This window comes from Schistocerca nitens, chromosome 3 (genome assembly GCF_023898315.1).
Source record: "Schistocerca nitens isolate TAMUIC-IGC-003100 chromosome 3, iqSchNite1.1, whole genome shotgun sequence".
NCBI classification, from domain to species: Eukaryota; Metazoa; Arthropoda; class Insecta; order Orthoptera; family Acrididae; genus Schistocerca; species Schistocerca nitens.
Window position 1 is genome coordinate 57825345 of NC_064616.1, and position 288358 is coordinate 58113702.

A 288358-nucleotide genomic window follows, 5' to 3' on the forward strand; every position below is an offset into this window, starting at 1 on the left:
GACCTCTTAGCAACAAATAATCCTGAGCTAATAACAAGCATCAAAATGAATACAGGGATTAGTGAGAGCAGAGTTATTAAACACAGCCTTCCGAAATTCCTTCACCAAAGAATACGAACTAAATATTCCAAAATTCGAATCAGGAACATTTACCAACATGAGTAGCGTAGAAGTAGATATCCTCGCAGCAATGACGCAACTTAAATCACTTAACAAAAGCAAGTCCTCCGGTCCAGACTGTGTACCAGTTGGGTTCTTTTCAGAGTATGCTGATGCAATAGCTCCGTACTTAACAATCATATACAACCGTACGCTCGACGAAAGATCCATACCCAAAGACTGGAAAGTTCCACAGGACACACCAATATTCAAGAAAGGTAGTAGGAGTAATCCACTAAATTACCGGACCACATCACTATCGTCGATATACAGTGGGTTTTTGGAACATATATTGTGTTCGAATATTATGAATTACCTCGAAGAGAACGGTCTATTGACACACAGTCAACATGGATTTAGAAAACATAGTTCTTGTGAAACTCAACTAGCTCTTTAATCACACGAAGTGTTAAGTGCTATTGACAAGGAATTTCAAATTGATTCCGTATTTCTAAGTTTCCAGAAGACTTTTGACATTTACCTCACAAGCGGCTTGCAGTGAAGTTGCGTGCTCATGGAATATCGTCTCAGTTTTGTGACTGGATTCGTGATTTCCTGTCATAGGGGTCACAGTTCGTAGTAATTGACGGAAAGTCATCGAGTAAAACAGAGGTGGTTTCTGGCGTTCCTCAAGGCAGTATTATAGGCCCTTTGCTGTTCCTTATCTATATAAACGATTTATGGAACAATCTGAGCAGCCGTTTTAGGTTGTCTGCAGATGTGCCTGTCGTTTAGCGCCTAGTGACGTCATCAGAAGATCAAAACAAATTGTAAAACGATTTAAAAAAGATATCTGTATGTGTAAAAATTGGCAATTTACCCTAAATAACGAAAAATGTAAGGTCATCCACATGAGTGCTAAAAGTAATCCGCTGAACTTCGCTTACACCATGAATCAGTCGAATCTAAAGGCAGTAAATTCAACTAAATACCCGGGAATTAGCATTACGAACAACTTAAATTGGAGTACTTTTAGAATACTGGTGCGCCGTGTGGGACCCTTACCAGATGGAATTGACGGAGTACATCGAGAAAGTTCTAAGAAGGGCAGCACGTTCTGTATTATCGCGAAATAGGGGAGAGAGTGTCACTGAAATGAACTGGATTTGGAGTCGAAATAATTAGAATAAAGGCGGTTTTAATTGGGGCGGAATCTTCTCACGAAATTTCAATCAGGAAATTTCTCCTCCGAATGCGAGAATATTTTGTTGACGCTGACCTACATAGAAAGAAACGATCATCATAATAAAATAAGGGAAATGAAAGCTCGCACGAAAGATATAGGTGTTCGTTTTTTCCGCGCGCTGTACGAGATTGGAATAATAGAGAACTATTGTGAAGGTGGTTCGATGAACCATCTGCCAGGAATTTAAATGAAATTTACAGAGTATCCATGCAGATGTAGATGTAGAAAGCACTATTATAAATGTATGTTTACATGAAAATACTTGTTATTACCAAATGCACAAATACCTAATGGTTATCCAGTCGTTGCTATTATCGACGGTATCTTAGACCTGCCTCCGGTAAATGATCCACTTTTCCAACCTCGAAATATTGTTTGACTCACTTCGTAACGAATGTCTTTGACTTTCTAAGAATTTTAGCAGCAGCTTCATATGAAAGCTTTCATCCCTTTGGATGATTTACAAGGAACACTGCCTCGTGACGCTTTAGATATTTTGCAACCGACAAAACAAAACATTCAACTCTCACACTCTTTATTTATACACTGTGCAAAAGAGCAATGATTACAGATTCGAGACCACTAGCAGCAGTGTCGCTGCGGACGTTACATTAAAAATTACAGGATATACTTTCTTGTGGAACTGTCTGTACATTTAGAGGCACCGCGCCTGAAACTTTGGCGCAATGTAGCGTCGTTGAATGACGTTTCCGGGCAGGGGTTCCTGTGTAAAACTTGGTCCACAAAGTCCCCTCTACAACCTTTAAAAGTGTGTAATATGAATTGTGAAACACACTAATTATTGTTGCCGGCCGTTGTGGCCGAGCGGTTCTAGGCGCTTCAGTCTGGAACCGCGTGGCCGCTACGGTCGCAGGTTCGAATCCTGCCTCGGGCATGGATGTGTGTGATGTCCTTAGGTTAGTTAGGTTTAATTAGTTCTAAGTTCTAGGCGACTGATGACCTCAGAAGTTAAGTCGCATAGTGCTCAGAGCCATTTGAACCATTCGAACTGTATATTGTTCCATTCAGAGAAGAGATGTATACATTAATAATTCGGTTGCTGCAAGAGTTAAGAGAATTGGCCATAAAAAAATTAAGTGGCTTACAATTATTTGCCGAAGAGTGTGTATCGACGTCTTCGATTGTTATCGAAATAGATGTGGTTCACACTGTTTACGTAGACATCCTCACGTCTTTTCTGAATCGTGCTCACTTTCGGTGTCAGTCGGGCGGCAGTGAGTGAATGCGTGCAAGGAGGAGTGAGGGGAGAAAGTGGCTTGGCACGCGAATGAAGCGGCGGCGTGTCTGCGCAGCGTGGCTGTGTGTGTTTTTACGGCGGCGGCGAGTGGTGGGGAAGACGGAAGCGCCGCTTGCCGCTGCCGCCCACGTCTGTTACCAGTCGGCAGTAGTTGGCCGCCTCAGCTGTTTTCTCTCGCCGCTCGCGTCCTCCGCACCCCTGCCGCTTTTACGTCTAATCTAATCCCGCTGGTACCGACTTCTGGTAAGTTCAGCCAACGAATCTATACAAATCTGTATTAACTCACTGTGCTGCGTTCATTCTGCGGTCACTCTTTCTGATCACGTTAGTATCAACGAGCCAGTTATTAATGCGATACCGCATAGAGTGCTTCCTTCAGAACGGACTGCCGCTGTCGGTTTAGTTGCCGGCTACTGGTGGGTGATTACAACACCGGTAAGCGCCTCCTAATATTTGTGTGCCGCAAAGCTCTGGAACGCTGTCCATTAAGCACACTAGGGAGCTCCGTACAAAATAACGACAGCCTCCGGCGAAAATAGTCCAAGTGGCGGTAATACAAAAGGTTAACAGCCACATTCCGTCCTTATCGTATAAAAATAATTTCTCGTGATCTCTTTTGTCTTTTCTATAATTTCACTGACGCTGGAGTAGCTCATAAAGAGCTATGAGAACAGTTCGTCTCTGCGAGACATACTCAAAAGTAACACGGAATATAGTACTTATATTTTTAGTACTGTTGCTTGGTTCAAATGGCTCTGAGCACTATGGGACTTAACTTGTGAGGTCATCAGTCCCCTAGAACTTAGAAATACTTAAACCTAACTAACCTAAGGACATCACACACATTCATGCCCGAGGCAGGATTCGAACCTGCGACCGTTGCGGTCGCGCGGTTCCAGACTGTAGCGCCTAGAACCGCTCGGCCACCCCGGCCGGCAGTACTGTTACTTGTGCATCTTTAGTATGCCCTGTTTTCTAACGCGTTTTCTATTCGTAAAATACTTCCCCGAAATTAGGATTTGATTATCAGAGTCACCGAAGAACCAAACACAGTGAATTCGTTGCGTGGAACAAACCCATTGTTTTGCTACATGTGACTTCTATAGGTATTCCTGTGAATAGTGTGATATATATGTAGTATGGGATAAAGAAACATACAGTTATTAGACACCTGCATCTCTTCATGTGGTGTGAGTGACAGGGGGAAAGCAATACTGATCCGATTTTTCGTAGTGCGGACTTTACGTTTTTAATATGCCACAGATGAAGCTGAGGGCCGCCGTTTTGCTTTGGATGCGGATATGCGACACGCTGCACAAGGTTTTGGGTCTGCTATTGAACTCTACAACTGAGCAGAAAGTGAATACTGAGTTCAATGACAGTGCGTAGATTTTTGTATGGAAAATATAATTTCTCTTCCATACTGAAGACTAATAAAGATGATGATTACCTGACATTATCAACTGTATTGGAAGCGATCTCAGTCTCTAAACACCGGCGCCTCAAAGATTTGTTACGTAACATTATTTGTCGTACTTCCCGTACGACGGCGACTGCATCGCAGTACAATGTATTATAGTTTCAAATGCCAGTCTAGAGTGCAACGAAAAGAAAGGAAGCCCTATACGTTTCATCATGTCAAATCGCTTCCCCTCCAGGTAACATTTCTGTCAGCAGGGTGTTTCCGACTCAGCGTATTGTGGTAATAAGCGACGGCGTTACTACTAAAAGTCGTTTCCTGCGTATCACAAACACTACACGATTCCTCGAGCGCGCTTCCTATAACAGTCAACAACTAGTCTAATTTAAAGTGTAGCCTAGAATGAAATAACATTTCTACACACACACATAACTGACTCTCTTTAGAGGACAGAATTGAGTTTCGCGTCATGTCTGTGATGCTCTGAAAGAAACGCAACTGTCTGCTGGCAGTAGTTACGTAATGGCACTTTCACCAAGGCCGTATCGTCGTCGGCGGGCTGCGCTTTAACTGGCTGAGTAGCTCATGTCCTTAAGGTGATAAACTGAAGCACTGTGTACATTTCTTTCCCCACGTGCCGAAGAAAAGTGCACAAAGAGTAAGTCTCTCGCTTCTGTTTACCTCCACAAGTTTATTTCTAAATCAGAAGGCCGGCTGTGATATATCTGACCCAAACCGCGCCCTTGGTGAACTTGCGACCGTTTCCGTTGTGTACAGAACTTGGAATAGAGGAGTGTGTGTTTCCTGAAGTCCACTTGAAACTATGGGAAGCTGGCTTTCGAGTGATGTGAATGGCAGTATTTGGTCTGTACTATGTAATATCGTAAATTGTCTGGTAATTGTAGATATGGGTGTTTTGTCTCAGGCTTGAGGGTAGTGGAATTGTCGGACAAAATGGAGGCACAGTGGTAATGGCGCTCATGATCCTGCTTCAGAACTATCGTAGGCTCTCTTGGTATGTCTGCACCACCGTCGCAGTAATATCTACACACTACAGTGCCATCTATCATGGCGTGCAATATAATTGGTCCTTATGTTTTCAAACGGACATCTGCTGAATATCCTCCATTCTTGATGTCGAAAACTTTGCTCCTATGCTGCTTCCTGTCCTCGTCGTACACACTGTATAAGTGCTTGTGTGTCGTGATGTACCTCTGCACGTTTTAGACTGCTGTTCACACAGCCTCAGGGGCGGGAATAAGTTATTTTGTAGACAACAGCAAGCGCAGTTGTTATAAGTCTATCGCTCACAGGATTTAACCGAGACTAGGGACAGACAGATTCAGCTCCCACCAATGCCTTAACCAGGGCTCGTATCAGCAGCCTCTCTGAGAACAGTTCAGTGACTTCGGTTGCTGCCTGCTTCCGTAGTGCTTTTTGATTAGAGTCATATATATTCGAGAAGCGGAGATTCACGTAATATATGCGCCATGTAGATTTCGATTTGTGCTAAAAGCTGATTTGACGAACCTACTACTTAAGGCAGCGTCCTACGTTAACACATGCAATAAATTATTATATTAACAGAATTTATTGGAGCTCCTGAATGATGCATCCAGGGGCAATTCTTTGAAAATAGAGAAGCTGTAAACTTTCTGAGTACAGTTGATCTGAAAACTGCTAATTGGGCTAGGAGTATTATATCCTTGAGTAGTCAATCCATTTGAATAATGAAAAATATAACACAGTTCGAAAGCTCATCAATCCGCTTCTATTGTTTCGGTGACATGATTTGTATTGCAAGGTATAGTACTCAGTTTTAGTGAGAAGACTGTAATATTTTTGTTGCCTCAATCGACTGAAGAGTATTGCTTATACGAGGACTAGTAGTACTACTTTCATTTACTTCTATTGTTGCCTTCTTATTAGAAACACGAATGAGATACACAACCTGTCAGTTCGCTTCCGCACGTACCTTAATCTAGCTGATTTTGTCTGTCTGGTATTTGCACGTGAGTGAATTTCGGAATCATAAGTCATCTCGTGATGGACAATGCTGCATGAGTAATTTATTTCAGTGCGTTTTCAGAGACCACGGACTTTCGTATTTATGTAAAGCAGACGACTGTGCTACAACGAATGAATATTACACGACCTACTCACATTAATGTGACCACCGCCTATGTTTGACGTCAACATGCAATAGCAGACAGATGGCAGGGGGAAGCACTAGCAGTGGAGGGTATATAAAGCGTGTCGAGTGGACGCAGAATAGAATGCAGTCGGTCGTAATGCGAAAACGGAACAATTTATCTGACGTCCGAAAGAGCACGCTGACTGGCAAAGGAGGAAGCATTTCCAAAACGGTTAAGTTTGTAAACTGTTCTCGTGCTGCCGTGGTTAAAATATACCTTGCATGACAAAGTGGAGCTGGCCAAAACTGGCTCTGAGGCAACTGCGGTGCACCACGAGTCATAGATGTCAAGGATGGACGACGGCTGCGGAGATGCATACGGGCGAATAGACGTGCAACTGTTGAGCATCGACTGCCCAGAAGAAACCAGGGGCTACCGACAGTGTCTCCTCAACGACCGTTCAGCAAACGTTGCTGCGTATGGGCCGCCGTAGCAGGCGTCTGGTACAAGCACCAGTGCTGACTGCTATTCGACAGCGAAGCCTGAAATTAGCACGCGGCAACTGGACGTCTACCGAGCAGCGACAGGTGGCCTTTTCAGTTGACAGACGGCCGTTGGCGTGTACGGCGTGAAACGTGTGGAGGCACACCCTGCAATAATCGTCAGCAGGGTCAAAGTCGGAGGAGGGAACGTTACGGTCTGGGGGAATCTTTTCGTGGCATTCTCTTGATGATTTCGTCATTATGGAAGGCACAATGGACCAAAATAAGTACGCATCTCTCCTTGGAGACTACATCCACCTCTACACGCAGTTTTCTAGTCACGTTGGCATCTACCAGCAGAACAACGAAACGTGTCACACAGCTTACAGTCTGCGTGCACGGTGCGATGAGATTACCATATTCCCCTGGCCACCAATCTCCCCAGATTTAAACCCAATTGGGATTTTGTGGGACTGTCTCGACCGGGCTGTTTTTATTTATTTATTTATTGTTCCGTGGGACCACATTTAGGAGAAGTCTCCATGGTCATGGAACGAGTCAATACATGAAATTATAACACGATTATAGAAACAGATAAAATGAAATATAAGAAACATATTCAGGCGACAAGTCGTTAGTTTAAATAAAGAAAATCAAGAATGTAACACTGGAATTTGCTTAATTTTTTAGCTCTTCCAGGAGCTCCTCGACAGAATAGAAGGAGTGAGCCATGAGGAAACTCTTCAGTTTAGACTTAAAAGTGTTTGGGCTACTGCTAAGATTTTTGAGTTCTTGTGGTAGCTTATTGAAAATGGATGCAGCAGAATACTGCACTCCTTTCTGCACAAGAGTCAAGGAAGTGCATTCCACATGCAGATTTGATTTCTGCCTAGCATTAACTGAGTGAAAGCTGCTAACTCTTGGGAATAAGCTAATATTGCTAACAACAAACGACATTAAAGAAAATACATACTGTGAGGGCAATGTCAAAATTCCCAGACTATTGAATAGGGGTCGACAAGAGGTTTTCGAACTTACACCATACATAGCTCGAACAGCCCGTTTTTGAGCCAAAAATACCCTTTTTGAATCAGAAGAATTACCCCAAAAAATAATACCATATGACATAAGCGTATGAAAATATGCGAAATATACTACTTTTCGTGTTGAAATGTCACTTATTTCAGATACTGTTCTAATGGTAAATAAAGCGGCATTTAGTTTCTGAACAAGATCCTGAATATGGGCTTTCCACAACAGCTTACTATCTATCCGTACGCCTAGGAACTTGAACTGTTCCGTCTCGCTTATAACATGCCCATTCTGTCTGATTAAAATGTCAGTTCTTGTTGAATTGTGAGTTAGAAACTATAAAAACTGAGTCTTACTGTGATTAGCATCAAATTATTTTCCACAAGCCACGAACTTATATCATGAACTACATTATTTGATAATGTTTCAATATTACACACAAGATCCTTCACTACCAAGGTGGTGTCATCAGCAAACAGAAATATTTTTGAATCACCTGTAATACTAGAAGGCATATCATTTATATAAACAAGAAAGAGCAGTGGCCCCAGCACCGACCCCTGGGGAACGCCCCATTTAACAGTGCCCCATTGGGACTGAACATCATTACCACTCTCAATATTACCTTCTGCTTTCTGTTCTTAAAGTAGGAGGCGAACCAATTGTAAGCTACTCCCCTTACTCCATAATGTTCCAACTTCTGCAGTAATATTTTGTGGTCAACACAGTCAAAAGCCTTCGTTAAATCAAAGAAAACACCTAACGATCGCAACCTTTTATTTAATCCGTCCAAAACCTCACAGAGAAAAGAGACTATAGCATTTTCAGTTGTTAAGTCATTTCTAAAACCAAACTGTACATTTGACAGCAAATTATGTGAATTTAAATGCTGCAGTAACCTTGTATATACAACCCTCTCGATAACTTTAGCAAACACCGATGGCATAGAAATAGGTCTATAATTGTCAACATTATCCCTGTCTCCCTTTTTATAAAGTGGCTTCACTACCGAGTACTTTAATCGGTCAGGAAACCGACCACTCCTAAAGGAAAAGTTACAGATATGGCTAAGTACTGAGCTAACATACGTGGAACAATACTTCAGTATTCTGCTAGATATCCCGTCATATCCATGAGAGTTCTTGGTCTTTAGTGATTTAATTATTAACTCAATCTCCCTCTTGTCAGTATCATGGAGGAGCATTTCAGGTAACAGTCTCGGAACACTTTTTTCTAAGAGCGCTATATGATTCCCTGTTGGGACTAGGTTTCTATTTAGTTCACCTGCTATACTCAGAAAATGATTATTAAGTACTGTACATATATGCGACTTATCAGTAACACGGACATCCCCACTACGCACTGATTCTATATTCTCGACCTGTCTCTGCAGACCAGCCACTTCCTTTACGACTGACCATGTGGTTTTAATTTTATCCTGAGACTTAGCTATTCTATCTGCATACCACATACTTTTTGCCTTCCTAATAACTTTTTTAAGCACCTTACAATACTGTTTGTAATGGGCTGCTGCATTTAGATTTTGACTGTTTCTAACGTTTTGATATAATTGCCACTTTGTTCTACAAGATATTCTTATCCCATTAGTCAGCCACCCAGGCTGCCTGTTTGTGCTAGTACCCTGTTTTGAACGTTCTAACGGAAAGCAACTTTCAAAGAGCACGAGAAAAGTCTTGAGGAAAGCATTATATTTATCGTCTACTGTATCAGCACTATAAACATCTTGCCACTCTTGTTCCTTGATAAGGTTTACAAAAGTCTGTACAGCAACTGGATCAGCTTTTCTAAAAAGTTGGTAACTATATTTAACATGTGTTGCAGCACAAAAATCTTTTAGACTTAAAATTTGTGCATCATGATCTGAAAGGCCATTCACCTTTTTGCTAACAGAATGCCCTTCTAATAATGACGAATGAACAAAAATATTGTCTATGGTTGTTCTACTGTTCCCTTGCACTCTCGTTGGAAAGAATACGGTTTGCATAAGATTATATGAATTAAGGAGGTCTACCAGCATCCGTTTCCTTGCACAATCACTTATACAATTAATATTGAAGTCACCACATATAACTAACTTTTTGTATTTCCTATAAAGTGAACCAAGAACCTCCTCTAGCTTTAGCAAAAATGTTGTGAAATCGGAGTCTGGGGATCTATAAATAACAACAGTAAGAAGTTTAGCTCCACTAAATTTAACCACACCTGCACAACATTCAAACACCTTTTCAGTGCAGTACTTTGAAACATCAATTGACTCAAATGGGATACCGTTTTTCACATACATGGCTACTCCCCCACACCGCAAAGAGCTCCTAGAAAAGCTGCCAGCCAACCTGTATCCTGGTAAAGGAAGCCTCTGAATTATCTCCTTATTTAAGAAGTGTTCAGATATACCAATAATTTCAGAGTCAACATCTATAAGCAGTTCACTAACTTTATCTCTAATACCTTGTATATTTTGATGAAATATACCAATTCCCTCATTAATCGGATACCCAAGCTTTGTAGAAAGTGGTTTCTTTGTTAGAGAGACTTTCCTTAAGCAGGAATACCTATCAGCTGACTTCAATCTAAAAAAGGTACAGCTCTAACACCCACAACTACCGGAATTTTCCCATGAGTGATCCCACCACCCCCACCTATGCTGCCACCTATAAGTTTTGCCAACCTCCCCTTCCCATACCTGTTGAGATGCAGGCCATGTCTAGTGAAACCCGTCCTGCTGATAGACTCCACCGACACCACTGAAATGTGACTCATGCCTTCTGTCATCAGCGCACCCCCAAGTCTCATGTTATTACGCCTGACGGCTGTATTAAGATGAGGCCGATCGTGACGCCGAAACAGTTCCACAAAATGCACATTCGTGTTGCCAGTCTGAGTGGCTATCTTTTCCAGGTCACCATCTATGTCATACTCCCCGTCCCTATCAATACTATTACCAGCCCCACCCACAATCACTACCTGATCCTCTTTAGTAAAATCCCTACATAAACCCCCTATGTTAAAAGTCACCTGAGCCAATCCTGCATTAGGCTTCACAATGCTGGTGACCTGGTACTCACTCCCCAAAACTTCCTACAACTGCTGGCCTACACCTCTACCATGAGAACTACCTAACAGCAGAACCTTCTTTTGTGACGCTGAAACAGTTCCACGAAATGCACATTCGTGTTGCCAGTCTGAGTGGCTATCTTTTCCAGGTCACCATCTATGTCATACTCCCCGTCCCTATCAATACTATTACCAGCCCCACCCACAATCACTACCTGATCCTCTTTAGTAAAATCCCTACATAAACCCCCTATGTTAAAAGTCACCTGAGCCAATCCTGCATTAGGCTTCACAATGCTGGTGACCTGGTACTCACTCCCCAAAACTTCCTACAACTGCTGGCCTACACCTCTACCATGAGAACTACCTAACAGCAGAACCTTCTTCTTTCTCTTAGACTTTGCAACTGTCCTAGCCACCGTTACTGCTGAGGTCTGCTGCATACTTCCTACATCTACAGCTACTAGAGATTCCTCTCCACTAGACTCTGACAGTTGGTCATATCTATTACAAACACCAATAGTAAAACTATCTGAAAATCTCCTTCTTCTAGCAGATCTCTTGCCAACAGCCAGCTCCCATTCCCCAACCCCCTTCTCCCTCCTCATCCTATCTAGCTCCTCCTGTGCGTTTTTCAACTGCACCTGAAGGGCACAGATCTTACGCTCCTGCTCCTCTATCAACTTACTCTTGCTACATAACCTGCAGTTCCAGGAGAGGATCTCACCAGAATGCCCACTGGCTTCCCCACTGCATTCCCCCCAGTGAAAAAACTTCGAACAAGTCTCACACCGCAATCCACTACTCACGAACCTACGGCAAAGCCCACACTTCTCACTCATGGTAAAATTTTACAATTATTGAAACAAGAAAACAACTTTATCTAAGTTCCGCTACTACAATAAGGAGATGTTAAAAACTGACTACAATAATCACAAACTTGCTCTACAAGGGAAGTAACTACTATTATTGACAGTATTAATCAACAACAAATGAGAATATAAAAAAAAATACTAACACAGAAAGAAAATCAAACGTCTAATGACAGTAACGAAACTGAAAGCAGTTCGCAAAAATTTCTTCTGAAGTTATTTCACCGGAAAACACCAAGAACACCGGTTGAAGACTACTAAAGTTCCTAAATAAACTACTATACACAAACGATTAATTATTACTTAGCTTTCGATGCGCCGCTACAGCTGCAACTGGTCAGCGCGGAATGTAAACACGGGTAAGAGGTTAAGTTGCTCGATACGAAACACTCACAAATATCACGCTACGACACAAGAAATGCAGAGGTGAATGAAGAAACAACTAATAAGTCACTTATATAGTAAATATTATCACAAAAATAGTTAAAATATATATCTGAAACCTAAAAATAGATGAAAACTTAGAGAGCGATCTCACACGCAGTCACGCGCTTTGCACCACGGATCCTCAACTGAGAAACCTAGCGCAGCTGTCCACGGCATTGGAGTCGGCATGGCTCCACATCCTTGTCGGCCCCTTCCAGTACCTCACTGACTCTCTTCCTGCAAATCTCGCAGCTGAAGGGTGTGGTGGTGAGTGGTGGGCTGGGTGGGCCCAACACAATTGACAGTTAAGAATGACTTCTATTGACTTCAATACGCGAACGTAGCGAGGTAGCCGTGCCTCTCTCTGTTGCCCCGGCCGACGCTGACGTACCGGCGGTGGCTTCTGCCCTTCCTGCCGAGTTGACAACCTGCGTCGCTGATGCCATCCCGTCGTAGGTCGGCAACCTTTAGGGGCCATGGCCGTCCACGTCCACGTCCTCGGCGTCATGGCCCCTCTCTCTGTTCCGGCGTCGCGGGATGCAGTTAGTGTCCAGAGCTGGAAAGTGATAGCCTGTCTCGAAATTCAGACTTATTTTAAGCCTGTAGTGTGCATTTTTCACTAAAACGCGGCACTTAGTCACGTCGTCCATAACAAGAGACTTGTTCTGCTGTTGTGACATCACTACGCTGGCTACGAAGCTACTGCTGCGCAGTTCACTTTACTGCCGCATTCAGTTATGTTGGCTTTGCAATCGTCTTGCGTAACTGTTATTGTGACCCACATGACGCCACACGAGCGGCTACCGACTTACGACCGTTAACACAATGCTCCACGTTGGCTTCCACACTACTTCTCATTACTTTTCTTAAAAACGTAATTTTTGCTCAAAGGCTCTCTTGCGACGACTTAGTTCTCTTCTATAATTACCTTTACTCTCAATCTGTAAAACAAGGCCATAGTTCTTAATCGGCTATCTCAACTACTATACAAGTTGTTATACTAATCTCTGCCCGAGGACTGGGTTTGTGTTGTCCTCGTCATTTCACCATCATCATCATCATCATCGCCGGCCGGTGTGGCCGTGCGGTTCTAGGCGCTTCAGTCTGGAACCGCGTGACCGCTACGGTCGCAGATTCGAATCCTGCCTCGGGCATGGATGTGTGTGATGTCCTTAGGTTAGTTAGGTGTGCGTAGTTTTAAGTTCTAGGGGACTGATGACCACAGATGTTAAGTCCCATAGTGCTCAGAGCCATTTGAACCAGTTTTCATCATTATCATCATTCGTGACAGTGGCTAGATTTGATTGTAAAAAAAATGGACTGTGTAAAAATTGGGACTTTGTACAGGCGCTGATGACCGTGCAGTTGAGCGCCCTCAAACCAAACGTCATCATCATAATCGTCGTTTCTACGTGGGAAGAAAACAACACGTTTCCAATCGATAGTCTGTGTTACAATCGTGAACAGAACAGGTTATGTCCGCTAGTCAATGAGAAACAACTCTATGAACAAAATTATCATATGGTAGTTAGCTTGTCTTTGGAAAATAAAAGCATAAAAAGTAAGTGTTTAGTGACTGCATGACACTAGATACCTCGTGAGTCGCAGAAGATACAGACACCCGTTTTGTAACTATTGTGGACTATATATAATTAAACTGATATTGGTAAGAGCTCGAGTTTCTTTGAGAGGTCTGGTTTGCTCGAAATGTAGATGTCATTCATGGTTCACAGTCCTCAACTATCATTAGCATTTATTTATTAAGAGTTGGGTGCTATTTGTAACCCTTATCAAACTTGGAAGTATCGCAGGTGCTCAGGTCCAGCTGATAGCGTAGCTCGAGTTTTCAGATAGATCAGAAAAATAAGATTAGATTTGGCTATTCGTACCTAAAGACGACGAGTTTTGAAGAGGCAAACGCATATGTGAAGCCTACAATGTGTTGGGACAGTTGCAAACAGTTTTAATGTGATAGGAAGTTTTGAAACGGCGCACAATGTACTGAAGAGTGAAAACTTCATTCTGGAATCCACCCCAGAAGCTGTGACTAAGCCATTTCTCCACATCGTGTCTTCTAGGAGTATTAGATCAGCGATATACAGCGTGTTTCAGAAGTGCGGTGTTTCCTGACTTCTGCAAGGCGTTTGATACAGTTCCCCACAGTCGTTTAATGAACAAAGTAAGAGCACATGGACTCTCAGACCAATTGTGCGATTGGATTGAAGAGTTCCTGGATAACAGAACGCAGCATGTCATTCTCAATGGAGAGAAGTCTTCGGAAGTAACAGTGATCTCAGGTTTGCCACAGGGGAGTGTCGTAGGACCGTTGCTATTCACAATATATATAAATGGCCTTGTGGAGAACATCGGAAGTTCATTGAGGCTTTTTGCGGATGATGCTATAGTATATCGAGAGGTTGTAACAATGGAAAATTGTTCTGAAATCCAGGAGGATCTGCAACGAATTGACGCATGGTGCAGGGAATGTCAATTGAATCTCAATGCACACAAGTGTAATGTGCTGCGAATACATAGATCCTTTATCATTTAGCTACAATATAGCAGGTCAGCAACTGGAAGTAATTAATTCCATAAATTATCTGGGAGTAGACATTAGGAGTGATCTGAAATGGAATGACCATAAAAAATTAATCGTCGGTAAAGAAGATGCCAGACTGAGAGTCATTGGAAGAATCCAAAGGAAATGCAGTTCGAAAAAAAAGGAAGTAGGTTACAGTACACTTGTTCGCCCACTGCTAGAATACTGTTCATCGGTGTGGGATCCGTACCAGATAGGGTTGATAGAAGAGATAGAGAAGATCCAACGGAGAGCAGCGCGCTTCGTTACAGGATCATTTAGTAATCGCGAAAGCGTTACGGAGATGATAAACTCCAGTGGAAGACTCTGCAAGAGAGACGCAAAGTAGCTCGGTACGGGTTTTTGTTGAAGTTTCGAGAACTTACTTTCACCGAGGAGTCAAGCAGTATATTGCTCCATATTACGTATATCTCGCGAAGAGACCATGAGGATAAAATCAAAGAGATTAGAGCCCATACAGAGGCATACCGACAATCAGTCTTTCCACGAACAGTACGAGACCGGAATAGAAGGGAGAACCGTTAGAGGTACTCAAGGTACCCTCCGCCACACACCGTCAGGTGGCTTGCGTAGTATGGATGTAGATGTAGATGTAAAAGTGATGGTCAATATTCTGGGATATAACAGGAACTATCATTCGAAACGAAAACGTCAACTAAACATGGCTCCAAAAGGCATATCTTAAGAGCTATGAGCAGTTCTTGATCTTCGATACTGTGAAAGAAATCTTTTCGACTGGAAGCTCTTTGCTTTCCATATTTTGGGATATGGTAGTATGCACCAAAACAAGAAAAGAATGTGTAGTTAACATGCCCTGTAAAATGCATATCTTAAAAGTTATGATCACTTGTTCATTAGAAAAATTGTGTTTCAAAGTAGCAAAGATGAACAAATGCCCATAGCTCTTAAGGTATGTATTTTAGAGCAAATATTTACTGGACGTTTTTTGATGTTTTGGTCCATTCTAACACTTTCCAAATACGGAAAGCAAAGAACTTGCAGTCTAAGTGATTTGTTTCACAGTATCGAAGATCAAGGAGTGGTCATAGATCTTAAGGAATGCGTTCTAGAGCCTATGTGTACTTGAAATTTTTGTTTCGAATGAACATTCCTGTCATATCCCTGCATATTGACCATCACTTCTGAAACACCCTTATGCAAGGGAGATTCTATGAAGTTTGTAAAGCAGGAAACAGGGATGATATCTTGTGTGATTATAAGCTTTAGTAATGGCCTTTAAGATATCCCGAGGCAGAAAACTAGCATTTGTAGCTCTTTGTTTGAACGAATTAATGTGGGAACTTTTACGTGTCGGACAAATTAATTGATTTGTAACAACGTGTTTCAGCAACAGATTTCGACAATAAAATTTCTGAGCCCTCATCAGTCGACAAATGGACCCAGAGGGATATTCAAAATTTGACGAAATGTTTTACCGCGCATTGTATCAGTAAAGAAATGAAAAGTTTATGACCTGACTCACTCTATAATTAAAGAGAGAGTTCATATACCTTAGAAAATAAATACAGAGGACTGGACTAAGGAAGAACCATATGTCGGGCATGAATGGAGCCAATTTAAAAATATCGTCGTCAGTACTATGCATAAATCTGTGGAAAGGTCTGGTTCAATTACAGACGCTTACAAGACATGGAGCCCCAAAAGCATATGGTGATATTCTACATGACCTATAACGCCAAGAAAAGTGCAGAGCAGGTAAATGCGTAAATTTTTCGTGAACACCAAATAAAGCATCTCGTAAGGCTTACAGAAGATATAGAGGCGGCTCGAGAAATCAGATGACGGAGACTTTTTCAGAAACAACACAATGAAAATGTTAGAAATATAAACGCCAGCAACGGTAAATGAAAACAGTAACGTTTTCACGAGTGCTGGAGACATCCTCGGTAAGGAGTGAAGTTATCTCGAAAAACTTGTTGCCAACTAATGCACCCTATTTTTTTAAAAGGGGAATTCTATTGTATTTTCCAATATTTACACTGGCTGAGCTGGTCTAGAACTGAGAAAAAACATCAGCGTGATCTGTTCAAAGAAGCTATCCCAACAGTTGCTTGAAGTGATTTAAGAATACAATGAAAAACGTAATTATATGTGATCAGATATTGATTTGTTTCCTGGTCCTCCTGCATGCGAGCCCAATGCTTAATTGATGTATCGCCTCACTCCTTAATTTCGATATAGCTTAGTGTAGAAGTGGGAGACAGAGGACAAGTAGCATAACCGTGTATTGAGGAAGGAAGGCCATCACCACCTATCGACGACATCTCCAGTGACATACATCATGTGGCATTGGATTGCACGAGGATAAGTCGCCTTAAACTCTACATCTGGAGCCACGAAGAGGTGGAAGGTACCCAATACTACTTAATTAATGCTCTGCTGTCTATTGTTTCTGGACCTGCCGAAGTGCGACAGGTTATTGTGCTCCCACACGAATGGGAGCTAAATCGGTACCTGGCTAAGCTAAGCCAACATGACGAAACACAATACCTCGCGGAATCTATGGATCAATCACTGTCAACAGAAAACTGAAACCCTGCCTCAACACAGAGATCCCGGAACTGTCTACGAAGCCTGATGCATTTCACGAAGTCCTCGAAAGGCATCGGCAATGGTAGGTGTGCCATAGGTACTGAGGGCGACTGGGGCGTCAACGATGGAGAGATTAACTGAAAATAGGTCTGTTACAGTGAGTCTTGCCAGAGAGAGGAAATGGAACAGAGGAGGATAGGGGAGGGGGGGTGAGGAGGGTTGTCTCAGCACTCAGAAGTCGACCTGAGCGGCCCCAACTACTGTAATTGTTGTGACTTAGCAAGACAGCCAAGTCACAACGAGAGGAAGTTGAAAGGCACGCGTTAAGCTCACGCAGATTGGCGTGAGGTCTGGAACAGGACAATGTCTTTAGAATTGCAATAAAGTACGAAAATCTTGTAATACTTATCTTTAATCCACATTTGTAGAACATCGCTCTTGATGATACATGCTTCACAATATTAATTATCAAAGGCTATGGCGCCTTGCTAGGTCGTAGGCAAATGACGTAGCTGAAAGCTATGCTAACTATCGTCTCGGCAAATGAGAGCGTAATTCTCAGTGATCCCCTTCTGGCAAAGTCGTCTGTACAACTGGGGCGAGTGCCAGTACGTCTCTCTAGACCTGCCGTGTGGTGGCGCTCGGTCTGCTATCACTGACAGTGGCGACACGCGGGTCCGACGTATACTACCGGACCGCGGCCGATTTAAAAGGCTACCACCTAGCAAGTGTGGTGTCTGGCGGTGACACCACAGTAATAGCAAAAGAGGAATAATAAGAAGGAGCAATAGGAAGAGGAAAAGTACGTAAAAGACCTGCTACTGTAACAGTGAAGCATGTATGAACCTAGCTGATAGACAGAAAGGAATGAAGAATAGGGTTTAGCAGTGGGTAGACGAGGGCGTATACAGTGACGAAATGGTACAAAGTGCGTCCACAGGACGGGATGATCCCAATCTCTTCCTTCTTATTACAACGTTGGAGTAGTGCAGCGAGTGTGGACCCACATGCGTCACTATCTGGTGACACTATCTTGATGACTGCGATCTGGCAGCCTGCGCTCTTGCTTGAGCCAAGTGTCAGCTTCTGCGCGTCCTCGAATACGACTTACGAACTCCGTTTCAGTGTATGGAGGGCGATCTGAATGTCGACCGATACACGAGCGAAGTTCTAGGGACATAAAGACTGCTGTGAGATGAGGCGACTCCAGTCGGCTTTTAATAAGATGCGAGATGAGTGAAACTGAGGAAGCTGGTGTGCGAAGATAGCTCTCGTGGCGGCGCTAGATTCGTGGCTGTCAACGACGAGGATGGAGCCCAGCATGACAGCGGACTGCCAGGAGATGGCTTTTGTGCCTGACGAACTAAAAAGATCACCACTTAAGGTCTGGAAACCAAAACCGACTCCAAGACGATGTAAGAAAACACTACACGCTACGATTACAAGTAATGTGAGCTTAAATGAGTTCGGATGATCAAAGCCAGAATCGTCGTGTACAACAAGACAGACAACAAGAGTTCTACATCACAGTCCTAAAGCAAAAACAAAGGCAGTTGTTATATTTGGCTATCGGCGTACAGAGGATTCAAGAACAAGACATGAACTACGAAGCTAACTTTTTGTAATGATTTCATTCCATATCTCTAAAGGCAGAGCGGGATGGTAGGGTAATGACCTATTGTATACCCAGGAACTTTACAGTCAAGTTCCTGTCAAGCTGGTAGTGTGGCAAACTGAGTCCCAGTTGGGAATATGTGAGAGGTGATTATAGTTCCAGCATTTGCCTTACCACCAAGGGAAACATCCCGAGAACCTTGTCTGGGACAATGTGTTCTACGAAAAAGTTTAAGCATAGTACATGTGAAAATGTATTTGCTTATGAGTAGACACTGTACAGTCGTTCACTTACTAGATACGTGCAACCTATCTATGTCGCTAGCGATCGCAGGTATGCGAACGATTATAGAAATTGCCTTTGCCCATTGCGAGATTAAACGCCAGTTGGTCGCGTTATAGGCACATGACGCGGCAAAAAATAAAAAAAATAAAAATAAATACGCACCACGAAGGAATTATCCGAATAAGATGGAAATCGGTAGATGTAATATACATGTATAGACAAACAAATGATTTCAATCCAGAAAATTTGTATATTTTATTCAAGAGAAACACCTTCACAAATTGAGCAAGTCAATAACGCTTTGGTTCACGTCTGGCCCTTATGTAAGCAGTTTTTCGACTTGGCACTGATTGATAGAGTTGTCGGGTGTCCTCCTGAGGGATATCCTGTTCAACCGACGCTTTAGATTGTCAAAATCCTGAGCTAGTTGGAGGGCCAAGCAGTGCTCCAAATGTTCTCAATTGAGGAGGGATCCGGCGGCCTCGTTGGCCAAGATAGGGCTTGGAAAACACGAAGACAAGCAACAGAAACTTTGGCCTTGTACGGACGAGCTTATCTTTCTGAAATTTAAGCGCAGGATGGCTTTTCATGAAGGGAAACAAAACGGGGAGCAGAATATCATCGACGTACCGTTGTGCTGTCAGGGTGCCGCGGATGACAAGCAAAGCGGTCCTGCTAGGAAATGAAATGGCGCCTCAGATCATCAGTCGAAGTCGTCGGGCCGTATGGCGGGCAACAGAAGGTTGGTGTCCAGGGCCTCTCTATACACGTTTTCATGGGGGCTCATCACCGAAGACCACTCCACTCAGTGAGATTCCAGGCCGACTGTACCCGACACCACTGAAAACAGGCTTATTCTGTGAGCTGTCTATTAATGACTCTTTTGCTCACTGAAGCACCAGTTGCACGGCGGATCGACGATAATGATGTATCCGTGTCTCTGGGTGCCTCTTTGATGACTGCTCAGCCCTTAGGTTCTGTCGTCTCTCTAGGTCGATCGCTTCTTTATCGTCGCTGTGTTCGGTCATGGTCCATCCATTCTTGCCAACACCGTAGAGTAATGACGTAGCTCCTATTAAAATGTCGACCGATTCGTCATTTGCTCCAACCTGCTTCTTCGAGCCCAACTACACGTCCTCTATAAAATGCTTATATCTGTATACTATCCACGCGCCACTCTACGAGGCATGATTACCGTCCCTTGAGTACACGGAATGAAATTCGCAAAGACTTTATGCCCTGGCATTGACATGTCCCCGGATTACTATCGTTGCCAGCTGCTCGATGAAATAGAGCTGCAACGTCATACATTCATCCATCGGCCGCCAAAGTCTGCAATTTTGCATTTTACATCGATACCTGTATGGCTCTGAGCAGTATGGGACTTAACTGCTGAGGTCATCAGTCCCCTAGAACTTAGAACTACTTAAACATAACTAACCTAAGGACATCACACACATCCATGCCCGAGGCAGGATTCGAACTTGAGACCGTAGCGGTCGCGCGGTTGCAGACTGTAGCGTCTAGAACCGCTCGGCCTCCCCGGCCGGCTGATACCTGTATGAATATTAATTTGTGAACAATTTGTATAACTACTTTTTTTTTCGTAGAGTGTGTGTAAGTGGACCAGCGACAAATGAGGACACATTTTAGCGACGATAAGGGACGTAAATAGGGAACTCTACTAGTAGAAGGGACTTTGAGAAAGGGCAGGCTATTATAGCCTGGTGCGTGGAAACGAGCATGTATGAAACGGTGAAGCTGGTCTGCTGTTTGTATGTTATTGTTGTGAGTATCTACGGATAGCGGGTGAAGGACGACGAATCCAAGGGTAGACGACAAGTAGTTGAATGTCCTCTGCTCACCTCAGGATGTTCCGGTCGGTCTGTAAATCAGGATAGGTGGCGATCTGTGGCAGATCCGACGACAGAGTGCAATACTGGTGTTTCAGAGCACGTTGTTGAACATGGGGCTCCGCAGCGGAGGACCTCTAATCGAAGGCTGCATTTTAACTCTGGTACCAATCTCGATGTAGAGAAGCCTTTTACCGATTCAATGACAGAGCTGCCAGCAGACAGATCGAAAATCAGTACTGAAAAATTTTAAAAACTTCTCCATCACAGGTCTTCTCGGTGCTTTCAGGATCCCATAGAATGAGATCAAAAAACTTTGTATACTTGATAATTCCTATGTTTTCTGCTTTCGAAGAGAAAATTAATAATTTTTTATGAATACACATTTGTGGCACAATAATTTGTTAGCTGGGTTTCTTTATTGGTATACTCCAACTGACGTAGTTCCATACCACTTGAGTATGAGGCAGGACAGCAAGTAGAGACAGTCTGTTTCAAAGTCTGGTGCAAGTAATGACTTACTAATTTCTGTCGAGTTAGATACGCTCGTGGTACAGATACTGTACGTGTTTCTAAAATACACTTACATCCTAAAGTTATGATTCAAGATTGTAATTCATTTGTAGTATTGCAATGCATATTTTATAACATTTTTCTATTATTTTATTGAATACAGCAGTAAACACAGTAGAAATCAACAAAAAATATTCTGTCATATGTGATACACTCTGGCAATTCTCAGGTTGTTCAGAGGTTCCACTCTTCTATAAATCTACTGGTTTGGTGATAACGATGTCGTCAAGACAGATTCGAAGTGCTATTTCATGTGAAAAAGAAGAGTTTCTTTTGTGAACTCAGCCGAGTGCAGGCGTCCGTTGTCATGCGTAACAAAACACGGTGCTGTTTTTTTGGCCGTTTTTCTTAAACTGTTGTAACATCCCCCTTCCTAATCGGCCTACTGGATTGCGATACGATTGTCGGTGATCGCGTATGCCTAACGAAATTTTACGATGAGTAAGGCTATCGTTACCGAAGGAAAACATTACCGGTTAGTAGGAGAAAAGTATACAAAAGACCTTTCTGAAGGAAGAATCTGTTCCAAACCTAACCTAAATACCGATGATAATTTTGAAATGGGTGGAATATAGTGCAGTCGCTCACGATCCACTGAGGTTACAGTTACGTAATCTGAAACACTGAATTTTGAAAATAAAGTTAAATGAAGTTCCTGGTTAAATATGTGATTTGCGTTAACAAAAACTTCGTCATGTAAAAAATGACTTGCAGTAACCTCAGTGTTACGTAAAGCAAAATTTGGAAAAAGGCAAGCAATTTACTTCTGATTATTGAAACATTCTATTGAATTTACTTTAAGCAAATGAGTAACTGATTTTACTTTTAAAATAAAAACAATAAAATACATACCAAGCCAGCAGAAGTCACTCGCTAAGCTAAATACACAATAAATGAAATTTTGTGCTCTTAATTTGTGCTGTATCTGTAGTTATTAGTTTTTGGCAGTGAAATTTTACGTTACTTTAAGGGAAAGTAGTTATTACTGAAAACGGCAAATTAGTTAAGCCTCTGTTATGCAACATAAGAATGAACAGTTACTGAGGCAGAAAATTCAGACTGAAACTGGCCATTAGCAAACAAACAAAATGGCGGTAAACATTTAATTAATTTTCATATTATTACGACATTCGGTGGCTGCATGGAAAGGAAAGGTACCCTGCTTGGTAACAATATCTGAGGACAATGACGACACAGGTGCCCTACAAGTTTAAAAAAAAAGGTGTGTGAAATCTTATGGGACTTAACTGCTAAGGTCATCAGTCCCTAAGCTTACACACTACTTAACCTAAATTATCCTAAGGACAAACACGCACACCCATGCCCGAGGGAGGACTCGAACCTCCGCCGGGACCAGCCGCACAGACCATGACTGCAGCGCCCCTGACCGCTCGGCTAATCTCGCGCGGCAAAATAACTATTGCTGTTTATCATTCAAGTTAGTCATGCTTTGTGAAAGAAGTCCCACTGGGTAATGCATCTACAAGGTTATATTTTTTTGCTTAACATTCTCACGATGCTGTAGCTGTGCGGACGACGAAGAATGTAGCCGACGACAATGCTGAACTGCCGCTGTTGCTGCTGCTGCTGGCTGAGAACCCCGAGTCGTCTCCAGAGCCGTGGATAATTATGGGACAGGCAACAGTTAGAACTGCAGTTACTTCCGCCTGTCCACTCCTACCGAGCCCTAAACGTTCGCGGGTTAACGAATTCGGTGCGCCTACACTGGCGCGATCGTAGATGCACACCGCGTCTGCGGGAGCGGCCAACAAACACTTCCGCACTCTTTCATCACTCAAGCTGCTCTGCTTCCTGTCTGCTCGCAGCGCGACAGAGACTCTCTATACGCAAAGATAAACAACGGCACAGCTAATGCCATTTCGCCGTTGCTATCGATGCATTAAAATAAAGTTCCCTTGGCTATTACCCAGCAATTTACAATATTTACATTACAATTACAATCAGTTATATACAGTCAGAAATAAATAAACTACTACACCTATTATAGATTAAATATAGTTTCTGCAACAAAGCCTACAGATTCAGAATTAGGAGTTATCAGCGGATATTAAACGCCGAAAAATTTTGGATCGTGCAGAAGGTATTTTATCTGCAGTGTAACAACTAATACGGCTTCTGACATCAAATGTAACAATTGTGTTACTAAATGTGACACTTCTGCTACTAAATGTAACTGGGTTTTCTCTTTGGATGCTGTCAATTGTCAGGATGAGCATTCTAAAGCATTCTGTTAGGGTGAAAATATTAAATAAATTAACTTTTCTCTCTTAACAACATGTGGGCAGGGTGGGTTCTTCCTTGGTTCGGGTATGAGGTCGAATGAAACATCATTTTTACATAAGATAACTTTTATTGAAGATTGGTACAACTGTATCTTACGGAATATTCTGGTTCGGAGAGCGGCAGCTGTGTCGTTTGTGAAGTCTTCTGCTGCGGCAGCGGCAGTGGCGGCGGCGGCGGCGGCGTCTGATTACGCGTAGCGGTGTCTATCTCGTGTCGCTGTCTCGCCCAGTTGTCGGGAGACGCGCAGTGCGAGGTGGCCGGTTTAATTATTGCGAGCGAAGTCGTGCATCGGATGATACCTTGGGTGTGGCGTCCCAGTGTTTCTCTTCTCTATGCGGCCGCGTGTGTTGTGCGTCGACCAGCGGAGCGGCGCGGCGCGGGAAGGCCAGTGTCCCGGACTCGAACCACGGACTCCCGCTTGCCAGTCTTCGGCTGTCAGGTCTTCATCCCAGCTCACAGGTGACTACTGATGTGAGGCCGTCTCCTTCCCGTCCTCACGAGTCACCCGGGTATGTAAAAACCAGACTTCAAATACCTTTTAACTTCTGTCTTCTGGCGCTACGGCGGCTGCTTGCTATTCCATTACAGCGGCGGACTTGGTTCGTCTGTGCATGATGCAGACTCTTCTTGCATGACGGTCTTCAGCACCGAAACTGACTGAAAACTACTGCTACTCTTCTTTTCTTCCTTCGTCTCTCGTCTTCGTCTCCGTCTCCGTCCCCGTCTTCATCTGACTTCCTCCGACTTCATCTGTCTTCATCTGTCTGGCCCACTGCGTCTCGCGTATTTATTCACTTCAGTTTACTGGAGGTGAACGAATTCACGGTCATTGCCTCGTCTGTCACGTTGAAAAGCTTCTCGAAGAATCTTCTTAACGTCGGTCGTTGGCTCTTGGAATGTAGGTGAGGGCTTTTGATCCCATGTGACGACTGAGAAACACGTGAGCCGGTCATTGCCTCTTCTGTCACGTTGAATAGCTTCTCGAAGAATCTTCTTTACGTCGGTCATTGGCTCTTGGGATGTAGGCGAGGGCCTTTGCTCACATACGACAACTGAGAAACACGTGAGCCGGTCGGGCGATGCCCTGACGGCTGAATCGACAGCGCCCGCTTATGTGGAAGTTGCTGACTTCATGGTCATTGTCTCTTCTGTTCTGCTGTTTCGCCCGCTGAATGCCAGTATGTAACTCTCTAAACTAAACCAAGTTTTTCATTTATATCCTAATTTCTAGTTCACTTTGATTTCACTGATTTATTTACTTAAGTACCACTCAACATTCCTCCACCCTTCGGAGAAATTCGCCCTCGAATTTGCCACTCAACATTCCTCCACTCTTCACACGGCAAAAGCACTAACATAAGCAATGAAAACTCTCGACTTAGAAGATTACACACGCTTCACATTAAGTATGTTGAAAATACTTTATCACTTTACTAAAGCACTGTACGCTCATAAATCACATAGTTCTTACATAAATGGTTGTAATAAGTGTAACAAATCTTTATGACAATGAATGAACAAAAATAGATTATTCACTTAGAAAGTTACCTAGCAACACCTGTTTAATCTACCCTATATGAATGCAAGAATATCTTTTCTACAGGTTTATTTTAACAAGAGACGGTTTAATAAAGAATGAGGTACAATAAACAAAATTAACACACTAATGCTCAAAAGTAACTACTGAAGTACACCAGTTAAGAGTGTGATATCCAGTTAACAGGGATTTGATGAAGTGTCATATTATGATTTGGCTTCTTTTTTCGTCTTAAATAAAAGAAAACTGTACAAAGCAGAAACACCAACACGAAGGTTCCAGATATACCCATTCCTAGCATTATAATTTTAGTTTGGTGTTCACCTTTTAATTTTAAAACATGTTGCATCATAACATTGGCATCAATTTGCCTTGCTGTGAGTTTATGAACATATCTAATGACTTCAGAAGGGAACTGTCAAGGGGGTCATTGAGGTAGGACAGGTTTTGTGTGGAAATGCTTTGCATGGCGTTTTCTGAAAAAAGCAAACAACATGGTTATGAACCTACCAACCTAGTAAAAACGAAAACAAAGAAAAGAAGGAATACATTGTTAACTACAAGATCTACATGTTTCTACGATCAACTTTTCTTTCTTAAAAAATAAACCATTATCATTTATTAATTATTTACATATGTATACTACAGTCTACTAAGATTCAACTAGGACATTCGCACTCTTGGTCGAAGATTGTATGGTGCCATGTCTGTATGTTGTGCTGGCGTGGCTACTCTTTTTCCTTTACGGGAACTTCTTCCACCCTTCGGAAAAGCAGACACTATTGTTGAAGGAATTACTTCTGGAGCGCCCTTAAAAGGTTTTAAACGACTTGCGTGGACAATGGTAGTTCGGGTGGGCAGTTGCAATTTAACGTTGACTGGTGACGTGATCTCAAGAATTTGGTAAGGACCTCTGTAGTTTGTTACAAATTTCTTCGTTTTTCCTCTCGCAATATAAGGAGTTGAAACCATAACCCACTGACCTATTTTGTAATTTGGATATTTAGCTTGGGCATTACCTAATCTTTCCTGTCGTTCCAAAGCCTTTGTATTAGATTTTTGAACCTTTTTCCATACATCCTTCATCATTCGACTGAAATCTCTTACTGTTTCTCCGACTTTTCCGTTTTTCTGCCTGATGACATCAAAAGGGGACGGCATTTTTCTGCCATAGACCACTTCATAAGGTGACATGCCAGTTGCTTCATGCGTTTTGGCGTTGTATACCGACACGATTATTGGTAAATACGTATCCCAATTAGAATGTTGTTCGTTAATATAATAACTAAGCATCTTGCCAATTGTCCGATGAACTCTTTCTGTGCGCCCGTTGCACTGAGGGTGTAACGGAGTTGTGCGTAATTTGCGTATTTTTAGTAAGTGGCAAAGCTGTTTCATTAGTTCAGACATAAAATTAGATCCCTGATCTGTGATATTAGCTTCAGGTACGCCAAATTTAAGTATCCAGTTGTTAACTAAAGCTTGGGCAACTGTATTTGCTTGCTGATCTGGGAGACTCACCATAGCTAGATAGCGTGAAAAGTGATCTATAATTGTAAGAACATACTTATTACCAGCAGGTGTTTTATGAAATGGCCCGTAGAGATCGATTCCGCAGATTTGAAATGGACATGAAGCTTCGGGGAGCCTCTGTAAGGGTATTTTTGAACGAGAAAGTTCTGCTCGTTGTGCGCACGCAATGCAATTACGAACGTACTGCGCAACATCCTGCTTTCTGGTTTGCCACCAAAATCGCTCTGCTACACGTCTTTCGGTTGTCCGCTGTCCACCGTGTCCTGCAAGGATATGATCGTGGGCCTCTGCCATTATTTCTTGTCTAAGGTGTTGGGGAACAACAATTCGCGGTCCAAGTTTTGTTTTACGGCATAATACACCATCTTCAAAGCAAAATTGTTTTTGAGTTGCGTATTTTTTGCATTCTGTATCCTCATCTTGTGCCTTTCTCCAGTCCTCAGTATCTCGGCCTGTTGCTTCCAAAAGTGCTATTTTCCGACTTAGGCAATCTGCATTCGTGTGTTTTTTGCCTGGTTTATGGATAACTTCGAAATCCATTTCGGAAAGACATAGGGCCCAACGGGTGAGACGACTAGATGGATCCTTTAATCTAAGCAACCATTTTAAGGCTGCGTGGTCTGTAATAACCTTGAATTTCCTACCATACAAATAGCATTTAAAGTATTTGATACCATAAATAACACTTAACAATTCTTTCTCCGTTGTGGAATAATTTCTTTCTGCCGTTGTTAGTTGTCTCGAAGCGTAGGCTATGGGGTGTTCCGCGCCATTAATATTCTGACTCAAAACAACTCCTACTGAATGACCACTTGCGTCACAAGATAAAATAAATTCTTTATTATAATCTGGGTAGGCTAATACTGGACTGTGTGTTAACTTATCTTTAAGGGTTTGAAATGCTAATTCACAATCTTCAGACCAATGAAATTTTGCACCCCTTTTCAATAATTGGGTTAAGGGTCGGGCAATTTCAGCGAAATTTTGAACATATTTTCGGTAATACGATGCAAGACCAATGAAACTTTGTACCTCCTTAACGCGTTGTGGTGTTGGGAAGTCCTTAACTGCCGAAATTAATCGAGGATCTGTTTTAATTCCATTTTCACTAATGACATGCCCTAGGTATGTAACCTCTGTCAATGCAAAACTACATTTTTCCATATTTAATGTTAATTTAGCTTTTCTAAGTCTCTGAAAAACATTACGCAGACGCACAGCATGTTCATTAATGTCTTTGGAGAATACAATAATATCGTCTAGATATACACAACATTGCTGAGTTTTGAGTCCTCGCAATACTCCATCGAGTAGTCTTTGAAAAGTTGCTGGTGCATTTTTCAAACCGAAAGGCATTCTTTTAAATTGCCAGTGGCCTCCAGGGGTAGAAAATGCTGTTTTATGCCTATCTTCAGGTGCAACTTCCAATTGATGATATCCGCTACGTAGATCGATTGTTGAAAAGTATTTACTGTTACCCAAACTGTCAATGATATCTGTAATGTTTGGAAGAGGATAAACATCTGAGATAGTTTGTTTGTTAAGGTGTCTGTAGTCACAACAAAATCTATATCGTTTCGTACCGTCGGGAGACTTCTTTGGAATAATTACAATATTTGAATTATAAGGAGAATCAGAATATTCTATAATTCCATCTTTTAGATGCTGTTCTAAAAATTCATCCAGTACTGGCTGTAAGTGATGCGGAACTCTATAAGGCTTCCTATAAACTGGGGGGCTATTTCCTGTTGGGATCCTATGCTGTGTGATATCTGTTGCTGGCAGTGGACCTTCTGCATTAAATAAATCTTGAAACTCAACTAAAACTGCTTCTATCGTGTCTCTATCCTTTCCTTGCAAATGCTCAATCTTCTGGCGTAATGCGGTTTTATAGGCGTCTGGTTTCTGACCATCATTAATATCTGACCAAATGAAATCTTCTTCTTCAAAAGTACTGACTGTAGCTACTAATATTCCCTTATGCAACTCTTTGTCCTCCACTCCGAAATTGTCAATATGTACCGGTACTTTTCTTTCTCCTTCAACGTCTTGAACCCGTACAACACTCCTTCGTACAAAACAATGTGATACATCTAATTCCTCATTTTCCTCTAAAGGCTCTATTAGACATACTGTATCTGTAGGTACTTCGGGGTCAACGGTCATCCAGAAAAGTTTTCCTGAGCCAGATGGTATCTGATCCCGCGAATCAACCTTCAAGGACGTTGCACGCAGTATAGTTGATTTCGCCTTCCGGTTAGGGAAATCTTGCGGCAGCGGGCCCTTTGCAGCGGTGTCACCTAGCTGAAACACTATTCCGCTAAGTTCGACAGTTTGCTGTCTGAGGTCGATTTTAGCGTGATGTTTATTCAGGAAATCCAGTCCTAGGATCGCGTCGTACCCGTCAGTTACTTTTGTTACCACTTCTACATCTTCCTTAAATTGTACACCGTGAATATAGAAAATCAGTGATGTACATCCTAATGACTTCACTGTACCTCCTCCTACTCCACTCAATCTATACCTTGGAGGGTCATATTTATTTTCTCCAATACATTCATTACTTACTATTGATACGTTTGCGCCTGTATCCACTAGTATCTTTGCCTCCTTATCCTGTATGGTAGCAGATAACCAGCATTCCGCCTTCACATCCGCCTTAATGGCATGAAATTTTATTGGGAACGCCTGGCGGCGGCTCCGGCATTCCCGTTTGAGTTTAACTGATTCCTATTTCCAAAAACTTTCTTAGACCTGCATTCCTTGAATGTGTGACCTATTCTTTGACAATTAGTGCATTGAGGTTGTCTGCAGTTTTTTGCTATATGTCCCTGTCGATCGCACCTAAAACATCGTACGCCTGCTGAAAATACATTTCGCTTCTCCTTGTATCTGGTGGCAACGTCTATTTCTTCGAAAGCTGTCGCCACAGATACAGCTTCTGCTAAATTTTTAGGAAACTCTGCCCTGACACGACGGGACGTTTCAAGAGGTAACCCACGTAAAAATGTATCCAGAGCTCTATCTTCTGCCTCTTGTAAAATAACTTTATTTGCTTCATCACTAGTTGTCAACTGATAGGTGTTGATATTAACTTTTCTAATCCTATCTACAAAACTTTCTAACGACTCGTTTTGCCTCTGAGTGATAGTGTTTAATTTTTCCCTATAAAATCTACAGCTGTTCTGTTTTTGAAAACGTTTAAGTAATCCTTTCTTCAATTCCTCAAATGTTGGAGCATTCCGTAATTCTTCATGGTATAATACGTGTGCTTTAGCCTCTCCTAGCAATCTTAACTTTGTCATTTGTAAGAGCTGTTCATCTGACCATGATCCTAACTTTGCAGCTGTTACTAAATCATCAAAAAGGCTATTATGTCCTCGCCAGGTTTACCTGAAAAAGGAGTTACTAAGGCTGCTGCTGAGGAATCTAGGGTGGGAGGGATTGAACTGGCTTGCCTAACCTCACTCAACTGTTTAAATAATGCATTATTATCACTTTTAAGCTGTGCTATCTGATTAACTAAGCTCTGAATAGCTTCCTCAGTAGAAACCGCTTGTGGTGCTGACTCTGACTTTGTACGATTTCGTGTCATCATTTTACAAACTAGTAGTTACACAATATTACCACACTGGATTCAAAAGATGTTTAAATATTTTCGACAAAACTCTTAAAATCACGAGAGAAAATACACTTCTAAATAAAGAAAATATTACGACTGCTATGCAAACCTCTATCCTTTCACACATTAAACAATACTAACTGTGAACCTTTAGTGACTGTCACTCACACCTCATTCTGAGCCAAGGGTTTTTTCTCTGACACCAAATGTAACATCTATAACGGCTTCTGACATCAAATGTAACAATTGTGTTACTAAATGTGACACTTCTGCTACTAAATGTAACTGGGTTTTCTCTTTGGATGCTGTCAATTGTCAGGATGAGCATTCTAAAGCATTCTGTTAGGGTGAAAATATTAAATAAATTAACTTTTCTCTCTTAACAACATGTGGGCAGGGTGGGTTCTTCCTTGGCTCGGGTATGAGGTCGAATGAAACATCATTTTTACATAAGATAACTTTTATTGAAGATTGGTACAACTGTATCTTACGGAATATTCTGGTTCGGAGAGCGGCAGCTGTGTCGTTTGTGAAGTCTTCTGCTGCGGCAGCGGCAGTGGCGGCGGCGGCGGCGGCGTCTGATTACGCGTAGCGGTGTCTATCTCGTGTCGCTGTCTCGCCCAGTTGTCGGGAGACGCGCAGCGCGAGGTGGCCGGTTTAATTATTGCGAGCGAAGTCGTGCATCGGATGATACCTTGGGTGTGGCGTCCCAGTGTTTCTCTTCTCTATGCGGCCGCGTGTGTTGTGCGTCGACCAGCGGAGCGGCGCGGCGCGGGAAGGCCAGTGTCCCGGACTCGAACCACGGACTCCCGCTTGCCAGTCTTCGGCTGTCAGGTCTTCATCCCAGCTCACAGGTGACTACTGATGTGAGGCCGTCTCCTTCCCGTCCTCACGAGTCACCCGGGTATGTAAAAACCAGACTTCAAATACCTTTTAACTTCTGTCTTCTGGCGCTACGGCGGCTGCTTGCTATTCCATTACAGCGGCGGACTTGGTTCGTCTGTGCATGATGCAGACTCTTCTTGCATGACGGTCTTCAGCACCGAAACTGACTGAAAACTACTGCTACTCTTCTTTTCTTCCTTCGTCTCTCGTCTTCGTCTCCGTCTCCGTCCCCGTCTTCATCTGACTTCCTCCGACTTCATCTGTCTTCATCTGTCTGGCCCACTGCGTCTCGCGTATTTATTCACTTCAGTTTACTGGAGGTGAACGACTTCACGGTCATTGCCTCGTCTGTCACGTTGAAAAGCTTCTCGAAGAATCTTCTTAACGTCGGTCGTTGGCTCTTGGAATGTAGGTGAGGGCTTTTGATCCCATGTGACGACTGAGAAACACGTGAGCCGGTCATTGCCTCTTCTGTCACGTTGAATAGCTTCTCGAAGAATCTTCTTTACGTCGGTCATTGGCTCTTGGGATGTAGGCGAGGGCCTTTGCTCACATACGACAACTGAGAAACACGTGAGCCGGTCGGGCGATGCCCTGACGGCTGAATCGACAGCGCCCGCTTATGTGGAAGTTGCTGACTTCATGGTCATTGTCTCTTCTGTTCTGCTGTTTCGCCCGCTGAATGCCAGTATGTAACTCTCTAAACTAAACCAAGTTTTTCATTTATATCCTAATTTCTAGTTCACTTTGATTTCACTGATTTATTTACTTAAGTACCACTCAACAGCAGTTTCGGTGTTACGTTGCGACCGAAAGGCGACTCATTTATTGGCAAAAGTGACAGCTGCGAGGGACACATGCCTGAGGAGCTGTTCGAAGTACACAACCCCCTTTTTGTTCCTCCAGAAACAAATTACCATCTGTTCACACTGACCTTTGCATGAGACGTCTTTTGTTAGGATTCAGCTGTTAATTTCTTCTTGTGAAGTTAACATAAAGGCATTCTTTCTCGTCACTAGTAACAATATTGAACAGGAATACTGTATGAGCGAAATGAGGACGACCAATTAAAAATGCAGATACAATCACCCGTTTGGTTGCTTAGAATTAGAGGAATTAGAGCAAGCAGTACACCTACACTAAGGAGAAAAAAATGTAACATAAGAATAAATGGTATAAGTTCGTCACATTTACCAATTATTGGTATTTCCTGAATATGAAAATCATTCAGGCAAGAACAATCTTATTTGAATCGAGAGAATCATTTAGTCACGTGATTTCTCCGATAGCACTCGCCCCTCACACGGTATAAATGTTTGGAGCGACCTCCACTGCGCCATCCATCTGGCGAACCCAAAGCAAACAGTCCGTCTCAAATGTTAGACCTCCCGCCACCTGAAATTCTATTTTATAACACTTAAATAACGTTTGTAAGATTCAAGTGTGCGAAACCCAATACGCAACTGCAAGCTACGCTCCTGGAAATTGAAATAAGAACACCGTGAATTCATTGTCCCAGGAAGGGGAAACTTTATTGACACATTCCTGGGGTCAGATACATCACATGATCACACTGACAGAACCACAGGCACATAGACACAGGCAACAGAGCATGCACAATGTCGGCAGTAGTACAGTGTATATCCACCTTTCGCAGCAATGCAGGCTGCTATTCTCCCATGGAGACGATCGTAGAGATGCTGGATGTAGTCCTGTGGAACGGCTTGCCATGCCATTTCCACCTGGCGCCTCAGTTGGACCAGCGTTCGTGCTGGACGTGCAGACCGCGTGAGACGACGCTTCATCCAGTCCCAAACATGCTCAATGGGGGACAGATCCGGAGATCTTGCTGGCCAGGGTAGTTGACTTACACCTTCTAGAGCACGTTGGGTGGCACGGGATACATGCGGACGTGCATTGTCCTGTTGGAACAGCAAGTTCCCTTGCCGGTCTAGGAATGGTAGAACGATGGGTTCGATGACGGTTTGGATGTACCGTGCACTATTCAGTGTCCCCTCGACGATCACCAGTGGTGTACGGCCAGTGTAGGAGATCGCTCCCCACACCATGATGCCGGGTGTTGGCCCTGTGTGCCTCGGTCGTATGCAGTCCTGATTGTGGCGCTCACCTGCACGGCGCCAAACACGCATACGACCATCATTGGCACCAAGGCAGAAGCGACTCTCATCGCTGAAGACGACACGTCTCCATTCGTCCCTCCATTCACGCCTGTCGCGACACCACTGGAGGCGGGCTGCACGATGTTGGGGCGTGAGCGGAAGAAGGCCTAACGGTGTGCGGGACCGTAGCCCAGCTTCATGGAGACGGTTGCGAATGGTCCTCGCCGATACCCCAGGAGCAACAGTGTCCCTAATTTGCTGGGAAGTGGCGGTGCGGTCCCCTACGGCACTGCGTAGGATCCTACGGTCTTGGCGTGCATCCGTGCGTCGCTGCGGTCCGGTCCCAGGTCGACTGGCACGTGCACCTTCCGCCGACCACTGGCGACAACATCGATGTACTGTGGAGACCTCACGCCCCACGTGTTGAGCAATTCGGCGGTACGTCCACCCGGCCTCCCGCATGCCCACTATACGCCCTCGCTCAAAGTCCGTCAACTGCACATACGGTTCACGTCCACGCTGTCGCGGCATGCTACCAGTGTTAAAGACTGCGATGGAGCTCCGTATGCCACGGCAAACTGGCTGACACTGACGGCGGCGGTGCACAAATGCTGCGCAGCTAGCGCCATTCGACGGCCAACACCGCGGTTCCTGGTGTGTCCGCTGTGCCGTGCGTGTGATCATTGCTTGTACAGCCCTCTCGCAGTGTCCGGAGCAAGTATGGTGGGTCTGACACACCGGTGTCAATGTGTTCTTTTTTCCATTTCCAGGAGTGTAGATACTAGAACGTTCGTGGGTGAACTACCTCTCGAGTATGAGGATACGTCCATCATTGTTTAACGTGATCGTTTTGGTGGTTTCGGTGTTATGGTGCCGGGAGGCATAATGCTGCGTGGGCGTATTGACCTCCAAATCTTTAAATACGGTACACTCACCGGTGAATGTTATTGTAACACAGCACTCCTTCACCATGTATGTCTTCTCAGGGGAGCATTCGCCATGGCTTCATTTTTATGGATGACAATGTGCGACCGCATCGAACTGCACAGATGGAGCGACGGCATGCTCATTAGAGGCGGAATAAATGGTTCAAATGGCTCTGAGCACTATGGGACTCAACATCTTAGGTCATAAGTCCACTAGAACTTAGAACTACTTAAACCGAACTAACCTAAGGACATCACACACACCCATGCCCGAGGCAGGATTCGAACCTGCGACCGCAGCAGTCCCGCGATTCCGGACTGCAGCGCCAGAGGCGGAATACTTCCTCAAAATGGACAAGTAGTTGGCAGGAAACAAGCGTGTCCTTTTCAAACTAACCGTCCTAGCGTTCACCTAAAAGGAAAGAGAGTTAATCATGCCAGAAGAGACACAAATTCCGACTCTGCTGTGGGACTATGAGACGAGTTGTTAAAGTCGGGAGAAACCACAACGGCTGCGATATAATCTGAAATAGACCATATCCCCTGAAACTTAGCCTGTTGAAAAACTACCTGTGCATCTGAGAGTTCGAAGGTTTCTGATGAAAGAAGTAAGAAATTCGTTTCCATTAATGTTTAAGTATATGGATTTGCATACGTTTTGATAAATTTCTTGAAAAGAAGTTGAACAAGTGCAGGGCGTATTTCCAGGTGAGGCAACGGTATATGAAGTATGGAAATCCATTTCGCTTTGTTCATCGCAATAAGAAACAATCTAGTCTAGGATTCATAGAAGCAGGGTAGGCGAGGTGAAGACAAACTTGGGAGCGTACATCTGCAGATCATTTTTGGCGGAGAAATGCTGAAGACGGCTTTATCTAGAAGTGGATTAAAATGACAGATGATGATCTCTTACCAGCGACGTTTCATAGAATGTACTATCAGCAGTGGTCACGTTCGGTTACAGGAGATATGGGCAGGTAATAATCGTGGAATCGTGTAATTTCGTCAGTGACATTGGCCGTCAGATGCGCATCGAATATCTAGACGGTTACTTTCCTTGCTATTGTTCTACGTGCGTCCATCACTAGTTAACTGCGTAATCCCTGCTCAATTAATTTTCTTAATGATAAGAATAAATACTGCTGGAAGACCTCTGAGGAACTCTCAGCTGTTATGCTGTAGATAAAAGAAACTGTTTTCCATTGTCAATCTCAAGCTCGCACGATAACCAGTACTGACGTGGCGGTCATTAAACTTCGGTCTTATCGGTGTGCTGGTTCAAGGCTGCCGTCTGTTCGCGCTGTAGAGGGCATACTGATAGGACCTTCATATTTGCTACTGCTGAAAGATATTTGACATATATTTACTAACGTTTATTTTATTGTAAGGAGCTTCATGTTCTCCACATGACAGAGTGATGAAGATGCTTTCCTCTCCGGATGAGTGCGATGTATATTGATTGTAAAAACAGCGTCAATCGCGTTTATTTACTCTTGTGAGCGCTTTCAGTCAATAGGCTTTCACCAGGAAAAATTGTGGCAGCAGCGACGTGGGCACCAATCGGATAGTAAGTGGCATCGGTCAAGTTCTGAGAGGAGCCCTACTCTCAGCGTATATTGTCGCTGTGTTTTATGTTTTTACGTGGGTCTAGAACATCTCTTAACTGATGACACGAGTGTATTAAATATCTGAAATTCACTTGGAAGACGTACTGCAGGCCAGCTCCACCGACGGATGTTCTGAAAAGGGACACGATTCGTCCTGAGTAGTGGCCAAATTCCTCTCAAGATTTGTTTAAAGGCGTGTAATTAAGCGGCGACTGTGTGTCGAATCAGCAGTCAGTAATTAATTTCTTTCTCTGCTTAAGAATTTATCCACAGGAGCAATAATTATATTCTCGTGTCTTAATTCATACAGCCACACTGAGCGGTTAAGATACTAGCCTTGCATTTGAGAGTACTGGAGCTGATAGCATCACTTGCCCGTCCAGATTTAGATTTGGAGTTTCTTCAATCGATTAAGCCAAGCACCGGGATGGTTCCTTTAAAAAGAAAACAGCCAATATGCTTATGGAGCTTATAGAGTCTAAAGACGAAGTCAAATGGTTCAAATGGCTCTGAGCACTAAGGGACTTAACATCTTAGGTCATCAGTCCCCTAGAACTTAGAACTACTTAAACCTAACTAACCTAAAGACATCACACACATCCATGCCCGAGGCAGCATTCGAACCTGCGGCCATAGCAGTCCCGCGGTTCCGGACTGAATCGCCTAGAACCGCACGGCCACCGCGACCGGCAAAAGACGTAGTCGGCGTCGACAATAAAGGAGGGACTACACAAGTGTAAACGTACTCTATGGAGAAGACTAGGTCAGGAACATCTATTTGAAAAACCAAATAAATATTTGAAATTATTTGGTATCAACCACCAATCAGCCAATAGTCCAGTCAGTGTTCAAAACAGTCGTTTTAATAACAAAATTGTGGAAGTTTTTTTCTCAACGGTTCTATATGTATTTTGGCAGTTGAATTCGACTTACATGTTTGCTGCCTTGTAGGAAGTCGGCTTCATACGAGAAACGCAAAAAACCTAAAAATTTTCGCACAGTTTTCCGTTTTTCTCTTGTATCTCGAAAACTATACGTGTTTCGCAGATGACCTCTCTACATAATATTACAGCAGACAAAAGTTCCTACAAAATACACCAGTCTGGATGGACATAATGACGAGCGGTACCGGCGCTAAAGCACACTGAAGAGCACCGATTTCTTGTCCCTTCTGCGAAAACTTAAAAAACACTCACTTTCTCACCCTACAACTCGAAAAATATATTTTCTACAAGAAATGTCCGTAACATTCGATTTTCTCATAAGAGGGGCGAGAACAAAGCGAAAATTCCGAAAAGACTTTCTGCACCCTGCAGCAAAACGACCCCTTCCACCAGTCTATCTGTCATCGGCTCTATATTTTCGGTGTCTTACGCTTAGAAAAGGTTAATGAATGTAAATTCTATATGCAGTAATGTACATGAGTCATGAAATGAGTGAATTTCGAACCTAAGAATTGGTCATCACTTCTAGTAGGTTCTCTATCTCGAAAAGAAAGAAGTTATTTAGTGATAGAATATGGATACGAAAGACAGATAAGTTTTATAGTCAACTATCGATGAATGTAGATATACCTGTACTGACGTCTCCGTTTGGCTTGAGGTGGCCGAGCCAATGTTTGTTCGGCACTAGAAGGTCGAGGTGAAGGGTCTTGTGCAGTGCAGGATCCAGACAAATCGTCAGGGCTCTGCAAGATCGAGACTGAACAGTGAGTTGTTGCTGTTCTTCAACTGCAAAAAGTTCTAATTGAATGATTAATTTTATGATAGCGAAAAACTGGTTTGTAAAAATGTATAATGGTGTAAAATATTACATAAATAAATACCTCCAGTCGCCTGAGTTGCTTCACACAGTGGTACTCCAAGGGGATCCTCAATGCCACTTTCATCATCTTTTTTAAAGCTGTCGTCAATGTTGTAGCGCGACCCACATTGCTCTCACAGTTTCGTGCAGAACGCATCTACGGTACACCCACACAAACATTGGCAGTCTGTCTTGCATTTGCAAGATATATCCTAAAGAAGTCTCTCGGCAGCCGAGGGTTTCAGTATGGTTTTGGGAGGCAACCCATTTGATGTCAGCTTCCACTCCCACTGTTCTGGACCCAAATAGTTTTCGATCCACTGCTGCACGTGAAGGAAAACTCTGACGTTGTACTGCTGGGCTGCAGCTTCAGTGGCAACTGTGGTATCACCGCCAGACACCACACTTGCTAGGTGGTAGCCTTCGAATCGGCCGCGGTCCGTTAGTATACGTCGGACCCGCGTGTCGCCATTATCAGTGATTGCAGACCGAGCGCCGCCGCACGGCAGGTCTAGAGAGACTTCCTAGCGCTCGCCCCAGTTGTACAACCGACTTTGCTAGCGATGGTTCACTGACAAAATACGCTCTCATTTTCCGAGACGATTTTCAAATGGCTCTGAGCACTATGGGACTCAACTGCTGAGGTCATTAGTCCCCTAGAACTTAGAACTAGTTAAACCTAACTAACCTAAGGACATCACAAACATCCATGCCCGAGGCAGGATTCGAACCTGCGACCGTAGCGGTCTTGCGGTTCCAGACTGCAGCGCCTTTAACCGCACGGCCACTTCGGCCGGCCAGAATAGCCTTCAGCTACGTCATTTGCTACGACCTAGCAAGGCGCCATTATCAGTTACTATTGATATTGAATCATGTACCGTCAAGACCGACGTTCACCATTAACGGATTAAAGTTAAGTATTCCACCAGCTACGTCCGTTTTTCTAAATTCTAATTTCCTTGTCCTGTTCCAGACTTCACGCCAGCCTTCGTGAGCTAAAACGCGTGCCTTTCGGCCTCCTCTAGTAACACGGTGTTGGCTCTCCTGCCAACCAAAACAGCAACACTCTTCTCCACTGCACTCCTTGGATTGTAGAAGAGCTGAGGGGCTGTACATACCCCTAGGTGAAGGAAATATACACTGGTGGAAGCGGGGAAATTCGAACACCCATCATTATTATCAGGAAGTTCAACGTCGTCCTCCACAATTGCGACACTTGTGAGCAGAAGCCAGGGATTCTGCCATCCGCACCATCAGTGTGTCTGTATCATCAGCTGCCTGCTTGGAAGCGATTCCACTGTCGATAGAAAACTGTCCTGTGAAACTGTTGGTATCGTGGTGCTGGTAAATTGTGTCTCCGTGGACTGCTTTTTGGTCGACCTCCTCAAGCGCTCCACGGACTCGGTAATCTTCTGTCCCGCCGAGTACCCCTCACATACAATTGTCGGAATTTGATTGTACTTACTTCGTTCATAATGTAAATGTGAGTCACAAGTCGAAGGTATCCCCAAAATGTATGGAATAAATGGGAATTATTAGATTAGAGGTGAAAAGAGGCATTTTCCTTTCGTTTTCGGAAGCAGACAATCGTTATTGGATGAGAAATTAGCAATTGGCGAGGTCACCAGACGCAACACCAAGAGCTTCTTAAGCGTTCACATTTCTTTATCGGTGATTAGCACCAGAGCTTCTTAAGCGTTCACAGTTCTTTATCTGTGATTAGCACACTAGTCTCTGTTCTCGCAGAATCCAAATTTCTCGAATCAGAGACATGTCCAGAAAAAGCGTGAAGACTATAAAAATGAATCTATCATCTGTTCGCAGAAGATATCTCGGACAACACCAGAAAAACGGAACGTTATCCCAGATTATCATTTGCGGAAAGGTGACTACCTATTTCAGTGTAAGATACTGTTTCAGCACTAAGGGAACCAGAAATACGTACAAAAATGGATCGCCAGACATACTGTGACTCCACTTATTACCGTAATTAACTCTGTAATGTATCTCATGGGGAAAACTTCGTATTCTCCCGGTCTGCAAGTGTCTTCTGTAACGTCACTGCTAGGATATTTTATGGTGTAGGTGACTGATTATTATAATTTGAAATCAGACAGATGAAGTAGAAGATATGGTTAAAAGCTCAGACAAGGCAGGATTACAAACCCATAAAACATGGGCCGTTCAGTGGAAATACGTTTACTCATCATGTGGCAAAGTTGCTGGCACAGTCAGCAAACTGATCGAATATTTACAGTAGAACAGGACCGTAATAACTGTGCGTAGTTAGACATCTTCTTGCCCCCGAAAGTTTATTCGTCTGCCAGGTAGAGATCCTTCTCGAAAATTTGTCGGTGAGCTGGTATGTGTGTCTCACTGAGCGGCCGCTCTGTGTAAAATCCATGTCATCCTTACCTCAACGGCTGATTCTTCCAGACTGTTAGTACCTTCGCGAAGCACATAGTGATGCACAACTCATCTGTCACACGAGTACGCGACCCTGCGGCACAACGGGCATAAAAATGTCGGCCTGTAAACGAAATATTGTGCTTAGAGCCTGCAATTACACGTGTTTATTAGTGTATAGATTCCATTCCTAAAATGCCATTCTGGTACATCCGTTTTGATTCGCTCTTTCAATACATGGAGTAGAATGTACACAAATTGAATGATAATCTGGACTGTTAGAGTCTGTCACCGACAACTTTTCTCTTCCATTCTTTGTTTCCTCGAGGTTACGGAACCTAGAGCTTACGGCCTTGGCGCGGTGGTAACACCGGTTCCCGTCAGATCACCGAAGTTAAAGCGCTGTCGGGCTTGGTAGCACTTGGATGGGTCAGGGTCTGCCGAGTGCTGTTGGCCCTTGTGAGGCCAGCTGACTCAGAAGTAGCGGCACGAAAACTGGCAAAGGCGGGGGCAGCGGTGTGGCCTGTTCGGACGGTGTTTTTTTGTTTTTGTTTTCTGGTAGCGAGGCTATTAATATATTGTTTGTTTCACCAGAATGTACAGGATGAACATCGATAAAACCGATAATCTACAGGGACGGATTAATGACTGGAAATGAAGGAAAGAAGGACCTACGAATATGTATCCGGGAATACATCTTTGCTACGGTGGGTGGTGCTGACGAATGAAAGGTCCTCTAACCTCGTGCCGTGTGTTACTTGTGTGTCGCAGACTGTGTGACTGGCGCAGCCTACTGTAAGCAGCAGAATCGTCCTGTATTCATGTCGGGAACAAGCCGAGATGGTGTTTGTGTACGGCCAAGCAAATGAAAACGGTCGAGCCGGCGGACTGTGCGTACATGAGATGTGGAGGATATTCTACTGGATATTGGGACGAACCCTAGTACAAGCTCCAGGCAAGTGGTCCGCCAACATCGTGTAAGAGTTTTTGATAACACAAATGCCCCGAAAGGCCTTGAAATGTTGTGTGATGTGGTTGGTGTCTGTGAGGGAACTTGTTTTGGTATAGCCGTGTTGTCTCTCAGCCGTTTGCATCTGACTGTACCGAAACATCATCTCGGCTTGTTCCCGACATAAATACCGGCGCATTCTGCTGCTTACAGTATACACCGTCAGTCACACAGTCTGCAACACACAAGGAACTTCCATTCGTTAACGACATTTTATTTTATTTGTTTTTATTTTACACGTCCATTTTCGTAGGACCAAATTGAGGAGCAAATCTCCAAGGTCATGGAACGTGTCCGTACGTGAAATTACTACGTAAAAGTAATAACAAACAAAATAAAATCTTTATGAACCCAAAAAATGACAAAACATAAGTTTATGTAAACGCAGTGAAAATATAACATCGGAATCAGATTAATTTTTCAAGGAACTCCTCGACATAATAGAAGGAGTGACCCATGAGGAAACTCTTCAGTTTCGATTTGAAAGCGCGTGGATTACTGCTAAGGTTTTTGAATACTTGTGGTAGCTTACTGAAAATGGATGCAGCACTATACTGCACACCTCTCTCTGCCCAAAATATATCATCATACTACATAAACGAAGGAAAATAAGTAAGTGATAGTGCGTCGCACTATCACTTACTTCAGATACCGTTCGAATAGTAAAAATGGCTGCATTAAGTCTTTGAACCAGATCCTAAAATTGCGCTTTCCCCGATAGTTTACTATCTATCTGAACACCTAGAAATTTGAACTGCTCAGTTTCACTAATCATATGCCCATTCTATGAAATTGAAACGTCGGGTTTTGTAGAATTGTGTGTTAGAAACTGTAAAAACTGAGTCTTACTGTGATTTAGCGTTAGTTTATTTTCTACAAGCCATGAACTTAGGTCATGAACTGCACTATTTGAAACTGAGCCAGTGTTGCACACAACATGCATTACTCCCAAGCCAGTATCGTCAGCAAACAGAAATATTTTAGAATTATCTGTTGTACTAGAGGGCATAGAGTGGCATAGAGTGTGCACAACATTCATATACCTGTTCAGTGCAGAGCCGTGATGACTCTACGGACTCAAATTAAATACTGTTTTTTACGTACGTGGCGACTCCCCCACTCTGCAAAGAACTTCTTGATAAACAGCCAGCTAATCTGTAAACCTGGTAACGGAAGCCTCTGAATTGTCAAATTATTTGAGTAGTGCTCCGATAAACCACTAGTGTCAGAGTCAATATCTATAAGCAGTTCACTAACTTTATCTCTAGCACCTCTTATACTTTGATGAAATATGTTAATTCCTTCTCTACTTGAATACCTGAGCTCCTCTGAAGGTGACTGCTTTGTTAGAAGGACTTCCTTTAAGCAAGGAGACCCATCAGCTGACTTCGATCTAAAACAGGTGCAGCTCTAACACCAACTGCTACAGGAATTTTTCCATGAGTTCTCCCACCACCACCCACTACATTGTCACCTACAACCTTTGCCAGCCTCCCCTGCCCATACCTACTGAGGTGCAGGCCATGCCTAACGAAACCCGATCTATTGACAGACTCAACTGGCACCGCTGAAATGTGAGCCATGCCTTCCGCCATCAGTGCCTTCTCCAGCCCCATGTTAACACGTCTAACAGCAGGATTAAGATAGGCCGATCATGACGCTGAAACAATTGCACGAAGTACACATTGGTGCCACTAGTTTGAGTAGCTATCTTTACCACGTCACCACCTACATCATATCCCCAGTCGCTATCAAGATATTCCCTGCTCCACCTACAATCACTACCTGATCCTCTTTCGTAAAATTCCTTCATAACTCCCCTATGCCGTCTCTCATCTGAGCCAACCCTGCACTGCGCTTCACAATGCTGGTGGCCTGGTACTCACTCGCCAACACTTCCTGCAGCTGCTGGTCTACACCTCTGCCATGCGAACTATCTAGCAGCAGAACCTTCTTCTTTCGGTTACAATTTGCAACTGACTTAGGTTCCATAACTGCTGAGGACTGCTGCATGTTTCGTACACCTACAGTTATAAGAGGCTCCTCTTCTCTCAACTCTGACAGTTGGTCACATCTATTGGTTATACGCAAAGTACAACTATCTGAATATCTTCTCCTCGTAGCTGCCTTCTTACCAACTGCCAGTTCCCATTCCCCAGCCGCATCTACCGTGGCAACGCTACATTTCCGGACACATATTCATATGACCTTTTTTCCTCCATTTCCAATCACGAATCCATCCATACAGTTTGTTTGTTTTATTGAAGTTCACCCTGTATAATCACGCCACTGTCGTGGTGGCGACGTGTCTTCAAGTGTACATCAGAGGATGCGAAATCTTGTCGATTGGATGGAAGTTCCAAAAAATCGTCCTAATAATCCAAATATTACGTTTGCTGGCAGGTGTGTAGTCCTATAAAAATTATTTTTCCTTCTCTTGCAACCAGGTTGCTTATCAAACACTTACCCACGCAGTTGTTTTACAAAACTTACGTTGTATTTGATAGTTCATTTATGCACCTTTTATAAGATAATAAGTAAGAGTACTTTCTCTTGCATTTCAGAAATAACTGGTCATCTCCTCTCCGGTAGACGGTAGCACATCTTTTGGTGAAATATCATCGGATTTGACTGCGGTTTATTTCCGTCACTAAATTGTAAATCAATGTGTCACCCAGAGTAATAAATCGGCTAACAAAATTAGTTGGCCCCTTCGCAAACACATTCCAGGAACATTCATTTTGTCCTTTGATTTTTGTCAGCACTGAAAAAATACAACACTGGTCTTGCACAGAGCTTCCTCATTGTTGTTATGAAAAATGTACCGAAGTATCCTTATCGTATTGTTATGACGTCGACTATTTCTTACATAATGTTTTCATCCTTGGTTGTAGTTTCCGAAGTTCTCCTGAAACAGCTTCAAGAAACATAAGGCCACGCTTGTATTCAGTTCCTGATTGGTTTTGCACAAAAGTGATAGCTTTAAACTTAGGTAAATAACCACAAATCATCCAGTTTTTTACTGTCAAAAACATCTCAACTTCTATGGATCTAGTAAACCAACAACAAATAAGAAACAGGGTAGAAAGTTATAAGTTTTATGTGTGCATGTTAATGAAAACTTAAAATGGAGAAACCCTACAGCAGACGTAATAAATCGTTTGGGTTTGGTTACTTTTGCCATGCGTATAACTACAAAGTTTGGGGTTATTGACGTCAGTAAGTTAACATATTTTGCACATTCTCCTGTCGTGTTGCGGTCCTAGTCAGCGGGCTATTGGCTGACGTTGCCTCACCGCCTTCTCTGCTCTTGCATTCTTCGTCTTCGTGCCGGCGTATGTCGTTGCCCCGGAACATTTTCAGTTCGCGCAATTGCGCGAAGAGAGCGAGTGAATATTGACAAACTACTAGTCCTAGAGAAACAAATGAATAGGATCTTTTTTGTAGGAAATATAATATAAATTAATTTTGTACTAAGAAACGTATTCGCTACAGGCCACGGTTTTCGAATTGTGCAGAAAATACGTACAAACGCACACCAATCCACGCACTCACCGCCCCCCCCCCCCCCCACCCTATAAGGATTTTTGGTATGTTTTTCATGGCACTCCCTTCTACTACTGTACAAAATGTTGACACTAAATTAATTGTTTCACATATTCGACCATTCTAGGTCTTCACTGACTGTCCTGATGCCACCGGCTTACTCGGCTGTTTCGTCAGCATTATTAATTTAAACTTTTCTGTGAGTGTAATGAAAGAAATAGACCTTTGTAAATGTTATGCAGGAACTAATTACGTTTACGCTTCGACATAATCTTAACCGTTGCAATGGCAGTATTATAGTTGTAAGACGGTCAGACAAACAAAACAATTTAATTGCTAACTTTATGCTGTTGAAATTGTAAGTGCACGGCTAAGTCGATGGTGTAATAGTCCAGCCAATGAAAAAAAGTGTGGAAGGATGATTAGAGTGTAACGTCCCGAGATGGAGCACAAGCTCGGATTACGAAGGGAAACGGAAGGAGATCACCCGTGCCCTTTTCAAAGGAATTATCCCGGAATACGTCTGGAGCGATATACGGCAATTACGGAAAATCTAAATCTAGTGGCTGGACGGAGATTTGAATTGATATCCTCCCGAATACAGTCAATGAAGACCAAAATAGGTCGAATGTGGGAAATAATTTGTGTCGTCGGAAATATTTATACAGGAGACAGGAGTCGAAGGGAGTGCCAATAACAATATACCAAACATTCTGACCGGGTACAGGGGGGGGGGGGGGGGGAAAGTGTGGGAATGCGTTTGAAGGTACTTTTTTTACGTTTTTCTTGAATAATTCGGAAATCGCGGCATGTAGCGAAAATGTTTCCCAGTACAAATATAAACTGCATAAAATTTCGTACAAAAAAGTTCCTATTCATTTTTTCTCTAGGACTAAGTTCGTCAATAGTCTCTCGCTCTCTTCGTCCAGTGTCGCAAGCGCTGTAGCTTAGATGGTTTTTGTAGGCCAATTTGAAATTGCTGCCCGACTCCACAGACCACAAGTGTCCTTGCCCACCTTGACTTCCTCTACACAACTCTGGTGCATTGTAAACAGTTATCGGTTACACTCTGTGTAAATTAATTTTCCACCAGCAGATATAAATGTTACAACGGATCGCGGAAATATACTTGAAATTTTATGCATATAGTTTTCCCTCTCCTCATTACTGTTTAAAACTCTCTCGTTAGCCTACTGGCGCTCTCCGGCATCGAAGCTTAATGTTGCTACACCATTCTCATACGCATGGAGTAGCGGAAGACAAGTTTTATGATGACATAGAATGTGGTTAGGCTCTGAGAACCGTTGGAGATCAATCCTTCTTTTTTTTTTTTGGTGGAAAAATATTTTGGTTCTATGGTTCTATGAGTTCGTTTCTTTGCTCGTGTAAACTTCGTTATTTATTGAAATTTACTTTCGTATTTTGACTGTGGTTTGTTTTTCGATCGATACCAACTTTTCACATTTGTGAAACACATCAATTGATAATTCGATGAATTGTCAAAATTGGTTCAAATGGCTCTGAGCACTATGGGACTTAACATCTATGGTCATCAGTCCCCTAGAACTTAGAACTACTTAAACCGAACTAACCTAAGGACAGCACACAACACCCAGCCATCACGAGGCAGAGAAAATCCCTGACCCCGCCGGGAATCGAACCCGGGAACCCGGGATGAATTGTCGACTCAGTCTCATAAAATCGATACACAGAAGGCTGAGTGTCGCTTACAAAATGTTGTAGAGATAAAAATTGATTTCCAGATTATTGTGGTCAAAATTAAATCCTAGTTCGTAATGGGTATGAAATACACGATCTTGGTCGAGGGTAAGTTATTTAGCGATGACAGACATATTGAAATCAACTATCATTATAATTTTTGAAATTCAAGTGTGGTATTACTTTTCATATGCATACTGCTTACCGAATCCAAAGTAGTCGCTGAAAAGTGTGAAAATTTGTGTATATCAACTGTCGGACTCAGCGAGATATTTTATATTTGTTATCGTTTAGATATAGTGAAGACAGTCCAAGACAGTCCAAATAAAACTTCATAAGTATGTTATTCTCAGATATATTCAATTGGATTCACTCTCGCTCTCGGTTTTCTATGAGATTTCGTGATTGGAGCAAGTTGATAAAGCCTGGTGACCTGTTTTACACACGCCCGTAAGATTTCTGATATCTGTTGCAACCTTCTTTTCTCACTGTTAAAATACCTCTAAATTCCAGCACAGCAATCACAATACATATTCTCAATCGTATGATTAGGTGTTAATTACTCGGACTTATTCAAAGGGAACTTCAACTCTTATTCAGACAACACATCACATAAAAGATCTGCACTTCGATTACACTTATTTTTACTATTGAACACAAGTATTTGTAGTATCCAGCATGTTTAATGTTCAACGGAAATAAATAAAAGCAAGCGAGGAAACCTTACTAAGTTCTACTGTGGTCTGGTTTGTGTCATTTTCTCAACACCTTGAGACTAAATGAGGGAATAAGATTAGAACTGTAACGCACTTACGTTCATATTATTTAAATATTCTTTTACTTATCTTCTGTCCGTTGTCCATTACTACTCGTTGTGGCACAGTCTTGTCTGAAGGGATGATGTTCCTGGTTGCAAAATGAGTTCCACGGTCTTGTATATAATTATGCACAACTATTTTCTCTTCCAATCACATCCATATGACACGAGGTCCACAAAGCCACACAATACATGAACATAGGAGAAATAATTCTACAACTCCCGCCAGAACTTTACATAAAAGGTAGCATTGCTCAGTGTAGAATGGCTGACACCCAAAGTCTTGTTCCCTTAATTCTTTTGAGCGGTGTACACAACGAAATACACCAATACAGCGCATTATATTGCCAATAAAATTTATCGAGCAATGATGACTTTAGTTCTGTTTTTACAGTCTGGTTCGAACATTTTGTTTGGAGGCATTCAACATACTGGCGATTACACAGATTATTAATGTTTACTAGGCGAACCAAAAATGAGACAGAATGTCTGGATACATCGATATTTATACTACGATTCCAGTGGTTAACACCCTTACAATTACCCAGGTCGTATATCATATGTAACCATGAGCGCTTATTATAGTCATATACAGGGTGTTACAAAAAGGTACAGCCAAACTTTCAGGAAACATTCCTCACACACAAAGAAAGAAAATATGTTATGTGGACATGTGTCCGGAAACGCTTACTTTCCATGTTAGAGCTCATTTTATTGCTTCTCTTCAAATCACATTAATCGTGGAATGGAAACACACAGCAACAGAACTTACCAGCGTGACTTCAAACACTTCGTTACAGGAAATGTTCAAAATGTCCTCCGTTAGCGAGGATGCATGCATCCACCCTCCGTCGCATGGAATCCCTGATGCGCTGATGCAGCCCTGGAGAATGGCGTATTGTATCACAGCCGTCCACAATACGAGCGCGAAGAGTCTCTACATTTGGTAGCGGGGTTGCGTAGACAAGAGCTTTCAAATGCCCCATAAATGAAAGTCAAGAGGGTTGAGGTCAGGAGAGCGTGGAGGCCATGGAACTGGTCCGCCTCTACTAATCCATCGGTCACCGAATCTGTTGTTGAGAAGCGTACGATCCCGGGTTCGATTCCCGGCGGGGTCGGGGATTTTCTCTGCCTCGTGACGACTGGGTGTTGTGTGATGTCCTTAGGTTAGTTAGGTTTAAGTAGTTCTAAGTTCTAGGGGACTGATGACCATAGCTGTTAAGTCCCATAGTGCTCAGATCCATTTGAACCATTTGAGAAGCGTACGAACACTTCGACTGAAATGTGCGGGAGCTCCAGCGTGCATGAACCGCATGTTGTGTCGTACTTGTAAAGGCACATGTTCTAGCAGCACAGGTAGAGTATCCCGTATGAAATCATGATAACGTGCTCCATTGAGCGTAGGTGGAAGAACATGGGGCCCAATCAAGACATCACCAACAATGCCTGCCCAAACGTTCACAGAAAATCTGTGTTGATAACGTGATTGCACAATTGCGTGCGGATTCTCGTCAGCGCACACATGTTGATTGTGAAAATTTACAATTTGATCACGTTGGAATGAAGCCTCATCCGTTAAGAGAACATTTGCACTGAAATGGGGATTGACACATTGTTGGATGAACCATTCGCAGAAGTGTACCCGTGGAGGCCAATCAGCTGCTGTTAGTGCCTGCACACGCTGTACACGGTACGGAAACAACTGGTTCTCCCGTAGCACTCTCCATACAGTGACGTGGTCAACGTTACCTTGTACAGCAGCAACTTCTCTGACGCTGACATTAGGGTTATCGTCAACTGCACGAAGAATTGCCTCGTCCATTGCAGGTGTCCTCGTCGTTCTAGGTCTTCCCCAGTCGCGAGTCATAGGCTGGAATGTTCCGTGCTCGCTAAGACGCCGATCAATTGCTTCGAACATCTTCCTGTCGGGACACCTTCGTTGTGGAAATCTGTCTCGACACAAACGTACCGCGCCACGGCTATTGCCCCGTGCTAATCCATACATCAAATGGGCACCTGCCAACTCCACATTGTAAACATTGCACTGATTGCAAAACCACGTTCGTGATGAACACTAACCTGTTGATGCTACGTACTGCTGTGCTTGATGCCAGTACTGTAGAGCAATGAGTCGCATGTCAACACAAGCACCGAAATCAACATTACCTTCCTTCAATTGGGCCAACTGGCGGTGAATCGAGGAAGTACAGTACATACTGACGAAATTAAAATGAGCTCTATCATGGAAATTAAGCGTTTCCGGACACATGTCCAAATAACACCTTTTCTTTATTTGTGTGTGAGGAATGTTTCCTGAAAGTTTGGACGTACCTTTTTGTAACACCTGTATAAAGTGTTAATGATCTGTATGTTGTATGCAGTAGCAGATTGTTTCTTTTTCCAAATAGCAGATAAAACTTAACACCGACCATTTAAGGATAAACTGTTTTATGCATGATTTTGATGAGGAATGAAACGGATGTGTGTTGTGTTATGTTGCAGTACGTGGGGCGCTGTGTCCTGTGAGATGGGCAAGGCGTACGACATCGTCCGGTATCACGTGGCTCCACCGCTGCTAATCGTCGGCTTCACATGTGGCGTTCAATTGCTTGTTCTGGTTGGCGCCGGTCAGCCCGCCACACTGTCCGTCGCGCTCTCGCGCTGCTGGGGCAACAAGTTTTCGTGGACGGCCGTAATCCTCTTGCTGAAGTGGGCCGCTCTCTCCCTCCACGCGCCAGGCCCTTTGAGATACGGGCCGCCCTCGAGCGACAAATCCAGGCCACTCTACACGGTATGCCTCACTCTACTCCTAACTGCCTGTAAACACGCTATTGCTGTAACGTGAGGTAGCAGTTGCAGGATTCTTAATTTTATCAGATGTTTCTGCTGCATTCGACGGATCTAGCGATGAGTAGCCTTGCCATACTACAACAATGACTCAACGGCGGGGCGGGGGATATTGAAGGAAGCGGGCCTTAAGCATCCACCAATAAACCACAATCAGCTGCACTATGTTATCAAAACTATCCGTAAACGCTCAAAAACATACGTTTTTCATATTAGCTGCATTATGCTGTCACCTACTGCCATGTACTCCATATCAGCGACCTCAGAAGTCATCAGATATCGTGAGAGAACAGAATGGGGCGCTCCGAGGAACACACGGGCTTCGAACGTGGTCAGGTGATGGGGTGTCACTTGTGTCATACGTCTGTACGCGAGATTTCCACACTGATAGATCCCTAGATCTACTGTTTCCGATCAGATAGTGAAGCGGAAACGTGAAGGGACACGAACTGCACAAAAGCGTACAGGCCGACCTCGTCTGTTAACTGACAAGAGACGGCCAATAGTTGAAGAATGTCGTAATGTGTAATTTTCAAAAATGGTTCAAATGCTTCTGAGCACTATGGGACTTAACTGCTGAGGTCATCAGTCCCGGCCGGCCGGGGTGGCCGAGCGGTTCTAGGCGCTACAGTCTGGATCCGCGCGACCACTACGGTCGCAGTTTCGAATCCTGCCTCGGGCATGGATGTATGTGATGTCCTTAGGTTAGTTAGGTTTAAGTAGTTCTAAGTTCTAGGGGACTGATGATCTTAGAAGTTAAGTCCAATAGTGCTCAGAGCCATTTTTTCATCAGTACCCTAGAACTTAGAACTACTTAAACCTAAATAACCTAAGGACATCACACACATCCATGCCCAAGGCAGGATTCGAACCTGCGACCCTAGCGGTCTCGCGGATCCAGACTGTAGCGCCTAGAACCGCTCGGCCTCTCCGGCCGGCGTATAATTTTCATGTAGGGCGATTGCACCCCTTGTTGTTTTGCATGGCACCATCACAGCACAGGCCTACATGTTTTAAGCACCTTCTTGCTTCCCAGTGTTGATGAGCAGTTCGGGGATGGCGATTGCCTCTTTCAACACGATCGAGCACCTGTTCATAATGCACGACTTGTGGAGGAGCGGTTACACGACAATAACATCCCCGTAATGGACTGCCCTTCACAGAGTGCTGACCTGAATCCTACAGAACACTTTTGGGATGTTTTGGAACGCCGACTTCATGCCGGACCTGACCGACCGACATCGAACCTCTCCTCAGTGCAGCACTCCGTGAAGAATGGGCTGCCATTCCCCAAGAAACCTTCCTGCACCTGACTGAACGCATGCCTACGAGAGTGGAAGCTGTCATCAAGGCTATGGGTGGGTCAACACCATATTCAATTCCAGAATTAGCGATGGAGGGCGCCATTGACTTGTAAGTCATTTTCAACGAGGCGTCGGGATACTTTTGATCACATAGTGTAGTCATATTGGAGGGGCACCTGCTAACGCCAGATCAGCCCGCTGCCAGCTTCGCCGCTTAACACTAAGGAAGGCAGGAGCGACGGATCTCATCTCCAACGGTATGCTTCTACACTTGCCGTTGCCAGCTGTTCACAACCTGACGTCCCTTTTCAAAGCAACAATGAGGATCGGCAGCTAGGCTGCAGTATGGAAGCGTGCAGAGATCGTAGCTATCACCGAGCCTGTAACAGACGTACGATCTCTATGAAACTGTGTGCCGGTAAGCCTAGTCTCTCGAGTATCAAAGGCATTCTAGAGTCTCTTCCTCCGAAGTCTACTAGACCATGTGGAAGCTTAAAACTTTACAAGATGTCCAAATCGGAAAGGGCACTCTAAGTTCACAAAGTATTGCGCTTGATGGAGGATGCAATGGAGGCCTTCGACCACCACGAGTTCTTTGGAGCCTTGCTGTTTGATGTCACCAGAGCTTTTGACGTCGTGTGGCATGAGAGACTACTGTTTAACTTGGTAATACACGCAGTCCAAAAACAACACGTGAGACGCATGTCTGGAGGCCGTATGTACGTGGTGCCGACGTCACTTCAATGTCGCCAGCGTACCGCAAGGGTCGTTGCTTGGGCTAATATTGTAGACGTTATACACGGCAGACATTCCCATGAAACCACAGGTGAAGCCGGCCATATACGCTAATGACACGGCCTTGTGAACCGAGAACTTAAATTCTCAGTTACCGCAACGAAGACTTCAAGCAGTGATAGATCAACTCCGTGACAGCTGTTTTTCAACTTTAGCAATGTGCAGGCCATTATCATTAAGAAAAGGGTTCTCAGTACTACCCACCTACGGGCTTATGTACCGCGACTGAAAGGACGGTGTCGAGAAGCTGCAAGACATTCTACAAACAGATTGCTAAGTCTCCAAATATACACATCAGGATCCTCAGCAACGAAGGCGACTTCTGGCTCACTCTACTATGGCCATGTCACCTTCGGAACTAACGTGGTGAAATAATAAAAAATTAATAAATAAAACATTAAAAAATACTACTTCGGTAGCAGTAATAGGGTCCACCATATTTTACTGCCGTACATAAGGAACAGACAAAACCATGTACGAAGAATGAAGGGAAAATACAAAGACTAGAATTTTAATCTTACACTGAGGTGGCAAACCTCATTGGATAGCGATACGCGCATATACAAACGGCGCTAGTATCGCTTACACAATGCATAAAAGAGAAATTCATTGGCGGAACTGACATATTCAGGCGATTCATGTGGAAAGGTTTCCGACGTGCTTATGGCCGCACGACGGATATTAACAAACTTTGAACTCGGATTGGTAGTTGGACATTCCATTTGGGAAATCGACAGGGAATTCAATATTCCGATTTCCACAGTGAAAAGAGTGCGGCAAGAATACCAAATTCCAGGCATTACCTCTCATCACGGACAACACAGTGGCCGACCGAGAGCATCGCCGATTGCGTAGAGTTGTCAGTGCTAATAGACAACAAACGCTGCGTGAAATAGCCACAGAAAGCAATGTGGGACGTACGACGAATATATCCGTTAGATGGCAACGGACGACCGATGAGAGCGTCTTTGCTAACAGCACGACATCGCCTGCAGCACCTTTCCTGTGCGCGTAACCATACTGATTGGTCCACAGACGACTCGAAAACCGTGGCCTGGTCAGACGAATCCCGATTTCAGTTGATAAGAGCTGGTGCTAGGTTTCGAGTGTGGCGCAGACTCCACGAAGCTATGGACCCAAGCTGTCAACAAGGCACTGTGCAACCTGGTGGTGGGTCCACAATGTCGTGGGTAGTGTTTACGTGGGAGGACTGGGCCCTCTCGTCCAACTGAACCGACCAGTAACTGAAAGTGGTTATGTTCGACTGCTTGGACACCATTTGCAGCCAATTTTTATGGGTGACAATGCGCCATGTCACTGAGCCACAATTGTTCATAATTGGTTTGAAGAACACTCTGGACAGTTCGAGTTATTGATTTGGCCACCCTTTTCGTCCAACATGAATTCCAACAAACATATATGGGACATAGACGAGCGGTCAGTTCGTTCACAAAATCCAGCACCGGCAACATTTTCGCAATAATGGACAACTACAGGGACAGCATAGCTCAATATTTCTGCAGGGGCTTCTGGCGACTTATTGAGTCCGTGATACATCGAGTTGCTGCACTGCGGCGGGTAGAAGGTGGTTCGACACGTTGTTACAAGAACTCCCACGACTTTTGTCACGTCAATGTAAATTGCAAGTTAAGAGTTACCAGTACTGAGGCGGTGCACACGCCGCTTCAGTTCCACCCCATCCAGGAGTACGTAGGCAGCGTATGGGACAACGCTGCGGAGATACGCATGAGTTTTGAAGGACTCCGTCTCTTCCTCCATTTGCCGCGAGAATACCCATCCACCGAGCTGGAACGGATCAGCCACGCGCCTATGCGCGCATCTTCTACCAGAAGACAGTGTGATTACGAAACCGTCATATAAGCACTCTTGGGACCCGCGGGGAATCCCTGAATGTCACGAGATGACCCCCACTACTCCGGATGTAAAGTTTCGGTACCACTGATAATGAGTAAGAGAAAACAGAACAGCAGCACAAGAGAGGCCAACAGCCAGTTCGGACGCAACAGTAAACACGGGACTACGGGAAAACCCGTTATTTCTGCATCTTCCTTACGCCAGATCAGTTGTTATGGGGTGCTTACCTGGATGTCACTAATTGCACGCTAGCCACATAGCATTTACCTACACCTGCCTGCGGACTTGGATTTGGAAGTTGTTATACTGCTAGTCGACGTCGCGATCTTGTCTGGTATTTATCGTGTGGACTCTCATAGTGAATTGTCTTGATATGAAGGGAACGATTAATCCAAGCAAAAACGGCCAGCGAACATGGACTCTAAAGTGTATACCTTATGAGGTACGGGTACTTTTTCAACTTCGCTACTGTGAGACACGTCTCTTCTAGCGAACAACAGCTCATATCGCTTAAGGTATGCAATTTAGAACCCATGTTAACTAAACCATTTTTTCTTGTTTTGGATGTATACTACCTCATCCCAAAATATTTAAATCAAAGAGCGTGCAGTAGAGAAGATTTGTTTCACAGTTTCGAAGATAAAGAAATGATCATAACGCTTAAGGAACGCATTTTAGAGCCCATGTTTACATCCACATTATTACTCTGCAATTCACAATCAAGTGCCCATTAGAGGGTTCATCGCACCTCCTTCCAGCTATCTGTTACATTATTACTCTATTAAACACTAATATTCAGTACATGAAATCAAATAAGCAGAAGTATTATCAAAAACCAGTTACAAGTTAAATGCATTTTGAAGTACAAAGTATTGGAAACACAAATTACATTTTGGCGGCAGGTGGAATTGTTAAGACGATAAAGAAACTCAGTTCATTTGCAAGTATCACATGTTCCACGGCAGGGGCGGTGGCAAGGGGGCGGGGGGCTATGGGGGCTATAGCCCCGCCCCCCCAAATGGAGTATCATATTACACTGGATAAAATGACTTCAGAAATCAGCGAATATATTACATCAACAGATTCACTCATTTTTTTAATAATTATGTAGCAATATAGGTTGCAATTTATTTCAAATACACCTTAACAAAAGAATAAGAGCGGCAAATAGCTTACTATCTAAACCAATAAATATAATTTAACTTAAAATGGGCGGCTTGTTATTTATTAATATACATTGGATGTACATTAATGTACGAGTACCACTTACAATAATCAAGAAAGGTGAATATGCCGGGTATGCCTACCAACACTTAAATTGCTGACCCCAGGCAAAAACTTCGAAATCGCCGGACATCTGGGTCAAATCGTATTATGTTTCCGGGCACAAACATTCTGTAGACACGTTTTTACCCTGAACTCCAAAAGAGTTACCAAAAACAACACCAAATTTTACCACTTTTTCGGTGGAGGACCCCAACTCTCCTTTTGTTAAACGATATTCCATTCCCCCAACCCCCCTCCACCACCCTCTCCCCCCTCCATTAGCCCCCCCCCTTGACCGACTTCTAGAATCGCCCCTGTTCCACAGTAAGATACCATCTTCTGTTCAAGGTGCAAGTTGGTGCACGATCGAGGAAGCACAGCGTAACTATCCATATGTTATATATATAGTTCTAAAAATACATAGCGTTTTACTCACTATGAAATTATGTAACTGACATTAAAAATATATTTGAAATAGCTTTAATATATTACACAGAGCTTAAATGTGTATAAAGCGAACTATTTACAGATGTTGCACACACATCCTGAGTTCCTAGGCACACTATCCTCCTGTATGAGGTAGCTAAAAGGTTGGGCCTCTCTCACCCATAAAGGAACCATTGTGAGGTGACACCTCACATGTCAGCTCTTACTGACAGACATTTTTTTAATCACCAAATAAAATCTGAATTTGCCCCTGGGCTCAATGCTCCTTTGCTTTAATTCTTAGGCTTCAAAAGTACCATGAAAATAGGATTCACTGAGGAAAGTATTGTGATCGTCAGACAACAACATCAAAAACTCAAGTTTTGCTAGTGTGCACCGCTGCGTGGTGCTCACGTGATCAGATCGTGACAGGCAAGTGGAGACATGGCTCTCATGGGACACCAGTATGACAGTCCGAGCATGGCGACGGTCACAGAGAGACATTAGAGGGAGATGCGCCTTAGGGCTATAGTGAATGGCGTGTGGTCACAGTTAGGAGAGAAATCTAAAAATCACGTCGAGGATGCAAGGAAGGTGCAAGTATCAGGAATGAATAAGAGACTAGTACCGTGTTCATGTCAATGTTGCCCGAAAACAGAGCACGTTACTGGCATGCTTCGGGAACCATTGCTTTCGGTGGCTGTAGAGGACAGATCAAGACACATTTTTAGCATGATAGCAATAGGATTCAGTACTGAAGAACAAACATTGAATGACATAATTCTTTCAGTAATGTTATACAATCAGACTGTAACAAAAATAAAACTGTAGCGCAAAAAACGATTGGTAGTAGCTTATCTAAAGCTGATCTCTTGTTGTACACTGCTACCTTTTCGCTTGGGACCATGTCCACAAACACATCACCAACATTTTCTGATGCATTATTATACAGTCGAAGGATGTTGTACAATGTCTCCAGTTTCTATTTTCCCTCAAAAATTGCTGCTATGTTGATGGGATTTAGTGAGTCCCTCTTAAAATCAGTTTTTGCTTAAGTGTTTTATGGTTGCAGATCTACTCCAGGAATTTCAACTAATCTGTAAATAATGGTCCGTTTCATTGAACTGGGTATTATTTTCTCCTGAGCACTTCTTTGTGTATTTCTACACTTTAAGGGTTAGTCATAAAGTTTTAATCATCAAAACGAAAAAAGAAACCAAGCTGTAATCAACAAACGTGGTGCTGGTGCCAGTCCTCATATTCACCTTTCATTGTGATACTTTTTTCGCCAACGATAGATGATTTAGTGGAGACCGTACAACACCTCCATTCTGTAAGCCCTGCATCGGTGGCTGGGGCTCACAGTTTGGCTCTGTAGCTCACCTTGCGACTTCTAAAGCTTAATGTCCCTGTCTGTGCAGTTGATCACTCTCGATCGGGTTCCATTAATGAAGTGGTGATGCAACTGTTGTGTGGAAAATTACAGGTCTGCTATTCCGTGAAGAGTATGTATATTTGTTTTAAGGGATGCTTACCACTTATTTAGTGCACGATTTCTTGCCAGAGCAGTGTTAAAATTACATGAACAAAATATTACATAACGTTCCACATGCCTACCTCCTTCGTAAATCAGTACTGACACTTATGAATAATAATGATATTGGTCACACTTTCTGATCACGGAATCGATGCCAACGATCAGTATAACTATTCTCAGCATTTAACACACCTCAGCTCAAAATACTAACAATTGTGATCCATGATCCAATGTAGAGGGTCGGCCGCCACAACTCATCTCCCCTGTCAGTGACTGTGAAGCACTTTGACTAGTCAAGGTCAGAAAAAAGCAATGCTGCCATGTATGGAAATGCTCTGAATAGCCAATGAGATGTGTAGACTCTGTCTTCAGGTGAACTTACACGCCTTAGCACCCAACCAAGACGCCGCAACAACGTGATATTCTAGCCAAATAGTAGGGCTTGTGACATATTGCACAACATTATGATTTGCTCAGCGCCAATTTGCTATAAGTGTTATACACCCCCTACCCACCCCCCCCTTACCTTAATTTTTTTCAAAATGAGAAATTCGCAAACACAATGAAAAGTTTGAACTCAATGAGTCGCAAACCGTCTTGCCAGCTCCTTCACTAAGACTGTAGAATATTTCCTTGTTTGTTAATGAAATTAACATAGTTTGATAGTTTGATCGGGCTTAAATATTACCTTGATCTTGTCTAATTACCGAAATACCGTAAAGTAAGCTAACTCTTACAAGATAAAACACGACAAGTGCCATAACCTGATTTCCCAGAAACTTCGCTCAGAGGAGTAGGAGTGTAAATAAGCAAACACGTGTCTCAGCACATCCGTAGATACTCGACTGTTTCTGTGGAAACGACGATCAGAGCTTCAGACGTTATTTATTGTTGTTGTTTTTGGAGTGTACAGGCACTCAACCGCGAAGTTATCAGAGCCATTACAAATATTAAAAGAAACTAATATGAGTAAAAGGGCTAAAAACGTTGGCACACTGACTCTTGCACTCACTTACTCCCACACTCCCACACAGTCACTCCATATTACACTCCGTAAAACAAAGGAGTGAAAGGCGTAACACCTGGGATGAAAAAAGAAGTAAAACGATAGAGGAGCTAAAACAATGGCACAGGGATATGTGACTAGCTGACCATTTACAAAGAAAGCATGGGTGAACCAGTTGAAATGGAATGTCGTGTGGCTAGGGCCTCCCGTCGGGTAGACCGTTCGCCTGGTGCAGGTCTTTCGATTTGACGCCACTTCGGCGACCTGCGCGTCGATGGGGATGAAATTATGATGATTATGACAACACAACACCCAGTCCCTGAGCGGAGAAAATCTCCGACCCAGCCGGGAATCGAACCCGGACCCTTGGTGAACCAGTTACCCTGTTGCCACATTAAGAACATCTCCGTAACCCGAAACAATTTAGATGCCTTTTAGCATGCGAGAATCTCAGCCGAAATAGTGGACAGTGGCTAGCGTCGCATTCTCTCAGTTTTGCACCCTTTGTTCGAAATCCGATTATTGTTTATATTTTTATTTCATTTATCTAACCATGTCTGTAAAAGGTAGCTGTACTTATCAGGTTTGTGGCGTTATATTAATTGTAAAATTACATATGGGTTTCACAGTAAGAGTATACATTTATTCATATTATATAATATATGAATGTATTGTATTTTCAGGGGTTACAATCTTTTTAAATTCTCATATTCTTATATTTCATTCTTATATCTATTCTTATATTTTATTCTGATCTTTATATTTCAGGAAGTTATGGTGCATTCCCTTGGATGGTACCAATCCTAGAAACATTCCAAATATAGAAATTCCGAAGACCATGAGCGTCGCATGAGGGCAGGTTTACCACAGTGACATTCCTTTGTATGAATCTCCCTCGGGAAAGAAACGTCGTTAACACTGCTGAAGATTTCATGCGTTGGCAATAATTTCGCGGCAAACCACGCATAATGGATCCGTTTACCGAAAACTGGTTCCTCCAGTTGCTAATCAATCAAGGTACACTATTGGAATTTCACCGAAAACTTTAGACAAATTTCTGTCTCTCTCTCTCTCTCTCTCTCTCTCTCTCTCTGTCTCTCTCTCTCTCTTTTTGTGTTCACCAGACATAAATTAGTAGACGAAAAAGGACATTATTTCAACATGCAATGGAAAACATCAGTATAATAATCTTCTACGGATATGTGTAGACAAATGAAAAATAAAATAAAAATAATAAGTTTCGAACACAGGGCGCAAAAGTGTGAAGCCCCTACTGTACCATCACTTCAGCTGAATTATTTACTGGCTAAAAGGCACATAAATTTCCCGAACACTTCGACTATCGACTTCTCAGAAACAGTCAAGTATTTACAGGTGGGCCAAAGCATATGTTCCCTTATTTTCACCTCTCTTCCACTGAGCGAAGTTTCTGGAAAGTCGGGTTATTGCAGTTGCCGTGTTCTCTTCGTTAGTTCTAAGATTATTCATGTTATATTTCAAAGTTGCCTATAATGTTGACAGCTCTCTTAGCACAATGATGCCCATATTATTAATCACTACCACTACTCCTTCATTTCTCAGTCCTTTGCTATCCTCTTTAAACTAACGTTTAACTTGTCATATAATGAAACACAAAACGTAACTGTGCACACATATTTCTGTACCTTGTTGTCTTTTTGAAAAAAAGGCAGTCTTTTCACATTCAAAATAGAAACACTGCTCTGATGTGAGTTGAACTGGCGTGTTCTTCCAGCTGAGGATGAGTTGATATGACATTGTATGATTTCTTCCCTCATTAATACTTCAGTGCTCCTGTGATATAGCACTTCATCGGTGTATCTTGTTCCCATAATGTGAGCTTTTTACGATTATTCCACGTAAAAAAACACATTAATTAGTTAAAAGTCATTATAAAGCAAACCTGGAACATAATTACATGTTTTATTAATTTTTCACATATTGCATAGCTATCATAATATTTAAGCAGATTTGCTCCACCTCTGTTCTGTACTTTGGTATCATGGATGCTGTCATTAAAAAAGTTCTTATACATCGTTAAGCATCCATCACTATAATTTCTTGTTAGAATGCTTTTCAGCCTATTAAGACTGAGTTTTGTATTGCTACCTGGCGAGAAGCAACCTCAGCCACCTGCTATTCTGGCCTATATTCATTTTTGTAGGCGCAGCCTCCAAATAGTCCCGCTAAGGGCCAGACCTCCCGCTGGCAGCCAATTCTCCTTTCGCTTGGCCTGCCATGTCACTGGCCCGTAAACACACCAGTCTAATTAGCTTTCCATTTCGTCCACTGCTCCGAATCCACTAAAATGGATAAAATGTTTTGGCTGCACACATTACAAAATTATTGTATTAAGAAAGTGAGTATCAGTACGTGCTTCGCTAGAATGCAGGCATCCTACATTCCGCCTATGAAATTTTGCTGTCCCACAAGCAGTTTTCATTCGGTTCTCTGTGCACACAACTCTTATAAAAGTATTTTTGCAACTTTTCACATATATGTAACAGTTTGCATTGATCCTTCGTTGTATATATTCTTGAAATCACGTAGTTACTACTCGTAATGCATATTATCACATATGCAACTTCATTCCTTCATGTAATGAATGTGACGTTCATTGTTGATAAGCTTTTCTGCTTTATGCCTTACTATCTTCCTCTCTTATGTCATAATCTTTCTATATGTTATCTCATGCTTACTTACCAGCTTACTTTTCTTCTTTGAAAATTAGTGGCAGAAACATTCTTCGCTTAATACACTTCTCTTCACATCAGTACTGTTAGAGGCAGAATATTCATCACCAACTAAATAACCTCTGAATAAACTCTTTATTATCATGTGGTGCACTGCATGTGACCTATTTCCTTTAATATCGTTTACCATTTTCAATATTATTTAATAAACTGAGCTGTTTCCTCATCTGGTTACCTATAAGACTCAATAACTTGCCTTTTCTACATTATGAGACATTTTTCTTTTCTTAAGACAGGTCTTGATCTTTCATCACTTATAATGTGTTATTCATGAACCTTTTGTTTTTTCTTTCAGTTCATCTAAACACATTCATCATGCTCATCAAGTTCTATCTGATGGAATATGTGTTCAACTACATGTCTGTATACTGGCCACAGTTATGTAAAGCATACTGAGTTCGTGTTTTAGGACAGAACAGCTTTTTTATGCCCTGTTGTAAATATCATTCACCCTATGAATTTTATCCTGCACATATGCTATTCACCTTACACCGCCCTTGTTACTTTTTCTTTTGGACATATTTTCAAGCTATATCTTATCTTGAAGTTTAGGACTTGTTTGTTATTTACACATTTTCTAGTATATATTCTCAATCTAGGTTTTAAAAAATAACTGGAGAAAAATTAGCTTTACATTTCGTAAGACTGGTAGGATAGTTGGAGAATGTCTGCTCATACATAAATGTATATGAGTATAAATATGGCCAGTGAGTTGGGCCTTCTTGCATTTGAAGTATATAGTTTGCATAGTAGCATAGAAAACCGCCTGAGCTCTTATTGTCAACTATTACAATATCTCTTTAAGTCTACAATATTGTACGCCCCTTTGCTTTAATTCGATCCACTGGCTTCAATTTCTTTGCATTAAGGTGAGCAATACAAACTACTTTATAGGGTCCTTCATATATCTCATAGAACTTTTCGATCAATGCATTGATCTTGGAAGATATGTGTCTAGTCTTAACTAACACAAAATCACTTATGCTGAATGTTGCCTGTGATTCATTATTTTTCTTTTCTCTGCCTTGTTCTTTGGTTTTTGTAACGCCTGATTCCTTTTCTCATCAATTGTGAGACCCTGCGTTGGGGGGAAGAATAGGGATTCTCCAATTATATTGGTTGGTTTCTTACCCATTAACACTATAATGGTATACATTCCTCTAGTTGAATGCGATAGCTCATTCATCATCTCTTCAGTATCTTTGGTATACCCATACCAGCTGGAATGTTTGTTAGAGCAATAGGCTCTGCATAACCTACTGAATTCTCTAGTAACTCTTTCAGAGGAGTGGGAAGAAGGATGACACTTGTAAATATGTAATATATTTGACCTACTGTCAGAGTTGAGTGGAGAGAAGCCTCTTGTAGCTGTAGATATAGGGCACATGCAGCAGTCCTCAGTAGTTAGGAGGACTAGGTCAGTTGTAAAGTCTAACAGAAAGAAGAAGGTTCTGCTGGTATGTAGTTCGCATGGTAGAAGTGTGGGCCTGCTGTTGCAGGAAGTGCTGGGAAGTCAGTACCAGGTCACCAGCATTGTGGAGCCTAGTGCACGGTTGGCTCAGGTGACTGACAGCATAGGGCAGTTATGTAAGAGGATCGGGTAGTGATAGTGAGTAGAGCAGGGAACAGTCTTGATAGCGACGGGGGATATGACGTAGGTGGTGACCTGGTAAAGATAGCTACTCAAACTGGCGTCAGTGGTGTTCATTTCGTGCAACTGTTTCAGCGTCATTATCGACCTCATCTTAAGTGTCTGTTAGTTGCATTAACATGGGGCTGGAGAGGGCGCTGATGGCAGAGGGCATGGGTCACATTGCAGTGCTGCCAGTTTGGTCTATCAGTAGATCGGGTTTCATTAGGCATGGCCTGCACCTCAATAGGTATGGGAAGTGGAGGCTCGCAAAGCTTATAGGTGACAGTGTTGTGGGTAGTGGTGGGATCACTCATGGAAAAATTCCTGTAGTAGTTGGTCTTAGAGTTGCACCTTTTTTTAGACTGAAGTCAGCTGATAGTTATACGTGCTTAAAGGAAGTCCCTCTAATTAAGGGCTCACCTTCAGAGGACGTCATGTTTCCAAGTAGAAAAGGAATTAGAATATTTCATCAAAATATAAGAGGTATTAGAAATAAAGTTAGTGAACTGCTTATAGATGTTGACTCTGAAATTATTGGTATATTGGAGCACCATTTAACCAATTGGGCAATTCAGAGGCTTCCTTTACCAGGATACAGATTAGCTGGCTGTTTCTCAAGGAGTTCCTTGTGGGATGGAGGAGTGGCTATGTACGTAAAAAACAGTATTCCATTGGAGTCCATAGAAGTATCACAGCACTGCAGTGAACAGTTATTTGAATGTTGGCAACTGAATTTAGTGAAACTAAACTTCTAATTGTTGTTGTTTATAGGTCCCCTGACTCTTACTTCAGAGCATTTCTGCTCAAGCTGGAGAGGGTTCTTGATTCACTTTGTAGGAAGTACCCGAAATTAGTTATATGTGGTGTCTTCAATACAAATTTTGTATATGATGGTGCAAGGAAAAGGATGTTGGTAGATCTTCTAAATTCATATGATCTGTTGGAGACAGTTTTTTCTACCTAAGGTGCAGGGGAACAGTAGCACAGCCATAGACAATATTTTTGTTCATTCTTCATTACTAGATGGGCATTCTGTTAGTAAAAGGGTGAATGGCCTTTCAGACCATGATGCACAAATTTTAATACTAAAAGGCATTTGTACTCAAAGAAATGTCAGATGTAATTTCAAACTACGTAGGAAAGTTAATCCAACAGAAATAGAGAGTTTTTTAAACCTTGTCATGGAACAAGGGTGGAAGGATGTTTATGGTGTTGATAACATAGATAATAAATATAATGCTTTCCTTAACACATTTCTCATGTTCTTTGAGAAATCCTTTTCATTAGAATTTTCTAAATGGGGTACTAGCAGTAATAGGCAGACCGGGTGGCTAACTAGTGGGATAAGGATATCATGTAGAACAAAATGGGAATTATATCATAATGTTAGAAGTAGTCAGAATCAATTACATTAGCCCATTACAAATATTATTGTAAGGTGCTTCAAAATGTTATAAGGAAGGCAAAGAGTATGTGGTATGCAAATAGAATAGCTAATTCCCAGGATAAAATTGAAACCATATGGTCAGTTGTGAAGGTAGTGTCTGGTCAGCCGCACAAGGTTGACGATATACAGTCAGTTCGTACTAAAAGTATTTCTGTTACTGATAAATCAGATATATGTACAATATTTAACAATCATTTTATGAGCATTACTGGTGACGTAAATAAAAATTCATTTTCTACAATAAATCATATAACTTTCTTGGCAACTGTCATTCTGAGATTGATGTCTGAAATACTCCTCTGTGATACAGACAAGGGGGAGGCTGAGTCAATAACTAAATCACTGGAGACTAAGGTCTCTTATGGATATGATGGAGTGCGTAGCAGAGTATTAAAGTACTTTGCTGCACATGTTAGCCCTGTATTTAGCCATATTTGTATTTTTTTCTTTAGGAATTGTCAATTTCTTGAACAATGAAAGTATTCAGTAGGAAAGCCGCTTTATAGAAAGGGAGAAAGGGATAATGTAGATAATTTTAGACCTATTTCTATGCCATCAGTGTTGGCTAAAGTTATTGAAAAGGCTGTGTGTGTAACGATAATTGATCATTTTTATCACACAATATGCTGTCAAATGTACAGTTCGGCTTTACAAGTCGTTTAACAACTGGAAATGCTATATTCTCTCTTCTCTGTGAGGTACTGGATGGGTTAAACAAAAGGTTTCGAACGCTAGGTGTATTTTTTGATTTAACTAAGGCATTTGATTGTATTGATCACAAAATATTGCTCCAGAAGTTGGACCTTTACGGAATACTATTGGAAGCTCACAATTGGTTCACCTTTTACTTTACCAATAGATAGCAAAAATTCGTTATTCATAGTGTTGAGAATGGCTGTGATGTGGGGTCTGAGTGGAGTAAGGAGTAAGGTCAAGTGGGGCCGGGGGTGGGGGGTGCCCCAGGCATCAGTGTTGGGCCCACTCCTGTTACCTATTTATATAAATGATATGCTCTCTAGTATTACAGGTAACTCTAAAATATTTCTGTTTGCTGATGACACCAGCGTGGTAGTAAAGGTGTTGAACATTGGCTCAGTTTCAAATAGTGCATTTCATGACCTAAGTTCATGGCTTGTAGAAAGTAAACTAACGTTAAATCACAGTAAGACTCACTTTTTACCGTTTCTAGCACATAGTTCAACAAAACCTGCCGTTTTAATTTCACAGAATTCAGAATTGGCATACGATTAGTGAAACTGAACAGTTCAGATTTCTAGGTGTTCAGATAGACAGTAAAGTGTCGTGGAAAGCCCACATTAAGAAACTTGATCAAAGACTTAATGCTGCCATTTTTACTATTCAAACGGTATCAGAAGTGAGTGATTGTTCGACGTGAAAATTAGTCTACTTTGCTTATTTTCATTCGCTTATGACGTATGGTATTATTCTTGGTTCAACTCTTCCCATTCTAAAAGGATATTTTTAGCTCAGAAACGGGCGGTTCGGGCAATAACTGGTGTAAGTTCGACCCCTATTCACGAGTCTGGGTATTCTGACATTGTTGGCCTGAGAAGAAGCCTGTGACTCTAATAAATAAATATATATATATATATATATATATATATATATATATATATATATATATATATATATATCTTAGTCTCATTTCTTGTTAACAATATTAGCTTATTCCCAAGAATAAGCAGCTTGCACTCAGTTAATACTCGTCAGAATTCAAACCTGAATTTGGATCGGACTTCCTTAACCTTTGTGCAGAAAGGTGTGCAGTTTACTGCTGCATCCATTTTCGATAAGCTGCCACTCAAATTGAAAAATATTGGCAATAATCCACGCGCTTTCAAATCGAAACTGAAGAGTTACCTCTTGGCTCCCTCCTTCTATTCTGTCGGGGAGTTCCTTGAAAAATGAAACTGATTCTTGTTGTATTGTTGATTGTGTTTACTTGAACTTGTGGATTGACTTTTTTCGGGTTCATAAACGTTTTACTTTTATCTGTTCCTTTTATGTTGTATTACATGTACTGACACGGAACATGACCTTGGAGATTTGCTCCTCAGTTTGGTCCTACGGAACTTGACGTGTAAATAAATAAATATAGATGGGTATTATCCCAAATGATCCAATGTTTCTTTCCAAATTTTGGGGTGGAACTGAGGTGTACCAATTTACTTCCTCCTTTTATATAGTCATTTTTTTGTCTTAGTAGCTAACACTCTCCTGTGCTTTTTCTCTGTGTATATACTTCCACAAATTTTAAACAGACGTCTAAAACTACAAATAGATACATCAGTCCCTTTTGTGATTTTGGCAGTGGGTCATGTAAATCAACTACAGTCTTGTCCAAAATGTTATCAGGAATGGTCAGATAGAGTTCTCCTTTTGCATATAAATGTGAGAAGTTAGTTTTCTGATATTTGTCACATGTTTCCACCTTTATTAAACATGAAAGTTTCCCTGGGCTCTTCAGTTCATTCCTTTACCCCAAAATGTCAACTTATGTTAAATGAATTTGTTTACATTTTGTTCTTGCTGGCAGACATTCCAGTCATTTGAGTCATGATTGGTTCTTCAGTACAAAACGCTATTGTGTAGTAAATAATATTTTCTAACTCTCACTCCATTTTTGTCCTCTCATCTTCGCTTCACCATTTTTAAGATTTCAGTTTGCTCTCTGTGCATGTTTTGACATTAATTTTTGATGTCCTGTAAATTAAAGCCTTTCATACACAAAATCTTAATTTATTTTGGTTTTATGTCACTCATGGTAATGTGATTCATATGAAATGGCAACCTAGACAATGCAGCAAGCTGCGTGGGGTAGCTGGGTGGCCTGAGGTGGCTTTTCACGGTTGTGAGGCTCTGCCAGTCTAAGGTTTGAGTTCTCCCTCAGGAATGGGTGTGTGTGTTGTCCTCAGTGTAAGTTAGTTTAAGTTAGATTAAGTAGTGTGTAAGAGAAGGGACCGATGACCTCAGCAGTTTGGGCTCATAGGAACGTACCACCACTAGTGCAGAAGGCATATTGTTTTCTGAACATCATCTGTAGATAACCTTAAAACCATATTCCTGTAACTCTAACACCCATATTTTCAGTTCTCAATGTTTTAGCTTGCAGTCTGAGAAGAAGGCTGTGACTCTGATTTATGTATATATGCTATGACAAAAGTTTATTTTTCTGTAACCTAATAATTTCTTTCCTATTTTTTTAATTTTCTGCTGGCAAAGCAGATTTTTTCCTTTTTTGTGCTGTGATCTTAAAAAATGCTGAACTAATCTCTTATTCAGATGTGCCTTCTCCTTGATCAGTGTACGACATTGTGATAGTTGTGCATGCTTCTTTCTTAATGTCTTCAAATTGCTTACTGCACTGGTTGGTCCATACCCAAGATGCATCATTTTTCACAAATTCTAACAGTGCTTTGGCATTAAATACCTGATATGTTATGAATGGCGGTAAAATTCACAGGGGCCAAGAAATATATTTATTTGTTTTCATTATTGGGTTCACGAAAGATCCTGACAGCTTCAGTTTTCTCAGGATTCAGTCTTACTCTAGAAGTTGAAATAAAATGTCCTAGACGTTAAATTTCCCTTTTCTAAAACTCTGGTTTTTGAAAATGTGCTCTACTGCCTTTGGCTGCAAATGGAACTGTAACTTATACCAGTATTCGTCTGTCGTCATGTCAATTTTTTGTTGCTATGAGTATGTCATCTTGATAGATGGTTACCTTAGCCAGTAAATCTTCACCCAATGCTGTGTCTAGCATACAAATTAAGGGTGCAGTGGATGTCTTCACTCCCAATGGTAATACTCTGAATTTGTAAAAGTGGTAACTTTGCCCATTATAAATGAAGGCTGTGTATTTCCTACACCCATCAGCCCAGCACACTTCAGAAACTAGCTGTTAAATTTATGCTCCATATCACTTTTGTACCATTAAATTTCTGTCTAAGTTCTTCAAGAGCCACTGGTTGATCTGTTTGTAGCATTATATTTTTTTAAATTGTCCTTGCATCTATTGTAATTTGTACTGGTCCATCGTTTTTGGAGCCACCACAACTGGACTGGAATAACTGTATTCTGATCTTTGGATTACAGGCCAGTCTAACATTCTTTTAATGTTTTTATCAGCCACCTTCCTTTTTGAGATTGGGATATGCTATTGTCACATTCTAGAAGTATCATGAGTTATAACATTGTGTTTATACACATACTTTTTCATTAACCCTAGTTCAGGAGAAAATACTCTATTTTATTTACTTAAAATGCTCTTTAACTCTTTTGTTTCTGTAGCACCCAAACCTGATATTTCTGAAACACCTTGTATTTTGTTGTTGCGAGTAGTTTCAGCATATATACTGTCGCCTGTATGTCTATTTTCAGTTATCAGTTCACCCTGTTTCTCTGGTGTATTTCACAAAAAGCTTTCCCTTGCAGTCTATACTTTTACCCATGTATTCTTTTTTCTCTGTTTTTCTGTACCCATTTTTGCATTCAAATTTACATAGAGTTTAATATTAGTAAAGTCTATCTTAATTTCTTTGTTTATTAACCAGTTGATGCCTAGTACTACCCTTTCAAATAAATCTGGTATCATCACAACTGTCTGCTTTATTTAAGTTATCCTGATGTCTAATGGAATCTGTATTCTTATTAGCTTACTTTTAGCTTCTATTGCAGTGATTGTTGTTACCCCTTGAATTGGTAACTATGGGACTGCATTACCTACTTTAATCCTGTCATAAGAGTTTTGTATCGTTGTGCTGTTCTATGTTCCTGAATCTACCACTGGTATCACATTCACATTGTGTTTCTGAATCTCAGTAGTAGGCAGATACGCTTCAGAAACTTCTCATTTGTCCTCTGCCATCAGTGCATCTTACAGAATCAGTGGTATGAGGAAAACCGAGGTCATCACACTTTTAACACAGTATTCTGAGCAACTGTATATTATATTTAGAAACAAATTAAACATGGGAAATAAAACTTCGTTTTTTAACTGAAAAATTCGAAAATTTTTGTTAATGAAACTTGTTTACTACCATTTGAAATACCATGCATTTCTGCAGGTATGTGTACTGTCACCTAATTTGTGGAAATAACTTTTTCGCTTTCCATTAGCTGGAGAACACTTTCTTAAAATTTAACTCTTATAGAGTATGGCCTGTGCATGTGACTTACTTATATCAACTTACCCTTGGTCAGTGAGTTCTTCGAATTTACTGGCAATAGGTGAACATTCCCAAGAAACCTACAGACACGTTTGTCCACGTGAATGACAAAATGTCTTTATGACTAGTTCTTGGGTAATGCAGGTATTTGTAGCTTCCATAATTAATTGCAGCAGTATGCAAGAAGACAATGCTGCAGAGCTATATGTAGAATGTTGACGAAGGGTATAGTAATTAAGAATTAAAAGCTTGAGCACACTGACGTCACAAAGTAATACCTAAGTTGCAGAGTTGCCCAGTTTTACAGTATCAAGTTTTTTTGCTGTTATTTTCAGCTGAATGTACGAATGCAATTGCTTGAATTTGTAATTTATCTTTAATAGAACAAATAAGTTATTTAGTGGAATTTTTAGTTGCTTCTGGTTTTTCTAAGATTCTGCTTGCTATTCTCAAGAATCTTTTGCTTGCATATCAGTCTATCGCTTATTTTCTGTAAAAGAATTTTCAGTTGGTACCCATAATTCCCTGAGAAACCTCATCATCCTCTCTTCATTATCAGTAACTTTTACTAACATTCTCTCACTTGACAATTCACCCTCACTATCGACAGCGACAGTGTTTGCTGATGCACTTCCATGCAGTATACTCATTTCTGACCCATGATTGTGAGTAGACTGCACTGTGTTGCGTTCCGGTCCTCTACCAGCTGTGGGTGTGGGCTTTTAATAGAGATGAAAGTGGCATATGGTGAAATTTACAATGTCTGACCATCTACTACGTGGAAGGCCTCCCTCTTCGTCGCGTGAGGTAATGACTGTCCCTCTCATAAGAGCTTCTCTCTGCTGTCACATCAGATACAAAGGTTTTCGGCGTGATGCGAAGCTTCAGCTGTCGTCTGCTTGATGCCTCGTGCTTGATGTAATGTTGCCATCTTGATGCGAGGCGTTGCAAATAAAATCTCGAGGTCCTCTTTTTCATAGCACCAATTTTTAAGATAGCACTCAATTCACAATACATAGCGTTCCACATCCATTGTGTACATTTCCAAAACACTGACAGCCACTGATCAACACTGTTACATAATTCTGAGCTACAGAAAAAAAAAATTGGCAAGATTACTTCCAATAATTATTGTTTAGAGATTCACACTTATTCACTGTTCTACTGTTCACAGGTCTCTCTGATCTTGTGCTCTTTACTATTATTATTAATTAAATCACCGTAAAACCTCTGAAAGTCACTGTCCAATGGACTGAAGTCACAGAGTCACTGCTACTGCTAATTCACTGTGCGTTATCAGTTTCAGTACGAGCCTTCACAGTCACAGTCAAAATCGCCCCTGCAGGGGATGCCATTTACAACTCCTCTGCTCTAAGAGCCATGCCCTGATGGCTTGGAGGTAACAGCATGACCATACACGTGATCCCCGTAGCTGGATATGTTCAGAATGAGATACACATGGTGGGGGTCTGTAGCTCAGCTTGCGTATTTTAAAGTTAATATCCCTCTCGCGGTCGAAGATCACGCTCGGTTGTGGTTCAGTTTAGGAAGTGATGCTACAACTATTGTGGCTGTAGGAAAATATGACCTTACTATTCAGTAAAGAGCATGTACATTTATTTCAAGAGATGCCTATCATTTATTTAGTGCTGCAGTTTTTTTTAATATTTAATCGTGTCACAAGCATCATACATAAAATCCGACTGATTAACACATACATATCAAGTGTATAACAAATACAAAAAAAGTATAAAAGTATACAGATATATAAGCAGGGTCGAGTAGTTTTTTTTTTATTTTATGAAGTCTTGGACCAGAACTTGGCCACGTCCAGCGCTTCCGGGGTGGCATTAATCAAATCCTTCATGGTGCAGATGCTTGGGCACAGCACACACTGCGTGAGGTGGATGGTGGTTTGAGTGTGTCCACAGTCACACAGCGCCGGTTCATTTGAGAGGCCCCATTTCCGCATATTCTCTTTGGATCGTGTGACACTAGAGCGCAGCATATTAAGAGATTTCCATGTCGTCCATCCTTCCATATGGCCGGGAGGGAGTTCTTCGTTTGGGATTAATCATTCTCCAAGGTGCGCGTTTTCTTCTCGCCACATTGCCAGCCTCGCTTGCTGCGGTGTCCCGACGATGTTTTCTGCTGTGAGCAGGAAACTCTTTCTAGATTTTAGTCGACGGCGGCCTGGCTGGTGTTTGTACAGCGGGTGGGCAGGTGAGGTCAACGCCTTTGTCTTTTCCTTCCTGGCCGCTACTTTCCTTCTAATATCTGATGGAGCCACGCCTGCCAGGCAGTAAAACAGTGTTTAAATTGCACACACAAAATATTACATAAAATTTCACGTAACTGTCCACTTTGTAAAACAGTATTTGTCCCTTGTTAATACTAATGTTGATCACACTTCATGGTCACGGATTTAATACCCATGAATGCGAGTCCAGAATGCTACACAACACTGCACCACCTCGCTCGGTCAATGATTAACTTTTAGGTCCATGTGTTTCTTCAGATCTAGAACATTTCATCTGTCTGTATGATCATGGGTACTGTCTGTATTAACAGGCAGATTATTAAGAAACTTTCAACTATCAATGGTTTGTAGCTTTAAACATTCAATAATACTTAATTAGTTGACGTTCTTTTGTAATTACAGTATAGTCTGGTATCATTCTGTAAGAAATTTAATAATACTAGGGCTAAGTTCTGCTGAACTGGTGAGTAAATTAAAACCTTTTTATACATCTTTCATCTCACCAAACTATTTCCCTTATGATATTTGTTCTGTCAACATATTTTCTTCTCTTCCCCTCAAATGTCATCACGTATTTTCAATTTAAGAATGAAGACTGTTTAATTTGGACATGCTCCTCTTCTACAGTCATAAAAAAGGAGTTAAAATTTACTCAGCGTGCAGTGAAGTTGCATATTTGAGTGTTTGTGGTGTCACACAAAATATTTGCAAGCTAGGACGAATGAAAGGGAAACGCCTTTTGCAGATACAAATAAAATACATTAGAGATTAGGTGAGACCTTAATTGGGACGCATTTGTCCATCAAGATCCATACAAGGTCCATCCTGGAAGATCATGCTACTCCAGTGCGGATCCGCTCAATAGTCATCTAGAACGCCATGAGTCAAGACTGGGTCGGCAAAATTTGTTTCCTTCTCTTCTAACGGCGGCTTGTCTCAGAATCATATATCTATATTAAAAGAACTGAAATGTTCTCCAAGATATCAACACCTCCACATATATTGTCTCGATAAATGTGAAGTATTGTAATTCAGTACTTTTAAATTCTGCGCTGCTAAACTTGCGGCTCTGATACAGTATTCAGTTCTTTCAGTTTCGAAATTGGTTGTTAGCTTCTTCTTCTTCTTCTTCGTCTTCTAAATAGCGGAAGGCATTACTCGATATGGTACTTGAATTCTGTACTCATTAATCCATCTTTTATTTACTTTACAACGTATCTTCTTCCTCCTTGATGTTAATGGACCACTCTTTTAGATTAGCTCTCATTGGACGTCTTCTGCACACGTTTCCATCATACATTTCTATAAGCTACGATATTTTGATGGGTAGTACGGTCTAAGGTGTCCTGTCACCTAAAGTTTATTTTTATTTATTTGCAACATGTCCCGTTAGAATATTTGTAATACTACGTATTTAGGATAAATTTTTGTACAAGGTATTCAAAGGATGAGTCTAATTACAACGAACTGCGATAGTGTGAATGAAAAGTATACAATTAATTATACTGGTAATAATAAACGTCTTTATGATCCATACAAGATTTTCAGGTAAAACATGTTTTTTTTTAACTTCAAGTAACATAGTTATTCATATGATCTGGAAGATTATTACATCACAAAATTTGTGAATTTCCTTCGAGTATAGCGTTACTAAAACCAGTTTACCGACGACCATCGGCCTACCTTTTCTGTAATAGTCTTCCTAAGTATGTCTCTTTCATTATTAATATCACGCTACACCCATCCATGCCCGATTAACATTTTTGTAAGATTGTAACTTAATTGAAAGAGGATGTTGAATAGCAGGAAAAAATCTTTTGTGATCACCCCTTTTATAGTTTCACCCATTTGTCTTTACAACAGCAAACAGACACACTTATTGCTAGTTAGAGATCATCCTCACATAAACGTAGTAAAAGCATCAGAATTTACTAGTTCTTCAGAAAATCCTATACCCAGATGAACTAAGCGAAAGCCACTATGTCGATGAGGAGCAGAAAACAGTAGAGTCGTGTTTTTGCGCCATAGAAGACAGTCCCATCATTACATTACTGTTCTAATGAAAATAAAAAGAAAATGTGGGTACCAGGGTTCCAAGCGCAAGGAAACTGATGTAGTGAGTTAGGTATGCTGTGAAGAAATTCTATGAATCAGCGCAAATGATCTGACAGGTGACAACAAGTTGGAGAAAAAGAGCTTAAAATTTTGGGGGCCTAGTCAAGCATGTCCTGACCTGTGGCTAGAACATCTAGATTCAATTTTATGGCAACGATCCTGCCGAATTTGAATCCGTTAAATTCTTATTATAGGTTTGAATCTGTATGAAACAACTTGTTTATACCACACTCTCACCTTCCGTCACGACTTGCCGTCACTATTCAAGAAAGTTGTATCTACGGTGCGTATTTTAGATCATGGGTGAAGGGATAATTAGGTGGCAGAGAACATGCATTCAACCAAATACCACTGTAGAGTTAAAGATTCGTTCTACAAACACACCTACTTTCGAATCCCTCGTTTAATAAATTTACATATGTCTGAGAAATCTATGGTTCCTCTTGCCAAAGAAAACTAATTGTATTTTTCCGAAACCGATGATCTTTCTTCCTACCTGATTGCTATAAAGTTTTATTCAGGTAAAATGCTGCACTAGTCTGATTCATATTGATTTTATTTTACATACTTATTTTAATTCTCTTTTCCTCTTCACTGTTATTTAAACAGTATTGTTTCATGAAGTAGCTATATGTAAAGTATTAATTAGTTATTAATAGTAAGTAATTACCTCTAAACTTGGTCTGGTTAAGACAAATTCATTTTTGACGCCTCAGTGTCATGTTGTCATGTTGAAAGTGAGCCAGACATACTGTACCTATCATTTGTTAGAAATCTTTTTTTTTTTTTTTTTTTTTTTTTTCTTTGGAGAACAATGTGTTCTTGGCAAACCGTTAAAGTTGAATTGAATGATGGACGTCATATTTCCTTAAATCTGCAGGACACTGAAACAAAAAGGAATGGAAGATGACGCTAACATTCTGTCAACAACAAGGCTATTACAACAGGAGCACGTGTTCAGGTTGGACATGGATGATGAAGAAAACAGAAATCGTCCTGGAGATTGTCATAAGTCATTTACAGGAACCACGGAAAATCTAAGTCTTGATGACGAGACTGGAATTTGAGCTTTACTTCTTCCAGTATACGTTTTAGTGTGTTGGGACGGAGCCATTTCGTTGGAGTGAAAAATAATGAAACGAAATCAACTTGAAAATATCAAACGAGATGATGGTACAAAATTACTCTTTTCCTCCCAATTCACGGACTATGAAAATTTAATTTTAAAGACATATCACGAACTTCGTAAATGTGTTCCAAACAAATAAATCATCCATAATTCATTAGATGTAATATTTTTGCTACTGTCATGAAAATGTGTTTATTTAAAATAAGGAGAGCAAGAAAACTTCTTCCTTACTGCGTCGTTAAAAATGTTTTAAGCTCATCCCCTATTCTCTAAAATTTGTTTCGTTTTCCTTTACACGTTGTCCAGTAAGTGCAAGTGGGAATGTTCTGATTATATCACCGAGTCAGTAGAATATATCGTAATATTGGTCAGAAAGCTCTGGTCAACGATATTAGGTTTGTACGCTCATCTCCTCGGAGTATTGCAGCAATTTAAATCAGTTAACAAAAGCAAGTCTTCCGGTCCAGACTGTATACCAGTTAGGTTCCTTTAGAGTATGCTGATGCAATAGCTCCACACTTGACAATCACATACAACCGTTCGCTCGACGAAAGATCTGTATCCAGAGTAGAAAGTAGCGCAGGCCACACCAATATTCAAGAAAGGCAGTAGGAGTAATCCACGAAATTACAAGCCCATATCATTAATGTCAATATGCAGTATGATTTTGGAACATATATTGTGTTCGAACGTTATTAACTACCTCGAAGAAAACGGTCTATTGACACACAGTCAATACGGATTTTGAAAACATCGTTCTTCTGAAACTCAACTAGCTCTTTACTCACAAGAAGTGTTGAGTGCTGTTGACAAGGAATTTCAAATTTATTCCGTGTTTCTAGATTTCCAGAAGACTTTTGAGACTGACCATACAAGCGGCTTGTAGTGAAGTTGCGTGCTCATGGAATATCGTCTCAGTTTTATGACTGGATTGTGATTTCCTGTCATAGGGGTCACAGTTCGTAGTAATTGACGGAAAGTCATCGAGTAAAACAGAAACGGTTTCTGGCGTTCCTCAAGGCAGTATTATAGGCCCTTTGCTGTTCCTTATCTATATAAACGAATTATGGAACAATCTGAGCAGCCGTTTTAGGTTGTCTGCAGATGTGCCTGTCGTTTAGCGCCTAGTGACGTCATCAGAAGATCAAAACAAATTGTAAAACGATTTAAAAAAGATATCTGTATGTGTAAAAATTGGCATTTACCCTAAATAACGAAAAATGTAAGCTCATCCACATGAGTGCTAAAAGTAATCCGCTGAACTTCGCGTACACCATGAATCAGTCGAATCTAAAGGCAGTAAATTCAACTAAATACCCGGGAATTAGCATTACGAACAACTTAAATTGGAGTACTTTTAGAATACTGGTGCGCCCTGTGGGACCCTTACCAGATGGAATTGACGCGGAGTACATCGAGAAAGTTCAAAGAAGGGCAGCACGTTCTGTATTATCCCGAAATAGGGGAGAGAGTGTCACTGAAATGAACTGGATTTGGAGTGGAAATAATTAGAACAAAGGCGGTTTTCGTTGCGGCGGAATCTTCTCACGAAATTTCAATCAGGAAATTTCTCCTCCGAATGCGAAAATATTTTGTTGACGGTGACCTACACAGAGAGAAACGATCATTATAATAAAATAAGGTAAATCAGAGTTCGCACAGGAAGATATAGGTGTTGGTTTCTTCTTCATGCTGTACGATATTGGAATAATAGAAAATTATTGTGAAGGCGGTTCGATGAACCCTCTGCCAGGCACTTAAATGTGATTTGTAGTATCCATGTAGATGTATACCACGATCTCAGTTCAAATACTGGAGTTGACAGCATTCCATCCGTTTCTAAGCAGATTTCAGGGAATAAGATATCCATCATTCAGTTTGTCCATATTAATTTTTCTAAAGCATATTCGTTTCATAAAACTCAAACGTACCACTTTTGGAAAATAGAGCTGGTGTGACACGTCAGAAACACTCAAAATAAATCGCTTTTCCTATTGTTCTTCAGTGCTCCGAATGGTTTTAAACGTGGACGTGCTGCTTCGTTTGTACTTAAGATCTTTCTATTTTATGCAAATAGAGGGATGGTTCCTATTATAAAACAACGGCCGAATAACTGTCCCGTTGTCATCAAACTTGATCTGTAAGCACGTAACTGCCTGTACAGGATTGTTCGCAAGTACCTCTGGGGTTTCAGAAAATGATTGCGCGAAAATGCAAGATAAACAGAAAACAGACACATATGAGTGGACGAATCACCTCTCCAAGGTTTTGACTCACATTACAGACGCTCAGTATGTGACTCACATTACAGATGTATGGGCACCGTTTGTGATGCGGCTAGCATCAATACACACGCAGTTCATTGAAGGCGTTGGAGTTGCGCTGTAACAAAACTACGGTTCTGGAACTGTGGTACACTGCTGAAGTGACGTAGTAAATAGTAGGATTACCGACAGAATTGGTAGCAGTGGTTGGGAAAGGAACATGAATGAATGCGTAAGAGAGAAACTGGGTGCCGACCATTTTCCTTTGTTTGTTTGAGTTGCGCATAATTAGAATAGCGCATTATTGAATGTTAATCTGTTGTGTATTTTAATTCCTTACACACAAAAAAATTGCATTTCGTAAGTACTAGAAGTTAGTTGATCGTGTAACTTCTGTGCTTTTATATAATCAAAGCAATTATTTTTGGTACAAGTGATATATATAATTGTTGTTATTTTGTACTCAGAACGTTATTTATCATGATCAAAGGCAAGAGTTTCCTATTATTACTGATAAATGCGAAAGTTGTATATGAGTAACAGAACATGTTTTATGTAAGTTCGACGAAGTATTGAAGCCATGTTTGATAAATTTTTTGTTTTGCAGTTTTTTAATTTTACCTTCTTGTTGTGGAAAAATCTGTATTCTTTCTTTATCTTTCTTACAATATCCCTCTGTTTAAAGTTACAAATCAACATTTTTGGAATAAAACCTGAATTTAACATTGAGAAGTTTATTTTTAAGTGACAAGAGGATAACTATGTAGAACAAAAATGTATGTTACGTAGCCATTTATATTCGCTCACTCAGTTTCTAGATGGTTTACCGCTTCTGGTATTAGGGGAATCTAGTAAGACAGTGATCGCAGATGTAAAGAAAGCGATCGTTATTAGTTGATGCCCGATGAGTATGTAACACACCTAACGTAGAAGTAACACGGGTACGACCTTAACTGAGCAAAGCTACTAGGAAAGCTACCGTTGTTTACCTATATTTCTGATAGCCTAAGGTAGTCAGTGGCAGTGTTACAACTCTGTTAGTGATACAAGTTGCCCATGAAGGCGCGTCAGCAGCCTGCTTTGGAAATCTGTTAATTAGCTTACCCGTCTGAAGGCGGATGCCTTGTCTACGTGTACTGACGTGCCTCCCTCCTAGTGCAATTACACCACGGCCCGGAACTTGGAGAGATGCTCTATCCACTGATATCAATCATATTTTTCAAACTCTCCAAGTTTTCGCGCAGTCACCTTCTGGAGTCTCGGAGGTATTTACGAATATCCCTTGTATCTGCCACCTCCTTCCTGATTCCAGCTATTGTCCACAATAAGCAAACTCTTTTATGAAAAATTTGAGAGGAGCGAAGATTACAATAAAATTTTCGTGTAGAGTTGGCTACAGGTCTTCTTGTCCTGAAGCTGAAATTTTCTCATTTTAGGTCTTCATGGTTGAATTGATCTAAATAATTTTGAAGATCGTTGTTGCAAAATTTTTGTTGTCACGTTAATATATTTTGTCACATTTTAGTATATCATACAGTGTTTTGAATTTTCATATTAACAAAGCTGAAATTACATTGTTCGCCCAAAATACAAAATTACGTCCGATCGTACTAACTCACTCTGCTTTAATAACCACATTCCAAAGGGTTTACAATTTTTCTTGACCAATGAATTTCTATCAATTTCGATTATTATTTCATAAATGAATCCAGAAATAAATATAATAAACAATACTAGATTGCGTAATTAATGACAGAAATTTGAAGTGTGCCAAATAATTCGTAATTTCAAATTTTTCTAAAAAAATAATTTTAATTGTACATTCAGAACTAGTATTTATCGATAATAACATTCAAAATAAAGTAATTCCTTTTCACAACTGTTAGTTTGGAATATAACGTATTGCGTATAAAATCATACGAAAGTTTTGATAAACGCCACTGAGATAATACAGTCCTGTTCAAAATTCGAAAAATAATACTGGTATCGACAACTATTGTTGTGGAAAAGTAATGCTAGAGGAGGATGTCCCGTTACACCCTGCACACGAATTACTTTTTTTTGTTCTTAAATTGCAGTACCACGATATGTCCGATATGTTTGTAAAATCGATCTGCAGATGAATAAAACTACTAGTACGACATGTGACAGGTGGTGACGGGTATGTGTTGCAGCTCAACGGCGTAGCGTACCACGTGATAACCTTGCTGGCGTTCTCGTGCCTGCTGGCCTTACGGCCGGACCTCGCCGACGCAATTCATCAGGCACATCCGGAGCTGGTGGGGACGCTGAACCTGGTGGCTCTGGCTCTGTGCCTGTGGCTTCTGATCGACGGCAAACGTCGCGCCCAGTCCGACGACCCCCCGCGGCCAATAATATACGAGTTCTTTCGCGGCATGCAGCTTCATCCCAGGTAAGACGACGCCGTCCTGCACTTGCCGCCTCGAATGAGGCAGAGGTGCTGACAGTTATGGAAATGCATACAGTCTAAAATCAATTTATCACAATGTATTGGGTTGGTACGTAAGTTCGTAGCGTTATTCCAAAAGTTTAATAAACACAACAGATACACACAGTAGAGACTTTAGTCATCAGTAATATATTCTCCTTCTCTGTTAACGACAGTCTGACAACACTGGAGCTACTTTTCTATTCCGTGACTATATAAATGACGTGGTTTTGAGGCGAAGACATCGTCGAGCCATGTTCGGAGGGCATTTTAATCCGGAATGAAAGTTCGTTGGAAGTTGCTCGATAGCGGAAAAGGTGAAAATCTGAGGGCACAAGATCAGGTGAAGGAGGGGATGCGCAATTACGAGGGTTGTTCAATAAGTAATGCCCCACATTAGAAAAATGCCATTAATGTACATAGACAAACGTCCTTGTTGGTGCTTTACATTTGATGTTTGTTCTGTCCGTCGGTGAAGTTTAGGACCGTTCTGGCAGATGGCAGAGCCGTAGTACAGTTTAAAAATAACCTTTACATACGACTCACGTTACAAGCAGTGTGCTGTTATTGAATTCTTGTGTACAGAAAAACAGACCGTGGTGACCATCCACAAACGTTTGTGTGCAGTTATGGCGATGCTGCATTTGTTAGGAGTACATTTGGACGATATGTAAAGAAAGCTACATCCTCAGGAAATGCAGAAATAGAGCTCCATGGTCAGCCACCCGCGTGACGTTCTGTCACAGCCACTGCTCCAGATTTGGTGAATCGCGCGGATGCCATTATTCGTGCCGATCGGCTTATCACAACTCGACAATGGGCTCTACAGTTGTCGGTCAGCATTGGAAGAGCGTCTGCAGTGATCGAGGCCCTCGGATATTCAAAGAGGTGCTCACAGCGGACTACAAGATTTAAAGACAGGCCATTTCATCTAAATTGTTGGAGCGTTTTGAGACCGACGTAGAGGCCTTTCTCTCACGGATCGTTACGAATGACGAAAGCTGGGTGCACCACTTAGCGCCGGAAACAAAAGCCACTCCATATAGTAGCATCATCCTCATTCACCACAAAAGAAAAAATTCGAGACAACCTCCTCTGCCGGAAAAGTCATGGTGACAGTCTTCTGAGATTGTGATGGCGTCATTCTCGTGGATGTGATGCCAAGAGGGTCAACCATCAATTCAGAGGCATACGTGAAGACTGTGAACAAACTCAAGAACCGTTTCCGACGTGTTCGATCGGACAAGGACCCAGTAGAAATCTTGCTCCAACACGATAATGCACGCCCACACACAAGTCTGACAACTCGGGAATACATCACCAAATTGGGTTGGACATAATTGCCACATCCACCCTACAGTCCAGACTTGGCACCCTCCGACTTCCACCTCTTTAGGCCGCTTAAAGATTCTTTACGGAGAACACACTTTGAAGATGACGAGAGTGTCAGTCATGCAGTGAAAAACATGGCTACTCCTGCAGTACAATAGCTTTTACCAGTAGGGAATACATGCTCTTCCACAACGTTGGCGTTCGGGCGTAGAACGTGGTGGAGACTAGGTAGAAAAATAGGAGATGGAAAAGCCATGTTGATGTACACTCCTGGAAATTGAAATAAGAACACCGTGAATTCATTGTCCCAGGAAGGGGAAACTTTATTGACACATTCCTGGGGTCAGATACAGCACATGATCACACTGACAGAACCACAGGCACATAGACACAGGCAACAGAGCATGCACAATGTCGGCACTAGTACAGTGTATATCCACCTTTCGCAGCAATGCAGGCTGCTATTCTCCCATGGAGGCGATCGTAGAGATGCTGGATGTAGTCTTGTGGAACGGCTTGCCATGCCATTTCCACCTGGCGCCTCAGTTGGACCAGCGTTCGTGCTGGACGTGCAGACCGCGTGAGACGACGCTTCATCCAGTCCCAAACATGCTCAATGGGGGACAGATCCGGAGATCTTGCTGGCCAGGGTAGTTGACTTACACCTTCTAGAGCACGTTGGGTGGCACGGGATACATGCGGACGTGCATTGTCCTGTTGGAACAGCAAGTTCCCTTGCCGGTCTAGGGATGGTAGAACGATGGGTTCGATGACGGTTTGGATGTACCGTGCACTATTCAGTGTCCCCTCGACGATCACCAGTGGTGTACGGCCAGTGTAGGAGATCGCTCCCCACACCATGATGCCGGGTGTTGGCCCTGTGTGCCTCGGTCGTATGCAGTCCTGATTGTGGCGCTCACCTGCACGGCGCCAAACACGCATACGACCATCATTGGCACCAAGGCAGAAGCGACTCTCATCGCTGAAGACGACACGTCTCCATTCGTCCCTCCATTCACGCCTGTCGCGACACCACTGGAGGCGGGCTGCACGATGTTGGGGCGTGAGCGGAAGACGGCCTAACGGTGTGCGGGACCGTAGCCCAGCTTCATGGAGACGGTTGCGAATGGTCCTCGCCGATACCCCAGGAGCAACAGTGTCCCTAATTTGCTGGGAAGTGGCGGTGCGGTCCCCTACGGCACTGCGTAGGATCCTACGGTCTTGGCGTGCATCCGTGCGTCGCTGCGGTCCGGTCCCAGGTCGACGGGCCCGTGCACCTTCCGCCGACCACTGGCGACAACATCGATGTACTGTGGAGACCTCACGCCCCATGTGTTGAGCAATTCGGCGGTACGTCCACCCGGCCTCCCGCATGCCCACTATACGCCCTCGCTCAAAGTCCGTCAACTGCACATACGGTTCACGTCCACGCTGTCGCGGCATGCTACCAGTGTTAAAGACTGCGATGGAGCTCCGTATGCCACGGCAAACTGGCTGACACTGACGGCGGCGGTGCACAAATGCTGCGCAGCTAGCGCCATTCGACGGCCAACACCGGGGTTCCTGGTGTGTCCGCTGTGCCGTGCGTGTGATCATTGCTTGTACAGCCCTCTCGCAGTGTCCGGAGCAAGTATGGTGGGTCTGACACACCGGTGTCAATGTGTTCTTTTTTCCATTTGCAGGAGTGTATATCGTCAATAAATTCTGACTCTTAACAATAAATATATTCTGAGAAAAAAAATTACGTATTGAACGACCCTCGTACTTTCCAACCCAACTCCTGCATAGTGGCTTTTTTTTTTCTTTTTGGTGACTCTCGCAGAATGCAGGAGGGCATTATCGTGGAGTAGCATCACTTCACGCAGTCTTCCTGGCCGTTGTTCTCAGACTGCGTGTGCAAGACGTCTCAGTTGTTGGCAGTAAATGTCAACAGTGTTGGTTACACCTCGGGAAAGCAATTCACAGTACACCACCCCGTCTCTGTTCCACCAGATGCACAGCTCAACCATTCCTTTCCTTTGCTTATGTTAGCATAAAAGCACTATTTCTCGCCCCCAGTATCGATACAGGGTAGGAATGGTCGGTGTTCTTTACGAGCTAGTTGCTAGAGCAAACAGTGTTCCACATCTGGCCACCTGGTGATTTTGTCTTAGAGAACGCGGTACCAAAACACCCGATTTTTGATCCTTCCCCACTGCATGACGCTCGGTGGTGAAATGATCACAGTGAATCACTTCTGCCAGCTCTCGAGTACACTGACTTGTATAATTGTGGATTAATGCGTTTAAATGATCTTCACCAAATCCTGAAGGTCCTCCTGAACGCGGAGACCCACTACTGTCAAAACGATCCTCCTTAAAGCGAGAAAACCATTTACTTAGCGGGCTCTGTCCATTGGCATTATCCTCATACAAGACACAAATGTTTTTAGCTGCCTCAGCTGCTGTCACGCCTCTATTGAACTCAAACAAAAGAATACGTCGGAAATGCTCCGATTTCTCCATTTGGCACTCCATTTTCTAGCGTCCACGTCTCCCCCCCCCCCCCCGCCCGCTATATCCAAATGACAAAATGGACAATATGTGAACTACAAATAAAAATGACAATCGATAAACAAACCTACGGCAACCGGAATAACAACATGCAAAATAAAAACGCTACGAACTTATATACCAACTTAACAAACAGTTTTCAATGCCATACAAATATTAGGTTTATTTATTACAATCAGAGTATATTTTTTACAGCTGTATTTTAACAGTGTGTCTTCTTTGCTTTTCGGCATTCTCGTATGTATTATCTTATTTTGATGTTTATCTCACGTTTGCAAAATCTAATTCGTGACAATACTGTCTCATCATCATGTATCCACACACCACACAGCACACATGTGATCAGCTGCATTATATTCAATATGTATTTGCAGGTATTATTCAAGTATTGCCTCAATTAACGTTTGGTCACATAAAACGTAACGTAAAAGCTAAATAACACAACTACAGAAACCAATAGCTATGGCGCTTTCATAAAATATTATCAGTTTTATAAAATGATATTTATGGTATATCCAAGTCTCAACCGTAAGTAGAATTTCATACAATTGACAATATTTAATGCATACTCCATAAGTAGTGGTTCCTGTAATTATTTTATTTGAATAAGACGTCATGTTATATATATATGTATGTTAATTGACGAATACTTAACATCACAGTTGTGCCGTGTGGTGAGTATGTACATGAAGATAAAACAATGATGGCATGAAATACATTGTAATTAAACTTACTTTCATTGCAATAAATAAAAAACAGATGAAATTCGGCCAGGTGTTCCAAAAAAATTAGGTTTATGTTGGAAAGGTGAAACTCCCACGGCCAAGAAGTGCAAAATTGTGCTTTTCTAAGTAAAAAATTTAATTACACAAACTAGTTTTCGGCTGTTGCGCCATCATCAGGTACAAATATAAGTATGTGGTGCAGGAAACTTTGTTGGATCAAAGATTTTAAACTAATGCATGTACAGGGTATCTCCGTTTCCAGAGACGAGAATGTTAATGTTAGAACAGGAATAAAACAAGGGAGGTATTTCACTGTAAGTGCAATGTAAGATTATTTAACTAAGTTAAAATATGTAACACATTAAGTAATAAAGTACAGACAAATTATAACAGTTGTATATAGAAGAACATAATTGAACAATAAGCTTTGGTGACACTTTCCAAAGATGTGGCTGAAAAAATTGATCTTGTCTTTAATAAATCATAAATTACAATAATTCATTAGTTAATATCTCACATATTTTATCTTAATTAAATAATCTTACAACAGTACAAAATTTAAAATGGAGTTTGAGGATAACTGCATAGATTATTTAGATCTAACCATAGACATCAGTGACCGTACTCATACTTTCAAGATTTATGCGAAGCCTAACACCACGGATAAGGTAATACCAGTCAATTCTCAACACCCAGTGACCCATAAACATAATAGCTTTCATTCTATGATACATCACCCAAATCCATCGCCATGAGTGAAGCTAACTTCCAAATGGAATTAAATGGTATCAAACAAACATCATCAAACAATGGCTGTCCTTCTACCTTAGTGGACTTCATAATGCACAAAAAGCAGAAACAACAGGTGTACTCTCTTCTTTACTCTGCCCTTAACCCACTACCTCAACAGTGCAATGAATGGTGCACAATTCCATACTTGGGAAAAGTCTCACTCCATGTTGCCAGAAAGTTTAAATCGAGGAATGTAAAAACATCATTTGATGTGCACAACACTGTTGGACGCTTCTTACACAAATGGAAACACAGCAATCCAGCTTTGGAAAAGAGTGGAATTTAAAGAATTACTTGTAACTGTGGCAAATACTGTATAGGTGAGTCTGACAGGGCAATATGTACCCACCTGCTTAAAGAAGGCCACAGTTATAAGGTGAAACATGAAGTATTACATCACACCCACAAAGGAAGGAAGATGAACTGTCTTAAAATTATGGAAATCAGTAAACAAATGTCTATCAACACAGTTCTACTACTAAATAACCAGACACAGTTCTGATACTCACCACTTCTAACTAGAAATACTACTCATAATACCATCCAGGGCACGTTGTAGATTACCCTTCTTACTCACATACTCCATTTCTTTTATTTCAGTTAATATAATTTCTCTTCTTGCATTAAAAAAAGTACGTTGTAAATCACAGCTGCATCACTCACCTGCTTAATATCACTACTGTATCTTGTCTGTTTGTAATTTATGAGCTATTAAAGACAAGATTATTTTTTTCAGCCACATGTTTGGAATATGTCACCAAATCTTATTGTTCAGTGATGTTGTTCTATGTATAACTGTTGCAATTTGTCTATAGTTCATTAGTTAATGTCTCACATATTTCATCTTCGTTAAATAATCTTACATCACATTTACACTGAGATACCGTTGCTAGTTTGATTCGTATTCTAGCATTAACATTTCCATCTCAGGAAATGGAGATACTCTGTACTTGCGATAGTTTAAAATCTTTGATCGAACAAAATTTCACTGCACCGGATACTTATCTTTGTACCTGATCATCACATAAGAGCCAAAACCGGTTCGTGTAACAAATAATAAATATTGTAGAATACTAAGTCAAGTGTAGTGTGTGTTTCATTCATAATGTACGAAATATTCTACCAAGTACCGATGGGACAGTCAGTCAATCCAAGTAAAAAATTCACTTTTTTCGACGAAGTCCTCTTTTAAGTACAACATTTTCAGTAATGTGATTTCACTCCTGAATTTAGGTTCTCGAGCATGTGAAAAATACTCATATGAATGGACTTAAGAGTTTTCAATATCTTAGTTTCTTTAGGTATGAGAATAGGTGAAGGTCAAAGGATACCAAAACTGATGAACAAAGTGGATCCCAGAGCCTTAAGCTTCTTACTGGCAAACCATCGTTGTGGTAGTCGCCACTTACTGTCTCTAGCGTGAAATGATGACACATGTCTCTTCAAAAGTAATAAAATGGCTTACAAAATCTGCCTCTTTTTTTAAAAAGGTCCAGATTTTGCACAGAATTTGTTTTTCCCATTTACACTGGTCAGCGTTTAACAGATGGGACAACCATTTTACCAAAACTTTCTTGCAGTTTATTCTTCACGTAAAATGTACCGCACTCTTTCTTCTGATATAGCTATGGAGCCATTTACTTCACATAGCTCTAATGACCGATCGTTAGATACAAGCAGTGTACCCTGTCCATGTTTCCATGTGTCACTAAAGTTTCGTGACGTCAAATGTGTTAGGATGTGCTGTTTCCACTAGTATATAAATATTTGTTTCAATTTCTGAAACTAATATTTCATGACGCCTTTCACATGGATCATCTTTCGGACAAAAATCTCCACGTGTGAATTTAGCTGCCAACTTCTGAATCGATAAAAAATGAAAACTCAGATTCCTAACGAACCTTCGCCACGAACTTCCATCATGCTGAAACTTTCCATTTTCGGAAGTACAATTTTTGACTACGTCACGATGATTTGAAAATGTGTCCCGGCCTGAAAATAGCCATGGAGTGAGTAAAAAAAGTGAAATTTGCAACTTTGGCTGATTTTTCGTTGTACTGAAACCTTCGCCAGTTTACGATGAATTTCCAGTGGCGACAAACCGCCCAAAGTAAATATTTTGCCTGATAGTCCAATCTCGCCCTTATGGAGAAAATCCACACTAAGGAACTGCTTAAAAGAGCTACATAAACAAAACAGTTATAGACATCAAGTAGTTACTTGATCTGCTTTGTTGAACCGCGTGGTAGATATGTGATAGATACGGATATCCTTGGAAGCAGATAAATTTTCACCCTGCCCTACCAGAAACTAGAAGTCTCTTCGAACTGCTGCGATTAGAACAATATTTTATTCCAGGATAAAATATTGTGACTGGACAGGGTAATATCATAATTGAGTGCTTAAAAAGTTCAAAATAAAAAATGTAAATCTAATATTAGATTACTAACATTTCTAAATTAGTACAGAGACTGGACAAAAATATAGAAACACCACGAGAAATGAATTCTTGGACAGAAATGCGGATGTTAGGCCAGCCTGCAGGTTGACCACGAACGTCACCTGTGCAATTTCCTCAATACGTTGAAAGTGCCAGTGGTGGTCGGAACGGTGTTCTGAGTAGCTGTAGTTGCATTGTGCCGTCAGATCACCGAAGTTAAGCGCTGTCGGGCTGGGCTAGCACTTGGATGGGTGCCCATCCGGTCAGCCGAGCGCTGTGGGCGAGCGGAGTGCACTCAGCCCTTCTCAGGCAAACTGAGGTGCAACTTGATTGAGAAGTAGTGGCTCCGGTCCCGTAAACTGACATAGGGCCGGGAGAGCGGTGTGTTGACCACATGCCCCTCCACAACCGCATCCAGTGACGCCTGTGGGCTTTAGATGACACGGCGGCCTGTTGGTACCGTTGGGCCTTCCAAGGCCTGTTCGGACGGAGTAAGTGACTTCAAACGTGGGAAAATTGTTGGTGCTCGTATGGTGGATGTTACCGTAACCTAGATGGCCGAAGTGTTTGGTGTTTCGAGAGGCACCGAATCGAAGATTTATATCGCGCACAGGGAAAGCGAAAAAACATCATTTGTTAAGCCCCAGCGTGGACGAAAACTTGTGTTGCGTGATCGTGACAGACGGCCATTGAAGAGGACTGTGACGAAAATTAAGAGGACTACAGCTAAAAAAGGACTGCAGAACTCAATGTCGCACTCGCAGCCTTGTCAGCACCAAAACAACGCGAAGGAAGCTACATACGTTGGGAATTGTAGGGAAAGTTGTAGTTCCAAAACCAGATCAGTGTTGCAAATGCCCGTAACAGGAAATCGTGGTGCCGAAACCGTAGAACCAGGACTGTACAGCAATGTCATTCGTCGGATGAGCCTTACTGCGCAACGATTCGAGCTTCTGGCCGAGTTTGCGTTCCCAAGAGTGAAAGGTGGAGAGGGTTCGGCGATGATTTGGGCAGCCATATCACTGCCATTTCGGCTGATCAGGCCGATTCCTTGGTACAATGTTTGTTTATCATTGGTGATGCTGTGTTCCAAGATGGTAGCGCTCCTGTTCAGAGAAGTTACATCGTCCAGGACTGTTTTTGTGAGTTCGAGGATACACTGTCGCATATCCCCTGGCCACCATAGTCACCAGATCTCAATAATATTGAGCCTTCGTGGTGTAATTTGGAGAGGAAGGTGCTTGATCGCAACCTACCTCCATCATTGTTATCTGAACTTGTCACTGTTTTGCAGGAATAATGGTATAAGATTTCCTTGAAAACCATACAGAACCTATATTTACCCATTCCGAGACGACTCGAAGCTGTTTTGAATGCAACGGTTATTCTACACCGTATTAGGCATGGTAATGTGTTGTGTTTTTAGTGTTTCCATATTTTTGTCCACCTGTGTATTTTGCGAGGGTTGACTGAGAAGTAATGCCTCCACCTTCGTAAATCTTCAACAGTTGGTAGCATCGATATGCGGCAGGTACTCGCTTGTCCGGTAGCATCTTCTCTACATCTCAAGTTGACGGGAAGCCTTAGCATTGAATGGTTGTGTTGTTACAGTGTAAGTATGGAACCCTGCGCAGACGGTCGGTCAATGCGATTTAAGCAACGCGGAGTCATTGAATTCTTGACAGCAGAAGGAGATTCATCAGAGAATGAAAGCAATTTATGGTGATTGTGTTGATGTTAGTTCTGCGCGTCGTTGGGCGAGCAAGTTTAAAGATGTTGTGGCGGGAACATCTGACCTGCATGACGAACAGAGTTGGACGTCCTGTGACAGCAACCACCGAGTTTCACAAGCAAAATGTTGATAGATTGATTCAGGACGATCGTCGTATCACTCAGAGAGAAATTGCAAGCACAATCGGCATTTCGCAAGAACGTGTGGGTCACATTATTGCTTTGCTTGGCTATCGGAAGATCTGTGCACGATGGGTGCCCCGGATGCTGACTCCTGAAATGAAAACACACATACTTGAAATTTGAAAGGAACTCCTCTCACGTTACGAGAATGAAGGTGACGCCTTTCTCCATTCAACTGTAACAGGAGACGAAACGTGGGTACACCATTACGACCCGGAGATGAAACGTCAGTCAATGGAATATCGACACACAGACTGACCCCAAAAAATGAAATTCAAGACACAACCATCAGCTGGAAAAAGCATGGCCACAGTGTTCTGGGACGCAGATGGTGTTATCCGTGTTGATTTCCTTGATCGTGGAACAACAACAAATTCAGAGCGTTACATCACAACGCTGCGAACTCTGAAACGACGGCTAACAAGGGTCCGAAAGGAAAAGGGAAATGTTTTCCTGCAGCATGACAGTGCCAAACCACACACTTAACGTGCCACAACAACAGAACTTCGGAGACTGAATCTCACCACCGTACGGCATCCTCCACACAGTCCAGATTTAGCACCGTCTGACTTTCATCTGTTCCCGATAATGAAACACGATCTGCGGGGAGATCATTATGCTTCTGATGAAGACGTTGAGGGAACTGTGAGACTGTGGTTGCGGAAACAGAGTGTCGACCTCTGCCGTGACGGCTTCAGAAAACTTGTTCATCGCCGGCAGAAATGTATCCAGTTGGCTGGTGATAATGTGGAAAAGTGAATATGAATAATCAAAGATCACATTCTAAGGATTATTTCTGAATTTTATTTATTAAAATATTCCCATCCAAACCCAATTAATGCAGGTCGAGGCATTACTTTTCATTCAACCCTGGTATATAAGAGTTTCACGGCTTTCACGACTGTGTGTAACACTGAAACGGGGTACCTGTCTGTCATTCAAGTAAACTGGAGCCCATCGCTACCTCAGGTCCTAGCCAGCAAACATGTGGCACAATACGATACACTTGAACATAGGACGAGTAACGCCACAGGAAGCAATTTCCATAGACACGATAAATGCAATGACGCTTGTATTCACAAAAGATTAGCATTGCTCAGCATTAGGTATACCTTAAGGAAACCTTTCAAGTGGATGTGAACGTCACGATATGTGGAGCGCTTTTCTCATGCGGCTTTCTTCACATTTACTTTCAGAATTCGTAAATGCCTTAAATATGCTACATGTACAATGCTGTGTTTGAGATGTGTGGTCCATAGAACTACGTAAAACACGTGAAGATCTGTTACAGAGACGCTCATTACATGGGCAGTATCAAGTCTTACTCAGATCAGAAAATACATTCTGAACTGCTCGTATAACTTTCTGACTATTAGTTTTCCGAAGTGGGGAAGTGAGAGAACCGTGACTGATATCTGAGTGTCGGATTTGCGGCTAGTAGTTCGTCACCGCGGGATTTTTAGCTAGTTTTCAACAACAGATTAGGAAATGAAGGGTCACCCCTCCATTTCCACATTAGATACAAAATAAATGAAGAGCTCAAACACGATAACCCGCAATGCAGAGGTTAAATGATACCCAGACTGCTAGGCTGCAAATACACATTCCCCGTCAAAACGCACTGACCAGGCTAACACATCATGCAGTATCGCTCACAGGTATTTCGTGGTTGAACTAGCAGTCTAGTAGGCGTGTTTATGTATATGCAAAATCCAAACAAGCCGATTGTTCAGACAGAAAAAATGAAATGTCGTGTGACGAGGGCCTCCCGTCGGGTTGACCGCTCGCCTGGTGCAAGTCTTTCGATTTGACGCCACTTCGGCGACTTGCGCGTCGATGGGGATGAAATGATGATGATTAGGACAACACAACACCCAGTCCCTGATCGGAGAAAATCTCCGATCCAGCCGGGAATCGAACCCTGGCCCTTAGGATTGACAGTCCGTCGCGCTGACCACTCAGCTACTGGGGGCGGACGTTCAGACAGAAGAATGCCGACTTCGCCGCGGATACATGTATTTATTCCCGAGTGCAGGTAAACATGGACTTCAGCCATAAACAATGTTTGCAAGGGGTCCATAAGTATTTTGTAGAATGGGAAGACTGCAACAAACCTAACTAAATAAATCAAATCTAATGTTTTATTTACTTACTGCAATGCCTAAAGCTAAAGAGCATTCAGTAGATTTCAGACAAATTGTCTTAACAGCACTGAGTCGAGACCAAACTCAATCCTTCGTTGCGGAGTTGTTTGGTATCTCACAACAGCTTGAGAGTGTCTGAGTGCGGCTTCAGAAAAAAAAAAGGGTGGAGGATGGAGAATAGCGCACGAAGTTGACAAGCTTTTCATATTTTTGGGCCACAGTCATGTAATAATGTTTGAATGATATTTCCGCTGTTTCACTGTACAAATTCTTTATTTTATGTTACTCTCTTGATTTCGGGGTTAATCCATTATCAAGTACCACAATGTTGAATATAATTAGACCTTGTTATGTGACAATGACTGCGCTTAAGAAAGTGTCTAATTACACCCAACATTGTTGTACTCGATAATGGTATAAGGCAGAAATCATGAGAGTAATATAAAATAGAGAAGTTGCACAGGCAAATGGCGGAAATATCATTCAAACAATGCATGAAGTGGTCGACCCCGAAAGAACACCCAAAAAGAAGGCAGGATCATCTTGAGGCAATCGATGGTTGATCCGAAAAAAACATACCGGGCAATACACGATGAACTACAGATAAAACACGGGGCGAACGTCCCATGTTTCGACAATTAAACGTCGTTTGGCAGCTATAGATCTGAATGGCAGACAACCTTCTCGAAAACTTACGATAAGTGCGGGAAATAGGAAGACCAGAGTACAGTTTGCTAAGAAGTATGCGTCATGGATTGCTTAAGACTGGTCAAAAATGCTGTGGACTGATGAAACCAAGTTTAATCTCCTCTCGTCAGGCGGTATTCCGTTCGTTCGAGCACCGAGAAACAAGAGGAATGCCAGAAAGTACCATGTAGCTACCATGAAGCCTGGAGGAAAGGAAGCAACACGGTTTGGGGCTGTTTCTCACGAAGTGATGTAGGTATTCTTGTGGAAATTCATGGGATAATGGATAATCTGAAGCATGGTGAAATATTAACAGACCATATGATACCTCATAGAAGACAAAATAAACCTCGTAATTGACAGTTACAGCGTGACAACGGTAGAAAGCCTACTTCTGGCCATCTGAAGACATTTCCGAAGCAGCATAAAGTAAAGGCATTCGAATGGCCAAGCCGACGTCCAGAACATCTTTGGGGCGAGCGGGATAGACTTGTTCGGCATCAAAACGGCACCAACAAGGAGGCTTTCTACAAAATATTGTGTGAGCAGTGGAAGAAGATTCCTCGGGTGCCACTATGAGGTTTGCTTCAAATACAGGCCGTAACGGTCGTGTAGTTGGTTACCTATGAGATTGGATGTGGTGAGTTGTTGTTAGTTAAGAATGCTTTTAAGGCGACGTAGATGCCCTTATCAACACCTCACTGAGTGTGAACGAGGTCATGTAAAAGGGTTGTGAGAAACTGGATGTTCCTTCTGTGATACTGCAGAAAGACTTGGCAGGAAAGTAGCCACTGCGCATGATTGCTGGCAAGGGTGGCGAAGAGAATGTACAGTTGCACGAAGACCGGGCTCCGGACGTCCACTTGGCACTACCTAGAAGGAAGACCATCGTATTCGGTGTATGGCTCCGCTGCATCGTACAGGACGTGCAGCACCAATCTGAGCAACAGTTGGCACCAAAGTGGCACAACGAACTGTTACAGATCGGTTACTTCAAGGACAGTTCCGAACCAGACGCCCTGTAGCGTGCATTCCACTGACCGCAAACCACCTCCACTTGCAACGTCAGTGGTTTCAAGCAAGAGCTCTTTGAAAGGCTGGGTGGAGGTCTGTTGTGTTTTTTGATGAAAGCTGGTTCTGCCTCGGTGCCAGTGATGGCCGCGTGTTGGTCAGGAGGAGGCCAGCTGAGGTCCCGCAACCAACCTGTCTGCGTGCTAGACACATTGGATCTACACCTGGAGTGCGATTTCGTATGACAGCAGGAGCACTCTCGTGGTTATCCAACTTACCCTTACTGCATATTTCTATGTTAATTTGGTCATTCCACATGTCGTGTTGCCATTCGTGAACAGTTTCCAGGGGGTATTCTCCAGGAGGATAACGCTCGCCCACATACCGCTATTGTAGTCCAACATGCTCTACAGAGTGGCAACGTGTTGCCATGGCCTGCTCGAACACCAGATCTGTCTCCATTCGACCACATATGGGACATCATCGGACGACAACTCCAGCATCATACACAACCAACACTGACCGCCCATGTGCTGACTGACCAAGTGCAACAAACATGGAACTCCATCCCACAAAGTGACGTCCGGCACCTGCATGACGCAATGAATTTACTTTTACATGTTTGCATTCAACATTTTGGCAATTACACCAGTTATTAATGTACCATCACGTCACATTTGCAAAGGCTTATCTCGCGCTTACATTAAACTGTGATCTTGCAACGTCAGTCACAAATATATTACCTAGAGAAATGTATTCCGGAAATTTCATTACTCTACGTTAATTGTTTTTTGCTGTTGTGATTTTTTTCACCAGTGCATTTCGACCAAAGGGAAAGCCATGTTAGAAGAGTAGTAAAATTTATGTGGTACTTATGAAGCGTGTGTGTTCTCAGAATTCTGGGCGTGGACGTCAAGCAGTGGACCAACAGCCGCGTCGGCTTAATGGCGTGGCAGCTCCTCGTAATCGCATTCTTTATAGCGGGCGTGCGCCGCAATGGCTTCAGCGCAGCCGCCTTCGTCACGATGATTCTGCAAGTGAGTCCGTCCATGGCTATCCTTATGTGCATTTTTATATTTTCATTCTCTCTAAGAAATTAACACTGAGCACACACCACGGACAAACGCAGTGTTCCAAGTTGTCACCGGCCTAGGTGGCCGAGCGGTTCTAGGCGCTACAGTCTGGAACCGCGCGACCGCTACGGTCGCAGGTTCGAATCCTGCCTAGGACATGGATGTGTGCGATGTCCTTAGGTTAGTTAAGTAGTTCTAAGTTCTAGGGGACTGATGACCTCAGAAGTTAAGTCCCATAGTGCTCAGAGCCATTTGAACCAAGCCAATTTGTCACGCGCCCTCCCCCTTCCTTTCTGTACCTTTGTAATTTCTGAATAAGGTGCTGGTATCACAGCATCGTGGGAGCACCACTACTAAGTTTGGATGGAAAGGGTAAGAGCCCGTGACGAGTTGAATCCTTGAGCCAGTTGCATGTAATCAAAGCAGCACGGCGCACAAGATTTACTTCTCCTTTTCTGTTTTTGTTCCAGTATTACGACAGAGTACCTCACACACTATCTTCAGAATACCTCTTCAGCTCTGTGTTTGATTTTAGTTTAAAACAAATAGGTTTAAAACATTAGATGTAGTAATTATGGAACATTGTTAAATAGCCTTCATCTTGAAATTCGACACTGGTGACAGTGATTTTGTGATGACTGAGGTGATTATTACTGCGCAAGGTGGTGCAGTAGTACAACACTTTCATCTTACTCAGGAGTAGAGCAGCTTAAATTTTCATCCACCCGTAGCGACTTAGATTTTCCGTGGTTTCTTACGGAAAATAGTGGGATGAGTTTATTGAAAAGTACTCGGCTGATTTTGTTCCCTATATATCTCTGACCCGAGCTCCTTCTTTAATGGCCTTGTCCTCGACGGGGCGTAAAACCGTAATGTCCATCCTCTTTTGAAATTGTTACTTTAAATAATATTGTGGTACAAGCCGTTGTGTTTAATCACTTTAACCACTGTGTGCCAGGATCACTACTTATGGAGCCAAGTAGATTTAGATCTCCTCTCACGAGTGTGCTTTGGCTGATATCCTGGTCTTCCAACGCAGAAAAATCTGATTTTGTCATTGGGAGCCCGACCAAGGACCTCCGGGTTAGTGTCCAGCGAAGATAACTATATTTTATGCCTCTGACATGTCTTTACGACGTTTCCTTTCTCAAACTAGTGATTGCCTCCTCCAACTGACTTTTCCGCCAATGGCTTTTCTGTAAAAGAGGAAAATGAAATTTATTACTTTGTAAGGTTCAAGCCTGCTTCTTCGTTAATAGAGTGCCTTCTTCTGAAATAAAACTCTTTCTGCTGAAATAAAAATCCCTTTAAAAGAACTGTTGGTCATATTTCTTGGTAAAATGGAATGTCAAAATTCATCTAGTCATGATTATTAAACTTGCTCCTTCTTAAATTTGAATTAAATCAGTTTTCTCAAAAAATTTTTGATTATAAATAAATATTTACTCTTCTTCTTCTAAAATTTTGATTCTCATTCTTCGTAAAACAGAAAGCCACAATTTCATGTTTTTCATGATTAAATATATTTCTTTTTTTAACTGGTATTTAAATCGTCATTCTTCACTTTGTCATTATTCTTTCGGAGTCAGAAGAGAGAATCACTGACAGTAATTTAATGATGGGTCTTCAGCTATGTGTAATTGTTGGGCGGATACTTCTAATCTTCAGGGCTATAAAACCAGTTACACAAAGAAGACTAAGGATATGGTTAAAACTCACGAATACCTCACCTCCTGTGGCCATGCTTACAAACTGAGTAAATCTTTAAGCTTCATCAAATAACTATGCGCAAGAGTAGAAATATTACCCAATGTGGGTCAGAATAACGGGAGTAGTTGTAATAGTTTTAAATCAAGAGTTTAGTTGTGAAGGGTTGATGGTTGTTTTGGTAAATTGAGGGCATGCTATACAACGAAGCTCTCAGAACTCACCTGCATGTATTGGAATCACATAGCAGCAACCAGCAACAGACCGCGTACAATTCCAGAGCAAAGGAATTCCTCGCAGCTGAATGAACATATCTCCTCGCAGGTGAATGAAAAGACCAGCTACTGAATGACTGCCGCTGAGGTCAACAGCGCCCAACGAGTAGTTCCCTCGCAGCCCTCTCTGCCAGTCATATGTGACTGTATGTGCTCTTTCTGCAGCTTGATTATTCAGAGTGCAATATTCTTATAAGTGGGAAACAGTTGTTTTATTTAGATTAGGACATAGCTCATTAAGCAAACTTTAAAGATTTTGATATCTTTTGGGGCACTGAGAATCCGAATTTCGTGATTGAGAAGTGTCTTCACCCTCGACGGGTGACTGTGTGGTGTGCAATGTCCAGTCACGGAATTATCGATGCGATATTCCTTGATGACGCGGTGACTACCGAACGGTACGTGAAGATTTTGGAAGATGATTTTCCCCATTATCCAAAGTGACACTGATTTTGACAAGATGTGGTTCATGCAAGATGGAGCTCGTTCCCATCGAAGGAGGAGAGTGTTTGATGTCGTGGAGGAGAATTTTGGGGACCGCACTATGGCTCTGGGGTACCCAGAGGCCACTGGCATGGGCCTCGATTGGCCTCCATATTCTCCGGATCTGAACACATGCGCCTCTCTTTGTGGGGCTGTAGTAAAGACAAGGTGTTCAGCAATAACCCCAAAACCATTGCTGATCTGAAAACAGCCATTCAAGAGGTCATCGACAGCATCGATGTTCCGACACTTCAGCGGGTCATGCAGAATTTCACTATTCGTCTGCGCCACATCATCGCCAATGATGGCAGGTATATTGAGCACGTCATAACCTAAATCCGAATATCTGTAGTGATGTATACATGTTGAATAAAGTTTGTGCACACCATCGTTTGTAACTAATTTACGTTTTTTTCATATAGTTCTCAAATTGTCACTCTATATCTTTTACGAATTCCTTCTCCTCGGATTCACCCTAGGAGATCATGCTCGTCATCCTTCATGTTGTTGATAAGATGTCCATCAGGGCCCATGCCAGTACCCTCAAGGGTCGACTACACATTTCTTTTCTTTGTCTGATGAACAGATCTGTCTTGCACTGAATATTTAACGTCGTAGTAGCATGTGGAACATCTGAGGGAATAATATCTACGTGATCTCAAATGAAGATCTGATATTTAGGTAGCTTTCCTCCGCATGCGGAATCAACATAGTCTGGATTCTTCCACCTATCACGCAAGCATTTCGTAGTGTGCCATGATCAAAGTTGCAGCACTTCATTTACGCCTGTAGTCCTAGACAATGCCCTTTTTATGACAGATTCTGTAGCTATTGGCTCGTATCGCATTTTCTGGACACAGTGTTGTGAACTGATGTATTTATTTTCTACTTGACAGACTGTTCGAAACCCTTAAAGTAAAAACTATACAGGCCCCACTGTATCCTAAAGTGAGAATTATGAAATGAGGAACCAGAGTTCCGAAATGAATGTTCGAGGATTTGGGAGGTCTTCGATGAGAAATGCGTGTGACGCACGTGGCTGAAAACTGTTCATGTTTCTGCACCGATATTGGTGACGCATCTTCAGAAACAACACATAGTCGTCTATGGTGTATCCATAATGCATTTCTTTCTGTATAGTTTCTTGAAGTAATCAGCGTCCGAAACTCCAGCAGAAACTGAAGGTGAACTGGCTGTTTGGATTCTAGCTACCTGTTCCATTGTACCACATGGTGTAGCGAAGCACTTAATAAACGGTCCCTATAGCATACCAATAAGGTCCCTTTCAGAGTATACTGATACAAGAGCCCCATACCTAGCAATCATGTACAACCGCTTGCTTGACGAAAGATAGGTACCAAAAGATTGGAGAGTTGCGCAGATCACACTAATACTCAAGAAAGGCGATGGGAGCAATCCGATGAATTACAGACACGTATTACTAACGTAGGTTTGCATTAGGATTTTGGAATATATACTTAGTTCGAATATTATACTGAGATGACGATTCATGGGATAGCAAAATGCACATATACAGATGGCATAAGTATCACGTACACAAGGTATAAAAGGCGGTGCATTGGTGGAGCTGTCATTTATACTTAGAGAATTCATGTGAAAAGGTTTCCGATGTGATTATGGCCGTACGACGGAAATTAACAGATTCTGAACCCGGAATGGTAATTGGAGCTAGACGCGTGGGACAGTACATTTGGGAAATCGTCGTGGAATTCAACATTCCGAGATCCACAGTCTCAAGCGTGTGACAAGAGTACCAAATCTCAGCCTTCACTTAATGACTGAGAGCAGCGGCGTTTTGCATGGTGTTGTCAGTGCTAACAGACAAGCAACACTGTGTGAAATAACCGCAGAAAAACCATGTGAAACATACGTCGAACGTATCCGATAGGAAACTGCAGTGAAGTTTGGCGATGACAGGTTATGGCAACAGACCACCGACGCCTGCAGCGGTACTACTGGGCTCGTGACCACATTGGTTGGAACCTAGACGAATACCGTGTCCTGATCAGATGAATCCCAATTTCAGTTGGGAAGAGCTGATAGGAGGGTTCGAGTGCGGCGCAGACCCCACGAAGCCATGAGCCCAAGTTGTCAACCGGGCACTGTGCAAGCTGCTGATGGCTCCAACAAAATCCTGGCTCGACAACACTTTCGCAATTATGGACGGCTATACACGCAACATGGCTCAATATTTTTGCAGGGGACTTGGTGATTCCATGCCATGACGAGTTACTGCACTACGATGGGCCAAAGGGGGTTCGACCGATATTAGGAATATCCCCCGACTTTTATCATCCCAATGTATCATCAAAAACAGGCAAGATAATTCGTCCCAAAACCATCATGACAATAGCTAACAGAATCTGCCAAATAATAATAATTTCCAGTGAAGAAATAATGACCAGGAACGATGGTTTAAGGGTGTTTAAGGGTCCAGCGTGTCATCGACCTCATACCGGTCTAGGGAATCAGTGTGAGCTGTGTTTGCTTGGAATGGACTGGGTCTTTTGGTCCAAATGAACCAATCATTGACTGGAAACAGCTACGTTCGACTACTTGGAGACCATTTGCAGCCATTCATGGATTTCATGTTCCCAAACAACGATAAAATTTTTGTCGCGCCCCAGGTGTTCACGGCTGGTTTGGGAGACATTCTGGACAGTTCGAGCGAATGATTTGGTCATCCACATTGTCGGACATGAATCCCATCGAACATTTATGGTATATAATCGAGAGGCCAGTCGTCCTCATCGGCAACACTCTCGCAATTATGGACGGCTATAGAGGGGCAGCATGGCTCAATATTTCTGCAGGGGACTTCCAACGACTTGTTGAGTCCTTGCCATGTCGAAATGCTGCACTACGCATGGCATAAGAAGTCCGACATGATATTCGGTGGTGTCCCACGACTTTTGTCACCTCAGTGTGTGAGTTACCTAGAAGCTAACTGTCTATTGACACACAGTCAGCACGGATTCAGAAAATATTGTTCTCGTGAAACACAACTAGCTCTTTATTCGCAAGAAGTAATAAGTGTTACCCACGGAGGATCTCAAATTGATTCCACATTTCTAGATTTCCGGAAGGCTTTTGACACCGGTTCTCACAAGAGACTTCCAATCAAATTGCTTGCCTAAGGAGTATCGTTTCAGTTGTGCAACTGGATTGGGGATTTCCTCTCAGAAAGCTCACAGTACGTATAATCGACGGAAAATCATCCAGTAAAACAGAAGTGATATCCGACTTTCCCAAAGGAAATGTTATACGCCCTTTGCTGTTCCTAACCTACATAAACGTTTTGGAGGACGACCTGAACAACTCTCTTAGATTGTTTGCAGATGATGCTGTCATTTACTATTTAGTGCAGTCATCCTAAGATCAAAACGAAATGCAAAATTACTTAGACACGATATCTGAATGGTACGGAAAGTGGCAATTTCCTCTCTGTAAGGAAAAGTGTGAGGTCATCCACATGGGGGTACAAAAATAAACCCGTGAAATTTCGATTACACGATAAACCAGACAAATTTAATGGCTGTCAGTTTGACTAAATACCTAGGAATCACAATTACGAACAACTTAAGCTGGAAAGGTTCACAGATAATTTTGCGGGGAACATAAATCAAAGACCACGTTTATAGGCAGAACTCTTAGTACGTGAAACAGGTCTACTAAAGAGACTGCCTTCACTACGCTTGTTCGTCCTCTGCTAGAGTACCGCTATGCTCGATGGAATCCTTACCAGATAGGAGTGATGGAGGACGTAGAAGAACGTCAAGGAAGGGGTGCTCGTTTTGTATTACCACTAAATAGAAGAGAGAGTGTCTCGGATATGAGAGGTGAGTTGTGATGCCAATCACAAAACAAAGACGTTTTTCGTTGTGGAATCTGTTAACGAAATTTCAGTCACCAATTTATGCATATGATTGTGAAAATATTTTATTGTCGCCAACCCAAATGCGGAGAAATGGTCACTATAATAAAATAAGACAAATCCGAGCTCGCGTAGGAAGATTTAAGTGTCCACTTTTACCACACGTTGTTAGAGAGTGGAACGGTAGAGAAATAGTCTGAAGGTGGTTTGAAGAACCCTCTGCCAGTCACTTAAGTGAGAATTGCAGTGTATTCATATTGACGTAGATGTAGGTGTAGTGTGGACGAGAAGAATATCTGTGAGAGAGCAGTACATTTTTTTGGGCTTTTGTAGTGCATGCAGTGAGATTGGCAGTTGTCACTTCGGCCTGTTGCTATGAACGTAAGTCGTTGCTGTCAGGTGTAAGGTGTCTATTTCAATAAAAAGCAAAATTTTCAATTCCGCCTATTTGTTTTCAAAGTACTCAGTTTGGGATGCTTTAGCATCAAAATAATATTATCCCTAAGAGATTGTGGCAACCTGTATACAGGACGACCTGGACTTCATCTCTGTCGCTCTCAACTTAAAAATTTCCAATACTTATTAAAAATTGAAACGCACAGTATTAACACTCGGAAATAATATTTCATACTCATTTTGTTGTGAACCAGCTTTCGGCTTTCTAGTCATCGTCAGGCAACTTATGACTGAAGAGACAATCTACAAGACATGAATGAGAGTTCTAGCTGTACAAAGAATGTTATTTCCAAAGACAGGTGACCTATAAAGATTACGCATCTGTACAAAAAAAAAACAAAAAACAAAAACGACATTGGAATGCTTCAGTTTGACAGTGGAACGAAAGAAGAAATGCTGTGTAGTGAGATACTGAACTGTAAATAGTCCAGCATGTGAGTACTGGTACAGACTACAATGGCATAAGGACCGAAGTCCAGAGTTTGGTGAGTGTGATGAACTGGGGAAAGGGAGCCGAGAGGAGGAAGAAGACGTTGCAGAGTGGGGAGTGGACAACAGTAACACAATTTACAAGAAACATATCATCTTACCATGAGAACAGTGTCAACTGGCTGCTGCTACTTTAGCAAAGATTAATGGAACTATGTTTGATCACAATGTGCAAAAAAATTCCCACGAAAAACTGATGAATTACTTACATTTAGGGCTTCTGCGTTTGTTTAAAGATGATATGATGCAAAATAGTCACTAAATCCATTACAAGAAAAATTTAGCTCTAGCTTCACAAATACGTGTTCTGTTTTATACTATTAATACGTGTGTTTATTTAAAGAGTAATATGCCACAGAAATATTTAATATGTGAAATTTGTTAATAACTATGAATCCCTATGGTGAAGAATCTCTCGAATAATGTGAAACACACTGCTAAAATTCGATAAACAACGGCTCATAAAATGGCTAATTTAAACCAGAAGATACGGAAGACGTTTACGTGTTTTTTTTTCCTTCGGTTTCTTATAGAAATCATCAAACTACACAATTAGGCTATTAATTTATAATATATAAAGATCATAACAGGAGGCACTGCTGCCGTCCGAGGTGGCCAAGCGGTTCTAGGCGCTACAGTCTGGAACCGCGCAACCGCTACGGTCGCAGGTTCAAATCCTGCCTAGGGCATGGATGTGTGTGATGTTCTTAGGTTAGTTAGTTTTAAGTAGTTCTAATTTCTAGGGGACTGATGGCCTTAGAAGTTAAGCCCCATAGTGCTCAGAGCCATTTTTAGGCACTGCTAGATTACAAGATATTCTGTTCTATAAACACTTTCACTACCATCACCATCCTGACCTTTTATTCTGCAGAGTTTTTGTTCAAACTGACTGTACGTCGGACGCTCCCGCATGGCTTGTCGCTTATAAGTCACATCTTATAAGACACATCTTGAACTTCCCTACCAGTAAACCAGAAGAAGTCTGCCAAAATAACAGGAGACCACTTCCCTGCATGTTCCTTCTCCAAAATTGCAATAACCTGATGAAATCACTCGTCATGTCGGTCAGATATTGCTACGCAATTTTCAGGGAATTATTTGAGATAGGCATGAAGGAAGTGTTTTCCAGTGAAATTTTATAGCCAAGCATGTCATAACATGACGGCTGCTCACCCACAGGCGATTCACTATATTTGTGCTCTCATTTCCTAAGAATCTGACACAAACGTTTTAAAAATTTCAGCCATGCTGCCTGCTCATCGCCACGCAACATTTCGTCAAACTTCTTGTCTCTGAAACGCTCTCGAATATGTGAGCCAACGAAGATATCCTCCTAGACGTTCTTTTATTCAATCTTCGGAACTTTTCCTTCAAGTGCTACAGACTTCGCCTTCGAGATTCAATTTCTTTACGAAAGTTTTCATGAATTTTATAAAAATGTCTTTAGACCAAAGCATAAGAACGAATTATAATACCTATCGCTTACAATACTAACTGAAGTAAGATATGAACTGATATGAATTGAATGTTGAATAATAGTTTTATTATATTGGCTCATTCTCGTCATATATAATAATTGTATACTCGTATATGCTGGCAGTACATTTCTTTTTTACCTTTATGGTTGAAATCATTTGCAAAATAAATAAATAAATAAAATCGTAGCTAAGTTTCAGCACAGTGGAGTTGATAAGATTTAGAAGTTTCACACAATTTTCAGTTTCACTCTTGCAATGAGTGTTCAAGCATTACGGAGACTGATGTTTACAGATAGGTTAATTTCTAGGTTGATTTTCTGCCCGTATTAGATCTATGTAGAACATGTCATTTAATGTCATAGAAATGGTATTTATTCAGAGATGTTAAGGAAAGATGAATCACGTTTTTTTATTTAATTAAATCCCCACTGCAGATATAGTACTATAACGTTTTATTCTGATGGATCCATTTCAGCTAGATTGCCATATGCAGACCGTCTGCAAAAATTGCATTTTTTTTATTTTATTGTGACGTTGGTTAACTGTATTTTCCGAAATAAAAATTTGGTACTTTCGTTATTGTACGGGATGTTCAAAAAGTATTTCCGCAGTACCGTATAATTGTTAGCCGCGCGTGTCGTATAATTGTTAGCCGCGCGTGCCGTATAATTGTTCGCCTGCGTGGGTTACTTCCATTCAAGTGGACTCTCCCATCATTTCTCTGTTTCGTTTACCTCAGTAAAAATGAATATTCAATAAATATATAACTTATATTTCACTGAGTTTCATTTCGGTATATTCACTGCGACATACGGCACGCGCGGCTAACAATCATACGGCACTGCGGAGAGACTTTTTGAACACCCCATATAATCAGTGGTCGCCGTCACTCTTCGTTGTATTACAATGTAGTATAGATATAGGATTCTTATTCTATAAGCTGTTCCATGGTTTGCTGCTGTTATCAATCACCTTTTATCGTATTTTTTGGAAATTGATATTTTATCACCAGATTTGGCAGACTGATTATTGTGACAGGGGTCCAAAGACGATATATGGTTACAATTGCTATGGTGTACTGATGTTATCATTTTGGACTGTATGTATGATCTTTGGAATCGATGTGTCTGTGGGGAGTTGTGTATCTATATATTACTTTCGTTACGAATTCAATAAAATATTGTATGAAATGCTTATGTTTTAAACCTGTGTTCATTTAAAATGTTGTCATGGTGTTGTATTGTGAGTATGTAGAGTTCTATCTCTTTAACTAAATTCATTCTTAAGCCTTTAGGTAATATGTTTAAATTTACAATGCTACCTCTATTAGTTCTGCATTGTCATTATCATTCTTCAAGTGCTTGAAGAATTGAGGTGGATTATTTTCGCTAATTCTTGTGTACCGTCATGTCTTACCTTCAAGTTAAGCCCTTCTGTTCTATGTAAAATTTAGTACAATCCTGACATATGATTTTGTATGGTTTGTGTATATTGGTAATTTTGTTTTTCCTGAGTGAAGAATATGGTGAATATTGTTGCTGATTCTATACATGAATTGGATACTTGTGTTCATCATTGCATTTAATTTGTTTGATGTTGTACCTTCATATGTTATAGATAGGACACAAGAGTACACGAGAATTAGCGAAAATAATCTATCCTCATTCTTCAACCACTCAAAGAACAACAACCACAACACAGAGCGAATGGAGTTAACATTGAAAATTTGACAGATATTACCTAAAGGCTTAACAAAGAACTTAGCTGAAGACACAGTACTCTATATACTCTCAATATAACGCCATGACGACATTTTTTTTTTGAACACACAGATTTCAAACATAAAAATTTCATACAAAATTTTATTGAATTCCTAACCAAAGATAACAAGTAGACAGAAACAACTCCCAACAGACACATCGATTTCAAAGATCATACATATAGCCCAAAATTATAACATCAACACACCATAGCAACTGTAACCATATAGCATCTTTGGCCAATTGTCATAACAGCCAGTCCGACAAATCTGCTTATAAAATGTCAAATTACAAAAGTTACGAGAAAGGACGATTAATAACAGCAGAAAACCCCAGAACAGCTTATACCATAAGAATCCTAAATCGACGCCACACTGCAATACAGTACTAAGTGACAGCTACCACCGATGATATCATGACATAAGTGCCAAATTTCCATTTCTAGAAATACCCTTAACCAACGTTATAATAAAATTAAAAATATTATGTAACTTTTTCAGGTGGTCTGAAGATGGCAATGTAGCCGAAATGGATCCATTAGAATAATAACGTTCAACAGCTTTAGCAGCAATCAGAATTTTATTAAATAGTGACTCAAGGAGACAACGTCAATGCTGTGCATCCATTTTTAGTCCCCAGCTCCTTTTATGTTCATTAGTCTTCCACTCCATGTTGAATTGTCTTTTATCCATACCGTAAACAGAATCAAATTTTCAAAGTGATTCAAAACTGATTAAAGAAATCTCCATATAGGAATGGTTGCAGTCCAATTTTGATTTATAATATGCTTAGGAGCAAAAATGAACAGAGTATAATAGCACTGCTGTATCCTGCTCAGAAGGTAGTAAATCATAATCACAACAAATGGGTCAGTATGTTACGTGTAGATATGACTTCACAGACATTTGTCAGAAAACTAATATGTAGGAAATATAGACCAGTTTTCTACACCATAATTACATTTATCTGTAATCTATTGAACAGTAAAGACAACTTTCTGCCTTTAGAATGAAGAGGAATTTATAGGATTTTTTAAAATTTGTATGGCAGATTGTATGTAGGTCAGTGAGGTATCACTATAACTAGTAGAGCAACTGGACATCAGAGGATTTTGAGACTAAAAAATAAGGATTCCACATTTGCTGGTGCATGCTGTGAATGACACCATACTTACAAAATTAAATATGATGTTCCCTACAGATTAAATATATGCATAAAACAAACATTAGTGGAAACTCTGCCTATCAACAAACATCAATCACAGAATGCTAACTTAACCCTTAAGGATCAAAAACTGTTCCATTATCACTCTTGCCTAAGTGTCAGCAGTCAATTAACATTGTTCTCACCATAAGATGTTTGCGTATTGTAAAGTGTGTCACTGTTTGTTTACCGATCCTCACATTGCACTGTCTACTTTCTTCCCTCCAGCCCACCACCGCCTCTCTTAACCAATTCATCACATGCAACAAATATGTCATTGTGTAATATTTCTTGGTTTTTTCCTAGGCCAAATTGAAACATTTCAATTTTTGTTCTTTACACAGATTTATAATCATTAAATATCGCACATCTTTGGAGATAACAGTTTTTGTAGAGCTAGAAGCTTTCACCAATGTTACTTGGACTTACTGTTCAGTCTTAATATGTCTGACGATAGTCTAGAAAGCCGAAAGCCAGTTGACAACAAAATATAAAATGAATGTTACTGTGGAACAATAATTTCAGTTTTTAATTTGTCTGTGATTCTCCGAGTACCAGCTGAACGTTCCATAAATGTCTCCAATACCTATGTTGTTTACTTGAATTGAAAATCATTCATGGTGCAAATTTTTGTGTTAGTGAAGTCAAAATTGCTGTAACAAAAAGGAAATTTGTGGTAATACATATATGAAGTAGTATAGTAGTACAATAACCATGACCCCTCCTCTGTCGTAAGTTAGTATTAGGATCCATGTTATGTCTCTGCTGCTGTAAGTTTATCATTGTAGAATTCTATACAGGGTGATTTTGCTAAATGGGGACAAAGTGTAGGAAACAATCAGTGAGAGGGTAAGGAACACTAAAGGTAATATGGACATATGACTGTAAATGTGTTCCCAGGAAGGTACATCCAATTGAAGATGAAGATTAAAGATCTTTGCCAGTGTAGGTTTCAATGATTGAAAGCACACATGCAAACACATCAGGCATGTGGTAATATTCTGTCTGTGCTAGTGTTTTAACTCCACATTTAAGAGGCTGAACCGGTGCTGGTGGTTTGCTGCAATCGTACTGTGGGGATTCTCCATAGCCCAAAGAGAAGTGTTGTAACGGTTGCTGATGCTGCCCCTCTCAAAATTAGCGTCATCTGTGAACAGGATGCATGACAGAAATCCCAGCGCCTTGCTGGTGTGTGTGGCGAACCAGTGACTAAACTGTCACCACAGAGCCAAGCCAGTAGGTAACAAGGCCTGCATGTGTTGTCATACAGGTTGTGGGAGTTGTGGAAAATATTCCACACGGTTTTCTGATTTACTTCCTGCTGGCAGACCACATACCTTGTGATGATGCTGGGGCAATATTCTACAGTGTTCCAACACGTTTCATCTCCACTTCTAAGTCGGTGCACCTCCCCTGTAATGCATTTCCGACCGTCAGTATGAGCTTTTATGCTTCTTATCCTCTCAGGGATAGTTTCTTGCAGTTTGTCCACATTTAGAAAACTCACGTTCTTGAGGTGCATAGGTGTTGACGGTATACTCGTAGCACTGGTATGTAAATTTCTAATCTCGAAACTTTTATATTGTAGAATTGATTTATTTTTTATAAAATCGGTGGTTTATTGCGCAGAGACACTCTAGCTTTATATTCCGCATTTGGTGTGAAATCAACATGTCTTATCGCTAGGATCCAGACCAGCCCAGCGCTAATTCTATTTACTATCCATAGCTCAGTATACGCAGGAATCAACCAACATTAGTACTGCAATTTCATTTTGAAGAGTTTCACTCCCATGTAGACTTTTTTAATGCTATTCTCTCAGATAATGACATCAAGAGTATTAGAAAACTGTGGCTGTTGTGCGATACAGAGTTTTTATAGTACACAGCAAAAGTAAGCCACAATTTTATTTTGGTTTTTTATTAAAAACTAACTGTTAATAGTTTGGAGGTAATGCATTCATCTTGAAAAGTAACAGTTCCCGGTTTACAATTGATACATTGATCTTCAGACAACGTACATGGACTTTGGTTTAAAGATGAGCTGTCATGAAATGATTTCCGGTAACATCTGTTTTTATAGTATTTCATGAAAGAATAAAACTTACGTTGTTCTTCATGTTTACACACACCGTCACTCAGGTCTTCGTTGTTATTCAAAACATGGTGAGTCGAGATATTCTGTGTTGCTGCCTTGCGAACTTTTTAAGCTGGACCAACGCTACATCGCACTGATGTGTAGCTTATCGCTAAAGGACTTGTTCAATGTAATTTTAAAGTTATTTGTAAATTAGATTTCTATATTGAACCCAAAGGGTTCCGCATAAATAGGGGAAGCTTTACAGACCTGTTTCGGCTTTCTGCCGATCTAAAATTCCCAAACGATTTGTGGTCGATGTCTTTGATTACAACTAAAGTTAACGTGAATTTCTTACGTCACCGGCTGTGGGTTTGTCAATATTTCCAGTATTACACCACATCAAGAGACAAATGACAACTTAACATTTTTAAAACTCACTTTATTATCTCTTTATTGCTTGTATAAGAGAGGAAATATCTAAAATGTTTGTGAAAAATGAATGTGTAACCGCTGCTATAGAGTCCTATATGTCTGTCTGTGGAAAGAGTGTGGAGAGAGTGTTTAGCGAGTGTATTATTGCGGTGGAGGTAATTATGAAATGTCCTAGGAACGTTAATTAGGGCCTCTTGCTGATTTTCAGTACAGTAGGTGTAATTATACTGAACACCATAGCTCACGTGACATACACAGTGTTCTTCGACTTTTTATGTGGCTCCTAAACGCTCTGACGTTCGTTTGAGATTATTGTGCACATATATTCTGCTGAATATTAATCAGTACACAGTCATAAGCGCACTTGTTGCTCTGGAAAAAGAAAAGCTGTCTGGCGCACTATGGAGACTGCTAGGCAGTAAATTAGTAGTTTGATGTTCAGTTTAACTTTAAACATCTCGCCTGTTGTGATGCATTGACTTATGTTGCAAAGCATTTAGATTTTTAATTATAAATACACGAGTTAATCAATTCAAAAAACCAAATAAAAACAATCATTGTGTCGTAGAGGTTTTCATACGATTTGTATCGTATTACAATTAATATGATAACTTAGTAACTAGGTAAGCTTTAACTTAATTTAATAACAATTTTCAATTTGATACTTTTTTCAGAAAGTAGTCTGTATACACTTGTACAGTGAATTACAAGGTGTCAAGACAACTCTCCCTTGATATGTTGCTGATTGTCTTTAATGTTTTTCCTTGGCTTGCAAGAAAATGGTAGAATGAGACTGTCTTGCTTAGTACTCATTATTGCTAGCAGTTGGACTCTGTCACTCGACCAACACTCACAGTACCATTATCGAGTACAGTGCTGTCACGCCTGTTAGGGACAGAGCTGGTTTGCTCTTTTGGATTTGGTTGATGCTGACTGTCCGGAACTATTTCTGTTCTCAAACACTAACGTAGTATCCTAAAGTTAAAATGCTTGTCTCAGAACTACATTTACAGAGAAATTTTATCACATAAAATTGTCTGTAGCTCCATGAGATTCTGGTGTTGTAGCCTATCAAACCTATGCTATCACTATGGTTTTGAATCGTCTCACATAGGGTATTTTGTCGGAAAAAATCTTATATCTCTTTGGCGAGTGAGACAACAATTCTCAATCTCCTAGGCTAGTACTGTACTGGCAGCACATACTACTCCACATATGTGGATTTCATTTAAACAGTGGTAAATAAGTTTAATTGATAGATGGTGTGTTTAGTTACAGTAACTTAAATTAAGTTAGCGTATATTGCATGTATTGAGTTTGGCGGGAGTTGGTGAATCACATAGTAAATTAGAGTTACCCACATTTTATATCATATATATTTGAAGGAAGCAGTACTAATTCGTTTTGTCTTTTGTTATTGCTGCCATACCTATGTTTGGAGTGAATAAGTTTATGCTTTAGGTAAGTATGAAAGTCATTTTTAATAAGATTCCTCTCTACTATATTTGCCTTTTTGTTTTACTGATAAGTTTGCTGTCTTGTTGAAAATCTAATTTCTACACGGTTTATAAACACTTGTCAAAAGGAATTAGAAAGCTGCTGCTGTCCATAGGAAAGCATTTCTGTTGTTGAAAATATCAAACGTCTACAGGTAATTGGCTGTAAGTAGTTCTGAGTTGTCAGTATGTGACAAATTTTTATGGTGAACAGTTGTTTTGAATTGTTCCTTGCTCTATTCGACATGGTGTTTAGTAAATTACTGTGAAAACTGCTAAATAAGGTCCTTCTGGATTATGTATGTTCTTCATGTATGCTGCATGTTTTAACAGAATCCATGGTTTAAAATGCTTCCCAAAGACATGATCCAGCAGTTGTGAAACTTTTGATGCTGGCGTTGCCTTAGCCTTAACTAAAGATGTTCCAGAGAAGTTGCCTTATTTCTAGGCAATTTTATTATTACGTAATTCTTAGTTTTGTGGAATATTAATAGTAACTTATGTTTAACAAATCACTCTTTCACTTTATTTCAGAATATAAGAGTGGGCTCTGTATTATTTTCTTTATGCCACTTTACACAATAATTTTGGTGCTGTAGAGTAAACCACCTTAAAAAAAGAATTTTATCATTTATAGACGTCTCTACCTTGACTGAAATGACGATCTTTCTAAAAATTTTGGTTTATTACAAATGTAGATCTCATACTTTGTCGCAATGGATTGTGTATTTACTACCTTCAGTTTCACAGTCTTATTGTTCATTTTATGATTTCCTGATGAGATATACATAACTTCTTCGTGATTTTTGGTGATCTCCCTCTTTTGAAAATTACTTTTCCCATAAATGTTTCTCTTAATATTATCTGTAAACATTAATACATAGTTTGTTTGTAGTAAGTAGTCTCTCCATATTTTAGGTGCTATTTACAAGAACGTATTTTAATTTAGGTTGGGCTTCGTCTGGCATTAATCTGAACTCTTGTTTTGTTAATTATGCTTCTACAACGTTTTTAAGAGTATATATGAAGATACTAACTGTTCTCGAAAGAACAGATACCAGTGATGACCGTGCAGCTTCTCTAGAATAAATGATAATTAATTGAAACCCTCAGCTGCCGTCATGTGTTGTTGATATACCTCGATGGGGACAGCTAAAAATGTGTGCCCCGACCGGGACTCGAACCCGGGATTTCCTGCTCACATGGCAGACGCTCTACGGGAATCGCGAGTAATGAGTGGACTGGCAACTATCTATTAGGTACATTACGTATGTAGATTGTGGACAGTAGGGAATGTGGGTCGCACGGGAGGCGTGCAAGGGATAAGTCCCTGCAGTCGCGCTATTCATCTGTGTCCTCTGTGGCTCACATGGATAGAGCGTGTGCCATGTAAGCAAGAGATCCCGGGTTCGAGTCCCGGTCGGGGCACACAATTTCAGCTGTCCCCGTCGAGGTGTATCAACAACACCTGTCGGCAGCTGAGGGTTTCGGTTATCATTCCTTTTTAAGAGTGTTGTGAGGTTGTGGAGTCGCTGTTGAGGAGGCTATAATTTTCCTCAGTATCGCTAAGAAATTGTATGCTGAGTGTTGAAATGTATGGAATTAATATATTCGTCCATGTAATTTGAGCATGAGTGACGTTGAGCAAGTATGAGTGAGTACTTGTGGTGATACATTTGCTTATGTGAGCATTTCATTCCTACTGCAACATCAGTTGCGTATGTAAGCAAATTTTTCATACATCTTTATTGCTGAGCGAACAGGCAGTGTCTGTGTGCAACACGAACGTAATTCCTATTTGCACAGAGAAATAACCATGTACAATTTTTTAAGTCCGTCAAGGCAAATTGAACTTCATGTCATCATTATGAAATAGTTCATTATAAATAAATTAAATAAATACGCTATCAAAACTCAGTGCCAACGAATCAACTGTTCGCTCGTACAAAAAACATTTGAGTTCTGGTACACGATCTAAAAGTACAAAACATATCTCTACTTGCTACAGTTATCTTCCGACATCTTCCAGGTCGGTGACAAACACTAGATATTAGGAAGGTTAAAGGGAAAATAATTATGGAAAGTACTCGTTTGGAGACATCACGACGGTTTTTTTCTTTTGTAACACTAACCGTTTTGATGAAAACACAGCAGTTTAACAATCTAGTTCAGTACGGCTGTTCAACGACAGACATTGCTCTCTTTGGCATATATGGCCATTTTTTCTATGCTACGCAGAGGTAAACTCTTGGTCTTCCAATGTTCATAGAGACCTCCCAGCTGTTTCTGACTGTTTACATGTCTCTGTACTTGAATACGAATGCCTGTACCAGTTTCTTTGGCGCTTCAGAGTATAATGCTCTGGAGAAGTCTGGTATAGATTCCACCAACCCGGTGAGAAAACCTTATTCGAGGAAGCGCGTGTCACGAACTGCGGCAGTCATCGAAAAGGCTCAGGGGGTGATTTCGGAGGACTCGGGGTAATTTCCGAGGAATCTGGCGTCAGAATTGAATGTCAGCGGGCGAACAATCCGTCGGATGGCAGAGGAGGACCTCATTCGAGCCATTCAGTCAAAGAGTGGCTCTCGGATAGCGTTGACATGTTCCGGTCAAAGTAGTCCTGGCCCCCGAATAGCCCAGATTTGCACTTCCTCGACTGTTATGTTTGGATCGTAGTCGAAAGAGTTACTAATAAGACGAGGCACCCTAATGTCGCATCTCTACCCACCGCTGTCGAAGCAGCATTCGTGAATATGGACAGCGCTCTTTTGAAGAGTGCGTGCGGTCCCTTCAGGGCAAGATTAGAGGCGGTCATTGCGGTTGAAGGGGGTTACATCGAGTAATGTTACTCTTGAAAGATACCACTACATGCATGTAAAAGGATTTTCATTTTATATTGTATTTTGTTTTAATAAATTTGCTTCAATAAAGGTTTCATTTGTCTGGATTTAAGCGCCGCACCCTGTATTATAGAATTGGATATACAGGGTGTTACAAAAAGATACTGCCAAACTTTCAGGAAACATTCCTCACACACAAATAAAGAAAATATGTTATGTGGTCATGTGTCCGGAAACGCTTACTTTCCATGTTGGAGCTCATTTTACAACTTCTCTTCAAATCACATTAATCATGGAATGGAAACACACAGCAACAGAACGTACCAGCGTGACTTCAAACACTTCGTTACAGGAAATGTTCAAAATGTCCTCCGTTAGCGAGGATACATGCATCCACCCTCCGTCGCATGGAATCCCTGATGCGCTGATGCAGCCCTGCAGAATGGCGTATTGTATCACAGCCGCCCACAGTACAAGCACGAAGAGTCTCTACATTTGGTACCGGGGTCGAGTAGACAAGAGCTTTCAAATGCCCCCATAAATGAAAGTCAAGAGGGTTGAGGTCAGGAGAGCGTGGAGGCCATGGAATTGGTCCGCCTCTACCAATCCATCGGTCACCGAATCTGTTGTTTGGGAAGCGTACGAACACTTCGACTGAAATGTGCAGGAGCTGCATCGTGCATGAACCACATGTTGCGTCGTACTTGTAAAGGCACATGTTCTAGCAGCACAGGTAGAGTATCCCGTATGAAATCATGATAACTTGCTCCATTGAGCGTAGGTGGAAGAACATGGGGGCCAATCAAGACATCACCAACAATGCCTGCCCAAACGTTCACAGAAAATCTGTGTTGATGACGTGATTGCACAATTACGTGCGGATTCTCGTCAGCCCACATATGTAGATTGTGAAAATTTACGATTTGATCACGTTGGAATGAAGCCTCATCCGTAAAGAGAACATTTTCACTGAAATGAGGATTGACACATTGAAACTTCCTGGCAGATTAAAACTGTGTGCCCGACCGAGATTCGAACTCGGGACCTGCCTTTCGCGGGCAAGTGCTCTACCAACTGAGCTACCGAAGCACGACTCACGCTCAGTACTCACAGCTTTACTTCTGCCAGTACCTCGTCTCCTACCTTCCAAACTTTACAGAAGCTCTCCTGCGAACCTAGCAGAACTAGCACTCCTGACAGAAAGGATATTGCGGAGACATGGCTTAGCCACAGCCTGGGGGATGTTTCCAGAATGAGATTTTGCACTTGCCCGCGAAAGGCAAAAGTCCCGAGTTCGAGTCTCGGTCGGGCACACAGTTTTAATCTGCCAGGAAGTTTCATATCAGCGCACGCTCCGCTGCAGAGTGAAAATCTCATTCTGATTGACACATTGTTGGATGAACCATTCGCAGAAGTGTACCCGTGGAGGCCAATCAGCTGCTGATAGTGCCTGCACACGCTGTACATGGTACGGAAACAACTGGGACGAAGAATTGACTCGTCCATTGCAGGTGTCCTCGTAGTTCTAGGTCTTCCCCAGTCCCGAGTCATAGGCTGGAATGTTCCGTGCTCCCTAAGACGTCGATCAATTGCTTCGAACGTCTTCCTGTCGGGACACCTTCGTTCTGGAAATCTGTCTCGATACAAACGTACCGCGCCACGGCTATTGCCCCGTGCTAATCCATACATCAAATGGGCATCTGCCAACTCCGCCTTTGTAAACATTGCACTGACTGCAAAACCACGTTCGTGATGAACACTAACCTGTTGATGCTACGTACTGATGTGCTTGATGCTAGTGCTGTAGAGCAATGAGTCGCATGTCAACACAAGCACCGAAGTCAACATTACCTTCCTTCAATTGGGCCAACTGGCGGTGAATAGAGTACAGTACATACTGACGAAACTAAAATGAGCTCTAACATGGAAATTAAGCGTTTCCGGACACATGTCCACATAACATCCTTTCTTTATTTGTGTGTGAGGAATGTTTCCTGAAAGTTTGGCCGTACCTTTTTGTAACACCCTGCATGTAGGTATGTATCTTTATATGTACGTTCCACAACTCTTTATAAACCATTGGACCAATTTCAGTGAAACTTGGTACACACATCACTTACTATCGCTGTGTCGGTAAGAACCACCAATCTATCGAAGGGGTGAGAGTGAGGGTAAAAAAGAAGTGTAGCACAAGGCGCTCGAATACCTTCAATTTAGTCATCCAGTATTTGCGAATCAGGGCACTTAGAGACCTGCAACAAACTTTACACATAATTTAAAGCCTTCACCAAGCTTTTTCTCGCTGACGACCTCCAAAAAATGATGAAAGGAAAAAAGTTTAGCGCTTACTACATTTTCGTTGTTCATGCAGTAAAACTGCTGCATCAAGCATGAAGTTTTAATTTATTACTTCTTTACTACTGACTGTATTCGCGACACATTTTGCAGATAGTATCCACATGTACTACTGAATGCGCCAGAAGGAATAATATCATTGTCCAATACGTAGTTCAGGAGATGTGACGTTATAAAAAATGAGATGCTTGAAAAACTGGAGCCACTTTATGAGATTGTAATTTATTACCTCGTTATTACTAACTGTTCGCAAAACATTTCACAGACGGTATCCATACGTGCCACTGGAAGTGCGCACGCCCCATAGTTTAAGGCGGAATTCGCTAGAGATACAGGTTAAATATGTGTACAAATACGTGTGAAATACGTTAAATATTTGTGAAATGCGTTTGAAATTTGTAAAAAGAACATTCTGAATCCGTGAAATGATTTCAACCAAATTTGATACTAATATTAGTTATAACATGGAAATAAATACTGTGATGTTAAGAACCATAAGCCTCCCATTGCAGTGAGCGTGGTAACCTGGAGAGAGAAGGGGTAGGAGGAGATCGACAGACAGCGAGAGAGAAGGAAGAGATGGGGACAGATAAGGGGGAGGAGGAGGGGGAGCGGAAGAGAGAGGGGGGATGTGGAAATGGACAGAGAAAGGAAACAGGAGGATATGGACAGAGACAGGTGAAAGAAGCGATAGGCAGAGAGAGGGGAGGAGTAGATGAATAGAGACAGGGGGTGGAGGAGATGAACAGACAGCAGACAGAGGGAGAGGAAGAAATGGACAGAGACGGGGGAGAAGAGAAGACACAGAGAGAGGAAAGGAGGAGGTAGACAGAGAGTGGGGAGAAGGTGAGATGGACAGAGGGAGGGGAAAGGAGGAGATGGACAGAGAGAGGGGGTGGAGGAGATGAGGAGAGAGGGGGTGTAGCAGGTGGAGGACGAGATGGGCTAATAGAAACTGTAATAGATACATACCTGGACAAGGTCTGCGAACTCAGCTACTATACATATAAATATCCCCAGTGGTTACAGACGCCTATTCGAGTGATGTTTAAATCATATAAAATTATTAAATACTGAAATAACAAATAAGCGTATTAGAAGCTAATAAGTGCAAAGAACATATTATGTTGCCAACAGTGACTAATTTATATAACACTTTAAATTATTGTTGTATTAAACTTTGTGTGTGTGTGTGTGTGTGTGTGTGTGTGTGTGTGTGTGTGTGTGCGCTTATTTAATAATGTACGCAGCTGTTAAAAACAGAGTTAACACCATTATAAATGTTGTCATTTGTGTTGCTGCTATATGGTAATCTTTGCCCAGTTCTGTCGTTGGTGGTGAAAAATATGTTAATGACTCTGCGTTTGGCAACTTGCAATTAAAGACCTCTACACAATATAGAGCCCTTTACTAAAAGTATTTGTTTCTTTGTCTTCTGCTACCAGACAGGTTACCTGAAAGTCGTGCACTTAATACACTGCTACGATTATCTGACATAACTTTACTTGAGGGAAAAGATTTAACCCTTGGAAACTGGCGATAAAAAATAAATTGCGACTGATTACAGTAACTTTTATGCTGTTTCCGCAGTGTATTAAATATACAGCAAGTCGTTCTTTTTGTGTGCTTGCAGACGATATACTTGGCGAAATTCTACTACTGGGAGTGGGGATACTTCCAGACTCTCGACATAACGCTGGACCGAGCCGGGTACTACATATGCTGGGGGTGCCTGGTCCTAGTTCCATCGCTGTACACGTTCACCAGCAACTACCTGGTAATGCATCCGCCAGTGGCAACCGCTCCTCTGGCAGCGGCCGCCCTCGTATTGGGACTCGCATCCGTACTTCTCAACTACCGCGTCGACTACGAGAAATTATGCTTTCGTACCGCCAAGGACGGCAGGTAAGGCAATATTTGCAAGCTGCTAGCGGAAGCACTAACAGGCGCAAATGTGGCATACGAACAAAGAAAACACTTTGATAGCTCACAAGTTTCTTTGATTTCCTCGATTGTTATCAGCCTGAAGACTGTTAAGTTGCATATCTCCACGCTTGTCTATCTATTTCAAGCCTTTTCTTTGCACGACTACTGCACCCTACATCTGATTGAACCTGGGTCACCGTCCAATATTTTTGCACCCACTCCTGTCCCTACCATCAAATTAACTACTCTACGATGACTCAGAGTGTATCCTATCAACCTACTCTTTCTTTAAGTCAAGCTGTGGGCAAAGTTCATTTTTCTCCAGTTCCATTCAGCACCTCTTCATTACTATTTCGATCTCTTTCATTTTGTGCAAGCTTTTCAAGAGCGCGTTTCAAAAGCCTCTATTATTTTCTTCTGTGTACTGTTTACCAGTCACGTTTTACACATTTTCAGGAAAGACTTTCTAACATATAAATTTCTATTTGATGTTAACATATTCCTTTATTTTAGAACAACTTTTCTTGCTATTACTAGACTGCGTTTATCTCCTCTTTACTTCTACTGTTGTAAATTATTCTGTTTTACAAATGATAGAGCACAGCAATCAGTTGTCCTTTTTTGCAGGTTTTATTTGGCAAATCTAGATTTTGTCTGGTACCTAGCCGTTATCAGTGCACCATTTCATACAATCAATGTATATCAGTTCCCTGTTATTCGGACGTCTGTCAGTTCTTTCAAGACTCTTTCAGTCATGAAAGAAAAGAGCTGTGACAGCCGCCCGAACAACAGGGAACTGACATGCATTGATTATATGAAATAGCGCATTGATAATGGCTAGGCACCAGGCGAACCTAGATTTTCCAAATAAAACCTGGAAAAAACAACGACTGATTGCTGTGCTCTGTCATATCACAGTCGCTGAGTGCAGCCCCGTTCCTAATAGAAGCTAACTTAATTATTTTAAATAGCAAATAGCAAATATCGTCTACTATTTTCAGCACCTCGTTTCCTAAATATTTATCTCTGTATCACATGAGACAATCATGAGATTCTTGCTCACGGATGAATTTCGTTCCCATTAATCGAACAATGTTCAATTTCTATTGATGTCACTGTCGACAAGATACCATTATATTGAACAAATAAAACAAGGCTCTCTAAAGCCTGTTCAGTTTCCTGACACATGGGATCGTATTCGACTAAAAACATCAGTTAAAGCATTCGTATTACATCAATTACATCATGATGTTTCTTCTAGGATATATTGATTCAAAATATCGACTACAGTGCACCGACTAAATTCATATTACTCAGTTACATCTTGAGGTTTTTATAAAGGTCACTACTGGTACATTCAGATTAGCTACTAATTCATTGCTCTACAAATTCGTACATGGATGAAAGTTTACTTTAGTCACGTTTGGTTCCTAATGCCTCAATCAGTGTTTCTGCTGCATTGTACGAGAACTTTTTCTATGTGTTACAGCTTTTTTTGAAAGATAACCGTGAATTTCTAACTGCTTCTTTCTCCCTCATCTGGCTATAGTACATTAGTATTTTCTGTTCCATCGTCTCCAGACCCTTTCGTTTCCAGGCGTTTCTCTAAATGACTTATTTTGTTCTTTTACTATTTGTGAGCTAGGAACAGGAAAACATCATCACATACCTGTATGTCTGCATACCTTTCAGGTGGTGGATTCACTGCTGATATCGCCACTTGATAATAGTTAAAAACTGGTGCAAGATGAGTTTGTTAAAAGAAGTACTGTTCTTGTGAAAATGTTGCTAGGCCTTAGAAAGATAAAGTGGAATAACGCATTGGTGAATTTTGGGTTCTGATCCTAGTATGGCCGTTCTCGTGTATGTACTTATGGATGCATTCAAAACTATAGTGTAATACAAACAAAATAAAGGGAAGTTTTACTTAATCCTGTGACAATGAGTGTTGTAAAAAGTCATCACAAACACAATTTATGATGGTTGTGGAACCTGTTGCAACCACAACAACAAATCAAAAGAATCTGGAAGGATTATGCACGGTATTTCAGAAGGAAACGCAAATATTTTAGTATAATGGAAAAAGCATTATGAAGCAAAAACATACAAATATATGCTCTGTTCTCAACGGTTTCGAAAATTTAGGCGCTGATACTTGAAATGAATGGCGTTGTGACCTCTTGGATGAGCACGTTAGTCGCACGGAGATGCGACCACTGTCTGTGCAAAGCGATGGAGTCATGGTGGTCACTATTCTAGAACGTCTGATTCAAAATTTAGTACCGCAGTTGGTGTTGTGTGCAGTGTCACGAAGAGATACGTATCCTGCAGAGTATGTTGAAATCGTGTTTGTCTATTGACATTGCAAAGCAAATTCAAAGACTTGTTTACCGGAATGGCGACGACGTTTTCCTGAACAAAGAATATACTCTTCGAAAGCTGACACACGCAAGCATGGCGCGCTCACCGTCTAATTTGTTCCTGATGTCTCTTCCTTCGGTCATCTTGTACATATTTGTTTCCAAAATGACTGTATTTTTCCTTTACTACTGATACTATTACTGTATCTTCCCCAAGTTTTATCGTTATTCTATCTACTACTGTTCATCACCATTGCCTTTGTATCATCCTTTATGTCAACACAGTAACCATTCCATTCAACATCTTACCTAACTTGTCCTTTCTTTCAGCGAGAAGGAATATGTCAGTGTTCGAACCATTTGCTATGCTGTCTGATCCTGTAGCAAATTATTCCTCCCTCTAAAATGTTCTTTGGCATCTTACATTGCGTCTTCGACTTATAAATTCAACAACACTGGTGATATAGGCTGTCAGCTTCTTGTCTTATCTCTCTTCATTTTTTGGTGAAACTTTATTTTTATAAGTATCATAAATTAGTATTCTGCCTGTGATTTACGCACATTGTTCTCAGTATTTCAGACAAGTTGTGGCCTTTCTTTGTGAAAATCCACTGCATGTCACAATAAGGGTCATATCATTCTTTCCAAATACTCTCGTCTGCCGTTATAAAGCACCGGACTCTATTTCAGTAACTGTTATTAAATATCTCGCTACAGAAAGTAAGGACATTGAGTGAAATACTACTTTCCTCATTTTGTTTACTATCACTTTCCAAAACCTGGTGGGAGTGTTTTGAATATTTCGTAAAACTTTTGCTTCGTAAAATGTGTGCACTTTATACGGGCACTATGTATCACAGATAATGCTAAATTGAAAATATTAATAATTCAAAAAGTGGAGAATTGTGGCCTATTTAGAAATATACGTAAAGAAAAAAATACTTACTGCCATAACGGTTAAAATATTCATCAACATGTGGCAAAACCGTCGCAGAGCTTCCGATCGTTCTTATTTCGATAAATTTGCTTGTTGGTAGAAATAGAATACACCGTGGATATCACACAGACATAAATCAGGTATTTTTCGATAGCTGAAAGTATAAAATCACACTATTTGTGATTTTATCATGTAGTTATAAAATTACTAACGCAAATGAAACACTACATGTCAGAGAAAAGTATTAAAAAAAGCTCATGTCTTTTGCATATGGTATCTTTCTCTTGTACCAATTTGAAATAATAGTTTTAGGACACCGCTTAAATCATTATCATCAATTCAATATCCACTGACAGATAATGGGCTGTTCTCCACCTTTCCAAGAATTACGGTATTCAGCTATAGGTAAACATGTTACTGCAACATGTTTTGTATTGTCGTCTACATCTTCATTTACATTCACACCGGTACCCCGCAATCCACCATATGGCGCATGGTGGAAGGTACTCCGTACCACTACTAGTCATTTACTTTCCTGTTCCACTCACAAATAGAACGAGGGAAAGACGACTATCTGTATGCCTCTGTATCCTCTGTATGAGCCCAAATTTCTCGTATCTTCGTTGTCCTTACGGACAATGTATGTTGGAAGCTACAGAATCACTTAAAATGCCGGTTCTCTACATTTTCACAATAGTGTTCCAAGAAAAGAACGTCGCCTTCCCTCTAGGGATTCCCATTTGAGTTTCGAAGTATCTCCGTAACACTGGCGTGTTGTTCGAACCGACTAGTAACAAATCTAGCAGCCCGCCTCTGAATTGCTTCGATGTCTTTCTTTAATCCGACCTGGAACGGATCGCAAACACCCGAGCAGTACTCAAGAATAGGTCGCACTAGCGTCTTATATGCCTGCCCACCTTCATCGTCTCGATCTTTGCTCATCTCTTGAGATCCGGCAAAGAACTTCCTTCGTCCGTCTACCATGCATCCTCCACTATTTAATTTCCTCGATGGTCATAATTACGTCGTCAACTCCGATCAGTTCCATGATCCCTTTGTTTATTTTGATGTCATACCTGTGTAATAGTTTCTGGGGTGCGAACACAATATTATCAGCTAGGATGGTCACATCTACCCCAGAATGGCGTTTGCGGGAACTGTGGATTGCCTTCTACCAGTATCGTGGCGAGCGCGGAATTAGAAGAGGTCAGTCAGTAATAACATTCTTTATTGTGCAAGTCGTCAGTGCAAATGTTGATGACGGCGTGTCGGTGGCGCGTGTGATCACTCAGCCATCGTGTGGTGCCTCAGCATAGCCCCTAGCTGCGTGTCCGGCCCGCTACAGCGTGCTGATACGGAAGGCCGTGAACAGGAGGCGTGGTGTGGAGAACCCAGGACCCCAGGAGACGCCTGGAGTGCTGGATGAAGTCACCCTAGAGGTGGCCTTCCTTCTTTGACATCGGCTGGAGGCCCAAAACATACAGTTCTAGCTTAGGCTTGCACATCAGCCGTTAGCTGATGACCCTACTATGCGAATATGAAGCTGCTTGGCCCCACCTACCCCATCACGCCAAAACGTTTCGAGAATGGGTTACTGAAAAACAGTACTGAAAAAACCGCCCTTCTGCCAAAGGTTACACAATTTGTATTTGAAGATGGTTAAAATATATAAAATGTGACAATAAAAGTTGATTTTGTAAAAATACATAGGTGGACGATATTTACGATTCTTACATTAAAATAAATGACAATAAACGAGGATTTGGTAAAATACACGTAGATGTAAAATACTGATGGTTTTTAAAAGTCGTTTGGCAATTTTATATTACAGTTAAAAGATAGTCATTGATGAACAAGAATAATTCCAGGGTGTAATGGTGATGCCAAGTGACACATGATTAAGTTGGTATGATGAAGGTGTCTGGGTTGGATTAAATAGTGATTCCTGAGGAAGAGACGTGCTGCCCCCTAGTCACTCGTGACCGGATGGAGATGTGGTGTGTTTGGTGCGGCTAGTAACCTCGTGCTGATGCCTGTCGAGGTAGACAGTGGTCGGTAGCTTTCGGTGCCCCTCTTGTGATCTGGGTTTTTATTTATTGATGTTCCCGTGTGGCTACTATGGAGCACGCCCGTGTCACTTACTTTGAGTCGCACATCGTAACTGTCGTGAGGGCTGTGGCAGGTGTTCCTGGTCACAATAGCAGACCCTTCGTGTGAATTCTGCACTTCGTCACGTTGTGGTAGGTTCATATTGGTAACACCAAGTCTCATCAACTGTGACGATTTTTTTCAGAAAAGAACTGTGCACGTTTTGCATTCCAATTAAGTCACGGAAGGTGTCCATGTGTCGTCTTTTTGGTTCAGAAGTCAAGGTGTGTGGGACAAACTTCGCACACACTTTTCTCTTCTTCAAAACACGCTGTAGAAGGTCTTGAACACTTGATTTAAAGATGTTCCTCCATCGTGATCTGTGAGAGAACTATGCTGACACACTACAGTTGCAAATACTTTACTTAACACTGACTGCTCGTAACGGACTGATGGAATTCACATATGTTCTTTATAGCTGTTAGTTCAAGCTGACACGATGGATACTGCCCTGGCCTCGCTTATTGGAAATTTGTGGTAAGGTCTTAGGGGACCAAACTGCTGAGGCCATCGCCCTTAAACCCATACACTACTTAATCTACACTACTTAACCTAACCGTGGAAAACACACACACCCCGCGCGGCTCTCGCTTACACACAAAGAATAAAATCAATCATGGAATCTTTCCCATGGGTGGCATAAGAACATCGACTGGCGTGAATATGGCGTTGGCTGTAGTTAGAATTTCTAGAACCAACTGTAGTACAAATACAACTCATGCTAGTAACTTAGCGGCGAGTATTTATAGTCGCTCTGCCCAGCTATGTTGTAACAGGGCCCTGCTTGTGACTATGGAGGTGCAGTGGTGTGTAGAAATTCATGCCATGACTGCAACAGATCAATGTCTTGCAGTATACTGTGCCAGCAGTGTTCTAGCACCCAGCAGCAGGATTTCATAGACAGCTTCCCCGGCCATCTCTTAATGGGTTACAACATCTGGACTGTGGCAGTTGCCGCAACACTTATTTGCCCCCTTAGGAAGCTTCTGTCCTCTGAATGCCAGGCTGGTGCTAAACCTGTGAATTTCTTAAAATAACCTACTACTATAACGTTTAAATTCTCTTACACCCTTATTTACCATTTTTAGACTGATTATCTTTTTTCTTTGTTCACCTTGCCACATAGTCTATGGGGACTGATACAGCAAATACTGTTTCAAATCTTGGGTTGACCACACTGTTGGTATGTAATGGAATGACTCGGTGCTGGTAACTGCTGGGGCATTGCCCAATATTTTGGGGTATTATTCTGGTTCGTCAGGTTCCTAGCTGGCAGTGTTGTTAAAGGATTATCTGGCAAACACAGCTGAGGATACGTTAGGTTCGGAGTCATAGACGCTTTTATTGTTGCTGGAAGCTGAAAAGTCGGTCCTGAGATATCACACTTCTTTCCAGTCAGTATTATTCCGATGTTCCACAGTTCTAAGTGTTCTATTCCCTATGAATGTCCCTGCTTGTAGAAGATAGTGATAATTACCAGCCGCGCGGGATTAGCCGAGCGGTGTGAGGCGCTGCAGTCATGGACCGTGCGGCTGGTCCCGGCGGAGGTTCGAGTCCTCCCTCGGGCATGGGTGTGTGTGTTTGTCCTTAGGATAATTTAGGTTAAGTAGTGTGTAAGCTTAGGGACTGATGACCTTAGTAGTTGAGTCCCATAAGATTTCACTCATATTTGAACATTTTTTTGTAACTACCACTGGGTCATGTATGGTGTATATTCAGCGAGTATGTAGTGCGGACATCCTCCCTCACTTGTCTCCCCAAGAAACGGCTCCACCTGGCATTTCTCTATAGCAGTTTGGACTACAATGGAATGGTGTACTGTGATCTGCTCTGTTTGTTATCTAAATCTGGAACCTGAACATACCCATACCTATACTTCACTTTCGCTATGTCCATACCAAACATAAGAAGTATTATTCTTTGCCATCTGTCGTTCACTGAAAAGTAAAACACAGCCGCAAATTACTACAATAACAATTCGCCAGATTCTACACGCAATATCTGACAAATAATTGTTAACATACCACAAGAGTGAAAGTCATTCACACTTTATAATTTCCAGACCAACATTGTCCTTGGCATCCGTCAGCATCACTAGACTACCAGCCAGGAACCATACAGTGGTATAGTTACACGAGTGATCCATGACTTTGGCACACTCTAGAGCGAAATAAATAAAGACAAAAGAATTCATAATCTGTACATGATTCAGTTCACATACGCTCATTACTGTGGTACACGACATTAAAAATTCACCTAAAACAAATAACAAAAAATGGCTCTAAGCATTATGGGACTTAACATCTGAGGTCATCAGTCCCCTAGACTTAGAACTATTTAAACCTAACTAACCTAAGGACGTCACACACATCCATGCCCGAGGCAGGATTCAAACCTGTGCCCGTAGCAGCAGCGCGGTTCCGGAATGACGCGCCTAGTAGCGCTCGGTCACAGCGGACGGCCAAATAACAAAAAAAATTATTACAGTATACCTTCCTCTTTTTGTCATCTTAATGCATAGAGCTGTCTGCTTCACTTGAGTGTTACCTTCCCCTTGCTACCTCCTCACCAGTCTTCAGGTACTGACGCCTGTAATGGTGGTAAAGAGTCCAGCCCACCATGATAGGGCAAGATACACTCAATGTGGATAATTATTGTATGGGTAGGAATTTGTAGCTCCAGTTTCATCCGTGAGATCATCTCAACCACGTGGCATTGGTCTTGATAATGGGTAAAAGATTTTTTCGTCTTTCTCTTTCGGGTGTGTGGGTTTGTTAACATCACCTGCTGTCCAACATGGAATTCTGGTAACTTACAATTTCGTCATCTAATTCTGTTTGTGGCATTCCAGGGCTCTTTGCACCTGTTTCTATACCTTCCATAAAGTTCTGGCGAAATTCTGTAGTGAGTCTCCATTCCTCTCTACTTTAGGCTTTAATACTATTTTCTGGCTATCTACTACTCCGTATCGCGCATGTACTTTCTGCCACTCTGTAGTGGTGCTATCCACTTCGTATAATTCTGAACCATTTGACAGAGGTCGTCTGCATGCCCATGTGTTCTGCCTGCTGGATGAACTCAGTAAGCTTGGAATGTGGATCCTTCAGAACCAATAGCCATTTCAGTGACAGAAATGCACAGCCATGTGTATCATTGCTTGCATCACTTTACAGGACGAATTACTTCTCATACTTTGGAAAAATCAACACCATACCTATTGTCAACAATTGTTTTAATTTGATGTTCACATCCTTACACACTCATGGTTCTCATTAGGAGTGAGGCGTTATGCCATCTCTGCAAATTTCAGAACAAACTTTCTATAACAATTTGCTGAACCCAAAAAGTCTAACTCTTTCTCTACACGTGGTGTCCAAAATTCTGAATAGCTTTTACCAGTGTAGTGTCTGTTTGGGCTGCCTTATGACTGATCACGTGTCCCAAAGCTTTTAGTTCCTGTAGTATGAAGTAACACTTCTCTGTACTCAGTGTAGGTGTGTTGCACACAGCCAATTAAACACCTTCCTTAGCTGTAACACATGTTCTTCCATATTCTTCACAAAGATAATTATTTCATCCAGATATGCTGTATGTGTCCTTGGAGTGTTTTGCAGAGGCACGCTTCAATAAAAACGTTCTCTACAATTAACTAAACCAGTTACGAAAAATTTCCCCTCTGCATACACTTTAGTTATAATAACATTTACTGAGAGTGCTGCTAAGTAGCGTGGGGCCTCCATTGCCATGTAATGGTAGGTTACCATTCTTATTCCATGTCTTTCTATCATATGCCTTATTCTGACCGCAATCTCGTTCTTGATGCCTTACTATCCCTCATTTTCAACACTGCAACTCATGGCACTCTCGTCATATGTGGCCTGACCAACCACAATGGTAATGCTTGACCACGGCGGACTTGGGTCACTGTGTCTATTTCCTCCAATGCTGTTGCCATTCCTATGACTCCAGCTACTCTTTAAGAAATTTTGCCAATCTTTTCGTGATGCACTAAGTGACAACCCCCATAAAAATGCATCCAACGCTCTTTGTGCTGGCTCTTGCAGAAGAACCCTGTTATTGTCACCACATTCCATAAACTCATAAATATTGCTCTAAGTTTTCTAATCCTGTGCATCAAACTGTCAACTGACTTCATGATACACTGTTCTAGTGCTTCCGGTTATATCTACAACTATTCTTCCTCCTATATCACTGTAACAAGCCTGTCCTCAGAATTTCAAATATCTGTGCATTCCACAAATAAATGTGATACATCATGTATGTGCTCACACCTCCTACCAAAAGTAACTTGTCCATATGCAAAAATTGTCCCTGTGGTCAACTTCCCAGCTTTTCAGTTGTTAACAGGTTGTCTATAAATGCTAAGACATCCTCCCCCACTTAATCTAGAAAAGAAGAAACTAGCGTAGTGATTCAACATTTGAGCTGGGTACTGACATACTGGAGGAGGACCTGTTCTCTTGCAAGTCCGTGTTATCTGCCTGCATTTGTGCTTTTGGACTGCCTTCACAATGGTAAACCCGTGTACACCTGAAAAGCCTTTGTCTACAACAAAGGGAAAAATTCAGTAGGGAAGCACTTCCTACTAGTATTACCATTGCACTTTTTACTACAGACACTTCCAATCCTTAGGACTGAGTGCACCAAGTATGTGCATTCTCTACATTCTCTGGCGTAATGCCTAGGCATTATACATTTAAAACGAACCACTGCTGAAGAATGGACGCATGGAGTTTTGTGTCCGAACTGCTTACATCGTCTACACCTAATTAAGTGTGAACCACCGTCTGTTTTCTTAGTATGCCACCTGAAGTTACTTAAATCGCTGGCTGAGTCCAGGTTCACCAGTCGTACCTTCGACCCAACTCTCCGGTTGAGGCGATTATAGGTTGTCAGTGTAGTCGCATGGAAAAAGGTAAAAAAAAAAAAAAGGTTCAATTCCTTGTTGGTTACAATGTCTGTGTTTATGCAATAACTGTATAATCATAATACAAAGTCGTTCAGACATGCATGCCTATCTGAAGAGACAGACACTATCACTGAAGAATACAGCTGTGCTAAACATTACGAAATAGTTCCGAATTCTGAGACAATACACTGACATCAGCTGTTTGCGACATATGAAATTTGTGCCAGATCTGGAATCGAACTCGGATTTCACACTTATTGAAAGTGGTCGCCTTACTCACTCCAGCTGTACGAGCATGCCTCAATGACTAATCCAAACTTCCATATGTCACGTAGTCACAACCATTATACTCGCACATTCTGTGATTCCCGCAAAGGAAAACGAATAACATATCATCATTTTAGCACGATGAGCCATAGTTACAGTGTCTGTGTTTTATACAGTGTGTGTATCTTCACAGTACAAAATCCTTCGGCGGGCTAAAATGACAATACAATATTTGCGTCCCTGTGTGAGAATCACTAACTATGCAAGCATAAGGACCGTGGCACGTGACATACGGAAGTTCGGATCGGTCCTGCAGGCGTGCTCGGACAGCCCATGTGGTTAAGGCGACCGTTCGCGATAAGCGGGAAATCCAGACCCGAATCCTCGTCAGGCACAAATTTTCGTGTGTCACAAACGACTGACGTCAATGCATAGTCGCAGAATGAGTAACAATTTGGTGCAATTAGTTTCCACTCACCACGTTCAAATGTTGCAGATGATCACTGGCCTGCAACGTCACTCTTTCTTACTGGCTTTCATTTGACACCAAACGTAAAGATTTCGGGAGTGTAAGCACCATTAATAGTTCTGCCATAACTGCGTGTGTGGGATCTATGATTTGCAATCTGCGAGTACCCTGGCGAGTGTGGGATCCAGAGAGCTCAACAGAACGAGCTGCAGTGTGAGTACAGGTCCAGTTACTGGCTGAGAAGCAAGTATTCATCGTCCCTCTGGCCAGCTATGTAGCTACACGACCCCGCGTCCTGACAAGTTGGTCACAACGATTGCCACGGCTTGTGTAAATTCTGCCAACCACTATGGTGGATGGTGGTCTTGCAGTATGGTCTGCTAGCAACATACTAGCATCCGGCAGCAGGATTTTGTAGACAGCTCGCCTGCCCACCTCTCAAAAGGTTGTGAAATCCCTAATGTGACTGTTGCTGTAACAAGTAATCTTTAATATTTTATGGAAAACGGCAACGACCCACTTTTTATGTATTTTTATTTATGCCAGTAAGCGTTTCGGGCTGTCACCCATCTTCAGTTGGCGTTATACGTATTTCAGTCTGCACTTAGCACATCGTTAAAAGTATAATAATGTCCAACAACTGTCTTTCTGTTTCTTGTTGAATGGCCTTCAATTTTTCAACACTTTTCGAATGATTCAGTCCAAGTCTCCATGCTAAACATAAAAACTGGTAATACTCCCCATATAAGCTTTTCTTTGCGACACATAGAAAGCTTAGTTTTGAAACCCCTGTTTAGTTTCCCAGAATCACTCAACGACAATTTTACTCTTCCGTTGAATTTTTTGCTGTTCATTTGGGCGTTGTCTCCAGCTGTCATAAGTACGTTAACAGGACTCTGCAATGTCGATCTGACATCAATACGATCCTGTGTACGGGAGCTTGGTGGCTGTTACAATTGAGATTTCTAGAGTGCCAAACAAACAATAGATTTTTGGGGGTACTAATCCATTTCGATGTCATTCTGACTTTTCTGTTCTTGTTGGTTCAGTTCTTGCTGGAAGTACTTTGATGACTGTAGCTACTGTGTCAGGCAGTCATGCAGATTATGATGGTCTTTTCCACACAATGAGGCAAAAGATTAATGGTAATGAGTATATATTAGTATAAATTGGTATATGTTAACAATGAATTAAAGTGGGTCTTCCTTCTTGCAAGAAGGCTCGTTTAATCCCCAAACATGATTCACCACTGTTTTAGCATCTTCAGTAGTTTTTTCCTTTACTGTTTCTGAAATACATATGTACGAAATAATTCACATTAGGAAGGTATTGACATCATACTTTGTTGTTGTTTAGTCTACCTCTGTATTTCACTATTTTAGGGTTCCGCACCTCAATGGGCCAAACAGAAACCATTATAGGATCACTTTTCTGTTCGTCTGTCTGTTAAGCCCTCTTTTTCTCAGGAACGGGCAGAAGTTGAGATGTATGTGAAATACGTAGGTCTACAGCCCCTTGTTGATGTAAAACATTTAAGCTTCTAAGTCAAGCAATCAAAGGGTACGACAGTTCTTGTCACATATTTTGATCCTTGCAAACTCACTCATCAAAACCTATGAAGTAGAGTCATGAGATTTGGCAAGATCAAGTTTTCACAGCATGAGTAAAGACAAAAACCCGAAAACTGTTAATTTGTAATTATATCACATAAAAATATTTTTTGCTGTTAGCTGTTAGCCTGTCCGTCTATCGAGGCCCTTTTCCAGGAACGGGTGGAGGTATCGTTTTTAAATTTGTGTCAAATACTAAGGCAGACGATCCATTGCCGTTATAAAAAAATTAAGTTTCTATGAGAAAGCAATCAAAAGCTATGGCCATTTATGTCACAAACTTTGATCCTCTCAAACTCACTCATCAAAACCCATAGAGTACTTCCCACTGACCTAGTGTCATGAAATTTGACAAGAAGCAAGGTTGTACAGTGTAGGTAACGAAAAAATTCGTAAATTGTTAATTTTTAATTCCCATAAATAGCATAAATTTTTTTCCCCATTTGCTGTCCGTCTGTCTGTCTGTCAATCTGTTAAGACCCTTTCTTCTCAGCAAATTTCTAAAAAATTCTAAGATCTAAGGTCCCTTGGCGGTGTAAAAAATTTACGTTACTACGTCAGTGCAGTCAAAAGATACTGTTATTCGTGTCACATATTTTGATACTCGCAAACTCAATCATCAAAGCCTATAGATGAACTATCTAAATACAGAGGTAAGTTTGTAAAGAACCCTCGGAGCACGACGCCTACGTGCGCTTGTCCCGGTGTTTTTTTTTAAAAAAACCTTATGTGTGCCTTGTGGCTGCCAACAGAAATCAGCCACAAGTCTAAATTGAAAGATCTTTCATTTGCAAGACAGGTATGTCAGGACAACATCTGAATTGAAATTTTGTCCAGCACGTAGCCGTTAAACTACACAAGGTGCATTACAAGTCATGTTACACACTTATTGAGGTTGTAGGGGGGACTCAGTAGATCAAGTTTAACGTAGGAACCCATGTCCGAAAACGTCATCGAACGACGCTATAGAATGTCAAAGTAACAGGCGCCGGCGCCCGGTGATTCTCTTATCCTGTTACAAACTTTCTAGAATGATGGAGAAGAATAAATGTATAAATTTGAGGCATGGGTCCCTGTACCGGAAACGAACGAGGCGAAAATTATAGGCGAAAACCATTCTGATACTTCTGGCAATGGTATATATGTTGTGGTAATGTTGTTGCTCAGATTCTATGGTAGGCAACTTTCAGAGGTGGTAGGATGGACCAAAACAAGACGAAGTTTCAAGTAAGCATGGGCTCCAAAACGCATACCTTAAGAGCTATGGGCACTTGTTCAATAGAGATGTGTTTCACGGTAGTGAAGATGAACAACTGCTCATAGTTCCTCGGATATCACTTTTAGACTCCATGTTACTGGACATTTTTTCCTAGTTTTGGTCCATACTACCACCTCTGAAAGTTGCGTACCATACAGTCTTAACAAGAACAGTACCAGTATACGTATTCCACTGTCGGAGTTATAAGAACGGTTTTCGCTTATGACTTTCGACCTATTCGTTTCCGGACAGGGACCCTGTGGGACGGCGGGTGCAAAAGTTTGAATTATATATATATTTGTTGCCGTTCTCAACACAGGCTCTCATTTATACTTTTATCGTTCTCCATCATCCTAGAAAGTTTGTAGCACCGTCACGGAATCACCTATATATACATACAATAAAGGCGCCGGCGCTCTGTAACATCATTGGATGACGTTTCCGGACGTGTGCTCCTACGCAAAGCTTGATCTACTAAGTCCCGTCTACAACGTCTAGAAGTATGTGACATGAATTGTGAAACCCCCTCTATATTCCGGAAAAAGAGTGGTATATGCCACTTTTTTGACGCTTACCACTGCTGTAATTGACATGCCGTGAGCAGTACTTGGTTTTTATTTGCCTTCTGAATGTGTCGTTGGTATTGTTTTTATGTTTAAAATGATCTGTGGCGGTCTGTAAAATTGCGCGGTGTTTTGGTTTGGAAAATAATTTGATGTGATTTGCTATTCATAGATTGTGTTGCGGGTTTTTAACAGCATTTCGTTACCTTTTCACTTGCTCGCTGGTGAATTCTGACTGTTTGCATGTTGATATGACTCAGGCGTACTGTTTTACTGCACATTTATGTTTCAGATACGCTGTTAGCAATCGTTTGTTTTACTGTTATGTTTTAGACTAGCGGCCGTAAATTTTGAATTTGGTCCGAAGTGTTTTCATTTTGTGTGTTTGAAAAAGAGAGAGAGAGAGAGTGTGTGTGTGTGTGTGTGTGTGTGTGTGTGTGTGTGTGTGTTTGCCGCGTAAAACCAAGCAAAGGGGTCCAGCGCAGCGCGGCGTGTCCAGTTTGACGTTAAACCGCGCCACTCCGCGCACAACGAACAAGTTCCCCGAAGTGTCGGTACATCAAAGAAAATGGTTCGTTCATGTGCGGCTCTGCGTGGACGGTGTTCCTCAAATGTATAGTGGAACAATGTGTCTAAGCCACATCAATACAATAACACTCAGAATTCACTAATGAACGCGAGAAAAGGTAATGAAATGCTATTAGAAACACGCAACACAATCTATAAACAGCAAATAACACCAAATGGTTTTCCAGACCAAACTTCACGAAATTTTATCGATGTACATAGGTAATATTAAAAATGAAAACAATAACTGCAACAACATACATTTTGCAGGCCAATGAAAATCAAGTACAGTTCAGGGTGCGTCAGCTACAGCAGTGGTAAGTGGAAAATGTAAGAGCATATGTCACTGTTTTATCGGAGTATGTAGTTGAAAGCCTATATTGTAAACCAGAATTCAATTCAGATGTTTCTCTAACAACCCTGTGTCGCAAGGGACATGTTGTATTAATTTAGGCTTGAGGCTGATTTGTGTTGACAGCTACAGGGAAGTCAAAACGGTGAATTACATATATAATCTAAACAAGAAGGAAGTCTGATATCAACGTTTTCCTAACCTATCTAATTTGTTATATGAGTCTCACAGACAATAATTCATTGTTATCTTCTACAAGCACGGGAATAGAGCTTAAAATTCCACCATGATAGCATATACACTCCTGGAAATTGAAATAAGAACACCGTGAATTCATTGTCCCAGGAAGGGGAAACTTTATTGACACATTCCTGGGGTCAGATACATCACATGATCACACTGACAGAACCACAGGCACATAGACACAGGCAACAGAGCATGCACAATGTCGGCACTAGTACAGTGTATATCCACCTTTCGCAGCAATGCAGGCTGCTATTCTCCCATGGAGACGATCGTAGAGATGCTGGATGTAGTCGTGTGGAACGGCTTGCCATGCCATTTCCACCTGGCGCCTCAGTTGGATCAGCGTTCGTGCTGGACGTGCAGACCGCGTGAGACGACGCTTCATCCAGTGGCAAACATTCTCAATGGGGGACAGATCCGGAGATCTTTCAGGCCAGGGTAGTTGACTTACACCTTCTAGAGCACGTTGGGTGGCACGGGATACATGCGGACGTGCATTGTCCTGTTGGAACAGGAAGTTCCCTTGCCGGTCTAGGAATGGTAGAACGATGGGTTCGATGACGGTTTGGATGTACCGTGCACTATTCAGTGTCCCCTCGACGATCACCAGTGGTGTACGGCCAGTGTAGGAGATCGCTCCCCACACCATGATGCCGGGTGTTGGCCCTGTGTGCCTCGGTCGTATGCAGTCCTGATTGTGGCGCTCACCTGCACGGCGCCAAACACGCATACGACCATCATTGGCACCAAGGCAGAAGCGACTCTCATCGCTGAAGACGACACGTCTCCATTCGTCCCTCCATTCACGCCTGTCGCGACACCACTGGAGGCGGGCTGCACGATGTTGGGGCGTGAGCGGAAGACGGCCTAACGGTGTGCGGGACCGTAGCCCAGCTTCATGGAGACGGTTGCGAATGGTCCTCGCCGATACCCCAGGAGCAACAGTGTCCCTAATTTGCTGGGAAGTGGCGGTGCGGTCCCCTACGGCAATGCGTAAGATCCTACGGTCTTGGCGTGCATCCGTGCGTCGCTGGGGTCCGGTCCCAGGTCGACGGGCACGTGCACCTTCCGCCGACCACTGGCGACAACATCGATGTACTGTGGAGACCTCACGCCCCATGTGTTGAGCAATTCGGCGGTACGTCCACCCGGCCTCCCGCATGCCCACTATACGCCCTCGCTCAAAGTCCGTCAACTGCACATACGGTTCACGTCCACGCTGTCGCGGCATGCTACCAGTGTTAAAGACTGCGATGGAGCTCCGTATGCCACGGCAAACTTGCTGACACTGACGGTGGCGGTGCACAAATGCGGCGCAGCTAGCGCCATTCGACGGCCAACACCGCGGTTCCTGGTGTGTCCGCTGTGCCGTGCGTGTGATCATTGCTTGTACAGCCCTCTCGCAGTGTCGGGAGTAAGTATGGTGGGTCTGACACACCGGTGTCAATGTGTTCTTTTTTCCATTTCCAGGAGTGTATTATTATAAATTAGTACTACACCAACTTAATCTTCCTCTTATGTGCAAAGTCAACAAAAAAAGCGGGAGGTATTAGTGTCGGTGTGAGCCTCGTAATAGGTCTACGTCACTATGATATGTGTCTTCACAAACAGAATGCAAAAGGTTGTGCTGAATAACTCAGATAATGTCGGAAAGGTAGAAAATTTTCGTGACCAAGCTAAAAAAAAAATCACAAAAGGAGTACCGCAGGGTTCAATTTTGGGTCGACTCTTATTCATTATGTGTTGTAAGATGGCAAGAACTATGCCCCTTACATGAAGTAATTAAAGATCACCTAACTCACGTTGAGCGAACAGTAGTTCTGAACAAAAATGACTGACAAGGCACAATGCGTCATGTAGAGGGTATAGTATGGACGTATTGGAATAATTAATGTTGGGTGATGATTTTAAAGTAATTCACACAACATGAAAACTTTGTGGAAATGCGTCGATTTACTGGAGGCTAGTTTATCCCAGGGAAGTATTCAGAATTGACCGTGGCTGGCTGGGGAGCAGCAAAGGGAAGCGATAATAGGCACCGCAGGGCGGCTCAAGCTCTGAGAAAGTGCCTCCAGCTGCCTTAAGATGAGTGACAGTGAGTGGGTGGTTGACCCCATGCTGGTGTATGGGGAAGCAGACGGAGAACTTGTACACCTGTTGATAAATGTCCGTCGTCCCGTTTTCAGTGAAACATGCGAGAAAGCCACGCAATGCTACAGTGGAGCAGTCAACAGAGGCCAAAATATGTGTGTTCGTGACTATAGGAACTTCACGCTAAATTCACGGTCCGCAGAGTCTGAGGTAAATCAGGTGAAGAGCGACAGAATGAAACACGCTGGCCTCTGATGGGAACGTAGGACCAAGAAATTTGAAGTACTCTCCTGGGAGTCAGAATTCCGGAAAAATTGGTGTTTTGTGCAGACGCTAACCTTGATGGGTGGCCTGGGAGGAGCTAAATAGCAGAAGTTGAGAGGAAGGGAAATTTTGTGGGAGTTTGTTCACTTCCCAGAGCAGGCATTGGTCGGTGCTGGGAAGCAACACATAATTAACGCGCTGCAATTGGCGTAAGTGATTTTGCTGGAGTGGAAACCGAGGCGAAGAGCGGATTGGGAGAAGTCTCCATAGTGGTCTTCCGTTCCCAGCTTGCCTAGAGTGCGGACGTGGCATTCTTGACTCAGCTTGCCTGAGAAAGAGTGAGCATCTCTGCAGTTTAGGACTTAGCAAATGGAACGATTGATTTTGGAGATAGAAAGTTTCCGTTCAGCTATGTACTGAGCAAGATAGCTAGAAGTGAATAGACGAGCGCAGCCTTGCAGCACCACGAGGTCGGCCGACGTTCGCATAACGACGCCGCCCCGCCACGCTGAATTCGGTGATATTGCGCCCGCTCCCGCCACTGATTTATTTGTTGGATCAGGTCGGCAAAGTTTCCGCGAGGGTTTCATGGGCCGTGTATTGCAGAATTCTTCTCGTACTTCGCATTATGCCTGGGTCAGTCGATAGGAATTACTTTTGATTTATCGCGCTTTACTCCACGCAAACGCAATTTATTACCGCTGCCTGTTAGGAGAGTCATGTAACGTGATGATTGAAGGTCGTGAGTTAAATTAAATCTGTGCTAATCGACTGCATCTGTTTTTAATCAATTAGTGGAAATCCCAAGTCACTTTCTTAATGAATTTTATGTTCAACATTTGCATCTGGTGTTCAGTAGCTGAATGTAACATCAATGTGCACCCCTTTTTAATTAAAAGGGATCAATTCTGAATCAATTAATGTCAACAGTGTCACCACAGTTCAATCAGGAGTCACAGGGCCTTATTACTTTCTTTGCGTTATCTGACATTGCGGCAGTTTTGCACTCTCTGTTGATCTGTTAGTCAATTAACTGGGGTGAACACACGCCAAAGCCAGGTAAGTGACGGGTGGGGTGTTACAATATATATATATATACACTCCTGGAAATTGAAAAAAGAACACATTGACACCGGTGTGTCAGACCCACCATACTTGCTCCGGACACTGTGAGAGGGCTGTACAAGCAATGATCACACGCACGGCACAGCGGACACACCAGGAACCGCGGTGTTGGCCGTCGAATGGCGCTAGCTGCGCAGCATTTGTCCACCGCCGCCGTCAGTGTCAGCCAGTTTGCCGTGGCATACGGAGCTCCTCCATCGCAGTCTTTAACACTGGTAGCATGCCGCGACAGCGTGGACGTGAACCGTATGTGCAGTTGACGGACTTTGAGCGAGGGCGTATAGTGGGCATGCGGGAGGCCGGGTGGACGTACCGCCGAATTGCTCAACACGTGGGGCGTGAGGTCTCCACAGTACATCGATGTTGTCGCCAGTGGTCGGCGGAAGGTGCACGTGCCCGTCGACCTGGGACCGGACCGCAGCGACGCACGGATGCACGCCAAGACCGTAGGATCCTACGCAGTGCCGTAGGGGACGGCACCGCCACTTCCCAGCAAATTAGGGACACTGTTGCTCCTGGGGTATCGGCGAGGACCATTCGCAACCGTCTCCATGAAGCTGGGCTACGGTCCCGCACACCGTTAGGCCGTCTTCCGCTCACGCCCCAACATCGTGCAGCCCGCCTCCAGTGGTGTCGCGACAGGCGTGAATGGAGGGACGAATGGAGACGTGTCGTCTTCAGCGATGAGAGTCGCTTCTGCCTTGGTGCCAATGATGGTCGTATGCGTGTTTGGCGCCGTGCAGGTGAGCGCCACAATCAGGACTGCATACGACCGAGGCACACAGGGCCAACACTCGGCATCATGGTGTGGGGAGCGATCTCCTACACTGGCCGTACACCACTGGTGATCGTCGAGGGGACACTGAATAGTGCACGGTACATCCAAACCGTCATCGAACCCATCGTTCTACCATTCCTAGACCGGCAAGGGAACTTCCTGTTCCAACAGGACAATGCACGTCCGCATGTATCCCGTGCCACCCAACGTGCTCTAGAAGGTGTAAGTCAACTACCCTGGCCAGCAAGATCTCCGGATCTGTCCCCCATTGAGCATGTTTGGGACTGGATGAAGCGTCGTCTCGCGCGGTCTGCACGTCCAGCACGAACGCTGGTCCAACTGAGGCGCCAGGTGGAAATGGCATGGCAAGCCGTTCCACAGGACTACATCCAGCATCTCTACGATCGTCTCCATGGGAGAATAGCAGCCTGCATTGCTGCGAAAGGTGGATATACACTGTACTAGTGCCGACATTGTGCATGCTCTGTTGCCTGTGTCTATGTGCCTGTGGTTCTGTCAGTGTGATCATGTGATGTATCTGACCCCAGGAATGTGTCAATAAAGTTTCCCCTTCCTGGGACAATGAATTCACGGTGTTCTTATTTCAGTTTCCAGGAATATATATATATATATATATATATATATATATATATATATATATATATATATATATATATATATATATATATATATATGGTGAGTCACCTAACATTACCACTGGATATATTTCGTAAACCGCATCAAATACTGACGAATCGATTCCACAGACCGAACGTGAGGAGATGGGCTAGTGTAACTGGCTAATACAAACCATAAAAAAATGCACGGAAGTATGTTTTTTAACACAAACCTACGTTTTTTTAAATGGAACCCCGTTAGTTTTGTTAGCACATCTGAACATATAAACAAATACGTAATCAGTGCCGTTTGTTGCATTGTAAAATGTTAATTACATCCGGAGATATTGTAACATAAAGTTGACGCTTGAGTACCACTCCTCCACTGTTCGATCGTGTGTATCGGAGAGCACCTAATTACGTAGGGATCCAAAGGGAATGGTGATGGACCTTAGGTACAGAAGAGACTGGAACAGCACATTACGTCCACATGCGAACACCTTTTTATTGGTCTTTTTCACTCACGCACATGTACATTACCATGAGGGGTGAGGTACACGTACACACGTGGTTTCCGTTTTCAGTTACGCAGTGGAATAGAGTGTGTCCCGATATGTCAGGCCAATAGATGTTCAATGCGGTGGCCATCATTTGCTGCACACAATTGCAATCTCTGTCGTAATGAATGTCGTACACGCCGCAGTACATCTGGTGTAATATCGCCGCAGGCTGCCACAATACGTTGTTTCATATCCTCTGGGGTTGTAGGCATATCACGGTACACATTCTCCTTTAACGTACCCCACAGAAAGAAGTCCAGAGGTGTAAGATGAGGAGAACGGGCTGGCCAATTTATGCGTCCTCCACGTCCTATGAAACGCCCGTCGAACATCCTGTCAAGGGTCAGCCTAGTGTTAATTGCGGAACGTGCAGGTGCACCATCATGCTGATACCACATACGTCGACGCGTTTCCAGTGGGACACACTCTATTCCACTTCGTAACTGAAAACGGAAACCACGTGTGTACGTGTACCTCACCCCTCATGGTAATGTACATGTGCGTGAGTGAAAAAGACCAATAAAAAGGTGTTCGCATGTGGACGTAATGTGCTGTTCCAGTCTCTTCTGTACCTAAGGTGCATCACCGTTCCCTTTGGATCCCTACGTAATTAGGTGCTCTCCGATACACACGATCGAACAGCGGAGGAGTGGTACTCAAGCGTCAACTTTATGTTACAATATCTCCGGATGTAATTAACATTTTACAATGCAACAAACGGCACTGATTACGTATTTGTTTATATGTTCAGATGTGCTAACAAAACTAACGGGGTTCCATTTAAAAAAAACGTAGGTTTGTGTTAAAAAACATACTTCCGTGCATTTTTTTATGGTTTGTATTAACCAATTACACTAGCCCGTCTCCTCACGTTCGGTCTGTGGAATCGATTCGTCAGTATTTGATGTGGTTTACGAAATATATCCAGCGGTAACGTTAGGTGAAAAAAATGGTTCAAATGGTTCTGAGCACTATGGGACTTAACATCTGTGGTCATCAGTCCCCTAGAACTTAGAACTACTTAAACCTAACTAACCTAAGGACATCACACACATCCATGCCCGAGGCAGGATTCGAACCTGCGACCGTGGCAGTCGCGCGGTTCCGGACTGCGCGGCTAGAACCGCTAGACCACCGCGGCCGGCAACGTTAGGTGACTCACCCTGTATATATATATATATATATATATATATATATATATATATATATATATATATATATATATATGAAGCAAAATTGGTACTTTTTGCAGATTAGTATTATTATCAATCCCATTAGGGAGAAAGCAACTGAAGATTAGTAAATGATATTTTTCAAAGAATTCTTAAGTTGTTTTCTGAGAATGGACCACCCATAAATTTTGAGAAAAAAAAACACACTGCATTCAGTCCTGTACAACAAATAGAGTCATATCAATAACTGATGTAACACATGAGCAAGAGTCAGTAAATGGTGTAGATTGTTCCAAATTCTGGGGCATGTGTAGTGATGAAAACTTGAACTAGAAGAAGCATATCTCTGAATTTCTCAAACGGTTAAGTTCAGCTATTTTTGCTCTTCCTATAATTGCTAATCTTGGAAACAAACATATAAGCCTCATGACATATTTTGCATATTTCTATTCAGTAATGTCGTATAGAAAAAAGTGCTGATTGTACAAAAGCGAGTAGTAAGAATAATATGTGGTGTCTTACTATGGACGTCATGTAGGTACCTCTTCAAGGAGCTAGGCATTTTAACTGCACCGTCACAATACATATTTTCGCTAGTGAAATTCGTCATAACTAATCCATCACAATTTGAGAAGGACAGTGATACCCATACCTACAACACTAGAGGGAAAAATCACCTTTATTCCCATTGCTAATGCGGTCAGTGGCTCAGAGAGGAGTTCAATGCGCAGCAGTAAAATTTTTTGATCATATGACCAATAACATAAACTGTCTGACAGATAGCGAAACAAGTTTTAAATCTAATTTAAAATCATATCATATCATTGACGAATCTCTGCTTACAAACTGGTAGCCATTAAAAAACACTTGTTTAGAAGTGTAGTTGCATGAGTAGGAATAAAATGGTAATGTGTTGATTAATGTTAACTATTCATGTAGGGGAAAGTGGACGAAAAAGACATAATTAAAAGATCATTGGAGGTATGAATTAAACAACGCCTTCAGTCACAACTTTTTCGTGTTTTATTAATCACACGACGCATTTCGGACCCTGTGGGTCCATCGTCAGGTGTAATTTGTCTCAATACATGTTTTATTTCTTCTCCTGAATGAGACAAATTACACCTGATGATGGACCCACATGGTCCGAAATGCATCGTGTAGTTAATAAAACACGAAAAAGTGGTGACTGAAGGCGTTGTTTAATTCTTACCTCCAATGTTTTGAATACAGTCACGTTTTAAGCTGCAAAATAAGGATAAAATTAAATTTAAAAATGTTAATTATTTCTCACAGTCCATGTATGCCAATTAAAATTATATAAATGCAATTTTACTTTAGAGTGAGGTTTCTAGAGTAGCATGTCATAAAGAAATTCAGTGTAAAATAATTAGTTTCACTATGAATTCATTATTTCAGAAATGTTGTCAGCATGTCATTCTGGACTACCTTGTGCGGCTAAATGATACACCTTTTCATTGGGGAGAGTTATTCCTTTTTTTTACTACTAAATTACTAATGTAAGGATAAATTACAGAATGAACATATATCATGCCTTAATTAAGAATTAGAACTGTAATCCTAACAAATTAACAATGTGAATTCGTTAGATATACCAAAATTTATGGCAAATTATTTCCAGGAAATTAGAACCTTACCACTCAGCTATAAAAATACTATTTATTGTTGCTAGTTACCGTTTTAATTTCTAATAGGCTTTTTATGAACAGACACACTGCGTTTCAGCAATCGATAAGCTACGTGATGGAGCAGTGCAAAAACAGCATAGCCCAGTGTCATTTTACCTTCTTCAGCACAAACGTAATCTTTGGTCATAAGATCGAAAACTAACAAACACACAATCAAAATATTGCTACAGATCTAAAGATTTACTTTTGTAAGATATCCGCACAAATAATCAATACTGCACAATTTTAAAAGTTTCTTAACAGAAATATTGGTATATTTAACTTCGAAAGTAGTTTCCCTCGTCTCACCCCACCAAATGGGAGCAGAAAATGATTAACGGCAAAGTATAGCCACCACAAGCAATCGAGTAAACCAAACACTATCATTCTGCCAGCTGCCAAAGTTAAGAAAAAACCGCTACGTCGTTTTGCCCTTCTGTGTCATTTTGGGCCACTTTTCCCTATATACATCCTATAAACTGACTCGTTCCACATCATTTCGATAAAATATTCGCTCAAATGATCTATGCAACGTGTAACTAAGTGGCCTACTTTATTTGCTGCCACTCCTAGAGGGACTCGCAATTGGTACTAACGCGACGTGTTGTTGTTTAGATGTCATCTGTGGGGTCGTCCGGCGCAGTTTCTGGAAGCAGAGTACAAGGACAAGCAGGGCCGAGTACATCGAACGCGGCTTCTGGTGTCAGGGAGCTGGGGGGTGGCTCGCCACCTCAACTACACGTTCGAGATCCTGAGCGCCCTAGCGTGGTCGCTGCCGGCGATGGGCCTGGGAATTCTGCCGTTCCTGTACGTGATCTTCCTGACCCTACTCCTGGTCCATCGGGTCTACAGGGACGAGGAGAAGTGTCAGCAGAAATACGGGAGCAGCTGGCAAGCCTACTGTCGTCTGGTGCCCTACCGCCTGTTGCCGTGGATTTTCTGAGCTTCGCCGCTGCGGCCACCGCCGCCAGCGTCATGCACCAGCTGGAGGCCACATTAGAGGAGGTCGAGCTGGAGGAGGAGGACGAAGATGATGACTAAGCTGCCCAATCTGTGTCCGGTAATCAAATGATGTCCGCCACCAAAAATGGAAAACTGCTTTAGAAAAATTATGCACATTAAGTGACTAATTTTCTCGCCCACAGCAAGCTACAAAAAACGCCCCCAGAAAAATGAAAAACTGCTCTAGAAAAATTACATACGAAAAGTGTCTAGGTCCCTATGTTGCAGCAAGCTACAGGAAGAAGGTTAACGGTAGAAAGAGCCGAACATAGCTCGCGATCGTGCTTCCGTTTATTGGTGCCCTGTGACGGAAAAACAGACTTTACCAAAAAGCGGAAATAAGGCACATAAATGAAAATCTGAATATTTTACTGTATTTTGAAAAAAAAGAAGATTTGGTATTTCGACATAAATATCGTATTTTCAGGAACAAGATCAGCTACCATTGCATTTTATACTACCACTTGTGTATAAAATTTACGTGGATAGTCAATAACGCAGTGTGAAATGTACAAAGCGGACCATAAATTTGAGACTTACTATTAACTACACACTTAGGAACTACATTACATATAGCATCTAATGATAGGCATCTGTCGTCTGCCTCACTGCACTTTAATAACGAGATATCCCGTTTTGTACGAACTGAATTTGTGACGAATAAAGCGGCCCAGAAAACCGCATGTGTGTTATTGTTTTTCTTTATACTAACGTAACAAAAATTGAAAGTTAATGTGTTATAATAAGATGTGGTAACAGAAAAAATCGATTTCTACTAGGATCTCTCAGTTATAAAGAGTGAGACATAAATATGACTAAAAGTTGCATTTAATATATTTGATAACAGCTACGAATCGAAGAGAACTGAAAAGGCATTTCTCAGACTAAAAACCTATTCAGTACTTTAGTTCCTCGATTGTTTCAAGCTAACAGCCGTCCGCGTAACAGCTTAAAGTAAAAAAAAAAAAAAAAAAAAAAAGAAAAGGAAAATAGGTCGTCGCACGATGCTTACCGGTAATTGAGACTACAGCAGCTAGAAATTTTTTCTGAACTATTTTTTTAATATTTCGATGTTTCCTGGTTTTATTAGTTACAAAAGACTGTCTTCAAACATCTCAGCATCTGCGAACATCATGTCATTAAAATGTGACGAGCGGAACACGTCTGTTACTCGCCTTCTCCCATCCATTCCTCAGTGGAAACTTCCAACACCATCGTAGCACGGTGTGTACTTTCGTAACTTCTTTGCAGTAATTAAAATTCGTTGTCAAAACTCTTATAACTATTACTAGCTAAGACTCCTCATCCTTAACTATTACGTCTCCTTTTAAGATTACCGTTTCTTAAAACCGTATCGATGCGACTGCTACCTAATCAACGATACTGCATACAAGTGCACTTTGTCGAACTGATTCGTGTTGGCTACTTTCGACCGATTTGTGAATTCTTTACGTTGTTGATGCACCGTTACCACTTCGTATTCTTCCAGCCCTATTCATTTCCTGACCGATTTTATTGTCATCAATTAGCCAACTGACAGGGTGGTAACGTTGCATTGCACTTTTGTCTCTCGAGGCTTAAATTTCACCATCATTCTAGCGCACAGTCGCCCACATAGGGAATGACACTTGCTGCTACACGATTGGCATCAGTTGGGCACATTTCTTCCCAGCCGACAATAATGTTTAGGCTTTCAATTTTTTGAAGTATTTCACTTTGGATGCAGTAGGCGTTAATGAAATGAAATCAAATGTGTTGAGAGGGCCTCCCGTCGGGTCGACCAGTCGCCTTGTACAAGTCTATTTAGTTGACGACACTCCGGCGAATTGCGTGTCGAGGAGGATGATATGATGAGGAAGACAACAGAGCAGAAAGTCCCCGCGCGGAGCTAATCTCCGACCCAGCCGGGAATCGATCCCAGGCCCCACGCGTGGCATTCTGCCGCCATGACCACTCAGCTATGCAGCCGGACAGCAGGCGTTAATAGGAATATGATTCAAAAAACTGCTCATGGTGAAAAGGGAGGTGGGATTGCTCCTTACATCTGGTCGTATCCCATCGGCGATCTAACAAGGAGACCGCACCTACTCGTCACCACCGATTTCGTCCAAGTTTATCGTGTATGCAGGGTTAGACTACAAATGGGAGTTCCAGATGGCCAGGCGTTTCGAAAAAAACGGCATTTTTGATGAGGCGTGAGCTATTCAGGTTAGCGTAGTTTCCAGGCAGCAGTTGGCACATCGGAAAGAATGCAGAACGGTATTCTGAGGGTCGTGAGGTTGTGTCCCAACGCAGAAACCCGTCTTTACTTGTTCAGTTTTTACGTTACACACATTGCAAATAAACGGGAATAATGCTCAATGTATTGAATTTAATAATATCTTCATAAATGGCCTGGAAAGAAAAAGAAAAGAAATCGAAATTGCGCATGATTTCCAAGAAAGAATTGTACTTACACCGCCCACAAGGACTCTGCATGTAATTTCCCAGGAAGGGTTTGCAATTAAAGCGTCCAGAAATTCGTATTCCGTTACTTTTATTTTCACATGAACAGTAGACTTCCCTGTTTTTCCGATGAATATCAAGCCTGCACGTGTAAATCATCAACTCTAAAGTAATAAAACAACCTAATTTTATATACGAAGTTCCTGTGTACACCTTACGTCCCCTTCCTCGAATTTATTTGCAAGCCCAAGTATTCGTTCACCATTCTTTTTCATGCCTTTTATGAAAAAATTAATAAATCCAATATATTGAGCATTATTTATGTTTGTCTGCAGCGAATGTAACGTAAAAATTGAAATCTTATGGCCCTCCCAATACCCTTCTGTACTCCTCCCATTATGCCAAGCTCTTTCTGGAAACTTTGCTAACATGAACGCCTCATGCCTCACCCAACCAGCACCCAAACTGCTATTTTTTCCAAACCCTTGACCATATAGAGTTTCAACGTCTCTCACTTTCATTTCTGGACAAACCCTCCATATACCATCAATCTGGACGAAATCGGTGCAGCGGGTGGACACGGCCCCCTTATAACTTTTCGCCTGTTTCCGCTCGCGGCCTGTTGTCACGTTATTGTTTCCTCACTCTACCAGCCTTCATGATTTCACCGCGAGAGTCACTGACACCTTAAGTGCAGAACTAATTATTCCTCTAATTTTCAGTAACACTTCTAAGTAGTAGTTGTATTTATTACACACACAGTAGATGCTAATATGTTTATGGATTCATAAATAACATGTAGTGGAATTCACAGCAGACGAATAAGTGTTTACAAATTTATAGCACGGAGCTCACTCAAATGCTGGAGTCACATTGTCGACAAATTACCTTTTGTGAGGACGTTATATCACCTTAACAGGGCGATCACTATTTTCAAACTCGCTAAGCATGAATAGAAGATTTGTTTATAAGAACTATAAGACATGACTGAACGTAAGGATAGGATTCTCCAGAGAACAAATATCAAGAACTGAAGTCGTTGCTGTTTGCTAGATGATACACAGGTTGGTGAATAACAGTCTGGAAAGTTGTTAAGGGTATTTCAGGATAGGTAGTGCTGAGAAATAATTGTTAAGAAAAAAATTGATAAGTTGCGCCGATTCCACGTTAATTGGCATTGAAGTCAGCTAATCACGCAGTAGGACGTAAATTGAAGCTGCCCGCCAGACAAAACTTGTGTTTGTTGTTCTCATAGTGTAGATGATAGCCCACGAGAGTGCTCAGCCTTGCTTCGGGTTCGATCCTTGCTACCGCCCCACGTCCAATGTTTGTATCACTCTCTTGTTCGTTTGAAGCAAACCAAACTAAGAATATGTTTGCCGACACCGTCTTTGGCGGGCCTCTGGAATTACACGCGCAACGACCTGATTGGCTAACTTCAATGCTAATTAACTCAGAAACGGCGCAACGTATCGATTTTTCAAACAATTATTCCTCTGCACAACCTACCCTGCAACACTCTTACAAGTTTTCAGACTGTTTCTCACTGTCCTGTATATCACCAAAAAAATTGCTAAACTTTAGTGGGCAAATGCCATTCCTGTCACCACATGGTCATTTACTGTAAGGTTTGAGGTAAAACAGTGTAAAATAATGCCTCTAAGAATCGTGGAAGTTTTGTCATATCTGTTTATGTAATATAACCGTTTGTACACTGTGTTGGAGGCTTATATCAAGAACTGGCTTAACATCTGCGTAATGGATTTCAGAAAATTTTCTAAAGCTCAGTACCTTGCTCAGGTGGATCTTGTCCTAGACTAACAGTGATGAATGCGGCGAGATGACTGGATCCGACTGTGAATAACCTCTAGTCTCACAAGCCAGCGGGCTGTACGTCACAATATAATAGCAAGAACAACTGTTTATATCGTACAAGAAATGTATTCACTGTTGCGAATGTGATCAGACTCCAGGTGTGCAAAGCATTAGTGACAACGAAAAATTATGCCGGACTGGTGCTCCAACCCGGATTTCCTGCTCTAGGCTAGCGGTCGCCTAACCCGCCTCGGCCATCCGCGAACGCCTACCGCCAGGACCGACCCAAATTTCCACCTGTCACCAAGTTCCAGCATTGTGTACTCGCAAACTTGCTGTGATTACTGCACAGAGCGAAACCTTCGATTATTGTCGCAACCTTGTGTGGGCATGAAATACTATTTTGCAATATCTGTGTTTTTGCAATGTACCTTGCAGTGGACTTCACACATGTTTGATGGACAAAGCATAGTACACTGTAAGACACAGACACTGCAATACAGTGTCTATAGCTACACTGATCCTCAATAGGAATCGTTGGTATACCCCTAGTTGTCATTCATCAGACTGAGATCAATGAAATTTCTGAATGGATACTGATATGAATAATAATAGCAATCGCTCATAATAGTGGTATTTAATAGTATGGCCTTTCGGAAACCAGGCTCAGATAGGTGTTGCTGTAGCCCAACAGTGACAAAGGTTACATGACGACTGGATCCAACTGTGGATAATTTCTAGTCTTACAAGGTAGCAGACTGTACATTTCACTATAATAGCAAGCAGAACTCTTTTTATATTCTATACATGAAGTGCAATCACCGTTGCGAATATCATCACACTCTAGGTGTGCAAAGCATTAGTGACAACGAAAATTTGTGCTCGACTGGGCCTCAACCCGGATTTCCTGCTCTAGGCTAGCGGTCGCCTAACCCGCCTCGGCCATCCGCGAATGCCTCCCGGCAGGACCGACCCAAATTTCCACCTGTCACCGAGTTCCAACATTGTTTACTCTCACACATGCTGTGATTACTGCACAGTGCGAAACCCTCGATTATTGTCGCAACCTTGTGTGGGCATGAAATACTATTTTGCAATGTCTGTGTTTTTACAGTGTGGCTTGTAGTGGCCAACAGATATGTTTGATGGACACAATATAGTACACTGTAAGACACAGGCACTGCAATATAGTGTCTATAGCTACACTGATCCTCAATAGGAATCGGTGGTATACCCCTAGTTGTCATTCATCAGACTGAGATCAATGAAATTTCTGAATGGATACTGATATGAATAATAATAGCCATCGCACATAACGGTGGTATTTAATACTATGCTGTTTTGGGAACCAGGCTTAGATAGGTGCTGCTGTAGCCTGACAGTGATGAAGGTGGCTTGACGACTGGAACCGACTGTGGATAATTTCTAGTCTTACAAGGTAGTAGACTTTACTTTTCAGTATAATAGCAAGCTGAACTCCTTTTGTATCCTATACAAGAAGTGCATTCACCGTTGCGAATATGATCTCACTCCAGGTGTGCAAAAGTGTTAGTGACAACGAAAATTTGTACTGGACCTGGGCCCGAACCTGGGTTTCCTGCTTTAGGCTAGAGGTCGCCTCGCCAATCCGCGAACGCCTCCCTGCAGGACCGATTCAAGTTTCCACTTGTCACCGAGTTCCAACATTGTATACACCCACACATGCTGTGATTAGTGCACAGGGCGAAACCTTCGATTATTGTCGCAGCATTATGTGGGAATGAAATACTATTTTGCAATGTCTGTGTTCTTACAATGTGGCGTGGACGTGAAATACTGTTTTACAAGGTCTGTGTTTTTATAAATGTCTGACGGACACAGTATAGTACATCGTAAGACACAAGCACTGCATTGTAGTGTCTATAGCAACACTGATGCTCAATAGCAATTGGAGGTATAATTCTTGCTGTCACTGATCAGTCTGAGATCAATGGAATTTACAATTGATAACTATGTTAATAATACTAATAATTATGGTAACCGTAACATGTAACGCTGTTATTTAGTAGCATGGACTTATGGGAACCATAAATCGCTAATGAAGTTTTTTGTGGAGAACTGCATAATGCATTACACAGCTGTAACTGTATAGTTTATTAGAGACGATCAATTTCGGTCTATGACGAGACCTTCATTGGGTCCATATTTGCATTTGCGTAATTTTCATAAGAGTCATCAGATGTACTTTGTTCCATCGATGATATTGACCGCAAATTATTTACAACCTCTCCATTTATCAAAATAAAATATCTTCCCTAAACAATTCTCAACTTTTCGATCAATTTTTACTATGGATGACTGCCTAAAGCGAGGCTGTGGACTGGTGTGTAATATGCAAAGGTAGCTGTCGTTTTGCCTAGTTTCAGATTTACATAAAATTCAGATTTTTGACAAATATGGTATAAAATTTTTTGTATGTTTCAGATTTAAATGTACAGATTCTTGTACTTCAGTGGGTCCAGGAGAATTGTCGCTATTTACATTTGTACTACATTTTTTCAAAACTGAGTGATTTTCTGAGAGGTTATAGTCGGTTATATGGAGAATATTTACTCCTTTCTTTACTAAAATTGTCGTGAAGAGCCTTGCAGTGTCAGCACTGCTTGTAGGTTTATAAAATCTTATGAAAACAAATGTTACCTGACATAATATGTATCCACCACATCGTCAAACATGTCTACAAGTATTTAATTGCACTACATTACTGGATTATTCGTACAAACTGGCAGCAGCTACTGAAGCAGCTACAGAGTAAACTAAATGTCTTAATGGTGAATGTATTCAAAATTGTTTACAAGTATTTATATGCACTATATTACTGGATGGGGTCTACAAACTTGCAGCAGCTAGTAAATAATGAGCCAAGTAAAGTAAATGTCTTAATGTTCAATGTATTATTATTTTTACATGTGTTCCCCGTGGTACTGCTAGTAGTGTGTCCTATGGTGTACTAAATATGCTTTGTATGTATTTGTGTATTGTGTCATAGAACCACATGAGTGGTGAATATATATATATATATATATATATATATATATATATATTGTTTACTCCTACACATGCTGTGATTACTGCACAGTGCGAATATTACTTGTCATAAATGTTACCATGTTAAAACATTGACTTGGAGCACATTAATTATATAAAAGTTGTGCAAATTTATTATTATCTGTAATAAATGTTTTGTCGAAAGTAGATCAACACTGATATAGTGATTACATAAACTCCATGTGTCTATCAAATTTCTTGGCAACCCACTGTAAATTGTTACACATTTCAAAAGTAGAGGTGGACAAACACAACGCATACTTAATACAGGCCAGGTGGATGCTGATATTTGTTAATTCCTTGTCTTAAATGTTTGTGTGTGACAAGGACTAATCAATATTAGCATTCATACCTACATCAATATTAAGTATTCGTTGATGATATTAAATTAAGAAATGTAAATATATGTGAAAAACAAAAGTTTGTTAATTAAGCATTTATGAAGACTAATTTGATGCTCATATTCTTTAAGTTAATTCTGTTAAGGATGATAAAAGGAAAAGTGTGTGTGTGTGATTACTGCACAGTGCGAATATATATATATATATATATATATATATATATATATATATATATATATATACTCATTACTTGTCATAAATGTTACCATGTTAAAACATTGACTTGGAGCACATTAATTATATAAAAGTTGTGCAAATTTATTATTATCTGTAATAAATGTTTTGTCAAAAGTAGATCAACACTGATATAGTGATTACATAAACTCCATGTGTCTATCAAATTTCTTGGCAACCCACTGTAAATTGTTACACATGTCAAAAGTAGAGGTGGACAAACACAACGCATACTTAATACAGGCCAGGTGGATGCTGATATTTGTTAATTCCTTGTCTTAAATGTTTGTGTGTGACAAGGACTAATCAATATTAGCATTCATACCTACATCAATATTAAGTATTCGTTGATGATATTAAATTAACAAATGTAAATATATGTGAAAAACAAAAGTTTGTTAATTAAGCATTTATGAAGACTAATTTGATGCTCATATTCTTTAAGTTAATTCTGTTAAGGATGATAAAAGGAAAAGTGTGTGTGTGTGATTACTGCACAGTGCGAATATATATATATATATATATATATATATATATATATATATATATATATATATATATATATACTCATTACTTGTCATAAATGTTACCATGTTAAAACATTGACTTGGAGCACATTAATTGTATAAAAGTTGTGCAAATTTATTATTATCTGTAATAAATGTTTTGTCGAAAGTAGATCAACACTGATATAGTGATTACATAAACTCCATGTGTCTATCAAATTTCTTGGCAACCCACTGTAAATTGTTACACATGTCAAAAGTAGAGGTGGACAAACACAACGCATACTTAATACAGGCCAGGTGGATGCTGATATTTGTTAATTCCTTGTCTTAAATGTTTGTGTGTGACAAGGACTAATCAATATTAGCATTCATACCTACATCAGTATTAAGTATTCGTTGATGATATTAAATTAAGAAATGTAAATATATGTGAAAAACAAAAGTTTGTTAATTAAGCATTTATGAAGACTAATTTGATGCTCATATTCTTTAAGTTAATTCTGTTAAGGATGATAAATGGAAAAGTGTGTGTGTGTGTGTGTGTGTGTGTGTGTGTGTGTGTGTGTGTGTGTGTGTATGGGGGGGGGGAGGGCTTATGACTGTAACATGTCACAAGTGTTTGTGAAGTAAAGGAAATATGAACACTGGGTTTATTTATTAATTATATAATTGATGATGAGCATATATAGCTAAAAAAATAAACTTTGTAAATAAATAAATATATGTATATATGTGTGTGTGTCTCAGTGTGTGTGTGTGTGGTGTGTGTGTGTGTGTGTGTGTGTGTGTGTGTGTGTGTGTGTGTGTGTATGTAGGTGCAGCCATCAAATGCGAAGAGGGCTGCTATAATTTGTTAATAACTTACAGAGTATGTGGACAAGAGTATATGTCAGTTATATCTTGTAAATATTTATGTGTTTAAAATGGTAGATGGATAGTGACATTCTGTAAATCCATGAATGTGAGGTGGTCCTCGAAATTTCTAAACCACACGTTTACAATATTTGGTTGTATGTGTATGAAGAAATATGATATGCAGTGGCGTCCATTAATTGTGTACTGGCATAAAGGCTAGGTGGTCATGACTGTCATTAATCTGTTGCAAACCTTTATATCTGTCAAATGTAAAGATGGTGTGTTTCATACAATACATATGTGTCAAAAATAAAGCCATAGATGGCTGTTGGATATAGATTCATGTCAACACTCAGTGAAAATATTTCTGGGTGGATCAACAGGGGTGATTGAGCCTGACCCTAATTAAATATGAAACTAAATACTAAACACACAAAAAGTTTGTTTATTACATCAGTTAAACTTTTATATATGTCTTAAAGGCTAAATAGCGATGATATTCTTAAATGAATGCCGTTATTGTGTATAGGACAGAAAATTAACATTATTGCATAAATTCATGATGGGAGCAACATTCGTTTATTTGAAGTCGTAAATGTGTGTGTGTGTCAAAATGAGAGATCTATGTCAGTTATATAGGTTATAAAAAGTTGCTGACATTTGATCACTACGTGCTGTAAATGTTTTTAACAAGTGGCATAAATATCTGTAAGTGTCAAAAGGAAACAAATGATCACTTGTATCTCTTAAGTGCAGAATAGTTATATGGACAATACCATTTCTTAAATGCATTTTGCAAATGTTTGAAGGTGTCACCCTGAAAGGTGAGAACTAACAGATATGTACATGAGCTACAGAAAGATCAAATGGCCAGTAAGATTTATGATTTACATGTTTTGAACGTTGTGGTATAGAAAGGAAAGTTTAGCGACGGTATTCATTGATTATGGGTGTCACTAGTGTATGTTATTTTTCATTTTGATTTTGTAAAACGTTATCATTTATACGTATTTATAAATAACATAAAATAAATGTATCATCACTCAGAGTCACGTTGACCATGCCTGGTTATTACATGTAGTACTGATGGGTGTACTGATATTTTACCATATCACACTGTCACATAGATAATGTACATTTCGTGAAATCTATCAATAAATGTTTGTATGTGTGTATTGTCTTGTATCGATTGGCTAGTGCATTGGCTTTTGCGATTTTTATAACATTATTTAAAACCAAACTAATTGTTAATTTTTGTTGGTTTTTAGCATCTTTTTTAAGCAGTGGAGTTAATAACAAATAAAACTTGCTTCTAACTCGTCCATGGGTGAACCAACAAAGACAAATACCTGTGACACATTTCAGTTGATTTCAACAAGGCTACGCTCCAAAACTGAACTTATATGGATTATTTGGCGATTTGTGGAGTTGTTAAGGATTGACTACTTGTCGACTTAAGAATGTATTCTGAGGTTACAAATGGTTCAAATGGCTCTGAGCACTATGGGACTTAATATCTATGGTCATCAGTCCCCTAGAACTTAGAACTACTTAAACCTAACTAACCTAAGGACATCACACAACACCCAGTCATCACGAGGCAGAGAAAATCCCTGACCCCGCCGGGAATCGAACCCGGGAACCCGGGCGCGGGAAGCGAGAACGCTACCGTACGACCACGAGATGCGGACTGAGGTTTCAACTGGTAAGTAAATATAAATTAGTTGTATTTTACGTCAATCACATATTAGTGAACTACGTCTTTTCACTTACTCGCTGTGTCATTGTTTAATTGAAGTAATACACACTTCTTTCTTGGATGATAGTGGGGAAGTTACAGGCCATGATTTTCTCACTTCTCTTACAGCTGCATAAAGTCGTTTGTGCTCCTCACTAATCACAAGAGGAGTATTATACACTGTTTCGTCACGCGATGATTCTTCACAATATCATGCAGAATTTACGGCATGACGAGGTGTTGAGATGTCATTTCACATGCCATTTTCTGGCTATAAAATTCTTTACACAACAGGATTCAAACCGGTTACCCACAGTTCAGGAGCCACCTGACTAGACTGCGATAACAACCTCGCCTTGTGAGACGAGTATGGCTGTTCGGTAATACGCAACAGAATGAGTAAAACACTTCTTTCTGAAGTTCCCAGAATTACAAAAAAATGCACCATGTCTTGTTGAGAATCAAGTCTACTGTTCTCGTATGGAGGATGTAGTCCAATTTGATCATGCGTGTTCGACTGTTGAGGAAGGAGTCAGACGTCTTCACTGATGTGGTTGTATTCGCAACTTTCACAGAATGCTGATTCATTTAAGTCCTGGATGCATGGCCTGAAGAAGGCTGTTGAAACATAACTGGAATTTTGCTGGCCATCAGAATTGCTTCACCAGGAAGGACAGCAAACAACTAAATATTATGCGCATTAATGTGTAGTAGAAAGAACATATGTGATTAAATTTGTAGCTACACTGGGGATGTAGATGGTGCACAATTTTGCACGCAGAGCTGTCACCCCTGGGAGCAACAGCTCAAACCCGATTGGACATAAAGTCGAGCGAAGCCTTACTAGACAATGCGACACAAAATAGTTATGTAGTAGCAGCACGGAAGGTAAGTGCCAAAAGAAAAAGGATTCACCAATCACCTATCGTACTTAGTGCACTGCTGGTGCTACTTTTCTAATAATACCAAGGTGTCGACACAGGAAAAGATAATGCCACACCTCTTAAAAGATCTTGGATTTGGAGTAAAGTAGCAGTTGCTGAACGTGAAGCACAAGGTAGGGTAAAAATTAAGTAAAATAATCTGACAATGAGCATCATCAGGAGTACCCGAAATTACAAAATTTATTCTAGTTCCAGGAACGATTCTAAAAGGGAATGCGCGTTAAAATAGAAGAATCCCAATACAGTTCATACGTATCGTTACTGCAGAGTCTACGCTGTTATATCATCAGCGAAGAAGGAAGAACTACAGAGAATGAAGAGGATTCTCGGGAGAATCTGGGAAGCAGAAAACAGCAACTTCTATGATCTCTTCAGGTAAGGAGCAAAGACCATTTTTCCCTTTCTTCAACTCTGTTATGGAAAACCATTAAAACATTGCAGAAACCGAGTGAAAGATACACTAGGCACGTTTTATCTACATCTACGTGACTAGTTTGCAATTCACACATAAGCGCCTGGCAGAGGATTCATCGAACCATTTTCAAACTATTTCTCTACCATTTCGCTCTCGAGTAGCCTGCGGGAAAAACGCACGCTTAAATCTTTGCGCACGAGCTCTGATTTCTCTTATTTTATTACAATCATCATTTCCTCCTTTGTAGGTGGGCGTGAACAAAACATTTTCACATTTGGAGTAGAACGTTCGAGATCTAAATTTCGTGCAAAGGTCTTGCCGCAGCAACAGATAATACAAAACGAGCTGCCCTCTAACCATTTTCGATATCCATCGTCAGTCGTATCTAGTAAGGGCACCATACCGCAAAGCAGAGGACGGACAAGCGTAGTGTCTTTAGTAGATCTGCTTCATCTTTTAAGTGTTGTGACAGTAAAACGCAAACTTTGGTTTGCCTTTCCCACAACATTTTATACACTGCTGAACAAGAGTTTGGAATACTATCGTAAAATATAGTCTACGATACGAGAGGTCTCACTGACATAGGCAGGTCATGCTATATCCAGTTAGAGGCCATATACTGGACGATTTTTATTACTGGCATGCTTTGTGGCCATTTCACTGTCGTATAACGAACCGCTGCCGCAGCGGAACATCGCGAGCAGTGTAGTATCAACAAGAACTTCGTTCAGTTTGTGGTCAGCACTGCAGTAACATGCCACATAGAGGCATACAACACTTTGACAGAGTCAGGATAGTGGCTTTACTTTCAGCAGGTCATACGCTGGAAGATGTTACCGATCCGTTACATGTCATTCAAAGTCGTGTGTCTAAGGTGTGACGAAAGTACAGGGACACGGGAAATATGAAAGCTAGACCTCGCAGTGATCGTCCTCGTATGGAAACACCAATGCAGAGTCGTTTCCTTCAACTGCCGGCTCGCAGGAGCTCAATATCAGCTGCAGGAAGTATTGGAAATGACTTCTCCCGGCAACAAGTATTCATATCTCAGGCCAAACAGTACGTAGAAAATTGCAGCAGGGCGATCTTTATTCTAGAAGACCAATGAGAAGTCTTGCGCTGTACCAATGAAACCGACGCAATAGAAGGGCATGGGCTCTTGCACATCAACGTTGGACCATTGCAGAATGGAGTAGTGTCATGTTTGCTGAGGAGACCAGGATTGGTTTGCCACCAGACAGTAGACGTTTTAGGGTTTGGAGAAGCGCTAGATAATACCAGGAACGCCGATACAGTCAGGAAGTCCATCCCATTTGCAAGTGGAAATATAATGTTCTGGACGGCAAAAATGATGAGATGGCGGACCCCTCTGATTCCCAGATACGGAAATTTGACTGGTCCTCGATACCTCCAAGAGGTCCTGAAAACGACTATAAGACAGACGTGAAGACGGTGACAACTTCATCCCAGTAGATGACAATCCAAGACCATGCCGTATTATTGCAGCGCGGTATCTTCGAAGACGCAATATCAATCGAATGCACTGGCCAGCACCGTCCCCAGACATCAGTGCAATTGAGGATGCCTGGGAACTGTTGAAGGTGGTTATTGCACAGCGTCCGAATACACCTGACAATCTTCAGGACCTCACTGAATCTGCCACTGAGGAGTGGAGCATCAAACCCCAAGATAAACTTGATAGTCTCATCCAAAACATGGCTTGCAAAGTTGAAGAACCCATCCTTGTGCGAGGAGGACATACTCACTACTAAAAACTGATAATCATCATCAAGAGATAAAGATTTTTCTCCGCTCTTGTTTTCAAACTGTACACTTAAGATAATGACTGATTTGTAATTATTTTTTGTAAGTAACCAAAATCTTCCTTGTTTTCAGACGAAATTATGTTTATTTTCTTAATAAGGCATTTTACAAACCTCAGTGGGTGTACTATAAGAAGTCAAGGTAATAAACTCTATGAGATTCTAAACTTTTGTTGAGGTGTGTATGTAATCGTTAGAGTTTAAGTTGTTCATAATTGTAATTCCTTGGTATTTAGTTGAATTGACAGCCTTTAAATTTGTGTCGTTTATCGTGTAACTGAAATATAACGAAATCCTATTAATAGTAATGACCTCAAACTTTTTGTTACTGAGACCAAGTGCCAGTTTTCGCTCCATACAAAAACCGTACTTAAACAATCAATATGTGTTCCGTAAACAGAGATCTTCACGAAACACAGCATACACTATTCGTCCACGAAATCTAGAGCGCCGAAGACATTGCTTCAACTTGATGCCGTGTAGCTTGACTTCAGAAAGGGACACAATACAGCTGCGCACTGTCATTTAATGAACAAAATACTAACTTAGAGAGTATCGGCCAGATTTTTTGACTTCATTCAAGACTGACCCATTGACAGAACTCAGCATGTTGTTCTTAACGATACGAAATCGACAGATATAAAGGTAATTTTTGGAGTTCCGCAACGGACTGTTGTAGGGCCGGTATTGCTTACAGTATATTCAAATGACCTGGTGAATAACGTCGGACGCTCCATGGGGCTATTCTCAGACGATGACATTGTCTATACAGGGAGCTTGCAACGCCAGAACACTGCTGCGAAATGCAGGGAAATATGAGGGGGATCGATTACTGTAACAGGGACTGCCAGTTGACCTTGAACGTAAGTAAAAACACTGAAGAGCCAAAGCATATGGTACACCTGCTTAATATCGTGTAGGTCCGCCGCGAATAGGCAGAAGTGCCAAAACACGACGTGGCATGGACTCGACTAATGTCTGAAGTAGTGCTGGAGGGGATTGAGACAATGAATCCCGCAGGGTTGTCCATAAATCCGTAAGAGTACGAGCGGATGGAGATCTCTATTGAACAGCACGTTGCAAGGCATCCCAGATATGCTCAATAATGTTCATGTCTGGGGAGTTTGGTTTCCAGCGGAAGTGTTTAAACTCAGAAGAGTGTTCTTGGAGCCACTCTGTAGCAATTATGGACGTGTGGGGTGTCGCATCGTTCAAAATGGTTCAAACGGCTCTGAGAACTATGGGACTTAACATCAAAGGTCATCAGTCCCCTAGACCTAGAACTACTTAAACCTACCTAACCTAAGAACATCACACACATCCATGCCCGAGGCAGGATTCGAACCTGCAACCGTAGCAGCACCAAGAACCGCTCGGCCACAACGGCCGGCTGTCGCATCGTTCTGCTGGAATTGCCCAGGTCAAATGCACAATGGACAATGGACATGAATGGACGCAGGTGATCAGACAGGATGGTTACGTACCTGTCACCTGTTAGAGACGTATCTACATGTATCAGGGGTCCCATATCACTACAAATGCACACGCCTTACACTATTACAGAGCCTCCACCATCTTGAACAGATTCTTGCTGACATGCAGGGTTCATGGATTCATGAAGTTGTCTCCATACCCGAAACTCACTTAAATCTGGATAACTTGCCATTGTAGCAGCAGTAACCAAGCTAACAACTGCGCTAGACACTTGTTGTCTTATATAGACCTCAGCACCGTATTCTACCTGTTTACATATCTCTGTATTTGAATACCAGTTTCTGTGGCGATTCATTACATAACATAGTGCACCTTAATAGGCGAAGAGCTCCATTACCTTTCGATTAAGCTATTCGCGATGAACCACTCGAATCAGCAGCAACTGAAATGTACCTAAATTAATCTTCCGGAGCGATATAAAGTGGAATGAGGGACTTTGGATTGAATGTAAGAGGTAGACAAGATCCAACGAAGATCGGCACGAGATCGTTATGGAATTGCTCGACAAACTCCAAGTGCAGACGCTACAGGTAGACATTGTGTGTCACGGAAAGTTTTGCTGTTGAAATACCGAGAGTGGACGTTCAAGAAAGAGTCGGGAAACTTATTACTTCTTACCATGTACGTTTCACGAAGTGACCACGGCGCGGAAATTACAAGAATTAGGGTTCATACGAAGGTTTATCGACAGTTTTCTTTCCACGCACAATTGTAGAATGGAACAGGGATGTGGGTAAATGACAGTGGTACTTCTGAGACCACCATCATACGTGGTAATGTGACTTGTCGACTAACTTTACATCCTAGTCTATCTGATTTAGAAGCAAAATGATTCTTAAGGCATGGAAATCGGAATGGTAGTTGGAGCTAGATGTATGGGACAATGAATTTCGGAAATCGTTAGGGCATTCAATATTCAGAGATCCACAATGTCAACAGAATACCGCTTTTCAGGCGTTTCCCATCTCCACGGACAACGCAATGGCCGACGACCTTCAAAAATGTTCAAATGTGTGTGAAATCTCATGGGACTTAACTGCTAAGGTCATCAGTCCCTAACCTAAATTATCATAAGGACAAACACACACACCCATGCCCGAGGGAGGATCAGCCGCACAGTCCATGACTGCAGCCCCCAGACCGCTTGGCTAATCCCGCGCCCGACGGCCTTCATTCAACGATTGAGAGCATCGGCGTTTGCGTAGAGTTGTCAGTGGTAACAGACAAGAAACACTGTGTGAAATACCCACAGAAATCAGTGTGGGACGTTAGGATAGTGCGACGAAATTTGCTGTTAATAGACTGTGGCGGTAAACGACCAACGCGAGTGCCTTTGCTACCAGCACGACATCGCCTGTAGCGCTTCTCCTGGGCTCGTGACCACATCGGTTGGACCCTGGACAGATGAGTCCCGATTTCAGTTGATAAGAGCGTTCGAGTGTGGCGCAAGTCCCAGGAAGCCAAGGCCCCAAGTTGTCAACAAGTGGTGGCTGGTGGTGGCTCCATAATGGTTTACATTGAATGAGCTGGATCTTCTGGATGTTCGGCTACTTGGAGACATTCTGCAGCCATTCGTGGACTTAATGTTCCCAAACAAACAACGATGGAATTTTTATGGATCACAATGCGCCTTGTCATCGGTCCACAGTTGTTCGCGATTTATTTGAAGAACATTGTGGACAGTTCGAGAGAAAGAGCCGGCCACCGAGATCTCCGACGTGGATCCCACTGAAAATTTGTGGGAGATAGCCGAGGGGTCAGTTCGTGCACAAAATCCTGCACCGGCAACTCTTCCGCAATTATGGACGGCTATAGTGGCAGAATGGCTCAATATTCCTGCAGGGGACTTCCAGCGACTTGTTGCGTCCATGCTACGTCGGGTTGCTGCACTACGCCGGGCAAGAGGTGGTACGACACGATATTACGAAGCATGACCTTTGTCACCTCAGTATAAGATTTTTGTAGCAATTTGCCAAGTTTTGAAATACTTAGGGAACGCAGTGAAAATTGTGTAAGAGCAGACAGGAGGTCACAAACATGAAGAGAGTGCCACATGTGTCGCCACTACTTTTCATTCTGAATGTTACTGAAATCGGACTTAATATTACTTATAACCTCGAATATTTGACGTATGTTACAGATATTCATGACGAAACACTATCCACAGAAAATAAAGACATCGATAAGCTTTTAACCGTATTTAGAGACCAGCTACTGGTACTGGAACGATCACGTAAGTTCAGTCGTAAGCAAAGCAAGTAGTAGGCTCAGGTTCACTACTAGGCTACAATGAAAATTCAATCAGTTTACAAATAAAATTCCTTACAATAAAGTTGTACGACCCATCCTAGAATAAAGTTCATGTGTGTGGGCCCACATCAGAACGTGTACACAGAAGGGCAAGACGTGTGGTGACGGTGTGTTTGACACTTGAGACAGAGTCGCAGTGATGCTAAAATACCTGAAGTGGCAGACGCTTGAAGATGGAACACCATTATCCTGAAGAGAGCCCACTTAAAAACTTCCAGGAACCAGCGTTTGAACACGTAATGGAACGGGAAATACTCTGTCGTACAATTCGCAGTAGTTTGCAGAGTAAGATTTTAAAAATAGATAAATGTAGATTTGTGCACTACAGTAAACGTAAAAGAATTAATCAATCAGAAATAAAGTCAGTTACTTTGCACAGTTGCGTAGTGTTTATGATGTGTCAGGATAAGAAGTTGTCTTTACGCTAAGTAATGTGTAAGACAAATAGCGAAATCTAGTTCTTCAACTGAAAACGGAGGAACAGCAAATCATCTTCCGAACCACCATCAAATACAGGATGGTCAGAAACAATCTGGAAAGCTTATAAGAATGTTGCAGGGTAGGTTATGCTAGAAAATACCTTTTACGAAAATACACACCTGGAAATGGAAAAAAGAACACATTGACACCGGTGTGTCAGACCAACCATACTTGCTCCGGACACTGCGAGAGGGCTGTACAAGCAATGATCACACACACGGCACAGCGGACACACCAGGAACCGCGGTGTTGGCCGTCGAATGGCGCTAGCTGCGCAGCATTTGTGCACCGCCGCCGGCAGTGTCAGCCAGTTTGCCGTGGCATACGGAGCTCCATCGCAATCTTTAACACTGGTAGCATGCCGCGACAGCGTGGACGTGAACCGTATGTGCAGTTGACGGACTTTGAGCGAGGGCGTATAGTGGGCATGCGGGAGGCCGGGTGGACGTACCGCCGAATTGCTCAACACGTGGGGCGTGAGGTCTCCACAGTACATCGATGTTGTCGCCAGTGGTCGGCGGAAGGTGCACGTGCCCGTCGACCTGGGACCGGACCGCAGCGACGCACGGATGCACGCCAAGACCGTAGGATCCTACGCAGTGCCGTAGGGGACCGCACCGCCACTTCCCAGCAAATTAGGGACACTGTTGCTCCTGGGGTATCGGCGAGAACCATTCGCAACCGTCTCCATGAAGCTGGGCTACGGTCCCGCACACCGTTAGGCCGTCTTCCGCTCACGCCCCAACATCGTGCAGCCCGCCTCCAGTGGTGTCGCGACAGGCGTGAATGGAGGGACGAATGGAGACGTGTCGTCTTCAGCGATGAGAGTCGCTTCTGCCTTGGTGCCAATGATGGTCGTATGCGTGTTTGGCGCCGTGCAGGTGAGCGCCACAATCAGGACTGCATACGACCGAGGCACACAGGGCCAACACCCGGCATCATGATCTGGGGAGCGATCTCCTACACTGGCCGTACACCACTGGTGATCGTCGAGGGGACACTGAATAGTGCACGGTACATCCAAACCGTCATCGAACCCATCGTTCTACCATTCCTAGACCGGCAAGGGAACTTGCTGTTCCAACAGGACAATGCACGTCCGCATGTATCCCGTGCCACCCAACGTGCTCTAGAAGGAGTAAGTCAACTACCCTGGCCAGCAAGATCTCCGGATCTGTCCCCCATTGAGCATGTTTGGGACTGGATGAAGCGTCGTCTCACGCGGTCTGCACGTCCGGCACGAACGCTGGTCCAACTGAGGCGCCAGGTGGAAATGGCATGGCAAGCCGTTCCACAGGACTACATCCAGCATCTCTACGATCGTCTCCATGGGAGAATAGCAGCCTGCATTGCTGCGAAAGGTGGATATACACTGTACTAGTGCCGACATTGTGCATGCTCTGTTGCCTGTGTCTATGTGCCTGTGGTTCTGTCAGTGTGATCATGTGATGTATCTGACCCCAGGAATGTGTCAATAAAGTTTCCCCTTCCTGGGACAATGAATTCACGGTGTTCTTATTTCAATTTCCAGGAGTGTAATTCGGTATGTTGGCTTGCACCAGCTTGCAATCTGAAGAAAGAAGAGGTACGAGCTATTAAGAATCTTTACGGCAACAAGGGTATATTGGTACTGCCTGCCGATAAGGTGAATGCGACCGTCGTAATGAAGACCGAAGATTATGAGCAAAAGATCCGAGACCTATTAGATCCGACGACGTACCGAAAATTAAGCGCAGTTCCGACGCAGCGTATCACACGGAATACGAAACGGTTAATCAAGGCGTCTTCTCTGCCGTCGGACATACAGAGAAACCTGCGCAGCACGGAAGCCCTACCACCTCGGCTGTATGGATTACCTAAGATCCATAAGACCAACGTTCCACTAAGACCGATTGTTAGCGCTCCTGGCTCACCGACGTATAAACTGGCAAAACACTTAGCCTCTCTGCTCCAGCCACACGTGGGAGACACCGACACATACATAAAGGACTCAGGACATTTCATTGAGAAGTTGAAGAAATTAAAACTTGCACCAAACGACATCCTGGTCAGCTTTGATGTTGTTTCTTTGTTTATGAAAGTGCCACTCAGTGACTTTCTGGAGCACATCGGTTCCATTTTCCCCCAAGACATGCTCTTCCATGCATGTCTCACCACGAGATATTTCACGTGGAATGGCAATTTCTATGAACAGCTGGAAGGCGTTGCCATGGGTAGTCCCCTTAGTCCAGTGGTGGCCAACTTCTTCAGGGAGCATTTCGAAGCACAGGCACTGGACTCGGCGACTTGTAAACCTAAGGTCTGATACAGATACGTCGATGATACTTTCGTTGTGTGGAGCCATGGTGAAGAACAGCTCTGTGACTTCTTAAGACACTTGAACAGTTTCCACACCAACGTAAAATTTACCATGGAAGTAGAAAAGAAGAAAATACTACCATTTCTAGATGTGCTGGTCACAAGGGAAGGCGAAAGCGTGGGACATAGCGTGTACCGAAAACCGACACACACGGACCGATACCTGCATAAACTATCAAACCACCCCCGAGCCAGAAAAGAGGCATGATTCATACGCTCGTAACGTGATCAGGATGAATATGTGAGCTGCAGCACCTCAAACGCGAAATGAAACATCTGCAAAGTTTTCTGAGGAGCAATGGGTACTCCACAAATTATATTAGAAGTGTAACAGAGCTAAACACTCGACGAAGTAAGAAATCAGGAAAAGAAATGTCGGATACGGCCTTTCTGCCATACATTCCCAGAATAACGGATAGAATCGGCCGTATATTGCACAAACACGGCGTAAAAACAATTTTCAAACCGACAAGGAAGATCAAAGAATGTCTTAGATTGCCAAAGGATAAAATGGATCTACTTGCAATGTCGGGAATATACTGCTTACCATGCACATGCGGAAAAGTTTATGTTGGAATGACTGGACGATCAATTAACACCAGGATCAAACAACATAAGCGACATTGCAGGCTAGGGCAGGTGGAGAAATCGGCCGTGGCAGAGCACGCGCTGAGTGAGACCGACCATGTAATGCAATTCACCGACACGGAAGTTCTGGCTGTAGAGAAGCACTATCACACCCGATTGTTTAGAGAATCTGTAGAAATACACAAACACGGGAACAGCTTCAACAAGAAAGAGGAATGCCTTAAGGTAAACGGATCCTGGCTTCCCGTATTGCAGCGAACGACCGTGGCAGGTAGCAAGAAGAGAACCGCACCGGAAATGACCGCGTAGAAGCCCTCGGACGTTGGCGCGCCAAGTATATATAGTCTGCGGCCGCGAGCTCGGCTTCAGTTCACCACCGCCAATGGAGGGTGAAGCTTTGACCTTGTCAGCCACTCGTGCTGGCGAAACGTCAGTAAAATCATCAGACGAACGTCGGCCGAAGAGCCCGAGGCAGAAGCAAATAGACAGTTTGTCAACAAGTGGCCGCGAAAGCCTTGACAATTTTGCATTAAAAGTGACTTCAAATTTCTCGGTCTTAACCGAATTCAGTATCCCGAAATATTTCCAAGTGTTCAACTGGCGTTTACCAAAATATTCTAGGTCCTACTAACAGAATCGGATGTTTCAGTGGGGCTGTGGTCGCCTAAAGAGACGTAAGACCTCACCAAACTGAAGACAAATCAACAAAAGGCCCTTCGCACTTGTTTACATTCTTATTTAAAGACTCGGTCACGTGACCACTACTCCACTCAGCATAGGTATTCATATAATGACCACCATTCTAACCTTTTTAGATCAAATTTCACATACACAGTGTGGTGAGATGGTTCAAATGGCTCTGAGCACTATGGGACTTAACATCTTTGGTCATCAGTCCCCTAGAACTTAGAACTACTTAAACCTAACTAACCTAAGGACATCACACACATCCATGCCCGAGGCAGGATTCGAACCTGCGACCGTGGCGGTCGCGCGGCTCCGGACTGAGCGCCTAGAACCGCGAGACCACCGCGGCCGGCACAGTGTGGTGAGAAACAGAAAAGCTTGCAAGGGTGCTTAAAGGTATGTTATGTTGAGAAATCACTGTTAAGAAAAAAAATTCGATACGTTGCATCGTTTTCGAGTTAATTAGCAGTGAAGTTAGCGAATAAGAACCTTGAGCAGGCAAATTCAAGTGGCCCACCAGACACAATCAGTGTCCGTTGTTGTCATTGCGCAGATGATAGGACACGGGAAAGTTGAGCCTTTGGCTCGGGTATGACCCTTACTACTCTTCCATGTACAGTTTTTATATCGCTCTCTTGTTCGGTTTTAATAAACCAAACGAAGAACATGTTTTGTGACGCCGCCTATGGCGGGCAGCTAGAAGTTAAGTGCACAACTGCCTGACTGGCTTACTTCCGTGCCAATTAACTCGGAAACGGCGTAACGTACCGAATTTTTTTCGTAACAGTTTTTGTCAGCAAAACTTACCCTGCAACATCCTTACCGGTTTTTCAGACTGTTCCTGACCACTCTGTACATACACTAAATACCGAACCACTCTAGTAAAAATATCGACTGTACATACATCAGTGCTGCAGTTGTAATGAATCTTGCCTCCTTAGAATTTTCGTACTTCAGTTGAAATGTTCGATTCCGTATGAATTTCGGCTTGTTACTCTTTATAATAAAATTATGTATTTCATATCAAAAGATAATTTTACATATATTTGATCACCAAAACACTATTTGCCTGAAAATATAATTTTTTTTTCATATCGATCCAGTTAGTAACATCAGTCTTGACCATGAAAATTAGTAATCGCAGTTGTTACTTCATTAGAGTGAAACGAATATTATTATTCTTCAGTTTTCATCTAAACCAAATTTCTGTTTTAATCTTTAAGTTTTCTAATTTTATTATTGATAATTCAGTCGACAGTTATAAAAGGCAGAAAGTTGATACGAATTTTAAAATTTTCGTGGCGAATTGAATGTTCAAGCAATTGTCGGGCTTGGAGCTGGTTGCCTATTAACTCACTGCACAATATTTCGACTGGACATCTGCTAGTCATCTTCAGGTGAGCCATCGAAGACTGACAAAAACGTTTTTTCTTTTTTGTGATTTCATTCCCCTGCCCCATATGGGCAGGGAAGGGCTGGCAGCAGCACAATCTGGCACTCTTCAGCCGAGTGAAATTACAGTAAATAAATGAGGAAACTATACATAAAAAAGGCGAAAAAAAGGAGGTACATAAAAACATAGTAAATGGAGCCAAAAGGGTTAAAATATACACTGACGCGGAGACGTTCATTGTGGGACAGGTAAAAAGGTCGACATAAAGCTAAAAGAAAACAGTTGGCAACTGGCACAGGTTAAAAGTTGGCCACAGTATAAAAACACTCAAGAAAAAAGATAATTACAGAAACCAGGGTAAGCCGATGGGGCACACATGACGAATGATAAAAACTGCCAGGAGGAACCTGACGTAGGAGAGGTGACCTGAGAGAAGGGGAAAAGAGGGGAGAGGAAGGTGCAGCAGGGAAGGGGGTTTGGAGGGGGTGGAGTAAAGAGTGAAGTGGGGGTCAGGACGAAAGATTTTTTATATGTTATTTCAGTTCCCCATCTGGGGCAGGATGGCACCAGCATATTCGCTGCTCCTCAAATGGTTCAAATGGCTCTGAGAACTATGGGACTTAACATCTGAAGTCAACAGTCCCCCAGAACTTAAAACTACTTAAAACTAACTAACCGAAGGACATCACACATCCATGCCCAAGGGAGGATTCGAACCTGCTACCGTAGCGGTTGCGTGATTCCAGAGTGAAGCGCCTAGAACCTCGCGGCCACACATGATGGCGCTGCTCCTCAGCTGAGAGACATTACAAGCATACAGGAAGACATTTGAAACAATAGAAAGGAGAAAACATGGTGGATCATAGGTATAAAAAGCAGGAACACAATGGAAGAGAGCATACAAAAAGGTGTGACTGTAAAATGGTGATAAAAATTTAAAAAGATATTTTACACAAAAAACCACACACTGTAAGGATTAAAAGACACAACGCAAGGTATGGTTAGAGCATAAAAAGATGCAGAATGATTACAACATCCACAAGATGAGAGGCACAGCACAGAATAATCACAGACAGTAGAACTATATACGAGTCAAGCACATGATTAAAACCACATCACTTGACAACACTGTAGAATGGCCTGAACTAGACACTGATGCAGCTCACTGATGACGAAGCACAAACTGGGAGGAACTGCCAGGGGTAGGGATAAAATGGAGAAAGGAAAAAAAGGACAGGAAGGGGGGGGTGCTGGAGGGAGGAGAGAAGGGGGGACAGGGTGGAGGGCGCGCTGAAGGGTCTGTGGAGGGAAGGACAGGAGAGGAAAACAGCTAAAGAGGGAGTGCCTGGAAATTGCCCTGATGAAGGATATTGAGGGTGCTGAGGTGGAGTGAGGGGGAATACAGTGATAAAGGCGCAGTAGTGGGTGGGAAGTGGAGAGGAAGGAGGACACAAGGGTGCAGTGAATCAAGCCTGCAGACAGTGTAAGGGATTCAGATATGTTGTAGGCCAAAGGAAGAGGTGGGGGAAGGGGATGAGGTCGTACAGGAGCTGTGTGGGGGAGGGAAGGCGGATTTGGAAGCCAAGGCAGAGTGCGTGGCCTTCAAGGATTTGGATATCCTTATAAAAGTGGGTGGGGGGGGGGGGCAAATAACCAGGCAATGCTGGCATAACATAGGATAGGACAGATGAGGGATTTGTAGGTGTGGAGGATGGTGGGCAGATACAATTCCCATGTCCATCTGGACAGGAGTTTCAGGAGGCAGAGGCAGGTATAGGCTTTCTGTTGGATGGTCAGGTGATGAGAATTCGAGGTAAGGTGACGGTCAAGTGTGAGGCCAAGGTATCTCAGGGTGGGAGTGAGCTTGTTGGGACGACCATAAATGGTGAGGTAGAAATCATGGAGACAGAAGGAGTGGGTGATGTGGCCTATGATGATGTCCTGGGTCTTGAAAGGATTGATAAAAAGAACCCCTGGTTGCACCAAGTGGTGAACTGGTCAAGGTGGGTGTGGAGGATGCGTTGGAATTGTTGAAGGGTAGGATAGAGGGCCTGGATGGCGGTGTCAGCAGCATATTGGAGGAGGTGTACAGGTGAGGTTGGCTTGGGCATATCGGCAGTGTATAGGAGATAGAGGAGGGGGGAGAGGGCTGAGCCTTGAGGGACGCTGGTGGTGGGATAAAAGATATGGGAGTTGGTAATGTGGAGGGTGACATAGGAAAGATGGCATGAGAGGAAGGAAGTGACCAGATGGACAAAATTAATAGGCAGGTTTGGAGTTTAAAGAGGAGAGCGGGATGCCATACACGGTTGTAAGCATTTTGGAGGTCGAGGGGAACAAAAATAGTGGAGTGACTGGAGTTAAGTTGGAGGGAGATAAGGTGAACGAGGTGAAGGAGTTGGCCTTTGGCAGAGAAGGAGGCTCAGAAGCCACACTGGGTAAGGGGGAGGAAGTGGTGTTGATTAAGGTGGTGATGGATATGACAGGAGATGATTGATTCAAAGTCCTTACTGAAGACAGCGGTGAGGCAGATGGGATGATAGGAAGAGGCAGCAGAAGGGGATTGGTTGGGTTTGAGGAGCAAGAGGATGCAGGAATTCTTCCACAGGTTAGGGTAAGTGCTGGTGGAGAGGATGACATTGTATAAAGTGGCAAGGGCTGTCAGGAAGGACACAGAGAACTCTTTGAGGTGTCAGTAGGTGACACAGTTGTGACCAAGGGCCATGTTGCTTTTTAATCAGAGGATAAGTGTAATGTCTTGTGCTGTGATTGGAGTGTTGATGTCGGAGGGGAGTAACAGCCCCAGTACTGGAGACTGGGAGCGAGTGGAGTGACAGAGGTACCAGTGCATTCCATGATGATGGGGCAAAGAGAATAATCAAAGTGGGGATCATCAAGGATGGAGAAACGTTGGAAAGGTGGGAAGCAAAGTGTTTGGCCTTACTGAGGATGTCAGGAAGGGGGTAAGGGGGTGTGGGATGGAAACCAGAAAGGTGATGGACGGCCGACAAGTACTTGGAGGAGCTTGTAGGGAGAGTAGCGTTGAGTCATGTACAGGTCTGGTGCCTACCCTGGCGTTTCTTTGCTGTAATCAGGCAACAAACGTGTCTCTGGAGTTGTTGGTGGCGGTTGAGTGTAGCACTGTCACAAGTGTGCAGTAAGGAGTGATAGAGACAACAGGATTCGTGGGGGAGGAGGACAGCCCATAGAGGGAGAGTGGGATGGTTTTAGTAGGGACATGGGCCTCCACAGTGTCAGTAATGGTCTTCTGAAGGAAGAACAAGACGTGGGTGATGTCGTTGGGACAGTGATAGGGAAGAGGGTGGCTTTCGACCTGGGTGGCGATGGCTTCCTGGTAGGCATCCCAGCTGGTGCAACAGTAGTCATGGACTACCTTGGGAGGGGGTGCAGGGAGGGGGCCAGAGGCAGGTGATGAGCAGATGTTACAGTGAGAAGGATGGGAAGGAGGTCGCTATCTATGGGGTCAAGGATGTCTACAGTGATACACCCAAGGAGGTTGGCAGAGGCAATGACAACATTGGGAGTGGTGTTGCTTCCAGGATGCATGTGCTGAGGAAGAGGAACAAGGTCACCTTGGACTGTGGAGAGGAACTGATGCCACAGCCAAAAGGCGACAGGGAGCGGCTTTGGATGTTCATGTGGGCAGCAATCACATAGGCAGAGAGGGTGTGGTTGACATGGAAGATGAAGTCATAGGGAATAGGAGCAGTGTAGCGGATGTAGCTGGTGGAACAGTGGAGGATGAGGTTAGGGAAACAGATGTTGAGAATGAGGTGTTTGGTGTGGTCATTGAGGAGGGGTTTGTGATCGGATGGGGATGTGCTTGAGCTAACCAATGGCAACTGCACCCTGCACTCAGGGACCAGGATCATCAGTTCAGAAGAGGATGTAGGGAGATGTGCAGACAGTATGGTGGGGCTAGGGAAAGGTTTCATTCAGGAGGAAGGTGTCAATCCAGTGTTGGTTGATGAGGAGGTATTTGTTGGTGCAGAAGGAGTGGATGTTCTAGAAGAGGATGCAACACTCGCACCATGCCATGACAGGAAGAGAGGGGGGTTGAAGGGAGAGGAGAGGAGAGGCTTAAACTAGGGGGTCTATGTGGGTGAAGATGAAGTGGGTTTGACTGTGGAGTAAGTGGCGAAGGTGTTGAGGTGGAAGAGAGTGGGCAGCGAGGGAGATCTGTTGGAAGGTGTGGGGGCGTTGTAAAGGATTTGGAGGACTATGGTTAAGAAACAGATCATATCTTCAGCCATGGGAATCGGATGGAGGGAATTGTTGGGGTGGGTGGGGGGTCAGTGGGATGAATGGGGATGGTATGCTCAGGGAGGGCAGGATGGACTTTAGCCTTACATTTGTGGGAGTAGGTGGCTCAAATGGCTCTGAGCACTATAGGACTTAACAGTCCGCAGCTCGTGGTCGTGCGGTAGCGTTCTCGCTTCCCACGCCCGGGTTCCCGGGTTCGATTCCCGACGGGGTCAGGGATTTTCTCTGTCTCGTGATGACTGGGTGTTGTGTGATGTCCTTAGGTTAGTTAGGTTTAAGTACTAAGTTCTAGGGGACTGATGACCATAGATGTTAAGTCCCATAGTGCTCAAAGCCATTTGAACCATTTGAACCACTATGGGACTTTACATCTGAGGTCATCAGTCCCCTAGAACTTAGAACTACTTAAACCTGACTAACCTAAGGACATCAGACACATCCAAGCCCGAGGCAGGATTCGAACCTGTGACCATAGCAGTCATGTGGATCCAGACTGATGCGCCTAGAACCACTGGGCCTCACCGAAGTAGGTGGGATGCAGTCCATTGCAGGTATTAGAGGAAGGAGGGGTGGCGAGTTCAGGAGAGTTTTTGAGAAAATAAGAAGCCTTTCAATAGGGACAGGTGGTTTTTTTTACAGTTATGACTCAGGTGATCATTATACATTAAGCAACGCTGGCAGCAGTATGATTGGGGAGGGGATTTGGAGGATTCAGCGGTGTGGCGGCGGCCAAAAATTAAGGTGCCATGAGTGAGGAGACTGTCAAAGGAGGGGGCAGACTCCGAAAAGACCTGCATGAGGTGAGTGGAAATGTGGGCATTGTGGGTACAGTGGGCAGAGCAGATTTAAATGTCAGGTTTGGAGTTTAGTTCAGCCAGCATCTCATCTTCTGTGATCACTGGCCTGAGCTTGGTGATCACAATGTTGTAGGTTGGGGGCAGCGGGGAGGCTGGGGCTGGCAAGGAGATGAAGAGAAAAGGAAGAGGAGAGGAAGGGTGTCAGGGGCGTGTAGGGACATGATATGTGGGAGTTTACTGAAGAGTTCCATTTGAAAGGAGGGGGAGGGGCCGTGTGGAGTGGCCGAGCAGTTTGAGGCACCATGTCACAGACTGCGCAGCCCCTCCCATGAGAGGTTCGAGTCCTCACTTGGGCATGGGTGTGTGTGTGTTGTTCTTAGCATGTTAGTTTAAATAGTGTGTAAGTCTAGGGACCGATGACCTCAGCAGTTTGATCCTTTAGGAATTCACACACGAGTCCCTGAGGGGAATCAGTTGGGAGATTGGAACATGTGGGAGATACTTTCATATCTCCACGGTGAGGTTATGGGCATTGAGGAACTTGGGGTCTGGGGTCAACAGGGCAAAGGTGTAGGTGACAAGAGGAGAGGTGGTATCCATGGAAACGATGGAGGGAGGGGGAGATGATTTTTTGTTGAAAGTGGTGGGATCAGAGTTGGCAGTGATGCGCTTCTGGGGTTTTTTGGTGAGGGTAGCCTGGACAGGGGAGTGGGTATGGGAGGAGAATGAGGTGGTGGGCGGCCGAGCCTTCAGGTGTGGTGGAGCTGCTGGGAGGTGTGGTTGGTTCCATGGTGGCAATTGTGGCCCAGTGTGATGTGATGCGGGCATAGGATGCAGAAGATGAAGTGATTTTTTTTTGGGGGGGGGGGGTGAGAGGAGGGAAGCTGACCACCTGGGGGGTTGTAGTGGAGGAGGCAGCTGAGGCATATGTGAGGCAGGGGCAGTAGTAGGAGCTAGGGGATTGGAGGTTAGGGGAAGGGAGTAGAGGTGGGAGTAGACAACAGGGGAGGAGATGGGGGAATGGATGAGTGGGAGGAGGGGAAGCGATGTGTAAGGGTTGAGGCCAGAGGCGCACTTCAGGAGGTGACAGTGGAAGTGGGGGAAGGGGGGGGGGACGCAAGCTTGCTTTGCACACTCTATATAGTGTACTGAGAGTATTCCGCGTATTCATCGAAATTGAAGCTGACAGACGAACTAAACTGCACGGCGGCAGCCTCCTCGCTGGTGGAACCTCGAAACTCAGCTGTCCTCTGCGTTACCGCTCGCCGCGGCCTTTCGCGCACTCTGTCGTCTTCGGTTAGTACAAATCGTGGAGATGATGGGGTTCCACACTGTGTCCAACTGCTAGCAGCTACCACGATTCACCAGATTTTCCGCCAGGCGTATTTCCTCCGATTCAGCATCAACGTTGCACTCGCCTTTTGCAACTAAGCAAGTCCTCTATTGCCGAACACTGTTTTCCACTTTACAAAAAAATGGTTCAAATGGCTCTGAGCACTATGGGACTCAACTGCTGTGGTCATCAGTCCCCTAGAACTTAGAACTACTTAAACCTAACTAACCTAAGGACATCACACACATCCATGCCCGAGGCAGGATTCGAACCTGCGACCGTAGCAGTCGCACGGTTCCGGACTGCGCGCCTAGAACCGCGAGACCACCGCGGCCGGCTTTCCACTTTACATTCAATGGAGTATGATTGTTTTAAATTTTGTCGCATATGCTGAGTACACGCAGAGCGCTATATAGGGAGGAACGGAGCAAGCCTTCGTCACTCTTCGATGGCTCACTTTAAGATGACTGGCAAGTGCCCAGACGAAATATCGTGCAATGAATTAATCGGCGACCGGCTGCAAGCCTGAACTTTATCTGAACATGCAATTCGATCGGAAAATATTAAAATTCACACCACACGCTTTTACGGGGGGGAGAAGGCCTCACATGTTCTAATTTTCGACAGGCTACGTAGTAAGAGAGCAAAACTGTTAAGTTCTTTAACTTTTTATTGAGATGTTGGGACCATGATATAATACCAAAATTTGCCAGAGTGACGCATTTTATTAGAACTGCACCTGCATGAACGACTACTGAGGAGGTTAGTCATGCTATAGTCAAAGAGAGTATTTGCAATCCAAGACGAAGACTGGATGCCGATTCAGAGGAATTGTACCAGTAACATCTAGAGATTGCAGCACTTCTCTCTCCTATATCATGTTATAGGGTTGATGGAGTGGCCGGCCGTGGGGACCGAGCGATTCTAGGCGCTGCAGTCTGGAACCATGCGACCGCTACGGTCGCAGGTTCGAATCCTGCCTGGGGCATGGATGTGTGTGATGTCCTTAGGTTAGTTAAGTTTAAGTAGTTCTAAGTTCTAGGGGACTGATGACCTCAGAAGTTAAGTCCCATAGTGGTCCGACCCATTTGAACCATTTGATGGAGTGACTTTGGCCAAGTTAGATTTGCATCCAAAAGGGTGCAAGTTTTCGGCAGATGTCAAAATTGATCGTCTGTCGCCACAGCAGTCGTCACCACTGCACGACGTTCCATTGTCAGTTTGAAGGCAAAAAATTTTGACGATGCGGCGCTGTCTGTATTAAGCGAGGGACTCAATTGTGCACCTACACCTAGAGCGCCGCCTTCAGTTAGTTTCGTCAGTGTTGTTGAAGAAGCAGTACAACGCCTTCATTCGGGTGCTCCAGAAGAAATAAGAAGGGAAACTTGCCGTGTTCTTTTGAAAGCTCCTCATCCACGTAGTAACTTAACTTCTGTAGAAAGGGCTGCGCTACGAAACCTACGAGAGGACACTGATGTAGTGGTACTCAGGGCTGACAAAGATAACGCAACCGTTTTGTTACCTCGTAGTGTGTATAATGATAAGATGTATGGTCCGTTAAGTGCCTCTGCCTATAGGAGGATTGATTACTAGCCTGCAGGACGTGTGAAACGGAAAACTTCTGCACTATTATGTTCCCCTTCCTTACCTCAAGAGATAATCAAGAGGTTAAGACCCCATGGTTGTATACTACCAAGACTGTATGGCCTTCCAAAAATTCACAAAGAGAGTGCTCCATTACGTCCAGTAGTGAGCAACACTGGAGCGCCTACATGTAATTTAGTCAAACACCTTCCTTCGTTGCTGAGACCGTTGGTGGAAAAATGCCCACATCACATTCGTAACTCAGCTGACTTTATCAACAGACTTCGGGGTCTCCGTCTAAGCAATTCCGACCGTTTGGTTAGCTTTGATGTACCATCCCTTTTTACAAAGGTCCCTCTCGCAAAGTCTGTGGCACTAACTGGCAAAACGTTTCACTGTTTCACTGTTTTTATGTTCAACCAAGAATATTTTGAACAGACTGGCGGCGTCGCCATGGGCAGCACGCTCCTTTTTATTTAGGATTTCGAGGAGAGAGCTCTTGAATCAGCTGCCCTTAAAACAACTATATGTTGGAGGCGTGTGGATGATACTGTCATAGTGTGGTCTCATGGAGATGATAAATTGACGGAGTTTCTTCACCACCGCAACTCCATTCATAAGAACATTCGGTTCACCATCGAAACAGAGAAAAATGGTTGTCTGTCAATCTTGGATTCCTCGGTTAAACGAAAGAATGATGTTTCTCTGGGGCATTCAGTTTATCGTAAGCCCACTGATACTGATTTGTATTTGCAAGCGTCAAGTTGTCATCACCCGTCGCAAATTATAAGTGTGCTTAAAACACTCGTAAACAGAGCTCACACTGCCTCAGATGCAGACCTAAAGACTTCGCCCTCCTAAAGACGTGTTTAGAAAGAATGGATATACCACCCAGCAGATTAACAGGGCACTGTCAGCTAAAATCAAGAATCAGGAAGTGGATAAAGAGGAGAGCACGCCAGCAAAATCTTTAGCTTTTTTCCTTTTGTGGGCAGTATTTCGTTTAAAATGGATAGAACTGTCAGTAAATTTCAAGTGGAACTGATGTTCCATCCACCGTCTAAGATTTCAGACCTTTTGGGATAGGTGAAGCACGACTTGTCATTGCGGAAGGCTGGAATTTACAAAATACCTTGTCAGTGTAGTATGGCTTACATAGGACAGACGACACGTACTGTGAAAGAACGCTGCGCCGGACTTTAACGTCGCACTCGCCTTTCGCAACCAAGCAAGTCCTCTATTGCCGAACACTGTATTTGCACTTGATATTCAATGGAGTATGATAGAACCGTGATTCTGAACACAGCTACATCTTTTTGGAACTCCTTTATTAAAGAATCCGTGGAAATACGCCTTGTGGAAAATCTGATGAACCGTGATAGCCGCTACCAGATGGACAGTACGTGGAACCCCGTCATCTCCACGTTTTGTTCTGATCGAAGACGACAGACTGTGCCAACGGCCGCGGCGAGCGGTAACGCAGAGGACAGCTGAAATCTGCGGTTACACCAGCGAGGCCGCTGCCATCGTGACGTGTGGTCCATCTGTCACCTTGAATTTCGACGCATTCGCGGAATACTCGCAACGTGCTATATAGGGCGGAACGGAGGAAGTCTTCGTCTGCTCACATCACCCATGGCGCACGAATCCCTTCTCGTCCCATCATCGCTACGGTCGCAGGTTCGAATCCTGCCTCGGGCATGGATGTGTGTGATGTCCTTAGGTTAGGTAGGTTTAATTAGTTCTAAGTTCTAGGCGACTGATGACCTCAGAAGTTAAGTCGCATAGTGCTCAGAGCCACCGTCCCATCGTGTCCCACACGTTCTCGATGGGAGACAAATCAGATAACCGTGAAGTACGGGGAAGCTGCTGCACGTATTGCAGAGCACATTGAGTTTCACTGGCAGTGTGTGGGCGAGTATTATTCATTTGGCGCAACACATTACCTTTCTGTTACAAAGGCGGCATAAGAATGGATCTAACAACATTCTGCACGTACCGAACGCTGGTTACCTTCACCTCCAGGAACACCAAAGGAGAACGAGCGCTGTAGCTTATGTGTCATACAAGAATGCACTCTTCAAGAAAGTGCTCACCAGGTTTACGTTGGTTGGTTGGTTTTGGGGAAGGAGACCAGACAGCGAGGTCATCAGTCTCATCGGATTAGGGAAGGACGAGGAAGGAAGTCGGCCGTGCCCTTTGAAAGGAACCATCCCGGCATTGGCCTGGAGCGATTTAGGGAAATCACGGAAAACCTAAATCAGGATGGCCGGACGCGGGATTGAACCGTCGTTCTCCCGAATGCGAGTCCAGTGTCTAACCACTGCGCCACCTCGCTCGGTCCAGGTCTACGTCAAACGCGCAAACCACCATCACTTGCGTGCAGGCAGAATATGCTTTCATCACTGAAGACCACGGTGCACCATTCCATCTTCCAACTGATCCTCTGATGGCACAAGTCGAGCCATGCACGTCGACACTGTGGCCTAAATGGAATACGGGCTGAACTTGGGCATGCCAGTACTCCCACTGCTAATAAACAATTCGCAACAGTTCGTGTTGACATGTCCAGGCTCATAGGTCCTCTTATCGGTGCTGTGGTACCTATACGGTTAGCCACTGCTACACTTACAATGCATCAATCATGGTGGATGTCTGTGTTGTGTGGTCGTCCAGAACATCGTCTACAGGTGTGAGGATGTTCACGTGACCACTGATACCAGCGCTGTTGCAAAACTGATGCACCACATCCAACTTGTGTGACAGGACCACCGCACCACTGAGACTGTCACAATTTGACCCCTTTCAAAGACCCACAGGTATAGGAATCACGAATGCATCTCTGAGGCATGATTTCCTACTTATTTCACACGTTTCCACCAGTGAGCCTTCTAGGTGTGATTATTCCCTGTTAAAGGGTAGACACAGATGGCGCCCTGGTAGCTATGGTATTATCCTATCTGTTGGCGGACGACGTTGAAACTTCCTCCAAAAGACCATCGCTGACGCTGTGAAGGCCCACGTTCCTACAAACCTCATCCACCCTCACCACCCTACATTTCCTCCACAGGCCGTCCCTCTTCTCTGTGAATCCCGCAGACTTTACTGCTCTTTCCTCCGCACCCGTGACTAGGATACACTCCTCTACCACTGACAATTACAACGACATGTCTGAAACCTCCTCACAGCAAAGAAACACTGGGATTGACGCCAGACATGTACACATCCTAACCTCGCTCTCCCTGTCAACTCTCCAAGTACTGGTCTGCCTTCCACTGCCTTACTGGTAGCCATCCTGCCTTGCATGACAACTGTCCCTTCCCTAGCAACCTCAGCTAGGCTAACTGTTTTACTTCCCACCTCTCTGAGGTCTTCTCCATTCATGACGATCCCCATTTTGATTACTCCCTCTTCCCCACCGTCCTTGAACGCACTGATACCTCTGTCCTGCCACTCGCCCCTAGTTTCCGGTACTTGGAACAGTTACCCCCCTCAGACATAAACACTCCCATCACATCAAACTAGTCCTCCACTCCAAATGCAACACTACCCCTGGTCACGACAGTGTCACCTACTGCCACCTCAAGGAATCCCCCACCTCCTGCCCTTGCTACCCTGTATAACGCCTTCCTCTCCACCGGCTTTTACCCTGATCTGTGGAAGACTTCCAGTGTCTTGCTGTTCCCTAAACCCAACAAACTCCCCTTTGACACCTCTTCCTATTGTCCCATCTGCCTCACCTCCATGTTCAGTAAGGTCTTTGAGTCCATCCTCTCCCACTATATTCATCACCACCTCCTTTCCCTTACCCAGGGTGGCTTCTGGCCCTCCTTCACAGCTGACGACCAGCTCCTTAACTTTTCCAGTCTTCTTTCCCTCCAACTCAAGCCCCGTCACTCCGCTATCTTTGTTTCCCTCGATTTCCAGAATGCCTGTGACCATGTCTGGCATCCTGGGCTCCTCTTTAAACTCAAGACTTATGCTCCCCCATCAATTTCGTCCATCTCGTTGCTTCCTTCCTCTTCCATCGTCCCTCCTATGTCACTATCCACAAAACCAACTTCCATACTTTCTACCCCACTGCCAGCATGCCCCAATGGTCCATCGTTTCCCCTCTCATCTATTTCTGTGTACTGCAGATATGCCCAAACCTCACCTGCCTGTTCACCTACTCCAATTTGCTGATGACACTGCCTTCGTGGTTCTTTATCCTACCCTTCAACGGTTCCAAGGTACCCTTCAAATCCAGCTTGACCAGTTGACCACCTGGTGCAACCAGTGGCTCCTTCGCATTAACCCTTCCAAGACTGAGGCAATCATCATAGGCCACACCACCCACTCCTTCTGTCTCAATGATTTCTACCTCACCATTTGTGGTTGTACCAACAAGCTAACTCCCACCCTGAGGTACCTTGGCCTCACCTTCGACCGTCACCTTACCTTGACACGCCTCATCTCCTGACCATCTCGCAGAAAGCCCATACCTGCCTCCACCTCCTGAAACTCCTGTCCAGATGGACATGGGGACTGCATCCTTCCACCATTCTTCACACCTACAAATACTTGATCCACCCCATCCTTTGTTATGCCAGTGTCACTTGGATTTCTGCTCCTCACAGATTTTATAAATCCCTCCAAACCCTAGAACGCCATGCCCTCCATTTCACCTTCTGTATCTGACTTCCGTCCACCCCACAGATCCTCTATGACCTCATCCCCTTCCAACACCTTCCTCTTTCCCTCAAACACATTCACACCCTGCACATTGTCCGCCAACTCGGGTCTCCAACTCCCTGGTATTTTCTATCCTCTCCACCACTAGTCCGCTGCCGCATCTTTACCGTTGTGTACCGCCTTCTCTCCATCTCCATACCCTCCACCTCCTTTCCCAATTCAACTTCCAGCACCTAACCCTCCCTGATGATGAGCTTTGTCCTGATCTCTACCTGTCCTACCAACCCCACCTTCCCCCTCCTACTCCTCAGGCCTCCTATTCCTTGGCCAGTCCTACATTGCAGTTTTTATTATTCATGTGTACTCCATCGCCTACAGTGGTTTTAAAGTTTCTCTCATTCTGTGTGTTTTTATACTGTGGCCGACTTTTAACTTGTGTGTGGCTCCAGTGTTTTTTAAGTGCCTCACAAATCGCCAATTGTATTCTTTTAGCTTTGTGTCAACTTTTTTTTAACTGTCCCCCAATGAACGTCCCTGTGTCAGTGTATATTTTAATTCCCATTGTCTCCTCTTACTATGTTTTTATATCCACCTTTTCCCGCCTTTTTATGCATTGCTTTCTCTTTTTATTTCATTGTAATGCCACTCGGCTGAAGAGCGGCGGATTGTGCCGCTGCCAGCCCTCCCCTGCCCATATCGGGCAGGGGAATGAAATCACAATAAAGAAAATAAAACGTCTTCCCAAGTCTTCGCTGGCTCACCTGCAGATCACTGGTAGGTGCCCAGTCGAAAGACGGTGCAATGAATTAATTGACGTCCTGCCGCAAGACCGAAATTTGTTTGAATAGGAAGCCGGTTGTTTTTATACTGTCAAAATTTTCAGCCTCAATTATTAATTACAAGGCCCACAAATCTTTATATAAATAATTGTTTGGAGAAAACGTTATTTAAACTATACCTGAAAAGTAATTTCAATTAAGACAGTCGTAATAAACTTTATTTGAATTACATCCTGTTCTAGAAGGTTCTGGAAGCTACATACATAATATTTATAGCAATTTGAGCGCCAAACGCGCCATAAAAGGGTCAGTTGTTGTCGAGATTGGTCAATGTAACTATCAGATTCTTTGTGTTGTGTTGAAATGTTGTACAGTGCAGTTACCTAACAAGTGGTATTGTAGAAAGTCTCAAGAATTTATGAATAAACACTGATGATGTCAAAAAACAACAATAATCTAGCGACTTTTGCTGAAACACCCATAGGAAGATAAGTATCATTTATCTGCTAATATAATGTTGCTACTCTTATGAAATTATATGAATGTTGACAGCACTAGAAGTAGGATATTCACTTTCTGTACAACTACGAACATTTTTAAACACTCACGTTCAGAAAAGAAACAGAACGCTTTGAACCACTAGAGATAGGTCGTCCATATTGACAGGACATGTAGTATGTTCTGCAGAAATGATCAGCATTTCAGTCATCTCCGTTCAGCATGTGTCCCATTGCCTGGTAGGTACAGGGTCTCTCATGGGCCCTGATAACTTGTCCCATACGTGATGGCATCAAAACGTATAAGGCGAGAATGGTGTCCTGCTGTTAACCGTCGATGCTGCATTCAGCTGGTTTCAAAGTTCATCTGTGGTCGTTCGCATTGTGTCACAGCGCTGCACCCATGGTTTCACCATATCCCATGCACTTTCGATTGGGGACCAGTCTGGTGATCTGTCTGGCCAGGGCAAAAGACTGACATCCTGTGTGGTCGAGCATTGCCTTGCTGAAAAATGGCGGCTGGGATGCTATGCAGAAAGGGCATGGCTACGGGTCGCAATATGTCATTCACGTAGTTCACACTGGTCATAGTGCTCTGGACACACACCAACTGTGATTTGTTGTTGTTCCCAATATCGACTCACATCATATGGTCTTAAGTTGGCGCTGTACGGCTCGTGCGAATTCAGTCACTGTGATGCCGCTCACCCTGTCTGCGGCGAACCAAAATGCGACCATAATTTTCAAACGAACATAACCTGGATTCGTCTGGAAACACTATCCGATGCCATTCCTGTCCCTAGTGACGTGGTTCCATACACCATTTACCGTTTAGCATGTTTCTGCACATTAGTCAAAGGTAGGCGGAGAAGTGGACGACTTGCATGAAACCCGTGCCACAATAAACGGCGACGGACTGTCACCCCTGATAGCGTAGGATGTGTTACACTGTTGCCCAGTGCCCATAAGCATGCAGATCTGTCCTGTAATGCCATTCGGGTGAGGTCTCGATGTTCTCTGGGGATGGTCAGGGTGGTGAGACCTGACCCATCTCGTCGTGTCCTACGGGCTTCCGTGAATCATTCTGCACATACCCGCTGCACCGTGGAAATACTTAGTCCCACATGAGCAGCAATTTCCCGGATGGACACATCACATTCGCTCATGCCAATATTACGCCCTCTTTCACTGACATGACGGTACGGTTCGCGCATACGTCTGCGAGACATCCTGCACGTCTGTTCAAGTCACACTGATGCATTACCTTCGGTTTATAGCGACAACGCGAGCCGCAGGCACATTTTATCGGTAGATTGTGTTGCGCCACGACATCGATGTTGACCTTGAACCCACGGGTCGACGTGGTTCATATGTTACTCATTTCTGCAGAACATACTAATGTACATGTCCTGTGAATATGAACGCCCTATCTCCAGTCGTTCAAGACGTTCTGATTTTTTTTTTTTTTTTTTTTTCTTTTCTGAACATGAGTGTAGTAAGGGATATGAAAGATTATACACTCCAACTTTAGTCAAGACATGAAGTTTGCGAACATTTCAATATCGAATTATAGTTAACCAACTTAGGAATCGGTTCGATCATAAACTGGGATTCTCATTCTGGCTTTATAACGAGTGTTGATATAGAGAAATCGTAGTTTAGGCACATTGTCTCATATTACTCAGTAAGTTGTTTACAGCTGTTAATGCATCTGAATAGAAACTTCCTGTCCTTACTACTAGTATCAAGAGCTTTTAAAATACGTGCCATATGTGTTGCAAGTTAACTACAACGGGTGCGTCCCCACAGGAAATGAGAAAGCTCTCTGGTTCTGTCGCCAACAGAGTTGGGTAATAAGGAAATAAAATAATCACCATGAAAAAAGAGCTGGACTGATTCTCCAGGTTGGGAGTTGGGCACTGGGCTGAAAACCGGTCTCATATAAAGGAACCTATTACGAAACTTCAAGAACATGCCTCGGATGAAAATGGAAGCAAGGGACGTCGAAAACGGCTCACGAAAGAGAACTTTCGATTTTGAACATCGAATATTAGAATTTTGGCAACACCTGGGGCTCCTAATACGCTGTCAGAACTCGACAAATGTAAAATTGATCTAGTCGCACTAAAAAAGCCAAGACACTGAAGAACAAGAATGCTGGAAACGCACCACATATACTATATTAAAGTGGTTCGCAAGAAGAAAAACTCCGAAATGGAGTACGATACATGCTTAGTAAAACAGTAGTAGCGGCGGTAAATGATTTTCCACCAGTTGATGACAGACTAGCTGCTATAAGACTAAGAGGCAGATTCACAAATATAACAATAATTACGCCACATGTCCCAACTGATGTAGCGGAGGATGTAAAGACAGATAGTTTCTATGAAATATTTGAAGAGGTACTCACAAGGGAACCTCCCCATCGCACCCCCCCCTCAGATTTAGTTATAAGTTGACACAGTAAATAGGCCTTGAAAAACTGAACACACATCAATCGAGAAAACAGGAAGAAGTTGTGTGGAACTATGAAAAAATAAGCAAAATATACAAACTGAGTAGTCCATGTGCATGATAAGCAACATCAAGAACTGCGTGAGGGCAGGAGTGCCGTGGTACCGTGGTTAGCGTGAGCAGCTGCAGGGCGAGAGGTCCTTGGTTCAAGCCTTCCCTCGAGTGAAAAGTTTACTTTCTTTATTTTCGCAAAGTTATGATCTGTCCGTTCGTTCATTGACGTCCCTGTTCACTGTAATAAGTTTAGTGTCTGTGTTTTGCGACCGCACCTCAAAACCGTGCGATTAGTAGACGAAAGGACGTCCCTCTCCAATGGGAGACGAAAACATTTCATCGAAAGGTTATAGGTCAACTGATTCCTCCACAGGAAAACACGTCTGATATATTCTATACGGCACTGGTGACGGCATGTGCGTCACATGACAGGAATATGTTGTCGACCCACCTATCTTGTACACTTGGCGAATGGGTAAAAAGATTCTTCTACCTTGCCCGATTTAGGTTTTCTTGTGGATGTGATAACCACGCCCAAAAAACTGATGAAAACATAAGAGTTTGTCACACAAACTGAAAATACAAAATTAAACTTTTCACTTGAGGGAAAACTTGAACTACGGATTTCTCGTGCCGTAGCTGCTAACGCTACTAAGCACGGGACCGCGGCACTCCCGTATTCACACTATCCTTGATGTTGCCTATCATGCGCATGGACTACTCACTTTGTATATTTTGCTTATTTTTTTATAGTTCCACACAACTTCTTCCTGTTTTCTCGATTGATGTGTGTTCAGTTTTTCAAGGCCTATCCACTGTGCCAACTTATAGCTAAATCTGAGGGGGGTGCGATGAGGAGGTTACCTTGTCAGTAAGACTCCAAGAGCTCATTGTTGATGACCCAGTGTTAAAGTCGGTAGGCGCGCGGCTATCCCCGTCGGAGGTTCGAGTCCTCCCTCGGGCATGTGTGTGTGTGTGTGTGTGTGTGTGTAGTCCATGTGTGTGTGTGTGTGTGTGTGTGTGTGTGTGTGTGTGTGTGTGTGTGTGTGTGTGTGTGTGTAGTCCATAGTGTAAGTTAGTTTAAGTTAGATTAAGTATTGTGTAAACTTAGGGACTGATGAGCTAAGCAGTTTGGTCTCATAAGGTAAAAAAAAAAGTCGGTAGGGAGACCATCTGGAAAGGAATAGCCGGCCGCTGTGGTCGAGAGGTTCTTGGCGCTCCAGTTCGTAACTTCGTTGCTGCTACGGTCGCAGGTTCGAATCCTGGCATGGGTGTGTGTGATGTCCTTAGGTTGGTTAGGCTTAAGTAGTTCTAAGTCTAGGGGACTGACGACCTGAGATGTTAAGTCCCATAGTGCTTAGAGCCATTTTTTGGAAAGGAATAGCAGGGATATAAAGCTGAAAATAAAGATAATGGAGTAAGGTTACTCAGCTGTACAAGCACAGTCAACCTAAAGATTGTGAGCAAATAATTTCCTGGGAAGGACATTCACACTTGTATATCACCAGATGGTAGAACCATATCCTGATAATCCGCCGCTCGTGGTCTAGTGGCAGTCCGCCTTCGGCGTTGTAGCGGCTCGGACGTGCCTAGGCATTGGCCGCGCCCCGTTTAGCGCGAGCTTTGGTTACATCCGTGACGCTTCGCATAGCATTACTACAGATCACTATGGCTCTTTCTTACCGGAAGGCGACTATCAAGTTCACGTTCGACGCACAATACACAAGACCAAAAGCACACGAAATCGAACGTTTCATGAGCGAAGTGGTAAAACTAGATCCCCGGGAGCTGATACGAATTCACCTATCAGTAGTGGCCAGCGTCGTAGACGTAAAACTCATAGACGAGGCAGTGTGCGACAGACTTATTCGTCGATCCACGGTCGGTTACGGAACATGGGTGTGGTTTTTGTTGATCATGCCGGTCTCGGAGTGAGAACGGTACCCGTATTCGAACTTCCGTTCGAAGTTCCTGCGGACATGGTTATCGCAGCACTTCGCCCTTACGGCTCGGTCCTGAATCATGCTGCGGAGAAATGGACCAGCTTCGAGACGTATCCCGTACTCATCGGAGTGCGCCAAATAATAATTCAACTCCAGAAGCTAATACCATCTTATGTGACGATAGGTGGCTGTCGAGCCATCGTTATGTACGTTGGTCAACCGAAAACCTGCTCTGGCTGCGGGCAGAAAGGCCATATCCGAACTGACTGTCTTCAGCGATGTCTAGTACAGCTACCTCGGGATACCCAGCACCCGCCACAGCAGATGACATCGCTGCCTATTACGTACGTGAAAGCGCTACGGGACAATGTGGGCGACGCACATGACAGATCGCTGCCCGTAGAGTCTGTGAGTATCGCCCCCCATCCCACGTCACTTACGGCGCAAATGGCCTTGTCACACCAACAGCCAGACGCCCCACAACAGCTGCGCAGCCACGGTCCTACCACGCTCCAGTCGAACACATCTTCAGATGCAGAATCGGATCCGCCAGAGGATCGCACTGAACAACAACCCTCAGCAGACGTGGAAGATCCACCACGAAAACAGCAGTCGAAGAAACGAAAGAAATGACAGCTGTCCGCAGAAGACGAGCACAAAAACCGAGGCGACGAACAAGACAGTGGGAACGATCATGATTCGTTTCCACTGCCAGGTCAGGACGACGTCACATCCACAGCGTCGGTGCTACAAACCGTGGAGAAGCCGCCACATCTGACGCGATGGATACAGATATGCAACAGGATGAGGTCTCACCTGCAAATGAAAGCCCGTCAACAGCGAGAGTCCTCACCAATGCATTAGGAGATTGGGCACAAGAAATGGAACAAACTGATGAGGTGCAGGACGCCGAAGTTCAACCACCGACAAAGGGTCGGGAGGGAACCTTGTTCATGGCGGCCAATGAGGCCGTGTCGTGCGGTCCCGGTTCAGGAAGACCGCTCCGTCGACGACCGATCACTAGATGCGTGACTTCCCAGCAGTGCGCAACCAATGTCACGTGACTACCGTATGGTATTCGCACCTCAGTAAAGATACAAATGCCGCAAGATATGCTGCGGACAGCGGACGTCGACATAGTTTTTCTGCAGGAGGCACGAAACGATGCCCCAGTTGAGTTTTGTGGTTATGACGTCTATCGTTTAACTAACAGGTTACGACGGTAGCTGTGGCACAGCCATACTGTTACGAGAAGGAATAGTGCCGGAAGATGTAGAATACTTACCATCGACCAGTGGTGCTGCCCCGACTGTAGGGGATGTACGCTTGGTGAATGTTTACGCACCGTCTGGCTCGACCAAGAGACACGAACGCAGAACGTTTTACACAGAGGAAGTGTCGCCGATATTTCGAGGACGTCAGGACAATTATATTGTCGGCGGCGACTTCAACTGCGTTCTGCGGCCAGAGGACAAACGACCGCACGTCTTTCCTTGCCCGGCGTTACAGACGCTGGTCCGGTATCTTGCACTGCATGACACCTGGGAAATGACGCACGGCGACAGTCGCGGATACATGTAAACTACTGACCATTAAAATTGCTACACCAAGAAGAAATGCAGATGATAAACGGGTATTCATTCGACAAATATATTATACTAGAACTGACATGTAATTACATTTTCAGCAATTTGGGTGTACAGATCCTGAGAAATCAGTATCCAGAACAGCCACCTCTGGCCGTAATAACGGCCTTGATACGCCTGGGCATTGAGTCAAACAGAGCCTGGATGGTGTGTAAAGATACAGCTGCCCATGCAGCTTCAACACGATACCACAGTTCATCAAGAGTAGTGACTGGCGTATTGTGACGAGTCATTTGCTCGGCCACCATTGACCAGACGTTTTCAATTGGTGAGACATCTGGAGAATGTGCTGGCTAGGGCAGCAGTCGAACATTTTCTGTATCCAGAAAGGTCCGTACAGGACCTGCAACATGCGGTCGTGCATTATCCCGCTGAAATGTAGGGTTTCGCAGGGATCAAATGGAGGGTAGAGCCACGGGTCGCAACACATCTGAAACGTAACATCCACTGTTCAAAGTGCCGTTAATGCGAACAAGAGGTGACCGAGACGTGTAACCAATGGCACCCAATACCATCACGCCCGGTGATACGCCAGTATGGCGATGACGAATACAGGCTTCCAATGTGCGTTCACCGCGATGTCGCCAAACACGGATGCGACCATCATGATGATGTAAACAGAACCTGGATTCATCCGAAAAATTACGTTTTGACCCAGGTTCGTCGTCGAGTACACCATCGCAGGCGCTCCTGCCTGTGATGCAGCGTCAAGGGTAACCGCAGCCATGGTCTCCGAGCTGATAGTCCATGCTGCTGCAAACGTCGTCGAACTGTTCGTGCAGATGTCCCCACCTGTTGACTCAGGGATCGAGACGTGGCTGCACGATCCGTTACAGCCATACGGATAAGATTCCTGTCATCTCGACTGCTAGTGATACGAGGCCGTTGGGATCCAGCACGGCGTTCCGTATTACCCTCCTGAACCCACCGATTCCATATTCTGCTAACAGTCATTCGATCTCGACCAACACGAGCAGCAATGTCGCGACACGATAAACCGCAATCGCGGTAGGCTACAATCCGACCTTTATCAAAGTCGGAAACGTGATGGTACGCAGTTCTCCTGCTTACACGGGGCATCACAACAACGTTTCACAGGCAACGCCGATCAACTGCTGTTTGTGTATGAGAAATCGATTGGAAACTTTCCTCATGTCAGCACGTTGTAGGTGTCGCCACCGGCGCCAACCTTGTGTGAATGCTCTGAAAAGCTAATCATTTGAATATCACAGCATCTTCTACCTGTCGGTTAAATTTCGTGTGTATAGCACGTCATCTTCGTGGTGTAGCAATTTTAATGGCCCGTAGTGTACATTACAAGCCACTCAGCTAGTTGAATAGAGCCGGCCGCGGTGGTCTAGCGGTTCTAGGCGCTCAGTCCGGAACCGCGCGACTGCTACGGTCGCAGGTTCGAATCCTGCCTCGGGCATTGATGTGTGTGATGTCCTTAGGTTAGGTAGGTTTAAGTAGTTCTAAGTTCTAGGGGACTGATGACCTGAGATGTTAAGTCCCATAGTGCTCAGAGCCATTTGAACCATTTAGTTGAATAGACAGCGTGTATGTGTCACGTGGGCTACGCAAGGCGACGATTGACACCGAGGTGTGGCCTACGGCCTTTACAGACCACCAGGCTTACATCTGCACCATGGCTCTGCCACGACAGAAGACACGCCGCAGTAGGGGCCCACGGAAGCTCGACGTTACCCGCCTACAGGATGAATACTGTTTATGGGAGGCGTCAATGTCAATGGCGCCAACATTCGTACGATTCAACGCTTAAATGGTGGCTCTGCTGCGTCAAACCGGCTTTACGCAAAATGTTTACACGATATGGCCAAGAAAAGTCACATTGGCAACGGGCGATTTCCGAATTTTGTTTCACAGCCCTACGCGAGTTGGCGAAACAACCACCGTGTCCCGACCGTCAGCAGGCTGTCCAGCGTATCGAAGCACAACTGCTGCGTCTTACGGCAGTGAAGATGTAAGAGGTTAAAGTTCGTGCGAGGATGCTCGACGGATTACGCAAAGGACGGCCGTCATTGCACTATATAGGGTGAGTCAAAAGTCCTTGGACACATTCATAAGTTGCAAGATTAAAGGGAAAATTGAAATGTGATTGGTTCAAATGGCTCTGAGCACTATGGAACTCAACTGCTGAGGTCATTAGTCCCCTAGAACTTAGAACTAGGTAAACCTAACTAACCTAAGGACATCACAAACATCCATGCCCGAGGCAGGATTCGAACCTGCGACCGTAGCGGTCTAGCGGTTCTAGACTGCAGCGCCTTTAACCGCACGGCCACTTCGGCCGGCTTGAAATGTGATGATGGGAACATAGGTTTGATGTGGGGCCGCAACTTTTGGAGTGAATGTCATTATGGCATCCATCTTGAAATGCGCCATTTTGGATTCAAGTCATTTTTTTTAAATGGGAAGGGGGGTGTATGACACTTCAAATAACACTCGCTTGAGCTCTGGAATTGAGTGGTGTAATCTGTTTTTGTCTATGTTTTACAGTTTAGAAGTTAGTAATGTTCAAAGTTGGGAGCCGGCCGGAGTGGCCGTGCGGTTCTGGGCGCTACAGTCTGGAACCGAGCGTCCGCTACGGTCGCAGGTTCGAATCCTGCCTCGGGCATGGATGTGTGTGCTGTCCTTAGGTTAGTTAGGTTTAACTAGTTCTAAGTTCTAGGCGACTGATGACCTCAGAAGTTAAGTCGCATAGTGCTCAGAGCTATTTTGAAAGTTGGGAAATTACCTTCATACCATTTTAGATCAGCTGGAACAAAGAGAGACATGAGTTGGTATCAAGGTAACTTTGAACATTAATAAATTCTAAACTGTACAAGATAGGCAAAAACAAATTACACCTTTCAATTGCAAAACTCCATCGAGTGTTATTTGATGCGTCATACACCCCCCTTCCCATTAAAAAAAATGACTTGAATCCAAAATAGCGCATTTAAAGATGGCGGCCATGAATGACATTCACTCCAAAAGTTTCGGCCCCAAGTCAAACCTATGTTCCCATCATCACATTTCAATTTTCCCTTTAATCTTCCAACTTATGAAAGTGTCAAAGTACTTTTGACTCGCCCTGTATACCGAGAGAAAGAAGACAGCGGCGACGTACTCTTATATGGGATGTCGAAATGGCCGATGGATCGCGGCCCACTTTACGGAAGGATATTGCACGTGCTTTTGCTCACCACTACCGCAGTTTCTATCCGGAGGGCCAGCTGGCAGAGCAGGACTGACAGACGTGTTTCGCGAAATGCCAGCGAACGAGCATCCCACTTAAGTGGACGGCCTTATGGCTGAAATCACCGTTGATGATCTGGACGCTGCCCTAAAGTGTGGTGCGAAACAAATCCCCTCGACCACTTGGGCTCCCTCTTGAGTTCTATCGCACCTTTGCTCCTCTGATGGTACCGAGGTGGGTACAGATGTACAATGTATTCTTAACACCTACCTTATGTTTCCCTACCGAGTTCACAGAGTGTATCATGATACCCGTTCCAAAACCAAGTGGTGGTCGTAGACCACAAGGCTACCGCCCTTTGACATTATTGAATGGAGACTACAAAATTTTTTGCACGTATCCTTCGTGTTCGCCTTCAAGCGGCGATAAAGGACAAAATACATTTAGATCAAACACGTCTAGGTGGGAAGAGCAATATACACACAGCGCTAGGGGCATACAGGGATGTCACAGCATTGATGTTGGCATGTCGATTACGAGCAGCCCTCGTGGCAGTAGATTTCGATCACGCTCTCGACCGAATGGACCACGTGTTACTAGAGGGGTCATGGAACGGATGGGAATCCCCCTCCTGTTTGTGGCCACGATCTTGAGGTTGATTAATGGCGCGAACTCGAGAGTCTTGGTGAACGGTGTTAGCTCTGAAACTTTCACGATCCAGCGCTCAGTGCGGCAAGGTTGCCCCCTTTCGGCCATCTTATTTGCAGTCGCTCTTGAACCTGCCCTACACGGCCTCCGACGACGACTTGAAGGCGCCCATCTTTCCAATGGCGCGCATACGACGACGACGTCGTTCTTTTGGTCCAGTCAGGAAATGAAATCCAGGCGGCGCTGGAATTGGTTCGGCAGTATGGAGCGGTAGCGAGTACTGTCACCAACCTACGAAAGACCAGATGTATGGAAGTGGGCAGAGGGCTGCCACCAGGGACAGCAGTGCCTATCACCAAGGTCCCCACAATCAAGTGGCCGTGCGGTTCTAGGCGCTACAGTCTGGAGCCGAGCGACCGCTACGGTCGCAGGTTCGAATCCTGCCTCGGGCATGGATGTGTGTGATGTCCTTAGGTTAGTTAGGTTTAATTAGTTATAAGTTCTAGGCGACTGATGACCTCAGACGTTAAGTCGCATAGTGCTCAGAGCCAACCCACACTCAAGTGTTTGGGGGTGGTATTCCATGGAAACGTACGACGTACAGCGGCGGATAATTATCCGCGGCTAATGCCCCACATTCGCGCATTCGTACGACAACATGCACTGCGCGCCATAGATACGTTCCAGCGCACACATTATGTCAACGTCTATTTGGTACCGGAAATAATTCAGTTGCCGGCCGCGGTGGGCTCGCGGTTAAGGCGCTCAGTCCGGAACCGCGCGACTGCTACGGTCGCAGGTTCGAATCCTGCCTCGGGCATGGATGTGTGTGATGTCCTTAGGTTAGTTAGGTTTAAGCAGTTCTAAGTTCTAGGGGACTGATGACCACCGATGTTAAGTCCCATAGTGCTCAGAGCCATTTGAATAATTCAGTTGGCACACATACTGCCGTTGCCCACCACGAACGCGTCAAGACTACAGTCGGCCTTCGGACGTTTCGTAAGTGATGACCTCCTCTTCAAAATCCGCTACGATGTCTTGACGCTGCCACCGCGAGGAGGAGGCATTGGACTCGTAAACGTGAAGAACAGGGCGCGTGCGCTATTTCTTAGTGCGATGCAACGCTATTGGAGAACTGAGCACATCTCCTTAATGGGAGCTGTGGTCAACGAAGTGGCTCCCCATTCACTTTGTCCACCAGTCAATGTAGGCCACACAACGGCACCGCTCGCACACCTTTTCGACTTTTTCGTCGTTTACAGTTACGTTCAGGGCAGTTTGTCGGAGACCAGGCTGCCCACGACGAAAGACATATATCGAAGCTTCCTTCAGCAACAGTCTCGCAATGTGGCCGAACAGAAGTACGCAGCGATACACTGGCAGAGAATATGGAGAGCGGTCCATCTTCCCTCTCTCCCTACAGAGGTACGTGCTCTGTGGTATGTTGTAGTGAACGGCAAATTCCCCAACCGTCAACGACTGCACTCTATTCATCTGGTCGACACGCCGATACGCCCCCACTGCGCGGATGTCGACTCCGACGAGCACCGTTTGGTTTCTTGCACGGCAATCGACTATTTGCTTCTAAAGAGGAAAATGCTGGCCCTTTTAGTGCGTATGGCACACACGGCTATCAAAGCTGACGACCTACTGTTCCCGGAGAAAGTATACTTTCCCACCGCCAGGACAAACGCTGTAAACTGGATAAAGAGGATGGCGACGTATTATCTGTATCGCACCGACGACAAGAACGTCATAGACTTCTGGTACAGACTGCAAAAGCAACATAATATCTTACAGCAACACGTGAAATACAGAACATGTTTTTCCAATTACTTGGGTTCGTTATTCACGGACCCTCCGGCTAGTTGGGGCGTTCCGGGTATGAGAAGTGAAATGAGGAGATAGCTCAACGTTCAGGAACTAACGTTTAAGCCTGATGTATTCAGGGGACTATATAAAGTTTTTAAGTTAGCGAGAAGCCAACCTGGATATACGCCAACAGGGCCGTTGCAGGGTCCCGTTTTCTTTTGTTTCTTTTTTCTAGGAATCTCTTTATATCTAGACGGCGTTAGGAGCCGTTTTTAAGTTTGGATGTGTTGAATGGCTCCTTTACTTTCTGTATGTTGTGTTTAGCACATATGAAAGACAATAAAAATCGACAGACACAAAAAACACCTCAAATAAAAATTAAAAAGTATGAAATTTATATATATATATATATATATATATATATATATATATATATATATATCCCTCTCCTACCTTGGACCACATCCCCAGAAAAGGGATGGTGGAGACATGGTGGTCAGGCCTCGGGTTGCGCCCCTGCCCACCCTGCTTCCGCCAGCCCGTGACCTCATCCCCATACAAAAAAAAAAAAGTAGCTTGCGTTGCTGCCTCTGGATCACGCGGTCCCGGGTTCGATTCCCGGCCGGGATGAGGATTTTCTCTGCCCGGGGACTGGGTGTTTCTGTTGTCCGTATCATTTCACCATCATCATCATTTGTGACAGTGGTTAGACTGGACTGTGAAAGAATTGGACTGTGTAACAATTGGGACTTTGTACGAGCGCTGATAATCGCGCAGTTGAGCGCCCTACAAACCAAACATCCTCATCATCATCATCATATCCTGATAGACCAAAGGCACTAAAGCGGTATAATGAATGTGAAAACCATAAGAGAAGCCAAGGCAGCCAAAGACCACTTCTAGTCGTGTCACAGATGCGACAACAAATAGCTACAGAAAAGCCAAGGGGAGGAAATAGTACGTAAGAATGAAGGAAAGTTGGAAATAATAAAAACAAATATAGAAGCAGCAGCAGTAGAAGCGTGCGGAGAAAGGGAAATGTGGAAGAGAAGTCCTAGGTTCTCGAAAGAATGTGATCAAAAAGTGAAAGAAAGAAGCGCAGCAAAGGAGAAACAGCTAGTCTTGTGATTCAAACGTAAGCGATGAAACATATAAAAATGAAATCAGGGAAACAAAAATCTTCTCAGAAAGAAAAAAGGAGCATGTCGAAAGTCTAGTGAAAAGAGCAGACAAGGGTGAAACCGTAGGGAATGCAAGAGAGTTTTACAGGTCAGTTAGGTTCTTCAGAAAAGGTTACACACCATGGATATATGGTATTAAAAATAAAAGTAGCAATAGACTTCTGGAAAGAACAAAAGGTATGGAAATTTTGAAGGAATATACTGAGGAGCTTACAAATGTTGCAGATGGAGATACAGAAATTGAGAAACAACATAAATATCAGAACGCAAAGCCCTTAGTTGCACCGCCAAAACTCAAAGAGACACCAGACGCGGTCAAAATACTAAGAAACAACAGAGCTCCAAGGAGAGATAGAATAACAGCTGAACTAAGAAGGGAGGGGATATAATTGCGAAACAAGTTCACAAACTCGCGACCATTATTTGGAATTAGCAAAGAAAGCCATCTGAAAAGGGTGATAAACAAGACTGCAGAAATTATACAGGCATTTCATTAATTAGCACAGCCTGCAAAGTGTTGTCTAAGATACTGCAGAAAACACAGGATCCGTATTTTAAATAGATAATACAGGAGAAAAAAAAGGATTTGTGAAGAATCGATCCACGACTGAGCAGATATTAGTGCTGAAAGAAGCCACATCAAAGTATTAAAAATACAACAAAACATGGCAATATTGTTTGTTGATTTCAGAAAAGCCTGTGAGAGTATAAGCTGAGAAAAGCTGCGGGAAAAAATGTAGAATTTTGTAATATCATGGATAGTGAAAATAGATAGAGAATATTGCATAGCTTTTGACATAAAAACAGGAGTCAAGTAAGGACATAGAATATCAACAGTCTTCTTCCATGTAATAATACAGGAAGCACTAGAGCACTAGACGCAACAAGTGAAGCAGAGGAGGGAATTAGCATAGGAATAAAAATGCCTTCCACATGTTGCAGTATTAGCCGCTGAAAATATAGATGACCTGAAAATACTGGCAAGAAAGCTATTTCAAAAAGCAAATAAACTTGGATTAAATGTAAGTAACGAGAAAACAAAATTCAGGAGGGTGGAAAGAAATTACGTGACAAAAAGGCAAATAACCATACAGACTGATTACCTTGTGTTCGAAGACGTAGAAGAGTTTAAATAGCTAGGGGTTAGAGTAACAGAAATGATTAGAAACAAGAAACAGAACCAAGGACAAACGGCATTCAGAGCATCGTGTTCACTCAATAAACTACTGTCATCCAAAATTTTATGGAGAGGAACCAAACTACAGAGAAACAGTATGTGACCAAAAGTGTCCGGACACCTCCAGAAACATACGTTTTTCTTATTAGGTGCATTGTATTGGCACCTGCTGCCAGGTACCTCAGTTCTCATAGGTGCACTGTATTGGCACCTACTGCCAGGTACCTCAGTTCTCATTATACATCGTGAGAGAGCAGAATGGGGCGCTTCACGGAACTCACGAACATCGGACGTGGTCAGGTGATTGGGTGTCACTTGTGTCATACGCCTGTACGTGAATTTTCACACTCCTAAACATCCCTAGGTCCACTGTTTCCGATGTGATAGTGAACTGGAAACGTGAAGGGACACGTACAGCACAAAAGCGTACAGGCCGACCTCGTCTGTTCACTGACAGAGACAGCCGACAGTTGAAAAGGGTCGTAATGTGTAATAGGCAGACATCTATCCAGACCATCACACAGGAATTCCAAACTGCATCAGAATCCACTGCAAGTACTATGAAAGTCAGGCGGGAGGTGAGAAAACTTGTATTTCATGGTCGAGCGAAGGCTCATAAGCCACACATCACGCTGGTAAATGCCAAGCGACGCCTCGCTTGGTGTAAGGAGCATAAACATTGGACTACTGAACAATGTAAAAACGTTAGTAGTTAGGTAATGGGGGAGCTGGGACACATTTTGGGACGTATATACGCAGCTGAAGGCCGGTTCCCACTAGAGCGCGGCAGCGCGGCGTGCGGCAACGGCAGCGGCAGCGGCAAGCGTTTTCCGCGTTGACGCGGCGGCTCGCGGAATTGGCGTTCCCACCTGGAAGCGGCAGACACTAGCGGTAGGCAATGACGGACAGCCACTGAGGTACGGGCTGGGACCCACCGAAACGACCGGTGTGTTTGAATAACAATATCTTACACCTACCTGAAGGAAAGACGAAGTTGGGTGAAGACATACCAATTTTTCATTTTCTGTACAATGTACTCTTTCATATATTTCATTATTCATGTTTTCTCATTTCACCATGAACAGATTTCATGACTACCGTTCATGATTGTTCACTATCTCCTAACACATTGAAACAATGTACAACAAAAGAGATTATTCAAATGGTTAAGCGAGACAAAAATTTAAAATGTGATACGGTAGCATGTACAGGAAAACAGTAAGAACACAAAGGCTTGGGGGAAGGGATGAAAGTAGAAGCCACCTGATAGAATTTCGCACAGAGCATAATGTAATCATCGCCAGCACCTTGTTTAAGAATCATGAAGGAATAATATATTTTTGGAACAAAGTTTTCGAAACCAGATTTTAAATTCTAAGACATTTCCTGGTGCAGACGCAAACCTACAATAATTTATTGGTTACAAGCTGCGGTTTACAACTAAAGAGACAGTAAACGATAGCAAATTAAGGAAATGGAGGAGGAGGAAATTAGTGTTTAACGTCCCGTCGACAACGAGGTCATTAGAGACGGAGCGCAAGCTCGGGTGAGGGAAGGATGGGGAAGGAAATCGGCCGTGCCCTTGCAAAGGAACCATCCCGGCATTTGCCTGAAGCGATTTAGGGAAATCACGGAAAACCTAAATCAGGATGGCCGGAGACGGGATTGAACCGTCGTCCTCCCGAATGGGAGTCCAGTGTGCTAACCGCTGCACCACCTCGCTCGGTCAAGGAAATGGAACTTGAATAAGTCAAGACCCACAGTTTTTCGATAATCTTAAAGTTACCGTAATGCAACGACTGACAGAAACAGAGGAAGGAATCCGCTAGAATACGAATGGATATCTTTGAGAGAAGAAGTGGTGAATGCAGCAGAGTACGTGAACGGGAAGAAGGTGCAGTAGAAATCGTTAGATAAAATGTGATTTATTAAATTTGACACAAGGGAAAATATAAAAATGTAGCAAATAAAGTAGGCCATCGGAAATAGAAATGTCTAAATATGACGTTAACAGAAAGTCCAAAATTGCAATGCGATTTTGCTATTGGAAAACATAGGGGAATGAAAAATGAGAAAGAACAAAGAAAACTTTGCTCAAAGGAGAAACAACTATCAAGAACTCATTTGGCAAAGCCCGAACTAAGCAAATGAGAGAAGGCTAGAAAGTGGAAGGAATATGTAGAGAGGAGAGGGGGAGGGGTTGTACAAACTAACATAAGCACAATGTTAGATTCCTGTGAGATGTTTGAACACCCAAGGCAATACTGATCCTACCACGTAGCTAAGTAGACACACTGAAGAACTGCAAAACTGTGTTTATAGCATTTGCATGCTTAGAGAAAGGTTTTGACAATCTCAATTAAAACATTCTTTGAAACTCTGTAGATGTCATCGATAAAACACAGGGCCACAAGATTATCTACAACTTGTACAGAAACCAAACTGCATTTCTAAGGCTTCAATGACTTGAAAGGGAAGCAGTAATTGAGAAGGCAGAAGTAGAGAGGTAATAAAATGAAGACTGTGAATAACAACAAAAGCATTCTGAAAAAGAAAATTTGTTCAGATCAAATATAAATTCTAATGACTGGGTACTATTTTACAAAGGTATTTGTGTGGAGTACAGTATTTGTATGTATGTGAAATGTGGGCGATGAACAGTTCTGTCAAGAAGACAGTGGACGCTTTCAAAACGTGGTGATCAATAAGAATGCTGAAGATTAGATATCAGGATCGTGTAACTAAAGAAGAGGTACGGAATTAAATAGAGGAGGAAGAGGAAATTGTGGCACAACTTTGACTACAAGAGGGGTAAGTTGACAGGACATATTATGAGGCGTCAAAGAGTGAGGACAAAGGGGTTGGGTGATAGTATTCTGATAATAATCATCTGTTGAAATGCTATTCTACTATATTATCTATTAATGTAAGCAGTGAATTTACTCTTCCATGCACTGCTCCACAAAACATTTAAACCAAAACTGAAATCAGCTGAACACCAAATCTTTCAACCACTGTCTGACAACTACTGCACTCACTTTCAACTTTCTATAACTATCACTGGCTAGCCACACACACATACAGATATAAGGAGAACAGAAATAAACAAACATTAGTTTTCAGTATATAATTCTTTAGGTTGGCAACATGTACATAAACAAACCAAACAGGAAGGGACATGAGGTGAACACACTGTAGTTACGACTTCAAATGTGTTTTCTGTAAAATGTCTACAGCTAGTGACAGAAGAAAAAAAAAGAATATGAAAATGTGCTTATGTTCCATAATCTAAGTTTTAGTTCAACCTCCAGCATGTGACCAGGTGAGGGGAAACGCAGATGTCCGCCAATAACTCGATTCACTGTAAGTAATCAGTTATTCACATAAAAAAAGATGTGAACTGTTTTATAATCTGCAAGTATCATGTATCAAAACAAAACTGAATCATTCTAGATTCTACCGAAGATGCCTTAAAGTAAAAGGCAAAACGCGTCTTCAACCAATAAAGTACACTGGATAAAGAAAAAAAAAAGTTTGTTACTTCCAAAGGAAATAATCAATAGCTGTAGATACTTAGCAAATTTCAGCTTATGACATACCAGTAAATTATTCTCGGTTTAACTTCTCATTCCACATGCTATTAAATGCCGTTTAAAAAAATTCATCAATCCCTTCCGAAAAACTGTAGTTTCTTTCATATCTCGGTAGATAAACAGATTTAGGATATTTATCATGTGACGAAATACATGAATTTTTACAAGTTATCGTTTGCAAAAAGACACTTTTCGATTTCTGAACCGTTTACGAAATTTGCAGTTGATACAACCACATGGTTTACGACGAGCAGGACGAAGTATCGGTCGCGTCGCGAGCGACCCGCGCGTGGCCACCGCACATCCCATCCGCCGACATATCATTGAATATCTCGAGAACGGTGATAGCTATCATTCTGCTCTCAGCTTTGAAAACAATTTCGATATGTTGACTAAATTTCATACGCAATAATGTATTACCTAAAATGAACTGTACGCAAAGTCCACGCAATGCGTTTTTACCTCTACACACTCATTAAAATTTCGTGTAAAGGTTTACGTAAATGCGATACAGCAAGTAACCACGACGAATAACGAAAAGAAATTCGGTCCTTTATCGAGAGAAGATATCAGGCTGTAACATGCCCAAGAATCAAATTTTTCTACCGAATCGTTTCCTTGGAATCGGATGATAAGTATTTCATGGCTGCCGCCGCGTCCGCGTCAGCGGTTCGGCGAACGTTCGTGTGGCCCGGGGTTGCGTACCTGACGTCACGCTCAGCGCGTTCTGTGATTGGCGGCGCGCACCTGGAGCGCGGCACGCGGCAGCGGAAGCGGTACGACATGGTCAAACCGCGACGCAGAGCCCGCCGCGCCGTGCCGCTGACGCCGTTTCCATGGCAACCACGCCGCTGACGCGCGGTTTTGACGCGCGGCAGCCCTAGTGGGAACCGGCCTTAAGGTTAGCTGCGGTACCGTACCCAAGCTGCCGTCGCTTGTCATCTGTTCATTACGTCACACTTGGCAGCCTTCCAGCTGGCGGGCTACACAGGCACGCACGCACACACATACACACACACACACACACACACACCTAAACCAACATATGTAAGATGTAATTCAACATTTATTATACATATTATTTTTGCAAATTAATCCAGCTGTTGTGTGCATTGCTGAATCCAATCCACTTTACCAGTACCTTATTTCCTTTCTTACGTATGATTTTCTCAACAATTTACGTTGATGGATATTTTGTTTTTTGTAGCTCTTCTGCATAGAAAGCTCCAGCTATGGGCTGAGATTTGTAATCTTCAAGGAGATATGTTCTCGGATTGGTTTCTTGCACTTTACGTATTTTGAAAATTTCCGTGGACCAGTTGGCAGTGTATCCTTTGTCAAAGACTGTTTTCTGTTTACTAATTCTGACATAATCACCAGTTTTGAGTTTTGAGTGACGTGGATCAATCATTTTGATTTTGTTATACACAGTAGATAGAAGGCTATTATCTTTTACGTCCACCGGCCTCATTTGAATTGTTCTGTGTTTCGTGTGATTATACTGTGTGACCAGATCTTGTACAGTCTTAATCCATTTGTATGAGCCCTGAGCAGTAAATTTTCTGAACATAAGACCCTTGAGAGTTCTGTTAAAGCGTTCGACTACAGAAGCTTTCATATTTGAAAAAGTGGAATAATGATTAATTCTGAGTTGTTGCATTAACTTTTTAAAACTAGTATTGTAGAATTCCTTCCCAAGATCAGTTTGTAAATGTACTGGGATTCGCTTGCTTTTTGTGTATATATTTTTAATCGCAACAGAAACTGCAACACCAGATTTAGTCTTTAGAGCAGCAACCCATGCGTATTTGGAGTAAACATCAATTACTGTTAATAAATATTTATATCCAGAATTCCATTTTGGATATGCAATCATGTCAACTAAGTCTGCCTGATGGAGATCATCAAGTCCTTTCGTGATAACCGGTCTCTTAGGATACGTTCGACGAGCAGGACGATGAAGCTCATGAGCAATTGCAGCTTGCATCATGCTCTCTCCTTAATGCGTGTTCCTTATGGAAGACAATATATCTTTGTAATGATAGAATTTTGATGAAATGATTGCTTATATGGACTGGAGTGCGGGAAGAAGAAGAAGGGAGGGAAATAAAAATAAAAACGGAAGAACACACATATATTCTAAGAAGAATTTTTATTATTCTCAAAGTACCATCTCATAATAAGTCTTGCATTAGTCTTTGCTAACAATCGATCTTCAGGAATATTAAAAGATGTTCTCAGAGTTTTTAATGAAGGACACTCGAAAGATTGCATGTTGACTACTCTACCATGATGCACACCCAGTAAAGCAGATGTCCATTCTACTTTTTCTTGTCCCATTACCATAATATAATCACAGCATTTACACAGCTCCCACAATGTATTTCTTGCAGTAAGTAATGACACGCCGTCCATTCCCCAGTGCTCGTGGTGATGATTACGTGTCAGCCACGAGTTTATCTTCTGAGTCTTTTCTGATAGGCTGTTAAAGGCTACAACTTGAGCGATAGTGACATATTCCTCAGCAATAACATGCATTCCATGAACTATGATAGCAGCTGCTTGTTTAGGCACAAAATTATTTGCATCATCTTTGAATCCTTGCAGATCTATGAATGCTATCTTCATTCTGTGAGAGGAAGAGGAAAGAAGAAAAAAAAAGAAAGAAAAGTCAGCGGTGGCATACTACTGCTGTGACTGAAATCGTTGTATATGCGTATGTGACAAGAAAATTTCTGTTACCTGAAGCACGACAAGATGATGATTGATTCTACAGAAACTACAATAGCGTAAACCTGCTCAGTGGAACAATATCGACTGATAGTATTTCTCTAAAGGCATCTCGTTTTATGTGTTATGTGTACGAGCACCCTTATTTTTTATTATTATTCCCCCTCCTCTCATCATATCACAGTCTTCCTGCTAGCACTGCTAAACTATTAACATCTATAGTTGAAAGAAGAAGAAGAAAACGAAAGGAATTCTTTATTATTTTCGGAAGACGTGCTGTAAAATGCAGAAAACAGTATCGTTCTTCCTCCAGAAGCTAAACTGTATGTGTAAGCACGTGATGTGCACGCAGGGAGCCAGCAGATATCAACAATAATAATAACAGCGATGAGAACACGGGCAGGAGGTTTGGCATCTGTTTCGGAACATCTGAAATAACATCAGCTCTCCAGCACGTGGCGAGGAGCAGCTGTCGCAGCTTTTTTTGTTGTGCACACGCGGAGGAGGTCAATGTCATGTCCTCCTCCATACCATGCCACACGTGTGTTACGTAATACTGCTATTACCATCATCACGCTGGGGGCTGCGTGGAGGAGGACAAAAAAAAAAAAAAAAAAAAAAAAAAAAAAAAAAAAAAAACGTAAACATTTGTACACATGCCAGAGACTGCTCGTATGACCTATTTTTGGTCTTCAGCGTGTACCTAAGTGCCTGAGGAGGGCAGAGATCGTTGCCAAAGTTTACTTTAAAAGCCATACGCAGATCTGTAGGAGGTGGTTTCATAATTAGCAGTAGCAGCAGTAGCACCTGATTGTTTCTTTTATAGCAACAACAACATTAAGCATAACAGCAGTAGGGGGTGACGTTAGTTTGCCCATCTCTCTCTCCTTTTTTTTTTTTTTTTTCACTCTCACTACCTCCGCGAATGTTTTGGAAAAGGATATTCTGACTTTGGTTTTGGCATCGGTACAATATCAGTAGGAGGCGGCGTCAGTTTGTCCCTCTCTCTCTTTCTTTCGCTCTCACTCCCTCTGCGAATGCTCTGGAAGCGAATATTCTGTTTTGTTTTTTTTCCTTTTTCACCTGCTCGCTGGGTATATAACCAGGAGACAAGCGCCTAACATTTGCTGCCATTCTGAATATCACCTTTGCTGCAGGAGACTACGACTGTCGTGGTCGGCACTGTCGTCATCAACTGACACTTTGTGTTTTCTTCTTCTTTTGGAGAAAGATACAGACAACTCTCCAGAAAATCTAAGTTCAACATATATTACTTACTACTAATTGTCACATTTTTTCTATCTGTATTGACTGATTGCTGTGTAACTAAAGAGAATAGGGATGCTCCTCTTTTACAGAGCTTGAAACAGCTAGGCGAGGGCGGAAACGCAAAACCTACTCAGCGGCTGTCGGCGCTGGAACAGGGAGAGAAGTACCTGATTCTCAGCGCCAGGCGTACAACTACAAAATTTGGAGCAGCAGTTGTCGTATACGTCAAGGACAGCAAAATATATCTGCCAGCGCTCTTCTCCGCCCTCAGCAATGAAGAACTGGAATTTTTAAACTCCGGGCAAGTGCTTATGATTTATCGTGGTAGAGTCAATAGTATGGATGTAGTTGATTTCGAAACAGTTTCATAAATGATAGCCTTTCTGTTTTTCGTAGTATTAGCATTAATGTAAATATTTAGTTGTGTGTGTGTGTTATTTCACTAACAATGTCCATTACAATTAGGAAAGTGTCGAGGCATGGAAATATTAAAGAAATTGACTTGCGTTCATTAAAAGAAGATAACTGTGGCTCAGATTTTGTCTCGCGAGATACTTTAGTGTTTACAATAAAAGTAGCCGGCATTGGTGAAAATGCGAATGCATTTTCTGAATTGAATGCAAAAATAGTGCAGCTACTTCAGAAGGACTGTTTTAAGGAGGGGGAACATTTTGCTGCCTTCGAAGTGTATGATAAGTACGAATGCATCTACTACACAGACGTATTCGTTAGCAAGTATAATAACCTAGTTGACTACTATATCAAAGAAATCCTGTTTGTTCTATACACAGTCTGCTCTCATAATGCATTTCAGTGCCAGTTTGATTTCTTTAATGGCGCTGCTTGCCTCAAATCGTGGGTAGAGGCTGGGGACGTTTCTTTTATTTATTCAAATTGTAAAAATCTGTTGCTTGCAATAGATGATATTTTGACAAGTGCAGAAAGTGAACAATGAGTCAACCATCTCCAAAGCGCATTAAATTAAACCAAGATCAGCGGGAAACCAATGATGTGGAATGGGTTTCTGTAGAATGTGCTTTCAAGAGTCGAATATGTACGGGTGAAATATTTAATCGGTCTGGTTTCAAGGATCCTCTGTACTTCTTGGATGCATATTTTCCTGTCATTAACAATAGAGTGCGAAATGTCAACCGGCCTCTTAAAATTAATTTTGTACTTATCTGCAATTTTGTATTGCCTAAGTCAGGAGAAGTACAAGAAATGGGCATAAACACAAAGAATGTTGAAATATTACCTTCCGAAATTGACAGTGATTGGTATTCAACTAAGATTGAAAAGAAGTTGTTAAAGAAACTGGAGGCTTTCCAACAGAGAGATTCCGGTTGGGCACTAAGAGACATAGTTAAACTGCGTGTTAATGTTAACGAAAATCGAGGGTTTCATGGAGGGCGTTACAGAAAACTGCCAAAAGTTATAGCAAATAAGCGTGCAGTAATTAATGTTCGCTCAAAAGACAATGCCTGTTTCAAGTGGGCAATTTTAGCCGGTTTGTACCCCGTAAATATTCATCCAGAACGTGCTTCTGCATATGTATCACATGCAAACAAACTGAACTTTGACAACATACCTTTTCCTACAGAACTGAAACATGTGCACATATTCGAAAAACAAAATGAAAACGTCTCTGTTAACGTGTATGGTATCCAGTATTCTGATTATCAGTGGATGGTAGTTAGTGATGGAGATGAAGATGATGATGATGATGATGAGGAGGAGGAGGAGTATGAGAAGGACAGGAAAAAGCAAAGGGAAAGGTGGGAGAGAAATAAAAAAGGAAAAAAATTTCAAGTTGTCCCCCTGCATGTTACGAAGTACCATCGTGAGAAACATGTAAATCTATTAATGTTACAGGTCAAAAACACAGATATTTACCATTTCTATTATATAAAAAACTTGTCAAAGCTGGCGCATTATAGCATTACTAGTCATAATAAATCTATAGTGGTCTGTCATCGCTGCCTGTGTTATTTTCATTCCAAAGAAATGTTAGATGTACACTTGACTGACTGCGTACAATTTAAGCCAGTTAGCAGTGTTATGCCTAGTGGTGAGAAACAGTATGTAAAATTTAGCAACTTCAGAAACAAGCTAAAGCTGCCTTTTATAATTTATGCCGATACGGAATGCATGCTAGAACCAGTTGCTACTTGTAGTAGTAGTATTAATTCAAATCAAGTACATTTACATACTCCATTCAGTATAGCCTATTATATTCACTGTACCTACAATGATGAATATTCAGAGTTTAAACTGTACAGAGGTCGTGATTGCATGGATTGGTTTACTCAACAGCTCTATGCAGTCGCTGACATTGTGAATGGCTTTTTAGCGCGAAATAAAGAGATGATTATCAGCGTTGAGGAAGAATTAGCTTTTCGCTCTGCGAAGAATTGTCACATTTGTGAGAAACCCTTTCAGGAGGATGACGTGAAGCATCGTGACCATTGTCATTTCACAGGCGTTTACAGAGGCGTGGCTCATGCCGGCTGCAACGTAAACTATAGACCTCGTTTTACAGTACCTGTAGTGTTTCATAATCTGGCAAACTACAACGGGCATTTCTTGATGACAAGCATTTGCGAAAAAACTGTGCCTGTTGATGATAATGATAATGATAACGATGATGATGAAAAAATTACATTAAATCCAGGCCCTGTTTCCATTCTACCATCAAACATGGAAAAGTATAAATCATTTACGAAGAGCATTCCAGTAATGCACCGAGGTAGGAGATGTAGCATAAACTTTCGATTCATAGATTCCTTAAATTTTCTGACATGCTCGCTTGAAAAGTGTGCCTCATACTTGAAACCAGAGGAACTCAAGATAATTAGGAAATACTTTCCCGATGATCAAGAGTTTAATTTAGTCAATCAAAAAGGTATATTCCCATACGAGTATGTGAGCAATGAATCTGTTTTACTAGAGGACCACTTACCTCCAATTGATAATTTTAAAAGTTTATTCACAGGCGGTAGAACTGTCTCGGAATCCGATTACCAAAGAGCATGTGATGTATGGCATTTATTCAAATGTAAAACACTAGGAGAGTATTCTGATTTGTATTTGAAAATTGATGTATTGCTGTTGTCTGACGTTTTTGAGAATTTCCGCAATCTGTGCATTAAAACATATGAGTTAGACCCTCCTCATTACGTTACTTCTCCTGGCTTGGCATGGGATGCTTTACTTAAAACTAGCAAAATAGAACTACAGCTTATTACTGACATTGAGCAACTTCAGTTTATTGAGCGAGGTATTAGAGGTGGGATTGTTCATTGCTCTTGTCGGCATGCTGTTGCAAACAACAGATTTATGTCTAATTATAATGCAAATATTGATGAATCTTACATTATCTATCTCGATGTTAATAGCCTTTACAGCTGGGAAATGATGCAACACCTTCCTGTGTCAGACTTTACTTGGATTGACTCAAAAACATTATTAGATACTTTTGATGTGACAACAGTGCCAGATGATTCTGATGTAGGATATATTTTAGAAGTAGATCTTGAATATCCTGAAAATATCCATGATCTGCATTCCGATCTACCACTGTGTCCTGAGAAGATCCTACCACCACCACCAACAACAACAACTGACTGTAACAGTACCAAATCTAGAGCTCCAAAATGTTAATTTCTACTTTGGATGATAAGAAAAATTATGTAATACACTATAGGAATTTAAAACAGTGCTTACAACATAAGTTACAATTGCGAAAGATTCACAGAATACTATCATTCAAGCAAGCGCCATGATGAAACCATACATTGTCATTAATACTGAGAAACGTATGAGAGCAAGTAATGACTTCGAAAAAAACTTCTTCAAACTTATGAATAACAGTGTTTTCGACAAAACCATGCAAAATGTAAGAAAAATGGTAGATATAAAATTAGCAACACGGTGGGGTGGTAGATATCGAGCAGCTGCACTGATTGCTAAACCTAATTTCAAAAGAAGTGTAATTTTCAATGAAAATTTAGTTGGTATTGAACTAAATAAAGTTAATGTTGTGTTTGATAAACCAATAGCAGTACATATGGGTATTTTAGATATATCAAAGACTCTTCTCATAGAGTTTCATTATAACTACATACTAAACAAGTTCCCAGCAAATCATGTAAAACTGTGTTATACAGATACTGATAGCTTAATTTACCACATTAAAACTTCCAATATTTATGAAGATATTAAGACTGATGTTCATAAATGGTTTGATACCTCAGGTTATCCTATAGATAACAAATATAATCTTCCAATGGTCAATAAGAAAGTGGTAGGGTTATTAAAAGATGAATTAAATGGTGATCCTATAACAGAATTTATAGGTCTGCGAGCTAAAATGTATGCTCTTGAGACTGAGTCACAACGTGTAATGCGTAGGGCAAAGGGTGTGAAGCAATCTTCTGTCAACGAGTTGACCATTGATGATTACCGAAACTGTGTATTGAATTCAGATGTTAAATCTACCACACAGTATGCTATACAGTCCAAAAGTCATGTTGTACACGCTATTGAACAGCACAAGCTAGGTTTATCAGCTCAAGACGATAAACGATTTATACTTACTGATAAAATTAATACTTTAGCTTGGGGTCACTATCACCTAAAGAAAGATGATGATTCTTAATTTTTTTTTACTGTTTGAAAACTGATTTATGTATATAATACATTATATGTGCTTTGAAACTGATTTATTGTGTGAAAACTGATTTCTGTATGTAATGCCTTATATATGCTATGAAACTGATTTATTGTGTGAAAACTAATTTCTGTACATAATACATTATATATGCTTTGAAACTGATTTATTGTGTGAAAAAAAAACAAAAAAATGTTTTGTAACTGATTTACAGTGAGAAAGGAAAAAAAAGTGATTTGTAACTGATTTATTGTGTGAAAATAAAAATACATATTACATTATTTTTCTTTCATTTCATCACGATGTTCCTTTCTGCAACCTCTACAGTTCATTTTAATAGGAGGTGGACCATCAATCTGACAACGTGCATTCAAGTTGTAATGCTTATAACAACGCTGATACTTAGAAATAAGAGCATCATTATTAAACACTTGTGGCAACCTGTGAAAGTTGTGTGAAATATCACATATAGATGGTAACAGTTGTGTAGGAAATAAATAACAATCTATTGCATTCAAATGTGGACACTGGACAAGTTTCTTATAAATTTCAGAAAGCACTTTACAAATGTTTTTCGATTTAATCCACTCGAACAAGAAGTTAGCATCGGCATCATCCATAAAAGTAGTAGGTGCCTCTTTCTTTCCAGCACACCAGTTGAATCCATAGTCTTCCAGTCGGAGCATTTCGACATCTTCAGGAATAATTTGTTGCAGAAAAGACGAACGGACACAGTAGGTCATGTGAAAACACCAGCGTTTTACAGTCACTGTTTTCTTTTAGTAGTGATTGAATGGAAGAGTTCAGTGCATTGAAAGAAGCTTCTGTGTCTAGAACCTGTAGTATACATTCACTTCCAGCACTTAAATTTGCCACTAACACTCTCACTGACTACTCGTCTGAACTGGTATTAATTATCAAAACTTTGTTCATTCTGTCCTGTTTCTTCCCCTCCGACGATGTAGCACACTAATGATGAAATGGTTGAGGAGCACTTCCTCTTATATCTGTGTACGCTTTGCAACCTGATTACTTGATGGAGTCATTTCAATTACTGAATCATGAATGACCAAGCAGTAAGCTATTGTATTTTTTGCAAATGCTTTTTTTGTTTATATTTCGATCTTCACGTCAACGATGGAAGATTTCAGTGTTTCGTCTTAATGTGAACAATCAATGAAAAATATAGGACAGTTCTGAAATTCGGTACTGTTCATGAGTGGATTTCCTCTTCTTCTTACACCGCTGTCTCCATAATACAGTGACTGAAAATTCGCGTACATTTCAAACGCTTGTGCTGTATTCTTAGTGTCAAAATCGACAGCAAAATTCTCCTCTGGGAATATAGATGAATTTAAATATACTTTCAAGTCTGATATGTTTATTTTGTCGAATACACTAGAGTCAGCAGTAATCGAATTTCTATTTGACTGAAAAGCCAATATTACATACCTTGCGGTTTCAAGGGCTGTATTAAATTTAATTTGCCATGTTCTGGTGCAATGCTTTCAATCAAATCCCAGTGACGAAAAGCTAATCTGAGACTGATATCATTTTTCCAAATATTCCACAGTGATATTTGTTGCTTTTCAGAAACTTGGACATGTGGCATTTCCCAGTGCATGTTCTCCAACACAATTTTCGATTTGGTATCTGCTGTTTCTGAGACAATACAGTTAATATCCTGTCTACTACGAATCAATACCAATTCATGACGAGCATTTAAAATTATCTTTTTGTAATCCTCTGCAAAGCCTAAGATCATTTTAAGCGGAATGCAAAAATTGAAACGTCCATCGTTATCGACTAACTCTTTCAATTCACTTCTTGTCCCCCATCCGGCATTTTGTAATGAGTTTGCTTCACCTGGGGTAAAAGATGCATATCCTTTCATTAATGCTGCAATTCCAGGATTACGCACATGGTCGATAATTTGGTTATTGAGACGGTACTGAATTTCTGAAAACAGATGAAGCGCGCAGTTTTTTGTTAACTCAATATCAGTAGCTTTTCCCTTTCCCTCTGCATTGACAAGTCGTCCTTCTATATACAGCAGACTCTCAGAGGGCAGCAGGTAAGTATTTTCATTTTGTATAACAATTGATATGGAATCGTTCTGAGCAAAAGCTGGTTGACCAAAAGGTTTATACTTATGACACTGAAGGCGAGTAACCGAGTCGTCGACGAGAATTTTTTCTCTAACATTCAACATTTTCTTTTCTTCCTTAACCTCCTTCTGTTTGATCAGTGAAAGTCGGAAGACTCGAATGAGAGGTTACAGAGAAATTTATCAGTATTTATAGCACTCTATATCCCAGTGATGACAGTATTTGTCTATTGTACGGAGTTAAAACGTTTTTCACTCTCCTCTTCTTTTCTTTTCTTTTCTTCTTATTATTCTTGTTGTTGTTATTGTGGCTCACATTGTCAAGACATCTAGTGTCTTCGCTTATGCAGGCATCCTGTTGGTATATGATACCCATTCCTTTCTCTCTTTTTTTTTAACGTATTTTCCTCAAATGCAATCGAACAGTTATCTCTTCCCCGTCAAATTCCACAAGATTCCCGTCTTGATCTCTAATTGCCACACTTAATTCTGAAACGTATCTTGCAACTACTGGCATGTAAATGGGTGAATTCGGCGTTTCCACAATCTTATATCCTGGTGGGACAGTAGGCCAGAACTGATGTAATGTATGTGTAGGTTCTCCATTGTGAAACGACCCTCCTGAGATATTACAGTCAACACATACCACGTTAACACTTTGAATGTTAACTGCATATTCAGCCGTCTTCGTGACTCTTTTGTCAACTACAGTATTTGCAAAACCTAATACTGAACCTATGTTGTTAGAGATATTAAAATCAATAGAAACATTACTCTTAATCTGACATCGATTCAGTGTTTTATTGAAGGAAATATTTAACTGTACTTCATACTTTTTCTTGTTGGTTGAGTTGTCATTGGCAATCTTCAAGTTGTATGCTTCAATTTCTTTCATTAACGCTGAAAAAATGTCATGCAGTTCATATGTTCCATATGGCAGACTAACATTGTCCAAAATTTCTACATCGTTTAAGTAGTTGTAGAAGTAGAAATTATTGTTTGCTGATGTAATATTTGGGATGGAATTATACGTAAAAAGGTTTAGCAGAGCAATTTCGTAAACATGAGAGGATAAATTTAGTGCAGGATTGAAGACAGCAGTTAGAAGTGACTCTTTACCCGTCAGACTTAATGTTATACCGTGTTCAATGTCCATTGTTAGACTGAAACAGTGACCTGCAAAGCTGACTGTTTTATTTGGAATTCAGAAACTTTAAACATAAATGACCACATCTCTGGCTGTTAAGTGACTGAAACGTATTGTAATTATATTTTATGGTACAGTTTTTCAGATATCTTACTATTTCTGGAGGAGGTGGTAAATTTCCAAAGCTGTCGAAATAGTACACAATATTACCTTTCTTTTTGTAAGCTACCCAATGTGAACCTGGTTCATCTTCGGTATTAAGATTAATAATTGCACTCTCACGAGTGTTAGACTTTGAAGGTAAAGTATCTCTCATAAAGACACATCGAAAGTGTGGTATCTGCAGCTTTTTAGTATAGTGCTGTAAGTCAATGTTGGAAAGTGGTCTTGTAGGAAGGCTATTTATGGAGAAATTTTTTTTTCCTCATTCCATTTATACCAGTTAGATACAGACCGAATCCATTTTTCTTGTATGGACCTAAGTTCAGTCCTTTTCCATCGCGCAAAGCAATTGCCTCAAGTACACAATGATGCCTTTGCATTTCAGCTAACTGCTTTCGAGCTCTCTTTGCATCATTAACTGTCTTAGCAATTCCAGCAGCACCTCCGGCTAGTCCTCCGAGTGCCGAAAAAGCAGCAAATATTGGAATTAGAGATATTATTCCACCTGTTTTGGGAATAGGTATTATTCTTTCTTCGTCGAGCAATTTCCCCCCTGGCTTTTGTCGGTGCAACTTGTGAAGCAATTTTACGAGCTATTTTCACAACTGTCATCAGATTACTGCCTGGCTTCACATATTTGAGACCACTTCGAACTCTTTTAATTATGTTATTCAGTACTGCACCAGATGCTTTCAACCTTTTCTTCACACCCATCCCCATTTTAAGTTTAGCTTTCGTTGCACCGGTCACAGCTAAAGCAGCCAACTTTTCCTTCAAATTGGCATCTTTTGCCTTTACTCTGCCCCACGCTTTTCGAGCCAGAATTCGATCTGCTCGATGTCTGTCAGGCAAACTGTCTGGGTGAGTTGCGTACGCTATGTCATGTTCTTTACACGCTTCATCTAGTGGATTGATACCAGTGTCACCTCTTTTGAGTCGTTCCTCTAACATTGTCCCTGGACCGCAGTACGAGTAACCAGGCAAATGAAGTTCGACAGGTAATTTATTAATCATGCGATTAAGAAGAGAACCACCATGCTTCTTCTTCCGCTTCTTTTTCTTCTGTTTATTGTTGTTACTGTGACACATATTCATTGCTCGAGTGTTAACTAAAGACTGGTCTTTTACAGTTTAGAATGTTCTCTTATATTAGCAATTGTAATATGAGAAGACTTCTTAGTGTGCCTGAAGATGCATTTCAAGAAACATGTACTTCAGCTTCCCATCAGTCCTATTACTGAACCCAGAGATGGAGTGCTAATGCAAGATCGAAGACATGGTGATCTATTTCCTGATACGATTAGATGTATGGTAGCAGGTCCCTCCAACTGTGGAAAAACAAATGTGGTTGTTAATCTCCTAATTCACGAAAATGGTCTCAAATTTAAGAACGTTTATGTGTTTTCCAAATCGCTGCAACAATATAAGTACAAATTTCTAGAAGAAGTTTTAAAGAACCTAAATGATATTGGGTATTTTACATTTTCCAGTAAGGAAGATGTTATACCACCAGATCAAGCACGTCCGCTTTCAGTTTTTATATTTGATGACATTGCTTGTGACAAACAAGATCACATGAAAGCTTACTTTTCCATGGGACGTCATTATGGTATAGACAGCTTCTATTTATGTCAAACATACAGTAAAATCCCGAAGCAATTAATCAGAGATAATGCTAATGTTATTGTGCTCTTCAAGCAAGATGAGCGTAATTTGAAGCATGTCTTCAGTGATCATGTCAATCCCGATATGACATTCAATGAATTCCTTGAAATGTGTAAGCGAGCATGGAGTGGGAACACCTATGATTTTCTCGTTATTAGCAAAGATGGTAATTTAAACAATGGACGTTATCGAGTAAATTTTGACAATTATATTTGTATTTAAGTCGAGTCTTGGAGCAACACAGATTATTAACGCCATGGCTTCTGCAAAGGCATCATCATCATCATCATCATCATCATTATCAAGCATGAGCTGCAGCAACAATAACAACAACAGCAGCAGCAACGCTCTGCTGCTGGTGCTAGATCCTCAGTACAGTAATGACATTGCTAATAAAAAGTATGTGGATTCAAAATTCCAGTCATACTCCAACGTTATAACAGATCTTTTCGATAAAGTACATCAGTTATTTCAGAAACACGTAACAGATACGAATAGTGAATGTTTGTCGCCGAAAGCAAAAGTAAAAGAAAATGCTGAAACAAAATCTTATACTGGTACTCTCTTGGCAAAATTATTGCCGCAGATGGCTTCTTTCTTTTCTACCATATATGCTACTGACACAGCAGTGTATTTCAATAATAAACGTTTAAGTGGTTTGCATGAACCTGCTGAGAATCATGACGCTTGCACGCCTATGTAGATAACGCAATGGAAAAAAGACACACATTCGATGTAACTGAAAGCTCACTTAAGCTCAAGAATCGTACAACTATCGGTAATTTAGCTGATCCCGCAACTGATCATGATGCAGCTACGAAAAAATATGTTGACGATACTCGAAGAAGAATTGAAAATTCTGTGAGGCGTGTGAAGGAAGAAGTCGATTCTGAGATGGCAAAGCCACAGAGGAGTGATGTAGCAAGTAAACTGTATGTTGATCTGTTGTTCCATAAGCTGCAAAATCATCTTAGCAGCTTGAATGAGCTAAAAAACAATGTACGTGTAAATATGGCTGCAAAAGTTGAAGAGTTTTTTGACCTGATTAATGTAACTGAACGCGTTTTAGACGTTCAGAACAAACGATTACAAATGTACGTGAACCGATTTTGGATTCAGATGTGATAACGAAAGGATATTTTGAAAAGCAAGCAAACTTGAAGTTTTCTTTCATTTTTAGAATTGACGGCATTCCTTCGGGAGATCCCAACGAATTGGCTTATGAATATATATGACCCTATGATGGCGAAGTTACTTTGCGCTCTATTAGCCCAGATATCGAAACAGTTGTCATTGAACTGAATGGCGACATCCACCAACTTTCGATGAACACAGAGATTGCTGTACACAAGGGAGACAGATTCAAGTTCACCAGAACCGATCGCTTAGTAATCGGAAATAAATCACTTCATGCCGAATTTGACTATCATGTTATATAAATTAAAGGAATCACTTAAATTATGTTCAGATGGTGACTGATCAGTTGACAATGACAACATGCTTCGGAATTCTTCTTCTTCGTCTATCGAAAGAAACATTAATCTTAAAAAACAGATCGTCAAAGCTCGACAGAACATTCGAAGAAAGCTTTTAGCTCTTCACAAAAGAGAAGCTCAAACCAAGTCTGCGCTAGAGAAGACATTTAGACCCCTTTCACAGCCGCTAAAAGAACTGATTTCCATTAATAAAGAACGATTTCCGAAACAAGAAAAGGATAGCACTACGGCTGCTGCTGCTGCTGGTGCTGCTGATGATAATAATGCTGCTGCATATGATGGCGATATCAATATCTGTGATGTTAAAGAAAGAAAAAGTGAAAAAACGTCAAATACACGTGTAGCAGAGACTGCAACAGCTCGACTGCAAGCCTCATACTTTAATAAACCAATAGACAGAACCCGTGACACCGTGTATGGTATCAGATTCGACCCGTCAGGAGCTGGATGGATGATTGGAAACGCGTCAGTAGACGTCGATGAAAATGATTTAATAATTCACAATGTAAGATATCCGGGAACTAGAGGTTTATGCAATTTACTGTTCAAAATCAGGCCTAAGAATTACACCACCCGTGATCTTCAAAATTACGCCAAAATTCTCAAAGCAACCAATGCCTTTAGACAGCATAACCTGTCCTTCAAACCTGTAAATGCAAACAGAGGGTATAAGTATGCACACATCATAAAGCCATTGATTAAAATACTTGAGTCTCCAAAACATCACACTGTTGGTGCAGAGGGAGCGTCAACTTCTTCCCTAGCATACTCTACAGTAAAAGATGACGACGATGATGATGATGAAGAAGAAAAAGACACTAGTGACAATGATGATGATGAAGAAGATGATGATTACAAAAGTGACAAAGCGGTGAAAATCAAAAGTAAAAAACGTGCAGGAAAAGGAATCTACTATGAACCTGCCAAAGAAGAAGATAAAAAAGACGAAGAAAAAGAAAAAATTGACATTAAAGACTGGAAGAGGTACTCCACTAAATCACGTACGGACTACATTCACTGGAATAACCCTAACGAACTTGTCGAACGTTTAGTTTTCCTGCTTGCTTCAAAAACAGCCGGCAACAACTCGCACGACAATGAAATTATTTCAGTAGAGGAAGAACTCCGAGAAGCTGCTATTATTGATTTATATATGAAATTATGTAGTCTATTAATTCATCATTCTATGCATGTTTATAGAAAAATTATTTGTAAACTAATCCTGCAATAAACATTTTCTCACTTAGAATAGCCTTGCTTTAATATTTTTTTATTTGTTTTCCTTTTCCCTTTCGTTTAAAGAGATGAGTCCAAGGACTGTCCTTCATAAAAAAACACACACACACACACACACACACATCTACAACATCTGGTGTATTATAATATGTGTGTGTGTGTGTGTGTGTGTGCGTGTGTGTGTGTGTGTGTGTGTATGTGTGTGCGTGCGTGCCTGTGTAGCCCGCCAGCTGGAAGGCTGCCAAGTGTGATGTAATGAACAGATGACAAGCGACGGCAGCTTGGGTACGGTACCGCAGCTAACCTTAGCTGTGTATATACGTCCCAAAATGTGTCCCAGCTCCCCCATTACCTAACTACTAACGTTGTGTGGAGTGGCGAATCACGGTACACAATGTGACGATCCGATGGCAGGGTGTGGGTATGGCGAATGCCCGGTGAACGTCATCTGCCAGCGTGTGTAGCGCCAACAGCAAAATTCGGAGGCGGTGGTGTTATGGTGTGGTCGTGTTTTTCATGGAGAGGGCTTGCGACCCTTGTTGTTTTGCGTGGAACTATCACAGCACAGGCCTACATTGATGTTTTAAGCATCTTCTTGTTTCCCAGTGTTGAAGAGCAATTCGGGGATGGCGATTGCACCTTTCAACACGACCGAGCACCTGTTGATAATGAACGACCTGTGGCGGAGTGATTACACGATAATAACATCCCTGTAATGGAATGACAGAGTCCTGTCCTGAACCCTATAGAACACCTTTGGGATGTCTTGTAATGCCAACTTCGTGCCAGGCCTCACCGACCGACATCGATACCTCTCCTAACTGCAGCACATCGTGAAGAATGGACTGCCATTCCACAAGAAACCTTCCAGCACCTGACTGAACGCATGCCTGTGAGAGTGGCTAACGTTGGGCCAACACTACACTGAATTCCAGCATTACCGATGGAGGGCGCCACGGATTTGTAAGTCGTATTCAGCCAGGTGTCCGGATACTTGTGATCACATAATGTGTAACACCATAATCAGACCAGTATTACTGTATGGGGCAGAAATACGGAGAACAGATAAGTATGCAAAGACCAAGATAAAGGTTTTCGAAAATAAAATCGAGCGAAAGATATTAGGAACAATTGGTGAGAGAGGAGAATGGCGAAGAAGAAAAGACGGGGAGCTGGAAGCCAAGACAAGAAGACTGAGAAGAGTCGGGCACGCCTATAGATGAGAGATCAAGAATGAGGGAAGTGACGAAGAAGAAACCCGGAGGGCGAAGACTTTATGCAGATCAAAAATAAGTTGGAGAGACCTGGTAGCCAAGGATCCTCAGATACTTGGAGCAAGGGAAGAAGATACCGGGGACAGAACAGTGGAGGAGGCTACTTGATGATGCCAAACACAGACTGCAGGTTGTGGGCCCACGAGAGTAAGAATAAGTTGTATGTGTACTTAGGGTGTCGGATTCAACTGTTAATATGAGTGAGGTGGCACAGTGGTAGCACACGAACTCGCATTCAGGAAGAAACCAGTTCAGATCCCTATCATGTCATCCAAATTCAAGTTTTCCATGGTATCCCAGATCTCTCCAGGCAAAGGTCACGATGTTTCCTCTGAAAAGGTCACTGCTCATTTCCTTTCCCATTCTTCCTCAATCGAAGCTTGTTCTCCATCTCTAATGACAGCACTGTCGGCGGGACGTTTAACTCTAATCTCCCTTCCTTTTTTCAAGTATTACAAATTTTATAAACAATAATAATTATAAATGTTAATGACTTTAAAAATATGTTTACAAGCTTAATTTAATTTGCAATGAGCTCATCTCACCACCGGTATTCATTAGCTGCATTTAGTTATTCTTCAGAATGTCTGTGAAGCATGTTACGTAATTTCATTAAATATTATACCAGGTGTAACGGGTATAAGTGCAGATATTTTTATACGTGGTACATTGATGTGCACACACATCAGTGTGTTGGTGTTTTCTCTATGTGTCGAACAGTATTTCCACAAACACCTCACAAACTTTACCAGCTGATGTTTTCTGCATGGTAGTATCTGACCCACTGAGTGGCTACGCCTGTCAATGCAGACTCACCGTTTCGCGCAGAGTAACCGTTTTGTGTTCACACGTCCACATTTCAACAACTGACCTGCTGACCAGAGGAAATAAACATTAATGGCTTACTCTTGCCATATATACTTGGAGATACTATCCAACCTAAAAATATACGACTCGTAAGAGCTATGATTATTAATCTGCAGATGACGAAATATTGATATAACGTTGTTCAGTACACCGTCTTCAGTCACTGCACTTATACCCATTACACCCTGTATTTCTGTTTCTGTATTCTAAGTTAGTGGGCCCACTCTCTTAACTCACCCCACGAGATCGCCAAGGATTTGCTCTCGGGATTTTCCGCACTGCCACCTCATTGCTACCTGCAGGCCAACAGTAGCCGCCTCCCGTCTCCGCTGCTTCTCATCTTCTGGTTACCTGCGCACAGAACCAAGACTGGCTCGTGTGGGCAGGCCACACCACAGCCGCTCCGTCAATCATTCAGTGCTCCCACAAACCTTTATGAACAAATCACTCGTAATGTCACATTGAGTAATGCAGTAGAACACTTCTGTGAATCTATTACACTGAGGTGACAAACGTCATGGAATACCTCCTAATATCGCGTAGGACTTCCTATAGCCCGGCGTAGTACAGCAGCTCGACATGGACTCAAGAAGTCTTTACGAGCTGGCCTTTCGAATGGTTCAAATGGCTCTGAGCACTATGGGACTTAACATCTATGGTCATCAGTGCCTAGAACTTAGAACTACTTAAACCTAACTAACCTAAGGACATCACACAACACCCAGTCATCACGAGTCAGAGAAAATCCCTGACCCCGCCGGGAATCGAACCCGGGAACCCGCTGACCTTTCGATTATGTCCCATTTATGTTCGATGGGATTGATGTCGGGCAGTTTGGGACGCCAGATCATTCAGTCGAATTGTCCAGAATGTTCTTCAAGCCGATCGCGAACAATTGTGGCTCGGTGACACGGCGCATGTCATGCATATAAATTACATTGTTGTTACGGAACATGTGATACATGAGTGGATGCAGGTGGTCTCAAAGTAGCCAACCATAACCGTTTCCAGTCAGTGGTTGGTTCAGTTGGACCAGGGAACCCAGTCGATTCCATGTAAACACAGCCCACATGATTATGGAGCCACCAGCAACTTGCACAGTGCCTTATTGAAAACGGGTCCATGACTTCGTGGTGTCTGCACCACATTCGAACCTTCTTAACTACAGAAGTCGGAGTTCATCTGATGAGGCCACGGTTTTCCAACCGATCTGGTCACGAGCCCAGGAGAGGCGCTATAGGCGATGTCATGTTGTTAGTGAAGGCACTCGCGTCGGTCGTCTACAGCCATAGACCATTAGCGCCAGATTTCACCGCATAAGGGATACGTTCGTCGTACGTCTGACATTGATTTCTGCGGGTATTTCACGCAGTGTTGCTTGTCTCATATCACTGACACCTCTACGCAAACGCCGCTGCTCTCAGTCGTTAGGTGAAGGCCGTCGGCCACTACGTTGTCCATGGTGAGAGATAATGCCTGAAATTCGGTATTCTTGGCACACTATTAACAGTGTGTATCTCACAATACTGAATTCCCTAATGATTTCCGAAATGGAATGTCCCAGGCGTCTAGCTCCAACTACTTTTGCGTATTGAGAGTCTGTTAATTCTCGCTGTGCGGCCATAATCATGTCGGACTCTTTTTCACATGAATCACCTGAATACAAATGACAGCTCTGCGAATGCACTGCCCTCGTATACCTCGTGTACGCGACACTGTCGCCATCTGTACATGTGCATATCGCCATCAAATGTTCAAGTTTTGGTACAGTAAATTGTAGGATTACCGGTGGTATTGGCAGCATTGTTAAGGCAAGAAATGCAAATCAATGGGTGATAGAGAAATTTGGAGCCGAAGACTCATCTTTGTTTTTTGCTTCTTTGCTTTCTCGTTTTGCACATAATTAGAAACGCACATTGTTCAGTGTGAGTCCATTGTATATTTTATATCCTTACGAAATATAAATTGCACTTACTAAGTAACAAAAATTAGTTGACTGCGTAACTTCTGCACTTTTATATAACCAAAGCAATAATTTTCGATGAAAATACAGTTCACATGCACAAACATAAAACAATGTATGTAATTATTATTGTTACTTTATACTCAATGGGACGTTCTTCGTCATGATCAAAGACAAGAGGCTCCTGTTGTTACTAATAAGTGCGAAACTTGTTTATGAACAACAGAAACATGTTGTATATAAGGTCTATCAAATATTGGAGCGATGTTTGATATGTTTTTGTTCTGTGGTTTTCCAATTTTTTTGTGTTTTTGAAAAAATGCCTTTTCTAGCGCTAAATGATAAAAATCTATGTTCTTTCCTTTTACTACAGCTTCAGTATGTTTCACTTTAAAAATCAACAACTGTCGAATAAAATCTGAATTGAAGACTGACAATTTCAATTTTGCTATTATTGCTGAATATTTTTAAGTGACAGACAATAGGATAGCTATGTGGAACAAAAATGTTCCGTAGGTTATGCGGCATTTTATATTTCTTCACTCAGTTTCTAGACAGTGCACCGCTTCCTGTTTGTAGGTCAATATAATAAAGCACTCACTGATCGCATACGCCGACAAAGGGATCAAAATGAGTTATGCCCTATAGGTATGCAACACACCTATCGTGTCTTGACTAACCGAGGCTGCTAGAAAAACTACCGTAGTCTACACTTACTTACTTACTATAGCCTACGGTAGTTTTACAACTCTAGTATTAATCATGTGGTAAAAGGTAAAGTGGTAGATGGGTGGTTGATGTTAGCGAAGGCGGCGCAGCAACGGGAGCATCAAGGCAAAACGAATTATTATGCGTAAATCTGTGGGAGGTTTGAGCAACGTAGCGCGGGAACATCGGGCGATGACTATTAGGGTACGCGAGAAATTTGCGCTGAATCACCGGAGGAAGGTGAGTTAAATGGAGGATAATTAGATAATGTGATCATACGCGAGGATAATTTTACGGTTATTGTGATCGATACCTGGGAGGGGGGACTCAATGAGTTTGTTTCTGCAGGGGGAGGTGAGCTAACAGTTTTTGACATATACGTTAGTTCAGACAAATACGTTAGATGTCAAAAGATGAATGGGAATTTTATGTGTCACACCGGAGACCATGTGCTTTAATTAATATAACTCTTGCACCTAATTCGTGAAAAGGTGGGTCTCGCGTGAAAGAAGCTTTTAATTAATTATGTAATGCAAACCGTGGTGTCGAGGCTTTTCCTGAAGATAAGCGTGTGACTTGGGAGCAGAAAATAAAGGAAGTAGGTATTTAAAATGACTTATTAAGGGTAAAAATGTCGAGAGGGAAGTAATAGAATATGTGCAGTTTATCATCGAAATTATTATTCATGATGAGAAACAATGTGCCCTCTTAGACTCAGCAAGTAATTTTTGGGCGCTTTCCGAGAATTTTGCATAAGCAATCAAACATCAGAAACACGTAATTTATTGGGACAATATGAATACTTGCACTTGTGGACTTAGTAAGCTCATACATAATTAAATGTTGTTGGAATTTAAGTGTGGTGAGTTAAAACTATTGTTTTATTTATAGTGGTTTGCTAAAAAGACATTTAATTTGGAACCGATTTTCTTAGTAAACATGAAATGTCCCTGAATGACGAGGATTAATGCTCCGAATTCAGAAGGAGAGAAGCCGATGGTGAGTGCAATTCATTCTGCCCTTAGCAGAAACATTGCTTACAGGCAGAAATATTCTGTCTTGGAAGCTAGTGGGACTACGAAATTTAAACAGTTTGGGGTTATATATGAAGAGAAAAGAATTGTGCTGTGTCATTGGGGGAGGGGGAGGGGAAGGGACCAAACTGCTAGGTCATCGGTTCCTTGATCCGAATTGAACAATGCCACAAGGGTGAGAATAAAACAAACGAGACTGACAACACAAAACGGAGAGAAAAGAAAAACCACAAGAACGACGGAAAGGCAACAAACACTTAAATGGGCAAAAGGAGAGAAGAAGACCAAAGAAAAGCAAGGAACAGGTAGAAGAGATTGAAACGACAAAACAGATTACCGTGGCTGGCTGACCATGAGAATAAAAAGGAAGTGCCAGCCACTCTGCAACACATTAAAACGTCCACCCTAAAAGCACTAGGGTGGAGGACACAGAGGGACAAAGGACATCCAATAAAACTTAGATCAAATGATAAAACCCTCCCTCATGAATAAAACGTAAAACTAAATCAGCCTATGAGGCGTTGTCAGATAAAGTTAGCGGCAACGAGTCTGGTAACCGAAGATTTCATCGCAGGGCAGTCAAAGTGGGACAGAGCACCAGAATATGGGCCACTATTAACTGGGCGCCCCATCGACACTGAGGCAAGTCTTCACGGCGCAGGAGGTAGCCGTGGGCCGCCCATGTAAATGTAATGTAAGTGTGGCCAATGCGGACCCGACAGAGAATCAAAGACTCCCAGCGAGAGACCCGCATGGAGGACTACCACACATTCGTAGTCTCCTTAATGGCACGCAGTTTGTTGTGAGTATTGAGACTATGCCATTCCGTCTCCCAAAGCCGAAAAACCTGGCGGTGTAAAAACGAACGCAGGTCAGTTATTGGAATCTCGATCTCCATAAGCGGTGTTGGGCGTATTTGGCAGAGTTGTGGTTGTGGTCTCGTTTCTAGTCTACGATTACATGCTGCAGTAATGGAATTCTGAGTACTCGATACGTACTACTTATGGACATGGTTGTATCTGCAGTTGTAGGTTGCAATAAGAGGTAGATATCAATACTAAAAGCACAAAGACACACAACTGCATCGGTAAAACTTATACACTTTTATTCACAGTAGTCACATGTAGCCAATCTTGCAAGGACAAATACTTAAATTCATCTGTTTGATTTACAGTAGTTTGTCTCACTGAATATTGTTCTCGGTTCTGAGCAGGCGTCGGCAGCAGATCTCCAAAGCTGAGTGTATCTTCTCCCGTCTGCCGCATGTCTTCTCCGTATCTTCTGCGTGCACCGACATATAAAGAGGTGCGGAGTGGTACAGTTCGCTTCATTGTCGTCGTGGCGATTTGCAGACATTTAGCGCCACCCTTCGCTCTTGTGGCGAATGAAGGAGAATCCGGGACGAGTGCGACGCCCCCTGGCAGCCAGCCTAGAGTTATCATTCTCGGCTGGCACACCTGCAGCTTCATGTGCAGTCGGAATAAACACTGCCGACCCCGCACATTCAAAAGATTTCTGTGGATACTTTTAATCGAGGGTTCACGCCTTCTATCACGATTGTGAACGATACTGTAGGAAAAACTGTAATCACCATTTCAAGTGTATTTTCTCAAAGCTTGAAGTTCTTTTTCTTGTTATTTATTCTCTACTATGTATTCGATTCCACCCCCCCTCCCCCCACCCTAAGTTCTATAAGTCCCTCCAGATCCCTGGACGCCACACACGCCGCCTTGCCTTCTGCATGCGCCTGCTTTCGCCGATATGGATCCTCTACCAACTCATCAAATTCCCATCTCTCCTCACTCTCATTGAACACCTCGAACAACCTACACCCTCCGCAAACTCGACTCCAATAACCCTATAGGTTCCCCTCTACTTTCCAACCCTAGTACGCTGCCGTGCCTCAACCAACACATCCCACCAACCCTACACCTACACACGCTCTATATACTCTCCCAAAGGAACTTTACCCGTCTCTCCCTCTAAAACCATGAACTCTGTCCCGAAATTTACCCCTCCTACCAACTTTAAACCCACCCCATCCACTCCACCTATTCAGGATTCCCTCTGCCACCCTTCCCCATATTTTCCCCAACCCACCATTTTTCCCGTCTAGCCCCTTTTCCTCATCACAATATAGCCTCATTAATGACCCTATGCTTCAACCCCTCTTGTATTGCAACAGCCACTCCCACCTCATCGATTCATCCGCACCAGTCCTCCGTGCGTACACCACCTCCACTCTATCCTCAACGACAGACAGCCCCAGAGCAGGTCCTTCCAGCTTTAGTGCCAGTGTAGTGCTTCTTTTTAATATCAGTGTTCTGCATCAAGGGTTTCAAAAATGTTTCTAACTGTAATCTTATTAGTTTCTGATTTCTCCCTTTTATTACATCTGTTATTATCTAAAAGCGAAGGAAATCGTGTCTCATACATACAGAAACTTCGCTTTTATTTTCACCTTCAAAAAGTCTTAAATTCAATGCTTATTACTTTCGTATCATTTACACTTCCTTGTGAATTGGCTGAAGAACCTGTTGACTACCGCTGACGGCCACCATCTGCCCATATGACGCGAGGGCGGATGAATTAACAATAAAGGAAATACTAACAAAACAGAACTGGGTGACAAGAAATCTATTTCGATAAATGCAAAACTTCGGCACTACAATACTGTCATTAAATCAGGATGCCTTCATGCATAAGAATGTCTTTCGTTAAATACAGCCAAACAAAGGGAAGGAAAATGATCAGTGAAGTCTTGGGAGCCGGCCGTAGTGACCGAGCTGTTCTAGGCGCTTCAGTCTGGACCGCTACGGTCGCAGGCTCGAATCCTGCCTCGGGCATGGATGTATGTGATATCCTTAGGTTAGTTAGGTTTAAGTAGTTCTAAGTTCTAGGGGACTGATGACCTGAGATGTTAAGTCCCATAGTGCTCAGAGCCATTTGAACCATTTTTTTGAAGTCTTGGGACAAAAATATGAGAATAGGAAATGGAAATTAGGAGTAATAACGAACTTTATGAAAAAATACAGCGAAAATCAGACACCGTGAGGAAGAGAAGAGTTGCATTATATGGACACTTAAAAAGTCTAGATGAAAACAGGACAATAAAAAGAGATTTTAGCTTCTTTGTCAGAAACCCCAAAGCATCAGTGACATGGATAAAAGAAGTTAAAGCAGACCTCAGGGAAATGGAAATAATGGAGGAAGAAATAGGGGAAAGAGGAAGGTTCAGAGCAAAAGTAAAAGGTTTCAAGGGCTTCCAGGAGAAAACAAAGAAAAAGATAGGTGCAATGTAGACAGAAGGAAGAAGAGAAGAACATAGGGAAAGGATAAAAACTTACTGGAAAGAAAGAAGGATAAAAGAAAGAATGCATAAGTTATTTCATGAGGTCCTCAGCAGGTCGAACAAATTTTTTAAAAAAGGAAAAAAGAATCGATGCCACTGGAGACAGTGGTCACTGCCTGACGTACAGAACCGAACGAAGTGGCACAGCAGCTACACACTGATCTCACACTCAGGAGGACGATAGTTTAAATCCCCATCCATACATCCAGATTTGTGTTCCCATGATTTCCCTAAATCGTTTAAATCAAATGCAAGAATGATTCCTTTCAAACGACTGTGTTCAATTTCCTCCTCATCCTTCCATAATATGAGGGTTGTGCACCATCTTTTCTAATCCCATCGTTGTTGATGGGACAAAGCTCTACTCTTCCTTCCTTCATCCTCAACTACGGGTATTCGCAATGTTGAATTATTATTTAGACCGGTACCAAATTCGTGTTTAGACGGCATAAACCGTCTATCCTGAATGTAATGTGAGCATCTTCAGACGTATGAATGATGTACTTGGTCACTGGAGCCGCAAACACGACAGAAACCTCTGTAGAACGTACAGCTCTAACAGTCTACTCCGGATCACAGTAGTAGCGTAGCATTTTCACATGTAACGAAAGTCATGTGCTACGGTACAATACTTAAATTATTAAAAATGTAATAATCAGTCGATTTACATAATTCATAGGTAAATTAAATTTATCTATGTGTGTAATTAAAGCCCAGAACTAATAATCCTATAAAAAAAGAAAAGAAAATATTTAAAAAGTAATACTACAGAGAGACGACTTTAATCACTGAAGTAGATCAATGCCTTTCTCGTACTATGTTTTTTTTATTTTTTGTGTTTTTCGCATGTATTTTTATGTCATATCTATTAGACTCAAACTAGTGCACTTGCCACGACTATTTTTATTTCCGTCACAGATAATGCATGTTGTATAAACATGAAAAAATGTGTATATGGTGCTATTTCACATGGAATTTTCGAGGTGTTCGATTTGAAATGGAGGTATTTTAACACAACGCCCGTTGCCGAGCTGTCAGGAGGCGTGTTTTGTAAACACGAGAGGGGACCAGTCACGCTCCACCTGCCGCCTGTGACACACCAGCAGAGCGGCAAGTTACTGATTAAGCTTTATCTGTCTGCTTTCATAGTTTAATTGGTAAATTACTGGTGTGTTTCTGCATTTAAGAGGTGTTAGCCTCGCGTTTTAGTAACTGCAAAGTGTAGATTCACGTAGTCTGTAGTGCAGTTGTTATTCATGTGCAATCGCAAGCTATGCGACGGCGTCAGCCTCCGTTGGTGAAACACCAGAAGAGTAACAAGGTGCAAATTTGGCTCTCTCTATGTGCTTTTATAGTTCATTATTAAGTCAGCGTCGGCCGGAGTAGCCGAGACTTTCTAGGCTATGGTCGCAGGTTCGAATCCTGCCACGGGCATGGATGTGTCTGATATCCTTAGGTTAGTTAGGTTTAAGTAGTTCTAAGTTCTAGGAGACTGATAACCTCAGACGTTACGTCCCATAGTGCTCCGAGCCATCTGAATCTGAACAAATAGTCAATGTGGAGGCCATATGGCCTGCCCTCTTCACCCTTTGAGTGGACAGGTGTCCGCTTCTTCAGCAGCGTCCGATCAGTCACACAAGGACAGTTATTTGCTAGTCTTTTGGAGCATCGAATTGGGCACATTATGGAGCATTGTAGGGAAATAGCATCCAGGGCTGGAAAGAAGTCCAATGTGCACTCGGTATTTTTGCTGGGGGTCTTATCCGAGATGTGGAGGAGGCCCTGCCTGCAGCTATCGAGAGTGCATATTATAGTCGTTTGCAAGTTGTTTCTTAGGTCGGCACCAGTGACGTCTGTCGCTTGTGTTCTGAGACAATCCTCAATTCGTACGTGGATTGACGGAAGTGGTGAAGAATTCTGGCCTAGCTCGTTGGGTGCAAGCTGAGGTCACAACATGGAGCATCGCACCCAGAGTCGATTGGGATCCTGTGGTTTGGAGCCGATTAGAAGGTCTCAATGAAAGCCTCCATACATTCTGTAAAAATCTTGGCTGCAGATTTCTGGACCTGCGTTATTGGGTGGAGAACTGTAGGACTCCCCTTGTTTTATCATGAGTCACTACACACAGAACGCAGCAGAATACTTGCGGTTACACATGGGGTTTCTTAGACTAGCTGGCAGTCTGAGCTCCTCTGATGAAAACTCATCAGTCGAAACAAAGAGAGTGAAATTAGATTGTGTACTAGACACTTCGACTATCAAAATCTTAACAGTAAATTCGCAACAAAGTTTCTAAATTGACTACTCTCCAGGAAATTGGCATGCTTCATTTATTCTTTTTTAAATCATCATATTCATTTTTTATGTCATGTCGTTGTCTCTGTAGAGCTGTACCATGAGAGCATGGAGAGGATGTTGTTTGGTGGCCGTCGTCCTCGTTCTATAACACAAACTGCACGCATAAGTGACAATGTTCTTTATTAACACAAACAAAGAGCTACTTACCTTAATCTTCGACGAGCTGTGGTACAAGCTCTCTGTTCTAGTCCACTTTAGCCTCAAGCAGGTGAAGTACAAAGATCTCTATGTACACTTTTCTGGTTGGTATGTGCTGCCTGATTATAAACTAGAGACTGTGACTGCGGCTCCGACGCGGAGGCACGCTGGAACTCGTTCGATGCCACAGACTAACTAACTCGAACTAACTCCATTTCGCGGCGGCTATCTAAATACTGGCGGTCGAGAGGGCGTTGGTAGCTCGTGTCTGTTTTTGGCCTCTGTCTATCTTCGCGCAATCTCTATGCCGCGTGGTGTGCTGGCGCCAGCCTACGCCAGCACATTCCTCCCCCCCCCCCCCACTAAATACTGCACCGTTGTCGTGTATTGAGGCTGTCAACGACAACGGGGAGGGAGGCAACACGCTACGCTGCACCGCTGGACGTAGAGATGAGCTGGGAGCAGTTGTTGTGGAGGACGGCGTACTCCCGACCGTACCCCGCCATCTGGCTTGCGAGGCAACAGGGACCAACAAGAACATCCTCCGGAAAACTGCTGCCAGGGCACGTGTCCAGACCTGAGGGCGTGTCCTGGGGCGATGACGCGACGGCGATGGCGGGTCCAGGTCCAGTGGGTCGGCGCGCGGACGACGGGGGCGAGGGTGCAGCGCCCATCCGCTCCTCCTGGGGTGCCCTGGGGCTGCCAAGGCCGCGCGGTCCCGTGAAGCCGTGAATCTGAGGGGAAGAAAAGCAGCAGACTCACGGGGCAAATGACGTGAGCGAATTTGGTTCTGGTGGCAGCGCTGCAAACGATCGGGACCTGCAATGAAGTACATAAAAGAGCCAACGCGTTCCTAGATCACGCCTCTTTCCCAGCGCCCACGGTTGCCATCAAGGGGCGCAAAGCGATACCTGCGGGCCGCCGGCGACTCTAGATACTGCGGTGGTGTACAAGTGTAGCACAGTCCGATGGCGGCCTCCATACAGAAGTTCGGCCGGTGTTGGTCGGTCTCGTGGGTGGGAGCGATAGGAGGAGAGAAAGAGTTGCCGTGTGTGGGTGGTGCGAAGCTTGGCCATCTGTTGCTTAAAAGTGTCTACGAAGCGTTCTGCTTCTTCGTCGGACTGAGCACTTGTTAGATGAATAACATTTCGTTCACAAAACTGCTCAAAATCACGTGAAATAAACAGATCCGATATGGATAACAACGCTTGAATGGCGCTACGTGATGTGGTAGAAGCCACAGGCACCGCAAATGGAAACTTGCTAAAAGAGTCTACCACTACGAGCCAACGAGTGTTCCAATATGGTCCTGCAAAGTCTATGTGCACTCGTTGCCATGGCGATTGTGTCTTAGACCAAGCTGAGAATGTCTGGGGTCGAACGGATTGGTTCTCTGCACATGCGCGACAATGTGACGTCACCTGTTCAATGTGGGCGTCCATGCCCTGTCAGGTACAGTACCGTCGCGCTAACTGTTTAGTGCGAACAATTCCCCAATGTCCTTGGTGGAGCAACAGCAGCACATCCTTTTGTAACACTTCAGTAATAACCACACGCGATTGTCCACTGTCATTTCGAACTAGAATCACACCTTGTTGAAAAAAATGGTTCAAATGGCTCTGAGCACTATGGGACTTAACATCTTAGGTCATCAGTCCCCTAGAACTTAGAACTACTTAAACCTAACTAAACTAAGGACATCACACACATCCATGCCCGAGGCAGGATTCGAACCTGCGACCGTAGCAGTCGCGCGGTTCCGGACTGCGCGCCTAGAACCGCGAGGCCACCGCGGCCGGCACACACCTTGTTGAACTGAAAGGTTATGCCGACGTGCAAAATATCGGAGCGCAACTGAGTTCTGGATACTGTTCAATGAACGAGGCCAAGACGTGCGAATGTAATGCAACAAAATCTTTAGATATGGGTTTGCTTCCGTGCCCTGCGCTACTTTTCTGTAGTGCAATCGAAAAGATTCCAGTAATTGAGAGTCCTGCGCATCTACTTGGCAACAAGTTGCGGCAGATGCATTAGAACCACAGTCGGGGCCAATCGGAAGGTGAGATAGGGCGTCTGCATTTCCATTCTTTGCCGTAGGTCTGTACCCCATGTCATTCTGATACTGCGAAAGCAACAAAGCCCAGCGTTGCAATTTTTGAGCAGTGCGCGTAGCAACCGGCTTTGACAGATGAAACAAGGACTGCAAAGGATTATGATCCGTCACTAAATCGAACTTGAGACCGCACAAATAGTGATGGAATTTAATCACGCCCTACACAATAACGAGAGCCTCTTTTTCAGTTTGGTAATAATTGCACTTAGTTTGGGTTAACAACTTTAAGGCAAAAGCAATAGTTCTGACTCGTGCACCAATTCTGTGCCGAAGCACAGCGCCGATTCCGTAGGAAGAAGCGTCGACTAGGAAAACTGCTAGGGTGGCAGGGTCAAAATGCATTGAACATCTGTCACTAAGGAAAGCATTTTTGAGTTTCTGAAATGCGTCTTAACTCTCTTTAGTCCACACGAAAGGAACATTTTTGCAGCGCAAGCAGTGCAACAGAGCCGCGATCTGAGGGGCATTCGGTATGAACAGAATGTAGTATGTCACCTTGCCTGGTACTGACTGCAGTTCAGACCCGTTGACGGAACAGGCAGGTCGTGGATTGCAAGCAAATGCGATTGGAGGAGGTGCACACCCTGACTGGTTATCACATGACTTAAGTACTGTAGTTCAGTTTGAAAAAGTCACACTTTTCGAGACGACACTTGAGTCCTGCTTCTGACAACACTTGAAAAAAGAGTGTGCAAATGTGCAATGTGTTCCTCTGGTGTACGACCCGAGACGACAATATCGTCAAGGTAGTTTGAACAAAATGGCACTTTTGCAGTCAGCTGCTCCAAGTAACGTTGAAAAATGGGCGTGCGGAAGACCTACCGAAGGACAAACGCAAATACTTGAACAGTCCTAAGTGTGTATTTACAACAAACACTTTCTGTGATTTTTCATCAAATGGAATTTGCATGTAGGAATCACGCAAATCAATCTTAGAAAAGGAAAGTCTTGCACCAAGCCTGTCCATGAGTTCCTCAGGGCGAGGTAATGGACAGGTGGATAGTCCGTGGGTTGACTGTAGGCTTGAAGTCAACACAAATGCGAATGTGGTCAGAAGGGTTAGGCAACAAAACTAGTGGACTTGCCCAATGGCTAGCTTCAATGGGAGCAATTATACCATTTATCTTTCAATTCTTTCAATTTACTGGCTACTTTTTCTCCTAAAGCAATTCGAACGGGGTGGGCCCGGAAAAACTTAGGCTGTTCGTTGTATTTCAAGGTAACATGCGCTACAAAGTTATTTGCTTTTCCCATTCCTTCCGAAAGTAGTTCAGGAAATTCTTTAAGCAAGCTATCTACACTGTCTTGTGGTACAAAGTTAGAGAAAGGCAGTACATTGTCGTGGGTGCTAAGGCCAAACAAATCAAAGGCCTCTAAACCGAAAATGTTCCCACTATTTCCCGATTTCAACACAGTAAAATTCACTATCCTAGTGAGAGATTCGTAAGTAGCAGGCAAATTACACTGTTCAAGCAGTAGAATTTCCTGTCCGTTGTAAGCAGTGAGGTGCTTGCTAGATTCGAGAAGGCGTGGTGAGCCTAACTGTTCGTACGTGGCACGATCAAGGAAAGTTACCGAGGCATCTGTGTCTAAGTGAAAGTTCACACGACGGCCAGCAATTGAAAATAAGACAAACAGTTTTTTAGAACGTCGTTGCACAGCACTAGGGCGAGAAGGAGGCACAATCTTAATCTTGCTTTCGTCAGAACCTGTTGTAGGTTTGGAAAACACAACGTTCACTGCATTTGCAGGAGCCTGTTTTGTCTGGGAGCGGGCAAGATTGGCGTTTTTGTGTCGTTGCAAACAAACTGCTTGGAAATGGCCTTTATTTCCACATGTGTAACACGTTGCATTACGTGATGGGGCCGGCCGAAGTGGCCGTGCGGTTAAAGGCGCTGCAGTCTGGAACCGCAAGACCGCTACGGTCGCAGGTTCGAATCCTGCCTCGGGCATGGATGTTTGTGATGTCCTTAGGTTAGTTAGGTTTAACTAGTTCTAAGTTCTAGGGGACTAATGACCTCAGCAGTTGAGTCCCATAGTGCTCAGAGCCATTTGAACCATTTAGCCATTACGTGATGGGCAATCTTGCCTTTTATGGCGAGCAAAACATCTAGGGCAAGACTTCACTAAGTTCACAGGTCTGTTTACGTGTTTACATGGCTGTCCGAACGGCAGTGTACATGCTCGCTGTTGTGGCTGCTTGGAGCGGTCGCGAGCAAGGGGTGATCCGACCCGACAAGTCGGGACCTGGTCAAAAGTACTACTTGAACTTGCCGGTCGTAGTGCTTGGTTAATGCAGTGTTTACTTCGTCATAGCCGAGATCATAGGGAGACACAGTTGGGAATAGTTTGTGTATTAACCTGAACACTGGGGACCCCGTAATCGAAAGAAAGTATTGTAGCTTCACAGTACCTTCAACGCGATGAACTGCACAATGAGCTTAGAACTGTCAGGTATTCAAGCCATTCCTTTTCTGTATCGTTAAAATGCCAGAACGGTGGTATACTGGTCGGCGGCACTTGTTGGGTGTGTCGGTCGGTCTGAAGGGCGGGCGACGTTGCTTGTGAAGCCAGAATCTGTTGTACCGCCATCAGCAAGGCAGCAATTTGTTGGTCCTGAAACTGAAAAGCTTGTCTTAGATCAGTTACAATGACCGTCTGCGGCTGAGGCGTGGGGGCGGGGGGCGGGGTAGCGATGGTTCACACAAATACGTTATAGAAAAAACAAGCAAAGCCTCTGAGAACAGAAATTTGATTAGTTCTCCGACTCCTCTCTTGGAATACATGCAAGAACGCAACAACAAAGTATGAAACACTTGAGCTGGAGCACCCTTGCAATCTGTAACGCAAGAGAAGCAAACAAGTTCTTCTTCACTTAAGTTTTCTTGTCGCCATATTTTAAATCCTCGTCATCATCTTTTATGTCTTCCGGTTGTCTCTGTAGAGATGTACCATAGGAGCAAGGAGAGGATGTTGTTTGGTGGTTGGTATCCTCTTTCTATAACTCAAACTGCACGCATAAGTAGCAGGGTTCTTTATTAACCTAAACAAAGAACTACTTTATTTAATCTTCCATGTGCTGTAGTACAAGCTCTCTGTCCTAGTCCACTTTAGCCTCACTGCAGGTGAAGTACAAAGTCCGCTATGTACACTTTTCTGATTGCTGTGTGCTGCTTGATTCTAAACTAGAGGCTGTGGCTCCGACAGGGTGACACGCTGGAACTCACTCGGTGGGACAGACTCGAACTAACTGACTCTCCGTTTGTTTCCCTTTGTTGTTATTTTAATACTTTGTACAAAAGGTAGGCCGGCAGCGGCCTATCTAAGCCGCTCTTCGGCCATAGAACATCACAGAACAGATGATATGTAGACAGATATACAGAAAATATGAATATGAAACAACAGGTGACACACATAATGATAATAACGAAGACGTTCGAACTGAAGACACTGAATTGCATAAGCAAGTGCAACCGTACACGAAGGCACAATGAGTACACTGTCGAACGGTGGAGGACACTGAAGAGACACAATTGCACTGGAATGGAGAAACTGCACAGAATACATTGACGATGATCTTCGACACACTGCACACACTATTGCACGAAAAGAGTGGGGGGGGGGGGGGACTGCCCCAGGGAATAGGGGAGAGTAGAAGAGAGGTGTGGAGGACGCCAGTGGGAGAGGGGAAGTGAGGGGAAGGGGAGAGGGTAGGTCTGAGTGAGGAAGCCCGGGGAGAGAGGAGAGGGAGAGAGGAGGGAGAAGGAAGTTAGGAGGGAGAGAAGGGAAAGAGGGAGCCCTGGAGGAAAAGCTCAGGAGAAGAAAGGGGAGGATCAACTCTGGTAGAAGGGGTGGATGGAGGGGACGAGGGCCTCATCCAGGAGGAGGAGTTGGCGGAAGCCGCCTTGGGCAAGGGTATGGAGGGTGGTAAGATGGAAAGCTGGTAGAATTCAGGAGTACAGGTGTGGCAGCGGATTAGGGTGGGAAAGGACAGGAGAGACAAGTGGGTGAGGGCGATCAAGTTTACGGGAGGTGTAAAGGATCCACATCCGTTCAAGGAAGAGGAGGAGGTGTGGGAAAGATATTAAGTCATAGAGGAGCCACGTGGGGGATGGGAGGCAGATGCGATAGGCGGTGCGGAGCTCATGGCATTCCTGGATTTGAAGGGACTTGTGGTAGGTAAGAGGGGCGGAGATGCAGGTGGGATGGGCATAACAGAGGATGGGGCAGACGAGGGATTTATAAGTGTGGAGGACAGTGGAGTGGTCCAAACCCCAAGTGCAGCTGGAGAGGAGTTTGAGGAGGCAGAGTCGGGAGTGTGCCTTGGCTTGGATTGTCTCGAGATGGGGAGTCCAGGAGGGGAGTCGGTTAAGGGTGAAACCAAGGTACTTGAGAGTGAAAGTGAGGTTGATAGGATGGCCATAGATAGTGATATAAAAATCAAGGAGACAGAAGGAAGGTGGTTTTGACTACAATGATTGCCTGGGTTTTGGAAGGATTGACCTTGAGCAGCCACTGGTTGCACCAGGTGGTGAACTGGTCAAGATGGGATTGGAAAAGGTGCTGGGAGCGTTGCAGGATGGGGGCGAGCGCAATGAAGGCGGTGTCATCGACGTATTGGAGAAGGTGTATGGGAGGTGAAGGCAGAGGTATGTCCGCTGTATAAAGGAGGTAGAGAAGGGGGGGAGGATGGAACCTTGGGGCACACCAGCAGAGGGGTAGAAGGTGTAGGAGTCTGCGTTATGGATGGTGACATAGGAAGGACGTTGAGAAAGGAAGGAGGCGATCAGACAGACGTAGTTAATAGGGAGGGCGAAGGTTTGGAGCTTGAAGAGGAGATCGGAATGCCATACACGGTCGTAGGCGCGTTCAAGGTCGAGAGAGAGGAAGATGGTGGAGTGACGGGAATTTAGTTGTTCAGGGGGGAGGTGAGTGAGGTGAAGGAGATCATCTGCAGTGAAGGAAGGTCGAAAGCCACATTGCGTAGAGGGAATGAGGCAGTGCAGATGCAGGTGCTGGTGGATGCATCAGGTGAGGATGGATTCCAGGACCTTGCTGAAGACAGAGGTGAGGCTGATGGGACGGCAGGAGGAGACAGCAGACGGTGGTTTGTCTGGTTTGAGGAACATCTGGATCTGGGAGGTTTCCCACAGGTCGCAGCCGAAGCCGGTAGACAAGACCACATTATATAGTCTGACTAGTGTGGTGAGGAAGGATGCAGGAGCTTCACGGAGGTGACAGTAGGTAACATGGTCATGACTGGAAGGAGTGTTGCGTTTCGTGTGTAGTATAGCTATGATATCTTGAGCGCTGATGAGGGTGTTGAGCTCAGTGTGTGAAATGTTGTCCAAGTACTGGAAGCCACGAGAGAGCAGAGGAACAGAGGTTTCATTTCAATCACGGACATCAGGGAAGAGGGTGTCGTCGAACTGGGGATCATCAGGGGTGGTAAGGATATAGGAAAGTAGCCAGCAAAATGGTTGGCCTTACTAAGGCCTCAATAAGGAGGCGGAAGGCTGACCAGTACTTAGATGAGTTAACAGTAGGTTAGCATTGAGGCGGGTGCATGTCTGTCGCCAGTACCGTCGTTTCTTGGCCACGAGCAAGTTACGTACGTGTCTTTGAAGTTGCCAGTGGCGTTGCAGCGTGTCCCGCTCCCGTGTGTGGAGGAATGCACGGTAGAGACAGCGGGATTCACAAAGGAGGAGGACAGCCTGTGGGGGTAAGTTGGGGTGGTGTGGGTGGATGGCGGTGGTAGGGATGTGAGCCTCAAAGACCTCAGACAAGGTCTGCTGGAGTGGCCCTCTGTTCAGCGGCGGCTATCTAAATACTAGCAACCGAGAGGGCGTTGGCTGGGCGTTTCCTGCGAGTCTGTTTATGGCCTCTGTCTATCTTCGCGCAACCTCTATGCTGCAGTTGTACAGCCGACGTTCATAGGAATGGTTCACTGACAATCACGCTCTCATTTGCCGAGACGATAGTTAGCATAGCCTTCAGCTACGTCATTTGCTACGACCTAGCAAGGCGCCATTACCAGTTATATTGAGCTTATTATAAAACCTGTACCGTCAAGAGCGATGTACACCAATTATGGATTAAAGTTAAGTATTACATCATCTACGTACTTTATTTGCACTTCTCAAGACATTGTCCTGTTCCAGACCTCACGCCAGTCTGCGTGTAATTAAACGCGTGCATTTCGGCCTCCTCTAGCAACACGGTGTTGGCTCTTCTGCCAACACTTCAGTCTGAATAATGTATCAGAAATGCAAACAAAGTGCAATGTGTACATCAAATTGGGATCAAGAAAAAATTTGGAAATTTGCGTTAAGGTCTTATGGGGCCAAACTGCTGAGGTCATCGGTCCCTTAGCTTACACACTACTTAATCTAACGTAAAACTAACTGAACCTAAGGACAACACACACACACTCATGCCCGAGGGAGATCAAAAACATGGTCATAAACTCTAAAGTAAATACCCCAATACTGTTTTCAAGTGTAAACACATGAGCTCTACTAGACAGGCAGTCAAAGTTGCTATTGTATATCAGAACAAGTATAAAAGATACGCTTCACAAAATGTTGAACACTAATGTAATTAACAAATTAGTAATACATAGTTGTCAAACATGAGTTTTACTTCAAAAACTATTCTACAAAACTCCAAAAACAAGAAATAAATTCAACTACTAGTTTAAGCTGCTGTTGTCTGTCATCACCAACAGGTGGTGACGTTCAAAGTTTGAGCTAAGTAACACCCTTGGCTTAAGACACAATAGAGCCCTAAATTAAATATCTTACCATCTATGATGGTTTTCAATGGTTACAATGTTCTTTCAGAGTCTAAAATATCTGCACAAATACATCAGAAATGCAAGAAGTGCAGTGTTTACATCAAGTATCGCAACTGTATTTTCCACATACACATATAACCGTCACGTGATTATCTGAAACATAATTTTGTACTCTAAAGTAAGTACTACAATGATATTTTGATGCCTAGACAGTTACAAATAACAGGATAAATTAACAGCTGAAATTACGTGTTAGACAGATGTCGTAAAACTCACCTAACCAAGCTTCCAACTACAGAAAATATATAATTGCTACAACACTACGCTAAGCATATAAGCAGACAGATAAAGAGAAAGTGTGATTTACTGGAATAATGTAATTAATTAGACCTACTCCTGGTGAAAGTCCCAGTACAACCTCAAATTAAATATTTCCATCTTTCACTTGACTGCCTTACTTATTATATTACACGCAGCTAGCAGGCTCCTGTCAACATGCAAGTATAATTACGGGCCTCTACAAAGATGCAAGGAAAATAAAATTCTATTATTTCTCGAAATATGTAGGATTTCACACACGTTACAAGTTCTGTGGACCCTCAAATTAAATATTTCCATATCTAAATTGTATATATTACTTACTAAAATACGTACATCTCGCTTATTGACACTACTTAAATTACGGCTTAGTAGACGACTGTAGTTTCATCCTTGTGTCGTGCCTTAAATTAGTATAAATACGTAAAAACTGCTTGAAAAACATGAGCACTACTGCAAATCCAACTTACAACATTCGAAACGAGATAACAAATTCTGGGGCATTCCCTCCCCATCCCGTCCAGATTCAACAGGAAGACTCGGAACTAGTGGGAGTTTTCATAATGAGATAAGGAATTCTGGGAATTACCTGTGATGATGCAATCAAAAGGTCAGTGACGTGAGCCATGTGATTTAACCAAAGTAAGCCGGAATCTAGGTCAAGGTCACTGACCTAAGTCACAAATGTGAACGAAGTGGGCCAGGTAGTACATAGACATACTACTGCAGTTGTCAAGATCCCACAGAGACAATGAATGGGTATCATTTAGTTTCAGTATTATGGACGCAGAGGGATAATGGGCAAAGTTTGAACTGGTTGTAAATATTCCGAGTTGGTAAATTGAGAACTGAAAAAGCCCACCGTGGTTTAGTAACAGAATTCGGAAATGGCTGAAGAAGCAGAGATTTTAGCATTCTCGGCTCAAAAAAGAAGGCGCAAAATATGACAGGTAAAAGTTAGTAGAAATTCTTGCGTCTGTATAAAAAGCGATTCGCAAATAGTTCCACCATCATACTTCAGCAAAAGATCTTGCCATGAACCCAACAAAATTTTGGTCCCGCACAAAATCGCTTAGCGGGTTAAAGGCTTGTATCCAAGACTCGTTAGCCAGTCTGGTGTGGCAGTAAGAGACAGCAAAAGGAAAGTAGACGTTATAAATTCATGTATAAGAAATCATTCACACAGTTACGATCGTACTAGCATACCGTCGTCTGACCGTCGGACAGACTTCTATATCGAGGATACAGTATTAGGCATTTAGGCATTTCTGGCGTACAAAAGCAACTGAAGGAGTTGAAAACAAATAAGTCACCAGCCCCCCCCTCCCCCCTCCCCATGATCCACGGACCTTGCAGTTGATGGGGAAGCTTGTGTGCCTCAGTGAAACAGATATGCGTACCGTAGGTGCAACCACAACGGAGGGGTATCTGTTGAGAGTCCAGACAAACGTGTGGTTCTTGAAGAGGAGCAGAAGCCTTTTCAGCAGTTGCAGGGACAACAGACTGGGTGACTGATTGAACTGGCCTTGTAACATCAACCGAAACAGCATCGCTGTGCTGTGCAGGTACTGCGAATGGCAGAAAGCAAGAGGAAACTACAGTCTTAATTTTTCCCGAGGGCATGCAGCTTTACTGCATTGTTAAATGATGATGGCACCCTCTTGAGTAAAACATTCTGGAGGTAAAACACTCCCCCATTCGGGTCTCAGAGCGGTGACTACCCAGGAGGACGTCGTTATCAGGAGAAACAAAACTGGTGTTCTACGGTTCGGAGCGTGGAATGTTAGATCCCTTAATCGGGCAGGTTGGTTAGCAAATTTAAAAAGGGAAGAGGATAGGTTAAAGTTAGTTATACTGGGAATTAGTGTAGTTCGGTGGCAGGAGGAGCAAGTTTTCCGCACAGGTGAATACAGGGTTATAAATACAAAATCAAATAGGGGTAATGTAGGAGTAGGTTTAATAATGAATGAAAAAATAGGAATGCGGTTAAGCTACTACGAACAACATAGTGAATACATTATTGTAGCCAAGAGAGACGCGAAGTCCACACCTACCACAGTAATACAAGTTTATGCGCCAAATAGCTCCGCAGTTGATGAAGAGATTGAAGAAATGTATGAGAGACAAAAATAATTATTCAGAGACTTAAGGGAGACGAAAATTTAATAGTCATGGGGGACTGGAACTCGATAGTAGGAAAAGGAAGGGAAAGTAGTTGGTGAATATGGACTAGGGGTAAGGCATAAAAGAGGAATCCGCCTGGGAGAATTTTGCACAGAGCATAACTTAATCATAGTTAACACTTTGTTCATGAATCATGAAAGAAGGTTTTACAAGTAGAAGAATCCTGGAGACACCGGAAGGTTTCAGATTGTTTACATAATGGTAAGACAGAGATTTACGAACCAGGTTTTAAATGTTAGGACATTTCCAGAGGCACATGTGGACTCTGACCACAATTTGTTGGATGTGAACTGTAGATTAAAACTGAAGGAACTGCAAAAAGGTAGAAATTTATGGAGATGGGACCTCGATAAAATGAAAGAACCAGACGTTGTAGAGAGTTTCAGAGGGAGCTAAAAAAAAGGGAATGGGTAGCTTTGAGAGATGAAATAGTGAAGGCAACAGAGGATCAGGTAGGTAAAAAGACGAGGCCTAGTAGAAATCCCTGGGTAACAGGAGAGATATTTAATTAGTCGATGAAAGGCGAAAATATATAAAATGCAATAAATGAAGCAGGCGAAAGAGAATACAAAGGTCTAATAAATGAGGTCGACAGGAAGTGCAAAATGGCTAAGCGGAAATGGCTAGAGGACAAATGTAAGAATGTAGAAGCATATATCATCACGCGTACGATATGTGCCGCCTATAGGAAAATTAAAGAGACCTCTGGAGAAATGAGAACCACCTGCATGAATATCAAGAGATTTGACAGAAAGCCAGTCGTAAGTAAAGAAGGGAAACAGAAAGGTGGAAGGCCTATATAGAGGGTCTATAAAAGGGAGGTGTACTTGAGGGCAATATTGTGGAAATGGAAGAGGACGTAGATGAAAATAAGATGGGAGATATGACACTGCGAGAAGAATTTGGGTGATTGGTTGATTGAGGGGGTTGGGGGTTGGGGGTTGGTGGGGAAGGGACCAAACTGCTGGGTCATCGGTCCCGAAGAATTTGACAGAGGACTGAAAGACCTAAGTCGAAACAAATCCCCGGGAGTAGACAACATTCCGTTAGAACCAATGAAACTCTTCCATGTGGTTAGCAAGATGTATGAGACAGGCGAAATACCCTCAGACTTCAAGAAGAAAATAATAATTCCAAAGAAAGCAGGTGCTGACAGGTGTGACAATTGCCGAACTATCAGTTTAATAGGTCACAGCTGCAAAATACTAACACATATTCTTTACAGACGAATGGAAAAAGCCTGCCGCGGTGGCCAAGCGGTTCTAGGCGCTTCAGTCCGGAGCCGCGCGACTGCTACGGTCGCAGGTTCGAATCCTGCCTCGGGCATGGCTGTGTGTGCTGTCCTTAGGTTTAAGTAGCTCTAAGTCTAGGGGACTGATGACCTGAGATGTTAAGTCCCATAGTGCTCAGAGCCATTTGAACCATTTTTTGAATGGAAAAACTGGTAGAAGCCGACCTCAGGGAATAGCAGTTTGGGTTCCGTAGAAATGTAGGAACAAGTGAGGCAAAACTGACCCTACGACTTATATTAGATGATAGGTTAAGGAAAGGCAAACCTGCGTTTATAGCATTTGCAGACTTAGAGGAAGCTTTTGTCAGTGCTGACAGGATGCAAAATCAGGTTTGCTTTAAATACACACTCGAAGTTTCTTGATCGTTAGTCACCTTTGGTGAGTTGACTTTAGTCAAGAATGCTTTTAAGGCGGCAAAGACGCCATTATCGGCACCTCACTGAGCTCGAACGAGGACGTGTAATAGGTTACGAGAACCTAGATGTTCCTTCCCGATGTTGCAGAAATGCTTGGCAGGAATGTAGCTACTGTACATGACTGCTGGCAGCAGTGGTCACGACAATGTGAGGTCGCAAGGGCTCCGAGTGGCCACGTGGTTCTACCGAGAGAGAAGATCGTCAGGTTCGGCATATGGCTCTGTCGCATCGTAAAACATCTGCAACAGCAATTTGAGCATCCGTTGGCGCCACAGTGACATAACGAACTGTTACAAATCGATTACTTCAAGTACAGCTCCGCTCCAGAGGCTCTGTAGCGTGAGTTAACTGACCCCAAACCACCGCCACAGTGATGGCTGTGTTTCGATCAGGAAGCCAGTTGAGGACCTGTACCAAACCTGTTTGCGTGCGAGACACCAAGACACACTCGACCTTCTAACAACCCTACCACAACAAAGGTCAAAATTTTAATAACGATTGTGGTGTTGCTCACGCTGCTAAATACTGCATTATCGGGCAACAACAGTCATATTAAGTGGCAGGTGTCATTAGAGCAGAGTTAATAGTCATTTCATGTAATAATGAAAAAACTAAGCACTCATCTTTTTGTGTTTCCCACGCAGGTCTCGTCGTAAAATCATGGCTCAATCGTTGAAACTCTAGGTGGTTATAATTCCAAGCTCGAATGCAAAGAGGCCTAGGTTTTATCCTACTATATTCAAAAGTTTTGTAGATGCGCTTCATTCTTGAAGATTACATTGAAAACATCTTCCTCACGTTTTATAAGCCAACTACAATATGCCTCTTTCCAACATGACTTCCAAGACTTGACTTTCGCAAGGTCCGACTCTCTAACAAGTTAACAGCGAACTAACAATCGCTTACGCGCCCAAAAATCAGAGTTACAAGTAAGTCAAAGATCATAGTGACAAAAGAAAGAATACACATAAGAATAATATCATTGCGATATAAACATATCGATGTATCAAAAGTGAAATCAAATCTGAATGTTGTCTCAGAAATATGTTAAGTAGTTAACAGAAATACAGTAGAATATTACTGGAATCGAGAGGTTCAGGTGAGGTACCATAATGGTTACGTAGAAAAAGTACCATTACAACCTACACCTAGGATTATGCTGTGGGGTGCACTAGATAAAAGATGACTTAGATAAAATTACTAATTGGTGTGATTTAGTCCAGTTTTCTCCAAATGTAGAAAAATGTAAGTTAATGGAGGTGAGTAGGAAAAACTATCACGTAATGTTCGAATACAGCATTATTAGTACGCTGCTGCTTTGCCCCAATAGCTGAATGGTCTGCGTGATGGACTGCCGTCCTAAGGGGTCCGGGTTCGATTCCCGGCGGGGTCGGGGTTTTCTCCGCTCAGGGACTGGGTGTTGTTTTGTCTTCATCATCATTTCATCCCCATCCGGCGGGCAGGTCGCCCAATGTGGCGTCGAATGTAATAAGACCTACACCCAGGTGGCCGGACCTGCCCCGTCAGGGGCCTCCCGGCCAATGATGCCAAATGCTCATTTCCATTTTTCAGTGCGCTGCTCGACACATGCACGTCGGTTCAGTACACAGACGGAAAAAAATCACAACAAAAATTAAGTAATGAAATTTCGGTAATACATTTGTCTAGGTAACATATGTAAGTGATTAACAGTGCAAAATCTCAGGTGAATTTAAGCGCGAGATAAGCCATTGAAAATGTGAAACACTGGTACACTAATAACCGGTGTAAACGCCAGAATGTTGAATGAAAGCATGCAAATGTGCATGCATTGTGTCGTACAGGTGCCAGACGTCTGTTAATGGGATGGAGTTCCATGTCTGTTGCACTTGGTCAGTCAGTACAGGGACGGTTAATGCAGGTTGTGGATGACACTGGAGTTGTAGTCCGATGACGCCCCATATATGCTCGTTTGGGGACTGACCTGGTGATCGAGCAGGCTAAGGCAACATGTCGGCACTCTGTAGAGCATATTAGGTCACAACAGCGGTATGTGGGTGAGCGTTATCCCACTGGAAAGAACCGCGCGACTGCTACGGTCGCAGGTTCGAATCCTGCCTCGGGCATGGGTGTGTGTGATGTCCTTAGGTTAGTTAGGTTTAAGTAGTTCTAAGTTCTAGGGGACTGATGACAACAGATGTTAAGTCCCATAGTGCTCAGAGCCATTTGAACCATTTGAACCCACTGGAAAACACCCCCTGGAATGCTGTTCATGAATGACAGTTCAACAGGTCGAATCAACAGACGGACGTACAATTTTGCAGTCAGGATACGTGTAATAACAACGAGAGTGCACCTGCTGTCGTACGAAATCACACCGCAGACGATAACCTCAGGTGTAGGTCGAGTACGTCGTGCACGCAAACAGGCTAGGTGCAGGTCCTCAACTGGCCTCCTTCTGCCATCACTGGCACCGAGGAAGACCCAGCTTCCATGAGAAAAGACAATCGACCTCCACCGTGCCCTCCAGTGAGCTATCGCTTGACACTGCTGAAGTCGCATATGGCGGTGGTTTGGAGGTCAGTGAATTCACGCTACAGAGCGTCTGGCTCGGAGCTGTACTTGAAGTAATCGATTTGTAACGGTTCGTTGCGCCACTGTGGTGCCACCTGCTGCTGCAGATGCTGTACGGTGCGACAGATGATCTTCTCTCTCGGTAGAACCACATGGCCACTCGAAGCCCTTGCTACATTACATTGTCGTGACCACCGCTTCCAGCAGACATGTACAGTGGCTACATTCTTGCCCCGACTTTCTGCAATCTCGCGGAAGGAACAGCCAAATTTTCCTAGCCTATTATACGTCCTCGTTCAAACTCATTGAGGTGTCGATAATGGCGTCTTTGTCGCCTTAAAAGCATTCTTGACTATCCTCAACTCACCAAAGGTGACTAACGATCAAGAAACTTACAACGTGTAATTAAAGCAAACCTGATTCTGCATCCACATAGGGGCGCTACCAGTGCCACTCTTGTGCGACTGATGTTTGAACAGACATCATATTTCAGATGTAGAAACACGTCTACCAACTTTCGTTTATATCCCACGGCTCCTTGTTAGTGTTGCGATTTTTTTTTCCGTCAGTGTATCTAGGTGTAACGTTGCAAATTGATGTGAAATGGAATGAGTACGTAAGTCCGGCTGTAGGAGAGACAAATGGTCGACTGAGTTTCATGGGGATTTCTACGAAAGTGTAGATGATCTATAAAGGAGATCGTGTATGGATCTCTACAGTGACCCATTCTTGAGTACCTGCGAGGGAGCTCCATCTGATCGGTTTAAGGGGAGACAGCGAAGTAATTCAGATAGGAACGTCCTGCCAGAAGTCCAAATATACCAGGATGCACGTGCATTGCTGCTTGAATGACACTCGTAGTACAGAAATGACAAAAGTTACGTCCATACAATTAATAGAACATTATTAGACAACTATTTCAGAATGAATGATTATCAAAAGCATTGGATGATAGTTACAATCAAGGTGTCAGAAGGTGGCTGAGCGAGGCAGCTATAGTCATTGATTGCCACAAATTGCCAATACACAGCCTAAATTACAGCATATTTTAATTGTAGCCAATTCTGCGAATGTGTCAGAATGACATTTCTTCGACGCAAAGGCTCATAACGAATGGAGCACGTTGGACTCATAAAATTGTCCTATTTTCCAAAATGGTATATAAACAGTCTGTTGAGTAAGCTCGTGGTTGGGTTAATCAACAGAAAACTTTATTTGATAACAAACTATAACATATACATACATCATATGTGAACAAAAGAAAACAATTACAATTAATAAGATGTCCAGCCAACCGCACCGTCGATAATTGCTTTCGATCTCAAAGGCATGCTCGAAACTAAATTTTCCGCGTATTGGCGTGGAAGAGACCTCCAAATGCGTCGAATTTGCTTTGACAGCTGTTTCAAAGTGAAGTTATTTTGCTCCTTGCAACCTCTTTTTGATGAAAGACCATTCTTTACAATACGATGAGTCAGGCGACTGTGAGAACCAATACATTGCCTACACACAGTTCTTCTTTTTCAGTCGCTGCAAAGCCTACTGCGGTGCTTCGGATCATTGTCCTCCTGCAGTAACCGACCTTCATTTTTGTTGATGAACCAACGTTTGGCGGTCGACATTAGATATATTTGATAAACGCGACGCTTAAGCTGCACTCATGTCTCTTCTTGTATATCTCAGTCAAGTATTCAAAATAAACTAATGTTTTATGGGCACTGCATGAAGGACAAAATTTCCCTCTGTTCGGTTGTGAAACAACTAAGGCGATATCTTTTACCGTATGTGTGTAATGCTGACCGTGCTCTTACTTAACAGACTTTATAAATCTTAGATTCATTTACTAGTTGATTAATTATTTATGCATTTGACCATTAGTTTTGTGCAAGGCATTTAGAATTGGTGCAACTTATGCATTTTCTGATTCCACCGTTGAAAAGATCACAGAAATATACGTTTTATGACAGGCCATGTAAAATGGTATTCACATACTTAAAAATGTTAGAAACGCGTGACCACACTGCATGTAAGTACATTGCATATGAATGAATTAATACTGTTAGATTGTCCTGTGAGGTCAGAGAATAATTAGCGAAGTGAGACGCCACTCCAACATATGTTTACTACGTATAACATACTTATATTTGAATAATGGACCATTTTGTTAAATCTGGTGGATCAGTTGTCATTTGGCATAGTCAAGGAAGTGTAAAATGCCGCTTGCAGACAAGTTAAGGACATACTGTTTCGAGACGACGAAACGGTAACGCATCTATGACTGACTGAGTTGTTTTGCGGTAGTACAGTAATAAAAAGTTGGCCGGTCGCTAATTAACTTTTGTGGGAACTTAGTCAAATTGCTAAGGGTTTGAACTTATTATCTGGCAGCCAACTGTCACTCTGACTTACGCGAGTGTCAGATTGTGAGCAGCGCGAGACCTTATATTATTTCGGCTTGTGTTGCTAATTGTTTCCGCTTAGCTTGAATGACTTTATTACTGCTTCAAGAAAATATTTGGTTTGTTCAAAAAATTAATGAACTTTACTTTGCTAATGTTTTATGAATAGTTAATGTGCAATGAGAGTTTATATTACGCGCATCTACAGTGAATAGTTTATCGAGGGGCTATGCCTGCACATGATTCGCACATACGGAAGCCTTATTGGATATATTAATATATTATTATCGTCAGTTTATTTGACAATACATCAACACATACACTTTTCGTAAAGCCGAAATTTTATTTATTATGTTTTTCACTGATGAATAAATAAACAATTCATAGAAACTTAAATCATTAATGTTGCCTACCATTTTTTATGCCAAAAAATTTTTCACAATTGTTAATGAGTTTTATTTAGGTTTCATTCGCAGACATCCTGTAGGATCACTTGTGGGACCTATTCAGTTTCCGCCCGCATAGCTGCAGGGCATAAACGTAAAGTGTGTGACCCACCTCTACGGCGGATAACGAGCAAGCAGTGGTCAGCAATTTGCCCAACTTCTGTCATCTGGTAATCGGTCCCCTTCGTTGCATGAGGCGTTCAGGCAGAGTGAAATGAGTGTTACTATGTTGTGTAATTAAGGGAGATAGTTCACACATCTGCCATCCATTCGCCTGCTTACATATTTCACTCTTCTCTTATATTTTCATTACAGTAATAATTCAGCCTCCCTCTCCGTTCTGTTCATCGATCCATTTCATTGTCATCCCTTCTCTCGTAACATGTATTTCTCCAGTGCTTGCTCAGCCCATCGTTTTTCAATGGTTTTCGCGCCAATATTTGAAATTGCTGATAGACACCGATTGGAAAGCGTCATAGTTGGATCGCGGCAATACGTTTTGTTTACCAAACCCTTTTCAGGACATCTTTATTTATTCTTTTTCCCTAAACATCCAGTCATTGTCTTAAGTGCGATATCCACAAAAAACTGTTGAGTGGTTCTTTGATTTCATCGTCAATTTATGCTATTTTTCGATAAGTTGATAACATAAAATTATTCTAGTTAATTTTTAAGTATATAGGGTGAAAAGTATTTAAACCGACAACTCTGGGAGGATGCAGGGGGCATCAAAACAAATATTTTTCCCCAATATCAATTTTTCCTATGAGGATTATTTAAACCTGTGGAGGCCGTATTACGCTCTTCAGTTGTTAGAGGCCGTATTACGATTTTCCGTTGTTAGAGGGCGTATTACGCTCTTCAGTTGTGTGCAACTGCTGTCCACCAGTGTAGTAGTGTTGTGGATTGGCAGGAGAGCCAACCCACGGAGTTTGGAGGAAGCCGAAAGGCACGCGTTTAAGCTCACGCAGGCTGGCGTGAGGTCTGGAAGAGGACAAGGAAATCAGAACCCAGAAAAACGGACGCAGATGGTGGAATACTTAACTTTAATCCATCAATGTTGAACGTAGCTCTTGTCAGTACATTCTTCACAATATCAATAGCAACTGATAATGGCGCCTTGCTAGGTCGTAGCAAATGACGTAGCTGAAGGCTATGCTAACTATCGTCTCGGCAAATGAGAGCGTATTTTGTCAGTGAACCATCGCTAGCAAAGTCGGTTGTACAACTGGGGCGAGTGCTAGGAAGTCTCTCTAGACCTGCCGTGTGGCGGCGCTCGGTCTGCAATCACTGATAGTGGCGACACGCGGGTCCGACGTATACTAACGGACCGCGGCCGATTTAAAGGCTACCACCTAGCAAGTGTGGTGTCTGGCGGTGACACCACAAGTAGCACGTAGTCTCTGTTTACTAATGGAGCGATACACCTGGAGTGAGTACACTGATATGGTTGGTGCGTACTACGTAGCACACCACAACGGACGAGCTGCACAGCGGGTTTATCAACAACAATATCCTAATCGCCGTATCCCGCATCATACGACCTTTGCAGCTGTGTACCAACGTCTGCGTGAGACCGGGTCATTTAGCAGACTACCTGGACAGGGACGCCGTCGCACAGTAAGAACGCTGCAATTTGAGGAAGCTGTCTTGCAGCATGTGGAGCGGGATCCTTCACTCAGCACTCGTGCAATTGCACGTAACATGGGGCTGAATCAGACGAACAGTCCTTCGAGAGCAATTGTTGTGGTGTCACCGCCAGACACCACACTTGCTAGGTGGTAGCCTTTAAATCGGCCGCGGTCCGTTAGTATACGTCGGACCCGCGTGTCGCCACTGTCAGTGATTGCAGACCGAGCGCCGCCACACGGCAGGTCTAGAGAGACGTCCTAGCACTCGCCCAGTTGTACAGCCGACTTTGCTAGCAATGGTTCACTGACAATCACGCTCTCATTTGCCGAGACGATAGTTAGCATAGCCATCAGCTACGTCATTTGCTACGACCTAGGAAGGCGCCATTATCATTTGTTATTTATCCTGGGATGCATGTACAGTCAGACCGATGTTCACCAATTATGGATTAAAGTTAAGTATTCCAGAAGCTCCGTACTTTTTTTACTAGACTCAATTCCTTTAACTGTTCCAGACCTCACGCCAGCCTGCGTGAGCTTAAACGCGTGCCTTTCGGCTACCTCATAGTGGCTTGGCTGTCTTGCCAAGTCACACAATTATTACGTCCATTTCACTTACAGCGTGTCCACAACCTGGAACCAGTTGATTATCCACCCAGGGCACAGTTTTCCCAGTGGTACTTGGAACAGTGTGAAATGCAGCCTACATTTCCATCCTCTGTGTTGTTTACCGATGAAGCAACGTTCGGGCGTGATGCACAATTCGCATGTTTGGAGTGAGGATAACCCACATGCAACAGTTACCAGCGCCCATAAAGCGCGGTTCTTCGTTAATTTGTGGGTCGGTGTTGTTCGGGACTGTTTAATTGGGCCGTATCTGCTACCTAGGCCATTAAATTGCGGGCACTATTACAATTCTCTCGCCAGAGCATTGCCAGAATTGCTGGAAGACGTCCCGCTCCCTACAAGACAACGCATGTGGTTCCAACATGACGGGGCGTCGGGACATTTCAGTCATCGTGTACGTCGATTCCTAGACCGACGGTTCCTAGATACGTGGATTGTCCTGCTCGATCCCCAGGCATGTCCCCTCTGGAGTTTTTTGTGTGGGTAGAGATGAGCAACCTTGTTTACGCAACTCCTGTTGCATAAGAAGAGGATCTGGTTGCCCGGATAGTAGCAGCAGGATACTCCTAGGGTTTTTGCCCGTGTCAGACAGAACATGATCCGACGGTGTAACCTTTGTTTACGTGTCAATGGAGGCATTTTTGAAAATCTACTGTAATTGAAATTGGGTTGTGTTAATGTGTTGTCTCTTGGTCCTAAAAAAATGGAAAAGTGTGTGTTGGTTTAGTTAATTTGCCGCAAGAGAAATCTTCCTCTACCGGTTTAAATACTCCTCATAGGAAAAAAAGACATTAGGGAAAAATATTTGTTTTTTATGTCCCCTACAACCTCCCAGAGTTTGTCGGTTTAAATACTTTTCACCCTGTACATTCAAACGTTACGTATTAAATTCACACATTCGTTGTTGAAGAATTTCTGCACTACAGGCACACGATACTTCATTATGTGAAACGAAGGCATTTCTAGCTCTCACACAAATTCGTTAGAAAGGCCTTAATAGCGTGTCGTACAGCCCTTACAAAGAAGGAGGCCAGAAATATTTAATTAATGTAAAATCCAATTACAGATCAGAACTGTAGAAGAGATTACGACCCAAATGACCGCAATAATGGGTCGACTGCCCGCATAATCAATGAGCTGATAAAGTTGATGGCCAAATTTCCGTCACTAAATTAATTTTCCCCACTCTTCCGAACCAACCGCGGTGTCGTTGAGAGAAAGGACCACAGGATGTGAGGGTCGGGAGATTAATTGAAATAGTTTTGTTAAAATAGTTCCAAGATGACGTGTTCGGATGTAAGGAGTAGTTGTATTCAAAATTGATTGCTAGCCACGTCGTCGTGGAAGAACAGTTGTTTTTCAGCATTCTGGCCTAGTCAACATAATAAATAAAGTCACCTATGCCGCTCAGTAACAAAAGAGCAGGAGAGATCAGAGACACCTCTCATATAAGGTTGACGGCGCGGACTACGGTCTGCACAGGAGGCACACAGTATAAGGAAATAAAAGCGACGGAGACATACTCTCCAGACCTGGCTGCTACAGTAGCTAGTCGCTGTCGGTTGGTTACGATTCACTGTGAAGTCTGGTGTTCAAGTCTGCCGCCATCTTAGATGCATCATACGCTGATCTTCGATACCTAGGAGTCAGATGGGTACCGTAAAGTCACAATGGGAACATGACTGTATTTCAAGAAGATGTACTCGATTTCCGTAATCGATTAAATAACGCACGTTCGCATCCGGTTTTGCAAGCAGCGCCGAAAATACCGTTTTGAGCTACACCAAAATGTTCCCACGCCTTTGTTCTCGCCAGTATTACTCTTATGGCTTGTAAATTTCTTACTTATTTCCTTCAGGTTAGTTCTCTCTTGATACATACAGCAATCCTGAGGGCTGGAATGAACTCCCACCGTTATTTCCTTTGCGTACTTTTATGTGTTTCTTTCCTGTGGATAGCTTCTTTGTACTTCAGAATTGTGGATGCACGCTCTCTCCCAGACTGTGAAGGATGCCTCACTTTTTTCTGTGTGTCTGAGATGAATATACGAATTTTAGATTCAAATGTAGAATCTCTGTTACTCACCTTAGCTTTCTCCCTGATCCTAAAAACTCAAACACGCCACTATTGAACACTTATTATAAGTTGTGAGCTCCAGAGTTTAACAGTCGACGAGACACGGAGATCTTCATATAAACCCTATATAATCTGAAAAATTGCACGATGGAGTGCCAGAGTTGCAGGTCACTGCCAGCACCTCCTCTGCCTGTGGTACAGAAGCTGTCTCCGATCCTCCATGGGTGGTACAACGACTGGCGCAAAGACGCACACTGCCTCTCCGAAGGCATGGCTGCTGGGAGGAATGCAATTACGCCACCCAGCAACGTGACGTCCTCCGCCATCTCTGCCGCCGGTGCTCCATCTGCCGACGATGCTACAAATGACCACACACAGCCACCAACAGCGCCGGTTAGAGAAGCAAGCATAAATCGGGCGAGTACCGCTTTGCAACCAGCCAGTGGAGCTCGCGCAATGTCAGCAAAATTCTCTTAGCTGTTGTCCGCTATGGAAGCTCAGAGTACGATATCCTAGTACTCCGGCTATACTGCAACGCAGCTAGAACTGACGGGTTGCCGCACCGGCAGGCGTTGATTCACGGTAAATAAAGCTACGGTTACCGGCAAGCTTGCGGAAGGACCCGTACGTACTCGTAGCTATCAGACTGTTTCTCTGCGCCGGTCACGTGTCCGTTTGGCAACAGGACAACTAATCTTCCGCCCAACAAGTATTTAAGTGGCTGCACCGCACCTACCTGGCTAGTTTCAGCTGCTCCCAATTCCAGCACGTTCAGCAAGCAGCCAAGTCGTCGCCAGAGTAAAGCGGTCACTCTCGCCATCGAGCACTGCTTCGATGGACTTCTCCGCCAAACGAACTCGCTTAGGTCATCTGCTGATATATCCCATTAACGGCAAATTTCGCCGTAGTCTCTTAACTGATACGTTCGTCGTACGTACCATATTAATTTCTGTGGCTATTTTGTGGAGTTTTGCTAGTCTGTTAGCACTAACAGCTCCACACAAACGCCGCTGCTCTCGGTTGTTAAGTAAAGGCCGTCGGCCAAATTTAGTATTATCGACACACTCTTGTCGCTGTGGATCTCGGAATATTGAATTTCCTAACAATTTCTAAAATGGAACGTCCCGTGTGTCTAGGTCCAACTACTGTTCCACGTTCCAGATCTGTTAAATTCTCGTCGTGCGGCGATAATCAGATCGCAAACCTTTTCACATGAATCACCTGAGTGTAAATGACAGCTCTGCCAATGGTCTGCCCTTTTATACTTTGCGTACACGATAACACCCCTATTTGTATATGTGCATCTCGCTGCCCTGTGATTTTGGTGACCTCAGTGTAGTTTTCTCCTTTATTATCGAAATTGCTTGTTATGACTTGGCTGAACATGTGAAATTCATTTTCTGCTTTTCAATTTAATTGAGAACGATCATTTCGTCAGTGGATAAACTTCACCAGCGTCTACTGCGTCCGAAACTAGCTGTCGTATTGTGTTTGCACCGTATGCTCAGTGGTTTAAATAATATGTTTGTTCGTACGTTGTTTCTTGGCAACATCTACCATCAGCGTGTGTGGTTCCACTTCGGTGACTGCTGTCACAGTTCAGAGCATCTCAAAGCAGAGGTGCGAAACACGGCAGTAACCGAAAAACATTCACAAGTAACAGGGTCATATGCTCAAACGCGAGCTTTGCTAGAAGTAGGGAATTTGGTCTTGCTCTTCAGACGTAGTGTGGCAAATTCTCTAGCAGATTAGGTGTCTCTGCTCGGGTTAGCAATCACGGGTAGAGGTGATTGAGAAAATGCACCTCGGCACCAAGGAGGCCTCAGTTAACATTAACTCGAGACCAGGCATTGTTGATCAGTATTTCTCGGGTGTGAATGAGCAACTAGTTAGCGGGGCAGAAAAAGCAGGTTTACCCTGAAGTCGCTGACTGATCAGGTGGGAGAAGGAAGAGGCAGTGCATTTTGCTCCGTTAGGCTCAATTGAAACTTTAATCGAGAAGACGGAACGGAAATTTGCTTACCCAACGCACTGCCGGTGGCGAAAGGTGCTATTACAAGGGAAGTATCATTTTCCTCGACAAACTCATAGGTAGTGCCTACCACAGATAAGGTCATACCGTTAATCCGAAGAAGCTACTGTGGTGCCTTCAACCTCTAACCAGCGTCCCCCAGTTTGGGGAGAAGCATCGAACTTCACTATAACAGATAACCCTCCACACTGGTGAAATTGGATGAAATGAACCATACAGCAGGCTGATTTTCAGCACAATTCCGATGTATGGTTTGGAATACTATGGGTCAGCCCACAAAACCAGATGACTTTGTCTCTGGAAAATTTCACTCCTAAGGTGAGCCTGTGGTGGCAGGCTACAGGCATATCTCTGACAGATTTTGTACAGTTAAGGAAAGAGTTCCTCGCATACTACTGGAGCCGGACATCTCAACAGAAAGTGAGGTGCCCTCTGATAACCAAGCTAATGTACAAATTCAGTGGCTGACCTCTGAGAAAATTTTTCCTGTTTGAAATAATTTCAGTACGCCACCTAGGCCCACCATAGACCCGGAGGAAATTGTCCCATTCCATTGTCAGCGAATGACCGAGTGGTGGAGATGGCAGTTTCTAAAAGTACCTGTAGTCAGCACCCAACGGCCACTAGAGACACTTCCAGCTTTAGACGACTTTCAGGAGGAGAAAGATTGGCAGAATGTTACCAATAAGGGGCAATACTTCTCTAATAACAAACAAAAAGCATCGTATGGACAGTCCGAGGCACAGTCCAGCCGTTCGGACAGTTGATATGGAGGGCGTAAAGGGGGAAAATGGTTCAAATGGCTCTGAGCAGTATGGGACTTTACTGCTGTGGTCATCAATCCCCTAGAACCCAGAACTACTTAAACCTAACTAACCTAAGGACATCACACACATCCATGCCCGAGGCAGGCTTCGAACCTGCGACCGCTGAGGTCGCGCGGCTCCAGAATGTAGCGCCTAGAACAGATTGCCACTTAGGCCGGCGAAAGGGGAAAAATATCGCCAACATAATACTACTGAGCAGAACGTATTGTCTACGCATTACAGAAATTGTGGCATAAGAAACGTAATTGAAACCACTGGCGATGTGCAGTATTGCAAAAGTCAGGTGACAATGTGCAGCCAGTTGCAATTGAACCGCTTGACAGCAAGGCACACAGTAAGGTTATTCAAAATGGCTGTGTCCCAAGACCCAAGAAGAGACATACAATAGTGTGGGACGGCTGTACATAAGACAAATGTTTACCATGCTGCTGCCAGTGTCACTGAGAGATGTTTCAAAAAGTGGAAAAATTAGCCTGATTGAACTCTTCGGAAAAATGTACCAAGTGGATTGAGTAATTCCACATATTGTGATGATAATAAATAGTTTAATCTGTGACACAACCGATTATCAACCTGCAAAGATGATGTTAAGAAAATCTATAATCACACTTATTAGAGACGTATCTAAGATAACTGCTGTGCCAGATGTGAGTAGTATAGCTAGAAGAGTTCTTATTCAGAGTCAGATTCCTCCCTCCTTCTCCTCTTATGAATCATTGAGGATGTCATTGCCAGATTGCTCCTAACAGACCCATTGCCCTATGTATAACATGGCAGGAAGTTCATAAATTAGTGACAAAATCAAAATAGACGGTGTTTTCCCCCCTCTGCTATGACGTCACTGTGGATTTAGGGCTATTTTCCTTAGTGTAATTTCGCGATAAATTAAAAAAATAATCCAAGATGTTGCATTGTTCTCTTGGCGTGAAATTCAAAGCCAGTCCGTTTGACATCAGAATCCAAGATGTCGATCTGAGATTGCTGATCTGGGATACTGTGACAGGCTCTTGGGAATACTAGCATAGGCTCTAGGACATCATAACTAAAGATGGGGATCCGAGATCGCTGACCTGGAATGTTGGCAAAGGCTCTTGATGATACTGACACAGGCTCAATGATATAATCCAAGACGACGAACCAAGATGGTTGATCTGGGATATTGCCACAGGCACTATAACATCATAATCTAAGATGGCGATCCAAGATGTTGGTCCTGGGACTAATGGCACTGCCTGAATGACTAACAGATCAATTGTGTTAAGTAGAGAATTCAAGATGGCAGCTGGGTTTTCCCCTAATGTCAGATACTTCTTGTCCCGAGTTTAAGTCCAACTATCCTAAGTTTAAACAATTGCTCTCTGATGTCGCAGGTTAAACAATTTGCACCTTATGTCTGGATCTCACTTGTTCTAAGACCACTTCTGCTATGCTTAAACAACTGCTGGGATAGGACAGAAATGTTCACTTCTTTATTTAAACAAGAACCAAAGTAAGACGAGTCAGCTCATCCACAGCGTCTGTACAAGCGCATTGCGAAGTTAAGTGGATGCCGCCACAGCCACCACTACCACCTCCCTGCCATCACTGCTGGATCACAGGCACTTCAGCGCGAACCACAGCTGCCACTGCCGCCACCAGGCCAGAGAGCAGGGACAGGCTGCGCGTCACCAGCCGCCCCACCATGCTCAGCAGCCAGATCCGACCACGTCGAGACATGGACCACTACTGAGCAGTACGTGCATACATCGTTGCAGTGTTGCTGTCGCACCATCACTGCCACCGCCTCCGCTGGCTGGCATACCACACATTTGCTCCAGTCTGCCTGTTTCTGCATGTTCGTGAGACAGTACAGCTCAGTGGTGTGCAGCACATGATATCACATCAATGGCCATTCCCCCACCCATCCCCTCAGCTGTTGCCTGTCAGCGTACCTGCTCCGTACATCTCCGAGCCCACTATATTTTTGCCTGTGTGACTGAAACCTTGGACGTGTAAAAATCTGCCTATTATTTGTAATGCTAGCGTTTTCCGAGACATGAAAATTTACTTAGAATGACTCCTCCTCAAAGCTAAAGTGGCCTTTGGACAAGTCATACCTAAACTTATCGTAAAAATTGTTTAAGCTGTCGTGTCAGAAGAGAACCGTTTAAACTTAAGACAGCTGGACTTAAACTTAGGACAAGCGGTACGTGATGACATGGGAAAACCCGGTGGCCATTTTGAATTCTGTACTTAGCACACTTGATCGATACAATCCAGGATTTTCCGGTATCTCCAAGTCCGCCATTTTGGATCGGCATCTTGGATTCTGAAATCGTAGAGCTTGAGTTAATATCACAGATCAGCCAGCCTGGATCGCCAACTATGATTATGATGTCATAGAACCTGTGCCAGTGACCACAAGAGCCTGTGCCAGTATCACACGTCAGCTATCTTTGATTACCATCCTGGATTCTGTGGCCATAGAGCCTGTGCCAGCATCCCTGGGCAACGATCTTGTACCACCCTCTTGGATCCTGACGTCATACTGACTGGGCTCGAATTTCACACCAACATAACATTGCACCCCCTGGATTTTTTAGTTTCCCATCGATTTATACTCAGGATAACAGCAATATCCCCAGACTGATATCATAGGAGTGGGAAATTTTTATTTTCCTGCCATTTTATAGAAAGGTCAGTTGCCCTATTAGAAGAAATGCAAGAAGTCATCAATGACATTGTAGGAGAGAGGGAGGGAGATCCCTGGCAGCAATAGGCTCTGTGCCAGAACACTCCTAACAATACTGCCGATGTGAATTTAAAGATTAAAATAGAGACCACTATTCAGCACTTAAGAAAGGAAGAAGCACTACCAAATGATTAGCACGAGAGAACTGCCAAATACCCATCCATCAAGATGGGTGACTTTGAAGCTGTGGAATTGATGTCTATATTCTTCAGCATACTAACATGGGTTGAATTAAAGCCAAAATTATAATTCACACTGATCATTCCATGGTGTATTTTCGTTCATGACTTGTGAACAGTCCATTGTGACATATCTACTTGTAAAGCCAAACTTGTTCCTGTGGCTTATTAAAATGTAATATTGTTTCAGCGTGGTAGATGATAATTTTAGTGAATACCTTATACATTACTAAGGGTAGACTGCCAGGTCTACATGCGGCGCTCTGCAAAACGAGGCAATTGAAGGAACAGAAAAAGACAGTGTGTGCCTGTCAGGGAGCAGTTATGGTGCCCTGTGGTGGTACTCTTCATAACAATGTAGCCCAAAGACAACATTCGATTTGGGGTAGCGTGCTGCTCTTGGATAAGCGTAGATTCAGGCTGAGTAGTGATTCTGGACGTTCCCTCATATGGCGAGAAGTGGAAACACGGAATGCACCCAGCAACATTGTCGAACATGATCGTTTTGGTGATCCAGGTCTTATTGTGTGCGAAGGCGTAAACTTGCATGTACGTATTGATCTCCTAATCTTGGAACACAGTACATGCACCAGGCAATGTTATTGTGACACTGTACTTCTTCCCATTTGCGTCTTTTCAAGGATTCATTCGGCACTGATTTCATTTTTATGGGTAACATTGTACGACCACAGGGAACAGCGCAGTAGGGGGACAAGGCCGACGTAACCCCTAAGTAGGTCACGCCAGACACGGACGTGGCCCCAAAGTAGGTCATCCAAGATGGCGTCCGTGACGTCACTGATGACGCAAGTGCTGCACCCCCTACCACACCACCCCGGCGGGAAGTTTGAATTTTGGCAGGAAAGTGCCATGGCTCACTCCCTCAGAAAAATGGTTGGAAGTTCAAATTGCAAAGGATAATCCATCACACCATGGTTATCTCTACTAACCTAAGGAAATCGCAGGAAGATATGTCACTTGGGCTACCTCCACTAAGCTAACCCCTGCCCTCCCCTCGCCCAGAAAATTTCGGGAAGTTCAAGTTCCATCAGGACAATGCAGCACACCTACGAAAATGACGGTAAAGAAAGGGCACTTGGACTACCTCCACTAACCTAAGTCCCCAGGGCGCCACCTCTTCCTAGGGATTGGTTGGAAAAGGACTCAGCCTGCACTGGGCTGGTGGAGAGAGGAAGGAGTGTACTTTATTTATTTTGGAACAATTTGTTTAGGGATGGAGTATATTTATCACACTGATACAAAACACACGCTCTGACATGCCTGGGGTCACAATACACAGTCTGAAGACATGCTAACTACTAGTAAATAACGCAACAGACACGCTTGCTAATTGTAGACTGTTGATGTAATGCATTCCACAGCCTACTCACATGCAAACTACTACACCAAAATAATTTCAGTACAGGCCTGCGAACTGCTCTTAAAATAATGCAGTACACAGATCTGCAGACACGAAATCAGCTCGTAAACTGTCCAAATAACGCATAGCACAGCCCACAGACCTGCTCACAAAATAATGCAACAGACATGCAATCAACAAGCACAAACACCGTCCGCCGCCCCCTGTCCAGTAGAGCCCAAAGGAGGCTAGGGACAGCCCCTGCAAAGTGATGCAGCCGTCAGCTGTCAAACTACATACAGGCACCCTCAAGCATGAGGCAGCGACATCCCTTTGATACTTGGTACCTGAAAAATTACTCTCCAAATACACGATTACCTAGGGGCCGTAGATGACGCGACCGGACGGGAGCGAAGACAAACAAAGTGCAGACGCTCCCAGGTTGGCTGCCACTGAATGCAGGTGGAAGTTGCCTCTATTTTCGAGGTATACAGTCACTGTTATACTGACGTCACAGAACTCCAAGGCGCTCACGCAGCTCCCATATGCGAGACACCTCCGGGCAGCACTTATATTTACCGTTGATGACAGAATAGCACAGGCTGCCTTCCCCCTACCGATCTTACCGGAATATCCGAGCTGCATCCAGCCATGCGTACCGACCCCAGCGTGACTGACACCTCGCCGCGAAATGTCCTCGTGGCGACTTGCCATCTAAAAGGTTCTCAATGTTATTCTGATGTCACATGCCTTTGTAAAAAATAAAATCCAAGTCGACCTCGCGGAAATTGTATAGTGCCCCAGAAATAGTTAACACTCGCTTTCTTGGTGTCCAACTTGTATGCACGGAAATTCTTGCCCTAACAGAACCTGTTTTCGGAAACAACAGAGAATAACATCGAATGCTCTCCTCCTCGTGGACCTAATGTGGTACCCACTCCATCACGTGTTACCCTTCCTGCTTTCAACATACACAAACGTTCCTTCTGCTGTGTAGAGGCTCCTATATCCCAGCACAAAGGACGTGAATGAATCGAGCATTATTATTGGCTCTTATCGAATTTACCCGCCGAATTACTGACGCCGCCAGTATCTAAGCAGCATCCATCTTTTCTTTCTGGGACTTTCAGCAGTAAAATTATTTTGCATAGATCGCTAAATTGCATTCACAGTTAAACCCACAAAGCTGTCTACAGATCATCAAATAAATATGAGACTCACAAGAATATTGGAAGCCAGGAACATATTTACCAGTCTAACTACAATTAAATGTTATTACTATTGCCACAACAGTCTGACACCAATGGATGTACACGTAATTTCTGCTCTTGATGGTTGTGCTTCTGGAATGAATCCCAATGTCTATAGTGCACATAATTTTCCACGTAAAAAATCTCTCGCAGTTATCGATGTGCTGAATCTATATGTCCCTCACGACAGGACACACAGTCATCCTCTTTAGTCATACCACAACATAAAGCATAGTAACTTTACGAAGAAATATATATACATTTTACACAATGTAAGCGCCGGCCGCGGTGGCCATGCGGTTCTGGCGCTGCAGTCCGGAACTGCGGGACTGCTACGGTCGCAGGTTCGAATCCTGCCTCGGGCATGGGTGTGTGTGATGTCCTTAGTTAGGTTTAAGTAGTTCTAAGTTCTAGGGGACTTATGACCTAAGACGTTGAGTCCCATAGTGCTCAGAGCCATTTGAACCAACACAATGTAAGCCACAGTAACTTTACAATACAATATATACACATTTTACACAAACAGTACAGTTATCTTTTATGTCTGTACAGCACCCCAAAAAATTATCATATGCCTACACTCACATTGGCTATATGTCACGATACTCCTCAGTCCTAGGGAAGCACCATCAGCATTTTTTTTTTCTTTCTACAGACATGACAGTCAGCAGCAATAAACTACTTTACACAGATCACCATATTGCACCGATAACTAAACCTCGCAAAGTGCCATACATATCGTCAAATACAGAAAGACTGTTACTCAATTACACTGCTTTCCCACTGAGGACAGGAGATTGAATATTAGAGCGTGAAACAGGTATCCAACCCAGGAATATATCACCACGTACCGTGTCGATGTAGTAATCATACAGTTCATATCCTCCACAATACATCATCCCTTTTACATCAGAGCATCCTCAGCGGACCGAAGACACTCTCACAACTGTTCTACAAATTCGGGATCGTTTCCCCTCGACACAAATGCATTACTGTTTCTGCTCTGAACCTGCTTCCTTTCTTGCTTGCTTTTCTACACACATCTTCAGACTCGGGAATTACAAGAACACACGTATTTTCGCATGGTTCACCATAATATTAGACCATTTTCGCGGTAATTCTCGATATCAAGCACTAGGCAGCATCCTACTGATCGCTAGCGCAACATAGTTCCCAACATATAGACTGGAAATTATTTCTCTACAAACCTGAAACTTTAGCTAGGTGCGGCATGCTGTAAACCACTGAGTAACTAGAAACAAATAGAGGAAACTGATATTTCCACTCTCTAATACCGATGTCGGTGATGTAATAGATTCCCAAACATTCCTATAATTTAGAAGCCAAATAAGGCCTTTCCCATGTCCAGAGAACAGGCAAACGTGTCTTCCACATGCTAGATGCACACACCACAATCGATCTTCTCTCAACTAAATAAAGGAGCGAAATGTGAAGAAGCAGTCAACTGAACAATTTACATGGGGGGGGGGGGGGGGGGATAATGGTCCAGCGCAAACACACCTCCATACACAATACACAATATTCTCAGATTTCCACTTGATCACGAAAGCCTTCCCAACACATACTACGTATTAGTTCGCTATTCAGTCGTCTACATGACGGCAAAGTTAACTCAGATACATTCCTACACTCCAACAGGCCTCTGCATTCGGACGGCTGCTGCCGTTAAGAGGAAATGTGAATCATTCTCACAAGTGAACCATATTTCTGGCACTGTCATATCTCGAAACGAGACATCTTTCTCGAGCCTGTCTGCTGCAGTAAAATTACAACCTGGTTTTGCCCAGTCCCTATGCATCATGCAGCTGTGCCCATTGCTACAGCTTCGCGCAAGTGATCGTTCCATTTTAAGTCGGAACTGAGCAGAAGTGGGAGAAAACCCTATCCACCACGTTCTGCAACCCATGTAGAAACAGAGCGACATGAGTTAGTGCGACAGGAGCATATTTTGACCATTCGATGGAAATGCGCGCATTGTGGTAATACCCGAACTACATACAAGTACTACAGATCCACATGCATTCAAATCTATCACCCCAACATGCTATTATCCTTATTCTCTACCACCAAACAGAGAAAAATTAAGAACTATAGCAGTTCCACTAACTTCATCCGATATAGAACTCACCTAGGCACCATTGCTTGCACAATGACACATAGCTGCGGTGCGGCTCCAGTGCGGAGAGGGAGATGTCGCAGTTCTCCCCCAGAATAGCCCAGCGTGCAGCCCTCCAAGCATTCCTAACGGTATAGCCAGTCCCTCACCGAATTTACCTGTCAAACTGCTGCTGTTGCCGATGCGGGACGATTCTATTAAATATACAGCTTTTGATCCACTACAGAGGGCAGTTAAGGGTTCATCACCCGTACTATAGGAGGATGGCCGTATCCCACAGACTATACTGTAACTCATAAGAGACGCTCCCTGTGACCCTGTGTCGTTGTTTGAAACATTGTTTTCTAACACGCTTTGTACACTGCCATACATTTGTTTTTCTGCCATGACTTCCATGTCTATGCCATGTCCTAACTGACATTAAGACGCTCTAATCCACAGCCTCTCGCAGGAAATTAGACATCGCATGGTGTAAATCAGTTTTTTACTGCAGCTATCATAACATGCCACAAACACTGGATGAATTTACATAAAATATAGTAACAACATAAGGAAACTAGAAGAGTTTGGCTGCGTTGTGTAGAGTTTCCAAACTGATGTCCGAAAGTGATTGACGACCTCTACAGTTAAACTCATCTGTCATAGTGACAGAATAGATGATGGCTCTGCATTCCCTTTCGACTGATTCCTCATATTGCACTCATGTACGCGATCGCTGTTTCGATGCTAGAAACCAAAAATGGTTCAAATGGCTCTGAGCACTACGGGACTTAACTTCTGAGGTCATCAGTCCCCCAGAACTTAGAACTACTTAAACCTAACTAACCTAAGGATATCACACACATCCATGCCCGAGGCAGGATTCGAACCTGCGACTGTAGTGGTCGCGCGGTTCCAGACTGAGGCGCCTAGAACCGCCCGGCCACTCTGACCGGCTGCTAGCAACCCCCAGAAGGTGTCACCCATCCACAAAACTCATTCCCTATCTCAAGCAAGCGCTGTCAGTGAATCATTATGCGGTCACCAACAGTGCGCCAATACACGAATGGGATGGAAAAGATGCACTGTATTAATAAGCAACACAGTTGAGAGCGTGAACAATTTTAGCAATTCTACAGTTACTTCAACACAGGCCAGTGATGTGACAGCATTTTCCCCCAGTTTCAGTAACATAGCTAAACCACCCCTTCTCCACTTCGTGAGTATCACTACGAACGTGGAGAGATGACTGCAGTACGTCCATTCAGTGTTAATTCTCAAACAAATATATCATCAAAGTATACCAGACAGCGCTCAACATATTTCTAACACCTCGAGCATAGTGCTTAATTTACGATCTATCTCTCTGCGTATGGGAGTCACAGAACATTCTCGCTGTCTTAGGGTAAAATTAGTGAGTGAAGGACCCTCCTCACACTGTCATTGACCAACCCGCCATGCAGCACCATTTCCGAACTAATCTGTAACCGTCCAGAAGAAGACCGCTACACTCCACGTCACGTGACTGAATAGAACTTTCCAAGTCCTCACCCATCCAAGTGCATGAGATTTCTCGAGATGCGCCCATGTCGAAGAGCTTAGCACTCCTTATCGATGTATAGTAACAGATTTCAAAGTGTCGTGATGTAATAGCAGACGGTTAAGAAGAACAAGAAACAAATGGTTTTTCTGGGCAATGGAGCTCCAGACGGATGAAGTTCGACGCATTTTTACATAAATCAACCAAGCTATTAACTCTGAAGTATTGTTCTAGAGTCTAGGATCGGTACCTGGAAGGTATTGGTAAGAGAGAACATAAACACAAGCACTCCTAAAGCTACAAAGTTCTGCACTTAAAATGGGCTATAATGTTAGATCGCCTGCGTTTCCAACATAAGTTATTTGCGTTGGTATTTTATCTTTGACAGTCATGGTCTCAGTTAGACATGCGCAATGTTCCCCGCCATGTTGATTTGCAGCGCGCTATCTAGTCCTACTTAGTTTCACGTGAGCTCCCGAGGCCCACCGCACGGCGTCCATGGAGAAGAGGCGCACGCCAGAGCTTAAGTCTTGGTGTTGACTTAGTATTTATGTACCGCATTTTTAAAATGTGACTACGCCTATTCAGGCTGTTTTAGTTTTATTTCTAGACCAGGCCCTCTAGACAAATTATAGATTCAGGTATATCCTCTGAAGAGGCTCAATTATTTGGGCTGAAACCTAGGTAAAGGTTGGTTTCATTACCGCAATCGAGGCTGATATTTTCTTATATATTAGAGTATCACGATTGCTGACAGGGCTGTAATGTTGAAAGTACAAAAATTTTCGTTCACGTCTGTGTAATCCACATTTTCGAATACGCTGAACTTGTTACTTAATGTAGCCTGTTATAAGTCCTTACGCCACGATAAATTTTCATAGTCTGCGTTTTTTACTTCCTGCAAGGCAGCTTGTTTATTTCGAGCTCTTTATGTTATTTCTTTACTATGAATCCTACAAGTCTGTGATCACTTTTAATTCGAATGTGGTTTAGGACCTACAAATCCTGGGTGACTTAATTATTATTTTATAAGATGTAGTCAATTTAAATTTTCATTCTTTTGGCACTTGCCAAATACAGATTCTTCTTCATTTCTTCTTAATGAAAGTGTTAACAAAAACTCTGTTATTCTGGGCGAACTTTTTTGTCGTATAACCTTCGTCATTTCTGACTACGTGCCGAATGTCTACCAACGTTCCTTCCCTATTAAAAGAACCTGAATCATTAGTGATTGACTCTAAAGGTTATGGCCTTAGCACTATATTTCATGCAGGGAGGATTTCTTTGGAATTTGGAGTAAGTTGCCGCAACGTGCAGTAATGGATTAAGTATACTCCAAGACAAGCATCACTTTTAGTTTTTCCGCTGCCTTGACATTTAAACCCTCTGTCGCAACCGTGTCACAGCATTTGCTATCACTTATAGTAACTATTCGTATATATCTTCTACCTACGAGTATTATCAGAAGTTGAACACCTTGATGCATAGACTCGAATTATTTCCATGGAATAGATTTTGTAGATTTTCGAACTGGTCGTACTATTTAGTCTTCGGTTTCCCCTTTATCTCCCCTCCACCCCCCCCCCCACCCCCTTCCCTGTTCTTTTGCAATAAGGCATATGTCCTTAGTATGGTATTATATCTATTCCCGGCCTTCTAATAAACATAATATATCTCATTCGATCTGATTTCATTCATTTTCCTGCTCCGTTAGCGTACCTTCGCACCTTATAGTTCAGCACATTTTTTTCCGGTCGAAGATCCATATTATTGTCCAGCCAGTCAAACTTTGTGTAGGGCGTATCCCATGACCTGAAGTCATTTACTGTGTTTTCTCAGTCCACTAAGCTCAGTGCTGTAGTCATTCATCCGTTCTTTCCCTGTTTCAAGGAGAGGAACCATTATTGATTCACTCTAAAGAGAACTGGCCATAACGATATATTTTATGCAAGGAAGACTTCGTTGGCGTTTGGAGTAAGTTGCCGCAACGTGCAATAATGGATTAAGTATACTCCAAGAGCAGCATCCCGTTACTGCGCCCTCTAGTTCCTATCCTGAGAAGGGGATGTTAAGGATTTCTTCGTTGTTGCAGTAGAAATTAATTCATCCTTTCTCCTTCGAATCCCCGTAGTTTTTAGAACCGGAAGCTGACTCGCAAATACATCGAGTCATGAAAGTACCACGTCATTGTCTGATTATCTCCTTTGAAGGGACTTTAAGGCTTCTATTGCCCTATGTGGCAGATAATGACATATATATTTCCCGAAATCCTTACTCAGTCCTATACAGCAGCTGAGGATTCTGAACGGTTTATACATATAAGAAATTCGTTCCACGACCCCTTTATACTCTCTTTAAGGGGATAAAATAAGACATATTCTGGCTCCCACAAATGGGCACAGACGCTTTTTCCTTGAGCATACTACCTGCGACAGTATAGGCATGGGAGAAATGGAACTCACGCCACAACCGTTGGGAGGCATGAGGAATGCAGATGTAGATGTAACTGGTTTGCGACATGTAGCCATACAGTCCTAATTATCGTAACGAAAAAGTAGTATTACGTAATTAGTTATATGTCTGCAATCGTGGTAAACACTGAAAATCCCACACCAGAATATGACAGCCCATTGATGAAGCGGAGTATCGTACGAAAATTAGTTTACTGCACTTGAAGGGGAAGAATGCTGGAACAATCCTGGCTGAGTAGGTGGAAGTGTACTTCAGGGGTGTACTATCACGTGACATAGCAGTTAGGTGCACAGACACTTCCAGCTGATGAAATAAGTCTGAACGGCAAGTAGCGTTGTGACAGACGATCTGTCTGTGAAGAACCGGGAAACGCAACAGAAGTGTACACTGCAGTGACGAAAATTATTGAGTACCTCATAATACCGTGTCGGACTTCTTTTACTCCGCGTAGTCCAGCAGATCGACGTGGCATGGACTAAACAAGTCGTTGGAAGTCCCCTGCAGAAATATTGAGCCATGCTTCCTCTGAACCCGTTCATGATCGCGAAAGTGTTGCCGATGCAGGATTTTGTACACGAACTGACCTCTTGATTATGCCCTATGGTCGAGCAATCTGGGTGGCGTAATCATTCGTGTCCAGAATGTTTTTCAAATCAATGGCGGACAACTGTGGCCCCGTGACATAGCGCATTGTCATCCACAAAAAGTGCATCGCTGTTTGGGAACATGAAGTCCATGAATGGCTGCAGATGACCTCCAAGTAGCCGAACATAACCTTTTCCAGTCAGTGATCGGTTCATTTCAGCCAGTGGATCCAGTTCATTCCATGTAAACACAGCCCACATCATTATGGAGCCACCACCAGCTCGCAACGTTCCTTGTTGGCAACTTGGGTCCACGGCTTCGTGGGGTCTGCGGCACGCTCGAACCCTACCATCAGCTCTTAGTTTTCATGCGTCTAGGATCCAAACGATATGGTTGCGAGTCTAGGAGAGGTACTGCAGGCGATGTCGTGCTGTTAGCAAAAACACTCACGTCTGTCTTCTGCTGCCGTAGCCTATTAACGGCAAATTTTCCGTCTGCCCTAATGGCTGCGTACGTCGTAAATTGATTTCTGCGGTTATTTCATGCAGTGTTGCTTGTCTGTTAGCAGTGACAACCCTACGCAAGCGCCGCTGCGCTCGGTCGTTAAATGGCGGCCGTCGGCCACTGCGTTGTCCGTAGTGAGTGTTAATGCCTGAAATCTGGTATTATCGGTACACTCTTGACACTGTGGTATTCTTAATATTAAATTCCCTAAGGATTTCCGAAATGGAATGTCCCATGCGTCTAGCTCCAGCTACCATTCTGCTTTCAAAGTCTGTTAATTCTCGTCGTGCGGCCATAAACACGTCAGTGATCTTTCCACATGAATCACCTGAGTACAAATGACAGCTACGCCAATGCACTCCCATTTTATATCTCGTGTACTCTATACTACCGCCATCTTAACAATAATATTATCTTGGAACTCTTCCATTTGGTCCGTGTTTGCGTAGAAAATTAGTAATATCACAAATTGATTCCGCCTTCATGCAAACTCTGTGTTATTTGTTTATTTTTTTATTATCCCAAACTAGTTTCGACGACAAATATCACCATCATCAGTGGTTTTTTTAAACTAAATCATTCAGAAAATGGTATGGTTGTACAAACACAGCAAAACATAATTATATTTTTACAAATCGTCTTTTGAAATATAGTTTTATACTGATACTTTTATAATACCTTATTTATTGAATGCTACAGCATGTTTTAAGCTATTATTGGCGCTGTTTGTGACATATTTTCTGTGCTCTTTTTATGTTGCCGTATTTTTATACTTAGCGAACATCATGTCATCTGCAACCATGTGAGCGGCTGTTAGTAAACAAATAGTCAAAGGTGAACTTCGTATGTCAGCAGCATATACTTGGGGTTGTCGTAGTATTTGAGGAAACCAGTTATTTTGGTGTGTATTTAGCTGTTGCTTAGCTATTCGTATACTCACGTTCGTTGGATGGTGTGTGGCTGCTTTCTACACAGAAAAACAAAACTTTTGCACTTTGTTTCTGATCCATAATCTTAGGCCATATTGCTGGTCGCGTGATCGCGAGAGGCGTATCGCAAGTGGCGAGAAAGGCTATGAAAAACTGTAGCGCGAATTACGACGACTTCTGGTCATTATTTATATCTCTGTGTGTGATGGGGAGGTGGTTCTTTTGCGTGTGTGTGCTTTCTGTTCTGTGTCCTTGGTCAGTTCTCTCAGAGCGGCAAAGAGCATGTTGTTGCAGAGAGTTGTTTTCATTTATTACATTTTTCCCTTCGACTATAGCCTTTTGTATGTGGTAATTTTCTTCTATTGTTAGTTGTCGGTATAGACTGTTGCTGTTTCTCAGAATGCATAGATCGTTTTCGATATTAGTGGGGTTATGGTTTTTGTTCATTAGATGTTCTGCGAAAGTTGAAAGTGTGCCGTCACTTCTTAGAGCTCTCATATGCTCTGTGTATCTCGTTCGGAAATTTCATCTTGTTTGTCCTATGTAGTGGGCCTGACAAGAGTTGCAAGTGAGTTGATATATTCCAGCGCTGCTGAATTTGTCTGAGGTTTTTCTGACTGGTCTTAATTTTATTGACATAACACTCACCAAAGAAGAACAATAGCTACTTGAGAAAGGCCCAAAATACAATTTGAACACCCACCTAACACGTAAGACCATAGAAAATCTTATTACTGAGACTGAATACATCATAGGACAACATGAGAAAACTAACACACAAGATTTCAACCCAGGCCTAACAAGAGAACTAGTGACAGAGGAAATGAAACAAATCAACATAAAGAACAAACCATCCATAAACACAAATAAAAAAAAGCATCTGATGAGAAAACCATAAACAGTATACACAGAAAACTAAAACAACACAATGCTCTCATCACCAACACAGAAAAAGGGAATGCTCTATTCTTAATGACATTGGCAGAATACATTGAGAAAACAGAAAAATTTCTGGCAGAGAATGAAATACGGAAGCTAGCCAGTGACCCAACACAAAGATACCAAAGAAATGTAAAGACTCTCTAAAAAAATATCACACACACCTTGACACAGAACCAAACAAAAAGAATGACACAAGAGAACCCTAAAGCTCCACTCTTAACAATCCTGCCAAAGGTCCACAAACCCCTCATCCCTGTCAGGTCAGAGGTTGACTTCAGAAAAGCCCCATCTTACCTACTAGGGAGACACATGCACACATTCCTGCAGAAGACATACACATACACAAACAACAGAAGCATAAAAAACACAGGAGACATGATAGAGAAAATTATGAATGTCAACATCCCCCCAACAGCAAAACTGTTGTCTTTTGACATAACATCCATGTATACAAACATACCCACAGAATAAACTATAAACATTATAGAACAACAGCTAAAATGCAATAAATTCCCAGAGAATGAAATAAGGAAGCTAGCCAGTGACCCAACACAAAGATACCAAAGAAATACCAAAGAAGGGATCCCAATAACATTCAGAACAAACAATACAGTTCAGAAAAGACTAAGGCCGACCGGGGTGGCCGAGAGGTTCTAGGCGCTTCAGTCTGGAACCGCGCGACCGCTACGGTCGCAGGTTCGAATCCTGCCTCGGGCATGGATGTGTGTGATGTCCTTAGGTTAGTTAGGTTTACGTAGTTCTAAGTTATAGGGGACTGATGACCTCAGATGTTAAGTCCCATAGTGCTTAGAGCCATTTGAACCATTTTTGAAAAGACTAAGACCAGTCAGAAAAACCTCAGACAAATTCAGCAGCGCTGGAATATATCAACTCACTTGCAACTCATGTCAGGCTCACTACATAGGACAAACAAGAGGAAATTTCCGAACGAGGTACACAGAGCACATGAGAGCTCTAAAAAGTGACAGCACACTTTCAACTTTCGCAGAACATCTAATGAACAAAAACAATAACCCCACTAATATCGAAAACGATCTATGCATTCTGAGAAACAGCAACAGTCTATACCGACAACTAACGATAGAAGAAAATTACCACATACAAAAGCCTATAGTCGAAAGGAAAAGTGTAATAAATGAAAACACAACACTCTGCAACAACATACTCTTTGCCGCTCTGAGAGAACTGAACAAGGACACAGAACAGAAAGCACACACACGCAAAAGAACCACCTCCCAATCACACACAGAGACATAAATAATGACCAGAAGTCGTCGTAATTCGCGCTACAGTTTTTCATAGCCTTTCTCGCCACTTGCGATACGCCTCTCGCGATCACGCGACCAGCAATATGGCCTACGATTATGGATCAGAAACAAAGTGCGAAAGTTTTGTTTTTCTGTGTAGAAAGCAGCCACACACCATTCAACGAACGTGAGTACACGAATAGCTAAGTAACAGCTAAATACACACCAAAATAACTGGTTTCCACAAACACTACGACAACTCCAAGTATATGCTGTTGACATACGAAGTTCACCTTTGAGTATTTGTTTACAAACAGCCGCTCACATGGTTGCAGATGACATGATGTTCGCTAAGTATAAAAATACGGCAACATAAAAAGAGCACAGAAAATATGTCACAAACAGCGCCAATAATAGCTTAAAACATGCTGTAGCATTCAATAAATAAGGTATTATAAAAGTATGAATATAAAACTATATTTCAAAAGACGATTTGTAAAAATATAATTATGTTTTGCTGTGTTTGTACAACCATACCATTTTCTGAATGTTTTAGTTAAAAAAAACATTGATGATGGTGATATTTGTCGCTGAAAGTAGTTTGGGATAATAAAGAAGGCGGCCGGTGTGGCCGAGCGGTTCTAGGCGCTGCAGTCTGGAATCGCGCGACCGCTACGGTCGCAGGTTCGAATCCTGCCTCGGGCATGGATGTGTGTGATGTCCTTAGGTTAGTTAGGTTTACGTAGTTCTAAGTTCTAGGGGACTGATGACCTCTGAAGTTCAGTCCCATAGTGCTCAGAGCCATTTTTGAATATCGGAGTATTAGTATTGAAGCGATAACGGAAAAAATGGCAACCACTCATGGGCCATTTTTCATCATCTTGCTCGATATTTTGAACGTGACTTAGCTCGCCGGCCGCTATGTTTCGCGACTGCTCACACCCATTCAAAAAGCCTGCCGAACCAAGGCAGCAGTGGTAATGTTCCAGCGGTGTCTAGTCAATTCAGATTATTCCTTTGTACCACTAGACAAAGGAGTAAGCAATGAGTGAAAAGATGTGGGTTCACCACCTTCGAAAAACATGAGGACGCATCCATCATTGGGAAAGGATATGCTGAGTGATTTTTGGGAATATGGTTGTGTGGTGGTAACAGATCTTGCTAGTACGGAGCAAACCGTCCAAATGGCATGCTACGGCAGTCTTCAAACGAGATTACGAGAGGTTGTCAAGACGAAGCGCCGCAGGGCAAAGCAGCCACATATGCTGCTTCTTTGGGCAAATAAATTTTGCCTCGCACTCCATCTTTTCCTGACATAGCACTCGGTGAATTCTTCCTCTTTCGTGGGATGAAGAAACAATTTCGTGATAAGTGTTTTCAGAAAGACTGCGAGGTCATTTTCGAGGCGTAACGGTTCCTAAACAGCCAGAATATGGATTTATACAACCGATGTTTTCGGCAATTCGTGCGTCGCTGGGAGAATTGTGTCGCATGACCAGTGGGTAGACATTTAATGTTATATACCCCCAACAGGCTACCAACAAAGTGTCGGATCCCTGATACGCAGAATCAGTGCCGTATTTCGTTTCAAAACAAGCTATTAAACAGGTGGTAATAATGTTAGTTTGTTGACAGCGACACAGACTCTTGTTGGTAGCTACGAAAGTGCGCTAGTTTATTCTGATGAAATACCTTTGGATTCAGTGAAGCCGGCCGCGGTGGTCTCGCGGTTCTAGGCGCGCAGTCCGGAACCGTGCGACTGCTACGGTCGCAGGTTCGAATCCTGCCTCGGGCATGGCTGTGTGTGATGTCCTTAGGTTAGTTAGGTTTAAGTAGTTCTAAGTTCTAGGGGACTGATGACCACAGCAGTTGAGTCCCATAGTGCTCAGAGCCATTTGAGCCATTTTTGATTCAGTGAAAATATGGCCAACGGCCTTGCCACAGTGGTGACACCGGTTCCCGTCAGATCACCGAAGTTATGCGCTGCCGGGCTTGGGTGGGTCGCCGTCCGCGTATGCCGAGTGCCGTTGGCAAGCCAGGTGCAGCCAGCCCTTTTGAGGCCTATTGAGGAACTACTTGACTGACAACTAACAGCACCGGTCACAAAAACTGACAACGGCCGGGAGAGCGGTGTGCTGATCGCTTGCCCATGCGCATCTGGTGACGTCTAAGGACTGAGGATGACACGGCGTCCGGTCGGTACCGTTGGGTGTGCAAGACTTGTTCTGAAGGCGTTTGTTGTTTTCAATGACGATATATATAAATAAGTGCCCAAAGCTCATTTTATTGTTGGTCCTACTGACCCGAGAAAAGTATATAGGGACAAAAATAATTCTCTTGAGTCAGTAAAGTTAATCTGTAATTTTTAGTCAGTTCTCATACTTATCCATTTTAAGTATGTGGCTAAATCCGATAACACGGCCATACGGTAAACGAAAGTATGCGGTGGGTTACTACTCGTTTTCGTATCACAGTATTTATCGCTTGCAGTGTTTCACTGCAGGGCACAGTGTTGTACTTAGATGATATTGTCCCTAGGAGCACACGATGGTTTTTGGTCGGTACTTCAATCTAGTGACTGGTTTTAGAACCACATAAACGAATGTGCTCTAGAAACTGCCATAAACAGTTTCCGCCATTTTCTACAGTTTTTTCTGTTGTTAGGCACGAGGCTGTATTTTGTGCAACATTTGTAAATATTTCGCGTTCTGCGCATTTAAGTGCTATATAGTACATTGAAGCTATTTGGCCTATTTTCTTAATTCTTCAGTTACAGAATTTCATAGTAAGTAAAATGCTACACTACTGGCCAGTAAAATTGCTACACCACGAAGATGACGTGCTACAGACGCGAAATGTAACCGACAGGAAGAAGATGCTGTGATATACAAATGCTTAGCTTTTCAGAGCAATCACACAAGGTTGGCGCCGTTCGCGATACCTACAACGTGCTGACATGAGAAAAGTTTCGAACCGATTTCTCATACACAAACAGCAGTTGACCGGCGTTGCCTGGTGAAACGTTGTTGTGATGCCTCGTCTAAGGAGGAGAAATGCGTACCCTCACGTTTCCGACTTTGATGAAGGTCGGATTGCAGCCTATCGCGATTGCGGTTTATCGTATCGCGACATTGCTGCTCGCGTTGGTCGAGATCCAATGACTGTTAGCAGAATATGGAATCGGTGGTTTCAAGAGGGTAATACGGAACGCCGTGCTGCATCCCAACGGCATCGTATCACTAGCAGTCGAGATGACAGGCAATTTATCCGCATGGCTGTAACGGATCGTGCAGCCACGTCTCGATCCCTGAGTCAACAGATGGGGACGTTTGCAAGACAACAACCATCTGCACGAACAGTCCGACGACGTTTGCAGCAGCATAGACTATCAGCTCGGAGACAATGGCTGCGGTTACTCTTGACGCTGCATGACAGACAGGAGCGCCTGCGATGGTGTACTCAACGACGAACCTGAATGCACGAATGGCAAAACGTCATTTTTTCGGATGAATCCAGGTTCTGTTTACAGCGTCATGATGGTGGCATCCGTGTTTGGCGACATCGCGGTGAACGCACATTGGAAGCGTGTATTCGTCATCGCCATACCAACGTATCCCCTGGCGTGGTGGTATGGGGCGCTATTGGTTGCACGTCTCGATCACCTCTTGTTCGCATTGACGGCACTTTGAACAGTGGACGTTACATCTCAGATGTGTTAGCACCCGTGGCTCTACCCTTCATTCGATCCTTGCGAAAGCCTACATTTCAGCAGGATAATGCACGACCGCATCTTGCAGGTCCTGTACGGGCCTTTCTGGATACAGAAAATGTTCGACTGCTGTCCTGGCCAGCACTTTCTCCAGATCGCTCACCAACTGAAAACGGCTGGTCAATGGTAGCTGAGCGTCTGGCTCGTCACAATACGTCAGTCACTACTCTTGATGAACTGTGGTATCGTGTTGAAGCTGCATGGGCAGCTGTACCTGTACACGCCATCCGAGCTCTGTTTGACTCAATGCCCAGGCGTATCAGGGCCGCTATTACGGCCAGAGGTGGTTGTCCTGGGTACTGATTTGTCAGGATCTATGCACCCAAATTGCGTGAAAATGTAATCACATGTCAGTACTAGTATGATATATTTGTCCAAAGAATACCCGTTTCTCATCTGCATTTCTTCTTGGTGTAGCAATTTTAATGGCCAGTAGTGTATATACTTTAGAACTATCTATATAAGATGTGGACACTGAAGCCTTACTTCTTCTGTCGAGCACCTTCTTATACCCTGAAACAGAAGAAGTCCTTTACCATGGAACATGTGATTCCTGCAAATGAACTGCAATTCTTTAGTGTCTTAAGAATGTTAGCTGCTTTGAAAATGGAAATTTGTGTTAGTTTAATGTGTGTGAATTTCTAAGGGACCAAACTGTTCAGGTGATCGGTTCCTAGACTTACACACTACTTAAACCAACTTAAACTAACTTCTGCTAAGAACAACACACACACCCATGCCCGACGGAGGACTCGAACCTCCGGCGGGAGGAGCCACGAAGGCCGCGACATGGCGCCTCAAACCGCGCGGCCACTCAAGCTGCTGTTTTAGTTTGGCTCTGAGCACTATGGGACTTAACTTCTGAGGTCATCAGTCCCCTAGAACTTAGAACTACTTAAACCTAACTAACCTAACGACATCACACACATCCACACCCGAGGCAGGATTCGAACCTGCGACCGTAGCGGTCGCACGGTTCCAGACTGTAGCGTCTAGAACCGCTCGGCCACCCCTGCCGGCGCCTGTGTTAGTTTCCAACAGCTTCTGTTTCGAAATGTTAACTTGTACTTCTGCTGAACTTGATTTTACTTACTGATCGTTGGTGTATACTGAAGTAATAATGTAACAGATTCACATAAGTCTGAACCTTCTACGGTGCTGTCGCTCGACAGATCTATCATAGTGAGTCATTGCCATTTAAGTGCTGTTTAATAAACAATGAGCGTAAGCAACAAAATGATAACTACAGTGCACTAAAATCCCTCAGAAAGCGTCTTTAATCTGAACAGTTTCTGAGGACGCTTCTTACATTACGAATGTGTCGAGGTGTTTCAAAGTATGATACGATTTACATTTTCTGTAGCAGGACGACTCGGTTCCCTTTGACAAGCTGCCCCAAGATTTTCATATCTTCGTCGACGAAGGGGCGCTTTCTCAGAAGTTATCGAGCAGCTTTCATACTCTTCAGAAATATTTGGGAAGAAACAATGTCATTAAGGTAGCGAAGATAGATCGTCCAATTAAGATGTGGTAGCATATTTTTCCCCCCATGAACCATGGACCTTGCCGTTGGTGGGGAGGCTTGCGTGCCTCAGCGATACAGACGGCCGTACCGTAGGTGCAACCACAACGGAGGGGTATCTGTTGAGAGGCCAGACAAACATGTGGTTCCTGAAGAGGGGCAGCAGCCTTTTCAGTAGTTGCAGGGGCAACAGTCTGGATGATTGACTGATCTGGCCTTGTAACATTAACCAAAACGGCCTTGCTGTGCTGGTACTGCGAACGGCTGAAAGCAAGGGGAAACTACAGCCGTAATTTTTCCCGAGGACATGCAGCTTTTCTGTATGATTAAATGATGATGGCGTCCTCTTGGGTAAAATATTCCGGAGGTAAAATAGTCCCCCATTCGGATCTCCGGGCGGGGACTACTCAAGAGGACGTAGTTATCAGGAGAAAGAAAACTGGCATTCTACGGATCGGAGCGTGGAATGTCAGATCCCTTAATCGGGCAGGTAGGTTAGAAAATTTAAAAAGGGAAATGGATAGGTTAAAGTTAGATATAGTGGGAATTAGTGAAGTTCGGTGGCAGGAGGAACAAGACTTTTGGTCAGGTGATTACAGGGTTATAAACTCAAAATCAAATAGGGGTTACGCAGGAGTAGGTTTAATAATGAATAAACAAATAGGAGTGCGGGTTTGCTACTACAAACAACATAGTGAACGCATTGTTGTGGCCAAGATAGACACAAAGCCCATGCCTACTACAGTAGTACAAGTTTATATGCCAACTAGCTCTGCAGATGATGAAGAAATTGATGAAATGTATGACGAGATAAAAGAAATTATTCAGGTAGTGAAGGGAGACGAAAATTTAATAGTCATGGGTGACTGGAATTCGTCAGTAGGAAAAGGGAGAGAAGGAAACATAGTAGGTGAATATGGATTGGGGGAAGAAATGAAAGAGGAAGCCGCCTTGTAGAATTTTGCACAGAGCATAACTTAATCATAGCTAACACTTGGTTCAAGAATCATAAAAGAAGGTTGTATACCTGGAAGAATCCTGGAGATACTAAAAGGCATCAGATAGATTATATAATGGTAAGACAGAGACTTAGGAACCAGGTTTTAAATTGTAAGACATTTCCAGGGGCAGATGTGGATTCTGACCACAATCTATTGGTTATGAACTGCAGATTGAAACTGAAGAAACTGCAAAAAGGTGGGAATTTTAGGAGATGGGACCTGGATAAACTGAATGAACCAGAGGTTGTAGAGAGTTTCAGGGAGAGCATAAGGAAAAAATTGACAGGAATGGGGGAAAGAAATACAGTAGAAGACTGGGTAGCTCTGAGGGATGAAGTACTGAAGGCAGCAGAGGATCAAGTAGGTAAAAAGACGAGGGCTAATAGAAATCCTTGGGTAACAGAAGAAATACTGAATTTAATTGATGAAAGGAGAAAATATAAAAATGCAGTAAATGAAGCAGGTAGAAAGGAATACAAACGTCTCAAAAATGAGATCGACAGGAAGTGCAAAATGGCTAAGCAGGGATGGCTAGAGGACATATGTAAGGATGTAGAGGCTTGTCTCACTAGGGGTAAGGTAGATACTGCCTACAGGAAAATTAAAGAGACCTTTGGAGAGAAGAGAACCACTTTTATGAATATCAAGAGCTCAGATGGCAACCCAGTTCTAAGCAAAGAAGGGAAGGCAGAAAGGTGGAAGGAGTATATACAGGGTTTATACAAGGGCGATGTACTTGAGGACAATATTATGGAAATGGAAGAGGATGTAAATGAAGATGAAATGGGAGATACAATACTGCGTGAAGAGTTTGACAGAGCACTGAAAGACCTGAGTCGAAACAAGGCCTCGGGAGTAGACAACATTCCATTAGAACTACTGATGGCCTTGGGAGAGCCAGTCATGACAAAACTCTACCATCTGGTGAGCAAGATGTATGAGACAGGCGAAATACCCTCAGACTTCAAGAAGAATATAATAATTCCAATCCCAAAGAAAGCAGGTGTTGACAGATGTGACAATTACCGAACAATTAGTTTAATAAGCCACAGCTGCAAAATACTAACACGAATTCTTTACAGACGAATGGAAAAACTGGTAGAAGCGGACCTCGGGGAAGATCAGTTTGGATTCCGTAGAAATGTTGGAACACGTGAGGCAATACTAACCTTAAGACTTATCTTAGACGAAAGATTAAGAAAAGGCAAACCTACGTTTCTAGCATTTGTAGACTTAGAGAAAGCTTTTGACAACGTTAACTGGAATACTCTTTCAAATTCTGAAGGTGACAGGGGTAAAATACAGGGAGCGAAAGGCTATTTACAATTTGTACAGAAACCAGATGGCAGGGGCATGAAAGGGGACCAGTGGTTGGGAAAGGAGTGAGACAGGGTTGTAGCCTCTCCCCGATGTTATTCAATCTGTATATTGAGCAAGCAGTAAAGGAAACAAAAGAAAAATTCGGAGTAGGTATTAAAATTCATGGAGAAGAAATAAAAACTTTGAGGTTCGCCGATGACATTGTAATTCTGACAGACAGCAAAAGACTTGGAAGAGCAGTTGAACGGAATGGACAGTGTCTTGAAAGGAGGATATAAGATGAACATCAACAAAAGCAAAACGAGGATAATGGAATGTAGTAAAATTAAATCGGGTGATGCTGAGGGGATTAGATTCGGAAATGAGACACTTAAAGTAGTAGAGGAGTTTTGCTATTTGAGGAGCAAAATAACTGATGATGGTCGAAGTAGAGAGGATATAAAATGTAGACTGGCAATGGCAAGGAAAGCGTTTCTGAAGAAGAGAAATTTGTTAACATCGAGTATAGATTTAAGTGTCAGGAAGTCGTTTCTGAAAGTATTTGTATGGAGTGTAGCCATGTATGGATGTGAAACATGGACGATAACCAGTTTGGACAAGAAGAGAATAGAAGCTTTCGAAATGTGGTGCTACAGAAGAATGCTGAAGATAAGGTGGGTAGATCACGTAACTACTGAGGAGGTATTGAATAGGATTGGGGAGAAGAGAAGTTTGTGGCACAACTTGACTAGAAGAAGGGATCGGTTGGTAGGACATGTTTTGAGGCATCAAGGGATCACAAATTTAGCATTGGAGGGCAGCGTGGAGGGTAAAAATCGTAGAGGAAGACCAAGAGATCAGAAGGATGTGGGTAGCAGTAGGTACTGGGAGATGAAGAAGCTTGCACAGGATAGAGCAGCATGGAGAGCTGCATCAAACCAGTCTCAGGACTGAAGACCACAACAACAGCAGCATATTGTACATCACGTGCTCAAGGCGGCTGGATCGTTACACAAAGTAGCGTTTCTTTGAACTCAATGAAGCCATTAGAGGTTATGAGAGCTTCTTTACCCTGGCAGTAGAAATTTTACACATTCATGGCAGGAAATACTTCCTTCCCTACAGACAATCCAAAGTGTCATTAATTGATCAGTCTCCGGTTATCCTAACTGCCACTCACAGAGCTACTACTAAAGTGAGATGGAGTTACCACCAGTACAGGATGCTATCTACTTTCGCGCCTCCAGTGACTTCTTGACGACTTTACAAGGGCCCGTTCCGCAGCGCCTTTACCCTGTGTTTTCATTTACAGTCCAAACTTCCCCACGAAGGGCCAGTCGTGCTCGGTAACCACTTTAGCTTTTATACTGGCCCTGCCTCTTCAACTCTACAGCCCACCAACCGCTCACCACTTGTAGGAGAATTCTCAGAGCTCCAGATTCTCAAATACTTATCAACACTCTCTGTTACTGAAAATAATTACTGGCTTAAGTTACAAGTTTTTTGTAATAATGTTTCCTCTCTGTGCTTAGTTATTATACAACGCTGGAAGAACATACCGAGACAGAAGACGCAAAACCCGTAGTAGAACACAGTGAAAATCTTGTTTGTAACGTCTTACAACATATTATTAGGATGAATGGAAGCTCCGATTGTTAAGTTTTGTATTTATATTATTTGTCATTTGCTTTCAACAAGGCAGTGTAAATAACAAACTCACTGTATGCTATTTCCCATGAATGACATTAACTGTTAAGAGTAATCAATTGTTTAATATAAATCACAGTACCAATATTAAACTTCCGATAGACGTCGTGTTTGACATTTTGCAAAACTTCAGTGCCTAGTATGGTCCAGCGTAGACTTAAGTTAAACGTTCTTCGTTTCTGTCGTATTCAACAAATTACAGTTTAACTCTTAAACGGCACTGAAGCGCTAAAGAAACTGGTATAGGCACGCGTTTACAAACATAGGGATATGAAAACACGCAGAATAAGGCACTGCGGTCGACAACGCCTATAAAATACAAGTGTCTAGCGCAGTTGTTAGATCGGTTACTGCTGCTAAAACGGCAGGTTATCAAGAATTAAGTAAGTTTGAACGTGGTCTTCTATTCGGCGCACGAGCGATGGGACGTAGCATCTCCGAGATAGCGATGAAGTGCGGATTTTCCGGTAAGACCGTTTCACTAGTGTACCGTGAATATCAGGAATCCGGTAAAACATCAAATCGCTGCAGCCGGAAAAAGATCCTTCAAGAACGGGACCAACGACGACTCAAGAGACTCGTTCAACGTGACAGAAGTGCAACCCTTTCGCAAATTGCTGCAGATTTCAACCCTGGGTCATCAACAAGTGTCAGGGTGCGAACCATCCAACGAAACATCATCGATATGGGCTTTCAGAGCCGAAGGCCCACTCGTGTACCCTTGATGGCCGCACTACACAAAGCTTTATGCCTCGCCTGGCGCGTCAACACCAACATTGCACTGTTGATGACTGGGAACGTGTTGCCTTGTCGGACGAGTCTCGTTTCAAATTGTATGGAGCGGATGGACGTGTATGAGTATGGAGACAACCTCATGAATCCGGACCCTGCATGCCGGTAGGGGACTGTTCAAGCTCGTGGAGGGTCTATATTGGTATGGGACGTGTGCAGTTGGAGTGATGTGGGGCCCCTGAAACGTCTAGATACGACTCTGACAGGTGACACGTACGTAAGCATCCTGTCTGATCACCTGCATCCATTCATGTCGATTGTGCATTCCGATGGATTTAGGCAAATCCAGATGGACAATACGACACTCCACATGTCCACAGTTGTTTTCTCTGGCCACCAAAGTCCCCAGACATGAACATTATTGAGCATATCTGGGATGGCTTGCAACGTACTGTTCAGAAGAGATCTCCACCCCCTCGTACTCTTACGGATTTATGGGCAGCCCTGCAGAATTCATTGTATCAGTTCCCTCCAGCACTACTTGAGACATTAGTGTAGTCCATGCCACATTGTTTTGCGGCACTTCTGCGTGCTCGCGGGGTGCCTACACGATCTTGGTTACAACATCCTATTTTTCAACATAATCTCCGTTAATCCGATGACCTTATGGCACCCTTATACCCGCATGGTACCAGTCCACTGGTCGACATCGGAGGCAACTTCTCGGTGCATCAATAACTTCATCATCCACGTACTGCTTCCCACCAAACAGATGGAAGTCGGAAAGAGCGAGTCCGGTCAGTATGGTGGATGAAGAAGAACAGTCCAATGAAGTTTTGTGAGCACCGCTCAGGTGCGCAGACTTGGGTGAGGCATTACGTAGTAATGGAGAAGAAGAATTTCGTTTGCATTTTTGTGGCGACCGCGAATGAGTGTCCAACCAACCGACATTGCAGGAGAGACAGCTGTTTGCGGCCAGCCTGCAGGCGGGAGATTGGACGGGTGTGCGCGAGCTTGATGCAATGATGACAGACGCCTCGCCCACCAACTTACCGTGATTTTGTACACTGCCTGGTCTCCGTAGACGTTCTGCAAGTGCCTATGAATATATGAGATGCTCTCTTTTTCCGCCTAAGGAAACTGAATGACAGCTCTCTGATCAAAACGCATTTCCATTACAGACGCCATTTGGAGGGTTAAGTATTGCGCCGCCACCTGTGGGAACTTCGTGAAACTATAGAAACTGAAGCGGGAATATTCCACGACATCCCGCAGCACATAACACATTTCTTCAAACGAAATTACCCGAGAAAAGGATGTGTTGCATTTCTTATTGAACGCACCCCGTACTTTCGCGCAGTATTGCTATAAACTCTCCACTGCTGATCTGAATTACAATAACTTAAACTCATCAGCCAGAATATTATGACCACCGACGTACTATCGATATAAACCCGTCCAGGCGATAGCAGCGTCACCTGCTGGGGAATGACTGCTAGTCAGACACACGCACGGTGCGTGTAGTAACAAAGAGCGTGTTGTCCGTGTGTAGAAGGGGGAAGGCGGCAGATTGTGATGGTCCTTATGCTCGGTACGAGCGTTTCGGAAACTGCACGGATATTTGAGGAGTGCTGTGGTGAATGTCTTCTACATGTGGCGAAACCAAGGTGAGACCACGCCCATACGTCGTGGGGTTGGGCAGCCACCCGTCATTACAGATGTCGGACGTCCTGCGCTGGCCAGACCGGTAAAACAGGACAGGTGGCGAACTGTGGTGGAAATAACATCTGACTTTAATACTGGGTAGTCTACAAAAGTATCTGAACAGAGAGTGCACCGGACACTCCTAACGATGAGCCTCCGCAGCCGACCACCCATGCGTTTGCCAATGTGAAGACCACGACACGACTGAAACGGGTACGTGACCATCGGCACTGGACGTTGGAGCAGTGGCAGAGCGTTGCACGGTCTGATGAATCCCGATACCTTCTTCACGATGACTATAGGAGGACGCGAATCTGTCGCCTTCCAGGGGAACAGCTCCTCGATAACTGTACTGCGGGACGGAGACAAGGTGGCAGTGGCTCCGTTACGCACTGGGGAATATTCACTTGGGCACCCATGGGTCTAGTGGAGCTCGTGCAATGCACCATGACGGCCAAGGAGTAAGTGATTGCAGATCGCGTATACCATTCCTGCCGGTTCATGCTTCCCCACGGCAGTGGCATTTTTCAACAATGTACGAGAATTAGGTGACTTGTGTGTGCAGATGTAGTGCCAACTCCCTCCAGCGACATACCAAGGTCTCAATGTTTCCATGCCACGAACCGTCGCCGCTGTTGTCCTTGCCAAAGGTGGACATGCCGGCTATTAGGTAGGTGGTCGTAATGTTCTGGCTAATCAGTGTATACTTATGAGCGTTGTCCTCCGCTGTTTTAAGGATACTTAAACTCTTCGTTTGCCCTCTCGACGTCGTCTTGTGCGACGATAACTTCCTCGCCAAGTCCTCTGAAATGCGTTTCCTCACAGCTTGAGTGCCGGCCAAGGAAAGCCTTCCTACTGGCTGTGTGGCGTCCCCTGCTTCCTTCGAATACTTTTGAATTAATTTAATATCTGTATGTTGGTCATAATGTTTCCTTCAAACAGACATAGACAATTCTTTACTACACATTTTAATACGTTTTTCTGCATATTCCTTTTGCTTTCTTTACAGTCATTCAAACGTGGTTCTACTTTTACACAATTTTTGTTTCCTGCCGAATATCCTACAGACTCAGCACTGGCGCATATCGCTCATGAAGATAAGTAATTAATTCTGTAATAACTGTTAATTAAGTTAATATTACACCATAACGAAGTTAACTAGAATCTGTTTTATATTATCTGTTGAAGGCTTCACTCGTTTCAAAGTATTTCTCGAAAAAAAAAAAAAACCATAACCTAAGGGTTGGTTTCCGCGTAGTTTAGACGTAGGTTTACATACAAATTTAAGACATTTCTTTACGTGTTAAGTGAAGAATTTAGGTTGTTTCCGTTACACATATATTTATTAGTGCCGTATCTGCTCGGGGAATTAAAGGCTTTTAGTTCTATCTTTTACTTCCTTTTAAAACGCGTAAAGTACGTATCGCGCATACAAAATCATAGGCCTAATTTTTTGGGTATACAAGTCTTGATTTTTAACGGTAGTTTAACTGCATTACGTTAATATATTGATAGCATACACGTATATTAGTGTTCCACATAACTTTAGTCACTCTTGTGATCTGTAGTTAATAGAATATTATTGTTATTGCCTCGATATATTTGTAAAAATATTGTAAACAACCATGAGCGAGAAATGTTTGAGCTGCCGTAGGAAAGTCAGTTACGGGGATCTGTGCAGCTGTTGTGGCAGATGGTTACATTGGGATGAATGTAGTGGCGTGAGAATCGGGGAAGTAAATGGGTCTCATCTATGGTGTTGTAGATTATGTTCAAGGGATAGGAAAATAGTGTAACAAAAAGGGAAAATTAGTGCCCTTTAGGCTGAACTGAATAGTCTTAGGGAGTAACTGATGAGGTTAAGGGGGGAGGAGTGTAAAGACAGGTGGGAAGTGGTAGCAAGGAACACAGGCCACAGAAAGAGAACAGTACCTGACAGTTTCATCATTCGCGTAAACCATAGATTTGCCTTGCTACCTCAATCAACTAAGGATGAGGCTCAAGCAGATGTAAGTGTAGTCAGCAGTCAACAGACTTTCACTAGGAAGCCAACTGCTGCAAAAAAAGTAGAAAGTAGGAGGAAAGTTCTGTTGTTAGGTAGTAGCTATGGAAGAGGTGTGGGCCAGATCTTGCAGGAAAAATTAGGTGACAGGCACCAGGTCACAAGTATTTTCAAGCTCAGTGCATGTCTTAGCCAAGTGATGCAGGATGTAGGATCATTGTGCAAGGGTTTTACAAAGCAGGATCATGTTATGGTAGTGGGTGGAGCGGGAAACAGCATTGATAGAGATCAGGAATACAATATTGAGAGTGAGCTGGTAAAAATAGCATCTGCAACGAACCATACAAATGTTGGCTTGGTTCCTGCTTTCATGCAGTACGATCGGCCCCAAATGAACAGCTCTGTCAGGAGGGTCAATATGGAGCTAGATCAGCTGCTTTGGGCAGCTACTTTGTCAGGCATAGGTTTGGTTCCTGTTGGTGGCATTGGTAGGTGGGACTTCACAAGACATGCCCTGCATCTGAGTAGCAATGGGAAGGGTAAACTGGCTGAGATGATAGCAAAACCTTTAAGGGAGGGGCACTGGAACTCATGGAAGTACTTTTTTAGGATAAGATCAGTATCCAATCATTCTACATTGATTGAAATTAAGCTTAATGATACGTTCAGACAGGCAGTTACTAGATATGTTAAAATATCACAAGATTCTCATAACAGTGCAGTGAAAAATAATTTTAGTTTGTCACAAGATTCACATAAAAGCACAGTGAAAATTAATGTTAGTATATTGCTTCATAATATCAGGGGATTTAGAAACAAAGTAGATGATCTTGTTGTTTGCTTAGAAGATTTAGAAACTGAGGGTGGAATAGATGTACTATGCCTGTCTGAACATCATATAATCACAGGTATTGAAATGGTAAATGTAGGTGGATTTAAACTCACAGCACATGTAAGAAGAGACACTATGGAGAGAGGAGGACTGGCCATACATGTTAAAATCTGTCATAGTGTGAAAAATTTGGAAACTAAGAAATTTTATGTAGAGCAACATATAGAAGCATGTGGGTGTGAGCTTAAACTAAATAACTGCACTTTTATAATTTTAACCATGTATAGGCCTCTATTGGGAAATTTTCAACTAGTTTTGAAAAACTTGGATTGTTTATTGTGCTATCTGTCTGACAGAGGTAAGCAAATTATTGTTTGTGGGTACTTCAATGTAGATTTTCTGAAAGAGTTCGATAGAATGCTTGACCTTGAAGTATTACTTGGTTCTTTCAATTTGACATCAGTTATCGATTTTCCTACTCTGGTGGTACAGGAAAGCACCACACTGATACATAATGTTTTCATAGAGATAGATAAATTTAATCGAATAAAAACTTCTCCTGTTATGAATGGTTGTCTGATCATGATGAACAGCTAATTACAGTATATGATATAGCTCCATACAGTAATGCAAAACATTCCTCCAAAATAGTGCATTCAATTAACGATTTAAAAATTAAAAATTTTAGGGAAAGCTTGCAACAGTTACATTGGGATGAGGTGTACAGGGAACGTGGCGCTAATTTAAAATTTAATCTATTTCATGATACCTTTGTGAGTATATTTGAAATCAGTTTCCCTAATAACATAGTGAAATATAATTGTAAGAAACCATGTAAAAAGCCATGGCTGACTGAAGATATAAAAATATCTTGTAAATAGAAAAGAGCAATGTACTTATAGCGAGGACGAGTAATGATCCAGAAACAGTGAAACATTATAAAAACTATTGAACTGTATAAAGAAAAGTTATTAAAAAGTCCATAAATATGTGCATTATGTCTGAGATTAGGACATGTGATAATAAAATTAAAACAATTTGGGATATTGTTAAAAGGGAAACAGGGCAGCTGAGAGCACAGGAAGACTGTATTTCTATCAAACACAATGAAAATTTTTTAAGCAAGAAGTCAGAAGTAGAAAACATTTTTAATAATCATTTTTAAGTGTTCTAGAGAAAATAGGATCCAGCTATTCATTAGAAAAGGCAAGGCATTATATGGAAGTGACAGTAACTACGAAATTTGATAAAACTGAAATTCAACCAATCTCTCCTACTGAAATTAGGAAAATAATAAATTCACTCAAAAGTAAAAGCTCACATGGAATTGATTGCATTTCCAACTGAGTATTAAAAGCTTGTTCCCAGCAAATAAGTAGGATTCTCAGCCACATATGTAGTAGCTCACTGAAACAGGGCATTTTTCCAGATAAACTGAAATACACTAATGTCAAACCATTGCATAAAAAGGGGATAGGTCTGATGCTAACAACTACCACCCAATCTCACTTCTGACAGCTTTATCTAAAATTCTTGAAAAAGTCATATATTCAAGAGTAGCATCACATATTTGTAAAAATTAAGTACTAACAAAATGTGAAGTTGGTTTTCAGCATGGCCTTTTAACAGAAAATGCTATATATCCTTTCACTGATCGAATATTAAATGCATTGAATAGCTGAACATCACCCATTGGGATGTTTTCTGATATTTCAAAGGCTTTTAACTGTGTGAATCACCAAAATTGAAAAGCAAATTAAAAGAATTTCTGAATTGCAACTCTTTGTACTCAATAGATGAGTTCTTAGATAGGAAGTAGCAACTGTAAAAAAAATAAATAAATAAAAGCATAAAAAGAAGAAAAAGGAAAAAAGAAAAAATTAATTAATTATTTTGTGTAAAGAAAACTTATGTTAAAGTGACACGTTGCGCATCATTACGAAATGTCATATTCATGATCTATGGAACAAGGATTAATGTATGTATGTATGTATGTATATATGTATGTATGTATGTACGTACTTTAGAATTCTTAGATAACCTCCCTCGCCCTTTCCACACTCCTTATAATAAAAGGCAAAGTTGCGACAGAGCAGAATTTTGCACTGCGTAAATGAGCGAGACCTTTACTGAGATATTGAATCAGTGGGCTCTTCCCAACGTTCCACTCGCACTAGCTGAAGAAACGTTACACATGACGCCACATTTCGTGTCGTTATTATCTTTGGAAGACACAATAGTAAATGTTAATTCCTTTTAACTCTTATTTTTTTCTGTCCCTTCTGATACCCGATAAGATGAAATTTCAGCCTTTTTTTTTCAAAGCTATGAAACGTATAAAAATAACAAAATAGATAGAAAATAAAAACTATTGATTAATTTTAACAATTTATCATTCTTCTCCTTAAAGAAATTTATATCACTACAAAATTTTATTTTCTAGAATGGGGTTTCAACTTCTTAATATTTCAACATAACAATATTCCAAATCCAAATTTTCATTCTTGTTTTAGCATTATCTTTGTTCACCAATTTCAGTTACTCTTGTAAATATAATAAAGTGAATCACAATTTTTTTTATTACTTGACCACATCCGATCGAACTGTCCGTGCTGCTATACCACACTGTTTCATTTTATCTCAGTTGACTTAATGGTCAGTCCACCCTTCACTGCATTATTATTTTAGTATCAGTTTCCAAAAATCAGTTCGTATTATATTTTAGATTACTTTGTTATGGGACACTGACATGATATATAATGTAGGCTACGCTCTCTCTTCTGAAGCCTTGCACTCACTTAGCAACAGCGTAGCGGAACACAAGCCGCGGGATGAGTTGCAGTGCTGTTCAGCGACATTTTTTTCGTATTCCACGACCGTCGCGACAGAAAAGTAGAAAGGCTCAGGTTCCCCATCTAAACGGGGAACATGCGACCATGTTACGCAACTTATTGTTGTGTGCTAGTTTTCGGAGTCAGTTCCTACTTGCGTGCCATGGTGACAACATTCTAGATAACTCAACATTTTCAGGCACTCCCATGTCCTTGTGATGTGACATCTCAAGACTGCAAGAGCAGTCACAAAAGGAGATATCCTATGGAGCATTTTGACAATACACAATCTAAAATCACAATCCAGGAGAAAACACAATAAGCTGTACGAGTAAAACAAAACAAAGTTACTACGGGAACATTCGCTGACTGCGAATTCTTTGACATCAGCTGTATGAGGAGCAGATATACTGCCTATTAGTGACACATGAAAATTTATGACAGACCGGGACTCGAACGCGCATTTCCCACTTTTCACAAGCGATCACCTTAACAACTACAGCTATCAGAATACGCTCCACGGGCGAATCCAAACCTCCATATGCCACACTGTCTACATCCCTTAATGATTGCAACATTACATGGATTCCCGCGACAGGGAAAATTAGATACACGTTCAACGTTATTATCATCGTTTTGCCGTCTAGGATTGTAACACTAATTTTAAAATGTCTTTTCCTTCGGACGTACATGCAAGTGGTTCTTATACGAAAAAGCCAAACTGGTTTGGTTACCACTGATTACAATTTTTACTACAGCGCATGGAATCCATGGAAATTAGGCATACAGACTGCGATGGAGGTGATGAAGATAAACAGACTCTCACTGGAGTACGTCTTACTTTATTCCACATTTTATTCAGTACGGAATACTAACTTTTACTGTACTACAATGAGAAATATTAACTATGTTTGTATACATAGATAAGTATCATTTTAAATTATGACTAAAGATTATATGTATACATAATGAGTAACTAAATATTCTCCCATTTACATATTAATACCACATGTTATAATGGAAAACCTTGTACCGTCATTGTTATTGTTTGTCTGATGTTCACCGTTTGATCCTTGTTATAAGATATTTATTTTAACGTTTGCCGATTTCTGTATTGCAGCCGACTCCGAAGATGTGGACACGCTACTTTGTATATGGACTGTCGCGATGCAATGTATCGTGACCGTCCGCATACAATATCGCGAGACTTTGTCAGTATGTGTGTACGACACTTAAATATTAGTTTGCTGTTTGATAAGAATAGAAGCTTTCGAAATGTGGTGCTACAGAAGAATGCTGAAGATTAGATGGGTAGATCATATAACTAATGAGGAGGTATTGAATAGAATTGGGGAGAAGAGGAGTTTGTGGCACAACTTGACAAGAAGAAGGGACCGGTTGGTAAGACGTGTTCTGAGGTATCAAGGGATCACAAATTTAGCATTGGAGGGCAGTGTGGAGTGTAAAAATGACCAAGAGATGAACACACTAAGCAGATTCAGAAGGATGCAGGTTGTAGTAAGTACTGGGAGATAAAGAAGCTTTCACAGGTTAGGGAAGCATGGAGAGCTGCATCAAACCAGTCTCAGGACTAAAGACCACAACAACAAACAACAAGAACTATGAGCACTTCTTCAACTTTGACACTGGAAAGAAATCTCTTCTGCTGTAAGGTCTTTGCTTTCAATTTTTTTTTTTTGTTTTTAAGTGGTAGTATGAACCAAAACAAGAAAAAACTCTTTAGTAAACAGGGAAAATGGGCTCTAAAATGACATTACTTAAGAGTTATGAGCACTTGTTTGGTAGAGGAGATGTGTTTCACAGTATCGAAGATGAAGAGGCGCTCGTAGCTCTTAAGGTATGCATTTGATAGCCCAAGGTTTTTGCTTCGAAAGATCGTTCCTGTAATCTCCCAGAATACTGAACATTCCTTCTTGGACACTCTGTAGAATTAGATACAACATAAATCAGAAGCTAGGGAACATAGGACTGAAGTCTGGGTTATAGGGTTAAAAGTTGTATTTGAAGAGCTTTAAATTATGTAAGATGTCATAGCGTAGTAGCCGTTCAACTATCCTAGAGAATGACTGAAAGGCAGTACCTTTTAACCCACTAACGTGAAAAATACTAAGACTTCTGCAAATGAAACTTAAAGAAGCCTGTCATGACTAATAACTGGGTAATTCATCTGCATTTCCCCTACATTCTTACATCAACAAAACCAATTTAACAACTTCCTAACTACGTTATTAATACTATTTACATCATTAATGCCCTCGTTAACGAAGTTCGTCTTCCACTGGAGTGATTGTTTTTTAAGGTACATGACCTCATTGTATGTTGTCACTCACTATCTTGAAAACTGACGTTTTTCTTAGTTTTTCAGTTCCTTGTCGAATGTATTTCTTTAGCTCCACTGTATTTCATGTATCAAATTTTTTCTTTCACTTTGTGTGGACTAAGTGATATGCATTTGGGTTGACAATCCAGCTAGTTCGTAAGGACCTTGGAAAATATCATAAATCTTTCAAATTTCTGAATAGATCGATTTCTTTTGATTTTTCATGTGCTCTCACTACTATAAAATCTTCAATGTGGAATCAGCTTTCCTTTATTCTTTGGTTATTCCTACCCTTCCTCTTCTTAATCTTCTCTTCATTCATAGCTTTCATGGATTTCTTCTTCGATGATCACTTTTCTTCTGCATAGTATTGCTAAATTCTTCTAATTTACATTCGTTCCCCTTTTAACATTCGTAATTTCTGTTAGTGTACATTTATATCTATGTACATACTTCACAAACCATTTTCAGCGCATGGCGGACAGCACGTCGTACTAATATTATCGATTTTCTTTCCTATTTTATTCACATACTGAGGAGGGAAAAATGACTGTCTATATTGCGCTGTGCACCTCAAACTCCCTTATATTTTTTAATTATCCCTACGCGGAATATACGTTGGTTTCAGACTAATGATTGCACAGTCATCTTCGAACACAGCTTCTCCACATTTACGTAACGGGATGTAGGGAGAAGCATGTGGTCTTTCTCCCAAGGATCCCCCGAGCATTTCTATTATACCTTCGTATGGACAAGACAGACATGTTATGGCTATAGCTTCATGTCACGGAATTCGTTCGATGTCTGTTCTCATGCACACTTGATAAGGAGTCCAAACACCGAAACAGTACTCTAGGATTGGTCACATTAACGTCTTGCATTCGATTTTCTTTGCAAATGGACTGAATTTATCCAGAAGCATTCCAATAAATTTAAGATTTCCATTCGCTTTCCGTAAGTCCTATTTTATGTGATCGTCCCATTTCATGTCGCTTCTTAGTATACAGGGTGAGTCACCTAACATTACCGCTGGATATATTTCGTTAACCACATCAAGTACTGACGAATCGATTCCACAGACCGAACGTGAGGAGAGGGGCTAGTGTAATTGGTTAATACAAACCATAAAAAAATGCACGGAAGTAAGTTTTTTAACACAAACCTAGGTTTGTTTAAATGGAACCCCGTTAGTTTTGTTAGCACATCTGAACATATAAACAAATACGTAATCAGTGCCGTTTGTTGCATTGTAAAATGTTACTTACATCCGGAGATATTGTAACGTATAGTTGACGCTTGAGTACCACTCCTCCGCTGTTCGATGTTGTGTATCGGAGAACACCGAATTACGTAGGGCTCCAAAGGGAACGGTGATGGACCTTAGGTACAGAAGAGACTGGAACAGCACATTACGTCCACATGCAAACACCTTTTTATTGGTCTTTTTCACTGACGCACACGTACATT

The 288358-nt window shown here is 42.6% G+C and overlaps 1 protein-coding gene across 2 annotated transcripts; it reads left to right on the forward strand.

Annotated features, from left to right (window-relative positions):
- Positions 1-2748: 2748 nt before the first annotated feature.
- On the forward strand, positions 2749-143213 carry LOC126248022 (uncharacterized). 2 transcript variants are annotated; one of them, XM_049948613.1, is made up of 6 exons: positions 2749-2846; positions 49860-50148; positions 79397-79635; positions 94164-94305; positions 116923-117194; positions 141833-143213. In XM_049948613.1, the coding sequence occupies exons 2-6, from the start codon at positions 49885-49887 to the stop codon at positions 142158-142160; spliced, it is 1245 nt and encodes a 414-aa protein (XP_049804570.1). In that variant the 5' UTR covers positions 2749-2846; positions 49860-49884; the 3' UTR covers positions 142161-143213. The 2 variants fall into 2 exon arrangements, with proteins under 2 accessions (XP_049804570.1, XP_049804571.1); XM_049948614.1 differs by lacking the exons at positions 2749-2846; positions 49860-50148 and adding an exon at positions 59252-59430.
- The last annotated feature ends 145145 nt before the right edge of the window (positions 143214-288358 follow it).

Excerpts from the sequence above, each read along its gene's own strand:
- LOC126248022 (XM_049948613.1), top strand. The coding sequence starts at position 49,885 with ATGGGCAAGGCGTACGACATCGTCCGGTATCACGTGGCTCCACCGCTG. Across the intron at positions 50,149-79,396 it reads AATCCAGGCCACTCTACACG|CTCAACGGCGTAGCGTACCA; the intron begins GTATGCCTCACT and ends TATGTGTTGCAG. Across the intron at positions 117,195-141,832 it reads CGTACCGCCAAGGACGGCAG|ATGTCATCTGTGGGGTCGTC; the intron begins GTAAGGCAATAT and ends GTTGTTGTTTAG.